This window comes from Loxodonta africana, chromosome 22 (genome assembly GCF_030014295.1).
Source record: "Loxodonta africana isolate mLoxAfr1 chromosome 22, mLoxAfr1.hap2, whole genome shotgun sequence".
NCBI lineage: Eukaryota > Metazoa > Chordata > Mammalia > Proboscidea > Elephantidae > Loxodonta > Loxodonta africana.
In genome coordinates, this window is record NC_087363.1 from 42660443 (window position 1) to 42908263 (window position 247821).

Below are 247821 nucleotides of genomic sequence, written 5' to 3' on the forward strand. Positions count from 1 at the left end.
AATCAAAAATTCTTATAATAGAACAAAAGGTAAAGGCTGAAGGGCATTTCATGCTTTTGTTCCTGTCCCTTGTAACTTATACAAATTATTTCATGGGAATGGAATGCTCCAAGCCAGCAATTACTGTGTCTTTCTGGTGACAGCTCAAGCCTGTCTGCTCTAAGATGAAGGAAGAAAATGGCCAAGAAGTCTCCTTGCCTGCTGTGCAGGTTTTCCAAGGGTCCCATGAGACTGTAGACCGTCATCACCTGTATCAGTCAGGGTCCCAGCAGGAAACAAATGGCACATTCAAATGTGTATAAATCAAGGAAGATTTAATAAAGGGACTAGTTCCAAAGGTGTGGGTAGGGTGTAAGGAAAATACGAGGGATAATGCAGTGCCTGAGCTAGGGATAGGGAGCTGTTACCATCCGTACACCCAAGGGGTGAGGGGAAGAGAGAGTTGAGTAGAGAGGGTTGCCTTGAAGGGACCAACAACCTAGCCAGACCAAGATGACCTCACAAGTGGGAACATGAGGAACCTCGCTCTTATTCCTGTCACTTCTACCACTGGGTTGAACACGTCTGGAAGACAGAGGGTGCTGGAGCCTTTAACCCATTGCCATTGAGCTGATTACAGTGCATAGTGATCCTATAGGACAGAACAGAACAGAACTGCCCCATATAGTTTCCAAGGCTGTAATCTTTACAGAAGCAGACTGCCACCTCTCTCTCCTCCAGAGTGGCTGGTTGGTTCAAACTGCTGAACTTTCGGTTAGCAGACAAGTGCTTTAACCACTGCACCACCAGGGTTCCTTCCTGGAGCCTGTAGTGTGGCCCTCATAGGTCATTCTCTATATGACACAGAAAGCAGGGGGTGGAGGGTGAAGAGTGGATCTGGAGGGGCAAATAGAAGATATCAGTCTATCAACTCTCTTTGGAAGACTTCAGTCCCCTCCATTGTGATCTTTTGGACTTCATTCCTGACCCCCCCTCCTCCAAGGCTTTCTCCACTGAAGCACTAGAGTGATCTTTCTTTAAAAATCCCAAATCAGATCAAATCACTTCCTCTCTGAAAATCTCACTGGATCCTCATTGCATTCAGATAAAGACTAGACTCCTTAACCTGCCATTGAGTATCTTCTCAATGTTGACCCTGTCCACCTTTTGAGAGGCCGTGTGCTTTCAGGGAGACAGGCTGTAAGCCCAGCACCAACCTAAGATCATTCCAACCTACACATGGGGGTCCACTTCCCTCACTTATGATTCAGGCATGAGCAAATGATGCATGAAGCCAATGGAACATGAGGGGAAGTCTGCTGGGGGCTTCTGAGAAAGGTTTCCTTGTTGGGAGAAAGAGATACTGTTTGTTTTTCATTTGGAAGTTTTCATACCTTGAAATACAGCAGCTATCTTATAACCATGAGGTTCCTAGCCTGAGAGCAAAACTGCTGGGCACACTGTAGATGACAGAGCAGAGATGGAGAGAACTTGGGTCCTCCACGATATTACAGAGGCGCTGACTTAACCAATCCTGGAGCCAACTCTGGTCACCTTGTTGTGAAAGGTAATAAGTTACCTTAATGTATAGGCAGTGTGGTGGTTCCTCAAAAAACTAAAAATAGAGCTACTATAACTAAAACCAAACCAAACCCATTGCTGTCGAGTCGGTTCCAACTCATAGTGACCCTATATGACTCAGCAAATTCCACTTCTAGGTATATAACCAAAAGACGTGAAAGCAGAGACTCAAACAGAGACTTGTACACCAATGTTCTTTGCAGCACTATTCACAATAGCCAAATGGTGGAAACAATCTAAATACCCATCAACAGATGAGTGGATAAACAAAATGTGGTACATACATACAATGGAATACTACTTAGCCAGTAAGAGAAATGAAGTCCCGATACCTGCTACCATATAGAGGAGCTGGAAGAAAATATGCTGACTGAAGTAAGTCAGTTACAAAAGGGCAAATATTGTATGATTGATACTATCAATATGTCCTGAAAGAACCTAGTTTATACAAAGCTTGCTGAGAACAAAACAGCAACTCCCTTCTCAACTTTCAGAACAATAAGCACAAGAGGTCACCTGTCAGATATTAGCCCTTACCCTACAGCCTTGAGCCCAAAGGTCAGAGGAAGGGCTCATTAACATAGTAAAAATTACTCCCCTAGGTGGAGACTTAACAGGATAATGAGACATGCTAACATTATAATGAGATTAGGTCTGTATTGCACTTGCGTAGTATGTTAGAAAATATAGAAACCTCTAGTTGTATGATTTGTTAAGAACTTCCTCCTTCCTCAGAGTATAAAAGATCTGACCTGTGTAACCTGAGACAGGCAGAATCTGAGGAGCACTTGGTATAGTGCCAGGCACATAGTAAGAACTTAATGGATGCTGGAAGAGAAAAGCAAGCCTGTCTAAAGAGGTGACTTTTGAGACCTAAATGATGAGAAAGAGAAGATCTGTGAAGAGCTTTCCAGATGGGGTAATAGTAAGAGAAAAGGCCCTGAGGCAGGATTGAGCTTAGTGTGTTTGAAGAACAGAAAGTGACTTGGATAGCTGGCAGGAGATTAGTGATAGATGAGGTACGCAAGGATCCGACCATGAAAGGGCTTCCAGGCCTCTGTTGGGAATTTCGGTTTTATGTATAATAGGTAGTTGCTGGAGAGTTTCCAGCAGGGGAATGACATGATCTATGGCTTTAAAAAAAAAATTACTCTGTCTGCTGTGTGAGGTCAAAAGCAGAAAGATCAGCTAGAGGCTTTGCCCATAACGTGTGGAACCTGAGACAAGAATACACGTGGAAGCCCATGTACCATGTGTTTAAATATCTATCAGTACATCAGGGAAAAAAACCCAAACCAAAACCAAACCCGTTGTTGCGGTGGAGTCGATTTCGACTAATAGCGACCCTACAGGACAGAGTAGAACTGCCCCAGAGGATTTCCAAGGAGCAGCTGGTGGATTTGAACTGCACTTTTTTCGTTAGTGGGTATATCAGGAAAACAAACTGTTAAATAAATATGTTCTATCTGCCTACCGTGACACCATACCTTCATAATGTCAAAGTTGAAAAATATGATTTGTATAACTGAAAGTCAGAAAAATATTAAAGATGATCAAATTTAATTGTTATAGTGAATTGTCTGACTGTTTTGTTCATAAACTTGTGATGTTTGAATAACAAAATAATACATAATTTATAAGTAATTATGTATTTATTCTATTAAATTAATTTTCTTGCTATCCTTTCAGAAAAATCACGTTATGTTGTCTAAGTCAAGTTCTTACACAATTTGTGTCCTATTGACAGTAATGATCATAGGGTTAAAAATTATACTCAAACCGTATACAATTTGAATACATTTTCTTTAAAAAAGTAAACCAGGGATACAGGGCCAAGATGGTGGAGTAGCTGGATGCTTCCTGTGTTCCCTCTTAGAACAAAGACTTGGAAAAACAAATGAATTGATTATATATGACAATCCAGGAGCCCTGAACATCAGAGAAAGTTGAGGAATTGGACTGAATGGCAACGGTAGGGAGGGATGGTTCAGAAGCAGTGAGAAGTTGCCAGATCTGAACTGGTTGGCACCCAAACCCTGCAGGCTAGATAGGCTGGCGTGCCTGGTGAGGCAAGCAGTGGTGTTCAGGATGCATTTTCCACATCAGGAGACACTAAGTGGTAGAGAGTCGGCTCAAGCCTCCAGAACCAGCAAGAAACAGCACTCAATCAGCAAAAGATACGTACAAATATGTAACCTACTGCACAGATTAAAAAAAAAAAAAAACCCTTTTTGGGAAGTACCTCTCTCTCATTTACCTGCCCCCTCCCTGCTCTGCTCCGGGTCTAGTCGGCTTCAGCAATTGCTGCACTCTCTGGGGTGGCAGTAGGACTGTTGTACCTCCTGAGCCATTCTCCAGCTTTGGAGAGGGAACAAATTAACAAACAGGAAAAAATAATCTGCCAGCTCCCCTAAGCCAGGAACTCAAGGCAAGCACAGCCCTCTTTGCCTAGGCACAGGCATGAGGGTCCTATGGACTTTGAATGCCTTTCATCCATGCATAGACCTGTGTGGGCCCATTTCAAACAGAAATCCAGAATATTAGCAATAAAATTTCAGAATTACACAACTCCATAGAAAGTCATAGGAGCAGAATCGAGGCATTGGAAGTCAGAATTAGTGATATTGAAGATAAAGCACTTGACACCAACTTATTTGAGGAAAAATCAGATAGAAGAATTAAAAAAATGAAGAAGCCCTGAGAATTATGTGGGACTCTATCAAGAGGAGTAACCTACAAGTGGAGTACCAGAACAAGGGGGGAATAACAGAAAATACAGAGAGAATTGTTGAAGATTTGTTGGCAGAAAACTTCCCTGATATCATGAAAGATGACAAGATATCTATTCAAGATGCTCATCGAATCCCACACAGGTAGATCCCAAAAGAAAGTCACCAAGACGTGTTATAATCAAACCTGCCAAAAGCAAATATATAGAATTTTAAGAGCAGCTGGGAATAAATGAAAAGTCATCTACAAAAGAGAGTCAGTAAGATTAAGCTGGGACTACTCAGCAGAAACCAGGCAGGCAAGAAGGTAGTAGGATGACATATATAAGGCTTTGAAAGAAAAAAATTGCCAGCCGAGAATTATATGTCCAGTAAAACTGTCTCAAATATGAGGGCAAAATTAGGACATTTCCACATAAACAGAAGTTTAGGGAATTTGCAAAATCAAAGGAAAATTACAAGAATTACTAAGGGGAGTCCTCCAGTTAGAAAATCAATAATATCAGCTAACAACCCAAGACTAGAACACAGGACAGAGCAACCAGATACCAACCCAGATAGGGAAGTCACAAAAATAAATCAACGCTAAAATGCTAAAAACAGGGAAACAGAGACGTCAATATGTAAAAGATAACAACATTAAAACAAAGAAAGGGACTAAAAAATGTAGTCATAGATGTTTCATATGGAGAGGAAATCAAGGTGATATAAAACAATAAAAGATTGGTTTAAACTTAGAAAAATAGGGGAAAATATTAAGGTAACTACAAAGGAAACTAACAGTCCTACAAATCAAAATAAAAAACAAGAAAAACATAAAAGACTCAGCAAATACAAAATCAACAACAATGAAAAAGGTGAAAAGAAAATGAAGAAAAATGACTCAGCACAGAAAATTAAGTGGAACAAAGAAACTGTCAAAAACACAAAAAAGATACCAAATGACAGCACTGAACTCATACCTATCAATAATTACACTGAATATAAATGGACTAAATGCACCAATAAAGAGAGAGTGGCAGAATGGATTAAAAAACACGATCCATCTATATGCTGTTTCAAGAGACACTCCTTAGACTTAAAGACGCAAACAAACTAAAGCTCAAAGGATGGAAAAAAATATATCAAGCAAACAACAATCAAAAAAGAACAGGGTTGGCAATACTAATTTCTGACAAAATAGACTTTAAAATAAAACCCACCACAAAAGAAGGACAATATATAATGATTAAAGGGTCAATATACCAGGAGAACATAATTGTAATAAATATTTATGCACCCAATGATAGGGCTCCAAAATACATAAACTCTAACAGCAGTGAAAAGAGAGACAGACAGCTCCAGAATAATAGTAGGAGTCTTCAACATGGCACTTTCAGTGAAGGACAGAACATCCAGAAAGAAGCTCAGTAAAGACATGGAGGATCTAAATGCCACAACTGACCAACTTGATCTCACAGACATATACAGAACACTCCACCCGACAGTAGCCAAGTATACTTTCTTTTCTAACGCATATCGAACATTGTCCAGAAGAGACCACATATTAGGCCATGAAGCAAGCCTTAACAGAATCCAAAGCACCTAAATATTACAAAGCATCTTTTCTGACCCTAAAGCCATAAAAGTAGAAATCAATAACAAAAATAGCAAGAAAAAAAGTCAAACACATGGAAACTGAACAGTATCTTTCTCAAAAACTACTGGGTTATAGAAGAAATTAAGAATGGAATAAAGAAAATCACAGAATCAAATGAAAATGAAAACACATCCTACCAGAACCTTTGGGACACAGCAAAAGCAGTGCTCAGAGGTCAGTTTATAGCAATAAATGCACACATCCAAAAAAAAGAAAGGGCTCAAATCAAAACATTAACCCTATAAATTGAACAAGTAGAAAGAGAGCAGCAAAAGAAGCCCTTGGGCACCAGAAGAAAGGAAATAATAAAAATTAGAGAAGAGTTAAATGAAACAGAGAATAGAAAAACAATTGAGTTAACAAGACCAAAAGCTGGTTCTTTGAAAAGATCGACAAAACCGATAAACCATTGGCTGAACTGACAAAAGAAAAACTTGAGAGGAAGCAAATAACCCAAAGAAGAAATGAGATGGGTGATATCACAACAGACCCAACTGAAATTAAAAGAATCACAACGAAATACTATGAAAAATTGTACTCTAACAAATTTGAAAACCTAGAGGAAATGCAAAAATTTCTAGAAACATACTACATACCTAAACTAACACAAACAGTGGTAGAACAACTAAATAAACCTATAACAAAAGAAGAGGTTGAAAAGGTTAATAAAAAACTCCCAACAAAAAAAAAAAAACCCTGTCCCTGAGGGCTTCACTGGCGAATTCTACAAAACTTTCAGATAAGAGTTAATACCACTACTACTAAAGGTATTTCAGAGCATAAGAAAGGATGGAATACTCCAAAACTCATTCTATGAAGCCAGCATAACCCTGATACCAAAACCAGGTAAAGACACCACAAAAAAAGAAAATTACAGACCAATATCCTTCATGAACACAGATGCAAAAATTATCAACAAAATTCTAGCCATCAGAATTCAACAACATATCAAAAAAGTAATTCATCATGACCAAGTGGGATTCATACCAAGTATGCAGGTAGGAAAACAATCAATGTAATCCACCACATAAATAAAACAAAAGACGAGAACCGCATGGTCTTATCAATTGATTCAGAAAAGGCATTTAACAAAGTCCAATACCCATTCGTGACAAAACTCTTAGCAAAATAGGAATAGAAGGGAAATTCCTCAACATACAAAGGGCATTTACACAAAGCCAACAGCTAAAAAAAAAGCTAACATCATCCTAAATGGAGAGAGTCTGAAAGCATTCCCCTTCAGAACGGGAGCCAGACAAGGATGCCTTTTATCACCACTCTTATTCAACATTGTTCTGGAGGTCTTAGCCAGAGCGGTTAGGCTAGATAAAGAAATACAGGGCATCCAAATTGGTAAGGAAGACGTAAAAGTGTCTCTATTTGCAGATGATATGATCTTATACACAGAAAACTCCAAAGAATCCACAAGAAAACTACGGTAAGTAGTAGAAGATTTCAGCAAAGTATCAGGGTACAAGATAAACACAAAAATTGGTTGGATTCCTCTACACCAACAAAGAGAACTTTGAAGAGGAAATCACCAAATCAATACTATTTACAATAGCCCCCAAGAAGGTAAAATACTTAGGAATAAATCTAACCAGAAATGTAAAAGACCTATACAAAGAAAACTGCAAGACACTACTACAAGAAACCAAAAGAGACCTACATAAGTGGAAAAACATACGCTGTTCATGGATAGTAAGACTCAACATTGTGAAAATGTCAGTTCTACCCAAAGCCATCTACAGGTATGATGCAATCCCGATCCAGATTTCAATGGCGTTTTTTAATGAGATGGACAATTACCAACTTCATATGGAAAGAGAAGAGGCCCTGGATAAGTGAAGCATTACTGAAGAATAAAGTGGGAGGCCTCACACTACCTGATTTTAGAACTGAATATACCACCACGGTAGTCAAAACAGCCTGATACTGGTACAACAACAGATACAGAGTGTCCGGGGGCCATGGCTTCGGGGGCTCCTCCAGTCTCAGTTAGATCATTAAGTCTGGTCTTTTTACATGAATTTGAGTTCGGCACCACACTTTTCTCCTGCTCTGTCAGCAACTCTCTGTTATGTTCCCTGTCAGGGCAGTCACTGATGGTAGCTGGGCACCATCTTGCTCTTCAGGTCTCAGGCTGATGGAGTCTCTGGTTTATGTGACCCCTTTTGTCTCTTAGGCTAATATTTTCCTTGTGTCTTTGGTGTTCATTCTCCTTTGTTCCACGTGGGTTGGGACCAATTGATGCCTGTTAGATGGCTGCTGGCAAGCTTTCAAGACCCAAGACACCACTGACCAAAGTGGGATGCAGAACATTTTCTTAATAAACTTTGTAATGCCAATGACCTAGATGTCCCCTGAAACCATGGTCCCCAGACCCCAGCCCCAGCTACTCTGTCCCTCAAAGTGTTTGCTTGTGTTCAGGAAACTTCTTAGCTTTTGCTTTAGTCCAATTGTGCTGACTTCCCCTGTATTGTGTTTTGTCCTTCCCTTTACCTAAGATAATTCTTGTCTACTATCTAGTTAGGTAGATTTTTTTTTTTTTTAATCTAGTTAGTGGAAACACCAGTGGCATAGTAGTTAAGAACTATAGCTGCTAATCAAAAAGTTGGCAGTTCGAATCCACCAGGTGCTCCTTGGAAACTCTGTGGGGCAGTTCTACTCTGTCCTGTAGGGTCGTTGTAAGTCGGCATCAGCTCAACGGTTTTAGAAACCCTGGTTGCGTAGTGGTTGAGTGCTATAGCTGGTAACCAAAAGATTGGCAGTTCAAATCCACCAGGTGCTCTTTGGAAACTCTATGGGACAGTTCTGCTCTGTCCTATAGGGCCACCATGAGTTGGAATTGACAACAACTGGTTTGGTTTTTTTTTTTTTTATCTAGTTAGTGAATTCCTCTCTCCCTCCCTCCCCACCCTCGGAACCATCAAAGGATGCTTTTTCTGTGTTTAAGCCTTTTCTTGAGTTCTTATAATAGTGGTCTCATATAATATTTGTCCTTTTACAACTGACTAATTTCACTCAGCATAATGCCCTCCAGATTCATCCATGTTGTGAGATGTTTCACAGATTCATCATTGTTCTTTATTGTTGCGTAGTATTCTATTATGTGTATGCACCATAATTTTTTTATCCATTTGTCTGTTGAAGGGCACCTAGATTGTTTCCATCTTTTTGCTATTGTGAACAGTGCTGCAGTGAACAAGGGTATGCATGTATCTATTTGTATGATGGCTCTTATTTCTCTAGGATATATTCCAAGGAGTGGGATTGCTGAATCATATGTAACTTCTATTTCCAGCTTTTTAAGGAAGTGCCAAATTGATTTCCAAAGTGGTTGTACCATTTTACATTCCCACCAGCAGTGTATAAGTGTTCTAGTCTCTCCACAACCTCTCCAACATTTATTATTTTGTGTTTTTTGGAATAATGCTAGCCTTGCTGGGGTGAGATGGTATCTCATTGTAGTTTTGATTTGCATTTCTCTAATGGCTAATGATCATCAGCATTTCCTCATGTATCTTTTAGTCACCTGAATGTCTTCTTAGGTGAAGTGCCTGTTCATACCCTTTGTCCATTTTTTAATTGGGTTGTCTTTTTGTTGTTGAGGTTTTACAGTATCCTGTAGATTTTAGAGATTAGACCCTGATCAGATATGTTGTAGCCAAAAAATTTTTCCCAGTCTGTAGGTCGTCTTTTTACTCTTCCAGTGAAATCTTTTGATGAGCATAAGTGTTTCATTTTTAGGAGTTCCCAGTTATCTAACTTCTCTTCTGGTGTTTGTACATTGTTAGTTATGTTTTGTATTTTGTTTATGCCCTGTATTAGGGTTCCTAGCATTGTCCCTATTTTTCTTCTGTGATCTTTATCATTTTAGATTTCATATTTAGGTCTTTGATCCATTTTGAGTTAGTTTTTGTACATGGTGTGAGGTATGGGTCTTGTTTTACTTTTTTGCAGGTGGATATCTAGTTATGCCAGCACTGTTTGTTGAAAAAAAGACTATCTTTTCCCCATTTAATGGACTTTGGGCCTTTGTCAAATATCAGCTGCTCATAGGTGGATGAATTTACGCCTGGATTCTCAATTCTTTTCCATTGATCTATGTGCCTGTTGTTGTACCAGTACCAGGCTGTTTGACTACCGTGGTGGTATAACAGGTTCTAAAATCAGGTAGTGTGAGGCCTCCCACTTTATTCTTCTTCAGTATTGCTTTACTTATCCGGGACCTCTTCCCTTTCCATATGAAGTTGGTGATTTTTTTCTCCATCTCATTAAAAAATACTATTGGAATCTGAATTGGGATTGCATTGTATCTGTAGATGGCCTTGAGTAGAATTGACATTTTCACAATGTTGAGTCTTCCTACCATGAGCAAGATATGTTTTTCCACCTATCTAAGTCTCTTTTGGTTTGTTGCAGTAGTATCTTTTAGTTTTCTTTGTATATATCTTTCCATATCACATTTTCTTGATTGTTGTAGCTTTATAGTAAGACTTGAAATCAGATAATATGAGTCCTTCAATTTTGTTCTTCTTTTTAAAAATTTTTTGTTATTCTAGTTCCTTTTACTTTTCTACATAATTTTTACAGTCAGCTTGTTTATTCCTACCAGAGATCCTAATGGAATTTTGAAATGGATTGCATTGAATCTATAAATCAATTTAGAAAGATTTGACATCTTAACAATATTAAGTCTTCTAATCCAGGAAAACAGCATATGTTGCCATTTGTTTATTTGTTTATTTATTTCTCTAATCAGTGTTTTGTAGTTTGCAACATACAAATCTTGTACATGTTTTGTTGGGTTTATATTTATCTAGTTATCTCCTATAACAGAAATACCACAAATAGATGGCTTTAACAAAGATAAATTTATTCTCTTACAGTCTAGGAGGCTGAATTCAGGGCACCAGCTCCAGGGGAAGGCTTTCTCTCTCTATGTTGACTCTGGGAGAAGGTCTTTGTCATCAATTTTCCCCTGATCTGGAAGCTTCTCAACACAGGGACCCCAGGTCCAAAGGACACACTCCCTAACTGGTGCATCTTTCTTGGCGTTATGAGATTCTTATCTCTCTGCTTGCTTCTCTGTCCTTTTAGCTCTTGTAAGGTAAAAGGTGATGCAGCCCACACCCTAGGAAATCTCCCCTTACATCCTCTAATCCTCTTTAACATAACCTAATCTTGCCTCATTAACCGTGGGCAGAGATTAGGATTTATCACATGTCGTGGACTGAATTGTGTCCCCCAAACATATGTGTCAGCTTGATTAGGCCATGATTCCCAGTATTGTGCGGTTGTCCTCCATTTTGTGATTTTCCTATGTGTTATAAATCATAGTCTCTGCCTGTGGTTAAAGAGGATTAGGGTGGGATATAACACCCTTTCTCAGGTCACATCCCTGATCCAATATAAAGGGACTTTCCCTGGGGTATGGCCTGCACCACCTTTTATCTTACAAGAGATGAAAGAGAAGCAAGCAGAGAGTGGGGGACCTCATACCACTGAGAAAGAAGACCCAGGGTTCCTGCTTGGAGAAGCTCCTGGTTCAGTGGAAGATTGACAAGAAGGACCTTCCTCCAGAGCCGACAGAGAGAGAAAGATTTCCCTTGGAGCTGACGCCCTGAATTTGGACTTCTAGCCTATTAAACTATGAGAAAATAAATTTCTCCTTGTTAAAGCCATCCATTTGTGTTATTTTTGTTATAGCAGCACTAGACGACTAAGACAGAATACATAGGAAAATTACATCAGATTACAAAATGGAGGACAACCACATAATACTGGGAATCATGACCTAGCCCAGCTGGCACATGTTTTTGGAGGACACTATTTAATCCATTGCACATACTAAAATATTTAATTTTTTCTTGTGCTATTTTAACTGGTTTTTTTTTTATTTCAACTTCCAGTTGTTCCTTGCTAGTATGTAAATACACATTTGATTTTTGTATTTAGATCCTGTATCCTGTGATCTTGCTAAACTCACTTATTAGTTCTAATAGCTTTTTTATAGATCTTTGGGAGGATCTGCATGGATAAGCATGTACTCTGTGAATAGAGACAGTTTTATTTCTTCCTTTCAATCTGTTGTTGTTGTTAAGTGCTGTCGAGCCGATCCTGACTTGTAACCAGCCTGTGTGCAACAGAAGGAAACACTGCCTGGTCCTGTACCATCCTCACAATTGTTGTTATGCTTGAGCCCATTGTTGTAGCCACTGTATCAATCCGTCTCATTTAGGGTCTTCTCTTTTTTGCTGACTCTCTACTTTACCAAGTATGGTGTCCTTCTCCAGGGACTGGTCCCCCCTGATAACACATCTAAAGTATGTGAGATGAAGTCTCACAATCCTTGCTTCTAAGGAGCATTCTAGCTATACTTCTTCCAAGACATATTTGTTTGTTCTTCTGATGGTCCATGGTATATTCAATATTCTTTGCCAACACCATAATTCAAAGGCATCAGTTCTTTTGCAGTCTTCCTTACTCACTATGCAGCTTTCGCTTGTATATAAGGTAATTGAAGACACCATGGCTTAGGTCAGGGGCAACTTAGTCCTTAAAGTGACATCTTTGCTTTTTAACACTTAAAAGAGGTCTTTTGCAGGAGATTTGTCCAGTGCAATGGATCGTTTGATTTCTTGACTGCTGCTTCCATGGGTGTTGATTGTGGATCCAAGTAAAACGAAACTCTTGAGGACTTCAGTCTTTTCTCCGTTTATCATGATGTTGCTTATTGATCCAGTTGTGAAGATTTTTGTTTTCTTTATGTTAGGTTGTAATCCATACTGAAGGCTGTAGTCTTTGATCTTCATCAGTAAGTTCTTCAAGTTCTCTTCACCTTCAGCAAGCAAGATTCTGTCATCTGCATATGGCAGGTTGTTAATGAGTCTTCCTCAAATCCTAATGCTGTGTTCTTCTTCATATAGTCCAGCTTCTCTGATTATTTTCCCAACACATAGATTGAATAATTATGGTGACAGGATACAACACTGGTGCACACCTTTTCTGATTTTAAACCACGAAATACTCCCTTGTTGTGTGCAAATGACTGCCTCTTGGTCTATGTACAGGTTCCTCATTAGCATAATTAAGTGTTCTGGCATTCCTATTCTCCACAATGTTATTTGTAATTTGTTATGATCCACACAGTCAAATGCCTTTGCATAGTCAGTAAAACACGTGTATACATCTTTCTGGTATTTTCTGCTTTCAGCCAAGATCCATCTGACATCAGTAGTGGTATCCCTTGTTCTATGTCCTCTTCTGAATCCAGCTTAAATTTCTGGCAGTTTCCTGTCAATGTACTGCTGCAACCGATTTTGAATTATCTTCAGCAAAAGTTTCCTTGTATGTGATATTAATGATATTGTTTGATAATTTCTGCATTCTGTTGGATCACCTTTCTTTGGAATGGGCCCAGATATGGATCTCTTCCAGTCAGCTGGCCAGGTAGCTGTCTTCCAAATTCCTCGGCATAGATGAGTAAGCATTTCTAGCACTGCCTCCATTTGTTGAAACATCTCAATTGGTATTCTCTCAATCCCTGGAGCCTTGTTTTTTGCCAGTGCCTTCAGTGCAGCTTGGACTTATTCCGTCAGTACCATCAGTTCTTGATCATATGCTGTGTCCTGGAATGGCTGAAGGTCAACCAATTCTTTTGGACTTCTTTTGATGCTTCCTGCATCATTCAATTTTTGCCTATAGAATTCTTCAAAATTGCAGCTCGAGGCTTGAGTTTTTTTTTCAGTTCTTTCAGCTTGAGAAATGCTGACTGGGTTCTTCCTTTTCGGTTTTCTAATTCTAGGTCTTTGCACATTTCCTTGTAACGGTTTACTTTGTCTTCTTGAGCCACCCTTTGAAATCTTCTGTTCAGCTCTTTTACTTCATCATTTCTTCTTTTTGCTTTAGCTACCCTACATTAAAGAGCAAGTTCCAGAGTCTCTTCTGACATCCGTTTTGGTCTTTTCTTTCTTTCTTGTCTTTTTAATATCCTCTTGCTTTCTACGTGTATGACGTCTTTGATGTCATTCCACAGCTTGTCTGGTCTACAGCCATTAGTGTTCAGTGAGTCAAGTCTGTTCTTGAGATGGTCTCTAAATTCAGATGGAATACACTCAAGGTCATACTTTGGCTCTTGTGAACTTGTTCTAATTTTCTTCAGCTTCAGTGATCTTGCATATGAACAATTGATGGTCTGTTCCACAGTTGGTCCCTGGCCTTGTTCCGACTGATAATACTGAACTTTTCCGTCCTCTCTTTCTACAGATGTAGCTGATATGATTCCTGCATATTCCACCCAATGAGGTCCACGTGTATAGTCACCGTTTATGTTGTTGACAAAGGCATTTGCAGTGAAGAAGTCCTTTCTAATCTAATTCTTTTATTTCCTTTGTTTCTCTCTCTCTTTGACCTTATAACAATGTCTAAGACTTCCATTACAGTGTTGGATAGGAGTGGTTACAGAATTCTAAATATGTTTATCCTAAAGACACTTTCAGGTTTTTCATTTCTTTTTTTTTCCTTCAGGTCTTTCATTTCTGGTTAGAGGAGTAAAAATTCACTAATTTTTGATATTTGTTGAATCTGCCCAATAATGGTTCACTTCCATGTGTGATTTATAATTTTGACCATGAGTTCATCTTCAGCAGGTGTTCCTTCCCTCAGAAATCCATGACACAGAATTGTGTCACGTTTTCTCTGGTAGGGCCTTGAAGGTATCATCAATTCTGGACCACGTTTTAAGATCATTTTTCTCAATAATATCAAGAAACAATGAACATTTCACTCTGCAATCCACCTGTAATATTCTTCACCATGATCACAAGACGGCTGCAGCAGACATGGCCATGCCTAGCAAAGAGAAAGGGGGCATTTCTTCCCATGCATCTATTTCCATTAGGGAAGAAATCTTTCCCAGAAGCCCCTTTGCAGACTTTCCCACAGGTCCCATTGGCCAGGACTGGGTAACCTGCCTACAGTCTCACCATGAGAGAGACTGACAAAGTGAGTCTGTGGCATTTTTCAGCCTCTATTGGAAGGTGAGCTCTTCTAATAACGAAGAAGGAATAATTAGGGGTTGGAAATGCCTTCTTGGTGGAAAACATGTCTGTGAGTATGGAACAGGAGAAAAGATATTTTGTCATCAACTCAGTCCATCACATTGACTGAGATTCAGTATTACTTTTATATTTAGAATAAAAGTGTTGTTGCTATTGTTAATTGCCATCTAGTCGATCCTGACTCATGGCACCCGCATGTTTGCTGAGTATAACTCTTCCATAGGGTTTTCAAAGTTTTGATCTTTCAAAAGCAGATTGCCAGGGCTGTCTTCCGAGGTGTGTCTGGGTGGGTTCGGCTAGTAGTTGAGCACTTAATCGTTTGAGCCACCCAGAGACTCCTAAAACGAAATAGGGATTTTTTTTAAAAATCTGTCCCAAGAACCCCAGTCATTTTAACTAACCTCCCAGCTATCACTTCTAGCAAGAAACACAGCCTGTTTAGAAAAGTCCAACTTATTTGAATGTCAATTTGTGTAACAAGGCAAGAACAAAGGAAACAATTAACATTTGCTTTTGCCTCCTGTGTGTTGGGTCTTTACAATACATTATTCCCTTTAATCCTTTCAACCACCTAAAGAAATACATGCCAATGTCCCCATTTTACAGATTAGGAAACCAAGGCTCAGAGAATGGAGGTGCCTTGCTCAGAGTTACCCATCTTGGTAGCTTAGCTTAGCCAACTCTGCCTGGCTCCAAAGTTCATCTTCTTGCCTTTGGGTCATTCTGTCTCCCATCTCCCCAGCCGAGTTATTTGTAAGGATAAGATCTGAGGATCAGAAAAGTAATTTCCTGGACTTCAGCTGGGCCTAAAACATCATTTTGAAGTAAAAAATAATCAGAGTCTGGCTTGTTATTAAATAATCCACCAGACAGGCCTTAGATTAGCAATAGAAGTGAAATTCCACAAAACTATCTCTGGGGATGCCATTTAGCAATATTAAGTGAGGCATAAATTAGTCTGGCCGGAGAGTTTAATTCCCTCTCTGATTCAGTCAGGCAGCTGTCTTGAGAGAGATGGACATTGGGGAATTCAGCCTTCTGGTTCAGATTTTCTGTAGACAAGGTTCCAGAAGAGTCATCATTTTATTTGCTCTTAGCAAACTGCTCTTTCTGGACATTCTACCCACTGGGTTTGTTGTTCAGCCTCTGCCTTCCCTGCAAGACTGAACAGCAAGAGCTCACCTTGCTTACCCCTGATTTTCAGGCCCAGCACCTGACACAAAGTGTTGTTAAGCTGCCATTGAGTCTGCCTGATTCATGGTGACCTCATGCACAATGGAACAAAATGCTGCCTGATCCTGCACCAACCGCATGATTGGTTGCAGATTAAACCAGTTTAATTCATAGGGTTTCACTGGCAGATTTTTGGAAGTAGATCACCAGGCCTTTCATCTTAATCTGTCTTGGTCTGGAAGCACCACTGAAACTTGTTCAGCATCACAGCAACACACAAGCCCCCACGGACAGACAGGTGATGGCTGTGCTCTAGGTGCACTGGCTGGGAATCAAACCCCGTCTCCCTCACGGAAGGCAAGAATTCTACCACTGAACCACCAGTGCCCCTGGCACATAGTAGTACTCTATAGGCATTTGTTTAGTTGATTGATTAACAAACCATTGACATACTGTCACTCAGTGTCCTCAAATTAAGTGCTCAAGGTTTGTAAAGCTCCAGATGATCAGCTTACAACCAGTGATGGGATCTGCCTCAGTGGTACCTGCTGATCTTTCAGAGCTTTCCAGGAGCAGTCACCACTGCTCCTGTAAACTTCCTGTGCCCCGTAGCTGAGGTTGTGCACTAGACTTCAGGCTTTCCTCCAGCTCTCGCTTAGGTGACCACAAAAGCCACCTAGATGGCAGTACCACTTTAAATCCAGAAAAGAGAGACACTTGCTCTTGGCCCTGCACTTTATGCGGGTCCATATATTACGAACACACATGGAATTTTGTCATTTTCTTTGCAAATATTTTTGTAAAGAACATACAAGCACTCTAATCATTTGGGATCTAGCCCTTGATGCTGGCACCGTGCGTGCAACCCATAACTCTAAATATTTGTTCTGACAGTTAACACCATTCAGGCCCTAGGGAAGTGCTTATCCACATCTCTTGCTCTATGTCCTGTAAACAACAGACAGCTGTGTCTAAATGGTTTTTAATGGGCTGTGTCACTGCTGACGTTTAGACACTGCTTCTAGGTGTGCGGAGGATTTGAGTGGTGGAATCACTTGTCAAATTCTTCCCCTCAGCATGAATGCAGTAGATTCTTGCACAATGAAGCATAGTTTCCCAGCAGTGTTAACTGTACAGTATCTTGCTGTTCTTCATGCTCCAATCTGTGATTCCTGAAGTATTTGCAAATTAGTCCTGCTTCACGAGAGTTGCACATGGCAAATGAGACGCGTTGGGCAATATTAACCATTTCTTTACTTTAAATTTGCATACATGTTTGTCTAGATGTAACATGAGTGATATGTGATACCAATTCTTTACGTTGGCAACTAGATGTAGTTGCCATTTAGCAATATTAAGTTGAGGCATAAATTAGTCTGGCCAGAGGGTTTAATTCTAAACTCTAGAATCTAGAGTAGCAAATAATTTTACTTTTATAAAAATATTTAATTCTGTTAAATTTTCAGAAAAATTAATTTCAAATGTCTTTAAATAATCCTGATTTTAAAACTTAAAAATCATTTATCATAATTTATATATTTGTCTTTTAATTATAATTATTTTGAATATTTTAGAGGAAAAATAACTTCTGGGAAATCATATGAAAATATTTTAATGTTAATTTTATTACTTTGTACTTGATTTACTTCTTTTTATATTTTTCATTGTGCTTTAGGTGAAAGTTTACAGCTCAATTTAGTTTGTCATACAAAAATTTATACACACGTTGTTATGTGACCCTAGTTGCCATCCCTATAATGTGACAACACATTCCTCCTTTCCACCCCGGATTTCCTGTGTCCATTCAACCAGTTCCTGTCCCTTTCTGCCTTTTCATCTTGCCTCTGGACAGGAGCGGCCCATTTAGTTTTGTGTATCTCCTTGAACTAAGAAGCACACTCCTCATGAGTATCATTTTATGTGTTATAGTCCAGTCTATCCTTTGTTTGAAGAGTTGGTTTCAGGAATGGTTTTAATTCTGGGTTAAAAGAGAGTCTCGGCCATACTTAATGGTCTGACTGAGACTAGAGGAATCCCGGCAGTCATGGTCCCCAAACCTTCTGTTGGCACAGGACAGGAACCATCCCCGAGGTCAACTCATCAGACATGAAAGGGACTGGACAGTGGGTAGGTGAGAGATGCTGATGAAGGGTGAGCTAATTATATCAAGTGGTCACTTGAGACTGTGTTGGCATCTCCTGTCTGGAGGGGGGATGGGAGGATAGAGAGAGTGGGAAGCTGGCAAAATTGTCACGAAAGGAGAGACTGGAAGGGCTGACTCATTAGGGGGAGAGCAAGTGGGAGTACGGAGTAAGGTGTATATAAACTTACATGTGACAGTCTGACTTGATTTGTAAACATTCACTTGAAGCTCAATAAAAGTTAATATAAAAAAAAAAAAAGAGAGTCTGGGGGCCATGTCTTCTGGGGTTCTTCCAGTCTCAATTGGACCATTAAGTTGGTCTTTTCACAAGAATTTGAGTTCTGCACCCCACTTTTCTCCTGCTCTGTCAGGGACTTTGTTGTGTTCCCTGTCAGGGCAGTCATTGGTGGTAGCCGGACACCACCTAGTTCTTCTGGTCTCAGGCTGATAGACCCTCTGGTTTATGTGGCCCCTTTTGTCTCTTGGGCTAGTATTTTACTTGTGTCTTTGGTGTTCTTCATTCTTCTTTGCTCCAGGTAGGTTGGAACCAATTGATGCATCTTAGATGGCCGCTTGCTAGCTTTTCAGACCCCAGACGCCACTCACCAAAGTGGAATGCAGAACATTTTCTTAATAAACTTTGTTACGCCAATGGACCTAGATGTCCCCTGAAACCATAGTCCCCAGGCCCCTGCTCCTGCTATACTGTCCCTCAAAGTGTTTGGTTGTGTTTGGGAAACTTCTTAGCTTTTGGTTTAGTCCAATGGTGCTGACTTCACCTGTATTGTGTGTTGTCCTTCCCTTCACCTAAGATAATTCTTGTCTACTTTTTTTTTTTTTTTACTATCTAGTTAGTGAATTGCCCTTTCCTTCCCTCTTTTTTTCTCCCTTCCCACCCTTATAACCATCAGAGAATGTTTTCTTCTGTGTTTCAACCTTTTCTTGAGTTCTTACAATAGTGGTCCTATACAATATGTCCTTTTGCGACTAATTACACTCAGCATAATGCCTTCCAGGTTCATCCATGTTATGAGATGTTTCACGGATTCATCATTGTTCTTTATTGTTGCATAGTATTCCACTGTGTAAATATACCATAATTTGATTATCCATTCATCCATTGATGGGCACCTTGGTTGCTTCCATCTTTTTGCTATTGTGAACAGTGCCCCAGTGAACATGGGTATGCATATATCTATTCATGTGACAGCTCTTACTTCTCTAGCGTATATTGCAAGAAGTGGGATTGCTAGATTGTATGGAACTTCTAGTTTTTTAAGGAAGTGCCAAATTGATTTCCAAAGTGGTTGTATCATTTAACATTCCCACCAGCAGTGTATAAGTGTTCCAGTCTCTCCACAACCTCTCCAACATTTATTATTTTGTGTATTTTGGGTTAATGCTAGGCTTGTTGGGATGAGATAGTATCTCACTGTAGTTTTGATTTGCATTTTTCTAATGGCTAATGATCTTAAGCATTTCCTCATGTATCTGTTAGTCTCCAGAATGTCTTCTTAGGTGAAGTGCCTGTTCATATCCTTTGCCCATTTTTTAATTGGGTTATTTGTCTTTTTGTAGTTGAGTTTTGCAATATCCTGTAGATTTTAAAGATCAGATGCTGTTCGGAAATGTCATAGCTCAAAACTTTTTCCCAGTATGTAGGTTGTCTTTTTACTCTTCTGGTGAAGTCTTTGGATGAGCATAGGTGTTTGATTTTTAGGAGCTCCCAGTTATCTAGTTTCTCTTCTGGTGTTTGTGCATTGTTAGTTATGTTTTATATGCTGTTTATGCCATATATTAGGGCTCCTAGCGTCGTCCCTATTTTTTCTTCCATGATTTTTATCATTTTAGATTTTGTATTTAGCTCTTTGATCCATTTTGAGTTAGTTCTTGTACATGGTGTGAGGTATGGGTCTTGTTTCACTTTTTTGCAGATGGATGTCCAATTATGCCGGCAGCATTTGTTAAAGAGACTCTCTTTTCCCCACTTAACGGACTTTGGGCCTTTGCCAAATATCAGCTGCTCATAGGTGGATGAATTTACATATGGATTCTCAATTCTGTTCCATTGGTCCATTGTTGTGCCAGTACCAGGCTGTTTTGACTACCGTGGTGGTATAATAGGTTCTAAAATCAGGTAGTGTGAGGCCTCCTGCTTTATTCTTCTTCAGTAATGCTTTACTTATCTGAGGCCTTTTCCCTTCCCATATGCAGTTGGTGATTTGTTTCCCCATCTCATTAAAAAATGTCATTGGAATTTGGATTGGGATTGCATTGTATCTGTAGATCACTTTGGGTAGAATTGACATTTTCAGAATGTTGAGTCTTCCTATCCATAAACAAGTATGTTTTTCCACTTAATGTAGGTCTCTTTTGGTTTCTTATAGTAGTGTCTTGTAGTTTTCTTTGTACAGATCTCTTACATCTCTGATTAGATTCAGTCCTAAGTATTTTATCTTCTTGGGAAACCCTCGTGGCATAGTGATTAAGTGCTACAGCTGCTAACCCAAGGGTTGGCAGTTCAGATCTGCCAGGCGCTCCTTGGAAACTCTATGGGGCAGTTCTACTCTGTCCTATAGGGGCGCTATGAGTCAGAATCGACTCAATAGCACTGGGTTTTTTTTTTTGTTTGTTTGGGTGCTATTATAAATAGTATTGATTTGATGATTTCCGCTTCGAAGTTCTCTTTGTTGGTGTAGAGGAATCCAACTGATTTTTGTATGTTTATCTTGTACCCTAATACTTTGCTGAATCTTCTATTACTTACAGTAGTTTTCTTGTGGATTCTTTGGGGTTTTCTGTGTATAACATCATATCATCTGCAAATAGAGATACCTATACTTCTTCCTTTTTTTTTTTTTATACTTCTTCCTTACCAATCTGGGTGCCAGATATTTCTTTATCTAGCCTAATTGCTCTGGCTAGGACCTCCAGCACAGTGTTGAATAAGAGTGGTAATAAGGGTATACTTGTCTGGTTCCCATTTTCAAGGGGAATGCTTTCAGAGTCTCTCCATTTAGAATGATGTTGGCTGTTGGCTTTGTATAAATGCCCTTTATTATGCTGAGAAATTTCCCTTCTATTCCTATTTTGCTGAGAGTTTTTACCATGAATGGGTGTTGGACTTTGTCAAATGACTTTTCTGCATCAGTTGATAAGATCATGTGGTTCTCGTCTTTTATTTATGTGATGGATTACAATTGATTGTTTTTCAAATGTTGAACCATCCCTGCATGCCTGGTACGAATCCCACTTGGTCGTGGTGAATCATTTTTTTTTTTTTTTGATATGTTGTTGAATTCTATTGGCTAGAACTTTATTGATGAATTTTGTGTCTATTTTCCTGAGGGATATTGGTCTGAGATTTTCTTTTTTGTGGTGTCTTTATCTGGTTTTGGTGTCAGGGTTATGCTGGCTTCATAGAATGAGTTTGGGAGTATTCCCTCCTTTTCTATGCTCTGAAATACCTTTAGTAGTAGTGGTGTTAACTCTTATCTGAAAGTTTGGTAGAATTCTTCAGTGAAGCCGTCAAGGACAGGGTTTTTGTTTTTTTTTTTTAACTTTTATTGAGCTTCAAGTGAACGTTTGCAATTCAAGTCAGTCTGTCACATATAAGTTTACATACATCTTACTCCGTACTCCCACTTGCTCTCCCCCTAATGAGTCAGCCCTTCCAGTCTCTTCTTTTGTGACAATTTTGCCAGCTTCCCACTCTCTCTATCCTCCCATCCCCCCTGTAGACAGGAGATGCCAACACAGTCTCAAGTGTCCACCTGATATTATTAGCTCACTCTTCATCAGCATCTCTCTCCCACCCACTGTCCAGTCCCTTTCATGTCTGATGAATTGTCTTCAGGGATGGTTCCTGTCCTGTGCCAGCAGAAGGTTTGGGGACCATGACTGCCGGGATTCCTCTAGTCTCAGTCAGACCATTAAGTCTGGTCTTTTTATGAGAATTTGGGGTCTGCATCCCACTGATCTCCTGCTCCCTCAGGGGTTCTCTGTTGTGCTCCCTGTCAGGGCAGTCATCGATTGTGGCCGGGCACCAACTAGTTCTTCTGGTCTCAGGATGATGTAGGTCTCTGGTTCATGTGGCCCTTTCTGTCTCTTGGGCTCTTAGTTGTCGTGTGAAGGACAGGGCTTTTTTTTTGTTGGGAGTTTTTTAATTACCTTTTCAATCTCTTCTTTTGTTATAGGTTTATTTAGTTGTTCTACCTCTGTTTGTGTTAGTTTAGGTATGTAGTATGTTTCTAGAAATTTTTGCATTCCTCTAGGTTTTCAAATTTGTTAGAGTACAGTTTTTCATAGTATTTCGTTGTGATTCTTTTAATTTCAGTTGGGTCTGTTGTGATATCACCCATCTCATTTCTTCTTTGGGTTATTTGCTTCCCCTCAAGTTTTTGTCAGTTTGGCCAATGGTTTATCGATTTTGTTAATCTTTTCAAAGAACCTCTTTCCATTGTTTTTCTATTCTCTATTTCATTTAATTCTGGTCTAATTTTTATTATTTCCTTTCTTCTGGCGCCCAAGGGCTTCTTTTGCTGCTCTCTTTCTACTTGTTCAATTTATAGGGTTAATGTTTTGATTTGGGCCCTTTCTTTTTTTTGGATGTGTGCATTTATTGCTATAAATTGACCTCTGAGCACTGCTTTTGCTGTGTCCCAAAGGTTCTGGTAGGATGTGTTTTCATTTTCGTTTGATTCTGTGAATTTCTTTATTCCATCCTTAATGTCTTCTATGGCCCAGTAGTTTTCGAGGAAGGTGTTATTCAGTTTCCATGTGTTTGATTTTTTTCCCTTGCTTTTTCTGCTATTGATTTCTACTTTTATGGCTTTGTGGTCAGAAGAGATGCTTTGTAATATTTCGATGCTTTGGATTCTGTTAAGGCTTCCTTACGGCCTAATATGTGATCTATTCTGGAGAATGTTCCATGTGTGTTGGAAAAGAAAGTATACTTGGCTACCATTGGGCGGAGTGTTCTATATATGTCTATGAGATCAAGTTAGTTAATTGTGGGATTTAGATCTTCTGTGTTTTTATTGAGCTTCTTTCTGGATGTTCTGTCCTTCACCAAAAGTGGTGTGTTGAAGTATCCTACTATTATTGTGGAGCTGTCTATCTGTCTTTTCAATGCTGTTAGAGTTTGTTTTACATATTTTGGAGCCCTGTCATTGGATGTGCAAGTATTTATTGTAGTTATGTCCTTCTGGTGTATTGACCCTTTAATCATTATATATTGTCCTTCCTTTGTGGTGGATTTTACTTTAAAGTCTATTTTGTCAGAGATTAATATTGCCAACCCCACTTTTTTTTGATAATTGTTTGCTTGATTTTTTTTTTTCCTTTATTTGAGTTTTAGTTCATTTGTGTCTTTAAATCTAAGGTGTGTCTCTTGTAGGGAGCAAATAGATGGATCATGTTTTTTTTTAATCTATTTTGCCACTCTCTGTCTCTTTATTGGTGCATTTAGTCCATTTACATTCAGCATAATTATTGATGAGTATGAATTTAGTGCTGTCATTTTGATTTCGTGTGCGTGTGTGTGTGTGTTCACTGTTTCTTTGTTCCACCTGATTTTCTGTGCTAAGTTGTTTATCTTTACATATTGTCTTTCATTTTTTCATTGTTGTTAATTTTGCATTTGCTGAGTCTTTATGTTTTTGTTGTTTTTTTAACTCTTGATGTGTAGGATTATTATTTTCCTATGTGGTTACCTTAATATTTGCCCCTATTTTTCTAATTTTAAACCAATCTTTTATTGCTTCATATTGCCTTGGCTTCCTCTCAGCATGAAAACTCTATGACTACATTTTTTAGTCCCTATTTTTGTTTTAATGTTTTCATCTTTTACATATTGACATCTCTGTTTCCCTATTTTCAGCATTTTAGCTTTGATTTACTTTTGTGACTTCCCTATCTGGGTTGATATCTGGTTGCTCTGTCCTGTGTTCTAGTCTTTGGGTTGGGTTGTTAGCTGATGTTAATTGATTTCTAACTGGAGGAATCCCTTTAGTAATTCTTGTAATTTTCATTTGGTTTTTGCAAATTCCCTAAACTTCTGTTTATCTGGAAATGCCCTAATTTCACCATCATATTTGAGAGACATCATATTCTACTGGACATATAATTCTTGGTTGGCAGGTTTTTTCCCTCAAGGCTTTATATATGTCATCTCATTGCCTTCTTACCTGCATGGTTTCTGCAGAGTAGTCCTAGCTTAGTCTTATTGACTCTCCTTTGTAGACGACTTTTCATTTATCCCTAGCCACTCTTAAAGTTCTCTCTTTATATTTGGTTTTGTCAAGTTTGATTATAGTATGTCTCGGTGACTTTCTTTTGGGATCTACCTGATGTGGGATTCGATGGGCATCTTGGATGGGTATCTTCTCATCTTTCACGATATCAGGGAAATTTTCTGCCAACAAATCTTCAACAATTCTCTCTATTTTCTATTGTACCCCCCTGTTTTGGTACTTCAATCACTTGTAGGTTACTTCTCTTGATAGAGTCCCAAGAAATTCTTAGGGTTTCTTCACTTTTTTTAGTTCTTTTACCTGATTTTTCCTCAAATAAGTTGGTGTCAAGTGCTTTGTCTTCTAGATCACTAGTTCTGACTTTCATTGCCTCAATTCTGTGGTCTGCCTCTTTATGTGATTTGATATTGACTGTTGTCTCTGAGCCATCAATATGTTATTATATTTATTTATTTTGTTTGCTTACTGTGTCCCAGCTTCTTGTTTTGATATGCCCAAATAGGCTGGCCATGTGAACTGGTTTGATTATTGGTGTCTTTGAAACTCTCACATCCTGTCTCCAGGTGGCTAGAGCTTGTTGCTAGGTATGTGAGCCCAGGAGTCCGTTTAGTTTTGTGGATTCAGCTTAGGTGTCCAGGTTGCTGGTCACCGAGTGTGTGGTGCTGGCTCTCACCTACAGCCCTAGATAGGCAGGGGTGATTCGAGTAGGCACAGGTACCTGGCTGCAGTAGAGGGTCATGTGCTAATCAAGGTAGGGGGCTGACTGCTGTGCCTGAGTGTCTGGGTGGAAGGTATGTCCCTGTTCCCTAGAGCATGTAGGTAGATGGGTTTTGCACCTGGACTATGGGCACCCAGTGCTGTTGGCTGTAAGAACTGGGAGTCACTGCTTATTCTTGGGCACCTGTTGCAGGTGGCTTGGTGGAGTGGGTGGAGCCACCAGTCCTCAGGCCCCTGATGTGGTTAGGTAGGGACCCTGTTTAATGGTCAGAGTGGCGTCAAATGTCACAAACCTCCCACTCCACCTTATAGCAGATACTGATGGAAATAGGTTTCAGGTATATACCCTGTTATACTGTGCTAATGAAGGCCTGCACTGTTGAAATGGGCCCACACAGGTCTATGCAGGGGTGAAAGGTATTCAAAGTTCATGGACCCCTCATACTTGTGCCTAGGCAAAGGAGCTGTACCTGCCCTGAGTTCCCGGCTTAGTGGAGCTGGCAGATTATTTTTTCCTGTTTGTTAATTTTTCCCTCTCCCAGGCTGGGAGAATGATGGGCCCTACTTCCGGCCAAGGGGAAGTGGCAGTCAGCAATTGCTGAAGCTGGCTGGGGACCTGGTGCAGAGTGGGGAGGGAGCAGGGGAAGATGTTATTCCCAAATGGGTTGTTTTTGATCCGCGTGGTCAGTTAGACACATGTACTTATCTTTTGCTGATTGAGAGCTGTTTCTCGTGGGTTCTGGAGTGTTGAGCAGACTCTCCACCGCTTGGTCTCTCCCAATGTGAAAAACGCATCCTGAACGCCACTGCTTGCCTCACTGAGCTTGTCAGCTGATCCGGCTTGCAGGGTGCTGGTTCCTACCGGGTCAGGTCTGGTAACTCCTTGCTGTTTTGGAACCGTCTCTCCCTCCCTCTACCACTCAGTCTGATTCCTCAACTTTGCCTTTGATGTTCAGGGCTCCTAGATTGTCACAGATAATTGATTCACTTGTTTTTTCAGGTCCTTGTTGTAAGAAGGACCACTGGAAGCGTCTGACTACTTTGCCATCTTAGCCAACCTTCGGTTTTTAATAATTAGCTTATTCATTTTACTTGGAAGTAGAAATGACCAGATGTGCAACTGTATACTGATTCATGGGCTGTGGCCAATGGGTTGGCTGGATGGTCAGGGACTTGGAAGGAGCATGATTGGAAAATTGGTGACAAGGAGGTATGGGGAATAGGTTTGTGGATAGACCACTCTGAATGGGCCAAAGAAGTGAAGATATTTGTGTTTCGTGTGAATGCTCATAAAAGGGTAACCTAGGAAAAGGAAGATTTTAACAACCAAGTGCGTAGGATGACTTGTTCTGTGGATACCAGTTATTCTCTTTCCCCAGCCACTCTTGTCATTACTTAGTGGGCTCATGAACATAGTGGTCATGATGGCAGGGATGTCAGTTATGCATGGGCTCAGCAACATAGACTTCCATGCACCAAGGACAACTTGGCTACAGCCACTACAGGGTGCCTAGTCTGCCAGCAGCAGAGACCAACACTGAGTCCCTAATGTGGCACCATTTTTGGGGGCAATCAGCCAGTAACCTGATGACAGGTTGATTACACTGGACCACTTGCATCATGGAAAGGGTAGCATTTTGTTCTTACTGGGATAGATATTTACTCTGGATTCGGATTTGCCTTCACTGCACACAATGCTTCTGCCAAAACTACCATCCACAGACTTACAAAATACCTTGTGCACCATCATGGTGTCCCACACAGCATTACCTCAGATCAGGGGACTCACTTCACAGCAAATTAAATGTGGAAATGGGCCCATGCTTGTGGAATTCACTGGTCTTACCATGTTTCCTATTATCCTGAAGCAGTTGACTTGATAGAACAATGGAATGACCTTCTGAAGGCACAATTATAGCACCATCTAGGTGGCAGTACTTTGCAAGGTTGGGGCAATGTTCTCCAGGAGGACATATATGCTCTAAACCAGCATCCAGTTTATGGTGCTATTTCCCCCATAGCCAGAAGTCATGGGTCCAGAAATCAAGGGGTGGAAATGGGAGTGGAACCACTCACTAATACCCCTAATAACCCACTCGCAAAATTTTTACTTCCTTTCCCCATGATTCTATGCTCTGTGTGTCTAGGGGCCTTAGATCCAAAGGGAGGAATGCACCTATCTGGAGACACAACACTGATTCCATTGAACCAAAAGTTAAGAATGCCACTCGACCACTTTGGGCTTCTCATGCTTCTGGACAAACAGATAAAGAAGGGAGTTACCATGTTGGCTGATGTAATTGATCCTGATTACCAAGGGGAAATCTGATTGATATTACATAATGGAGGTAAAGAAGAGTATGTCTGGAATATATGAGATCCCTTAGGGCATCTCTTAGTACTACCATGCTCTGAAACTCAATGGAAAACTATAGCAACCCAATTCCAACATGACTTCTAATGGCCCAGACCCTTCAAGAATGAAGATTTGGGTCCCCCACCAGGCAAAGAACCACAACCAGCTGAAGTGTTTGCTAAGGGTAAAGGGAATATGAAATGGGTGGTGAGAGAAGGTAGTTCTAAATAACAGTTACTACCAGGTGACCAATTGCAGGTTCGAGGACTGTAATTGTTATGAGTATTTCTTCCTTGTTTTATTATGTGTAGTAAATATTTTTGTTTTCTTCCCTCCACCCTTATCCTATCACTTATAAAATATAAGATGTAATGGAGCCAGTATATTTTTGGTTGCACACATCCTAGTTGTATTATGTATGACTTTATAATTGTCTTTATTTAGAGATTATGTATGGTTTAAGGAGATTTGTACAAGTTGACAAGGGGTGAACTATGATGGTTAATGTCATGTGTCAACTTGAATAGGCCATGAGTCTCAGTATTATGTATTTATCCTCCATTTTGTGATCTGACGTAAGGGAGTTTCCTTGGGGGTGTGACCTGCATCCAATATATATGGATGTTCTGGCAAAGCTCTTCCTTGGTCTGGATCCTGCATCTGGCTCATCATTATCTGACCTCCAGTTCTTGAAACTCGAGCCTGTCGTCTGCCCTGCTGATTCTGGGATTTGCCAGTTTCTGCAGCCCTGTGAACCAGCTGCTTGCCATCTGACCTGCCAATTTTGGGATTCTCCAACTTCTGCAGCTCCATGAGCCAACAGGTTACTGTCTGACCTGCCAATTGTGGGTTCATCAGTCCTTGTAACCATGTGAGTCAGGAGAAGCCTCCAGCCTGACACCTGACACACAGATTTGGGACTTTCCAGTCTCCATAACTGCATGAACTATTTCCTTGAGATAAATCTCTCTATATATACGCTTCACTGGTTTTGCTTCTCTAGAGAACCTAACCTAAGACAAGGAGTTTTCCACCTATATTCATAAGGTGTGTTGGACTACAGTTTTCTTTTCTTGTCAGGTCTTTAGCTTTGGTATCAAGGTAATACTGGTCTCATAGAATGAGTGATGAAGTGTTCTTTCTTCTATTTTTTGGAAGCACTTCCAAAAGAATGGTGCTAATTCCTCTTTAAATGGTTGGTATAATTCACCTGAGGTCCCTACGTGGCCCAAATGATTTGTGTTGACTGCTAGCCTAAAGTTTGGTGTTTCACCATGCACAAAAACTAACTCCAAGTGGATCAAAGACCTAAACATAGAGACTAAAACGATAAAGATCATGGAAGAAAAAATAGGGACAACCCTAGGAGCCCTAATACAGGGCATAAACAGAATACAAAACATTACCAAAAATGACGAAGAGAAACCAGATAACTGGGAGCTCCTAAAAATCAAACACCTATGCTCATCTAAAGACTTCACCAAAAGAGTAAAAAGACCACCTACAGACTGGGAAAGAATATTCAGCTATGACATCTCAGACCAGCACCTGATCTCTAAAATCTACGTGATTCTGTCAAAACTCAACCACAAAAAGACAAGCAACCCAATCAAGAAGTGGGCAAAGGATATGAACACACATTTCACTAAAGAAGATATTCAGGCAGCCAACAGATACATGAGAAAATGCTCCCGATCATTAACCATTAGAGAAATGCAAATTAAAACTACGATGAGATTCCATCTCACACCAACTAGACTGGCATTAATCCAAAAAACACAAAATAATAAATGTTGGAGAGGCTGCGGAGAGATTGGAACTCTCATACACTGCTGGTGGGATTGTAAAATGGTACAACCACTTTGGAAATCCATCTGGCATTATCTTAAACAGTTAGAAATAGAACTACCATACAACCCAGAAATCCCACTCCTCGGAATATACCCTAAAGATACAAGAGCCTTCACACAAACAGATATATGCACACCCATGTTTATTGCAGCTCTGTTTACAATAGCAAAAAGCTGGAAGCAACCAAGATGTCCATCAACGGACGAATGGGTAAATAAATTGTGGTATATTCACACAATGGAATACTACGCATCGATAAAGAACAGTGATGAATCTCTGAAACATTTCATAACATGGAGGAATCTGGAAGGCATTATGCTGAGCGAAATGAGTCAGTTGCAAAAGGACAAATATTGTATAAGACCACTATTATAAGATCTTGAGAAATAGAAAAAACGGAAAAGAACACATACTTTTGTGGTTACAAAGGGGGGAGGAAGGGAGGGAGGGAGGGAGAGAGGGAGAGGGCTTTTTATTGATCAATCTGTAGATAAGAACTGCTTTGGGTGAAGGGAAAGACAACACTCAAAACAAGGAAGGTCAGCCTAATTGGACTGGATTAAAAGTAAAGAGGTTTCCGGGATAAAATGAAAGCTTCAAAGGTCAGCGAAGCAGGGGCTGGGGTCTGGGGAACTTGGTTTGAGAGGACTTCTAAGTCAATGGGCAAAACAATTCTATTATGAAAACACTCTGCATCCCACTTTGAATTGTGGCACCTGGGGTCCTAAATGCCAACAAGCGGCCATCTAAGATACATTAATTGGTCTCAACCCACCTGGAGCAAAGGCAAAGGAAGAACACCAAGGTCATACGACAACTAAGAACCCAAGAGACAGAAAGGGCCATATGAACCAGAGACCTACATTATCCTGAGACCAGAAGAACTAGTTGGTGCCCAGCCACAATCGATGTTTGTCCTGTCAGGGAGCACAACAGACAACTCCTGAGGGAGCAGGAGACCAATGGGATACAGACCCCAAATTCTCACTAAAAGACCACACCTAATGGTATGATTGAGACTAGAGGAATCCCAGAGACAATGCTCCCCAGAACTTCTGATGGCACAGGACAGGAACCATCCCCGAAGACAAATCATCAGGCATGAAAAGGACTGGTCAGTGGCGGGGAGAGAGATGCTGATGAAGAGTGAGCTAATTAAATCAGGTGGACACGGGAGAGTGTGTAGGCAACTCTTGACTGGAAGGGGGATGGGAAGATAGAGAGAGAGGGAAGATGGCAAAATTGGCACGAAACGAGAGACTGTAAGGGCTGACTCAATAGGGGGAGAGCAAGTGGGAGAAGGGAGTAAGATGTATGTAAACCTACATGTGACAGACTGATTGAAATGGTAAATGTTCACTTGAAGCTTAATAAAAATTAATTAAAAAAAAAAAAGTTTGGTGTTTCAAACCCACCTGGCCATGTTTTGGAAGAGAAGACCTGGTGATCTGCTTCCATTAAGATTACAGTGAGGAAAACCTTATGGAGCAGTTCTGCCCTGTAACACATGGGATCAACATGAGTCAGAATCCATTCAATGACAAACAACAACAACAACAGAATTCACCTGGAGCCGTCTGGTCCTGGACACTTCTTTGTTGGAAAGTTTTTTGATTACTGATTCAATCTTTTTTCTGTTACAGGTATGTTAAGATTTTCTATTTTTTCTTTAGAAATGGGTGATTTGTGTGTTTCTAGGAATTTGTTCACTTCATATATATTATCTAATCCTTTTTATTTCCGTATGATCAGTAGTAATGTTTCCACTTTTATTTCTGATTTTATTTTTTTGCATCTTCTCTCATCTTTGTCGGTCCAGGTAAAGGTTTGTCAGTTTTTTTTTATTGTTGTAAAAATATATAACACAACATTTGCCAATTCAGGACTTTTCAGATGTACAATTTAGCAGTATCAAACCATTAATCATGTTGTACAATCATCACCCATAATTGTTGTCAGATTTCTCATACCATAAACAGAACCTCAGTTCTTCCCAAACAGTGGCTAAGGCTTGTCAATTTTATTGATCTTTTCAAAGAATCAACTTTCTGCTTTTGTTGATTCTCTCTATTATTTTTCTATTCTTTGTTTTGTTCATCTGTGTTCTAATCTTTATTACTACTTTCTGGTAACCTTGGGCTTAGTTTGCTCTTCTTTTTATAGTTCTTTAAGTCCTTGAAAACTCTATGGGGGCAGTTCTACTCTGTCCTATAGGGTCGCTATGAGTCAGAATTGACTCAACAGCACTGGGGGTTCTGGGTTTAAGGGTGTAAAGTTAGGTTATTGATTTGAGATCTTTCTTCTTTTTACTGTAGGCATTTACCACTGTAAATTTTCTTCTGAGCACTACCTTTGCTGTATCCAATAAATTTTGTTTTTTTGTGCTTTCATTTTAATTTGTCTCTAAGAACTTTCTAATTTCCTTTTTGTTTTTTTTCTCTGGCCTATTAGTTGCTTGATAGTGTGTTTTTTTAATTTCCGCATATTTGTGAATTTTCTATTTTTCCTTCTGTTATTGATTTCTAGTTTTTTTTTTTCCATTGTGATCTCAGAAAATACTTTAAATGATCTCAATCTTTTTAAATTTTATCGAAGCTTGATTTGTGACCTAACATATGGTTTATACTGGAGAATAATCCATGTTCAGTGAAAAAGAATATGCATTCTGCTGTTGTTGGGTGGAGTGTTCTATATGTCTGTTAGATCTAGTTGGTTTATAGTGTGTTCATATCCTCTATTTCCTCATTGATCTCTGTGTAGATGTTCTATCCGTTATTGAAAAGGGAATATTAAAATCTCTAACTACCATTGTAGAATTGTCTGTTTCTCCCTTCAATTCCTACATAGCTCTGTCCCCCTTTATGTTGTTGTTGTCGTCATAAATTACATCCTTACGTATCATTTTCCCAATAGCATAAATTTTTAATTGTTTTTATGCATTTGTCTTTTAACTCATGTAGGACATAACAAGTAGAGTTACAAACCAAAAATACAGTAAAACTGTTCTTTATATTTCCTCACAAAATTACCTTTATCAGAGGTCTTTATTTCTTCACAAGGTATCATATCACTGTCTAAACCCAGTCCCAGTGCTGTCGAGTCGATTCCGACTCATAGCGACCCTATAGGACAGAGTAGAACAGCCCCATAGAGTTTCCAAGGAGCACCTGGCGGATTCGAACTGCTGACCCTTTGGTTAGCAGCTGTAGCACTTAACCACTATGCCAATTACTGTCTAGTGTCCTTTTATTTCAACCTGAAGAACTCCCTTTAACATTTTTTTGTAGGGCAAGTCTAGTGGTAATGGATTCCCTCAGTTTTTGTTTATCTGGGAATGTCTTAATTTTGTCCTCATTTTTGAAGAATAATTTTGCTGGATGTAGAATTCTTGGTTGACAGTTTTTTGTTTTCCTTTCAGCACTTCTGTCTGGTCTTCATAGTTCCTGGTGAGAAATTGGCTGTTATCCTTAATGAGGATCACTTGTATGTGATGATTCTCCTCTGTTGTCGCTTTCAAGATCCTCTCTTTGTCTTGGTTTTTGAGAACCTGATTATATTATGTCTCAGTGTGGATCTCCTTGAGTTTATCCTACTTGGAGTTCATTGAGCTTCTTGAATGTGTAGATTCATGTCTTTCATCAAATTTGAGAAGTTTTTCATAATTATTTCTTCAAGTATTCTTTCTGTACTTTTCTCATTCCAGGATTCCCGTAATGTGTATACTGGTACTTGATGGTGTCACAAAATCACTTAGGTTTTGTTCATTTTTCTTCATTCTTTTTTGTTTTGTTTTGTTTTGCTCCTCAGACTTGAAAATTTCAATTGTTCTGTCCTCAAGGTCACAGATTTTTTTTCTGCCTTCTAAAATCTTTTGAACTCCTTCAAAAACTAACTTTTTTTATTTTAGGCGTTGTACTTTTTAGCTCCAGTATTTCTGCTTGGTTACTTTGGATAGTTTCTATCTCTTTCTTGATATTCTTATTTTGTTCATGTATCATTTTCCTGATTTCCTTTAGTTTTTGTCTGTTTTTTCCTTTAGCTCTTTGAGTATATTTAATGAAGTTGTTTTAAAGTATTTTTCCAATAAGTCCCTTATCTGGACTTCCCAACGTACTGTTTCTGTTGCTTAATTTTGTTCTTTTGAATAGCCCAGCCTTTCCTGTTACTTTGTATGCCTTGTGATTTTGTTGTTGAAAATTGAACATTTCAACATTCTAATATGGTAACTCTGGAAGTCAGATTCTTGCCCTTCCCAGGGTTTGCTGTTTTTTTTTTTTTAAGTGTTGGAGATTGTAGTGGGCCATGTTTTAAATTGACTTCCCCTAACTATTTTTACAAAAGCTGCTTTCCTGTTCATATGTCGTCACTGAAGTCTCTGTTCCTTAGCTTGTGTTCAACTGGTGTTTTAACAGATTTCCTTGAACACCCAGGTGAAAAACCTAACAAACAAAAATTTTCTCCCAGTGTTTTCAGATTGGCTCTGTACCAATGTGCTCTTTTAACACTTAGCCAGGATTGCACCGAGCCTCAGGATCAGCCCATCATGAGCATGTAGGGTCTTCTCAGGTAATTTCTGAGCATACATCTTGCTCTGGACATGTGTGTAACTTATTAAATTCCTTCATGTACACTTTTTTTTAATTACCGAATTGTCTGCATAAAATTTTTACAGCCCTTGGGGTCCACACCACTGGCTTCCTGTGCTGTCTTGGGCAAGCTAGTTAACCCCTCTGAGCCTCATTGTCCTCATGTATAAAAGGAGAATAATATTTCCTAACACTCCAGGCTGGTGTGAGGATTAAATGAGACAACTGCTTTAAGTGATTGTTGCATGACATTGTGTGGCATATAGTAGGTGTTCCCTGTTTATTACATCGATGGTGCAGCTGGCGAGGCTCTGTGTTTCCTGTAGAACTGAATGGTGCTGGGAACGTGGGAGAAACAGAGGGGCACATTCCAGCTTTTTCCCCATGAATGTCCCAGTGGATGAGGTTTCCATTTTCTCCATATACTTGCCAACACTTGTTATTTTTCTTTCTTTCTTTTTTATTTTAAATAATTGCCATCCTAGTGGGTGTGAAGTAGTTCTGATTTGCATTTCTCTAATTGCTAATGCTGTCAAGCATCTTTTCATTGCTTATTGGTCATTTGTATATCTTTTGTGGAATATCTATTCAAATCTTTTGCTTATTTTTAAGTTGGGTTGTCTTTTTGTTGTGTTGTAGAATTTCTTTATATATTAAAGCCTTGTCTGTAATGTGGTCCCCAAATATTTTTTCTCATTCTGCAGATTGTCTTTGTACTTTCTCAATAATGCCCCTTGATGCACAAAAGTTTTTAATTTGATAAAGTCCGATTTATCTATTTTTAAAATTTTGTTCCTAAGCATTTGGTGTCATATCTAAGAATCTATTGCCAAAAAAAAAGGAAGGTCCTGAAGCTTTACCCCTATGTTTTTGTCTAAAATTGTTACACTTTTTGCTCTTATATTTGGATTATTGATATATTTTGAGTTAATTTTTGTATATGTTGTGAGGTAGAGATCCGATTTCATACTCTTGCATGTGAAATTCCAGAGCCATTTGTAGAAGAGAACGTGATTGCTATCTGATGCCCTAATTTCCCAAAGAAGCTCTCTCCCCCATTTCTCCTCCCAGTCTTTAGGTGTCTATTGTATGTCTCAATCATACTCCTTAGGCCCACACAGCTACAGGCAATTATAGTTTTCAGGTAATTCCTGCTGCAGCTTTTTGCCTTGTGGGAGTTCTGAGACAGGCCAAACAGAAACGAGTGCCTTAAGTTAGTCCCCAGACATGTTAGAATAGACACAGACAATAATTTGCAAATAAGATATTTTCTGTCCCTTCTGGAGCCAGGGACCAAGGTCCCTCTTTGGTAATGTGGGCTGCCACCCCTTTAAGACTGCCATTGATCTGGGGAGGGGATGGAGTACAGATACGTAGAAAATTAAAACTTTCCTGCTGTTTTGAAGTCACGTTGTTTTTGATTCAACGTTTGCTTAGTAGCTGTAAACCTTTGACTAGTTCCCAGAGTTTGAAAAAATTGTTTCTGTCAGTTTCTGCTTTTTTTTTTTTTTGGTGTGTCTGTTGGGGGGATAGGACCTAGGAGCTGCCTACACTACTGTCTTCTTTTCTCAACATTTTATTATGAAAAAATTTAAATATACAGCCAAGCTGAAAGACTTTTACAGTGTACACTCATATTCTCACCACAGAACTTTAACAATATTTTAGTATAGCTGTTTTTTTCACTTTTCTATTACTGGGTTTTTATCCATCTCTCCATCATTCTATCCAGTTATTAATCCATATTCTTTTTATACATTTCAGAGTAACTTGCAGAATCAACACCCTTCCCCTTAAGACTTCATTAACTAAAGTTGAATGTCTGATTGCACTTTTTTCTTTTGAAATAAATTTTGCGTACAATAAAATGCACAAATTTTAAATGTATGTTGACAGAGTTTTGAAAAATTCATACACTGTGTAACCTAATGGAAACCCTGGTGGTGTAGTGGTTAAGTGCTACGACTCCTAACCAAAAGGCAGGGATTCAGATCCACCAGGCGCTCCTTGGAAACTCTGTGGAGCAGTTCTACTCTGTCCTCCAGGGTTGCTATGTATTGGAATCGACTCAACGGCAATGGGTTGGGTTAATGGGTATAACCTAAGCTACTGTCAAGATATAGAGCCTTGCCATCACTCCACAAAGTTTCCTCATGCACCCTCTCAGTCAATCATAGTGGGAGATTTTAACATACCCTTCTGAAACTGATGGATCAAAAAGAAAAAAATTAGTAATGATCTATAAAATTTGAACAGTGTAATTAACAGATTTGAGCTAATAGACATTTAAGAAATTTTCATTCATTAGTATGGAATGCACATTCTTTTAAAGCACACAAGGAGCATTTATGAAGATGGATCATGCACTAGGCCACAATGGGATGCCCTACAAATTCCAAAAAACGGGTATCACACAGCTCATTCTCTGATTACAGCACTAACTGCCATCCTGCCGTGACTCGGGAAGATACTGCCTGAGCATGGAGCCAATCATGGACAGGAAAGCAAAATCCATGGGTAGAGAGTGATTCCCAACCTCATCATGTGAGCAGCTGGATCTTGCTGGAAGCTATTCCTGCTTAAGTCAGTTTTTGTTGGATCTCTTATTTTTTGCAACTGAAGAGCACTGAACAATACAGATGTTTACAAGGAAAGGAGTGGTACAGTCATGCAGACATCTTTTTTTTTTTTTTTAATACTTTTTATTGTGCTTTAAGTGAAAGCTTACAAATCAAGTCAGTCTCTCACACAAAAACATATACACCTTGCTACATACTCCCAATTACTCTCCACCTAATTAGACAGCCTGCTCTCTACCTCCGCTCTCTCTTTTTGTGTCCATTTCTCCAGCTTCTAACCACCTCTACCCTCTCATCTCCCCTCCAGGCAGGAGATGCCAACATAGTCTCAAGGGTCCACCTGATCCAAGAAGCTCACTCCTCACCAGCATCCCTCTCCAATCCATTGTCCAGTCCAATCCATGTCTGAAGAGTTGGCTTTGGGAATGGTTCCTGTCCTGGGCCAAAAGAAGGTATGGGGGCCATGACCACCGGGGTCCTTCTAGTCTCAGTCAGACCATTAAGTCTGGTCATTTTATGAGAATTTGGGGTCTGGATCCCACTGCTCTCCTGCTCCCTCAGGGGTTCTCTGTTGTGTTCTCTGTCAGGGCAGCCATAGGTTATAGCCAGGCATCATCTAGTTCTTCTGGTCTCAGGATGTTGCAGTCTCTGGTTCATGTGGCCCTTTCTGTCTCTTGGGCTCATAATTGCCTTGCGTCCTTGGCGTTCTTCATTCTCCTTTGATCCAGGTGGGTTGAGACCAATTGATGCATCTTAGATGGCTGCTTGCTAGGGTTTAAGACCCCAGACGACACTCTTCAAAGTGGAATGCAGAATGTTTTCTTGATAGATTTTATTATGCCAATTGACTTAGATGTCCCCTGAAACCATGGTCCCCAGACCTCTGCCCCTGCTACGTTGGCCTTCGAAGCATTCAGTTTATTCAGGAAACTTCTTTGCTTTTAGGTTTAGTCCAATTGTGCTGACCTCCCCTGTATTGTGTGCTGTCTTTCCCTTCACCTAAAGTAGTTCTTATCTACTATCTAATTAGTGAATACCCCTCTCTCACCCTCCCTCCCCTCTCTCATAACCACAAAAGAATGTTTTCTTCTCAGCTTAAACTATTTCTCAAGTTCTTATAATAGTGGTCTTATACAACATTTGTCCTTTTGCAACTGACTAATTTCACTCAGCATAATGCCTTCCAGTTTCCTCCATATTATGAAATGTTTCGTAGATTTCTCACTGATCTTTATTGATGCGTAGTATTCCATTATGTGAATATACCATAATTTATTTATCCATTCATCTGTTGATGGGCACCTTGGTTGCTTCCATCTTTTTGCTATTGTAAACAATGCTGCAATAAACATGGGTGTGCATATATCTGTTTGTGTAAAGGCTCGTATTTCTCTAGGATACATTCCAAGGACTGGGATTGCTGGATTGTATGGTAGTTCTATTTCTAGCTTTTTAAGGAAGCGCCAAATCGATTTCCAAATTGGTTGTACCATTTGACATTCCCACCAGCAGTGTATAAGTGTTCCAATCTCTCCATAGCCTCTCCAACATTTATAATTTTGTGTTTTTTGGATTAATGCCAGCCTTGTTGGAGTGAGATGAAATCTCATTGTAGTTTTGATCTGCATTTCCCTAATGGCTAATGATCGGGAACATTTCCTCATATATCTGTTAGCTACCTGAATGTCTTCTTTAGGGAAGTTTCCATTCATATCTTTTGCCCATTTTTTAATTGGGTTATTTGTCTTTTTGCAGTTGAGTTTTTGCAGTATCATGTAGATTTTAGAGATCAGGCACTGATCAGAAATGTCATAGCCAAAAACTTTTTCCCAGTCTGTAGGTAGTCTTTTTACTCTTTTGGTGAAGTCTTTGGATGAGCGTAGGTGTTTGATTTTTAGGAGCTCCCAGTTATCTAGTTTTTCTTCTGCATCCTTTGTAATGTTTTGTATACTGTTTATGCCATGTGTTAGGGTTCCTAACGTTGTCCCTATTTTTTCTTCCATGATTTTTGTTGTTTTAGATTTTATATTTAGGTCTTTGATCCATTTTGAGTTAGTTTTTGTGCATGGAGGGAGGTAAGGGTCTTGTTTCATTTTTTTTGCAGATGGATATCCAGTTATGCCAGCACCATTTGTTAAAAAAAAGACTGTCTTTTCCCCATTTAACTGTTTTGGGGCCTTTGGCAGACATCTTTTTGTTGTGTGAATAATTCCTGTCATCTTATTTTGCTTTACAGTATAAAGCATATTATTTTAATTCTCTGTGAAATAGTATTTTTGTGATGGCCACTTTACAGATGAAGCAATTGAGATTCATAAAGTTTAGGTGACTCATTCAAGATCATACCTCTACCCTGAAACTGTTGCCCTAAGATAATCTTTAAACCTTAAACCAAAAGTATCCTCTGAAGTCTTCTTAAAACCAAGCAATAGTTTAGCTAACTAGTAAAAAATGCCTGCCTTGAGCATTATGCTCTTTTAAGATCTATCTATATGGGATCAAAATGACAACAGCAACTCAAAAGATTAGATAGGAACCTTAGGGGGCTATGAATTTATATTAATGTGGGAGGAACAACTCCGAAAAGGAGGCTGAGAAAGGTTGCAGAACCTGAAGAATGTAATTAATGTCACTGAATTATACATGTAGAAATGCTTGAATTGGTGTATGTTTTGCTGTGTATATTCTCAACAACAACAGCAAAATAAAAAATCACACCTCTAGTGAGCCCCTTCATATTGCTCTCAAAATCTCTGAGCAAAGGAAAAAAAATCTGAGTGATTCTCTGTTACTCTAATTAAACTCCATGTATTTCCTTGTTCCTTCACTAGACAGTGAGCTTCTCAAGGGCAGGGACTGGGTCTTATTCATCTTTGTATCCCCAGAGCCAGCCATAGAGACTTATAAACAAGAAGGACCACTGGTATTTATTGATTGAATGGTTGAAGAAATGAATGACTTGATTCCCAAGTCAAAGAGCAGGAGATAATATGCGGTATTGGGGGAAGAAAAATAATGGTTCTAATTAGGGCTCTTTCAGGGACCTGGGACAGAAAGCTTATTCAAACCATTGTAAGCAAAAAAGGGAGATTTAAGTAAACCATGGAAAGACAGTTATTATAACTTTTGCTAGAGGGTCTCAAACAGCATCAAGAATCTCTCCATCTCAGCCTATCTTCTGAGCACATTTTGGCCTTATCCTCTTGGGCTATTCCATGGGATGGTGGACATGACCACCTACAACCTAAAGGTCAAACCCGTACAGCCCGTAATCTAAGGAGTGAAAATTTGAGCATGTGCTCACTCTATCCATCCGTCATCTATTTACCTATGTATTAATCATCTATCTATTTATATCTAATTTCTCTCAATGTCCCAGGGAAGACTTATGATTGGCCAGGATGGACTCAGTTGCCCACACTTGGGCCAGTCATTAAAGCCAGGTGGGCAGGATAGTATGACTGGCTGGGCCTAGGACACATCATCTATTCCTATGGCCCACAGAGGGGAGAAGGGACAGTTCCCACAAATAAGCTGGCTACTATTATCAGAAGAAGTGGAGAAAGGAATGCTGGGCTGACAAATCCCACAAATTTTCCATTACAACATATACTGATGGTTCATACACACAATTAGTGTAAGAACTGAGTCCAACCCCTTCCCTAAGAGGTGCCTGCGCTATTTATTTTCATCTTCACAAGCACAAATTCATCTATTTTTATGTGTTAATGTTTTGGAGACTTCATATATAAGAATAAATTTTACAGGCAAATATGAATTCTTTCGAATTTTCCATCTAACCCCCGTTTTCTAAGGATTTATTATTTTAAAAGCAGAATTATTTCAGTGTTTCCTCATCTGCATATAGAATTTCCTTTTGATTTTTTCTTTAGTTTATTTCGGTTTTCTCAAACTGTAGTGTCTAAGAACTATGGGAGGGGGTGGTATTCATGAAACATTTCTTATTGTACTTCATGGAGAACTATGGGATTTTTCAAGGGTAATTTTAACCCTGCAGTATGAGTACCAGTTGCCACGGAGTCAGTTCTGACTCATGGTGACCCTGTGTGTGTCAGGGTAGAAACTGTGCTCCATAGTTTTCAGTGGCTGATTTTTCAGAAGTAGATCATCAGGCCTTTCTCCCGAGGCACCTCTGGATGGACTCGAACCACCAACCTTTTGTTTAGCAGTTGAGCATGTCAACCATTTGCACCAGCCATGGACTCCAGTTTTAACCATATTCCTCCCTGGTTGCATTTGCCTTTCGAAACTGAACTCCTACAAGAGATAGACTCCACAGTTCTAGCGTTTACTGAGCATCCACTGTGTGCCCAACACCTTGTGTATTTTCTCTCATTTAAATTCTGTAAGGTAGGATTCTGTTGGTTGAATTTTGTAGATAAGAAAAGTGAGGTTCAGATAATTTAAAAAACTTATTCAAAGTCACATAGCTATTAGGTAGCAGGACTGGATTACAAGTACCTATTTGTCTGACTTCATAGCTCTGACTTTAATCTCTGTATGATGCAGCCTGCATGATGGTGACCCCACTGTCATCCAAGTACCCTGGGGTCAGATAAATCTCCTTAGGGCCTCAGAATCTTTGGAAGTTCAAGGTAAGGGTTATGTGCACTTGCTTTAGACCAAAACTGACCCAGGTTTGAATCCTGGAGCTACAATTTGTTAGCTATATAATCTCAGACAATAATAACAGCAAATAGTTCTTGAATGTTTTCCAAGTGCTGAGTACTGTATGTGCACAATATCTTATTTCAGTCTTCCTGAAGACCATTAGAGGGATATATACTATTATCATCATGCCTACTTTACAGATGAGTAAACTGAGGCTTAAGAGAGGTAAAATAACATGCCCAAGGTCACACAGCTAGTAATTTGCAGAAATGAGACCTGATCCCAGATGGTCTGATGCTAGTGCATGTGCTTGTAACCATATGATGTTGTTGTTAGATGTTGTCAAGTTCGTCCCAACTCATAGCAACTCTTATATACAACAGAATGAAACGCAGCTTGGTCCTGAGCCATCCTCACAATCATTGCTATGTTTGAGCTCATTATTTCAGCCACTGTGTCAATCCGTCTTGTTGAAGGTCTTCCTTTTTTTCGCTGACCCTCTACTTTACCAAGCATGATTTCCTTCTCAGGGACTGGTCCTTCCTTATAACCTGTCCAAAGTACATAAGACTAAGTCTCACCATCCTTGTTTCTAAGGAGCATTCTGGCTGTACTTCTTCCAAGACAGATTTGTTCGTTCTTCTGGCAGTCCATGGTATATTCAGTATTCTTTGCCAACACCATAATTCAAATGCGTCAACTCTTCTTCAGTCTTCCTTATTCATTATCCAGCTTTTGCATGTATATGAGGTGATTGAAATGCCATGGCTTGGGTCAGGCTCACCTTAGTCCTCCAAGTGACATCTTTGCTTTTTAACCCTTTAAAGAGTTCTTTTGCAGAAGATTTGCCCAATGCAATACATTGTTTGATTTCTCGACTGCTGCTTCCATGGGCGTCACTACCCTTGATTTCCTTTTTATACCCGTTTCGTATGGTTCCACAATGAAAGCCCATGAAACCATATGATATGGGTATAAAAAAGGAAATAAAGAAAAATTGAATCCCATGTATAGAATGTCCTATTTAAAAAAAAAAAAACAACAGTTGTTGCCGTTAAGTCAGTTCCGACTCATAGTGACCCTATAGGACAGAGTGGAACTGCCCCGTAGGGTTTCCAAGGAGTGGCTGGTGGATTCGATCTGCTGACCTATTGGTTAGTAGTAGAGCTCTTAATCACTGTGCCACCAGGGCTCCAGAATGACCTATATGGCCCACTAATTAAGAATGTGGGCACTGGAGCAGGCTGTTTGGGTATAAATCCCAGTTCTTGCACTTGCTAGGGTTGTGACTTTGGGCAAATCATTTAACCTTGGTGTCCTCATCTGCAAAGTGGGCATATAATAATACTTACTTCTTAGGGTTATTGTGAAGATTAAATAAGACAATACATATAAAGCAATGACCAGGGGATCTAGAATGTAGTAAGAGCTTAATAACTGTTAGCTGTTACTGACCACTTAATTTAGGGATAAAGATGATGTTACGGATTGAATTGTGTCCAAAAATGTGTGTCAACTTGGCTAGTCCATGATTCTCAGTTTTGTGTGATTGTCCAACATTTTGTCACCAGATGTGATTTTCTTATGTGTTGTAAATCTTACCTCTATGATGTTAATGAGGTGGAAGTAGCGGAAGTTATACTAATGAGGCAGGACTCAGTCTGCAAGATTGGGTTGTGTCTTCAATCAATGTCTTTTGAGACATAAAAGAGAGAAACAAGCAGAGAGACAGGGGGACCTCATACCACCAAGAAACAAGACCAGGAGAATAGTGTGTCCTTTGCACCCGAGGTCCCTGCACTGAGATGCTCCTTGACTGGGGAAGATTGATGACAAGGACCTTCCTCCAGAGCCAACAGGGAAAGAAAGCCTTCCCTTGGAGCTGGTACCCTGAATTCACACTTCTAGCCTCCTAAACTGGGAGAGAATGAATTTCTCTTTGTTAAAGCCATCCACTTGTGGTATTTCTGTTATAGCCGCCCTAGATGACTAAGACAGGTGTCTAGCAAGTTCCAAATCTTTCCTTACTAGGCTGGAAGTGCCCTGTGGGCTCCTCTGTCCAGGTGCTCCGTTCACTATCACCCTTGTCTTCTGTTCTGTAGTCACCATCTTGACCTCTTGACTCTTCCATCCTTGTCTGGTGGCTCCCTAGGTCAATGAGATGCTCTTTCTACAGAGAGTTCCCTACCTTTCTTTCTGTAACTGCTCCAAGATAAGTCTTTAAAATGAGGAGACATTCCATCCCAGCTACTCACAGCTCAGCAAGTACATTTCCAATGCTACTGCTATTTCTACTCCTTGGACAAGCTACTTGTTATTAAAATTTAATGATAATCACTTATTTATATAGCCTTTTTCAGTTTACAAAGCTCTTTTTCAGCCATTATCTCTTTTAATCCTTACAGCATCTGTGGGAAGGAAGTATGTTTTTCTCCATTTTACACATGAAGAAATAAGCTGTGAAATAAGGAGTAGCATGATTGTCCAAGGTCACACAGTTAGTAAGTGGCAGAGTGGCCTCAAACTGTAATCTTTTCCTCCAAAATATTGGGAGTAGCTCACCTGTTCAGATACCCTTCTATAATATAAATAGTCCAGTATCCCAGCCCTAAGAAGCCCTGGTGGTGCAAATGGTTAAGCACTTGACTGCTAACCAGTAGGCTGGCAGTTCGAACCAACCCAGTGGCTCCACGGGAGAAAGGCCTGATGATCTGCTTCTGTAAAGATTACAGCCTAGAAAACCCTATGGGGCAGTTATACTCTGTCCCCTGTTGCTATGAGTTGGAATTGACATGACAACACCCAACAACAACAACATACCAGCCCTGCTTTCTTTTGCGGGGGCGGTGTAGGTAAGTTATTTAGGTCTATTTTGATTGGGAGTGACAAAAACCTAACTCAAACTGGCTTAAGCAAAAACCAAATTTATTGGCTCTCCTAACAATCCAGAAATAAGTCTTCAGGTTGGATGAATCCAGGTGCCCCAACTATGTTAACAGAACAGTTTCTCTCCATTTCTTAGCTTAACTACCCTCTGTGTTGACCTTATTCTTAGGCAAGCTGTCTGCTTAGGGTGACATAGATGACCTCAATCTTCTCATATCAATAAACAGTAGAAAGGGGACACCTCTTTCTTGTAAGCCCCAGAAAATGGCTTGGGTTATGGGCCCACCCCTGAACCAATCACTCTGGCCAGGACGGTGGTGTATTCTTATTGTCCAGGCCTGATCATTTGTTCCCCCTGGAGAGGAGTATGGTGGTAAGGGATGATTCCTACCAAACCCAGGGACTGAATGAGGGGAAATGGAAGTTCTTTAAAGAAAAAAGTACTATTATCAGAAGTGATGTTGGTGGTAGGAAAATCCGTACAGGGTGCCTTTGCTCAGCAGAGTGAGAATGGGGCAGTCAGTGTGGGTTCCAAGAGAAAAACTGGGAGCCCCTTCTTGGTGAAGACTCTGTTCTTGCCTTGAGGGAGAGTAGTAAGAGGATTTTTTTTTTTTCCTGGACTGCTTAATTTAGCTCAACAGGATAGAGAGAAAAAAAAAAAAAAAAGCAGTAATTTGGAGTACGGAGTGAAGATGGAGCTTCTGGCTCCAGTCACTTGTTATGTTCAGAACACTATCTATCTTAGTCACCTAGTGCTGCTATAACAGAAATACAAGTGGATGGCTTTAACAAAGGGAAATTTATTTCTTCACAGTAAAGTAGTCGAAAAGTTCAAATTCAGGGCATCAGCTCCAGGGGAAGTCTTTCTCTCTCTGTCAGCCTTCTCATCACTCTTCCCTCGGACTAGGAGGTTCTCCATGCAGGGACCCCGGGTCCAAAGGATGGATTCTGCTCCTGGCACTGCTTTCTTGGTGGTATGATGTCCCCAACTCTCTGCTTGCTTCCCTTTCCATTTATCTCTTGTAAGATAAAAGGTGATGCAGGCCACAACCCAGGGAAACTCCCTTTACATTGGGTCATGGATGTGACCTTAGTAAGTTGTTACAAACCCACTCTAATCCTCTTTAACATAAAATTACAATCACAAAATGAAGGACAACTACACAATACTGGGAATCATGCCCCAGCCAAATTGCTACACACATTTTTTGGGGACTATAATTCAATCCCTGATGGTATCCATACCAGCAACCTCTTCAGAAAGAGACTTTGAGAAGTTCTTTGAGGATGACCACTTTCCAGCTCCCTCCTCCTAGAACATTCTATCTCCCCACACAGCTGTGAGCTCCACATCTGTTTTACCCACCATCATAGTTTAAGTGCCTAGCAGAGTGCCTGGCACATTGCAGGAGCTTAACACGTATTTATTAAATGGATGAATAAATTAACGAATCAGGCTGATCAATCTGATTGACAGGACTGATCCATCTGTTTGGATAAGTTAATCTGCTTCTTTGGCTTCTGTTCCCCATCTGCAAAGTGGGCGAAGGTATAGAATGAGACTGTCTTCACAGTTTCTTCCAGCTCATGATTTCAGGATCATAGAACTTTTGGGGATGGCCAGAAAGCTTTCTCCAAGGAACCAGTGGAAGAAGAAACAAAATTTATTGAGCAATTGTCATGTGGTTCTTGGGTTCCCCAATTGTGGGATTTCATGGGCCCACAATTTTATTTTAAATTTGAGATTGGTATAAGACTTTTTTGCTTTTGTCAAATGAGAACATTTTTTTAAACCTGCCATTAATGATCACTGCTGTCATGGATTGAATTATGTCCCCCAAAATATGTGTCAACTTGGTTAGGTCATGATTGCTAGTATTGAGTGGTTTCCTTCATTTTGTGATATGATATAATTATCCTCCATTTTGTGATGCGTTGTAAATCTTAACCTCTATATGTTAATGAGGCAGGATTAGTGTGGAGTGTATCCTGAGTAACTGCATTACATGAGCGTGTGACTCAAGTCACACCCTTACTTGGGTCACACCTTGTATCTTACAAGAGGTGAAAAGAGAAAGAAGCGAGCAGAGAGGAGGGACCTCATTACCAACAAGAAAGAAGAGCTGGGGGCAGAGCTCATTCTTTGAACCCATGGCCCCTGTGCTGAGAACCTACTAGACCCAGGGGAAGATTGATGCCAAGATACATGGAGATTACCAAGGAATGTTGGCCCCCGGATGTTGAAAGGAGACAAGGACCTTTCCCCCAGACCAGACACAGAGGGAAAGCCTTCCCCTTGAGCTGGCACCCCGAAATTGGACTTCTAGCCTTCTAAACTGTGAGATAATGTATTTTTGTTTGTTAAAGCCAACCACTTGTGGTATTTCTGTTATACCGCACTAGATAACTAAGACAACTACCAATTTTCCAAAGAAAGGGATTTTTACATGAAGAAAGCAGGAAGTACATAATCTTAGAAATAAAGAACAGTCTTCCTGCATACCGCCCCCCCCCCCTCAAAAAAAGACTTCTGGTAACCTTATACAATTATTTTTGTTGCAGATACATGTAAATAAATGTCAGGCTGATTCCTGTGTGGGGTTCAGTATTTGGGACCTACAGTGGCTCTTTGAGAGAAAAGACCTGGCGATCTGTTCCAGTAAAGATAACAGCCTATAGGTCTACTCTGCCCTGTAGGGTTGCTTTGCATTGGAATAGACTCAACGGTACACAACAACAACATCGATTATTTTTCACCTCCCTACACACATAAATAAAGAGCCACTTATACGTGTGTGTTTGGGTTTTGGACGTGCATATATACTTGTGAAATGGGGCTTAATCTGCCCATTTTACAGATGGAGAAGCAGAGGTTCAGAGAGGGCAAGAGACAAGTAAGTGGTAGTCAGAGCCTGCCTGAGTTCTATCCCAGATCATCTTGACAGTGAAGCCAAAAAAATCCAGGAAAAGAAATGACCCAAACTGGTTCCCTTGGGGAGCCCCCAGTGTGTGACTGGGCCTAACCATGAGCCTTGACTTTGATGCTTTGTTCTTTAACACAGCTTTATGGTGTGCACATTATGCCAGGCATTGTATTGGGCTCTGGGGATTTACTGCATGGGAAGGAAATCAACACATCCCCAGTCTCCTTCATTCCCACCCACCTGGTACTTATTCTCTGAGTATGTTCCCCAGGCCCTGCTCCTTAGCTGGCAGCAACCAATCCCCAACTCAGCCGTAGGCTGGTAACAGTTTAGGGGGTTCCCTCTCCCAGGGGTGTTGGCAGTTTCCTAGGAGATTCTGGAAACCTTCAACGCCTCCAAGACCCAAAAGACTGGAAGTGTAATGGTGGAACTTCAGGCACTGTTACAGGTTGTAGAGGAGGTAATTTCAAACCCTGTTCAAACCCAGTTCAAACCCTGTCAAATATCACCCCGTCAGCCCCTTCCTCGTTTTCGTATGGTTTGCGGGGACCCACAGCTCCACAGGTCAGGCTGGAACAAGGGGGTCCGCCAAATCAGGGGGCCTGCCGTGGAGGGGTTTTGCTGCTCTGGCTTGGGGACCCCGGGACGGTGTCCGCCCCTCCCCCGGACTGTAGAGCTCGGAGGGCCCCTCCCCCACTCTCAGCTCGCGGCAAGAGCGCGCCTCCGTCGGCCAGGCTGGTGCACGAGAGCGCGCGCCTAGGCGCGGGAGCGCGCCCCGGGAGAACCCGAGCAAGATGGAGGCCGCACGGAGGCCACCGCCTGGGCCCAAGCAGCCGCTGCTGGGAGCGCCAAGCCGCGGCGCCTAAGCAGTGTCAGTCCGGGACTCGCTGCCCCCGACCCGGCCCAGGTTGGTCTCCCCGCACCCTCGTCCCGTGGCTGCAGCCTCCGGTGCGTCTGGCCTGGACGCGGGGCAACCACCCCCCCACCCCCGGCCCTACCCGGGCCCGGCAGCTCCAGCGTCCCGGGGACAGCCCCTGCCCACCTCCCGCCCCTCGTGGCCCAGGCTGCCCTCCAGCCCTGCTTCCTCGTCCCCTTGGCCTGGAAAGCCCCTCTCCTCAGGCCAACCCGCCAAGCCTAGGCTCCCTCAGGCTACATCCATCCTGGCTTAGAGGAAGGAGCTTCCCCCACCCTGTGTTCAGACCCTGCGGTCCCAGTCCCCAGCTCTCCCCTAGCCTCATCCTAATTCCGCCACTTCGCCCTCTTAAACCCTCATACCAGCCCCCAGTTCCAGTCCTAGCCTCCACATCACCTTCCTAGTCTCCCAGTACCAGCCCTTATACTCCCTTCTTACCCCTTCATAGAAGCGCCCACCCCTCTCTCCATAGCTCCTTTTTAGACACCCAATACCAGACCTGCTTCTACTCCTAATCCCAGCCCCCAATTTCTCTTCCGAGCTCCCTGTATACATCCCCTCTGCTAATCCTCCAATACCGGCTCCCAACCTCCATTCCATTCCCCCATGACCCCTTTCTAACCCCGCAATGCCAGCCCCTAAGCCCCCTCCCCAACTCTTCCATGACCTCTTTCTAGCCTCTTTCCCATTCCAGCTCTCGTAGCCTCATCCCAGCCCCCCAACTTTCACATGGCCCTTTCCTAGGCCCCCCAGAGGAGATCTTTGCCATTCCTCTCAGACACCGCGCCAACACTCTTATGACCCCCTTCTAGCCCACTTCCCCATCCCAGTCCCCAGCTCCTTCACCCCAGCTCTGCCCCAGGTCCGGCCCTCACGAGTTCCTCGGCTCAGGGCCGCCTCTCGCGTGTGTCCCCAGCTCCCGCCCCGCAGCTTGGCGGTCCGTCCCGGGCCGGCGGCCCCCGCCTCCGCCGCCGCCGGCCCCGCCCCCGGGCACCATGCTGCCCTCGCAGGAGGCCTCCAAGCTCTACCATGAGCACTACATGCGGAACTCGCGGGCCATCGGCGTGCTCTGGGCCATCTTCACCATCTGCTTCGCCATCATCAACGTGGTGGTCTTCATCCAGCCCTACTGGGTAGGCGACAGTGTGAGCACCCCCAAGCCCGGCTACTTCGGCCTCTTCCACTACTGCGTGGGCAGCGGGCTAGCGGGCCGCGAGCTCACTTGCCGCGGCTCTTTCACCGACTTCAGCACCATTCCCTCCGGCGCCTTTAAGGCGGCCGCCTTCTTCGTGCTGCTCTCCATGGTGCTGATCCTCGGCTGCATCACCTGCTTTGCGCTTTTCTTCTTCTGCAACACGGCCACGGTCTACAAGATCTGCGCCTGGATGCAGCTCTTGGCAGGTAGGAGGATGGGTGGGGGCGGGACCCCTAGACAAGGCTCCGGGGACGGGGGCTTCTTCCTGCCAGGTCCCTTTCTTGGAAGAGTCAGAGGTAGGCTGTGCTTCTCTAAGACACTCCCCTCCTTGGCTGACCCTCAGCAAGCAGCCACTGGGAGAGGGGATTCAGTGAGAGGCATATTGAGGCAGGGGACAGAACCTTAGAACTACGTCTTTGGGTTTGTGTTCCAAGATATGGTTAGACTGCATTTATTAGTGGGTTAGCATTACATTAGCATCTCTGAAGGTCTCTGCTTATTGTGCCATCTTAGGGGAGATATTGGAGTGAGGAGTTACTCTAGGGCTGATCAGTTTCTGCTGTATTGTAAAGAGCATGAGATAGGGAATCAAGAGATCTGACTTTAACCTTTCGCTTGCTGACATTATCAACTTGGGCATCTCACTTCACTTCTCTAAGTCTCAGTTTCCTCATCTTTAAAACAGTTGAAAGGATTCCAAAAGGACAAATAAAAGACTATCTTGTAATCTGTAAAGTGCTGTGATATGACAAGGGAGGAGGAGGATGTCTACAGCGTCCAACCAATGTTTAAGATGCAGGTGATGACAGCACCTGGCAACATGGGTCTCTGGAAGGCAGGCCTCCACAGCCCCTTCCCCACTCTCAGTGCAGGAAGTTTTGGTGCCATGCCAAATGGGAGTGAGTCCCTGGGACCCTCTGAAATGTTTGGCTAAGACAGTAATCTTATCCTAAGAACCAGAGAAAGACCTTTTGGGAATGAGAAATGCTGAGGCAGTTTTCCAGGATCCATTAGAGTCTCCCACATACCTTCAATTGAAGACATATTTTGAAGATTCATCAACTTGGACATTTACATAATCGCAGGCAAGGATGAGAGTTGGGCTGGGGAAAGTGGGGCCAGGGGATGACAAGAGTGGAGGAGGAGAACTGGTGAAGGCTAGAAAAAAGTTTGAGGCCTTCTGAGGATGAGAAAGAGGAGGAAAAACATGATATTCATGCAGTAGAGAGGGCTTTTAAAATAAGCACTTCAGGACAGACACTCAACAAGTGTCAGCACCCTCAAAAGAGTCCCCTTGGGGGAGGTGTGATATCACTCACTGATGATTCCACCACTCGAAACATTGTAGAGAATTGTCTTCAGAGCATGGGGTGTATTCTCTTGCACATCTTCACTGATAGAAAACCTCCATCTTTTAAAGGAGGAATGTGATTTTTGGAAATGGCTTGAAGTCAGTCAGGGCCAAATGGAGAATAAGGTGGGTGATCAAATTGAGGAATGTCACTTGTGGTGAAAGCCAAGGTACGATGATAGAGACAGGAAGCTGGTTCGTTCCCCAAGAGAACTTTTACAAATGCAAAGAGGAATTGCTGCCCTATTGGAAAAATTTCCCAAGCTCCCAAAAGGACTACTTTGAAGAGGAAAATGCTTATTCAGATGTGGACATTCTAATGGGCTTGTTTCAAATCCGTCTCATCCCCCTCAACTTAGATATGGGTCTTTTAGAATCTTTGGAGAGGGTGTGAAAGGAGAATTGTAAGATGTGTGTGTGTGTGTGTGTGTGTGTTGGGGGGGATCTCTCCATATTCCTCAGTGGTACCTGGAGAGGTGGATTTTAGGCATTTCCATTCTATTCTTCTTCCAAAGGTAAATTGAAAGAATATAAACTCATCTAGAACCTCCAATTTCTCAGTTTTAACTTGGAATCTGCAGATGAGATGCTGGCTTCTTGGCCTTCAGATTATCGGTAATCCATGTGGGTTTAATATTGGGGATTTGATGAACTATCCAGCAACCCCGTGTAATCCCAGAATTTCAGAGATCTTAGAGATAATCTCCTTCAAACCCTGCCCTCACTTGCACACACACATTTTAGGAAGAGGAAACTAAGCCTAGAGAAGTGAAGGGATTGCCCAAAGTCATGCAGCCAGTAAGGGTGAAAACTGGGACTAAGCCCTGGCTTTCTTGACTCCTGGCCCAGTGTTCTTTCCCTAGTGTTACTGCCTCAGGGTTTAGCAGGGCAGTTGGTAGAGTTGAGCAGTTTGTTCCATTTTTCTCAGTGGTTGATGAACTCTCTGGGAAAGTAACTGATTCACTTTGCTTAATAAAGTGACACCAGGCCAGAGGACTGGACCGGGAGTCATGGGATGGGGGATTGTGACGGACTCTGCCTGTGACTCACCATGCAGTGGTAAGCAAGTTTTTTTTAGCTTAAATCTCAGTTTTCTTATCTGTATAATGGGTTGATTTAAAGTATCTCAGCCCTGTAGGGCTTCTACAACAACTCTTTCAGTAAGGTAATTCCATTGAGAAAGTGAGACATCGGTATCCTCAGAGGAATTGCAGAGAAGCAAAGGGCCTGGTTTGTGTCGCATGAGAATTAGAATGCTTGTCTTGTGGTTCTTGTTCCAGTGAACTTTAATTCAAGTATTTTAGGGTCTTCTAAATGCAAAGCACTGGTCCACTGGGAAAATGCAAGGAGGTGTTTATCCCTTTGTTTATTACTCAGTTACTCTGTGATCATCCCTATGCTACATGGTACAGTACTGACATACCTGATACCATCTCTGTCCCCAAGGAGCTCAGGTCTATAAAATGCAGCACCTGTTCTCAGGAGCTTACCATCTAGTTGGGTCACTATATTGGTCTGCACCTATCAATGCTGATCCAAGTGACAGAAACCCAACTCAAATTGGCTTAAGTAGATTAAAATAAAATAAAGAGGATAGGGTTTATTGACTCACATAATTTAAAAGCCAAGAGTATTTGGCTTCAGAAATGGATGGATCCAGGTACTCAAATAAAGCCATTAAAAATCTGTCTCTCTCCATTTCTTGGTTCCTCTGTGTTGGCTTCATTTTAAGTCCACTTCTTTCTCTAAGGTGACAGACAAGGCTGCTAGTAGCTGTGAATTTACATTCCCTCAGCCTGTGGAAGAAAAACACCTGTTTCCCTGCGTTCCAGCAAAAGTTCCAAGGCTGATTCTCATTGGTCTAGCTTTGGTCCAGAGTCCACCTCTGAATCAATCATACTGATTTTCTCTAAAACCTGGGTCACATGCCTATCCCTGGAACACATGGAGAAATAGGAGAGAAAAGGTCACCTCCCACAAAAGGAAATCAAGTGTGACCCCTGGAAGAAGGGGGAATGTTAGTGAGACAAGTGCAGACAGAGGCTTCCCTCACAGCCTGAACACTAATGTGTGCTGAGCTTTAAGTGCTGTGGAAACCCAGGGGAATAGATGGGGCTTCTGGCTTAGTTGGGAGCTGAGGCTTGAGCTGGGCAGATTGTTGACAGAGATGGGAGAGCATGGGTGCAAACACAGGTGAGAAAGCCACATCTGGCTTGTGTGTGGCACCCACCTAGGGGAGCAGCAGGAGGAGAGGCCAGGAAGGAGTGATGGACCACAGTGTGCAAGGCTCTGAATGCCAGGTCCAGGGACTTATAATCAGCAGGCAGGTAGAAGCTACTACTACTGTTACTATTATTCAAGAAAAATTGTTAACATTTCTTTACGATGTACTAGAACATATGCTAAGCATTTTACATGCATAATATTATTTAATCCTCCCAATAATCCTGTGCGATAGGTACTTTTATTATTATTTTATAGATGAGAAAACTGAGTCTCAAAGAGGGCAAGTCATTTGTCCAAGGTCACTTACTACTTGTAAATGGTGGAGTTAGGATTTTCACTTGGTCTGACTTAAAAGCCCAAGCTTTTGGTTAGAGGAGGATTAAATGGTGGGCATAGTGACAGGATGTGTTTGCCAGAAGAGTCGAATGATAAATAGAGGGACTGGAAGACCCAGGTGGCTCTTTAAGGAATTAGGAGCCAGCTTTTCTGGGCTTCTCAAGATATCTCTGCTACTCTTTACCTGGTATTTTCCATTTACTGAGCACATACAATGTACCAGGTTCTATGCTAAACATTTTTACATTCATTGTGTCATTTAATCTTTATCTCTTAAAAGATATACAGGTATTATCCCCATTTTGCAAGTGAAGAAACTAAGGCTCAGACAGACCATGTGACCTGCCTAAGGTCACCTAGTTGATAAGTGGTAAAGGAAGAAGAGACAAGTTCATGGTCAAGGAGTGAGACTTGAGCCCAGACCCTTCCTATTTCCACAGAGGGAAGATGATTCTGACCACAGTTCACTCACTACTGAGTGCCTACTATGTGCCAGGCACTGTCCTGGTGCTGAGGGCATAGCAGAAAACAGAGGGTGTGAGGTGGAGTGGGAGCTGGAGGAGACTGGGGTGGAGGTGGCAGCAGGGGGTGGCTGGTGTGGTCCAGAGGCGAGCATCTTCCAGCCTTCGGATGTGTGTCCGTAGTCACCTGGGTTCTCTGGGCTGGGAGCAGCAATCACAAGAGCCTCCCCATCAGTGCAGCTTAGAATTTACATCCACACTCCTCTCCATTTCCTTGGGCTTTGTTTCAGATTTGATTTGGGATTTTATTCATCCAGTAAGTGTTAGTTCTTTGTGGATAACACTGCTTAGCACAGTGGGGGCATTTCTTTCCTCCCTTCTTCTTTTCCTCCTTCCCTCCCTCTCTGTGTTCCCCATTCCTTTCTTTGTCACATCAGTCCTTTACTGAACTCCTCCTATGCATGCCAGGCACTGTGCTAAGCCTGGGAATCCTGAGTAAGAATCCTTGTCCCCAGGGAACTCATGGTCTAATGGGAGAGGCAGGAAAAAAAACAGATCATCAGTAGACGACACAAGAAATGACGGAATCATGCACAGGGTACTCTGGGGACATCAAGGGGACTTCTCACCCAGGCAAGGACAGCCAGGGAAGTCTTCAATATTAGAGCTAAGTCTTAAAGGATGAGTAGGAACCCTGGTGGCACAATAGTTAAGCACTCAGCTGCTAACCAAAATGTTGGTTGTTCCAACCCACCTAGAAGCTCCAGGGGGAAAAGACCCGGTGATTTGCTCCAGTAAAGATTACAGCCTTAAAACCCGATGGACAATTCTATTCCATCACATGAGGTCACAATGAGTTGAAATCGACTCCATGACACCTAACAACAAAAGGAAGGGAAAGGGCAAACCAGGCAAAAAGAGACAGCATAATCAAAGGCACAGAGGTGAGAAACAGTCTGGTCTGTTTTGGGGACTACAAGCATTTGGGGCAAGGAGAGATAAGAGTTGAGACTGGGGAGGTAGGTAGGACCTGGATTTTGGAGGCCTTTTTTTTTTATAAACCATGTTAAGGGATTTAGACTTTATCCTTAGGAAGAGGGTAGTTGTTGAAAGATTTTATTGTCTTAATTTGTCCAGACTTGTTTACCTTTTCAAAAACTTAATACATGCATGTGATAAAAAATTAATAAGGTAAAAGAGTATAGGGTTACAAATAAACCCCCTTCCCACCCTCAACCTCAGTGTCCCCATTCTCTTCCGAGAGGTAGCCACTATCACCAGTTTCCTGAGTACCTTTCTGAGAAATTCCATAAATATACAAGCAAACATATATACAATATTTTTTACACAAATGACATATTTGTTATCTATTGCTGCATAAGAGCAAATTGCCTCAAAACTTAGTGGCTTAAAGCAATAAATATTTATTGTCTCAGTTTCTGTGGGTCACAGGAATTTGGGAGCAGCTGAGATGGGTGGTTCTGGCTTAGGGTTTCCCCTAAAGTTACAATCAAGAGGTCAGCTGAGGCTGCAGTCATCTGAACTTTTACTGGGGTTGGAGGATCCACTTCTAAGCTCACTCACGTTGCTGTTAGCTGGAGGCCTCCGTTCCTCACCACATAGGTCCCCACAAGGCAGCTTAAGCATCCTCACAACATGGCAGCTGGCTTTTCCTAGAATGAGCATCCAAGAAAGAAAGGAAGAAGCTACACTGCCTTTGATGTCTTAATCTTAGATATCACATACCATCACTTCTTCCACACTCTATTTGTTAGAATCAAGTTACTAAAGCCAACCCACATTCAAGGGGTGGGGAATTTTTTTGAGGAGGAGAAGAGTATAAAAAATTTGAGGACATATTTTAAAATCATCACAAACTAAACATGCTAAACACTTGGTTCTCTGTCTTGCTTTTTTTTTTAAATTCAATAACACATCCCAGAGATTGTTCCATATCAGTCCATAAAGAACCACCTCTTCCTTAAAATCTGCGTAATACACTTTTATATAGGTGTTGTCTTAGTTGGAAACACTAGTGGCGTAGTGGTTAAGTGCTATGGCTGCTAACCAAAAGGTTGGCCATTGGAATTCACTAGGCACTGCTTGGAAACCCAATGGGGCAATTCTGCTGTCTTACAGGGTCGTATGAGTTGGAATCAACTTGACAGCAATGGGCTGTCTTAGTTTTCTAGTGCTACTATAACAGAAATACCAGAAGTGGATGGGTTAAACAAAGAGAAATCCATTCTCTCATTATTTAGGAGGCTAGAAGTACAAATTCAGGGCACCAGCTCCAGGGGAAGGCTTTCTCTCTCTGTTGGTTCTGGGGGAAAGTCTTTGTTATCAGTCTTCCCCTGGTCTAGGAGCTTCTCAGTGCAGGGTCCAAAGGACATGCTCTACTCCCAGCTCTTTTTTCTTGGTGATAGGAGTTCCCTCTCCTCTCTGCTCCTTTCTCTCTTTTGTATCTCAAAAGAGATTGACTCAAGGTACAACCTAATTCATTAGCTTGTGTCCTGCCTCATTAACATAACTGCCTCTAATCCTACCTCATTAACATTATAGAGATTAGGATTTGCAACACATAGGATAATTATATCAGATCACAAAATGGAGGACAACCACGCAACACTGGGAATCATGGCCTAGCCAAGTCGATACACATTTTAGGGGGACAGAATTCAATCCATAATAGATGTGTCATAATTTATTTAACCACTCCTCCAATAAGAGACATTCAAGTTGCTTACAATATTTTACTGTAAACAGTGCTGCAGTGGATGATTTAATACATATGTTAAGGATAAGGATGAAATCCCTAGAAGTGGAATTGCTCAGTTTTGATAGATCTAGTCATAGCGTCCTCCACAGAGGTTGTACTAAGTTATACTTCCACCAGCAATGTATGAAGTACTTGTTTCTGCACATCTGTGCCAACTCAGTGTCTTATCAAACATTTTATCTTTGCCAATCTGATAAAGTTCTCTTATAGTAGTAATTTGCCTTTCTGTCATTATGAATGAGGTTGAGCACCTTTTACATTTTTTTTCTGTAAATTGTTAGTTCTTATACACTTTTCTATCAAGTAAATGGTATTTTTCCTCATTGATTTGTAAGAACTCTCTGTATATTAAGAAAATCAGCCCTTTGTGATGAATTACAAATATTGCTTCCCAGCTTGTTATCTTCGACTTTGTCTATGAATTTTTTTTCTGTGGTGAAATTTGTTTTTTTCTTAATATAAGCAAATCACCAATTCCCTCTTTTATGGCTCCTGGGTTTAGGATGATACCTAGAAAGGCTTTGAGGTGTTTTAGGCATGGAGGAAACACAATCCAATCTGGTTGTTGGTGGAGGGAATGTGTTGGAGCTGTCAAAAGGATAATTTTTATTCTGAAAGCCTCTTATTTTTGTCTTTTTCTGCTAATTTCCACTTCATGTTATTCCTCATTACCCACCTTATTTTAATCCCTGAGCAGCTTAATGGCATAATGAGAGCCCGGAATCAGGAGTCTGTGCCTGGCACATAGTAGGTACTTAGTATGTACTGAATGAATGAATGATGATATCTGATTCAAGCCCTAGCTCTACCACCCACTCCTATGGAGACAGCATAGTTTAGTGGTCAGATGACTTGAGTTAGAGTCCTGACTGTGCCAGTTCCAGCCAAGGGTTCTTAGGAAGGTTGCTTAATTCTGAGTCTCAGTTCCCTCACCTATAAAATGGGCATAATAATAGTAACTATCTCACGAGGCTGTTGAAAAATTAATTGTCACACCCACCTCCAGGTAGAGGTTTGGTGGTGGATATTTCTACATACATAATTGTAGGTGCTGCTTATGTATTAATATAGACAATAGAGCACCCGACGGCCACAGTTAGGACAACTTCTTAGATATAACCAAATACCTCGAGGGATGAAGCACCTAGGCGTGAAGGCCAAGGACCGTAGAGACTCCTGGGACATCTGTGTCAATTGGCACAACATAGTTCACAAAGACAATGTTCTGCATCCTACTATGGTGAGTAGCATGTGGGGTCTTAAGAACTTCCAAGTGATGATCTAAGATACAAGTATTGGTTTCTTACTGTCCAGAGCAAAGGAGAGTGAAGAAAACCAAATATTCGAGGGAGCGATTAGTCCAAAGGATTAATGGGCCACATGAACCACAGCCTAGATGACCCCAAGACCGGAAGAATTAGATGGTGCCTGGCTACCACTACTGACTGCTCTGACTGGAATCACAACAGAGGGCCCCAGACAGAGCGGGAGAAAAAATGTAAAACAAAAAATCAAATTCACAAAGAAGACCAGACTTACTGGTCTGACAGAGACTGGAGGAACCCCTGAGACTCTGACCCTAAGACACCCTTCTGAACTGGAACTGAAGCCATTTCCCGAGACCACCTTTGTGGTCAAATCATAGTCAGGCCCATAAAGTAAACAATAACGCCTGAGAAGAACATGCTCCTTAGAACAATCAATTATACGAGATCAAAAGGGCAACATTTGGCCAAAAGCAAAGATGAGAAGGCAAGAAGGGGCAGAAAATCAGGATGAAAGGAAATGGGAAACCTAGGATGGAAATGAGTGTGCTGACACGCTGTAATGTCACAGAACACTGTCGAATTTGCTCTGTAAACTTTCACCTAATGCATAATATATTTTTTTTTCTAAAAAAGGAAGATTAACTGTGCATATATGTGTAGACACTGTCACAAAGTAAACCTTCAATAAACTTTAGTGATTGCTGTTAGTTGCTCTGTGGCCTGGGTGAAATTCACTTTGGCTCCAACATTCCATGGTCTGTGCTAGAACAAGGGAGGAAAGGTGGAAAGAGTTGAGAGTTGAGCTTGGAAAAGTAGGTAGGGCTGCTTATGGAGATCCTTGAAAGTTGGGTCTTGGAGTCTGGGTGATGAGCAGCCACTTTTAGGCATGGGAGTGACCAGGTCCCGACGTGGATTTAGAAAGATGACTCAGGTGGCTGCTGTGAAGAATAGGCCTGGCAGATGTCTGATGGGAGTCAGGGGGTCCAGGGAGGAGGTTTTGGATGTGGTCCTTCACCTGGACCACATCCAAAACGATGAGGCTGAGGGAGGAAAATGGGGAGAAAGATTGGAGACCTATTCAGGAGATCAGCTGGATGTGCTGGAGGTGAGGAAGAGGCAGGTGTTGTGGATGACTCCCGGTTCCCACCGTGGAGGATTGGGTCTCTGGAGTGATGTTCACAAAGCGTGTAGGAAGAAGAGCAGGTTTGGGGTACAGGGTATAGGTCAGCTTTGGAAATGTTGAACTTGAGTTTCCTGTGATGGAGTCCTGGGTGGTGCAAATGGTTAAGTGCTTGGCTACTAACCAAAAGATCGGCAGTTTGAACACAACCAGAGGTGCCTCAGAAAAAAGGGCTGGCGATCTGCTTCTGAAAGGTCACAACCTTGAAAACCCTATGGAGTGGTTCTGCTCTGACACATGGGGTTATCATGAGTTGGAATCAGCTCAACAGCAACTGGTAACTGGTATGAGATATGCGACGAGTCCCTAGGTGGCTCAGAGGATTAAGTGCTTGGCTACTAACCAAAAGGTCGATGGTTTGAACCCACCCACAGGTGCCTTGGAAGAAATGCCTGGGAATTTACTTCTGAAAACTCAGTTACTGAAAACCCTGTGGACCACAGTTCTACTCTGACACACATGAGATCACCATGAGTGGGAATTGATGCAACCACAACTGTTTTTTTTTTTTTTTTTTTTGTCTATGGGATGTGCAAGAGGAGAGGTCCAATAAGCAATTAGATATTTGGGTCTGGAGTCAGGAGACAGGTCTTGGCTTGGCTAGAGAGGTAGATCTGTGGCATTATCTAGGAATCTGAGCGTGGGTGAGATGGAGACAACCTAGGAAATGCTGACGGTTTAAGTGGGAGGTAGGGAAGGAGGAGCTGGAGAAGGAGACTGGAGAGAAGAGCCAGAGCAGTAGGAGGCAAACAGAAACTGAGACTGACAGCCTTGAGAAAGGAACGTGTCTAGAGGAGCAAAAGTGGACAAGGAAGGGGTGGAGTCACCTGGAAGGCCCTTGTCCAGCACTGGAGGGAACCGGACAGGATGCAGGGAGTCCAATGGAAGGCTTTTGACCAAATCCTAGAGATGGGTGTGGGAGAGCTGAATAGGGCAGGGCAATGGGGGGATGGGGAGGAGCAGTGGATCCAAAGGTCATTAAGAGGCTGTGGGCTTCGTGCAGGCTGAACCTGGGGGTGGCGGCAAGAGTAAACTGCTATCAAATAATTACTGCGCTAAGTACAGGTGTTCCATATCTCTATAACAGCATCTGTGATGCCAGAGACAATTATTTGTGTTCTTAACAGTCTTCCCGGCTAAACTGTGAGCTTCTCAAGATTGACTTAAGGGAGTGACTTAAGGGAAATGTATCCCAAGCAGAGGGAACCATCAGTGCAAAGGCCCGGAGGTGGGAATGAACTTGACATGTTTTCAGGAATTCAGGAAGGAGGCCATGACAAGGTGTCAGGATTTGATTCTAAGTGCGATGGGAAGCTTTTGGGGGGTATTAAACCGGGAGCAATACGATCTGTTTTTGAAAGATCACTCTGGACGCTGAGTGGAGAATAGACTATGATGGCACAAGGGTGGAAGCAGAGGAATTAGTTAGGAAAGAGATCAGGACAGCTTGGATCAAGGTAGTAGCAGCAGAGATGGAGAAAAGGAGTCAGAGCCTGGATGTTTTTTGGAAGTTGAGCCAATCAGCCTTGCAATAGATTGGATGTGGGAGGTAGAGATAAAGAGGACTCCCCAGTTTTGGCCCCAGCATCTATGTGGCTGGATGGTAGATGGGGAGCCCAGCCCCAGGAGTCCCCTTCCAGAGGTCCAGGCTTGATTAGGGGCACTAGGATTGGGCCTGAGCCTCAAACCTACTGGGTTGTGGGCTGTTAGGATAGACCCAGCCTCCCTTGTAAAATAAGCCCTTGCCCTGGGTGAGCAGGAGCAGAGATGAATGCTGAGACCTAGGAGGGTGAGTCATGTGGACAAGCACCTCTGCCACTCCCGCCCTTCCCTGGAGTCCTCCCTGTCAGATGGTTCTCACTACAGCCCCCCACTGCACCTGCTCTAGGGAAGCAGTTCCCTTTGAAAGCTGTGATCTCAATGCGGACACAAACCCTTCCTCGGCTCCCCAGCCCAAAGCCTGGTCATTTCTAGAAAAACCTTGGTAAACATGAGGGAGAATGCAAGCAGCCAATAGTGTATTCTATGTTATACTGTGTCTCTGTACAGTTCTCCTTCTCTAAGATTATTATTGCTCTTTATTCTTTGTAGAAAAATTGGAGATGAGCGAAATTATACCCATAATCTCACTCTTCCAGAGACAGCCATTCTTAACTGCTTGCTCTACATTCACACATCTGTGCTGTACACAGTCTGTGTTGTGTTGTTGTTGTGTGCTGTGGAGTCAACTCCAACTTATAGTGTCCCTGTATGACAGGGTAGAACTGCCTTATAGTGTTTCCAAGGCTATAATTATTATAGGAGCAGATCGCCAGAGCTGAGCGGCTAGTGGGTTCAAACCACTGATCTTTTGGTTAGCACTTAACCATTGTGATACCAGGGCTCCTTATACAGTCCATAACCTATCCATTGCCATCAAGTTGATTCCGACTCACATGGCACAGTAGTTTAAGCATTTGGCTACTAACCAAAAGGTCAGCTGTTCGAATCCACCAGCCATTCCTTGGAAACCCTATGGGGCACTTTACTCTGTCCTGTGGGTCTCTTTAAGTCGTAATCAACTCAGCAGCAAGGGGATTGGGTTTTTGTTTTGGTTTTTTTTTGTCCATAACTTATAGAAAGAAAAAAAAACTCAAATTCTTTGCCATTGAGTTGATTTCAACTCATGGTGACCCCATGTGTTATAGAGTAGAACTACTCCATAGGGTTTTCTTGGCTGTAATGTTTATGGAAGCAGATCACCAGGCCTTTATTCCATGGCACTGCTGGGTGGGTTCAAACCACCAACCTTTAGATTAGTAACCATGTGTACCACTCAGGGTCCTTATAACCTACAGAATGCTGGTTATATGCAGGCTCTAGAGCTAGACTGGATTCAAATCCTGGTTCTGCAACTTACTAGCTGCAGGACCTTAGACTTGTGAACTTCTATGTTCCTCAGTGTCTTCATCTGTAAAAACAAGAGAATAACACTATCTACTCTAGAGTTATTGTGGGATTAAATGAACTAATGTGTGTAACCAAAAAAACCAAACCCACTGCCATCGAGTCAATACTGACTCATAGCGACCCTATAGGACAGGGTAGAACTGCCCCATGGGGTTCCCAAGGAGCACCTGGTGGATTCAAACTGCTGACCTTTTGGTTAGAAGCTGTAGCTATTAACCACTATGCCATCAGGGTTTCCAGTGTGTGTAAAGTACTTAGTATATAGTGTTTGACATGATAAATTCTATCTAACTATTGCTGTAACTGTGTATATTTTTTTTTCTGGAGCCCTGGTGGTACAGTGGTTAAGAGTTCGGCTGCTCACCAAAGGGTTGGCAGTTCAAATCTACCAGCTGCTCCTTGGTAATCCTATGGGGGCAGTTCTACTCTGTCCTATAGGGTAGCTATGAATTGGAATCGACTTGATGGCAACGGGTTTGATTTTGGTTTGGTATTCTTTCCCATAATGAAACTATATTGTGCATTATTTTTTACAGCATTTTCTTCACCCAACATATCATGCATATTTCCTGTATTGTTAAATCTTTCTCAGTTTTGATAGCTGAGTAATATTCCATGGTACGAAAGAGCTACATTCCCATATTTTTGAATATTAGGCTGTTTCCTTCTTCCCTTCCTTTTTTTACTTATTTCTTCTCTCTCTCCCTCTTTTTCTTGCTATTATAAATAACAATGTGATGAACACCCTCGGAGCTAAATCTTAGAGCATGTTCTTGACCATTTTCTTAGGATAAATTCCTAGAAATGGGTAAGTTTAGTCAAAAGGGGCGTGGAAATTTTCATTTTTAGGTTTCTGAGATCGATCCATTATTTCTGACAAGTTACATTTGGCCTGTGCATTGCCATTCTTTAACTCTTTGTTCATTTAATTGTTTCATTCCTAGTGACTTAAAATCTCTGGCATAGCCACTTATTAATAGTTGACTGCCTACCCACCTTAAGGTTTCAATAGATAATGTATATACTCACATGGTTCAAAATTCAAAAAGTACAACAGGTCATCGGTGAAAGTCTCCCTTCTACACCTGTAATCTAGTCATCCACTTCCTCTTCCTAGAAGTAACCAGTGTTATGATCCTTTTATAAATCCTTCCAGAAATATTTTATGCATGTGCTGGTAAATACACACCTATACCCACCCACACACAATTTCCCCCTTCTTTGCAGAAATGGTAACATTTGTATCATGTATGTTGTTCATTACCTTGCCTTTCACTTCACAGTGTATCCAGAGGTGCTTCCACTCAGCACATAAGGAGCTTCCTTACTCTCTTTATGACTGCATAGCATGCTATCGCATGGGCGTGTTGGCTGTATCTAATCAGTTATCTGTTGGTGGGCAATTAGGTTCTTTCTAGTGTTTACTTAATACATACAGTGGTATGCAACCTGTCAATAAAAGTCAACTTTTATTGAAGTAAAACATACTTAGAGAAAAATACAAAACTCTTAAGTCTACAGCTCAAAGAACTTTCACAAAGTGAAGACACCTGTTGAAATAGCATTCAGATCAAGAACCTTATGCCCCTTCCAATTACTACCCCCAAGGGTCACCACTCACCCAACTGTTAATCCTGTAGATTCGTTTGTCCTGTTATACTTTCTATCATTTTGAGAGTCATCTGAGTTGTGGCACGTAGCAACTGTTTCTCTGTCCTCGTAGCTGTATATTATTTCATTGAATTAAAATGCCACGATTTCTTTATCCATTCTGTTGTTAATAGACCTTTGGGTTGTTTGGGGCTATGAATAAAGCTTCTATGAATCTTCTAGTATACATCTTTTGGTGAAAACATCTATACATTTCAGCTGGGTATACCCAAGAAGAGGAGGGCTGGTTCCTAGGGGTGATTGGGTAGGTTCCGCCCCAGAGACCCTGTGGCCAGCAGCTTTTGAGGCTGTGATGCACCGTCCTGGGTTGCTCTCCCATGCATGCCCCTCTTAATTTGTAGGCTTTTTCCTTCCCTCTCTGAGAAGGTCCTACCACACAGATCCTCTGCGGACTTGTCGGTGGTGAGGGGCCCGAAGTTTCCTCTTGGTAGTTTGGGCCTCCCCTCCCTGTTTTCCAGGCCCACTTCAGCAGCTGGGCACTGATCCTTCTGCCCCATGAAGGGACATATATGGCCAGGTCTTGCTGAGCTTCCATCTGCAGGACCTGGGTGAGAGGGACCCAGGCTAGAAAGCAGGGGGTGGCAGATCAGAGAAGCCACATCAGGAGGGAGGGGAGGTGGAGGTGGTGCCTCTTTGGTGTGAGCTTCAGGGCAGGAAGCTGTGGTGCATCCAGTTTGACTCCCAGTAGTGGGTAGCACCTGTGGCCTGGCAGACAAAGAGCAGGACAAGAGAGCAAACAGAGACCTCCTTTGGGAGTGCGCAGCTCAGCGGACATCTCTTGAGGGTGGTGTAACTGTATTTTGATGAAACTCTATTAAAATGTTAGTTGTTGTTGTTAGGCGCTGTTGAGTCAGTTCCAACTCATATCTACCCTATGTACCACAGAATGAAGCACTGCCCGGTCCTGCGCCATCCTTACAATCATTGTCATGCTTGAGCTCATTGTTGCAGCCACTGTGTTAATCCATCTTGTCAAGGATCTTCCTCTTTTCCGCTGACCCTGTACTTTACCAAGCATGATGTCCTTCTCCAGGGACTGATCCCTCTTGACAACATGTTCAAAGTATGTAAGATGCAGTCTCTCCATCCTTGCTTCTAAGGAGCATTCTGGCTGCACTTCTTCCAAGACAGATTTGTTCGTTCTTTTGGCAGTCCGTGGTATGTTCAATACTCTTCACCAACACCACAATTCAAAGGCATTAATTCTTCTTTGGTCTTCCTTATTCATTGTCCAGCATTCACATGCATATGATGCGATTGAAAAATACCATGGTTTGGGTCAGGCGCACCTTAGTCCTCAAGGTGACATCTTTGCTGTTCAACACTTAAAGAGGTCCTTTGCAGCAGATTTGCCCAATGCAATGCGTCTTTTGATTTCTTGACTGCTGCTTGGATTGTGGATCCAAGTAAAACGAAATCCATGACAACTTCAGTCTTTTCTCCATTTATCATGATGTTGCTTATTGGTTCATTTGTGAGGATTTTTGTTTTCTTTATGTTGAGGTGTAATCCACACTGAAGGCTGTGGTCTTTGATCTTCATCAGTAGGTGCTTCGAGTCCTCTTTGCTTTCAGCAAGCAAGGTTGTGTCATCTGCATAACGCAGGTTGTTAATGAGTCTTCTTCCAGTCCTGGTGCCCCGTTCTTCATATAGTCCAGCTTCTCAGATTATTTGCTCAGCATACAGATTGAATAGGTATGGTGAAAGGATACAACCCTGACATCAGGCCTGTATCCTATCACCTATTAAAATAGTTAAGTATAAAACATATCATTAAAAAGCTTTATATAAAGGCACGTTTATAGCACAAGCTTTATGGAAAATAAACACCTAAGTATAAAGTATTTTTTCTCTTGCTTATTCTTTAACATTTCTTGGTCTCATCCTAGTTTTATTCCCCCAGTTCTAACGTAGTGTTCTTCCTTTTAACCCTAATCCTTTGATTTCTTAGTTATTTCTTAAAAGCTTAAGAGTATTCCAGGGCCTGAACTAGGTGAAGAGGATTGGGCATGATAGTTTGTTCTTATTTTTATTGTGGTAAATACATATGTAACAAGTTGTTTGCCTCTTCAACATTCTTCACATGTACAATTCCCTGACATTGTTTGCCATGTTGTTCAACCATTACCATTTTCTGTTTCCAGATTTTCCCATCACCCTTGACAGAAGCTCAGTGTCCCCTAAGCAGTGAGTCCCCTTTTCCCCTCCCTCCTTCCCACCTCTGGTAACCACTAATAAGCTTTGGTCTCTATACAGCTTAATATAGTTTTTAATATAAAAGTAATAGATGCAGATGCTTTCAACGCGAGGGTGTAAAGCGAAAAGTAGGTATCCCCCTCCCTTCCTCTCTCCCTCTCCCAGGCCGACTTCTCAGAGGTTGCCCTCCTTAATGTTTATAACCCAGAAACCTATAGATATACAGAAATCTATAGCCTTCCAAAAATGTTTATAGATATGCAAGTTATATAGATGTAGATATGTGTATTCTTTGCAAAATTAATCTTTTAGATTTAAATTTTTAATTTAAGTTTTAAAATTTAGAAGTAGTATGTAGTCACGCTTACTCTGTGAAAAGCTGAAACAGCACAAAAGCGCTCAAGTCCCCACCCTGTCCCGCCTGAGGCAACCACTCTTATAAACTAAGTTTCTATCTTTCCCTGTGCACTGACATGCACATCCATGAGGAAAATATATCCTGTCATTTTCTATGTGTCCCCTACCTTTTTAAAATGTAAGGGGTGTCATGCCCATGTATAGTCTATCTGCTCATTAGGCCAGAGAGGGGAGGGGTTGAGACCTGAATCCTGGCTCTGTTACTTCTCGCTGTGTGACCATGAGCATATCACGTAACCTTTCTGGGCCTGGCTCTTCATCTGTAAAATGGAGATAGCGATAAATGAGTAAGGCGACCTGGTGGCGTAACAGTTAAGTGCTGGGCTGCTGAATGAAAGATCGGCGGTTCGAAACCCAGTGTTTTTCTGGGAAAAAGACCTGGTGATCTGCTTCCACAAAGATTACAGCCTAGAAAACCCTACGTGGCAGTTCTACTCTGTCACGTGGGATCACTTTGAGTTGAAACTGACTCGATGGCACCTAAGAACATAAATAACAACAAGTGGATACACATAAAGCAGTTAGAACCATGACTGGTATATAGAAAACCCTGGATACATGTGTTTTTTTTTTTTTTTTTTAATTACAGTTGCTTTTAGTAACAGCATGTTGCAGAATGCTGTGTCAGTCCTTATAGACCAATCCCACTCTTTCTGTTGGACTGCATTCCGTGGTATGTAATCCTTTAAAAAAAACACAGATGGGAATCATGCTATATATAGTATTTTTGTACTTTGATTTTCTTTTTATCCATAATATATCTTAGAAGATTTTCCACAATAACATATACAGTCGTACCGTATTCTTTTTAATGGCTTAGTAGTATTCCATGACATGGATACACCATAATTTATTTAACTACTAGTTGTCATCAAGTTGACTCTGACTCATGGTGACCCCACGTGTGTCAGAGTAGAACTGTGCTCCATAGTGTTTTCAGTGGCTGATTTTCTGGAAGTAGATTGCCAGGTTTTTCTTCCGAGGCACCTCTGGGTAGACTTGAACCTCCAACCTTTTGGTTAGCAGCCAAGCATGGTAACCATTTGCACCACCCAGGGACTCCTAATTTATTTAACTGGTTCTCTCTTAATGGACGTTTGTTTTCAGTCCTTTAAGATGGTTGTGCAGTGAACACTCTCGTATACATCCTTCATGTATACATGGAGGTTTAGCCATTGGAGAAATTTCTGAGTCAAGGGGTAAGTGCATTTATGATTTTTATGAGTACTGCAAAATTGTTCTCCAAGCAGAGTGAATATGCCACTCACACATTCCACAAACCATGAGGCATACTGCCATTACAGAAAGGATGGCGATCACCCAATCTACCTCGCAACCTTGAGATGATGACGCTGACGTTCAGAGAGGTGATGCGAGTGCCTAAAGACACACAGCTGAAAGCATTTTTTTTTTTTTTGCCCAAAAGATAATACAGACACAAGATAAAACCCGTTGGCGTCAAGTCTATGCTGACTCATGATGACCCCCACAGGACACAGTAGAACTGCCCCATAGGGTTTCCAGGGAGTAGCTGGTGGTTTTGAAGTACCAAACTTTTGGTTAGAAGCTAAACCTTAAACCACTGTGCCACCGGGGCTCCACATACACAAGATATAAAGTTGAAAAGGTATAAAATATTATTGTATTGGTTAAGACTAGGTTTTGCTATGACAGGAAAATCCAAAAGAATCATATCTTAAACACCCAAAGTTCTAGTCTCTTAGGTGTTAGGTAAATAAATTTAAAAGTGCAGAGTTAGGTAGTCTAGAGCTGTTATAGCAGCTCCTGAAGTCATTAGCTTCCTCCATCTCTCCTCCACCACTCCTAGGGTATGGCCCTTGTCCTCATTGTTGGATACGGCTGCTAGAGCTCTAGCCATCACATCTGCATTCTAGGCAGGATGTTGGAGGAAGGGACAAAGAAAAATGGGTCAAAGAGCACACTCTAGCATCCTTATAAATCTGTTTACATGAAGCTATTTCCTTGAAGTCACACAACACATCTAGCTGCAAGGGAAGCTGGAAAATGCAGTCTTATTCTATACAATCAAGGGCTCAGCTAAAAATTGGGGGTTCTAATATTAAAGAAGGTCCCTAGGTGGCACCAACAGTTTGTGCTCGACTATTAATTTAAATTTCACTTCAAACCCACCCAGGGTGCTGAAGAAAGATCTGGCAATCTCCTTCCATAGAGATGACAGCCAAGAAAACCCTATGGAACGATTTTACTCTGTAACACATGTGGTAGCCATAAGTCAGAATTGACTCAACGGCAACGAGTTTGGTTTAATATTAAGGAAGAAAGGGGCAACAGATAATGGAGTGGTTAACTATCTCTGTCAGGATTATATGGTAAAAATTAAGCTTACCTCCTTCCCAAGGCAGCCACTGTTAACATTTCTTGAGTATCTGAAAAAAGGCTTCTTTGTCTCTTATATCCAAGGTTTCTTCCATTCTGCCAAGAGTGGCCATGCCTTGCCCTGACTCCATCCTTCATAATTTGCCACATCTCTTCTCTGTCATTTCCTTTGATTCTCACAAAAGCTATATGAAGTGGGTAGGATAGATGTCATAACTCCCATTTCTCAGATGAAGAAGCCAAGGCCCAGAAAGGCGAACTGACTTTGCCTAAAGTCGCACTGTAAAGAGCTGAGCCTCCTGTTGAGGTGGCACAAGGTGGGCAGTGTTTCCCAAAGGTGGAAGGTACGCCCAATGGCATTAGGTGACCCCATTAAAAAAAACCCATTGCCGTTGAGTGGATTCTGACTCATAGCAACCCTATAGGACAGAGCAGAACTGTCCCATATGGTTTCCAAGGAGTGCCTGGTGAATTCGCACTGCCGACCTTTTGGTTAGCAGTCTGAGCTCTTAACCACTATGCAACCAGGGTTTCTATTAGGTGACCAGTAGTAATCATGTTATTCCATTTCCAATTTCCTCCAGAGCTTCAAGGAAAAAGTCTCAGTGTGGTGCTAATGTGTCTTTAACTCCTCTCAGGCTTACTAATAGGAACTTTTGAATAAATAGAGTAGCGCTTCGGCTCAGAGCACTTGGCGGGCAAAAGTATGTAACTAGAATTTAATAACATTGTTTTTGTTTCTTTATGCTTATTTCCATAGTTTCCTTCTGCTTACAGCAAATGATTCTGGTTTCCTTTTCTTTGAGTGTGATATCAAGTTTACTTTTAAAATAAGTGTATATAAGCTAAAAAGTGAGTCAGTGCAAAGAAAAACCTTAAATAAGGACATATCTGGATTTGAATACAGATCCCACCATTTACTATCTCTGCAACATTGGATAAGATACTTGGTTTCTCTGAGCCTCAGTTTCCATCTGTAAAATTAAGGTGATAGTTTTTCTCACTTCAGATTTGTGATAGGATTAAACAAGATAATGAATGTCAGGAGCTTAGCACATAGTTAAGCACTCAATACTATTTCAAAATATCATTGCATTATTAATAATATTTATTATATTACTAAATATTAATATTAATTTTGTCACAACATCTTCTTGCTACTTGGACTGTGGGGGTAATGGGAAGGAGATGCCCCATCTGAGGTCCCCTGCCTGTACACCAGTGGTTCTCAACCAGGGATGATTTTGCCCCCCAAGGGCTATCTGACAATGTCTGGAGACATTTTTTGGTATCATGGGGGTGGTGTGGCTACTTGCATCTAGAGGCTGGAGATGCTGCCAAACATCCTACAATGCACAGGACAGCCCCCCGCCACAAACACTTATCTAGACCAAATGTCAAAAATGCTGAGATTAAGAAGCTCTGCCCTGCCGTCCCTGTCCCTTCACCCATGCCTGTGCCTCTGCAGAACCTGGCTCTGCAGCCAGTGCTCATTATTTCCAAAAGAGACTTGAACTTGGAATCTGCCTTAGTTATCTAGTGCTGCTATAACAGAAATACCGTAAGTGGATGGTTTTGGGGAACAGAAATTTATTCTCTCAAAGTATAGGAGGCTAGAAGTCTGATTTCGGGGCACTGGCTCCAGAGGAAGGCTTTCTTTCTCTGTCAGTTCTGGGAGAAGGTCCTTGTCATCAATCTTCCCTTGGATCTAGGAGTTTCTCAGCACAGGAACCCTGGGATCGAAGGACGTGCTCTCCTCCTGGCTCTTCTTTCTTGGTGATATGAGGTCCTTCTCTCTACTTGATTCTCTCTTCTATATCTCAAAAGAGATTGACTCAAGATATAACCTAATCCTGTAGATTGAGTCCTGCCTCATTAACATAATTGCTTGTAATCCTGTCTCATTAACATCATAGAGGTTAGGATTTACAACACATAGGATAATCACATCAGATCACAAAATGATAGACAACCACACAATACTGGGAATCATGGCCTATCCAAGTTGACATATATTTTAGGGGGATACAACTCAATCCATAACATTCCACCCTTTGGCTCCCTAAAGTTCATGTCCTTCTCACATGTAAAATACATTCACCCCAAAAGTCTTAAATCAATTCCAAGTCCAAAATCTCATCTTATGCAAAATTCTTTTTTATCTGCTTCCAAAGTACAATGGTGAAAAAGCCACAAGCTAGACATTTCCATTACAAATGGGAGAAATTGGAGGGAAAGAAGAGATAACTGGCACCAAGCAAGTCAGCAGAACACATTACATCAGCTCTCCAGACTTGAAAATAATCCTCTGTTCTCTGATAAGCTCCAGACTCTGGGTGTTGGGCACACTTACCAGATTGTAGGTGGAAGCTCCACGGCCCTGGGCTTCAGCCCTTCCTTCCAGGACCACTGGAACGGCAACTCTGCCCTCTCACATTTGGGCGGTCCCCTTTTCCTAGTCCATCTAAGTGGCAATCCTACCCCTTTGACTCTGGTGGGCCCCATTCTTCTGCCCCTTAAGCATGGCAGCCACTCCCCCTCACCTTTGGGGAGCAGATCTGGCCCCATCCCACTGGCACTTGTGAAAGCCAGCCCCATAGTCTGGAACTAAGTTAGTGAAGATCTGACTCTTTGAAACCTAGGAGGCTATGGCCCCACCCTTTGAAACATCAGAGGCCGTGGCTCTACCCTTTGAGAGTGAGGCAGCTCTGCTTCATGTGTTCCTTGTCTCTTCAGCTTCTACCTCCTGGTTGCTTGGCCTCTTGGCCCCTTGGGCCTCTTGGGCCAGCTGGGCCTCTGCCCTGCTTGGACAAATGTTCCAAAGCTCTTTAGGTCTACCGATGAGTGCCTGGAATCACCCCACGCCGCCAGGAACCCTCCTTTGTAAAGGCACTCAGCTCTCTTGCTCTGTGAGTCAGCAAGCCTAGTTCTACTGATGAGTGCCCAGAGGTATCCCACTCCACTGAGAAGCCTCCTGTGCAAAAGCACTCAGCTCTCTAGTTCCATGGGTCGGCTCCCTCGGTCTCTCCTGGTTCTGTTGCTGCCATTTCTCTGCTACTGCTTCTCGCCATCTGTGCCATCTCCAGTGTTACATCTCTCCTCAGTTCCATCTGAGCCCTCACCAGAATCGTCTTTGATGTCCATAATTCCACCAATGGTCTCTTTAAGACACCTTAAAACTATTCCAGCCTCTACCCATTCAGTTTTAAAAGCACTTTCACATTTTAGATCTTTCTTAGAGCAGCACCCCACTCCCAGTACCAAATTCTGTCTTAGGTATCTAGTGCTGCTATAACAGAAATACCACAAGTGGATGGTTTTGGCAAACAGAAATTTATTCTCTCACAGTCTAGGAGGCTAGGAGTCCAAATTCAGGGCATCAGCTCCAGGTGAAGTCTTTTCTTTCTCAGCTCTAGGGAAATGTCCTTGTAATCAATCTTCCCTTGGACCTAGAAGTTTCTCAGTGCAGGGACTCCAAGTCAATAGGACTCACCCTTCTCCTGGCTCTTCTTTCTTGGTGGGATGAGTCCCTCTCCCCTCTACTTGATTCTCTCTTTTATATCTCAAAAGAGATTGACTCAAGATATAACCTAATCTTGTAGATTGAGTCCTGCTTCATTAATATAACTGCTTTAGGATTTACAACACGTAGTTTAATCACATCAGATCACAAAATGATAGACAATGACACAGTACTGGGAATTATGGCCTAGCCAAGTTGACATACATTTTTGGAGGACACAATTCAATCCATAACAGAATTCAAAGGCATTAGCCTCAGTTTCCTCATCCAGTAAAAGAGAATGCTGAAACCTGCCTTGCCTGTTGTGATTCCTTTTCCTGATGGTCAAGCCTCTTGGCCACTATCCTGGTTGTCCTTCGAGGTCTCTTCTTCTCTTCCCCCAGGTTCCAAGAAGCCTGTCTGATTGGATTTCCTCTCTCTGTTCCACTTCTGGGTGTTTCCCATTACCAGAGTGCCCCCACCCATATTCACCACTCAGGACACTGCAGAACAAGGAGGCAGGGAGTGGTGAATGATAGATGGAGAAAGAGTCCCCCTAGCCCCTCAGCTTTCTCTGACCACCCCTGTTGTTCTGGGTCTCAGCCCCTAGTCTGTTTCCTTTGATGCACCTGTTGACATGTATAACTATACTTTTGGTGTGTTGACATGTTTATTTTATTCCTCTTCCTGTGCCTCTGCTCCTGAGGATAGACACCATGCCTGCCTGTGCCCCCTGAAGCCTGCACAGTCCTGGCACATAGTTGTTGTTGTTAGGTGCTGTCGAGTCGGTTCTGACTCATAGCAACCCTGTGTACAACAGAACAAAACACCGCCCAATCCTGTGCATTCCTCACAATCATTGCTACATTTAAGCCCACTCTTGCAGCCACTGTGTCAATCCATTTCATTGAGGGTCTTCCTCTTTTTTCACTGACTCTCTTCTTTACCAAGCATGATGTCCTTCTCCAGGGACTGTTCCTTCCTGCTAACATGTCCAGAGTACGTCTTGACATTCTCACTTTCTGGCTGTACTTTTTCCAAGATAGATTTGCTTATTCTTCTGGCAGCCCATGGTATATTCAATATTCTTTGCCAACACCATAATTCAAAGGCGTCAATTGTTCCGTCTTCCTTATTCATTGTTCACGGAAGGCACATAGTAGGCACTCAGAAATGTATTTGTGCAGTGTCCGAAGGGAGAGGCAGAAAGAGGGAAGAGATACAGAGAAGGAAGAGAGATGAGGAGGGGTGTTGAATCAATGTTAGATGCTGAGAGATCTAAACAGAAGAGGGGGAAAGGGAGAGTAGAGTCTGAGACTTGAGCACGATATAGACAGGCCTGAGAGAGGGGAGAAGGGACAGACCAAGAAAGATGAAAAGGGTGGGGAAGAGAAAGGAATGAAGACTCAACTAGACAGAGACACTTTAAATGATGAGGCGGAGAGAGACAGAACGCGCAGTCGCGGAGCAACGAGGAAAAAGGTCTCCTTGAGGTCTTGGCGCCTGGGGTGCGAAGGGTGGAGGACCGCGCTCCGGAGCTAGGAGCGGCGGGCTCAAGGAGGAGCGCCAGGATACTGGCGCAGTTTCCATGGAGACGGGGATGCTCTGCGATGGAGAGGAAATGGACTGCAGTGGGCCCGCCCCCTTGGCACCGCAGGTGGGAGGGCCAGAGGGGAGGCGGAGAGCCTTGTGGTTGGGCCTCTCAGGCCCTCTCCCATTCCTGCCTCCAGCTGGGGAGTCGGAGGCGGGAGCCCACGAGCCCAGAGGAGGGCCCTGAGACACCAAGGGCAGGGCGAAGGGCTGGGGCGGAGTCCGCTCCTCCTCTCCCGCCCCACTTCCCAGTGTTTGACCCTCCTCCTCTCCCTGATAGAGTCCTGGAGCTGGAGGGAAAAACAAAAATAAAAGAAAACAAAAAAACCCAAGCCTGTTGCCAGCGAGTCCATGCGGGAGCATAGCGACCCTTTAGGACAGAGTAGAACTGCCCCATAGAGTTTCCGAGGAGCGCCTGGTGGATTCGAACTGCCGACCTTTTGGTTAGCAGACGTAGCTCTTAACCACTGTGCCACCAGGGCCTGGGAGGGGCTTTCAAAAAGGGTCAGGGCCAAATGGGGGCAGGGGTGCAAGAGGGATGAGCCAAGCTTTCTTTGCAGGCTCCTCTTCTTCCTGCCGGGTAGATGTTGCGGTGCCCCAGGGCTCCGTCCTGGGCCTTCTCTCCAGTTTATATAATGTCCACACTCAGGGATTGAAGCCCCACAAATGCCTACGTATCCCAGATTTATGTCTCTAGCCCCAGTTTTTCCCCTGAGCGCCTGACTTCCCTGTTTGAGTATCTAACCACCATCTCAAACCTAACTTGTTCATTATTTTAACTCACCGAGTTCACTCCCGCTTGGATTTGCCATTCCTTTTGCCTTTTTCCCCAGCCCTTAAGCAGAGGTATGTTTCCCCAGGGCTGGGAAGAATTGTCTTGGAGGAGGTGAGAGTGTTGGAGATGGGAGAAGGCCTGCTTCCAGAGTGTGTATGGAGGGAGAGGGGTATCCCGTGTTAGGGCAAGTAGCTGGGCTTCAAGGAGAGGAATGCTGCTTTAGATACAGAGGACATAACATGGGGGAGGGGGCAGCGGTGGCCCAGGGGTGGAATTCTCCCCTTCTGTGCTGGAGACCCAGGTTCAATTCCAGGGCAATGCCACTCATGTGCAGCCACCACCCATCTATCAGTGGAGGATGGAGTGTTGCCCTGATGCTGATCAGGTTTCAGAGGCACTTTCTGACTAAGACGAACTAGGAAGAAAGGCCTGGCGATTTGCTTCCCTAAATCAGACAGTGAAAACCCTAAGGATCACAATATCGGATTCAGAACCAATCGTCCATGTTGTGCAGAGGGACCAGCTGATCATGGAGGTGGCAGGTGTTGTGCATGGGGGCACCATGAGGTCGCTATGAGTCTGGCTGGCTCAGCAGCAGCTAACAAGAACAACAGGGGAGCACGACATTGTAGGAAGTGGCAGAGGACTGTCACAGGCCAGGAGGGTGGGAGAGAGCAGAGGAGGCCCAAAGCACCCTAGGAAGGGAAGGGCCACCACCACTGGATTAGCAGGCTGGGAGGAGTCTGTGACCTAGGCAGCAAGCTTTCAAAGCCGAGGGCTCCCTTCTCCACCCTGGAGACTAGGCAGGCCTCATGGACAGTGGGCAGAACTGACCACCACCCAACAGTTTTAGATTTCATCGCTGTCATCTAAATCCCAAGTTAAATGCCACCCCCTCCCCCCGTTGGCCTGGTGTAGGGTCAAGGATCCTATAGTTCCAACTGGAGTCCTCTGGAAACTTCGGGTCTCAGACACAGTATCCTAGACACAGGTGAGACCGACAGACAATAAGAGGGCAACATCAAGACAGACAGACATAGTCATAACCCAGAGCTAGCTCTCACCCGCAGCCTGCGGCCCTATCATGTGTGGAGGTGATGACTACTGACTAAGTCACCACAAGGTTGAGTCAGGTCAGGCCACTGAGTCCCGTTGACTCTGACTGTCCTTTGATGGGGCATGTGCCCTTCTCTGAGCCAATCATTATTAGCACAGGAATGCAGTGTGCTGATTGGCTCAGGTTTGGGTCCCATGATGCTACGCTAAGTGCTGGGGGAGGAGCCCACTTAGTTCATAGGGGCTGGATTGGCAGGGGTGGGGCCTAAACACCTAGGGGGTGAATGCTGAGGAGGGAGCAAGCAGATGAGTAGCCGTGCATTTGGAGGTCCTATCTTGGCCTGCCCCTTCTGCCATCTGCCTTTCTCTTTATCTGGAACTCCCCCATTCATTCCTTATTTATGTTATTACTGTATTTATCATTATAACTATTTTTTAATAATAATAGCTAATATTTATCGAGGACTTACTGTGCCAAGCACTTGACATTTGCTGCCTTTTGTGATTTTTACAATTGCTTATAATATATAATATCCCCATATTATAGATGAGGAAACTGAGGTGCAAAAGTGAAGGAACTCACTTAAGGTCACACATATAGTAAATAAATGAGCCAGGGTTTGAGCCCAGAATTCTACTACACTGCAAGCCCATGAGGCCAGGATTCATGTACCCGCCCCCCAAGTCTGATCTCCTACCCTCAATAAATACTACCTGAGCAAGTGAACGCTGCCCTGTGCAAAGTGTCCTGCAAGCCTTACCTCATTTAATCCTCACAACAATCTTATGAGGTAAACACTATGGTTTCCGTTATACAAAGAAACAGGTTCAAAAAGGTTCGGCAGCTTCCCCAAAGTCCTGTAGCTGAGTAGGTCAAGAACTAGGCTCAAACTCCATCTTTCTCATTCCATGGTCCCTTCAGATTGGAGCTTAACTGCGTGAATGAAAACGTATTCCCAGTATCTTGAAGAAAAGAAAACGGCACTTAATAAATGAATAAATAAAAAAAATGGGAAGATTGGAGAGGGTGAGCATAGACAGGAGTGCTAAAGGGAGATGAAGGAGATGGCTGTGATTTTCTATTTTTTCGTATTTCCAGGAAGGCTTCCTGGAGGAGGAGTTGATTTAATGGGAAAGCAGGCGTTTGGGTTGGAGAAACCAGGAGGGTGTCCTGGATGAGAAGCTGGTTTGATGGGGGAGGGAGAGGGCATTGTAGGTTCTGGAAGGTTTCTGCTCCCCAAGACCGATCCCAGACCCTCATCTGTGTCCACACAACCCACAATAAGTGGGTAATAAGCACTTTGGTTGATGGGCAGAGTGGGAATGCTGGGGCCCAGACTGAGGAGGGTTTCTGGTGGTCTTCAGGCTCTGGGGAGTAATGAGCCCCTTCTCTCTTCCTCTCTGACCATGGTGATGGGTCCGGCCCTCATGCCCCCTCAGCTCTGTGCCTTGTCCTGGGCTGCATGATCTTCCCAGACGGCTGGGACGCCGAGACGATCCGGGACATGTGCGGGGCCAAGACTGGGAAGTACTCCTTGGGGGACTGTTCGGTGCGCTGGGCGTACATCCTGGCCATCATTGGCATCCTCAATGCCCTCATCCTCTCCTTCCTCGCCTTTGTGCTGGGCAACCGGCAAACAGACCTGCTGCAGGAGGAGCTCAAGCAGGAGAACAAAGGTGAGTGCCAGGGCTGTGGGGCTGGGCCGCTGGGCTGGCAAGGCTTGCTCTTCCAGGGTCGGGACCATTTACAGTAAAGGTAATAAAAGTGATGCAAAAATCGGAGACGTTACAGACAGTACAGCCACCTTCAAAACAATTTGATGAGACCCCTCAAAGTGGAACATTTGCACTCCTTTTGACCTACCAAACTCGCATCTGGGCATAAACCCATGAGAAACATCCAGGAAAGCACGTGGCAGTAACTTTCAAAATAGCAAATAGTTGAAAACAACCTAAATGGCCATCATGGAATAGTACAAAACTATGAACATGAGTGACCATCAGTAACAGAATGGATGCATTTTGGAAACGTGATATTGAGAGAGAAAGAAAATCAAGTTCCAGAAGATGACAGATACATATAAAACCAAAAAATCTGTTGTTGTTGAGTCGATTCTGACTCAGAGCGACCCTGTAGGACAGAGTAGAACAGCCCTGTAGGGTTTCCAAGGAGCGGATGGTAGATTGAAACTGCTATCATCTATCTATCAGTGAATCCATCTATCATCTATCTATCTAATCTATCTGTCTAATCTATCTCTGTGTATCTAATCCATCCATCCATCATCCATCCATCCATCCATCCATCCATCCATCCATCCATCCATCCATCCATCCATCCATCCTCCATCTACCGTCTATCTACCATCCGTCTGTCCGTCTGTTCGTCCGTCTGTCTGTCTATCCATCCTTAAAAAGCAAAGAAATAACTAGAAGTGGTAGGATGGTGGCTATCTGGTTAGGATGGGACGGGAGGAAGCCAGGAGCATTAGATGGGGGACATGTAGGTATATGCAAGTTATTGGTCAAGTTATATATAGTTCTTGAGTGGTGAATTCATAGGTGTTTATTACAGTATGCTTTGTAATTAGTTTTGTACATATCAAGTAACATATTAAAATATAATAGAGGAACGAAAATACTCATCAGGGCAGAACTTCCTTTTTCTAGCACCCTCTTTACCTTCCTCAGGTGTGACCACTGTTATCAGACCGTTCCCTACGTGTCTACATACATGTTCCTTTAAAAAATACACAGTATTGTTACATACTAACATAAATGGCATCTTCCTAAATGAATCCCTCCTAAGATTACTTTTGTGCTCAACTCTAGAGCATGTCTTAAAGATCTTCATCATTTCCTGGAGATCCACCTCACCCTTTTTATTCCAGCGTTGGAATCGATGCAAGGGCAATGGGTTTGGTTTTAGTTTTTATTCCAATGCTTAGTATTATCTAAAATGAACGAACCACAGTTTGTTTAACCATTCTCCTTTGGGGGCTATTAGTGAGGTTTCCAGTGTTCCACTATTACTGACGTTGCTAGAGTGACATTATTATACACGCCTTCTCATGCACAAATGCAAGTGTTTTCTCAATGTTTTTCAAGACTAGAATGGCACACTTAAAATTGTAATGATAGTGGCAGATTGCTCACTAAAGGAGTGGTACCAATTTGCACTCGAAGAAGCTGACTTTACAGTCAGAGGCTTTTGACCTCAAAGCCCGCCCTGCACCTGATCAATAAAGGGACCCTGCAGCAGTGGGCAGAAACCAGCATATGGCTGTGTTCTTTACTGTGCAAAACGGGAGTAGTGGTCTTTATAGTCACACCCTTCCTTGAGCTCTTAGCATGTTTGGCACTTTACATAATTAATTACACTAATTAGGTCCATCTCTTAGAGTCTCTCCTCATCTGTAAAATGGGCATTAATCGTAGTGAGGATTAAATGAGATAATGCCTACACAGTATTACCTCATTTGACAGGAGATAGTATATATTATAGTTGAACTCTTGAACTGCAGAGGCAGATTTTCCACATTGGAAGCAGGCTGAACTAAGAAATCACTTAACCTCCTCAAACTTCAGTTTCCTCATGCATACAACCAGGGCGATGAGAGTTGTACCCCCTCACAGAGCTGTTGTGTGAAGAGGAAATAAGATTGTGCGTGTACAGTGGCGAGCAGTGTCTGGAAAGTGGTGAGCGCTCAGTAAGAGCGTTCAGTCATCACAAAGACCCAGTCAAGTAGGCGTGCTGACCACCATTTTACAAGTATGAAGGTTGAAGTTGAGAGAGGTCCAGCGACTTGCCCAAGGTCACCTAAGTGGTACATCCAGAATTTGAACCCAGGTTGAGGTCCAAAGCCCAAGCATGTCCTCACTGTGCCATGCTACCTGTCCAGCCTGGTTAGGCTAGAGATGGTCTGCCCCCTCTTCTGGGTCCTCCTGGGCTGCTGGTGGCTGACCAGCCTTCTCTGGGCTCCTCCCTCAGAGACCTTCAGACCTGATGATTTCTATGGTCTTTGCATGAAGTCAAAGGCCACCCTCTAGTGGCAGCTTCCAGAAGTGCAGGACCAAAGGCTTAGTATGTCTGGCCTTTCTAATGTGAGTAGGATCCAAGAAACTGGTGTGAGCTGGGCGGGCTTAGCATTCCTCTCCTTTCTCCATAAAGCTCCTGAGCCTCAGTGTTAAAAGTAACATAAGGGAGCCATCGTTTGCCTCTCTTCAGCGTCTGGGGATTGTCATCCCTCACTCAGGAGGAAAAGGGCCTGATTGGCAGAGAGAGTTCAAGATGAGTGAGCCTCACAGCTCAGTTCTGAGTCAAAGGCCTCTGAAAAAAAAGTCAGAAATAAACTGCTACCATTTCCAGCATTCACTATGTGCTAGACACTGTGCAAAGCCCTTTATTTAGCTCCTTTTGACGTCTCAATTACTCTGTGAAATACATTGTTGTTGTTGGGTGCCATCGAGTCAGTTCTGACTCATAGCGACCCCATGTACCACAGAACGAAACACTGCCTGGTCCTGCGCCATTCTTACAATCCTTGTTATGCTTGAGCCCACTGTTGCAGCCATTATGTCCGTCCATTTCATTGAAATACATTATTATCCCCATTTTACAGGTAAGGAAATTGGGCCTTGTTCAAGGCCACCTGGCTGGTCAGAGGCCTGGTTGGGATTTGAGAGCCAGTGCAAGTAATATTTTTGCCAATTTTGCCCTGGGGAGTGGCCAAGGGGAGCCCTGACGCCCTGGCAGTCTGTGACTCTCACTCATTCTCTCTTCCCCAGATTTCGTGAGCACTACAGTAAGCTCTGTGTTGCGGCCAGGGGGTGATGTCTCTGGATGGGGGGTCCTTCCATGTCCTGTCGCTCACTCCCAGGGACCCTGAAGGCCAGGATCACAGCCCAGGAGTTGACCTGACCTCAGCCTGTCCTGTCTCCTGCCCTCTCGTCCCTCCGATCAAGCTCCAAGGGAAGACCTGACTCTCACACTGACTTCTCACCTACTATCTGCCTTGCTTGGAAGAGAGGACGGGGCTGGGAAGGAGCCTGGGGAGGGGAAGCCCCTGCGGGGCCAGGTTCTGGCTCCATCCTCCTTTGACCCAGGGGAGCCCTGACCCCCACAGTCCCCAGGGCTTTTCCTCTCCCTTCTAACCTGGTCTGGAGGCCCTTGCAGGACTGCCAGGGGAAGGAGGCCACCATGGCTTCAGGTGTCCAGGCTCCCTCCATCTGGAGGCTGTTGTCTGGCTATATCCTGGCCTCCTCTGGCCCCTGCTTCCCACGGAAATTTAATCAAGACACTGCCCTGGGCCCCTTTGGTGGACTGGGCTCTTTCCTACTTTTTTTGCTGACAATGGTTCCACCACATGTCACAGTGCCCCAGGTGCCGCCAGCCTTCCCAGGACCTCTACTCTCGCTCGAGCCTGTTCCCAGCTCTCCCAAAGGAGCCTGAGCTGCAGTGAGAGGGAAAGCACGGGCCTCCCTGCATCTGCTGACTGGGGCCCTGCTCAGCCCAGAGTCTGAGAAGAGACAGACAGGCTCTGGTGGCAGTGGGAGGGGCTGCTCTGACTCCTGTCTTGGTGGTGCCTGACCTCGGAAGCTGGGGTTTTGAAGCTGCTCAGCCTGGGGCTGGCCTTGCCTCCCCTCTGCTGAGATGTCTTGCCAGTGACCCTTGACCCTGGCCTGTTTTGTACAGCACAGACTTCTTGGCCCTGTTGTCAGGGTTAGGAGCTGGGAGAGGGGTCCAGGGGTGGAGAATTAGGAAATGCATTACTCCTCCTGTCCCTTCTTACGTCCCTCACCCCTGGCGTCTACCAAGGGCAGAGACATTCTTGCCTCTTTGATACTTTTCTGCATAACTTGAACTTGCAGGTCACCTCTGAACAGGGTACCCCCTGTCCCCAACCCCAGGCCTATTCCCCTGTCCCTGCCTCTTCCTCCTCCTAGCCCACCTTCTCGCCTTGCGATATGCCCAGGGTCCACAGCCTGATGGGCAGTGCTTGGAGCCAAGGCATGAATGTGTGTATGTGTACGTGTGTGTTTAAGTGTGTGTGTGTTTAAGTGTGTGCGTGTGTGTGTGTGTGTGTGTGTGGGGAAGCAGATGAGAAATCTCCCCTCCCACCACCATGGGGGCATCTCTGTCCCCCTTGGCAGGGAGCAAATGAGGGAGACTCCAGGTGTTTTTGAAACACCCATCATTATCTTGTGGATTTGGGGGTAGAGCCATTTAGCCTTGGGAGCCCCACCAACCTGGGGCTTGGACAACTGCTTTCAGCACCTAGTTCAGGGGCGGCAAAGTGGCTTCATCTAGATTCCTCTCCATGGGCACGGTTGCAGGGCCCACTGGTGAGGAGCGGGAAACCCCCAGCAGGCCCAAAGGGGATGATTTGGCTATCACCAAGTTATGTTTGCCTCAGCCAAAGGAGTGGGGACAGTGTGCGTGCCATGCATTTGCCAACCTGTGTTCATCTCTGTAAGATTTGGACCTGAGGGTTAGGGCTTCCAAGAAAGATCTAGAAACCCTCTGCCTCTTTCCCCCATCTGGCCCCTAACTGGAAGAAGACACTGGGTACTGATAGGATTCCTGAAGCCTGGAACCTGCCAGGTCCTGACCTCCCCCACCATCTTGACTCACTCCTTTGGGAACACACTTTCCCTGGTTCTCTGGCCCCAGCACTATGCCCCCTTCTACCCTGCGCCTTCTGAACCCCTCACTGCAGCTGCACAGCTGGGGCCTCCCCCAACGGGCTGCCTGAGAGTGAGACTATGACACCAAGGTCCCATGTCAAAATGGACAGTGAGGGGAGCCTCATCGGAGTGGGGGCAGGAGTGAGCTCCTCAAAAACACAAACCAAAGCCCAGTGTTGGAGGGCTGGAGGGGTGGGGGCAGCATGGAAAAGAGTGAGGGGAAGGGGCCCGGAGGAAGTGCTTAGGAATGAGAAGACAGAGGGTAGAGAAAGAGGAGAGGGAGGTGCAGAGAGGGTGAGAGACAGAGGAGAGAAGAGATGTAGACAGGTAGAAAAGGAGACAGGGAGATGGAGAGGTGCAGGGATTGAGGAGGAGGAGGGATGAAGAGTGACAGGTACATAGATGGAGAAAGGAGAGATGAAGAGAGAGTCTGCATCACAGCTAATGGTGCCCACAGAGAGGGGAACTGAGCTGGAAAGAATGTGGGATAGGGGACAGGAGACAGATGGAAAGACAAAGGAATAGGGATCAGGAAAGAGGCAAATGATGAGAAGATGTTGAGATGGGTGGTGAATGGAGGGAGAAAAGGTGAAGGGGAGGAGGATACTCGGGAAAGGGGGAGGGGTGCTGTCTGGACACTTGAGGGGAGAGCTTGTTCCCCCAAGGACACCTACCGTTCCAGGGACCACCAGACTCCTGTGCCATGGTGGAGAAGTTAGAACTGCCCCTCAGAAACCAAGAGGCAGGAGGCTCGGGGCCCAGGCAGCCAAGGCCACACCACAGGGCAGGCCCTTATCACAGAGGGCAGGTGATTGTAGGAATGGGTTGGTGCCAGGTAAAAGAGGAGAGGCTAGTTCCCTTTGAGGGCAGCCAGACAAAAGCTTCCATGCCACCCTCCAGCCAGTTGCTGCCCTGGCAGAGGAAGGGCAGCCTGGAGACACAGCCAATGAGTTTGGGGCTAGGAAAGTGGGGTTGGGTGGGCTGAAACCTGAGGGAACCCTAGGGTAACACAGGGAAGGGACAGAGGCCAGAGGGGTACCAAGTCATAGCCGTGTCCCAAGGATTTAACAGAGGTGAGAGCAGAGCAGGTAACAGGCTTCAGGTAGGGCCCCAGGGGAGGCTGAACCTTGCCAAGCCTGGGCTTCCATGGCTCCCCTGAGGCAAGGAGACATGGCAGGAAGGGAAGGTTTGTGGTCTGGCTTTACACAAGGCTCACAATTTGGCTTTAGCCTTTGGGAGGGGACTGAAGCAAAGATCAGTGTCTATTCCTGATGCCAGGACTCTAACCTGGAGTCTCCTTGCTTTAGGAGAAGCTGAGCTTTAAGTAGCCCACTGAGGCACTCCTTCAACTGTGCTGGATCAGTGGTCTGACTGGGTCTGGGGCCCCTGGGATAGGCCAAAGCAGCCACAACCTGGATGTCGTTGGGTCTCTGGCCCATTGTGTAGGTCAGTGAAGTCCTTCCAGGTCTAGAAGATGGGAAGCTGATCTTTTTGGGGACCCATGGAGGAAAATATTTTTCCTGAGGGGTTGAGGGCCGTAGATAGGATCAAGATCATTTTCAGGTCTGGAATCACTAAGAAGACAAGAGCTTTCAGACAAGGCTATGGGGGAAGATTCCTTGGGCCTTCTTTTGCTACTTCTGCTTGGGCACAGGGGAACTTACCCTTCTCCAGCTTCCAGTGTGAAGTGAGAAAGGGAAATCCTCTTTGGAGAAGCTGGGACCTTCCCAGCACAAGAAACTTTCGCAGGCCCTGCCTGGCTCAAGGCTCGCCTTTGGGTGGGACAGGAGTTTCCTGGGGAGAGGAACAAGGGAGCCATGGCGCTTCCCTGGAGCTCTGGCCAGTGGACCCCAGAGGGCCTGTGTGTGTATCGTTAGGATAGCTTGGTGTTGTCTACACCTCATTAGTAAGTTCTGTCTGAATGTGTCCTCACTCTTCATTGTCCAATTTGGCAACATTTATTTTGGTCCTGACCCCTTCTGCTGCTGCTGGATTTGAGCTTCAGTGCAGGTGGAATGACGTTCAAATAAAGAAACACTTTATATCACCCATGTTGGCTTCTCCTTTTCTGCGTCAGCCTCCGGGGGACCAGGAAGGGTGGGTTTCAATCTCTTTGTATCAGGTTTGACTGCATATTAACAGAGCCCAACTACTGTGACTTTAACAAGGTAGTTCATTTTACCATCACATTCAAAAAGTCTGGAGGTAGCTAGACCATGGCAAGTATGGCCCACAGTATCATCAGGAACCCAGGCTCCTATCTTTCTGTACAGTCCCTTTCAATCCTGGCTTCCGTGGCCCAAGATGGCTGCTGGAGCTCCAGTCTTCTTATCCACATTTCATTTGAAGGAGATTTCTTGAAATCCTAGAGGACTAAGTACATAGCCACAGCTAGCTGTAAGGGAGGCCAAAAATGTAGCCTATTAACTGGGCACATTGCCACCTCAAATAAAATTGGGGTTCTGTTACTAAAGAGAAAGGAGATAATAAATGGAGTGGGTGGATAGCAGTTGCCCACACTCTTACTGCAAATGCGTCACCTTGGACTAGACTGACTAGAACAAACAAGGCACTGTGTGGCCTTGGAGAAGTCACTTCATCTTTTTCTAAATCCCCCTTGAATAAATGGGCATAACAATAGTGACTATCTCACAGAAAGGTCAGAAAGAATAAATGAGGAAATTATGTGAATTGCTCAGCCATGTCTAGCACATTGTAATGTGCCCCAAATGGTGGCTACACTGAATGTAAATATAATTTTTGCAGTTGGGAATTGAGTCTGTAAAAATGGCATGGCAGAGGCGTCTGACCTCCTCTAACTTCACAAGGTAGAAGGAGAATCAAGATCAATAGCCCAAGGCTGATTCCTATGAGGTGAAGGTCAGACATACCTCCTCTCTCCAACCTTTCTACCAATTCTGACACCAACCGTCCCTCCCACGGCACTTTCTACTTCTAGGTTCGATAATTCATTAAAATGACCACACAGAACTCACAGACAATACTCACAGTTATGGGGTTTATTAGGGAAGTAACAGGTTACAATTCAGGATACAGTTCTTTGATCAGGACAGTCTCTTTTCAGCCATGCCCACAGGCAGGCCTCTCCTTGGTCCTTGGCCTCTTGGCCCCTCGGCCAGGCCTCAGCCCTGCTTAAGCAAATGTTACAAAGATCTTCACTCTGCCAGTAAGTGCCCCGGGGCAACCCACTCCACCAGGAAGCCTTCTGCCTGAAGTCACTCAGCTCTCTCGTTCCATGGTTTGGCACACCCACTGTAACTGCCTTGCTCCACAGGCTGGGATGTCCACTGTGCCATCTTGTGCCAGTCACCTGGTTCTGCTGCCATACATCTTGCACCATCTCTGGTGTTATGGCTCTGTCTCCTGGGTCTAGGAGGTTCTCAGCACAGGGATCCCAAGTCCAAAGGACGCATTCCACGCCCATCTCTTTTTCCTGGTGGTAGAGTCCCTCCGGGATGACTCAGTTTAAGCCTAGTGGGATGGCAAAACTGACCAGTCCTCTCATTGGGGTTCCATATACTTTATTTGCATGGTCCCAACCCCAAAAGGGTGCCATGCACCTTATTTACATTATTAGCAAGCAATCCAATCCCTTTGGTGGGCCACAAGAGCCTCATTTGCATAGTCCCACCCAATCATTTGGTATAACTTACAAGATCATAGCTAAAACCAAAAACCAAACCCAGTGCTGAGATCATAGCTAGAAAGACTATAAGCAATCCATGGTACCGCAGTCTTCATTCAACACATTTTAAGCATTTACTATATGCTAAGCACCTAAGCTAGAAAAATGAACACAACAGAGTCCCTGTCTTAGAACTCGGTATGGGGAGATGAACATGAAAACAAAAACAGTATAATTTGGTAGGTGCAGGGTATTGCTGGATACATAGGAGTTAGGCAATCAAGGATCAGAAAGCCCATTCATGAGAGAAGGCAACTTGAGGAAAGAGAGTTATGAAACAGAGTGTTACGTGTGGAGAACTAAAAGCAGTTTGGTAATGCTAAAGTGTAAAGTGTCGGATGGAGGGTTGAGAGAGGAGTCTGGGGAGATAGAGAAGGGTCAGATCACGAAAAGTCTCAGAGGCTGTGTACAGGAGTTTGAACTTAAGAGCAATGGGAGCCATAGAAGGATTTTAAGCAGAGGACACAATTAGATTTGCATTTTAGAAAGATCACTCTGGTTTCAGTGTTAGGCGGCTGAATTAGAGGCAATTTTGGAGAAAAGGAAATCAGTTACAAACTGTGATCATTAAGGTTGTATGTCAACTTGCCTGGGCCATGATTCTCAGTGGTTTGGCAGTTATGATATAATTTGGCAGCTATGTAATGATGTAATCACCACTGTGATGAGATCTGTTAAGAGCAGCCCATCAGTTCAAAGGGAGTGTCCTTGGGGGTGTAGACTGCACCCAATATAGATGGATTTTCTGACAAAGCTGGTGGGATTTGCTCGCTCTGGATCCTGTGGCTGGCTCCTGTTCATCTGACCTCTGGTTCTTGGGACTTGTACTAGCAGCTTAACCTGCCGATCTTGGGATTTGTTGGCCTCCGTGGTCTGTGAGCCAGAGACCTGCTATCTGACCTGCAGATCTTGGGTTCGCCAGCCCCTGCAGCTATGAGTCAGGAGAAGCCTCTAGCCTGACTCACGAACTTGGGACTTTCCAGCCTCTACAAATGTGTGAGGCATTTCCTTGATATAAATCTCTCTGTGTGTGTATTTATACACTCCACTGGTTTTGCTTTGCTAGAGCACCTAGCCTAAGACAGAAACCTAGCCTGAAGCAAGGTGGTGGCAGTGGGTTGAAGAGAGGAAGAGAAGTTAGACATTTAAAAGTAGGAATGAGGACACTTGGTAACCAAGTGATTATGGGGACAAGGCAGAGAAAGTGACCTGCATCCAATATAGGTCCATCCAAAAAACAGAATTTTTGCTTGGGGGACTAGAAAGATTTGCCAAGATAGCAAGGGGGCAAGAGGATCAGTTCAGTTTGGGATATAAGCTTAAAATGCACGTGGGACATCCTGGTGCAGTTGGCCAGCAGTCGGTTGACTTACATGGATTTGGGAGCTCAAGGGAGAGACTGGATCAGAAACACGAATATCCAGGTAACAGTGGAAACCAGAAGCAGAGATGAGCTTGTAAGGGTGATGATAGAGTGTGACAGAGAATGGGGTTATGGAATGCTGGAAAATACCAGCATTTAAAGGACCAAAAAACCAACCAAACCCAGTGCTGTCGAGTTGATTCTGACTCATAGCGACCCTATAGGACAGAGTAGCACTGCCCCATAGAGTTTCCAAGGAGCGCCTGGTGGATTCAAACTGCCGACCTCTTGGTTAGCAGCCATAGCACTTAACCACTACACCACCAGGGTTTCCATTTAAAGGACAAAGAAATAGACATCCACAAAAGAGGGCAATGGAAGAGTCAGAGAACTTTAAGGAGAACCATGAGAGTGTGGTATGTGGGAAAGAAGGATTTTGGTTTCAAGGGGAAGGTCAACTGGTCAAATGCAGCACAGAGGTCCAGCATAAGGAACTGAAGAAAGTGTCCACTGGATTTGGGAACAAGAGACCGCTGTCTCTTTGGTGAGAGATTTTTCAGAGGAGCATGGGGAAAGCCAAACTGAGGTCTATTCCGGGAGAGAATGGGAGCAGCCTGAGTGAAGATCACTTTTGCAGAAGTGTAGATAAGAAGGAGAAATAAGTGATTGGAATTTATTTAAGAAATATTAAGCACAAGTAATAAACCAGCAGTGGACAAGAACGAGCATATTATCTAGAGGGGGAATCTCTTTCTTTCAATATTGGAGAGTTCTGAATGTTCATAGGCCATGGTAAGTAGAGGCTAAAGAAGAGGGGATGGAACAAGATCCTGAAAGATGGGAGTAAGCAGCCCCAGGGTGCAGAGGTTGGTCTTAAAGATGGCCTACTCTGTAACACTGGAGAAGAGGTGAGGTAGCCCAAAGATGCAAGACACTTTTGGGGTCAAGGGAAGTACAAAGCTTAGAAGGTGCTTGCCTGCCAGCATCAGTGTTCTCAGTGAAGGAGGCAAGGTCGTTTACTGGAAGAGAAGGGATAGATGAACTGGGTTGAGAAAAGTGGTGAAAGTTTGAAAGAATTGTTGAAGGAACTGAGTAAGGATGAATAAAAGGATTGATAGACAACCATGAATTTGTGGTATTACCAACTGACAGAAGGTAAACTGTAGATTGAGATAAATGGGTGCAAGGTTAAGCCAAGTGTGCTGAAAAAGGAAGAGTCTGGAGTGGGGCTGATAGATAAAAGGAATAGTTTATGTGAAAGGGCTTTAAGGATAAAAGATTGTGGTTTGAGAGCTGGGTTTTTGATCTGAATATTCTGAGTGAATTCTGAAGAAGATTTTGAGTGGTCAAAGATCTGAGAGGCAACCTCATCAGGAATGTCTACCCAACTGTGGGAATAATGGCAGAGGCTGGGGAGGAGAGAAAAACAAGCAAAGTCCAAGAAGAGTGTGTCTTAGACATCTAGTGCTGCTATAACAGAAATACCACAAGTAGATGGCTTTAACAAAGAGAAATTTATTCTCTCACACTCTAGTAGGTTACATGTCCAAATTTAGGGTGTCAGCTCCAGGGGAAGGCTTTCTCTCTCTGTCGGCTCTGGAGGAAGATTCCTTGTCATCAATCTTCCCCTGGTTGAGGAGCTTCTCAGGCAGGGAACCCAGGTCCAAAGGACATGCTCTGCTCCCGGTGCTGCTTTCTTAGTGGTATGAGGTCCCCAACTCTCTGCTTGCTTCCCGTTCATCTCTTGAGAGAAAAAAGGTGGTACAGACCACACCCCAGGGAAAGTCCCTTTACATTGGATCAGAGAGGCTACCTGAGTTAAGGGTGGTGTTACAATCCCACCCTAATGCTTTTAACATAAAATTACAATCATAAAATGGAGGAGAACCACTGGGAATCATGGCTTAACCAAGCTGATACATACATTTCTGGGGGGACATAATTCAATCCATGACATTCCACACTTTGGCCCCCCCCCAGATTGCATCCTTGCAACACGCAAAACACATTCACCCCATTGTATCATAGCAGAAGTCTTAACTCCAAGTCCCAAATCCAAAAATTCCTCTCATCTGTGAAATCTAGAATCCAAGTTATCTGCTTCCGCAGGTACAATGGCAGAGCAGGCACAAAATGGACATCTCCCTTACAAATGGGAGACACTGGAGGAAAAGAAGGGATAACAGGCACCAAGCAAGTCAGCAGAACTTACATTAGCCCTCGAAGCTTTGAAAATAATCCTGTTCTCTGAGACAATTTACACAATAACCCTGCCCACCAGCCTCTATGTATTGGCCACTCTCTCTGGATTCTGAGTGGAGGCCACTTGGCCCTGGGCTTCAGCTCTACCTTCTGGGCCCACTGGGACAGCGACTCTGCTCCCTTGGCTTTAGGCGCACCATTCTCCTAGTCCATCTGAGTGGCAATTCCACCTTTAGAAACACCAGAGGCCATGGCTCCACCCTTTGAAACCCCAGAGGTCATGGCCATACCTTTTGAGACTGAGGCAGATCAGCTTTTTGTGTTCCTTGTCTCTTTAGCTTATGTTTCCTGGTTTCTTGGCTTCTCAGCTCCTCGGGCCTCATACCTACATCTGCCCTGCTGGGGCAAGTGTTCCAAAACTCAGTAGCTCCACTGGGAAGTGCCCGGAAGCACCCCACTTGGCCAGGAAGCCTCTTGCACACAGGCACTCAGCTCTCTGCCTCTGTGGGTCGGCAAGCCTAGCTCCACCAGTTAAGTGCCCAGAAGCACCTCACTCCACCAGGAAGCCTCCTGAGCACAGGCACTCAGCTCTCTCACTCTGTGGGCTGGCTCCAGTGCTGTCTTGCGCGGGTCTTCTGGTGCTGCTGCTGGTTCTCTGCTGCTGTCGCAACTCTACCCATTCACAGTTTCAAAACTGCTTCCATATTTTAGCTATGTTAGAGCAGGACCCCACTCCTGGTATCAAATTCTGTCTTAGTCATCTAGTGCTGCTATAACAGAAATACCACAAGTGGATGGCTTTAACAAAGATTTATGAGAAATTTATTCTCTCACACTCTAGCTGGTTGTAAGTCCAAATTCAGGGTGTCAGCTCCAGGGGAAGTCTCTCTCTCTGTCAGCTCTGGAGGAAGATTCCTTGTCATCAATCTTCCCCTGGTTGAGGAGCTTCTCATGAGCAGAGACCCCAGGTCCAAAGGACATGCACTGCTCCTGGTGCTGCTTTCTTGGTGGTATGAGGTTCCCAACTCTCTGTTTGCTTCCCTTTCATCTCTTGAGAGAAAACAGGTGGCACAGGCCACATCCCAGGGAAACTCTCTTTACACTGGATCAGGGAGGCTACCTGAGTAAGGTGGTGTTACAATCCCATCCCAATGGTTTTAACATAAAATTACAATCACAAAAATGGAGGACAACCATTCAATACTGGGAATCATGGCCTAACCAAGTCAATACACACATTTTTTGGGGGACATAATTCAACCCATGACAGAGTGGCTGGAAGGTTAAAAGATGACAGCAATGAAGAAGGCTAGAGGATGTTATGAGCATTAGTGCAGTAGGGGTTTCTACCTGAGGGGCAAGATGTATTCATCTGGGAACATTTGGTGACAACCTCCATGCAATAGAATGTGGGAGAACAAGCAGCTTCCATCTAAAAGGGCTGTAGGGGAGAATGGTGTCCCAAGGGGTGAACCATATTTCAGTAAAGGCCAGCAGACAAGATGTAGGAGGCTGTAGGGTTTGTCTACCAAGGAAAAGAGAAGGTGTCCAGACAGCACAGCAGAAAGGCTCAGAGAGGATGAGGCAGGGAAATGGAAAAACACGGCAGAAGTAAAAAGCATTGGGGAGGACAGATGACACAGAAAACTTTCATGTTGGGAGGTGGCAAAGGGCGCAAGGCACATTAAGTTGGTAAAATTAACAAGATTCAAATTTCAAAAACAGTTGTAATTCAAAACTCCTTTCAACAGCACTGAGGCAAGACAAAAGGACTGGTGATGCTGGCTGCTGTTGTTGTTAGGTGCCATCAAGTTGGTGCCAACTCATAGCGACCCTGCATACAACTGAATGAAACACTGCCTGATCCTGCACCATCCTCACAATCTTTGCTATGCTTGAGCCCATTGTTGCTGCCACTGTGTTAATCCATCTTGTTGAGGGTCTTCCTCTTTTTTGCTGATTCTCTACTTTATCAAGCATGATGTCCTCCAGAGACTAGTCCCTCTTGATAACATGTCCAGAGTATGTGAGACTAAGTCTCGCCATCCTTGTTTCCAAGGAGCATTCCGGCTGTACTTCTTCCAAAATATATTTGTTCATTCTTCTGGCAGTCCATGGTATATTCGATATTCTTCTCCAACACCATAATTTGAAGGTATCAATTATTTTTAGGTCTTCCTTATTCATTGCCTAGCTTTCGCATGCATTATGAGGTGACTGAAAATGCCATGTCTTAGGTCAGGCGCACCTTAGTCCCCAACGTAACATCTTTGCTTTTTAACACTTTAAAGAGGTCTTTTGCAGCAGATTTGCCCAATGCAATTCGTTGATTCTTGACTGCTGCCTCCATGGGCGTTGATTGTGGATCCAAGTAAAATGAAATCCCTGACAACGTCAATCTTTTCTCTGTTTATCATGTTGCATATTGGTCCAGCTGTGAGGAGTTATGTGGAGGTGTAATCCACACTGAAGTTTGCAGTCTTTTTTTTTTTTTGTGTGCTTTAGATGAAGGCTTACAGAGCCAATTAATTTCTCATTAGAAAATTAATAAATGCTATTTTGTGACACTGGTTGCCAATGCCATGATGTGTCAACACTCTCCCCTTCTTGACCTTGGTTTCCTCATTATCGGCTTTCCTGTTCCCTCCTGCCTTCTCATCCTTGCCCCTGGGCTGGCATGCCCAGTAACTCTTGCTTTGCTTTATGGGCCTAATCTTTGGCTAAAGGGTGATCCTCAGGAATGACCTCGGTACTGAGTTAAAAGGGTGCCCGAGTGCCATACTCTTGGGATAAAGGCTGTAGTCTTTGATCTCCATCAGCAAATGCTTCAAGTCCTCTTCACTTTCAGCAATGCTGTGTCACCTGCACATCGCAGGTTGTTAATGTGTCTTCCTCCAATCCTGATGTCATGTTCTTCATGTAGTCCAGCTTCTTGGATTACCTGCTCAGCATAGACTAAATAAGAAATATGGTGAAAGGATACAACCCTGACACATACCCTTCCTGACTTTAAACCATGCAGAATACCCTCATTCTGTTTGAACGACTGCCTCTTGATCTATGTACAGGTTTCTTGTGAGCACAATTGTCTGGAATTCACATTCTTCACAACATTATCCATAATTTGTTAAGATTCACAGTCAGTGCTGGAAGCTGGCATACAAACAGATCCTGAAGCACTGGAAAGCTCATTCAGGTGCTGAGGCAGGTGCAGGAATTCAACCTGAGTGGATTGAGGGCTTTTTCAAGTTCATTTATTCATTTAACAAAACATTTATTGATTGAGTGCTTATTCTGGTTAGGATTCTGTTTGCCTATTCCTAAGAATACAGAAATATATACAGAAATAAATTAGACATGGTGCCTGGACTCAATAAATTATCTCATGCCTGTTAATAGTAGGGTTGTTTGCCTTTTCAAATTGTAAGTTTTTTTGTTGGTTAAATGTAACACAAATACAGAAAACCATATAAAACAGATGTACAGCTTAATTATAAAATACTCATCAACTACCACCCATGAAAGGTGATAAGAGTCTTAACAACCACCCCAGAAGCACTTCGTGTGCACCCTCTTGTATACAATCCCCTTTCTGCCCTCCTAAGGGTAATCACTATTTTTGGGTTTTATGGTAACCACTTCTAACTTATATTTTTATCACCCATGTAAGCATCTCTAAGCAATATAGTTTAGCTCTGCCTTTTTAAAATAGATTTACTTCCCCCTTCTTCATCTCTCTTTTCATCACTCCTTGCAATTATCTGTTGAAGAAATAGGATCATTTATTAGCTGTCATGGATTGAACTGTGTCCCCCCCAAAATATCTTTGTCAACTTGGCTAGGTCATGATTCCCTTGTATGATTGTGATTGTGATTGCCTACCATTTTGTCATCTAATGCGATTTTCCTATGTGTTGTAAATCCCATCACTATGATGTAATAAAAAGGATTAAAAAAATAATAAAATAAAAAGGATTAGCGACAGTTATATTGATGAGGTCTACAAGATTAGATAGCGTCTTAAGCCAATCTCCAAGAGAGGCAAGCACTGGAGACATGCAGGGACCTCATCACCAAGAAAGCAGCGTCATGAGCAGAACACATCCTTTGGACCTGAGGTTCCTGTGCTGAGATCTTCCTGACCAAGGCAAGACTGATGACAAGGACCTTCCTTCCTCCAGAGCCAACAGAGAGAGAATAAACTTCTGTTAATGCCAGCTACTTGTGGTATCACAGCAGCACTAGATGACTAAGACAGTAGCGTTCCGTAGCTGGAATTTTGACTTCATTCTTGTGGTGTAGTTTAACCTGTTCCTCTGTTTCCTGTATTTCCAGTAAATTGGTAATTGGCTCTAGATGCTTAATCAGATTCAGGTGAGCATGTGTTTTAATGACTGCTTCATTAGCTGTTTTTTCAAGAGATGCCTAAGGTCTAATTATTTTTGGGTTGAAAGCAGCTGTTGATGCTGAATGTTTAGATCTTTACGTCACTATGGGTTACAAAATAGCAATTCAACCATTCTTTCTTCATTTATTTGTGGGAATACTCTTATAAAGGGAATTTTACTCTCATTTGCTACCTGGTTACCTTGTGGTACAATTCATACAGAAAAGGCAGAATGAATGCTGATGTATTCTCCTTTATTTATCAGTTTTCAAAAATAAAGAGTTGGTTTCCTAACATCCTCCAGACATGAACAATTATGTTTTGGTACCATTATGAACTCAGGGATTTACATATTTTGATGTATTTGGCCCCATTGCATTTATTATCCTAATCAATGCTCCAAGTGTCCCATCTTTGGTTAGCAGAAAAGCCTCTTCGAGTTGGCTTGAGTCCTTTTAACATAATCCTGATCTTTTTTCTAATACTTTTTAAAATTTTGTGGTAAATATATGTATACATATATATAACATTTGTCATTTCAACATTTTTTACATGCACAATTCAGTGACATTAATTACATTCATCATGTTGTGCAACCACCACTATCCGTTTCCAAATTTTTCCATCACCCTTAACAGAAGCTCAGAGCCCCCACACCAGGGCTGCCTCTCCCCACTCCTGAACACCCCTGATAACTATGAATAAACTTTGGTCTCTATATATTTGCCTATTCTAGATATTTCATTAAGTGGAATCATACAATATTTGTCCTTCCATGACTGACTTATTTCACTCAGCATGTTTTCAAGGTTCATCCATGTTGTAGCATATATCAGGACTTCATTTCTCTTTATGGCAGAGTAATATTTCACTGTATGTATGTGTCATGGATTGAATTTTGTCCCCCCAAAATATCTGTCAATATAGCTAGGTCGTGACTACCAGTGTTGTATGATTGTCTACCATTTTGTCATCCGATGTGATTTCCCTGTGTGTTGTAAATCCTATCACTATGATGTTAATGTGATGGGTTAACGGCAGTCACATTGATGAGATCTACAAGATTAGATAGTGTCTTAAACCAAACTCTTTTGGGACCTCATAGCACCAAGAAAACAGTGCTGGGAGCAGAGCTTGTCCTTTGGACCCGAGGTTCCTGTGCGGAGAAGCTCCTAGACCAGGGAAGACTGATGACAATGGCCTTCCTCCAGAGCCAACACAGAAAGCCTTCCCCTGGAGCTGACACCCTGAATTTCGTCTTCTAGCCTACTAGACTGAGAGAATAAACTGTTTGTTAAAGCCATCCACTTGTTATAGCTGCACTAGATGACTAAAACAGTGTGTAGTACATTCTGTTTATCTATTAATCTGTTGATGGACATTTCAGTTGTTCCCACCTTTTGGCAATTGTGAACAACACTGTTATGAACATTGCTGTACATGTATCTGTTCTTCCTTTCGATTCTTTTGATTATATACCTAGGGGTGGAATTGCCAGATCATATGGTCATTCTATTTTTACTTTTTGAGGAACCTCCAAACTGTTTTCCACAGTGGGCTGAACCATTTTATAATCCTACCAGCAATGGACAGGGGTTCCAATTTCTCCATCTTCTCAACACCTGTTGCTTTCAGCTTTTTTTTTTAAATCATAACCATCTTAGTTGGGGTGAAGTGATATCTCATTGTGGTTCTGATTTACAGTTCTCTAATGACTAATGATGTTGAACATTTTTTCATGTGCTTGTTGGACCCTAATTCTCTTTGATAGTAACCTTGCTCTCTGGTATGACAAGGTGTTCCAAACCAATCACACATTTCCTTTTCTACACCTGGAGTCAGCTATTTCTCTGAGAAGTCATTTTTCCAGGTCTTTCTAGTTGACAGAGCTAAGATAGGCACAAATACAATCTGTATATAGATATGGTTGGTCAGTCTATCAATCATGAAACACCTCATGAGTTAATAATACTTGCAGGGTTTTGGCTTAACCTCTTCTATATATATATATATTTCCTTTCCCCCTACACTAAGAATTCTGCTTCTTAAGGACACTTAAATTGAAAGAACTAGAAAAATCACGTAATTATTCATCTGCCTTATCCCACGTCACATTCAAAGAACACAGAATACTACCACCACCAATGATGACTGAACATGTATTCTCTTAATGTTTTGCTCTATTTGTAACAGCTGTATAGTATCTACACTGCTCATATCAACCAGCTTATACTACACCCTCCCCTTTTACCTCTTATCTAATCTTAGTTCTACATGTGACTATATATTTAATGGTTGCTACCAGCCTTTTATGTCAGTGTTTCTCAAGACAGTTGGGTTGTCTGAAGCTCAGTTTCTAACAGATTCCTAGGGAAGCATTCACGGAAGTAAGATCCCCTGAATTCTTGCATGTTGATACTTTGCTATTATACTTGAAAGTTCAGTTGGTATAAAATTCTTGGCTCATAGTCTGTTTTTTCAAGTATTTAAATATACAGTAAAACCTGCAAAAGCTGAAAGCTATGTAAGGCTGAAGCCTGTCAGAGACGGAAAATGCAAATATTTTCCACTAAACAGAGAGTGACAGGGAAGTGGTGACTGAACCTTCAAAGGTGGAAAACTTGCGAGACCTGGAAAAACAAACCAGTCCTGTCAGGTTCCTGCTCTCACAGGCTTCACTGTACTATTCCATTCTCTTTTGCCATTTGACAGCAAGTGTTGCTGTTGAAAGCCTGATACTAATCTTCATCCCATTTTGTCATTTTTCTGGGGGGCAGGGAGGAGACTGGATGCTCAAGATTTTTTTTTTTTTTAATCCAACAACTTCCATGGGTCTTGCTACTGGTCATTCTGAATTTACGAGGTATGCAATAATAATAATAAAAAAAAACCCAAACCAAACCCACTGCCATCGAGTCCATTCCAACTCATTGCGACCCTACAGAACAGAGTAGAACTGCCCCATACAGTTTCCAAGGAGCGCCTGGTAGATTCGAACTGCTGGTTAGCAGCCATAACACTTAACCTGTACGCCACCAGGGTTTCTAGGTATGCAATATGCTCTTAAAATCTGTAGTGCCAAATATTTTAGGAGAGTTTTCTTGAATTTTAGTTTTTGGTATTTGTTCTTTTTCTGTGCTTTTTTTCTTTGTTGGGACTATTATACATATGTTATGCCTTCTTTGCTTGTCTTCTGTATTTGTCACTTAAATCTTTTTCTTCATTTATTTCTCTTAAGACATACATGTTGTGCTTATTCATGTGTGTTTAATTTCTGAAATAATTAAAAAAAAAAAAAACTCCACTTAGTTCTTACACCTCATTTGAGAATTTTCATCTCTTATGTAATTTTGTTAATACTTTTTAGCCTATTCTGAACTATTAGGTTATAAACTTGTATGTCTCCTTGGCATACTTTTATTGTCTGTAGGGATGTTCTTCTGCTCCTAATTTTTTCCTTATAACTCTTGGGGATTTGACTGAGCCTTTTCTGTTGCTCATTTTTACATGTAGTTTTTCTAATCTTTAAGAAGAGGAATGATTTATTATAGTTTCTCTAGCTTTATGGTTTTAGGGTACCCATTTGGGTAAAATATTAAAATGCAAGCTGTGAGAAACATACCTATTATTTACATTCAGCACAGAATATGCTTACAACTTTATGACCAATCATTTCCCTTAAGAGTTAAACAGAACAATATACTTATTACTGTAAGGACAATAAAAAAAGCCAAACCCATTGCCACTGAGTCTATTTTGACTCACAGTAACCCTATAGGTTTCCGAGGAGTGGCTGGTGGATCTGAACTGTCAGCCTTTTGGTTAGCAGCTGAACACTTAACCACTGTGCCACCAGGGCTCCATAAGGACAATACATCCTGGATTTTATATAATCCTAATTTTATTCTTTTTCAAAACACTTTACTTAATGTGATTATTTTTCCTTTGTCTCTATTTTGACTGTCCTGCTCAATTCGGGTTCCATTCTCCAGTTTCTTCTCAGTGTGGAGTTTTGTTCTGGAACAGACCTTTGCTGGTTAAAGTTTCTTGGGCCTAGACTACTCTAGCCCTGTCAGACCTGACCAAAGATCAGATCATTTGTACTTACTATATGTCCTCTTCCCGTTTCAGCAGCTGTTTTCAAAGTGGCTTGCTGAGCTATGGAGTGCTTGTTATTTTGGGATTCTGAGATTCATTAGATGCTGCATTGCTTTTCCCAGAATAAGGTGACACCCTGCAGAGGTCTTATGGCTAGTGTGGTTACCTACTTTTTGTTTTGAGGTTCACAAGGAAGCCTTTTCACCTAGCTTTGCTGCAAAACTGTTCAAGGTTTTTGATCTTGCTATCATGTTTGCTCTGTTTTTATGGGAGATTTGAGAAATATTCAAAACCACAACTTTCAGACTCTTTGTTTTGACTCTGGGAGCAGGTAGAAGTTACAGGGAACACTGATTCCTTCAATAACTCTACTTCCCTCCAAGCTGTTTCCTCTGTCAATCTTTAGCAAACTCTGGCAAATCCCTTTACCCTTCTAAGCCTTAGAGTAGATTATGAAGGCTGTCCCTGCTTGGCTGATGAATTAATAATCAGCACAGTTTAAAAGCAAATGGCCTACTCTATTTGGATAATTGTGGGTTTTTTCTTCAAGCTGAGCAGAAAATGCCAGACTGCTGTTCTTAGGATTGTCTAGGGCATGGCATACTTTTTCAGGTAGATAAGTATTTCCCATTACAGCACTACAGATGTCTCTAAGTGTTTCCAGGGTTACTGCAAGCTTTTCAAAACTGTTGGTGTAGGTCAGCCATTTACTAGAGAGACATCCTGGACAAGTTTTATCCTGATTTTTAAAAAGAAATTATAAAATGGGGATAATACCTACCTTACTTATTAAGTTTGAACGAGACAGCCAATGATAAATTGAAGAGGCTGGTAAACCTTAAAGTGATATAAAAGGTGCCACCATTGCCTGTTTACTTCCTTAATGCTGTTTAGCTTTTTATATTTATACCATACCAAAAGCAAAGTACCTAGAGATAGAGTAAGTAACTGCTAAACAATAGCTTATAGACTACTAATTCCTAGTGGGCAGCTGACTGGCTTACTCAGCTCCATTAAAACAAAAAAAGCAAAGTACCTAGAGATAGAGTAACTGCTAAACAATAGCTTATAGACTACTAATTCCTAGTGGGCAGCTGACTGGCTTACTCACCTCCATATTCATAAGCACCTCATACATAGCCTAGAACAGAGTAGGTGTTCAATAAATGATTATGGAACAGAGCCTTCTAATTCTGGTAGAAATCAGACAGAGCTATTCATTATCAGAAGGCCTGTGGTATAGTTGGAACACTTGGGCTAGGCCTCAATTTCTCATCTTTAAATTCTAGCATCTGGCCTGCAATCTTCATGGAATTATCAGACCAAATAAAGAGCATCACCTACACTATTCTTTTCCTACTCCTGGCAGAATTAGGTTGTGGCTAGAAATAGATTATCTAGGTATTTCTATGGCATCTTAGAGGGGTCCCTCTATGAAGGCAGGGATTTTTGTTGTTTCCAATTAGTCACCTTCTAAGCGCCTTAAAGAATACCATCTCCATCTTTAAATCCCTTATGTGCTTAGCAAAACCCATTAGAAATACTCAGTAAATAAATATTTATCAACCAAATGTTAGAGCAAAATACTGACAATCCAATCCAGCAAGTCCTGCTGTTTACTTATTTGCAAAACATATCCTGATGCCAACTACTTCTCCTTATCTCCATTATCATCATCTTAATACAAGCTGCCATTGTTGCTTGCCTGAACAACTTTCAAACTGGCCTCCTGGTTCTATCATCTCTTTCCCAAGACGATCAAAACAATCAGTAATTTTTTTAAAACAACAACAACAAAAAAAACAACTATAAATTAAACCATGTTACTCCTCTGCTTATAATCCTACAATGGCTCCCACACTGCAGTTAGAATCCACATTCTTTAAACTAAATTTACAAGGCTCTATATATCAGAGGTCAGAAACCCTGGTGGCGTAGTGGTTAAGTGCTACTGCTGCTAACCAAAAGGTCAGGAGTTCGAATCCACCAGGCGCTCCTTGGGAACCCTATGGGGCAGTTCTACTCTGTCCTATAGGGTTGCTATAAGTCAGAATTGACTCGACGGCAATGGGTTTGGTTTTTGGTTTATATCAAAGGTCAAACTACAGCTTGCAGGTCAAATCTAACCCACTAGTTTCTGTAATTAAAGTTTTATTGGACCACAGCCACATACTGTCTATGGTTGCTTCTGTACTACAGTGACAGAGTTGAATAGTTGTGACAGAGACCATAAACATTTACTCTCTGGCCCTTGAAAGAAAAAATTTGCTGACCCTTCCTCTCCAAGATCTGACCCCTATTTTCCTCTTACTGGGTCTTCTACCATTCCTACCCTTTCTGCATTCATTCACTACACCCCAACCAAACCTTTTCCACCTTAGAGTCTTTGCTTCTGATGTTCTAACTGCCCAGGAATGCTCTACGCTCACATGTCCCATGATTGCCTCCTTATCACTCAGGTCTCAGCTCAAATTCAACTTCCCGGAGACCTGCCCTGACCAACTCATCTAGAGTGGCCCCTTCAACCTCCCTAGTCACATATCTGCTATGAAACAATAACACGATAATGGCTATTTGAAATATGTACCGATTTAGTACCTCCCACCTCCAGGATGTAAGCTCCATGACAGTAGAAACCTTATCTGCCCGGTCCACCACTCCCTATTTTAATCAGCATAAGCCCAGCACCAAAAACAATGCCTGGCACTGAATGAATGACACCAAGGCTTAGAACTCTGGTCTTGTTCAAGTCAATTTTCAATGTTCAGTTCCACTGTTGCAGACTTGTCTTAAGACCGACCTGACATTAATCATACAAGGACGAAGATGGATTAATCAGTATTACTGGCCCCATTATGTGGAAAACAACTCCCACTAAGAGCACATTCTCCTGAATGTGGGTCCACCTTGCCCTCTCCAGGTGACAACAATATTAGGAAAGCCAGGCAAGGTAAGGTCACAGAACTGGACAAAGAAGTTCTCAACTTCCTGATTATTATGGTTAAGAATTTTATTATCAAAATTATTACATCTTTTGTGAAAGTTCAAATGTTACAGCAAGGTGTAAACACTCCACTTGAGAAAGAAGTGATACTTCTTCCCTTCCAAGAGTTCCCCCCCACCCCGCCCCCCACCCCCCCCAAGAGGTCTGGTCTTGACAGCACCCTGCCCACACAGAGTGGCTGGGGTCTCTGCACGTGCCAGGCAGGGTGAGGGCCGCCTGCCCGCTGGCCTCTCCCCTTGGTTGACAGCCAAAGGGAGAATGCAAACCCCAGCCCAAATGGAGAGACATTTACATACGTTTTATATAATATACAAAGAAACCAGCATCCCAGGCAACATGATTTCCACTCCCAGCGCTCTCCCAGACTGATGGGTTTGTGGGGGAAACAACAAAAAGAAAGTACTCTGCTGAGGTCTCAGCATTAAAAAACAACAACAACAACAAAAAAAATCCCCTCATTTGAGCAAACACCTGATTTCAATTTTGAAAAAGTGAAATTTTGTAACAGTCACACACAAAGAGAGAAGACTGTGCATATGATAGTTGTAGGAGGGGGTAGAAAGGAAGGGGACGCAAGTGGCTGGGGAAAAAAAGGAGAAAAAAAAATTAGAGGGAAGGAAGGGAGACTCACAGTATTATCTTGTCCAAAAGAAAAGAAGTAAGGTCCACTGCAGCACCAGGGATTACACCTGTCATATATTCACTACCCCTACCATGGTTATAACTGAATACAAAATTAGATAAATAAAAACACGCCGGATATTACAGTAAACAAGTGAAAGAAATAAGCTGGCAACTGTATGGAATTTAAAAAGATTGTGTACCCCACCTGGACTGGCTCCAGGGCTCCTCCAGGGGTGTACAACAGGCACAATGCACTGACGGGGAGAAGCCAATCTGTTCTCATCTCTCGTCCAGAACAGTGTTACGTGTGTGGGTGGCTTTCTAACTCTCACCTTGCCCACTCTCAAATAATGAAGAGCAAATATCCCCCAGAAGAAATGTGGGACATGCCCACACACAATCGCAGTCCTGTCGGTGCCACTCCACAAACATTTTTCCATTCTTACCCTGCAGTCACGAGTGCATGCTCCCCAATTGTGGAGACGGTCCTACTCATGGATCAACTCCTGATTAAACGGGAGTAGAAAAAATAAAACTCAATTCCCAAACCACTTGGAATCCTTCCTAATCAAATTTATTACCAAAGGTTGGAAAGTAGCAATGCATTTGGCCCATCTCACTTAACATTCATCTTTTCTTTGCCTACCTACGTTACAGGTTACTGAGCTGCGGAAGAGCTCGAGAAGGGGGAGTAGGATGGTAACAGCTGGAGACTCAGACAATCTACTAGGATAATCTGCTCCTGAATAATCAAGAGTTGACCATCAGCTCTTTTTCAGAAAGCCAGGCACCCCTCAATCACAGCATGTTCCAAGCTTCGCTGTATCTTAGTGATTTTAAGACAATGATAGGAAATATTCTTGGTGGACACACCTTGGCCAGATATCTCCTTTTGGAATGGTTGTCTTAGGGTGAACATTTACATACCTACCTTTTTTCGTAAGTGCATAAAACCCTAACACTACTCAGATGGCTTGGGGCTTTGAGACTGGCTCTTTTCACTCTCTTCCTTTGAAAAGATTTTTTTTTTTAACTTAAAAAGATGCCTTCACTGCACAAGTGACTACAGGCTATGGGCAAGGTCGGGAGATGGAGGCTTCAACACAACTCATTGCACTTAGAACCGTTACTAACCAAAACACCATTTGCTTGTCAACAATGTACCCTTAACAGCAGGGAGAAACTTCTTTATAGTCTCTGCTTTAGACAAGATTTACATCTTTCTCCAAGGCCAGAGGCCAGTCGCGACCACAAGTCTTGTTTCTTGTTGACCAGACCCAATCCTCTGGCACCTTGTACCTCCCTTCCCCAGCAATATGCTCGGCCTAGGATCCAGAGGCAGCTGGAAGGAAGCAGCTATGGGCTCATTCAGTTCTATTTGCCCAAATCCAGAAGCCCTAGGAAAGTCCTGTCTGAGTCTTGACTCCTGACCCTTGCAGCGGCTGGAGTCGATACTGGTGCACACCCCCACTCCCACGGTGTGGGTAGTGCTGTGAATTGGAAACCGCGGATACCCTGGAGGCCTGGTAGGCAGCTGACTGCCCAGCACTGGGCAGACTGATAGTCCGTAAGTCTGATGGCAATGATGACCTAGAGTTCTGAGGAAAGGAGGTGGAACTCAGAGTTCCTGTGCTGGACTGAGAAACCGAGTCTGAGGTTGGCGAGTCTGATGGGCCCTGTGGGGGAGGGCTAGCAGCACTAGAAGGGCAGCTCCTCCGTGGAAGACTGCTACCAGTGCTGTTTCCAGAATGTGGCTGGCTGCTATAATACCCTGGTGTCCCCGTAAATGGGGCCAACGAGTCTGTGGACACAGGGTGGGCGGGGCTGGAATAGGACACAGAAGAGAGGGATGATTCTGAAGAACCATGAGAGGGGGGGTTTCCAGGTCTCAGTGCAGTAGTTCGATAACTGTATCCTGGAGATTGGGTGGGGTGTCCTCTAAAGGGAGAGGAACTCTGCTGAAGGAGGCTTTGTGATTCTGTCCGTGGACTATCACACTGCAGGAGCTAGAAAGAGTTGGAAGGAAAAGCATAAAGAGCCGAGTAAGTCCCTTAAATGGCTTGTGAGTATTTACAGTATCTTATTATTATTTTTTTCCTTCTTCTTTTGAACCATTTGTTCTTTTCAGGACACCAAAGACAGTAAAATGGGTATCTCTGGTCACCTTATCTATTTTACTGCCATAATTTATTACCTGAAGGTGAGGAGATGAGGACTTATTTCCAAGGCTGCTGAAACTATATGCAAAGACTCTTCACATAAAGGCATCTCGGCTGCAAAGGATGGCCAGGATCACAAAACATTTGGAACTCAGGACATGCTCCTATGCCCAGGGATCAGCAATTTCTTGTCTTACCTGGTAGCTGTATCTAGAAGGGCTGTAAACAGTTGCTCCTTTAGAGAGTGCCGAGCTCAATGTCTCTGGACCTTCTCCATCCACAGGGTCTGGAAGGTAACAGAAAATCAAACTGGCTTCTTAGAATAAGTGAGAAACACCCACTGCTCATTTAAATCACCAGCCCGTGCTGCTCTCTTTGTGAAAACTGGGTGAGTGCAGCATGCCAGAAGGGCAAAAGGAGTGGTTAACTATGGGCAATTTTTTAAAGTGCCTGATCTGACTTCCATCTCTTCTTTTCTCTTCATCCTTCATCAAGGCAGATTTCCAGGCCCTTGGAGAGATGAGAGTTACAGAAAGGTATCCCTTGGGGAAAAAAGAGCAGACAGAGAGCAAGCAATGCTAGACCTTAAGAACAGTGAAGCCCCAAAGAGCAGACGTCTGGCTGAGCTAGAACTCAGCACAGAGTAAAGCTCAACTGTGCAGGAAACTGACTCACCTTATCCCAGAATCTGGTGTGAACTGTGTGGAGCCTGGCACATGTGCCCTGAACCTGATTGGCAGCAGAAGGCCATGGGCTCACCTGAGTCTTTCTCTGTGGTGCTACTCTCCCATGTGGGAGAGGGCTCTCCTTTTTGGGCCACCCTCACACTGCTCCGGAGGACCTTGGGTATGCTCCCTCCTTCTCGGAGCCGTTCTACTGACGTGGGAACCATCCTGGGAAAGCAATAGGGTGTAAGTTTAAGAATCAAGAGTCTGGTACAAACCAAGCTTTGAAAAAGGTTGGACGTATTAACATAGTCTCATCCTCTTAAACACTGTTTTTCTTTAGGACCAATTTAAGACAATATATTTCCACTGCCTCAAACTATGCCAGTCAAGTACAGAAGAAAAAAAACAATTCCAGAGAAAAAGAAATCATAAAAAATGTGGATTAAATATCCCAACTTCTTTTAATCTCCATTTTGAAATGCTAGATTTTCTCTGTGAAATCATGTGCCTGGCACACAGTATCAGTTCAATAAATGTTTCATAAATCATGTATATTACTCATTTGAGCCACGTCTCTTCTTTCTCAGGCTTAATTTCTTCAGCTCAGATCGCTGAACTCCTGTGCCTTACCCTCTACTTCACTCATTTGGTACTCAGTACTTGCTACCAGTACACTCACTTCTCAACAAGGTTAGGTTCCAAAACCAGGTTGCTATGTGAAAACTGGCATTAAGCAAAAATGGAGGATAACTACATGATTACAGAACTGCCAAACCGCTGAGAACCTTGGCCTGACCAAGGTGACACATAACCTTAATCATCACAGCTAGCAGAACTTTCGCCTCAGGCCTTGGCGTTTGTTACTGCCAGATGTACATCGTTAATGGGCAAAATAGTCGGAGAGATTTTTTTTTTACTATCGTCATAAATGCGAAATGAGATAGGCGATAAGCGAGGAGTAGGTATATTATTAATCATTTTATTTGTGGTTTCCCCTAAACCAGACAAGCTCTTTCAGATTATCTGTCCCAGCTCCCTACGTATATGTAACAACCTGTTAATTCATGTGCAACTGGGCTGAACTGACTTACCCTTCATATGAAATAAGAAAACAGACAAGGCAGTATTAGTTCCCACCAAGAAAATCAGCTCATCTGTGTTCACAACTAAATAATGTCCAAAATGTTCCTCTGCAGGCTTAGTGGCACTGTTTTGCTTTTGCAAAGCTGAGGGGTTATGGCTGGTACTATTAAATTAGCTGAATAGAACAGATGGCACCAATCTGTTGGCTCTCCCAGGTTTAAGTGTTTCCTTACATTGTGGGAAAAATTAGGAATGATCCTAGATATACACTTCTTTTTTGAATTTAATTATAAAGCATCAAATACAAACTTACCACCTACTGCTGATATTCTCTTGAGGTCTGCAGTGGGACGAAGAAGTGCCTCTGGAATCTGATGGGCTTACCGCCTCCAGATGGGACACAGAGGAATGAGATGGGGAGAATTTTTTGTGAGGGGAAGATGGGGCTCGGGCTGAGGATCCCTGTACACCGTGGCCACCAGTGTCAGACACTGAGTTACTGCTGCCTTGCCCAGCTCCTCCAGACTTGCTTTTGCTCTGTATAGAGTCAGTTCCCCCACCAGCAGACTCCTTGGCTTCTTGTTTTCGTTTGCGGTACTCCAGCAGAGATACCTACAAAGGAAACAAGAAATAGAACTCTGGGTCACCCAGACAACATTAACTGATCACAGCCACGGGAAAGAAGATGCAATTCTAGTAAACCATGAGCCAAGTCATACAAACAAAGCAGGTACCAACCCCAGTAAATTTTTCCAGGTGTAAGAGAGCTCTGAGTACAGCTATTAAACCAGTCAGAACTTGGTAAAGAGATAAATAAACTAGGAGGTAACAGTTTTGAAGAATGATGTTCACCAGCAGATACCAACTTTTTGTCTGCCTTTAGAAAAACCTGTGAGATTACACCAAACCCTCACCAGTAACTGAAGAGTACTCTCATAATTATCTGCAAAAATGGGAGGAGCTAAAAAAGAGAGGATGAAGGGAAGGTTGTGTAGGTTGACAGCTTTCCAGGTGATTCTGATAGTTCTTCCTCATTCCTAATCATCTCTAGGAGGAACAGAAAAAGCCAATGCTCCAGAGTTCTTCAAGACACATCTAAGAATTTATTACAGTTTCTGCCTTACACGTTGAGAAACCAGAGTAAAAGAACAAAGGAGAAGAAATGATATCCAGTTTATAGCAAGGTGACTCTATAAAACCTATCTACACATGGAAACTTCTCCCCCAGCCCTCCTAATCCTTACTAGTTCTTTCCCGATTGCCGTAACAGGACTCCCGCCACCCACTACAGCCTTGTGGATTTCCTCTTTCCTATTAAAGCACATTGTCCTTACACTGGTTGTGATATCTATTATAGTGACTTGCCTGCTCCCCTATTAAACTATGAGTTCTATGAGAGCAAAGACTAAGTTTACTAGACTTTTTATCTTTAACATTCTGCACAGAACCCGGCATACAGTAGGTTCTGAACAAATGTTTCAGAAATAGCTAATCATGATTCTAGTCACTTTCGTACGTACCAATTAACTAAAACCAGAAATATAAAGATTGTTTCTATTTCTTTGTTCCCCAGTCAATGCTGTTCACGCAACCATCTTCTATACCCTTTACTATCTTACTCCAAATCGTCTAACAATGTTTCTTCCTTCTTCTACCCACTTAGGGCTCTTGTTTTTCTCTTCAAATTAAAATACAACAAAAATATAAAAATACAATTTTGTGTATGTATTTTTTATACACCAATCTTGGAAGGGGGTTAATGTATCTTATTGTAATGCAAATATAAAAAGCCACTAGCTACATTTCAAGGAGAGTACTACAGACACTCTGCCATTATGTGAGACTATCCCACACGTAGGACATTTAGCATCCCTAGCCTAGCCCTGCCCACTAAAATGTAAGTTGCTGTGACAACCCAAAATACTCCAGTACATTACCCCTAGTTGAAAACCACTGATATAAAAAGCACATTTTTGGCTTTGAGATTTCTAGAACAGGCATTAGTTTACCATCCAGCTCTGTGACCATGAACAACTTTCTTAACTTGCCTTAGTTTCCTCACCTGCAAATGGAAAATTACTACCTTTTTTTTTTATCTCATAGGATTACTGTGAGGATTAAATGCATATGAAGAGCTTAACAGTGCCTACACCTAGAACATGGGAAGTGATAAAATATGTTATTATTATCATTTTTACTGCTGTATCCTTTGAATTGCCTTGCAAGTGTATGGCACATAGCAAACATTCACATTTACTGAATATTTATAGCCCTCACCAAATTGTAATTTAAACTGTTTTCACTAGACATTGGCAAAGACCATGTCTTACTTATTTCTGTTTTCCTAACACTGAGAACAGTGCTGAACACATAGCAGGCACTCAGTAAATACCTGTTTGAGATTTCTAGGACAGGTATTTACCTATAGGTAAAGTACCAATTTGTTAGCAAGCTCTCCAGGGCCTGACCCCTACCTATATCTTTGCACACTCTTCTCCCTAACTCTCCATGCCTTTCACTTGAACCCACAGCAACAATGTATCTTCATTAGGGCTTATATAATGTCAAACACTTACCTTTTTCCTCTGTGGTGGGTTCTGTGGGGCAGATGGGAGTCCTTCACAGGCCCTTTCACCACCAGGTGACATGGATCCACGAGAAAGGTCTTTCATAATTCCATGTTCATATCTGCTGGGAAACCCTTCTGCAGGGGAACAATATCCCCCATCCAAGTGTAAAGGCTTCCTATCCCCTACTAGGGGAGACCCTCGATATAATCCATCTGCTCGAGGCATAGCGTTCAAAGGGGAGTAGGCATACATTAAGTTAAACTCTGTCCGAAATGCCTGGTCCGAGTTTCTTACAAGGGTCTGATGTCCATCTCCACTCCTGCTTGGGAAGCCAGACTCAGAGTTGGGCCCAATGGAGGGATGAGGAGCCAGGTCAGAATGACCTGAGTTAAGCTGAGAAGGTCTGTCAGCACAGTTGTTAGTGTTGGCGTCAAGGTATCCTACTTTTGTCAAATCCGTATCTTTTCGGTGACAAAGCTGGAAGAATAAAAATCAACGAAGACATGGGGTAGGGGAGAAAGGGAAAAGTCCAAGGGCAGAAAGGAAGGGAGGTGAGAAGGGCACAGGTGAACAAGGAAAGATGGAAGTAGAGGAGAGAAAGTCATTAATATCTGTAGAAGTCCCAAGTAGCAACAGTGTATATAGGCCAGATTACTAAAGAACCCTGGCCTCTCCCAATCTGCTTTAAAGTCTTTCCGAAGAATACTGGGAAAGTCAGAATTAGATAATTGGCCAAATGTGACTATTTTGCCTGCTTAGCCTTTCATCAGGTTTGCTGAGTCACCTTGTAAGTCACATGCTACACTAAGGGTATGGCATTATAATTTGGGATTTACCTGAGCCCCATGCACAGAACAGACGTGAGACTGGTGTTATTCATTCCTAAGTTAATTGTGATGGAAGGTAGGGGTTAGGGGAAGAAGGGTGAAGGAAAGTAGAAAGTAGACGAAAAGGTGAGTACTTAAGTTACTGGTTCAGTAAAGAGGAATGGTATTAAAGACATCAACCAGCCAGTACTTCATTCACTTTCACTATTAAGTAGGTATAGTTCTCACTGCAATTTTCTAGCCACTCAATTCTTTATCCTGTAATGAATGTCAACATACCACAAGACCACTGAGATCCATCAATGCAGAGCATCTGAAATCCTGTACTGTACCAAATATAAACCCCACCTATTATCTGGTCATCATTACCTCTTAACACAAAGAGTTTTCCACCACAGGCCAACTATGTAGTTAACCCTATAAAGAACGGTACCATTCTTTACACCAGTATCTTCTACCAATAGGTCAACTACAGCTAACTCTGTACAAAGAATGGTACCAGAAACCCAGATATCACACCATGTCAGCCTCCAAATTATGCTATATTAGAATTTTTTAACAACTGAGGAGAGCATTATTTTCCTTGTATTATCGAGTGAAAACACCTAGAACATTGGAATGCAATCTTTTTCGATCTCACATTGATCTAAAAAATCCTACTGATTCAGAATTTGTTTAGCCCTAATTTTTGACTAAGGGGGGTGGGGTATACATATCCAATTCAATTAATTCCTGAAAGGTTCTGAGGGAATATAACCTTTTCTTCAAGAGGAAAAAGGCTCCATTAGCTTTGTGGAGTTAAATCATTACTGTATTTGTTCAAATTTTATAATAGTTAAGAAACACTAGCACTAAAATCTGAATTCAACATCTCCATGGCTTTTCTGAGAAAAGCACTCAATTGATATCCTTGAGACGCTCAACTGGTACACTACTTTTGTACAGCAACCATATCACAACCATTGCAGGAATGGAGGCTTGTGACACAGAAGCCATGGACTGATATAGCAGTTTGTGTACCCAAGCAAGGAGCTACAGAAAAAGGGTAGGAGAATTGAGAGGCAAAATTACTGTCTTCCCAAAGAAGCTGCTCAATCCATCAACCAATGTCCAAAACGCCAGGTTACACAGAACTGTCAGATTAACCTGGAGCAAGGCATAAGTCACTAACTTTTCCAATGTAAGCTGCTCCCTTATCAGTCCAAAATAATATTAAAAGATAGCTCCTACTAATTTTTGAATCAATGTCCTTCTTAAGAAAACAGGCCTTATTTGTTAATTAGACTTTAACAAGGCTCTACCACATCTTCACCTCCTTTAAACTTGAATTCTAGATTCTATTCCTGTTTAATAAACTCTTTAGCCATCCCCTCCCCCCAAACAACAACAAAAACAAACCCCACCATACACACAGCTACTTCATTTTCCTCCATCTACATTGATAGCCCTGAGTAGTCACGGTCACACGTGGGAAGTCATTCAACTTACTGTGACCGATCAGCCACCCTCCAGCCCATCACCCCATTCACTCTGACTCCCCCAGCCCTCCCCAAACACTCAGGTACACTCATGCACACTCACTCTCAGCCTCCCAGTGTGATTGAGATGGTGTGATAACTACCTCGGGTGACAGGGACTCAGGCCTATGCGCAGGGGAACTCTCAGGGGAGGATATGTTCTAGAGGAGGGAAAAGCATCTTGTTATTCATCTACTCGAAGTCAAGAAGCAAAACAAAACAAAAAATAAAGTAAAAGCAAGCACAGATGTTAGCCACAACTTTTCTGGGGGGTGGGGGGCTGGGCAGAACTCATCTCAATGGGAAGAATAATTTGCTGACATGCTTCCTTTTGTCTTTGGAAGCATTCACGGGTAAATCGGTTATTATGTATCATGCTATAAGTAAACAGCCCAAGCAGATACCAGGAAAGAGTTAAACTGGTGAAATTGTGGAGTACATTTTTTTTGTATTTTAGATGAGAGTTTGGCAACCTGTAGTATTTGTTACTGAGTGGTACCCTAACACTTATTCCTCCTTAGGGGAACCCTTTTCCTTATTCCCATACCCCCTTTTCCTGATCTTCATTTTTCTTATTTTTTTATATGCCTTAGATCCACCACTGTTGTCCAGGGGTGTTGCTTAGCATGCTGGGGGCTAGGGAGACAAACAGTTCCCCTTGAAGGACTGTTACAGGAAATGTGATTGATGGACTCTGCAGCTCACAGCCTAGATTTGGCTCTTGGCATAATCTAATCGGATCTGAGTGCTCTTACCACTATTCTCTAATGTTAAAAACATTGTACTTTTGGGAACACAGCCAAAAAAGCACATGTATATACTCCGAGTCTTTATGTCCAAAACAGGGTTACCTTTTAGGGCTTTCAACTGATGCAGTGCTCCCATAACAATCATGAATTGGACACTGAACTCCTGAAGGGAAGATGTGAATAGTAAAATGTGGAAGAGAGAGTAGTGGTGGTAGTTGTGATGAGGCTTCAGGTGCCAGGGCTGGGAAAAGGGAAGGGGTTCCTAATGTAGATTCTGGACAACGGAGGACGAGGTGGCAGGCCTATGCTGTGGTAGGGAAATTGAGGCTGCTTTAGCAGACGAGGAGCTCTGGTGGCACGATGGTTAAGACCTCGGCTGCTAACTAAAAGGCTGGCAGTTTGAACTCACCAGCCGCTACTTAGAAGGTCTATGGAGCAGTTCTACTCTGTCCTATTGGGTCGTTATGAGTTGCAACTGACTCGACATCAACGGCTTCGGTTATTTTGGTTTAGCAGACGAAGGTCCTGGTTGTGAATTTTTTTGTGGGGGGTAGGTGGGTGGTGTACGTGCATGATATGCATGTGTGTGATGGACAAGGGGGTATGGATCTCAAAACAGGAAGAGCAAGAAAGGTGGAACCAAACCAAACCCAGTGCGGTCGAGTCAATTCTGACTCATAGCGACCCTACAGGACAGAGTAGAACTGCCCCACAGAGCTTCCAAGGAGTGCCTGGTGGATTCGAACTGCCGACCTTTTGGTCAGCAGCCATAGCACTTAACCACTATGCCACCAGGGTTTCCACTCTGTGGAAAGGAGATGCTAATTAATTATGCTTGCCCTCTCAACACTGCTCTCCCTTCTCCTGGATGCCTCCCTTCTCAAGATCTTGTTCTCTTTCACTGCATGCCTCCTACCCTCAGCATGGAGAGATTTCCTATCCTTCTCCCAAAAGGCCACATTTTACTTTTCCCTTTCAAAAATTTCTTCCCCAAACTAAGCTGGACGCTATCTGGGACATCAGTTTGGTATTTTTCTACGTGTCTAATGTCTCAGAGCCATTTCTCTATGGCTCTTAACTCTTCTACTGATGGAAAACATGCTCCCCACTTCTTTATTAGAATACAGCAAAAAGCATGATAATTATAATGACGTAAGGATGGGTCAGGATGGTGGTTTGTTTTTTATTAATGAGAAAGGTTATATTTCCTTAGTTAAATCATAAGTTCAAAATAGGGGAAACATACACTAGACTTTTTGAAGGAAGGGCTTTTAAAAAGATTATAAAATATTTTCTTTCCCTCTTGGAATTCCAACATTGTGCTTGAACTATGTATCACTAAATTGATCTGATTTATTTTTTAAATGAAAATACCTTGTATTTGCATAGAGCTTCGTAATTACACAAAATGCTAGAAGGGATGGGGAATGTACGACATGCAAAACGCGGTTGCTTTGGAAGGTGATTCACCTTCATTTATAATAAAACATGCACTGATAAAATTACAAAGACCAAAATCCTGTTCCTATAGTCTATTGCCCTCCAGTGCTCTAAAAGTTAAATGGTCTGGAGTTAGAACATAGCCACTTCCAAGGTTGCTATTACTCATTTCTGGCTTAGCCATATAAAAATTCAGGTATTTTTAATCCTCATGCTCTTATCAAAGCTGAACAGGACGGATGATACTGGCTAGAAGATTCACCTTTATCTAAAAACACGTGAGAAGTGTAAGCTGAGGGCGGAGTGAATGTGTTTAGTGGTCAGAACAAACTTTTTCTGTGAAGCAGGAAGAGATTGTGTCCATTTAATTATAAATCAAAGCAATATGCAATAAATGAGCATTCTGTACACAGATTCTATTTAGCAAATCTGCTGTCACCCATTCTTCGATAGTAATGTGATTCAGAATTACTTTTTTGAAACAGCTGAGATATACATTTCTAACTTAATTCAAAGAGTGAATGTAATAAATTTGTATCTGATAAATGCATGTTGTTACTTCCTTGTCTATTTCTCATTCCTAACACATTATAATAAGGAAAGAAAGTAGCCTGGAGTGAAAAAAAACCTCATCTGCCATAAACCATACCCCCCAAGCTTTCCAAATCCTTGTATACTGAGGCCACAATGAGAACACAAGACAACTGGGAAAAGACACTTCGCTGATTAAAGACCTAGAAACAGACACAATAGCTATAATCTGAACTCTTAAGCTGGTGTCCTTATGGTTATTATAGGCAGCTAGAGGCCTATTTTAACCAAGTATTACAGTAAAGATAAAGAGAGAGATCTAGCATGCTTATTACCTCAAGTTCTGAAGACTAATGGACTACATGCAAGAGAGATGACTGTGATCCGTGTTTCTATTAAGGGAATTATGGTGGCTGCCAAGATGAGAGGCTACCAGGTAATAGGTCACACTGACCCTGAGGTTTCCCACTCTTTTGTTGACATAGGGAAGGAACATGGGAAAGAAACGTTTGGAATGATGTTATATATGAAATGAGGAGGTGCAAATGATGATTTTCATATCCAGCACTCCCAACAACCAAACCCAAATCACCTCAAACTGCAGAGGAGTATTACAGCGACTAGCAGTAGTAAGAGACGTGATTGGTGAGAACATGAGGCTGTATCCATTTCGACAATCCTCTTCTCCTGGATGAGATGGACCAGGTGTGGTCAGCTGGGGGCTCTTTGATCCTGGATTGGGAGGGGGTGGTGTGACTGGGGATAAAGGCCGCAGTAATTTGGTGACATTCTGTTCCATCAGATAGCGAGACTTCCATTTCTTTAATGGGCTCAACAAGTCTGTGAAATACAAAGCTTTGATGAGAGTCTAAAACCACAGCTTAACGGAGGCTGTGCAGTAAAGCCATTAATCTCTAACCTACGATGGCTCTTAACTCTTCTTTTGCCTCATCCTATTATCCTTCCAACTGACCCAAAATCCCATAAAAACTCTTTTATTTACCACACTTAATACTCAAAACACTCTATCTCCCAGGAAAACTTCAGATGAACCTGAGACTTCTAACGACTGATCCTCGGGGCTTAATCAACGAATTTAATCTCTTCCAGTATAAAATATATATTTTTTTCCTTTGTGTTTCTGAAAGTCTCTAAGCTGTGTCACTTTGTAAAAGTCACCCTTGATCTAACTGCCACATCACCAACTGAAGCTACTGGGATGTTAAATCTGTATTCTTATGTTCGTTTATAAATTTTTGCTACTTTTCAGCAGTTCTATGATATTGTTTTAGTTGGAAAGGATTATTTTTCCTGACCCATATCTAGCCCTAGTTTTAGGGTGGGTCAAAGTTTTAAAGTGGGTCTTCTACAAAGACTTTCCCAATCATTTTAAAGAACTAGGCTGGTACTCCTTTTCTGATTGGAATAACCTTACTTTCTAGCCTTCTTCCACGATATAAGTAGGTCCACTTGAAACATGTTACTACTACACTATATGTTCTAGTTACTGTTCAAACCAAACCACCCATCCCATTTTCTCAAACATCTACTTTCATGCACGCACAGTTAAAAGATATTTAGTTACGTAATACCTACTATATGCAGGCCACTAAATTAGGTATGGGGGAATGGTCATCATATAATGTTTTCAAAAGGCTTACAAATTTCACCAGGCACTATGTTATATGCTTTATGTGAATTAGCTAATTAACAACTCTATAAATCCGGCAATGCTACTGTCACCATCCCCATTTTAAAAATAAGAGTAGACAGGTAAAGACTACGTAATACAGCTCCCATCTACTTCCTAATCACGCTGTTAAATTATATTCCCAAATTAGTGACATTTATCCCAGGTCTTCAAGGAAAAGCTTTGGGACAGGAGGTCACAATCAGAGCTATGCTTCAGGAAGATTCATCGGCAGTAATGGGGAGAATGAGACTAGAAACTGGAAAACTATTTAGAATTAATGGAGCAGTTGACATAAGGAGCTATGAGGCACTGAACTGAAGTAATAAATGTTGAAATGGAGAGGGAAGAATAAATTAAAAAAATACTGGAGATGTATATTTTCCTTTCTGATATCTGAGCATTTTTTATCTTCCTAGATTGGAAGTATATTCGCATTTTCCTTTTGTTCCAGCTACTAAGTTTTCTTTTCTCCTTTTTAATTAAGTGCCTAGGTATAAAAAACAAAGAAACAAACATGTGATTGATTCATAGCTTATATCTAGAATAACTTTGATATATTTCAAGAGTCTTAAACATTGACTCTTTTAAAACATTGCTGAATTGCTAGGTCTAACACTGCAGCTACTAAATGCAATTACGTAAGTGATAAAATTCATTGCAGAAAAATTAGAAAATACAGATGAACTCCCTGGCCCACCATCAATTCACTGGACATTCATTCAACAAATATTTACCAACACTTTATAACATACTGTACTGAGCAAAACAGACCTGACACCTGCCCTTAAAGATCTTACGGGCCACTGGTCATTTGCTTATTTTTTTCCAAGTAATAGCGTTATACTCACAAAATACATCTTTTTTTCAAGTTTTATTTTTCTTTTCTGTTATCTGTTGTCATATGCAGCTTTCATATTGGATGTGGTCATATCTATCCATCTTTTATGGTTTTCTACATTTGCTCAAATAATTCTCAAGAATCTATAAACATCTACATATTTGAACACAACCTGAAATCATACCCATAAATAAAACCAATGCTAATAAATATTCTGGTGTATTTTCATCCAGACCTCTCTTATCCTGACATGGCCATTGACTCACATTTTAACCACATTGCTCTTCAACCTACCACTTTCACTCAGGAATATGTGGTAAAAATCTTCCCACGACAATACACAGAAATCTACAACTCAATTTCTAATGGCTGCATGACATTCACGTTATCAACATTTAACCAATTTAAGTATTCTTCAATTTTTTGCTATTATAAACATACCTCAATGACCAATAATCTTTGTACACATTTTTGGATTTGTTTACTATTATTTTTGAGGACAAATGGCTAGATGTAGGATTGTTAAACCAAAGGAATATATATTTCCATAGGTTTACTGGTTTTACATTCTTGAGTGAACTGCATACTCACATCCTGTAGCTCATATTCTACATATTGACTTTATTCTTGATTTGTAAGGGCTCTTTAAATAAGGATGTTGACCCTTTGGCAAAAAAGTTGTAATTATTTTTTGTCTGCCATATAATTTTAGTCACAGTCTTTTTTTGCCATACAGTGTTTTACATTTTTATTTTGTCACAATCATTTTATTTTCTAACACAGACATTTACCAATCTTTCATATTCACAGCGCCACTATACCTCCTACCCCATTTCACCTGCTAATAAATGAATTATATTAATATATTTTCAAATACTGAACTACCTTCACGCTCCTGGGAGAACCCTCATTTGGTCACAGTATAGTATTCCTTTAATAGTCCTACAGAGTCACCAGTACCTGTTGCCACTGAGTGGATTCTGACTGACAGTGACCCTATAGGACAGAGTAGAACTGCACCATAGGGTTTCCAAAGAGCAGCTGGTGGATTTAAACTTTTGACCTTTTGGTTAGCAGCCAAACACTTAACCACTGTGCCAGTAGGGCTCCTGTGTTACTTAAGATTGCTGAAATCTAATTCAAAGGCAGTACTTTGCTGTTTTTTTTTTTTTTTTAAGGGGGAGAAGGGGTGTTTAATTTGATAAAATGATTCAGCAGTTTCGTATACTCTTCCATCAAAAGTATGTGCCCACAGCTGATGAACACAAATTTTACCATCCCTTTATTGGTTAAAAATTCAGATGATTTTTACCTTATACTTAAATAAGAAAAAAAATAAAATAAAATACCATATATATATATAAAACTAAGAATTCTATAAATAACATCTGTGTATGTAACGTTTTAGTTCATACATACTTCTAGAGAAAATACTTAAATGAACAACGACTAAGTTAAGGGTTACAAATATTTTCAGTGTACATGATAAATCTTACCAAATTGCTAGTAGGGACAGAACTAACCTATCATTTTTACTGCAAATCCTTTACCCTGGATGTATCTGTCATCTATTAATTCACTGACAATACAGACATACAAAATTTATTTAATTTGACTTATAAAATTATTTGACTGTGCCTAGCATCTATTTTGGCAAGGATCTAAATCTTTTTCATCCTCCCAAGTAAAAATTCCAGAACAATCTACCAAATCTTTCATTTATATTAAGGCCTGTTTCTAGCTATTCTGTCCTACATATACATCCATTCCTGCCATCAGTACCACAGAAATTTAATTACTAATTTCATACCAGAAACTGATTTTATGGTTCTAGAAAAAGCACTTTATTATCATTACTCTTTTTCACTTTTTTCTTGTATTTTCATGCTTATTCTTTTAGATAAACTGCAAAATCATTTAATAAAATTCCAAATACAAGCTAGTTATTTGATGAAAATTATATGAAGCCTGAGACTATATATACATCCTTTTAACAGTACTTATTCTTTCCACTGAATATGGAATCTGTCTTCATTTCTGCAAGACTTTAAAAATATTTCTCCGTAATGGTTTGCTCTACATGTCCCACAAAGATTACTCCTAGACAGTTTCTTAGTTAAGTTTGGGATTATTTTTCTTCATCTTCTTAGTATATAAATACGCCTCATTTTTGTATATTTGCATTCTATCCAGCAATTTTATTCAAACTTTATTAATTCTAAGTTTTTCAGCTGGTTACTTACGCTTTCCTGAGTACATACCGACATTATAACAAATGAACATTATACCCCCATCTCTCTAAAATTTAACGTTTTATTTCTGTACAATTTTAGCTTTTGGGAATTTATATATTTTAATGTATTCTAGTATCTGACCAGTTTCTGTAAATGTTCCAGGAATGCTTGACAAGAGTATTTCCGTAGAATAATACAATAACAATTCTTATTATGGGTCTGATATTGTGCTGAGCACCTGACACACATTATTTAATCTCATAGTGGCACAAGTGGTGAAGCACTAGGCTGCTAACTGAAAGATTGGCAGTTTGAAATCAATCAGCGGCTCTGTGGGAGAAAGACATCTCAATTTGCTTCTGAAGAGACTACAGCCAAGAAAACCCTATAGAGAAGTTCTATTCTATCACATGGGGTCACACTATGAGTGGAAATTGTTTCAGTGGCACCTAACAACAATGCCCTATAGCAGATATTACTATTCCTATTTTAGAGATGAGGTTCAGAGGCTTTTAATAACCTGCCCATGTCATATAGTTAGTAAAGGGTAGAGCTGGTCTTCAAATTCAGGTCTGTTTTTTTCTACTATGCCTGTTTGTCTCTTTTGTTAACGTCTCCTTGGTCTTCTTAAAAAAAACAAAACAAAACAAAAAACTAACGCAACAAAGAAAAATAATTCCTCAGCATTTACACTAACTTATAGCAATATAATGAGGTGCTCATTTGACTACTGCTTGGTAGTTTTATTTAAATATTTTCCTATTGTTTATATTGCTCCTTAAGTGCAAAGTGTGTCCTTTTGAATGTTTCTCACTAGTAGAGAATAGAGCAGAAGAAGCTCAATAAAGGCTGGTACTATGGTTGATGACTAAATTCTAATTCCATTCCACCCAAGGCATGTCGTAGCAAAGGTACTTTCCCTACGGGTCTCTTTACCAGTTGGGACATGTGCGTGCGTTATGTACGAGAAAGAATATTTCAGCTAAATTTTATCTTCACTACACTTTAAAAACTGCCAATAAATTGGCACCAAGATTTCTTCATATTAATCTCGTTTCACTAACTCTCCCTAAATCTGTGATAAAGTACATAATGGAAGATTTTAAATGCACGGTATCGTTCATCTTCCAGATGTTCTATACTGGGATCTTATTATCCTGAGGTTACACAAGTGATAATTTATGAGATATCATCCAATCTAGAGATAGGAGAAGGAGCTGTCAATAATTTAAAAATATATGTATTTTAATAACCCACATTAAAATACTATACACAATTTTAATATAAAGCAGATATTACTAATATGCATTTATTTAATTAGATCTAAATCAGGAATTAATCCAAATTCGAGTCATCATTATTTACTCAGCAAGTCAATGAACAGGAACAATGAAGTGGGGTCTAGGAGAATCGGAACCGTCACGTTAGCTGCAGTCTTACATGAGCTTTAGTTGCTGTCTTGTTTTGGTTGCATAATATTCAGAAAACTGATTTAGACATAAACTTATGGAAATAGTAATAGTGTGAAATCACAAGGTACTTTTCAATTAAATGATATTGATAGGAGAATATTTCTAAAAAAGTCTACTTGAAAAATGGAACAGTCTGTGGGATTTTTACCCTTATCAAGTAATTTAGTTAAAGTATTCATGGATAATGCAAATCATGAGAAGAAAGGACCTTCTGCAGAAATCAAAAAGGGGAAAAAGTAAAAAAGGAACACAAAAAATGATAAAAAGACTGCTTCAAAAAGAGTTAAGTTAGTATCACAAGTTAACGCACTGGTGCTTTTGTTTAACTGCAATTCAGTGAAAACTCCTGCAAGTCTCTGTGAGACTAATGGACCAGAGATTCTTCAGAGGCCACTTAGTTAAAAACAAAACAAAACACGTATGGACTTTAAATTGGATTCAAGGCTGTGTGTTCTGAACAATTTTACACTACTTGTGCAAGCCCTAATAAAAATTGCCATTTGTTAACAATTTGTTTACTTTATTCATTCTCTGCCCCTTCAACCAAGCCCTCATCCAATTCAATCATCTAGAATTTTGATTCTTCTCTGAGTATTAGTGTTCCACCACTCTGACGCCCTTTGTTCCTCTTACAAACATGGATATAGATTTCCTAAACTTACTACTTTAAATGTATCTAACCTTTTCATAACCATTTCTGCTGTTATCTGTACACTGTCTAGTTCCTTCTTTGTCGTCCTGGGAAAACTGATCCCTGACTTGAGATCTCTTTCTCTGTAAAGACAGATGTAAAGTAACTATTTAGAGAACAATGCTATTTTTTTTGTATCAGACTTTTAGTATTCATATTGAAAAAAAATTTTTTTATGTGGCCCTTAAATAATCACTGTTCATATATCCAGAAAGGTCTTAAGACATGTACCTGCATTGTCTTTGCAGATGCTAGAAGCATTACTGTTCTCATTACTTTGGTATAGGTGCTGAGTTCTAGTCTCCTGGGGTACGGATGATGTTTGAGTCATCCCTTCTTCCAAGGCTTGCTTTATCCAGCGCTATAATGGGAAAAGAACCAAGGAATTATCAATAATCATTTAAAACTATTTAGTATACCTATTTTAAATGCATTAAACAAGTCACTACACATCAACAAGTGAGAAATGCAATCCAATACACACATTCAATTCACAATCAAGTATTTTATGTCTTGTGTTTCAGCATTTTAGAACACTGCCCCATCAACTCCTTCTACCAGGCATAACTGAGGAAATGTTGATTACACACAATTAGAGTCCATTAAAAAAATGAAAACCAGTTTAAAAAAAAAAAAAAAGGTTACTGTTCAACATTTCATACTACTTAGGATGCAGAAGAGATAAGGAAGAAAACTTAACATTCATTTAAGAGAGACTTTGATCATATAGGATGTTGCAGCTAGTACATAAAAATGCCTAGAAGGAAGACAAAGATCTTTTAAAAGTTGCCTGCTGTTGATTCCTGAAGAGATAACAGAAAAGATTCACAGGAAGACTCTGGATGAGAATAAATAGCTCTTCATTCTAAAAAGTCTACTGGCAAATACAATAGTCTGTGGATTTTTACCCTTATCAAGTAGTTTAAAGTATGCATGCAGAATGCAAATCATCAGAACAAAGAACCTTCTGCAGAAATAAAAAAGGGGAAAAGGTAAAGAAGAGCTCTAATCAGTCACATATTTCTGTAATAACTATTAGAACCTAAATAGATGAGAAATAAATCTAGATCAGACACTAAGACTGCAAAGATTATGCTAATAAAATTACACATCCTGTGGAAGACAGAAATTTCTTAACTGTAACTGTGTTCTCTTAAGATACACAGTTGTAGGTTCTCACCACTCTGTGGCTCTCCTGCCCTGACAAGACAGATCAAATTTTTATAAATTTCAATTTCTGAGTCAGACCTTCCCCCAAACAGGAAGAGCCAAGATGAATTATTATAATTTTACAAGGGGAATTATTATAATTTTACACCTTTTAGAGAACAAGTATTACAGGTAAGCAAATATTCTCTTCACCAAAGACAGCAATTCGAATAGATTTTCCCTTAGAAACTTAACAAATAATCTAGGAAAAATTCACCAGGAAAAATTTTACATCATGTAAATGTCATTATGATCTGTCAAATGAAAGCAGAAATAAAACTGTAAACCTGAGGTGCTAAGAGTGAATGAGTATCCAAGAGAGCGGTCTCAATAGTTATTTGAATGACATCAATGTTTTAGGATATGACCAAGGCTCTGAAAAGCCAAAACAAGACCAAGAATAAACTCTTATATACCGAATATTGATGTTAATATGAATTACCAGAATCATAGATGCTTACAACTTAGAAGGGGCCTTAGAGGTCATCTTGTCCAAAGCACTCATTTTATATAGGTGGTAAAAATTAGGCCCAACAGGGCAAAATGAGTGAAAAACCCTTTGTTACAGATACCTTTAGTACAAGTTTTTCTTTTCAGAAGAGATGACAGGATTCATTCGGAAACCCTGTCATCTGCGCATTGCTCCAAGAAAAGTTAATTTCTTTTATTTCTGGTGTTAAGCAGATGAACCCATAAAAGAAGTTATATTCCAGATCTGATGACTGCAAAAAGGGAACATAAAACCAGAAGAGAGGCATTCTAAGGAATAAGATGCTTCTATGGTTAGCTATTAAGGTCAAACACAGGAAAACTTGGTTAAACCCATTCACCCTGGCCTTGCTATGTGTTTCCACAATATTCCAGGGCTCATAAAAATAGAAAACATGAACACTTGTTTATATTTATCAAGTTCCAATCACTCCTATGGATAACAAATTAGAACCCCTCACAAGTCCTCTTCCACCCTCTCCAATTCCTGCCTGCAGTTGTTAAAGTCATAAGAACATTTCTCTGAAAAACTCTGTATTCAAGCAAATTGCAAAAGACATTTTAAGGGCCCAGAGGGTGAGAGAAATATTTTTAAAGAGTCTTATTATTATGAAGAAAGAGTACGGAAATATGTGTTTACAAGCACAAAAGACCTGGACTGAAACCTGGCTGTATCACTTAGTAGCTGACTTACTTTGGGCAAGTTACCTTAGCTTTCTGAGCCTCAACTTCTCAATCTGTAAATCAAGACCGATAATCCCAATCTCACAACACTGTCATGAAGGTTAAGTGAGACAGCTAATGTAAAGAAATCATACAGCATAGGACTAGTCACACATATGTTCAATGAGGACTGTTAACTAAATTTCAATGACATGTATAGAGATACACAGATGAATGACCCTCCAGTGTACACACTGGAATACCAATGCAAAACACCAGTGTTTCCTAATCAGGCAAGTGTGTCTTCTAAGAAATCTGGAAGACCAAATGTCCCAGATTTACTATGTGTACAAGGCGAATTTAGAGACGATTTAGAGAGAACAAAGTAGGACAGTACTGCAAGTGTTGTTGGCCACTTACAAATGCTTCTAGAATGAGAACCGAAATAAGATTCAACAAGATATACCATAACATGCTTTTTAAGTACTATGATTCAATTTAATTTAGAAACTCCATAAGCTGGTCATCAAATGTTCTGTCAAATACTCTAAGAATCTGCTGATATATTACCATGGGGTGCAAATATACAATTGCAACTTTAATTTGCCTTACACTGTTTTTAACTTATGAGGCCTTTAGATTCTTTAATTAGATATGAATCAGGGGGCCTATCAGGAATAATACGCTGTTCTAACTAATCCCACAGAGGATAGTTTTTCTCATCTATTTAACTTACATTCTTCTCTGAGGAGTGTCACGATTTTTTTTTTTTTTTACAATTTTGTCTAATCAAGGAAACCTTCTTGGGCCCTATACTAGATTAATCCTTTCCAACCAATCTAAAAATAACTCTTCCCCATCCCCAACCAGGATAGAGCTGAGTTCAATTTCTAGTGAAAAAACCCAATTTCATTAACTTTGCTCCATAAGAAGTGACATTCTTGTTTTGTGGTACAGTCTTGATACAGTTACAGCAAATATTAAAGCAGTGATTTAAACTTAAACAATTCAGATTTAAACTTAAACAATTTTGGAAGCAAGAACCCAATTTAAATAAAATAATCTTGCTGTGATAATCCGGTGTACATAACCTGAACAACTATTCATAAAGACTGACCATGACACATATGGATAAACGTGCTTGAGGAAAGCCTGTATAAAACGAGACTAAGGATGATCAGACACATTTAGAAAATGCAACAGGGCTTGAGCTAAATGAAAGGAGCCCTACTGGCTGCTAACCAAAAGGTCAGCAGTTCGAGCCCACCAGCCGCTCCCCATGAGAAAGATGTGGCAGTCTGCTTCTGCAAAGATTTACACCCTTGGAAGCCCTCTGGGGCAGTTCTACTCTGTTCTAGAGGGTAGCTAAGAGTCAGAATAGACTTGATGCCAATGGGCTTAGTTTTGGTTTTAGCTAAATGGGCTTTCTATCCGTCGCCAGTGGAGATACAAAGATGAGGTACAGATGCAAGTCCTAAACCACAGCTAAGTAAAAAGAGCTCAAAGGAATGGATTTTCTACTATATCCAACTGAAAGAACACATGTTTTTGGAATCTACAGGTCGAAACTAGTTGGAAAAGATGAGAACAGAAATACTGTACTGCGGCATCAGAACTATCAAGAACGCATTTCAAGAGGCTAGTCCTTACTACTTGCTATCCAACTTCACAATTAATCTGTACTAAATAATTGTCTAACCTTCTTAAAGGGCCAAAAGAGGAGATTTTACTCCCCAGTTTGATTAAGATGCTTCAACAGTTAACACCCTTAGAAATCTAGTCCTATATTTAGCCAAAAACAAAAGGAAAGTTTTTTCGTATATATTACTAACCCATCTCTCAACTTGCTCCTCCTTTAAAGACCGTATCATCTATACTCTTAATTTTTCAATACTATTCTCACAATACAGTTAAGATTTTCAGCTGTTATTCTTAATGAGGGACATAGCAGGAAGATTGGTTCTCAGTTTCACATGCCATGCCAGAGTTAATACAGATCTGTATTACTGAAGAAGGTTAATTGTAGTGCTGACTACAAGGCAGAAAACTTTTTCTTTTCAGGTAATCTAAGATCCAAGATAAATCAGTCTGTCTAACTGACTTGGTGTAAGGAAGTATGCCCTGAGAGCCAACCCTGTTTTATTGCTTAAGCAAATTTCCTGTAGAAAACAGCTTCTGAGAAATTTTCTAGTATTTTCTCTTAAGGGATCTGTCATTATTCCTATTTCCACCACTCATCATGTTACTGCATTATCTACAAACTCTTCTGACAAGGATCTCACGGTCAAACTTCTCTTTAGAGTTTCTTCTATTTGGGAATTTTCCCAAACCATTAAGTGACTCAGATACTTAGGTAAGATGTGCAATCAGGAAAAGATTCTCTTCAATGTGTGCTGCTCATTCAGCAATAGTGCCCTTCCCTTTTGCACAGATCCCTGCTGCCCTCCTCCCTCCATATCCCACACCACTCTGCCTCGCCTTCCACCCCCCTTCCCCCCAGAAATAAGTTCTGTTCTTTGGGTAAAGAGAAAAGCTTTAAGTTTGGAGGAGTCAGGGAAGACCTGCCTGGAGCTGGAGACTTCATCACATCAAATAATCTACATGCAGCATCCTCATGTACGTGATGCCAGTGGAGGAGGGCAATGGCAGACACTGAGGAAGGCAGCCTGAATCCAGATCTGAGGATAAGAGAAAAGGGTGTTCCAGGGAACAGACTCTACCTCAAAGGAAGACCAAATGAAAGGTTGTCCTATACTTCTAGAAACACGGAAACGACATTACAGGTCTGAGGGAGTGATCTATTCCTGAGAGACACCTTTGGAAAATATGCACGGCTTCTGGGAATTAAGAAAGAGCATTCCATAACAGCCACCAAAAAACTATTGCCACTAGATCCAAAAACGATATGTAACTAGAGAGAGGAGAGAGAGGCAGAGAGAGTCTTTTATAGTGGTTCCATATACACTAGGGAATAAACAATCCAACATGTCATTTGATCAAGGGAACACAAATTGTGCCAATTACAATTAGATTTTTCCTTTAATCTCCTTCAAATAATAATACTGATTAATTTAAAACACGACTCAATCATTTTTAACTTATGCAACAGTGCTCTAGAGTACCTGGAGCCCAATTTCATACAGTATATCACAAATGGGCATTTTAACCAATACCACAAGAGCACACCCAAAAAACACCCCTCCCTACCCAGTCATCAACAGCTGTGCGCACTCACTCAGTAACCTCAAGGGCTCTCAGAAAAGACAACAGTGAATACTCACAAATTTGAGCACCAAGAATGCAGTATACAGTCCACCTTAAGCACCACTGACTCCTGATGCATCAGTATTCCTGGCTGAACAACTAACTCATTATAAACTCACAGGGGCAGAGAGTGGTTATCTAGACAATGCGTTAGATATGTCAGAATTATAGGCATCCTTAGTGAAAAAAACACATGAACATAGACATACCTTCTTACAAGAGCTGAACGTGCCATCAGGCAGAAGGGGCCTTCGGCGCCTCTCAGGGATAAAGGGTGAACCAAAACGAATGTAGTGTTTGGGAGTGGTGCAAATTAATGGGGAATGGATAAGACCAGGTAACATGTTCAGAGTCGTTGCCAGCACAGTTGGGTCCGTGGTGATACGTAAAGGGCACTCAACAGGACATTCTTGCTTCTCTGCTTTGTCATTCAACCATTCTGTAACTAGATACTATGGTAAAAAAAGAGATCGTTAGTTGATGCTGCAGATGTAAAAGCCAGAGACAGCAATGCAGCTCAAAAAGACAAATCTCGTCTAGAAGCTAGGACGGAGAGATATGTAGCAGCTGCAGTGAATATATGAATTGGGCATTCAGAACACAAGGATATCTTCCTGCATTCTCTCCCTGCCCATTGAGAGAGGAATAATTTCAGCTATCAGTGACTTAGGCTTTGCTTAAAAATTAAGAGAACAAAAGAAAGATACGATTACTTCAGCCCTCTGTATCAGAGCATTTTACCTAGAATTTTTTATCTAATAATACTGAGATTTCCCACCCCTCCCTGGGGATTATAGATCCTCATATTTTCCTAAGACATATCCCTTGCCAGAATCAGCCTTAAGAAGATGTGACTTACCTTTTTGGTTTTAGGGTACTTCGATGCAGCCCGGTTGACATGGGATCCAACAACCGATACCACTGCTGGGTCAGACCCTGTTAATTGCCTGTTTTCTCCTAAATTGTCTACACTTCCAGCTTCAGTAGGAGTTACTAAGCTGTTATTTCCTCCCTCTTCCAGGGCAGTTTGTGACAACTCTGCCTGCTGTGCATTGGCCTGCTTCTGACGCTTTAGTCTTTGGGCTGAACTGGTCCGGTACCGAGAAATTCGACTCTTCGGTCGAGGCCTAGAAGGCTTTGCTGGAGGTGGTTTAGGAATTGGTTTTTCTACAGCAATATCCTGTAACAATAGCAGGGTCAAGAGCTTATCAGAAATTTCTTATTAGTAAATGTCTTATCCATTTGCTTATTCACGGTAAGCATTCTAAGTATCTACAGGTGAAAAAGGTGGGGATTTGGATACAGGGAATTTAAAATGTATTCCTTAAAGAAAAAAATTCATACAATAAGTCAGCTAAAAAGGCTTAGTTAGGCAGATGTCTGGGTTAGTTATTTCTGTTTCTAATAAGCACTTGTAAAATAGGCCAAAGTCAGCTCAAGGTAGCCAACTAATTTTAGGATTCGTAGCAGGAAAAGAACTCAGAAGAGTTGGTTTCTCTTTCCCACGTACTGAGATTTTAGCTTACAGTTTGGATTCACGGCTAGGGTAAGGCAGGGAAAGTTGAGTTTATCCAGAGAATCCTATGAAAGGCCAGACACAAAACTGTGGTATACAGAAGATCCAACAGAGAAACCAAATGATTTCTATGAATTCACCACCAAGTTTATCTAGCAAAAATAGTATAAAGTTCCATTCTAGTCTGAAGGTATCTAGTCACTCAAATTATAATGTAGTCACCCATCTATCTCCCTGATGAAAATGGCTCTAATTTACATGGCCTTATTTATTGTGATATGGGGCAAAACTGAAAATACTCATCTTAACCATTCAAAGATAAGAAACTGACATTAGCAAAGGTGAGGATGTCTAAGGCCTAAAGTCTTTTCATCTCTTACCCCTGCCTGGGAAGACCTCCGGGTGTTCACACCAACACTCTGTGGGGTGCTTGGGACGGCAACATTTGAAGCTGGGTTGCTAACTTCAGATTCAGAGGCTTCAGTTTTTGTCTCGTCTACCACAGGAGTCTCAGAGGTGTTGGTAGCAATCTCTATGTCAGAGTTGCTCTGCTCCAAGGTCTGATCCCGCCGTTTCCTTCTTTTTTCTAAGTTTTCAAAAGCATGCATAATGGCTTCAACCTTCCTATCTTCCCGCGTCTAGAAAGAAACAGCATTAGCTAAGGACCTCCTCAAGGAGCCCTGGTGCGAAAACAGTTAAATGCTTGGCTGTTAATCAAAAGGTTGGCAGTTCAAACCCACCAAGCGGCTTCATAGGAGAAATGCCTGGTGATCTGCTTCCGCAAAGATTACAGCCAAGAAAACCTAATAGGGCAGTTCTACTCTGTCCCATGGGGTCGCTAAGAGTTGGAATCAATTCGATGGCACCCAACAACAACAAAGACCTCTTCAAAAACAAAATAAGAAAGAAGACTAATTTGGATAAAAGGAGGCCTCAATCAGGAAAAGAACGGACAACCTTTTTGTAAGTATTACTAATGGAAATTTATAGAAACGCATTTTAGCTACCAGTAAGATGACACATATATCTTAGAAAACATAAGATGAAAATTAAAAACAAAATATTTCACTTTAAATGTTTGAGAATAAAAGCAGTTATGAAGGACACTAAGGTTAAACCTGAACTTTTCAAAAAAGGTCAGCTATTTTGAAACATTTTAATATAAAAGAAAAATAGCCATCAAAATCAATTTTTCTTTGTATTTTCAGAGTTCAGAAATAGCCAAGTAGATTTTCCTTGAACTTCTCCCTAAAATATTTCTCCTCAAGGATAGAAATGAACACAGCTGGTTTCAGCATAATTTTTGCATTCATATGACTGAAAGGTTTTTAAAAATGTCAAAACTTACACAAACACAGCAAATTCTGAAATCAGTGCAAAATAACCTGAACACAGATACTCTGTTTTAACCAGTTTTTTTTTGCAATCAGACTGTTAGTAGGATTATAGTAGAAATTCTCGTTAAGGTCATCATTAGATAACAGTCACCAGACAACTAGTTTGTTGTCTGTGTGTACAAAAATATATTGAAATCTATTTTCTGGAAAAAGTCCAAAATATAACCCACAGGTGGATGGTATCTCATTGAGGAAGTGAGATGATACAAACTCAGGAGAACAGAAGGGGTTCACATGCTGCAGGGAGCAGAAATTAGCAGGAGCAAAAGGATGTTAGAAGGTACCCACCCTTCTGCTATGAGCTGGGTTCTCCTGGTCATCTACAACCTCTTCTTTCTCTTCTTCTGGTTTTTCTTCTGGATTGTCTATTTCCTTTAAAATAGAGATAATATTTAGCTGTATTTGTAAGGTGTGGGAAAAATCAAGTTTTCGGGGGGGTGGGGGAAGGATAGCTTTATAGTGTTACTCATGCATGGCAACATGATAAACACAGAAAACCCCAGTTCTCTGGACCAAAACCTGGAAAACAACCAAAAGGATGTTCTTGACATCGTAAAACAAAAAGAATGAATGAACACACACCCACCTTGATATAAAGGGCATTAAGTATTACTACAGTTTCTCTACATAAAACATGTGGTGATCTGGGATCTCTTCATATGGAGGGGATCCATACCATAGGAACAACATTTGATCAAGGTTGATTACCTCATGATCACTGGATACATTTACTTTTTCTGGAACTTCTTCTGGTTGCTGGTCATTATTCTCCTCTGGAGCCTCATTCTGCTGCTCCATCTCTAGCTCTTTTCGTCGTGCTTTTCTACGCCTGGTCTCTGCTCCAATGGTGGGTAGGCTTGGAGGAAGTGGGAGTGGCTGTTCTGCAGCATTGGGATTCCTTTTCTGTATAGGGCAATTCCGGTTCCCCTTGTGACATGCACAGTCCACTTTATAATTACTGCTCCAAAGAAACACCAAAAGTGCCTGTTTCAGTGCCTCTGAAAATCTGCTACATTACCCATTCGTTCTCTCCAAATGTCAGTAGAGTATAACAACTTCCTCTAGTATTGTCTCTGAATAAATTAAACTGAGATATTAAAACCCACTGCTGCAGAGCTGATTCTGACTCATAGCGACCCTACAGAACAGAGCAGGACTGCCCCACAGGGTTTCCAAGGTGTGGCTGGTGGATCTGAACTGCCACCCTTTCGGTTAGCAGCTGAGCTCTTAACCACTGTGCCACTAGGGCTCCAAACTGAGGTATCAGAGTCCTATAAATATTTTTGATATTCTGTGCTGCTCTGTATAACCCTAACTCATGTAACCAGTGGAAAGGAATGAAACTCCCTAATAAATTCAAGTCTCCCAACTGTTTTTATGCTATTTAGTAGGCAGTGAATCGGTGACGGGATCTGAAGTGCTGTATTTATTTTAGGTTCACTCTCACCATGTTCTTACTTTTACCTACTGATTCCCTACTTATTATGAATGCCCTTTCTCCTTATACTTGGGCCAAACACCACTTCACCACATAACCTCTCTTTGCCTGAAATGACCAACGGAGAAAGCATCTATTTTACCAAACCTACTGCACGTTCATGTATGACTCGTCATCTTTCTGATAATCATGTACAGCTAGATTACAAGATATAAGTGGATGGGGTGAAATCTTTAAATTCTTATTCTGTATGGCCCCTGGAACAAGTGCTCTGTGCATAACAATAGATGCTACTGCAATTTCTAGGAGTCTCTCATATACCCTTTCTGCTATTCTTGCTATAAAGGAATAAGATTTCTGAGCATTGTCATACAACATACCTGTATCTCTAAAAAATGTCTCGCTCTCTACAATTTCTAAGCAGAAAATGCATTACTCATGAAAACATTAAGTAAACAAAGAATGAAAGAGCAAGGACCACAAGCAGACTTAATAGAACTGAATAGCTTAATATGTAAGGCAAGGCTATTCACGTTAGAAAAGGTTTCCGAGGTCTTACCAGTTACTGTACTCATAATCAAACGCTATGGTGACCTCTGCATCCTTGGTAATGGCAGACACGGCGTAGATACACAGGTGAATCATTCCATCTGCGATCATGTGCCGTACCTGTGTGAACAAGGCTTATGGGTGGTGATTTATTATAAAGACCAGAAATTCTATGCAAAAGGGGAAAAAAACCTTTCACTCAGATAATTTCTTCCATCTAGAGTTCTAGTAGTTACTTGATTCCATGATAGACTCTGATGCTATTATATAGTGATTGTTTTCAGAAATACATGAAAATTTACGATACTTCTTGAAATAAATGGAGACGCCCTGTAACATTACAAATTCAGGGACGAAAATGCTCTAGATCTTAAGAATGGTTTCCAGCTCTACCAGGAAATTAAAATCCCTCAACCTGTAAGAAAAGCTCTGTGGACCTTCTTGCCACATTTGATGTGGCTGCACTGATTATGCTACTGAGAAATAAATTCTACTAGAATCTCTCTCACCATACAATGCTTAAAACATAAAAAATTGCAACCAAATGGCCATTTGGTTTTGGTCAAATGACATCTTCCACCACATGGCAATTTCTTTAATAAAATCTCACTGACTTATCCAGTCTAGCTCTTATCTCCTTAGCAAATTCTAACTTGCTTTTTTCATTTTTCTCTTTTCTAACAGAAACCCATTCCTTGCCCCTCATCCTATCAGAATAAAGCATCATTGCTTTTGTTTTTATCTCTCACAATGAAAGATTATAATCATTAATCGACAGACCTTTAGCTGGGTGAAGTTTTCAGATGCTTCTTTAGTAAGCTTGTCCTTTGCTGGTTCCATTAAAAGAGAAGTTGCTACAAAAATCTTACCTCTGCATTTGGTGTACAAGATCTTCTGATGAATCGAGCATCATTACCGAAAGTTCGGGCATCCACACACATCTCTACACCATTGAATTTTGAGTAGAAGAGCACAAAGGGGTATGGTCTAGGGATAATTAAAATTCCTTTAATTCTCAATACAAATATAAAAGCCACCCCGTGACTCCAAATATGAAGCATATGCTGACACAAGAAACAGCAGTCTTTTGCAATGCCTAAACTTGGAAAACATCACATGCTTGTCTGCTTTTGATTAAAGAACAAGCACATAGCAAGGAATGTTTGGCTCGGAAGGGAGTCGTCACCACTTTATACATTAAACAATTTGCAGATTTATTTTCACTTCTCTACAAATAGCAGACAGGCGTGAGCTTATCTGAGTTGTAATCTTTTTTTCCAAGAACATCCTAATAACTAGGATGATTTTTACAGCAGTACTGGTCAGCCAGACTCACTTTAGCCCTCATTGCTCAATGAATGATGTTCTTACTTTTTGAAGAAATGCCCATTGACCTCAAATTGCTGTCGTAACATGACTTTCCCTCGATACTCTATTATAAGAGTGTCCAAAGCCAAATCTCTTGCAGCCCTCAGGATCTTTCGGTGCTTTTGAACACGAGTGACTCTTCCCAGCTGTAGCTGAATAAAAACAGAATACTAACATTAGAACTGGGCAACAGGAGCTACGTAGATACCTAGAATATTTCCTAATTGAGGAAAAGGCACCAAAATTTTCAAGTTTCATCTGTCTACACTATTTAGCTCAATGATCAGAAAATTTTCAATTTGGTATAAGCTCAATTTTTCTAGGAAACATACTCCATCGAGTGAACCTGACATCCCAGAGAAGGGTGAAAAAAAATCAAAGAAAAATACATGATTGAGAATTTAGCAGCTCCATATTCCTAATAATTCCTTTTTAAAAAAAGATTATAATTATGTAAGAATGAGAAGGGGGGACAGGACAGTGGTGGTTCTGTGGTAGACTTCTCGTCGTCCATGCAGGAGACCCGAGTTCGACTCCTGGTCAATGCACTTCAAGCACAGCCTATCGGCAAGCTGTTAAGAAGCTGAACAGCTGTCAGCCGAGCCTCCAGACTCAGACAGACTAGGAAGAAAAGCCTGGTTATCTACTTCTGAAAATCAGCCAACGAAAACCCTATGGATCACAACAGTCTCATTCTGTTGTGCATTGAATCGGGGAGGCTGACTAGATGGCACCTAACAAGAACCACACATAATAATAAAGAACAAACTTAGATATCTATTAATTTTACATAATTCCTATCTGGGCTGTATGAAAATTTCCTATTGTAATGTATCAATTTTTAACTAATAAAGATAGTTTAAAAATATATATCCAGACAGTTTCTAGTCAATACATAACCTGTTTTTGGTTAAAGATGATCAATAGCTGCTCAATATGTTACTGTAAGGATTTATACATTTGAAAAAAACAGTAATTCCAATCCAAGCCCAATTCCTGGTCCTTAAAATCTTCACCACTTAAAGACCCTTTAACTCTTTGAGCCTTACCTGCATTTGGGAACCAATAACTGTATTATTACAGGCCAATTCAGTTTTATTAATAGTGTCTAAAATGGCAGGTTTGCCCACAAATTCCTTGCCAGAATGTAGATGTTGTTCAAGGGCGTTTTGTACATCTGCACTGTACTGATTAGTGAAAGCTTCTTCATACTGATCAGTCCATAGTCTTATCCGATTTTCCCAGCCCTCAGTTGTATTCTCATCTAAATTCTGTGCTTCAGAGGGAGAATTCTGTAGAGAACAAAGGTCAGGTAGGTTAGTAGAGTCCACACACAAAAATTGGGAGAAAAAACCCAGGCTGAGTTCCAGAGAAAATCTGTTTTCACTTGGCAGTTGGCATGGCATAACAGAGTAATGGACTGGGAGCAGGGGATCTGGCTTCGATCATGGTTTTGTTACCACTGAGATGTTATATCACGGATAATTATTTATAAGCTCAGTTTCCCCACTTACAAAGTGAGAAATTAATCTGGATGACAGTTCCATCGCACTACTGTGATTTTATGACCACTCCTACGGGATAACGAAAACCTGGTGGCATAGTGGTTAAGAGCTATGGCTGCTAACCAAAAGATCAACGGTTTGAATCCACCAGTGGTTCCTTGGAAACCCTATGGGGGCAGTTATACTCTGTCCTTTAGGGTCGCTATGAGTCGGAATCAACTCGATGGCAACAGGTATATGGGTATTTATGGAATAAAAATCAAATTGTTCTTACCAGATGACTGACATTAAATTTCTATGAAAATCTTCATAGAAAAGAATAGTAGAGACCTCAAAATATTGTATTGCTTAATTTTCAATATTTATTCAATATCTGTTAGCATGCCAGGCCAAAATGGCATTATTTTGTTATTCTCCAGGAGACTGGTTTTCTTTTTGTGTTACATATTACCTTCCCTATACAACGAATACGTGTTCATTCTAAAAATAAATCTGACTTAAATAAATAAATAACCCAACTTCTCACCATCCACAGAAAAAGTTATCATTTTTGAGTGTATCTTTCAAGCACTCCGTTTTTGACATTTAGATAGCCAGGTTCTAAATACTCTGAAGAAGTGAAGTATGTGTGGGTGGAAGGGGGTAGAGAGTGTAGAAAATGTCTGAGAGGTACTTTGCTATATTTCTTAGAACAAACATTCCCTTCTATGATGACAGTACTGAGAAAAGATTATTTTATTTCAGCAACATCATCCTAAACAAATAGCTTTATGTGTGCTTGAGCTACAGAGACACAACTTAAGTCTGACACATGTTCTCCTCCATGGTGTTGAAGACTTAAGATGCCATCAGAAAACAAAACAAACACTGACAGTGATGACATCATGCTAGTAATGAGTAGAAGGAAAAGACACTGTAGTACCAAAGCTACTTGAAAATATACGTCCACACTAAACTTGCAAAAAAACAAACAAAAAACAAACCAGGAGTAACAAAATTAAATATACTTTCCATAAACGGTACAGAAATCTTTATGCCTGTTACGATTACTTTCTTTCATTGCTTTGGCATCACTATAGCTGATTGATTACTGTCTACCATTTTCCCCCCAAGAAACAGGGAAATGAAAGAAAAAAATCAACAATACTGTTTTCTACATTTCTTAACTAGAGTCCATAAGACAGCACAATACACAAAGAAGTCTAAAGAAACACCTAAGGCCCACACACTGAGAACAATGTATCACCTGCTAACATTAAAAGTAGCTTGAGGCGTCAATACCAGCTAAGCAAAACAACAGTGCAAAATCCACGACTCAAGGATGCTTTTTTAAGACTGGGGATTAGGGGTGTCCCAAACAATATTCCTAGCTTCAGGCATCCAGAAGCAATTGCTAAATATGACTTGTTAAACTTACTGTATTTTGGAAGCTGCTGTTCCATTAATCCTACTCTGTGCCTATTCTACCGTCCTATTCTTCAGGACACTGCAGGCCCCATCTCAGTTGTTTCAGATCAGTGGTTCTCACCAGGGCCAGTTTCGTCCCCCGAGGACATCTGTTAATATCTAAAGACATTTTTGATTGCCACAACTTGGGGCGGGGGCCGGGGGACAATCACTACTGGCACCTAGTGGGTAGTGACTAGGGATGCTGTGAATATCTTACAATGCACAGGACAGCCTCCCCACAACAAAGAACTGCTTGATCCAAAATGTCAACAGTGCCAAGGTAGGGAAACCCTGGTTTAGAATTAAGTCTCCAGTAGGGGAGACTTTCTGGTTACAAACCCAAATAATAAATTCTTTCCTTCTTATGGCTCACACCTGATTTTTGGCTGAGTTCTTACTAAGAACAAATTATGAGCACAAAATTCATAATTGAACTTAACATTCTGAGAGCAGAATCAAAATTAAAAAGACTCTCAAAATTTTAACACATCTATGCCCTGGTGGCACAGAGGTTAAGAGCTAACCAAAAGGTTGAACCCACTGGCTGCTCCTTGGAAACCCTATGGGGCAGTTTCACTTTGTCTTATAGGGTTGCTATGCATTGGAATCGACTTGATGGCAATGGGTTTGGTTTGGTTTTGGTTAAGGGGATATTACAGCCGTGGTGGTGCTGTAGTTAAGAGCTCAGCTGCTAACCAAAAGGTCGGCAGTTTGAATCCACCAGCCACAACTTGGAAAACCCTATGGAGCAATTCTACTCTGTACTATAGGTTAACTATGAGTCAGAATCAACTCGATGGCAATGGGTATGGGGATATCTGCCAACCTCCTGAAATCACACAGAAAATTTGTGTAGTTCTCTGCGAGAGTCAGTTGATAGCTTCTAAAAGTTAAGAACCAGCAGAAGTAAGATAGCTAGCTGACAACAGAGATAAGAGCTTAAACCTGGGATTAGGGCTGTCTGCCCTGTAAGTACAGTTAAGGCTCCCTCGAAGCAAATGAAACAAAAATAAATGAGCAGTTAAAGAAAATTTGACCCCTCAAAGGAGATGATCTATCAAAGAAATAATAATTAGGCTGTATTCCAAGAGATCCCAGACCTCTGATGCTCTTTTGCTCTAAGTCCTCTCCTCTCTCCTTTACGGTATCTGCAAGTCTTAGGTATATGCAAGATGAGGACTTCAAACTTTATAGATAAAATGTCAGTTGTAATCTTTGATAACATCAGTCATAATAGAGTTCCACATAAATATAATCACAACAAAGCTTATCTTCACTAAAAATTTTCATGTTTATGCCATACAACTGATAACAGGAAAGATGCTTTTGTATCACTAACACACTTAGAGATATGAGTATTTATAGAATTAAACTGGACTTAATCCTAATTAAATGCTTTGAAGCCATAAGTAATGATTCGGGAGGTATTGTGTGTGTATATGTACGTGTACACACACACACACCATGTGTGTGCAAAGGAAGATACCGTCGGTATAATCAAATTTCCTTTTGGCAAACAGTTTTTATCATCCAGTACTTAACAGTCCTTTTAAACCATCACATATAATTTTTCTATTCTCCAACCTCTCCAAAATCATGCCTAATAAGCCCTTTTTTTGATAACTGAAGGAAAGAAACACTCTAGCATCATCTCAGTCCTCTAAACCAGACAGGTATGCCAGAAAACAAGTTCGCCAATAAATGATTCCAATAAAAGTAATCCCTATCAACAATACAGCTTTCTATTGATGAAATTTATCCTTCCAACATGGTACTAGGGTAGGTGCATAAGAGATCCTATAGCATTACCAGAAAAACCTCAGTCCTGGGTTCAAGGCCAGTCATAACGACAGAACAAATTAGCCTCATTTTGTTCAGCAAAATGTCACTTACCACCCAAAAAAGCCGCTAATGAAAAACCAATAAATGAAAGCTGATTACAGAAGGGGAAAATATTCCACAAAAAGGCCAAGAAAATCTACTTTGGAAAAAGGCTCTATGAAAACTGAATGGCAACAATTACAAACTAACAAAAAGCAGAATCCAAGATTCTCAGACCATCAATGTCAGGAAAGAAGCTGACCAAAATGCAAGATCACAGTGAAGTAAAACACAGCATCAGGGAAGATTACCCCTTACCTTCATCCGCAAGGACTTCCGGGATCCCTCTCGAAATGCCTATCCCAAAGAGGAAAACAAGTAGAACAAAACAAAACTTGGTACCAAAAATGACAGTTATACCTATCTGAGACTACAACTAAGGCAAGAACTAGTGTTCTATTCTGTTCCCTTCTCTCTAGGTAACAAGTGCAATGGAATTCCCCAAACTATTATCAAGAATAGGGATAGCTCAAGGCCAATGAACTATGAGACTAACTCCAATATTTTCTATTGTGGAGCTATATCATTAACAGGGAAGAGCATGCATCACTTCAATCCTATGTGCAATCCTGACAATAAAAGAAAAAGTAAATAAAAAACTTTAAGTAAGGCTGTGGATTTATCAGTTTTTGAAATTAAGAAGGAAACAAAGACCAATCCCCTTAGCAAGGGGTGGGCAAGTCATCTAGGAGCAACAAAGTTGCTGTGATGGGGAAGAAAGAACACTAAACAGAAGAGGTTTCTCCTGGAGACTTTCAGGTTGAGAATACAGGAAAGTGATCACAACACTGAGGAAGCCTAGACCATTCAAGAGACATTTCCTGATTTTTTTTAAACAAGGGGGGAAAAAAAAAAAACCAACCAACCCAATGACATGAGGTGGGCATGTAGCTATGACAAGAATTTCAAGTTGTACTTTGGGGCTGAGGAAGTGGGGAGTGGCTATGGGTAGTGGGAGCCTAGTCTGGAGGCTGCTGCACATATGGGCTTGTGCCATGTAAGGCCGGGATTTTATACCTGGGATGGGAGTTAGAGCAGAAGAAAGTTTGTGTGGGTGGTGATGGTACAGCATGGCAGAAGAAAGGCCGGTCTATGTATACATACACAGATTAGCCAATTTTTGCAACTAAACCCAAAGTCATCATTTGAACATCTGGATCAAACGTCTTAAAACATCTTTAGTGCACTGCTGCTCCAAAACTTGAGCTACTCCAGGCATATTTCTATTTAAGATACTTTTACCCTCCATACCTTGATTTTTTTCGTCTTTGGTGCTGCACGACCCTTTTCTGGACTCTTTTTCCGCTTCTTGGGTTTCGTTCTCCTAACCCGATTAACAGTTAAGGTGATGCTTGTAGGTGTGTGCTGTGTTGCTGTATACAACACAGTGGAAGGAGAAAGCTCCTCATCCCAGCTTTCCGTTGCACTGCTATCCCCACCTGCAAAAAAATGTGACTTCACAGTTATGTTCTACTAACAGCCTCAAAAATGCGTAAAGAGCAGTTTCTTCCTTTCGATCTGCCCCACACTTAGGAAGTCATTATTTCTACTATCAGCTCTATCACCTGCAGAACAACATAAATGACTACCATCCTTACGAAAAGGTCTTTTCCATGTATTTGTATTAAGCGTAGGCCCCATTCTACGTCATACTATTTCTCCCTTTGTATGCATAATCCCCACGCTCCACTGCCTCAATCTGTTTTTCATGCTAACAAGGAATGCTTTGATTGCTACAGGGCTAAGAAGTTGCTTCTGAATCTAACGATTCATAAAAAGAGAGAGAGAGAAAAAAAAAAAAAAAAGCAGTCTCCAAGAAAGAAGGTAAAACTATAGTCGTCACGAGAAGACTTCTGTTCCCATTAAAAGAGATGGGGGACCATGAGAACTTATAGGAGGGGGTTCCTGAAATGAACATTTAAACTACAAAATATTTACATGTCAAAACATGGGTCCAACCCATCTTCCACTCACCTGATATGTTGTCCTGCTTCCGCCGATGAAGTCTAATAACCTTCCCCCTGCTCATTCCCCTAAAGAGGGAAAATAAACTTAAAGTAGTCCTTCCAACAGCATGCAGCATGTCACAGCACACATGGGAGAAGTGTCTCTGCATATACTACCCCCTCCCTCCCACCTACCAAATGTTTCCAGGACATTAAATTTCATATCAAATTCAATAGCTTTAACATCAATTTCTCATTCCTTGTTGTCAGCAATTCTCACCTAGTGCAGAGAATTCGAGCCAAGGAGCACTAAGGAATCATCTACATTAACAAACACAAGAAAGAATACTTTGAGCTTTTCCCCACTAATAAGAAACCCTAATCCCAGCAACCCAGGCTTGAATTTAGAAGGAACATGATCTTACCTGCACTTGTCACAGTTGAGAAGGAAGCCATCCTGAGAAAGACCACAAGGACACCAGGTAGGAACAGTCTCTCCTTCAGAGTTCGGGCTGTCTCCACAGCGTTCTTCTACGGGCGACGGCAGGCCATTCAGGTCAGAACGAGGGATGATCGTCTGGACAGGGGGAGAAGCAGGAGGTGTCGGAGGAGGAGGGGCTCCGTAATTATGATCCTGAAAATAAGATTTTTTAAATCAACAGTGTCCAAACACTGGCCCCTCTCTCCCCTAAAGTATGGTACATATGGAAAGAAAGAAGAAAGTAGTACCCTTTGTTTTTTGGCTTCAACCAGCAAAGTGATAAAACAAAATGCCAAGGTCAACTGGGACATAAAAACAAGAACAATGATGCAGGGCTAGACGTCCGCTGGAGGCAGGGAAGTGCAAAAGGGGCAACTTCGTCATGCTGCATATAAACATTTCAAGAAAGTCACAATGTATAAGAATGGATTACACTCCAGGAAGATCACTGCTCTGGAGAGAAACAAATGCATACTCACAGCATAAGGCAGTCCTCGACACCCATGCCTCTGAGTGGTCCCATAATTATGAGTGGAATACACGCTCTTCTCATTAACTGCTGGACTAGCCTCCACAGATTCAGGGCTGCACAAAGGCGAAAAGCAATGCATGATAGCATAGCACCTAATCTTCCCTTAAACTAATACTTCACTTCCCATTCTAACCCCTCCTCTCTCCACAACCACCAGCCACTAGAATAAGAGAAAGAACTCAGTGGAACAGTCTGATTAACATAACTAAGCCTATAAATAACAGTGGGAGTGTTATTAAATGTGGATTTGTGTGTGACATGAAGCCAGTACAGGCAGATGTCTCAAGGCAGGCACCTGGGATACAAGGTGTCCCTAATGACAAACACAAACGTACCAGCTGAGCGGGGAGTTTCCCCTAGAGAAGCCACTCTGGGCTGGTTTAGACTCAGAACTATTCTTCTTAATTGGATCTCTTAATACTTCCATGAAACCTCACATGACATTTGCAGTGAGTGAGATGATGAAAGTGCCTTCTGTACTGCCCCAGGGACCAGGCCCTCTTCCATTCACTACCAAGACAGGATATCCTGAAGAAAGTACAGGTAAAAACAATGGCATCTTATATTTATCATACCTCTTATCTTGACGAACCCCCAAACACCTTTCGAAAATTAGAGTAATAATTTCTCATCCACCAATGACATGCAAGCATATCAAGGACATGATTATTTCACAGCTGCATGATAATACCACAGTACTCCAAAATAATCAAAACCATACTTGGAATTTATGTTGGTCTGGTGATAAGTAACAGTAGTAGCAGTTACCATTTTTAATTGTCCACTATTTGCTAGGTGCTTTATGTACATTGATTGATTTCATCTCTGCAGCCCCTAAACATTGTAAATACCAACCCATTGTTACAAAAGGGAAAACTGAGGTTGTGAGATTCAGTGACTACTCCAAGGTCATACACTGATAGAGCCAGTATTTGAAACCATATTTGTCTAACTCCAAAGCCTGTGCTCTTTCCACTGTGCCTCTTGGTCTGGAAATTTTAAGAACATTCTACCTTTAAAAAAAATCATGAGACTTTAGTCACCAGGTTTAGTGAAAAGCTTGATTTAATATCTTTTTGTACCTTCACTGAGTGGAAAATAAACTGTTCAAACAATTTATTATTATAAAAGGATTATAAACATATTCAAACTTAGAAAATTTAGAAATGGAATGTAAGCCTTCACTAGATGATAAAAAGGCTTAGGCGGCGAAGGACAAATCCAAGTTTTTGAGAAATATAATTTCAACTCTGATTATTATCTGGTTGTTTTGGGGAATTCTGAAGGATAATTAAGGAATGCAACTATGCAACTTTTCAGAACTAAATAATATTCAAATTAACCAGAATAGAGATTCAGAAATTAGAAACTCCAAGGACTAGCATACCTCAACCTTAAAAGAGAACAATGAGTTTTTTTTTTTTTAAGGGAATCAAATAATGCATACTGCTTGCTTCAAGTAATAAACACTTTTTCCTGCTTGGGATATACAATATACACTACTTGGCAGGGATAAAGTGTGCAGTTCAATGTTAGTTGAGAAGTGAGGGATAAAAGAAAGGTCTAAGATATGTATCCAACTCACCCAGTTATATGCTCCAAAACTGTGAGAAGGGATCTTATTAATAACAGCAAAGGTAATTTCTAGGTGAAGAAGAACTTTAGACACAGGAAAGTATTTTCTGTTAGTGAAGTGCATGCATTTTATTACTCAAAGAGTGTTTGCAAGATGGGAACTGGGGAGGTGGTGGTGGACAGGGCGGGGGGGGCATACATCAAGAATGCAGGTCAGTATTCTTGAGAAAAAGATGATCTGAACATGGCTCACTGAGAGGCAAACAGTTCTGAATATTAGGAAACAGGTGGGGTTTCCTAAATGAAACCAAAGGCAGACAAGCATTAATAAAATGAAGGCAGAATTTAGTTTCTATGATGGACAGTTAAGAAAAAGTAATTTTATACATTGTTAATTTACTAGATACATTTAACAAGTATTACAAAAAGCTGTACATATTTTACATGGGCGCTTTTGTACCACTAAACACATGGGGTGAAACATGACAGCAGTTATTAAAATGATTTTTTTGGGGGGGAGACCAGAGAAAGGAAAGTTGCATGAAATTAAAGATGGCCATGGAGATGGAGCTATGTTGGTTGTATCTTACCCATCTCCAAAACTGGGTTAATATGAACACATGCACTTCATGTGCAAGTCTAGGGAATAAAAATAAAATGTATATTGTGGAGGTTAACAGGCCATCCCATTGCACCATACTTTCTAGTTGAGCACAGCATTTAATATATTGCCATGCATGTCACATGTTAAAATTTTAGCTCGTATCTCTTGATGAAGAAACTCTGAAATTTCTATACCAGTCACTGATCAAATACAATAGCTACACATTGACAAGTAACTACAGGAAATCCTCTTACCTATATTTTAAAATATGAATCAAAAATTTGGAGTGTTAGGGCTGCATCTTTTTATTAGCCAACCATTTTATGCAAATGTAATTACAGCCTTTCTTTTCCTGTGTCTGAATTACTATGATAGCTGGACAAATACACAGAAGTCATGCTTACAACAGATACACTCCATCAATCGTGTTCTAAGTACAATATACAGCCTACTGCTATAATGCCACATCTTGGAAAATGTCTGAGATTCTGTTATGCCAGAGTAGTAAATTCAAAAAATTTTTGCTTCTACTGTTACATCTATAGGTTTTCCTAAAAATATACAAAAAACGCCTAAGCACAATGTCGCCATTAGATTTAAAATCCCATGAGGTAAGGTCTAGGTTTTTCACTTGGTTGTGGAGGGTGCCCTTAATACGAGGTTTAGTTTTAAGAGCACCTAGAAAAGTGGCATACTACGTGATGAAGCATTAACAAATCTCAGTAACAAGAGAATGGTACACGGGCTAATTGTTGATATTCTATTGTTTTGTAGAAATAATAAATGAATTAGGATCAGGAACTTGTCTGGAGATTATAGATGAAAATGTTTCAGGAAATCCTAGGATATGCTGAAGTTAACAGAAGTAGTATTGTCAAATTTTTAGGCCAGAAGTATTTCTGGCCTCCCTAGCAAAATTTATAGGCAGTTATCTCTATAGCCCGGGGAAAATACTGGTTTTAAGAAGAGTAACTGCTTTAAGTCTTTTTCTTATCTACTAATCCAAAATGCATTAGTTTAATGTCATTGTTAAAATTTATCTTAAATATTAATGTTGTCTGCTACATAGTTTGTTAATCAATCCATATAGTGGGAGGTTAGTAGCTGACTTTATAAGAATCTATAAACAGTTACTATATGACTGGCCTACCGAATAATGCCGGAAGATTTTTAAGTCCTTTACTTGGGAAATGGTTCTAAAATTCGAAGTCTCAAATCTTGTGGCATAACTAAATCTCTTTGGCATGCAAAAAACGAACAAGAAAAAAGCCCTGGCAAGAATACAACCCACCATTCCCCACTCCCCACCCTCTGTCCTTTTTACATGTGAATAAGCCCAAAAACTGCTTTTAATTCTAGACTACCCTAGAATATAATATACTACTTCCTAGGGTAGCTTTATTTTAAATCTTCCTCTTTAAGACACTCAGTAAACAGATAACTTATCTCAGGTGGCTCTGTGAAGAAATATACATGCTCTTTAATAATATTTGCAGTTTTAAGGGAGAAAACCACTATTAATCAGGGATGCAGTTGAACCCAGAGTTCTGGTACAGTTGCTTTGATGAAGGGAAAAGAATCCCCAGGGGCTGTAAAATTGGCAAGAGAAACAGGGGGAATTAGAGCAACACCCACCTCACTCAAGAAGTGGCTGTGGGATCAAGAGTCTGAACTGGACCTGAACATATTCAAAACACCAGGATTTTTCCAGACCAGACCCTAATCCCTGGTACTGCCTGGAATAGACTTGGCTTCTGGGGGTGTGCTGCCCCCTAGGCCCCTTGGGTCTCTTTCGCTGGACTTTCACATCCTGGTGTAGTGTCACTTCGTCTTGAAAGGTAGGGGGCTTCCACTTCCTTTCTGTAAGCAAGGAAGATTGGGTACAAGGGAGGTAAAAGGACAAGAGGGGAATCTGTGAGCAGGGGCAATCTCGGACAACTTAAAAGAGAAGGGATACAAAAGGCTAAAAATTTAAAAACTGTGAATAATATATAAAGTTGTATAATGAAGGCCTACCTTCATTGCCATTTGGCATTTAAATTCTTCAAGAATTGAGTCTATTTTAGGGGTTGGGCTTTTCGACAAACTCTGAATTCCTAAAGCTGCTCTTTGCTGAAAAAAAAGTTTAGTACCACTGATTTTGAAGGTCCTCTTTCTAGGCAAGGAATATTATAAAAGAACATATGACACTGCTCTCCATGTTTTCTACCCCAAATGTTAGATGGTCTAAGTAACCTGCCCACATAAAGTTTAAGCCCCTTTATTCTACACAATTGAAAGTACATAGGAAGAGGCCTTCAAGGAAAATCAGTTGGACAGAACACACCTCCTTATCTCCCTCCATCAGGGTAATCATTAACTCTACAGAAGCAGGTAGTGACACCCGCCTTCCTTACCCTTCAAAAACAAATAAAAATGTAATCATTACTTTGCAAATTTAATTCCTATTAATCATTTACTCAGAAAACCCTCCCCAAAATCACTTTTCCTCCCCCTTCTAACTCCTTTTTTCTCCAGTTTCTATGAGGGAAAAGGGAAAGGCCTAACGTCATTTACAATTTCCAGTGGGAGAGACTTTGGTTACTACATATTTATTATTAGATATCCATAAGAAAGTTGTCTCCAAACAAACTGACATAGAACCTACTATCTAGGAAGCAGCACTTACTCTGATCCAGCAGCCATATCTGAGTAGGATGTATCTGGTGTGGTGACTCCCAGAGGGACTGCAATGCTCATGACGTCCAACACAGCAGAGAGTGAAAATCACGGGGTCCAATTAATGGAGACAGACCACTCTGAGAGTGGGGGTGAGCTGCAGAGCCTCGACCACCATGTTACGGACATGAGGAATCCTGGCACAGAAAATGAAAATATCCAGTAACCAGATGGTTCTTTAAATTTATCCTAAATGTTGCTGAATCTTTCTTCCATTTTTCCCTCATTTTTGGGAAAGGAAAGCATTTAAGGATTAACTGTAAACCAAGTAAGCACAGGCTGTACACACCGTCCTATGTTCACTAGATACTTTATTAATGTTTAACAAAGTGAGGTGAAGAGCAGTAATGCTTTTTCATTTCTATCTTTTCAGCCAAAAGGAAAACAACAGTCTGCCCAGTTTACTGATAAGTATATTCTACCCATTCTAACACTGCCCATCAAATAAAATATTTTGGCATCCTAGGATCTAACAAGCATTAAGATATAGAATGGTTACTAGAAACATCCTAGTTTACCTAAACTCCTTAACAATTCAAACTTTTTAACTGCGCCACAAATAAATGCAGTTTTATTAGTAGCCAATAATGCTATTTCTTCTAAATTAAATATTATAAGAGATCAATGTGCTATTTATATTTGATTGGATACACAGTTTCCTAGTGCCTTCATGTGTCACAGCACACTCTTATTTTAAACTGTAATTTTAGAGGAAGATGCAATTAAATTACCTGAACAACTGTATTTGCTGGGTACTATATCCTGCCAGATAGGATCAAAAACATAAACCACAAAGAGTACAGTTTCATGGGAAAGATGAGAGAATTTGTATGGACAGACAGTGAAGATACCCTGACTTGATGATCACAAACCAGTGGAATATGGGAACAAAAAGACTCGCAAACTACTCAAGTGTAAAAAAAGCCAAAAGTAGACTAAAAGATTTGGGGGTGTAGTGCAAAGAGAAAAACGTGTACTTTGTATGATTTTATGTTCTTGTATGTATGTTATTGTAAAAACCATGAAAACTTAAAGTAAGAAGCATTTTCTGTGGGAGGAAAAGTCAATGTGAGTGTTAAAGACCCAGGTTAATAAAAATTTTTGCAAAAAAGTGTAACAACAACAAAAAAAGCATGATTGATATACTGCTTCACGGAAGGCAAATAAGACAGTGGAAAAATGAAACAATTATTTATACTAAAAAACCTAAACAAAAATTATATAGTAATTTAATCAATCCATGGAATTAATACAAATTTTAAATGGTAGACAATTTGAGACACTTTAATCTTACTCTGATATATGAAACAAATTAATGTGGATAAGAAAACTATGAATGGTAAATCAAGCAAAACTTAAAAAAAAATGCATAAAGATAATATTAACATTTTTTGTGTCATTATTTTAGAATGCTAGAATGGTTATAAACCAAGCAGTTCTCCCTGGTACTTTAAGACTATGAAGGAGCTGGATCTCACCAAATGAATCTTGTTGTTAGGTGCTGTTGAGTCTGTTTCAACTCATAGCAACACTATAAACAACAGAACAAAACACTGCCCAGTCCTGCGCCATCCTCAAATTCAAACCTTAGTGTGGCAATGCACCTGGTTCCTACCCAACTAGAGGTGACATAGCGCTAGACTTTGCGGGGGTTGATATGCAAAGGAGGTCAAATCTTATCCATTACTTCCTCACAGCTCATAAAAAAGAAGTGACTGATATAATTTTCTGCCTCTGGGCTTATGTGTATAAATGCTTCCCTTCTCTAACAAAATATTCTGACCAAGGACACAATAGATGTTTCCAGGCAGAATGGGAGAAAAATGTAGACTAAACCTCAAATTCCTAAAAAAGGCCAGAGTTATTGGATCAGTAGAGACTAGAGGTTACCTGACATTATTGCCCTGATATACCCTTTAAATGTGGAACTGAGCCCATTCCTGGAGGTCACCTTTTAGCCAAATAATAGGCTGGCTCATAAAATAAACAATATCACCTGTGAGTACTGTGCTCCTTGAAGTAATCATCTGTATGAGACGAAATGGTTAATACTGACCATAAAGCAAGAATAAGGAAGATAAGGGAGGAGGGGAAGAAAGCCAGATTAATGGAAATAGAACAACTCGACTAGAAATAATGAGAATGCTGTACACTGTGAAAAATGTAACCAGTGTGACTGAACAGTATGTACAGAAATTGTTAAACGGGAACCTAATTTGCTCTGTAAACATTCACCAAAAAAAAAAAAAAAAGTGGGCTTCTAGATAAAATACAACTTGGAAATAAATCTGAGTTGATAATTTTTTTCTGAGAATAATTTTTTTTAAAAAGCTATGCTAAAACAAAAGGTAATATTTCCTTAATAAGTGATGATTTCTACATCTCCCAATGGAAGGAAACCCAACCCAGCCATTCTGGATAGTTGATAAACTTGAAGAAGCATTAAGTAGTTAACTATAAATTTGCCTTTCATGAATTCCTCCACTTTCCTTTTGTCTAGCTTTACATGACTCTTCCGCTCTTCTGATGAGGGCAATTATAGTGTGTTGCCTTGGCCACCTCATTCAAAACAATGCTTTCAGAATAATTTAAAAAAAAAAAAATTTTTTTTTTTTTTAAATAATGCAGCCCCTTAGTTCAAATTCTGATAACAAAATCAAATTTTTCATATAACTCTGAGAATAGTTCGTTCCCTAAATAACTCCCTGTGCAAGACATAGCTCTTAAAATGTTAACTTAAGACCTTTTAACAAATCAACTATATCCAATATCACCTTATAATAACTCTAGTTTTATATCCCAAGACAACAAACTCCTAGTGTAAGTTATCCAGTTTAATAGCTATACTTTGTTTTGTCTACTGCCGTAGTTCCAATACCCAGAACAGTGGCTGACACACTTGCTGTATGAATGTATGATCATCGTTATCTCAACATGATTTTAGTATTCATTAAAATGCAAAAAATAAAACAGAAATTAAAAGAATTCTTTGGCTCAGTCACCTTTTTATAGACCTTTGAATATGAAGTCCCAACAACTATCCGCCAGTAGCTCTGAAGACCTAGAAGAAGTTGAGATAGAAATTAGTATAGAAATAACACTGATAGACACAAAGAACAGAATGCCATAGAAATATTATGTATTTAACGATAATTTTTCTTTACATTGCCTTATTCACCATCCTATGTTCCATCCAGTTCTGTATCTTTGTGCTTAACCCTTTATAGCCTATTTCCCTGAAAAGCCTAATTAAAGGGCGGGGACGGAAATTATCTTCTGACTTAAGAAACAGTAAATATCTTATTATGTCAACTGGCTAGGTCCCTAGGTGGCGCAAAACTAAAAGCTGGCGGTTTGAACCAACCCAGCAGCCTGGCTATCTGCTTCCTTTAAGATTACAATCAAAACAACAAAACAAAAACTAAAAATACCTGGTATTGAGCAGTTCTACTCTGTAACACATGGGGTCACCTTGAGTTGTAATTGACTACAACTAACAATATATCACTGGCTAATCCTTTCCTTCCACTTCAAGTTGGAGTTCTCTCCCACTTCCCAAGGGATCCCCCCCCTTTTTTTTCTCTCTCCAGGAACATCTTCCCAAATTCACAGGTTTTTCTTTAATTGAGTATCAATGTACTCTCCGCCTGAAGAGGGCCTATCATCATCTGTTAAAGTACAAGTCCATATTATTCCTTTCTTTTCCTTTACTCCATACCACCCATCCTCTTGTTCTACTACAGAAAAAGGGTAACAAGAAGTCAATTCTATCTGTGGTCAACGGCATAATGAAAACATGCTGAAAATGGAGCCTCAATTCACCTACCATCCAAAAAGGAAAGGATAACAGGTGACAGAACTTTAAAGGAAAAATGGTCAATTCTCCTTAAGTTTTCAGTATTTTCTCCAAAACGTCATTAGTTATTAACGCTTGAAATGTCAGTATATCATATACAAGAAAAGACCTGTTAGTTGGATTCTAGTTACCTAGCATTACACACACACACACACACACACACACACACACACAAACCAAAGCCGTTGCCATCGAGTCGATTTCAACTTATTCTAGCTCTTTTCAAACCCGTTGCTGTCAAGTGGATTCTGACTCACAGCAAACCTACACGGCAGAGCAGAACTACCCCATAGGGTTTCCAAGGAGTGGCTGGTGGATTCAAACTGCTAAACTTTTGGTTAACAGCCAAGCTCTTAACCACTGCGCCACCAGGGCTCCTACCAAGCATTAGAATTATTATGTTGATATTTTATGGATTACCAGTTTTTAAAAAATTGAAAAAACAAGCTCTTCTTTAAAGCAATTTTAAGATGTTCAAAATTATAAAAATAAAAGGTATGAAGGCAATAAAATAAAGCAAAAAAGAAAAATAAACCAAAGGAAGACACAGACTCATCCTTTAGCAACGGCAAATAAAAAAAAAGGTTAAAAAAGAACAGGAGGAAAAGAGATAAAATTATACGGGTATACAAAGAGGGAAAATGAATATATCAGAACTTCAGTTTTATATTTATCTATTTCCAGACTAATGCAGCAGAATCCACAGGAACATTAGGAACTCTGGAATTCAGAAGCAGAACCAGCCAATCTCCCAGTTACTGAGCGCTCTTTAGAGGAGTCACCATTCACATACAGTTTCTTGGTGAAACTGTAAGAGAACATGCCATACAACATAAAAAGAACCTGCCAGAAATGGTATATAATTATCTGTCTTTTTAACTGGGCTCAAGAAAAGCCAATAGTCTCTGTAACTCTGACGGTCTCTTCTCTATGACTTGCTGAAAGCACAAGACCCGTGTGATCTGTCTGGTCACTCTCAGAAAAGACAAACAAAAACTGTTTTAAGAACAATTCCAACAGAGATTTCAGAGAAAGAAATTGCATCAGCCAGGTGAGCCGGAAGCAGCTGGGAGACAAGAGTCTAATAAACAGCCAATCCAATGAAAGAAATTCAGAACAAGTCTGCTTCAGTAATCCTGTGAAGAGGACTGGCAGGAAGAGGAGTGCCGCTTCAGAAAGAGAACAGGCCTCATATGCTTCAGACAGTCTTTGTACTGAGGCTGTGGACCTTGGCCATTCTCCCAGAAATGATGCAATCTCGATGAACAAGATCTGCTGCCAGAGAAACAATTGTTAACAGCCTATGCAGACAGCAACTCACCAAGGCACAATCTCTGATCAACTCTCTCCATAAACCACTGAAAACCCAAAACCAAACCCACTGCCATCGAGTCAATTTCGACTCATAGTGACCCTTGTAGGAAAGAGAAGAACTGCCCCGTAGGGTTTCCAAGGCATAAATCTTTACAGAAGCAGAGCAGACTGACTGCCACATGTTTCTCCCATGGAGCAGCTGGTGGGTTCGAACCACCGACCTTTCAGTTAGCAACCGAATGCTTTTAATCACGGCGCCACCAGGGCTCCTTCCATAAACCACCAAACAAAACCACAAGAACTCCAAAATTCTCTTCCTCAATTTCAGTCTCTGACAAAACACATTAATAGTTATATACATACGAACGAACCATTTTCCCGAAATGTCCCCTTTAATTCCTTTGTCTTTACAGTACCTATCATCCATCACTAAATTTTTAAAGAATATGTAAGACGCTGAGAGTATGTTTGCTTTTATGAAGAATACAATTCTTCGTGCATACTAACAGCAAGCTATTTACACTGAAGTTTTACACTGATTTTCAATATATTAAATATTGACATGAATTAAAGAAAAAATCTATTATTGCTCAGGTGACATAAAAGGTAGGCTGAACAGTATCATCAAATATGTTACTTACAACGTCCACTTTTCTCAAGGGCAATAATATTACTTCAGATCTTACAACAGAGACAACGATTATTTTCATCATATTAGCCACAACGTACTATTTAGAATCCAATTTAAAAATAACTTGATTTAAAAATCCTTCCTACAACCCTCATCTTCTAGGCCTGGTTTCTCTCTCACTCTTCACCCTTTATCGTAGTGCCTGAGTATCAGGTTATTCACACAGATTTCTTCCTTTTGAAAGAAATAACCCTGAACTGGGATTTACTAAAAGAATGTGAGTATCTAAGACATCTCTGAAATCTGTATATTCTGCCTAAAAGACTACCCCTTCTATATTTATACTACTAAAGAATGAAAATTAACAGACATATAGAACAATTCTGAAGCACTTACAAGATCTTTTAACAGGTCAATAAATGAATAAATTTAACTTAGTTAAGAGCAGAGAAAAATTTCTGAAAAATTTTCAACAAGGATTAAAACAAGAGCTATTAAGATTCAATTTCTGAACCGAATTATTCCAAAATCTGTTATTCATGTAGAGCTGAATTTATTCTTAAATACGTTTATACTTCTTTAATTTCTTTTGAGTGACTTTACAAAACTGTAAAATAAGGGGATGGGGAAGAGTACTAGAAGGTTTTTTTGTATGATTACTACCCTCAACTTAAGTTTTAAATCACAGAACAGCTCAAAATGCAATAAATATTATGAATGTATTTTACTAACATGATCAAACTTGTTTGAGAACTAATATGGTGGCTGCATTCCATCTCCAACCCAAATTGAAACACCTGAATTAAAAATACTACGGTTGTACTCTGCTTTTCACCTTGGGAGAAGAGAAAGTATGTTAGGAAAAAGTGATATTCTGTCACTTAAGTTTGGTGGCCCATGAAAATTATATATATGAATCTTACATTCCTCAAAGTCAAACGTTCACTGGATTTCTTCCTGCTCCAAATTTCTAACCAGTTTAGGCAATTCACTTAAGGTCTCAAAGTCTCAGTTTTTTGTAGAAAAAATACCTGCCCTGCTGACTCATAGGTGTACCTGGACTAGCTTTTGTAGCAAATTAAGAGTTTTAATGACTCCTTGCCCCCTTAAGTATATGTGGAGAAAGAGGAGCTGTTGTTAATAACTTGAATATGGCTGAAAATTATTTTCACTCTTCTCTTAAAAGTGTATAGTTCAAATTTGTTAAAGCAGATAATGTAAGTACTGTAAGAAATACAAACACTGGAAAATAAAAAAAATGAACTCTAGAAGAAGAGAAATTGCTCAAAGGTCCTGTACAAAGTTCAAGTTATCGTAACAGGATTAGTTAGGTTTACAATCTGAAGCAAGTTAAACTAGACAAAGAAGCTAGGAGGCATCGAGGGCTAAAGAGGAAGAAGAAAAGGGAGAAACACTGACCGGAGTAAGCATTAAAAGATATTAAAGAAACATCATGATCTAGTAACTTAGAGCCAAAATAAAGTTTTCCTTTTCTCCCACCCTCATCTCCTGCAGCACTAATTTCTCCTCTGGCTCCCCTGACTAATTTATACTTTATTTAGGGCTTGAGGGGTAGGCCCCCAACTCATGGTGACCCCGCGCAGAACAAAACTAAATACTGCCAGGCCCTGTGCCATCCGCATCATCAACTGTGGATTGAACGATTGTGATCCATAGGATTTTCACTGACTTTCAGAAGGAGATCGCCAGCCTCTATTCCTAGTCTATCTCAGTCTGGAAACTCCACTGAAACCTGTTCAGCATCATAGCAACATGCAAGCCTCCACTGACCGATGGGTGGTGGTTGCACATGAGGTGCACTGGCTGAGAACTGAAAGCAGGTGTCCCACATGGAAGGCAAGAATTCTAACACTGACACAATAAACTGATGTATATAAAGATTTGAAGTGTTTAAAGTTCAATTAAAAAAAATTTTATTTTAGTCCAGACTAAGAATTTCTTTCCTGACAAAACTTTTCACTGGGTATTTGAAGTTAACTTTCATTTTAGGGTTTTCTTTAAGAATATACAGAGACTCTTCTAAGGAAAGGACTTTATTAAGAAAGAATTAAAACTATTTAAAATTTTGTAAGAAAATTCAGCCTTCCCATCACAAACCTGAATGTTTGTAGCTGTGTAAAATGGCCTTTACTGTCTGGAGGGTGGTTTGGGATCAGTAACAAACATGCTCACAGCATTCTAGTAGTTCTACTTCTAGGATATTCAAATATTCAAAATAGTGAATGTGATGGAGGCTAAGGCTACTCAGAAGTAGTTGGATGGGGCGGGGGGAGAGGGTAGGATAATAGCACATGCCATGAATATTGAAATTAAATACTATGATCCAAAGTTATTTCACCATTTCCCATCTGTCAGTTTGTCCTACTACGGTGGCTTCTGTGTTGCTGTCATGCTGGAAGCTATGCCACTGGTATTTCAAATAGCAGCAAGGTCACCCATGTAGGGCAGGTTTCAGCAGAGCTTTCAGACTAAGACTAGGAAGAAAGGCTTGGTTATCTACTCCCCCCAAATTAGCCAGTGCAAATTTATGGATCACAACAGATTACTGTCTGACCTGTTTGCCTTGGACACGCCATCAAGAGGAGTCAATTGCTGGAAGAGGACATCATGTTTGGTGAAGTTATACTCTCAAGGCTTTTGAAAAGTTCTGTCCTACTGTGTTTTGAGGCTCAGAGTATGCTTTAGAGGCCTCTTCCAGTCATGTAGATTTATCATACTACACAGAAAGAGAGCCTCTCATACACTGGACTCTATTTGTTCAGACCTTTTTTATTTTCAAATCCTGAAACAGGAACAACGTTTACTTACTCCAGATAAAGTGTTATGCACATTTATGAGGCATTAATACCTGTACACTTTCAATAGTTCAGGCAAAACTTCTCCATCTGATAAGAAACTTAGTTTTACGGTTTAGAGTTTAATTCATTATTTTACAGATGAAGAAAAAGAGCTACAAAAAGATTAAGTAACTTGTAAGAAGTCACACACATAGCAGTGGAGTTCAGAAGACAGAAAGTTTAAGATTTTAATGTATACCTCCTATTTATTACAGCAATTACTACTTTAGATAGCAGCTTCTAAATTAAAACTACTAAAAAAAAAATTAAGCACTAAATATCTGTGCTATATTAACAAACAGGCATAGATTAAAATTCCTGGCTCTCTCAGGATTTATAATATCTAGATTTGCCACTTTTTCCCTCCCTTCATTTATTCCAACAAATACAAAGTGACTACCTATCACCACGAGCATTATATTAAGTGCTATTTTAAGATGTTTCTCTTAAAGTAGGAGAAAGCAGGTCATTCGCAAAGTCTTTAGGTGTATCTATAGGGTTGCTATGAGTTGGAATAAACTCGATGGCAATGGGTTTGTTTGTTTTTAGGTATACCTATTGTTACGGATTGAACTGTGTCCCTCCAAAATGTGTATCAACTTGGCTAGGTGATGATACCCAGTACTGTGTGACTGTCTACCATTTTGTCATCTGATGTGATTTTCCTATGTGTTATAAATCCTACCTCTATGATGCCAATGAGGTAGGATTAGAAGCAGCTATGTTAATGAGGCAGGACTCAATCTACAAGATTAGATTGTATTTTTAGTCAACCTCTTTTGAGACAGAAAAGAGAGAAGGAAGCAGAGAGATAGTGGGAACTCATACCACCAAGGAAGCAGTGTCAGGAGCAGAATGTGTCCTTCGAACTCTGGGTGCTTGTGCTGAGAAGCTCCTAGACCGGGGGAAGACTGATGACAAGGACCTTCCCCCAGAACCAACAGAGAGAAAAAAGCCTTCCCCTAAAGCCTGGCACCCTGAATTTGGACTTCTAGCTTCCCAGACAGTGAGAGAACAAAATTCTGTTTGCTAAAGCCACCCACTTGTGGTATCTGTTATAGTAGCACTAAGGTAACTAAGACACCTATGTTCTAAGTGTTGCATCTTCACCACCATGAAGGCAAAAAAGAAAGAAAGAAAAAAAATCCCAGAGTGTCTTTACAATTAGTCAAATTTTTAAGAGAAAACAACATTCCCTCCCTCAAAATGGGGTGGGCGGGGGGGAAAGGGATAACAACCCAAACCACTCTATGTTTTACCAATGACACAGAAAACTTTCTTACAGATATATTCTTTTATAAACCCCTTAAGCTGTTTAGACAAAGTTTATCATCAGTCTCATGGAAAATCCTACTGAAGGCCAACAGACAGCAAGAACTCTCAGAACACAGAAAAACCTGACCATACATGTTCGGTGATCACCTGGCAGACCAGGTGGCTGAATATATAGCAGTGAAGAAATTAAAAGCTTAATGATTTGCAGTAAGGTTCTCTCCTCCACCAATGGCTGTATCTTTATTATTATAATAATAATAAAAGCTTGTTATAAAAACATGCAAACATTACAAAAGCAAAAAAAAAAAAAAACAAGTGGAATCTTCATGCAACTCCACCTTCCTTCCACAAAGATAAAAGTGATAACCCTACTATTCTGTAACCTGCTTTTTTTATTTGGCAACAGGTTTTGGACCCCTTTCTATATGGTTATGCACAAACTTACTTCTTACTCTTCAATTATGGGACAGTATTCCATGAATTTATTATAATTTAAATCAATCTTCTGCAGGTGGATGTTTGGATAATCACCAGTTTTCTGTAATATAAGCAATGCTACACTGAATCGTCATGTACATACGCCTTTCTTCATACATGTGTACGAACATTTCCCTAGGATAAATTCCTACAAGCAGACTTAGTAGAATGGCACGGGCATAGTTATTAGGGATGCCAAACCACCCTCCAGAAAGTTAAGACCATTTTACACGTCTACAAACATTCAAGTTCATGGTGGGAAGGTTAAATTTTCTTGTAAAGTTTAAGGTAATTTCAATTCTAACTGTCCTCATACAATCCTTTCCTTAGAAAATTCTCCATATTCTTAAAACACTAAAACGCAAGTTAACTTCAAATTTGCAACAATTACGTGATACACTTTTACAACTACTGATTACCCTCTCAGCGGGAGGCCTGGTGGTGCAGTGGTTAAGCACTCGGTTGCTAACCGAAAGGTCGGTGGCTTGAACCCACCAGCTGCTCTTCCTAAGAAACATGTGGCAGTCTGCTTCTGTGAACATTTACAGCCTTGGAAACCCTATGGGGCAGTTCTACCCTGTCCTACAGGGTCACTATGAGTGGGCTTACCCTCTAAAACTCATATATACCTTGGTTGCTATTTCACTGGGTTTGGGCTAGGTTACTTCAAACTCCTTGGCCTGAGGTCTCATGACATATACAGAACACTTCAGTGAACAGCAGCCAAGTATACTTTCTTTTCCAATGCACATGGAACATTCTCCAGAATAGACCTCATATTTTAGGCCACAAAGCAAGCCTTAACAGAATCCAAAACACTGAAATATGAAAAAACATCTTTTCTGATCATAAAGCCATAAAATAAATAAATAATAGAATAAGCAAGGGAAAAAAAAATCAAATATATGGGAACTGAACAATACCTTGCTCAAAAACTACCGGGTTATAGAAGAAACCAAGGATGGGATAAAGAAATTCAGAGAATCAAATGAGAATGAAAACATATCCAGAACCTTTGGCACACAGCAAAAGCAAATGCCCAGAGGTCAATTTATAGCAATAAATGCACACTTCCAAAAAGAAGAGCTAAAATCAAAACATTAACCCTACAACTTGAACAAACAGAGAGAGCAGCAAAAGAAGCCCTCACATACCAGAAGAAAGGAAATAATAAAAATCAGAGCAGAAATAAATGAAACAGAGAATAGGAAAACAACTTAAAGAGTCAACAAGACTAAAAACTGGTTCTTTGAAAAGATCAACAAAATTCATAAACTACTGGCTAAACTAACAAAAGAAAAACAGGAGTAAGCAAATAGGAAATGAGATAGTCCATATCACAACAGACCCAAATGAAATTACAATAGTAACAGAATACTATGAAAAAGTGTACTCCAAGAAATTTGAAAACCTAGAAGAAATAGACAAATTTTTAGGAACACATTACCTACCTAAACTAACACAAACCAAGGTAGAGAAACTAAATAAACCTATAAAAAAAAGAAAAGATTGAAGAGGTAATTGGAAAAAAAAAAAAAAAACTTTTAACAAAAAAAAAAAGCCCTGGCCCTGACGGCTTCACTGGAGAATTCTATCAAACATTTAGAGAAGAGTTGACACCAGTACTACTAAGGGCATTTCAGAGCATAGAAAAGGATGGAATACTCCTGAACTCATTCTATGAAGCCAGCATAACCCTGATACCAAAGCCAGATAAAGCAAACACAAACTCCTTGGCCTGAATGGAATAAGACCTTCTTGTTGATTAGCTATTAACCTGTTTCCTCTCCTTCAAAATTTTGTTCACATTGTATATTCTGTTTCATATGCTTTTTAAATCCTAAAAAAAAAACAAAACCAGAGGAAACTATGGTCCCTACTAGCTTCAATCAATAACTCATGGTCAATCTTATTTTATCTATAATCTTTCCCCTCCTCCAGGGTTATTTTATAGCAAACCCCAGAAATATTAGCAAGCATATTGCATCTGCTGAGTGGAGTTATCCTTTGTTTATCATTAACAGGTGTACAAGATATTTTGCTTATCATAGTGATAGGTGGTGGTGATAGGGAGAGGCCATTTTTCTTTTACAAAGATGGATAAAATACTAAATGCAATCCACCGAATGCTAGATCTGCTGAGTAATGTTTAGGTTTTATAACTACATACTGTAGCTATTAAAAATGTCTTAATCACTGAAAGGTCTCAGAAAAAGGTAATCAGTATAAAAAATTACTTTTATGACTTGAGTTTTTTTGATAATAAAATTTACTGTGTTCTTGAGAACGCAAATTTCTTCTTATAGCAGAGCTAACTGCAATACGGAGTCCTGGTGGCCCAGCGGTTAAGCGATTGGCTGATAACTGAAAAGTTGGCAGTGTGAATCCAGCAGCTGCTCCTTGGAAATCCTACAGGGCAGTTCTGTGAGTGGGAATTCGCCATGGGTTTAACTGCAAATATGCACATGATCCACAGCTGTGACACAGCATTCCTATATGTATGTCAATATAAAAAAATGGATAAAACACAGGGAAGAAAAACACACCAAAGCGGGTACAGTGAGTATGATATTCCACAAACCTGTGTACTGCTAAAGACAAGTGCTGATTACATCACACAAGTGATGGCTCACAGCTGAGGCTAGTGACCAGCTGTTCTCATTTTTAGTGAGTGGTCTCTTAGAGTACCAGGAGGAATGTCTTAAGAGTAGTTACAATCTTTCTCCACTGAGGCCCATTTTTCAGTGGAAAAATAACTCTGTAATAACAATGAGTGTCACTGAACACAAACCTTGGGATGTGTATAGATGATTCCTACTTGAACCACAATGCATACTTATCTTAAAGTCCAGTTACTGGAAAATACGCCCAAATGGTTATGAAATACACACCCCTGCACGTTCTCGTATCAAACTACTTACTCACTATAAGCTATATTAATAGCAATAAAAACTTAAATTAACAGTAATAGAAAAAATGACCAATTCAATCAAATATACATTGTTAGGTTTTGCTTAGTAACCTGTATTTACTCATACAGAAGGTCACTGAGAGAAATAAGATCTTTGGAATGGTGCGTGCATTATTTCCCTAGAAGCCCACGAGAATCAACATCTGTGGGCCAGCTACTGGCTTGTTTTGAGATCCAGGTACTTCAACAGTTCTTATCATCCAAGGCATCAAAAAAACTTATGGAGAAAGCAAAACTTCAGAGATTTAAATATGAAAAATGATTTTAAAATCTTGACAGAGATGCTCACCTTTGATATAGTTTCAGTAAACATTTCTTCTGTATTTGGACTGAAATTCTCACGCCAGTAATTAATACTTATAATAAACTGGCCCCAGGACTTTGACAAAATAGTGTTTTTTAGTTAATGAATACAATTTGCTTAGTAAGCTTCTCCAAAATCTCACGCAAAATATAATCACAATCTAACAACAAAAAGACAAATAAGAAAGTGGGCAAAGGACTGGAAAAGACATTTCACCAGAAAGGACATTCAAATGGCCACCAAACACATGAAAAGATGCTCAGCGTCATCAGCCATCCCCCAAAAAACCAAACCAGTTGCCACCGAGTTGATTCTGGCTCAAAGCAACCCTGGCGGACAGAACTGAACTGCCCCATAGGGTTTCCAGAGCTGTGATATTTATGAAAGAAGACTGCCACCTCTTTCTCCCATAAAGCAGCTGGTGGGTGTAAATCACCAACCTTTCAGTTAAAAGCCAAGGGCTTTTTAACTACTGAGCCGCCAGAGCTCCTTCATTAACCATAAAAGAGATGCAAATCAAAACCATAATGAGATACTATTTCACTCCCACTAGGATGGCTAAGATTAAAAAAAAAAAACAGAAAATAAAAAATATTGGTAAGGATGTGGGAAAATTGGAACCCTTATCCACTGATACTTGAGAATGCAAAATGGGACAGCCATTGTGAAAAACAAAGTGGTGGTTCCTCAAAAAACTAAAAACGGAGCTACCATATGACACAGTTCCACTCCTAGGTATATACCCGAAAGGCCTGAAAGCAGGGACTCAGAGACTTGTACACCAATGTTCACTGCAGCACTATGTACAAGAGCCAAAAAGGTGGAAACAACCTAAATGCCCATTAACAGATGAATGAGTAAACAAAATGTGGTACATACACACAATGGAATACTACTCAGCCAGTAGGAGAAATGAAGTCTTGACACATGCTATAATATGGATGGAGCTTGAAGACATCATGCTGAGTGATATAAGTCAATCGCAAAAGGACAAATATGGCATGACCTCACTTGTAGAAAAAGACAAGAAAAGGCAAATATCTAGAAACCAAAGTTCATTAGTGGTTACCAGGAGCAGGAACGAGGGGTGAAGAGTACTGAGTTTCAGTTTATGGAGATGGCAAAATCACACCAATTAAGGGTAGGGTTGCACAGCCGATTACTGTTAAGCACTGATAGATATATAGGTAGTCCCTGACTTATGATGGGGTTCTGTTCCACCGACTCCGTTGTAAGTTGGTTCTAACGTAAGTCGAGTACTTTTTTTTTTTTTTTTAAGTCTTCATTATTACTGGTCTTCTATTATCAGTACCTTTATAAAGTATTTCTAAATGGTTTGTCTTTGGGGGTTGGAAACATTACATATAAACATTGATGAGTTAACATCTGAGAATGACAACGCTGGCATGGTACATGCTGAACACTGTAGTATACATTATTAACAGGAAGATGTACAAAAAAAACCCCAAACCAAAAAGCAGAGGTCTAATAGAATACGTTGTAAGTTGGGGTCTACCTGTATTTACAACAGCAACAACAAAAGAGTAGCTGCTGAGGCTGCTTATGTACAACCAAACACCTCATGGGATTTGGTAACTCGGTTTGGAGGTTTACAGTCATGGTTTCATAGGACATACCAGTTAACTGGCGTAATAATGTATTTAGTGCCTCTGTTCCACTTCCTAGTTCAATGTGAAGTGGCCTGGGGTCTTAAGAGCTTGCAAGCAGCCATCCAAGGCTCAACGACTTGTCTCTCTTCACCTGCAGCGACAGAGAAAGAGTCAGGAATAGGAGGATATGGAATGTGTGGCTAACCGCCTCCTTGAGCAACTGCTTCCTTTGCCAAGAGATCAGAAGAACTGGATAGTGCCCGGCTACCATTACTGAACATTTTGGTCAAAGAGTCTATAGAAGATTCTTTATCAATGGGGAAAATGCAGACCAGAATTTCAAATTCTCATGGACTCCAGACTTTCTGAAGCCATGGAGGCTGAATGAACTCTTGAAACTATTGCCCTGAGGTAAGTTTTAAACTTTCAAACAAAAATATCCCTTCTTGGAATCTTCTTAAAACCAAACAATAGGTTACCTTAACTAGTAAAAAATGTCTCCCTTCAGCATTGTACTTTTTTAAGGACTATCTATATGGGATCAAATTGACAACAGCAACTCAAAAGATTAGACAGAATTTTAGAGAGCAGTGAGTTAATGGGGGAAGAACAACTCAGAGGAGGAAGGTGAAAATGGTTGCAGAACTCTAAGAACGTAATCAATGTCACTTAATTTTACATGTAGAAATTGTTGAACTGGTGTTTTGCTGTATATATTCTAAAATACATACAGTGTAAATAAAATCACAACCATGACATTGTTAGTTGTTGTTCAGCTGCCCCCAACTCATGGCGACCCCACACGCCATAGAAAGAAATGCTGTCTGGTCCTGTACCATCCTTCAGACCACTGTGAGCCACAGGGTTTTTACTGGCTAGTTTTCAGAGGCAGATTGCCAGGCCTGTCTTCCTAGTCCAGCTCAATCTAGGAAGTGCTGCTGAAACTTTAGAATCAAAGCAACACTGCAAGCCTCCACTAACAGACTGGTGGTGGCTGCACATGAGGTGCACTGGCTGGCACTTGAACTAGGTCTCCGCATACAAGGTGAAAATTCTACCACTGAAATTCTGCTCGTTATTTTATCATCTCCTTTAATCACCTCTGTTGCCTTCCTGTTTATATCAGAGTTTGTCATCTCTCTCAATGTGTGTAACCCTAAGCAAATCCTACAATTCTAACACTGAATACCTGTTGCCATCGAGTTGATTCTGACTCACAGTAAGGAGCAGCTGGAGGATTTGAACTAACAACCTTTTGGTTAGCAGCCAAACTCTTAACCTCTGCGCTACCAGGGCTCCAACAATGAATAGTGTGGAATAAAACACAAAGTATCTTAGGATTTTTTCATCTATGTGTTACTTTACTTTTTGTTAAAACATCTTTTATTTACAAACTTACTTTTTCTTCAATAAAATATTTCCAAATGTTGAACATTACTGTTCTTGAATACTGGCTTTCCTTGCCCAATATTTGGTAATCAATACAAAAACATACTTAAAAAAAAATGATAAGCTATTCTCCTGTATCTATTATACCCACTGTGATTGAGTCGATTCCGACTCACAGCAACCCTATAGGACAGAGTAGAAATGCCCTACGAAGTTTACAAAGAGTGGTTGGTGGGTTCGAACTGCCAACCTTTTCAACAGCAGTCGAATGTAGTGGTTCCCAATCTTCTGGGATTAAAGAATTGTTTCTTAAAAGTGTAAAAAATGTTTACTTGTTGATCAGCATAATACAGTAAAAAATACATATGAATTTGGTAACATGTTAGATCCTTGGCAACTGGGGCCCCTGGCTCACAAACAGGAAACCAGTGTCCAAGAATAATAATTACAGAGGACTGACAATACTTCTGCACACATACTCGTGAATTTCTATCAATCCTGCTTTAGTGAACTGCTCAAAGGATGCAACATTTGCCTTCATCTCTTCTTTGAGGGGATCTGGAATAAATATTTGGCTAGGAACCTATTACCATACAAAACGCTAATCTGCAAATAAAAAAGTTCTAAAGACAAATGTTTAGGAACTTTTTGCCACCATTCCTTATTCTCCTGAAATACAATTTTTTTAAGGAAGTCTTACCGGATACCTCTGTTGTTGTTAGTTGCCCGAGTCAATTCTGACTCATGGTGATCCCATGTGCGCAGAATAGGACTGCTCCATAGGGTTTTTAAGACTGTGTGACCTTTTTGGAAGCAGGTTACCAGGCCTGTTTCTGAGAGACCTCTGGGTGGGTTCAAACTGTCAATCTTTTGGCTAGTAGTTGAGCGCTTAATGGCTTGCACCACCCAGGGCCTCCTGACACTTCTGGATCTGCTATGAATGCCTTCCTTTAAACAAATTTCCTTGAAAGTATTTTCCTTTTGGAAAAAGAAAAAAATTATTGAGCCTACCAATCACAGTTGAGTGTGCATCTATGCCAAGCTGACACAAATTAAGTCTGAATAGAGGCTTCAATCTCTAGTAGCAAAATTATTTGAATTTTGAAAAATAAAAACTTAATTAACAGATTATTTCTTTATGATAAGAAAACAACTGTTTTCATAGGTAGGTTTCATGGTGATCTGCTTCTTCGCCTAATAGTAGTCACCCTATTTTTCTGTAAATTGGAAATATATGACAGTAACGAGAAACTGTGCTCAAAAGGCAAGTAGCACCAATGGGGAGACTGAAACAGCTGAGTATGTTCACTAGTCTGATTTAACAGTACCCACGATAACCAAGTAAATCTATGGATATTCTTATGCTAAATAAAAAAAAAAACTTTATTTCAAAAAACTTCAAACAAGTATAAAACTATAAAGGAACTCCCATTTACTCATTACCCAGTTTCAACAATTACTAACTCTGTTCATCTTGCTTCATCTGTTATGCCCCCATTCTAAAGCAAACCCCAGATGACATCATTTCATCCATAAATATTTCAGTATGTAGCTATAAAATCTTTTAAACAAAATGTGCGTTTTTAATTTTTTTAAAAGCAGAGACCTTCAGTCCATCATTTCCTAAAAAGTTTCATTCCCATATGTAAAATACTACCATCCAATACGAATTCATTTTACCACTCTTCCATCTTACTCCAAACCCAAAATATTGAAAAACAAAATAAACGACTCAACAAAACCACAAAAGACCTGAACATTATAATGACCAGCCTAGTGTTATATAGCTTTATCTGGAGACATTTAAAAGGCAGATGTATCCTAAACCTCAAGAGTTTAAAAAAAATTCCTTTAACTCTAATCAGAATACTTAGTGCCCTAAAACCACTTCAGAGAATACAATTTCTAACGTCTGAAAAGACTCTTAGATCCTGAAAATGAGCCTTCTTTCCTTAAAGATTCCTTTTCTGTTAGCATTTTTGTGTGATTACAATAATGGCAATATTATTTATATAGTAAGCAGTGATACACTTGTAAAGTCAGAGGCCTCAAAAAATTTTGGCAAGACATCAATTACTCCTTTAACAATTGGGCTCTTTTCATATAATCAACGGAACCACGAAAATCAGGTGCTTTTTACAGTGTTACTTATCCTAAATAATGGGCAGTTTGGAGACCTGATCAAATAATAAATAATTCATAATAACAATAACATAAAATAAAAGCTAACATTTACTGGATACTTAACTTTGTACCAGCCACTGTTTCCAATCACTTTACCTGCATCATCTCATTTAATGCCTACAACAACTTTATGAGGAAGGTACCATTCCCATTTGGCCAAAGAATTAAACTCAACAAGTTAAGAAACGTCCAAGGACAGAGCAAGAAAACAGCAAAAGCTAGAATCTGAACCAAGGTCTATTCAACTCCAGAACCCTAATACTCTATCACTACTGCTTCACCATTTGGCATATCTTCACTTAGTACTATATTACATATTAGAATATGGCATATATATTGTTGAAATGATACTGCAACTTCTTTTAGGTATTATAATTAGGAAGGATAAAAATTTAATATTTAACAGGTTTTAAAAGATTTAAAAATCATATAATTAAATCATTTGAATTGTCAGTGAGGGGAAGACAATACACAATATAGAGGAAATCAGCACAACTGGACCAAAGCAAAAGCATACATGTTTCCCAGACACACCCAAACACTTTGAGAGACCAAGTAGCTGGAGCTGGGGCCTGCAGACCATAGTCTCAGGGGACATCCAGGTCAACTGGCACAACGTAGTTCACAAAAGAAAGTGTTCTACATCCCACTTTGGTAAGTAGCGAATGGGGTCTTAAAAGCCTGCGAGCAGCCATCTAAGACACATTTATTGGTCCCATTCCACCTGGACCAAAGGAGGATGAAGAAAACCAAAGACACAAAGAAAATACTAGCACAAGGACTAAAGGTCCACATAAACCAAAGACTCTACCAGCCTGAGACCAGAAGAACTAGATGGTGCCCAGCTATCACTAACAACTGCCCTGACAGAGATCACAACAGAGTCCCGGACAGTGCAGGAGAAAAATGCAAAAGAGAATTAAAATTCACGTAAAAAGACCAGACTTACTGGTCGACAGAGATTGGAAATCCCCAAAACTACGGCTTCCAGATGCTCTGCTAACCTAGAACTGCAACAATTCCTAAAGCCCACTTTTCACAAAGATGAGACAGGCCTATAAAACAAAAAACAACATACATGAAGAACATGCTTCTTCAAATATATGAGACCAAATGGGCAACTCTTGACCAGAAACAAGATGAGAAGGCAGAAAAGGACAGGAACTGGATGAGTGGACCCAGGGAACCCAGGGTAGAAAGAGGGAACATGCTGTCCCATTATGGGGAATGCAACCAACGTCACAAAACAATATGTGTATAAATTTCTGAATGAGAAATTAACTTGTGCTGTAAACTTTCACCTAAAGTGCACGTGCACATGCGCACGCACACACATATAGATGACATCCTAAAATAACATCTAAATTTCCAGGTTAAGGGCAAATCATTCAAGAAATGTTAGCTGATGAGCTTGCTATTACGAGTACCAACAGTGTCCCAAGTTGACAGTCATGTTTATACTTGAATCATGGGAGACAAATGGGAAATGATCTAGCATTTACAGAGAGATAATTTTTACATTAAAAAAAATTCTTATCTTGAACTGTTTATGTTAAGCCAAGAAATTCTGGATCCTAAAAGAGAATTGACTAGCTCACCTTCCTATTCCATGGAATAAAAATACTTGTTATTGAAAAATCCAGAAAGATAGTTTTAGTAAATAAACTATTATGCTTTAAGTATTGCAAGAGAAGTGTAATGACAAAGTATCACTTCAAATACATACTCATGATGAAATCTGTCAACTCCTAGGCATAAAGATAGGAAGAGAACAGCCTAAAGTAGAGCTAGATTTCTGAGTACATCCAGCTTCGTAAATTTCCCTTAGTAACCATTTAAATATTTTACATAATTATAAAACAAGAAATAATCCCTGAAAAATCCTCAAGCAAAATGGATCAAATTAACCTTACTATGTATCGAGTTGGTGGCATAACCACATGGAGAAGGAACCATGCCAAATGATTTTAAAACATTGTAATTTGACTGTGCATCATTAAAAGGCTACACCTTACAAGCAAAAAGAAATGTAAAAAAAAAAAAAACCCCACCTTTCAGTAGTCATTGTTCTGCTATTCTAAAATTGTTGCATTGCAAAAGAATCGTGTTGGTGTCAATGGAAACAGTTTGGGGCATGGAGAAATAGTTTACATAAATATCATGTATGAATCTGAAATGGAAGTTACTAAGTACCAACTACTGATATTTTAAAAAAGAAGAAACCGTTTTCCTAGCTCTGTCCATTGGAAAGGTCTAGAAACAAGGACAACCCACTTCATTGATCATCTTTGGAAGCTGCTAGGTTACCAATTCATTATTTTGAAAACTGATGGACAAAAGGGAAAACCAAGTGTTTATCTTGCTTTCTGTATTCAAACTGTATCTTAAGGTAACCAAGTAATAAATGAGGGGGAGTTTCTCTTTAAGGAAATATTCCAGATAATAAATGAAGAGGTGATAAAATACCATCTCTTTGCAACCATGAAGGAAATGACAGACCTAGACCAGCGGTCTGAGAACCCCTGAAGCTCCTGAGATTCTTTCAGGGGGTATATGTGAGGTACTTCCTTTTTCAACTACGTATCTGTGTGAGGCTAGACTTTCTTCATGGTCTTCAATCAAAACAACTTATCACAACTAATTAAATGCAGAAGCAGTTATGAGAAAGCAGCTGTCTTCTATTAAGCCAAATACTAAAGAGATATGCAAAAATGTAAAACCATGCCACTCTTGTCACCTTTTTTTTTGAGTTATTTTTCACAAAAATCATGTTATTTACATTAGAGTTTATTGCTTTTATTTTAAAAATTATTAATAATTAAAAATTTTTTAGTTTCTATTTATAATATGGTAAATATAAATATAACCCACGTAAACAAAACCTCTTTTGGATCTTCAATTTTTAAGACTGTTAGATTTGAGAATGGCTGATCTAGGCAATGATTATAAACAACTGTTTAACATCACATAGACAAGCAGACATTATATAACTCTTAAAGGAAGTACACAGCACTCTTAAAAGTATGCTTGCAATTGATCTAATCACTAAACCACTAACTTACATGGGGGGTGGGGGGGCGGGGGCGGGTTCCTAACAGTGAAATGTGTTAAATGAAACCACAGAAATGGAATCTTCAAAATCCAAAAAGGAGGAAACTCTGTACAATAAATTTCTTCAACAAGTACACTACATTAAAACAAAACGAAACAACAGGGAAAGACAGCCTAACCTATAAATTAAAAAACTCAAGAAACTTACCAAGTGCTATGTACGTTCCTTATCACGATCGAATGCAATCTTTTTAACTAATGGTTTAAATAAAATCTAGTGGGGGAGGGTCCATTTTTCTATTCCCTCTATTTTGTTGTATTTGGAGTTTTTCGTAACAACAACAAAAAATTGTATCTATATCCACCCCTCCCTTGCTACCAACTAAAACGAAAAGAAAACGGCAATGAATCATTCTAAGAACTGCTCATTTGGAAATGGGGGTTCAGAGGGGCCAACAGATAAATCCCAGTAGAGAAGGGGCTCCACAATCAAAAGTGCTCTATAAAGGAAATCGGGGTTGCTAGGTAATGGCTAAAAGTTCCATGATCCTCTATAATTAGGGTGAGCATATAAATTATAGTCCCAGCTGGAACATTTCTGAGACTGAAAGGGGGTGTTATTACTAATTATGCCACGACAGCAGGCATAAACCAGAACTGACCCCGGGAAACCATGATATTTATGGTCACCCTATCTATAAAAAGACTAAAATTTCTACCATTTTCACCAAAGATATTTAACTCGATCCTTTGGTTAACTATTTTCCATGATAAGGTGATAAAATTAAGTTATGCTACAAAAAGAATTGCTTGTCATTTCCCTTGGAGGGCACAAGGTTATTTCATAAAGTGCGATGTCTACTCCTCTTCTGCGTGGTGTAGTACTCTGCAAACTTACATTCCTTTTTATACCAGCTGGTTGTGATAAAACTCTACAAAGAAGGTTACTACTTACCCAAAGCCTTGCTTCTCTAAAAAGACATGTCTTCCCATGGACCTCCAAACATGGCCCAGTCAAGCTCCTATTCATTATTCCAAGCAACACTTCAAGTCTTAATGGCCCATGGGTTCAGTAAGGAAGAGTGAGGTAAAAACACCTGGGTCAGATCAGCTAGCCCAGGCTCTGAAGTGATAGCATTAGGATTGGCATTATTACCTACTATGGCTATATATGTTAGTGTGATTTTCATTTTTTGGATTTTTAGTAAATAACTGGTTTTAGCACTACTCGCATAATGTACCACCAATAAGGTTACTGCCTGTTTAATCTATACTTTATGCCACCTTATAGGTTTTTAAATATTGAGTAAGCTTTTTCAATAAAAGTAGCCTACAAAAGAAAATATGTATTAATTTGATATACAGACTCTGAAATTTTTATCCTCACCCTAATATGCACTGATACCGTGTCATACTACTCGTTTTGTTACTAAGGCTATAACATTATTGTTCTGAGTGACACAAAGAATCTAAATTTATTTAACAAGAACAAAAATAATTTTAAAAAAAGATTTCAAAAATTTAGACTTGCTTCTTATTTTCTTCAGACTGTTTACAGGCATTTCACCTCATAGTTTTCAGGTCATAGAATAATAAAATATTTAACTTGCATGGTTATAGGAGTTTGTACCACAGAAATTGAGAAAAATAAAAATTTATGTAGTCATACAACAATGTAATGCTATATTCACCATGCAATCAATCGTGCTGCTCAAAAGTCCTTCCCTTTGGTCTATGTTAAGAGGTTAAACTCTTTTGTCTTTAGAAATAAAAGTTTTTTTTTTAAATGTGCCCTTTAGAGTCTACCCTAAATATTATCACAGTAAACATGTTTATTTTTCAGATAACCATATCTAACTGTGGGTCTTCCTTTTCTATCTGGCTTTTTCTTATAAAACAAGTCAACTCTCAATAGCCCATGTTAATAAAGGAAAATATAAATAAATGCAGAGGCAGTCTAATCGCCAACAGGTCCTTCTAGGTTCCTTCTCATAAATAAAACCTTCCTTGGATACCAAGAATGCCCAAACGGTTGATTATTAACTTCAGATCATCCTCCTTCACAGGAACTATGAGAGCACAAATTTTATGTGCTATGGTATGTACAGAGGTTGGTGGTAGGAAACAGGGTTTTCAACAGGGGCCAAAGATCGTAACAGGACGGGGAATAAGAACCTTGGCAACAGAAAGAAGGAAGGGAAAAAACAAACAAAAAGCCCAATACAAAATGAGGAAAAATGGGTGCAAACATAAAACAATGAGATCCACCTGGACATGTATTAAAATTAACATGTCAGCACTATAAAATATGCTAACATGATACTGGAACATCCTAACCAGATCATAATTTCTAAGAATTATGAAATAATCCTCTTACTGTATTCAGCAGTGCACACGCCTTATTTGATTACTTTTGAGCCTTCACAGTTCAGGCGTGGGGAGAGGAGAACCTCAGCATCAGAAGGCAACAAAAAAACGATAAAAATACAATTTCTTGGTTTTGGAGGGTGGCGTGCAATAAAGAAAGCTTGAAGACATAAATTTTGCAACTTGGAGAATTCTGAAGCATTAAAAATTTACATGAAGTTAACCAATTTCACCCACTAATGTAAAGGGGTAAATAAAAAGATCTAGGTTTTTTAGACCTTATTTTAATCATAAATCTAAGTTATGTAAATTAGTAATTCCCAATACAAATCTGAAGTATTACCTACAAAAGAGATTTCACCTTTCTTCAAGCTAATAATACTCACAGTAGCATCTGGTGGTAATAATGAATGTGTGACCAGCCAATGAAAATTAAGTATTCTTAAAAACCTTTCTGTAAGGCTAAGCATGTGAAATGGTTTATGAGGAAAGGAAGTGAAGAATACTGAAGTTAAAAAATCTCTTTCACTATAGACTTTTAAGTCTAGAACACATCAGCTTTGTATTTAAGTATATGTAAGTATATCCACAACCTAACCATAATAAAAGTCACATGAGCCCATCCAATTTTTCCCCTTTGTTCTAATTTCTCTTTTGCTGGGGAGAGGCGTTGTGGGATAATAATAGCAGGAAATAAGATGGAGCAGCTGCACCGGCAGGATGAGGTATGATGCCATGATTCACCTCCATTCTAGCCTACTGCTGGCTAGGTCTTATTCAAAATGAGATTAGCTGCTTGGGGAGCCATAGCAGTTATCAAATCCTTTGGGATCAAGACATGCTCCCTCCTACTCTTTTACCTTTGCTGGGAACTTTTTCAGGCCTCTGGTAAGATTTAGGTAACAGACGCAGTAGAATGAATACCCTCCCTTCTCCTGGATGTTTACCCTAGTGCTACCTATTTGGTCTTAGCACATGTAGAGAAAACTACCTGGAATGGAAGCCACTGAGCTAGATGGCTTCTATTTTAGTACCACAATCTATGGAAAAGATCCATGTGAGTAAATTATTAAGAAATGACTACCCTCAATTTCTGTACTAACATGAAATATGGCTAAGTTTCGTGTTAATGCTGTTGCTATTTTACTGTAAGAAAGTAGAGAAACTTCTAACTGATGGTAATTTCAGTAATTAGTCACTAAAATTTTCTTTTTTGGGTCAAAATATTTTGTCATTATTGCCAAGACCATTACACATAAACATATAATGTTAACTGGGATAACAAATCTTTTTTTTTTTTTTTTTTAAAGAAAGACAAAAATGAGGCACATTTGATTATTACAATGTGCATTAAAGGCAGTTTCTAAAAATTATTCCATTAAGTTAAAACATCTCGTTTGCTAACAGCCACAAGCCCTCAATCCATAAGCAAAAATTAGCATTCAGTTTTACTTTTCAATTTCCCATGCAGCCTGGATAGAAGGGAAAATTTTAAGCTAGTTTAATACGGGGCTTCAAACCGGTTTTTCCAGGTTCAATCATGGGTGATGAAGTGACACCGGAGCAGGCCGGAATTTTTAAAATTTGGGTGAACCGGAACTACAACCAAAGCTGGAAAAATTATAGGTTGAAGCCCTGCTAGAAACTTAACTTCCCTCCTAGGGAAACAAGGGTAGCAAATGCACTACACAGCAACCAAATTTCTTGCCCGTCGGATTTTGTGCATTGTCGGAAACAAGCAGTGCCTCGTTCAAAGATGGTGGCTGAGCATGCTGCTATGAATGTGTGTCACTCTCCTTAAAAATCCTGCCAATAATCCAATCTCACACCTCAGTCTCCTGAAAAGGATCACTACACCTCTGCCATTCCAGGGCTCTGGCCCATAATTTTTTTCACTCCAGTTATGGTCCAAATCACCCAAATTTTAAAAATTCTGGCCTGTTTGAGTTTCACTTGGTTGGCCATGACTGAACTGGTTTGAGGCCCTGGTTTAGCAACATTTCAATACAGGTGGTAGCTCAATTCAAGCAACAGATGTGCTCCTGGAAAGCTGAGTTCAAACCAATTACTTCTTAAAATATATTAAGTATTTAAAAGAACCTCATGTATTCCTTTATAAAGGAGAATCCTTTTGTAATGTGAATAACTGCTCTCTAATTTATGAATGCGGTTCTCTAACTTTTTTAAAAAAAGAACAGGCTCATCTGTATTGCTTGCCGTTTACTTTAAGGGAACTAAAAGTATTGTTCGGGACACTGATCTTGTTAACATTTTAATGAAAACTTCAACAGTGGCCCCAAATTTGAAATGTTTCAAAGGGCTTGATAACCGATAGAGCTCTTTTAATCCTGTAATTCATCTTAACTCTAAAACTGGATGCAACCATCTCACTTTCAGCTGGGACTTGAGCACAAATGTATCAAACAAGGTTGGGCCTAACCTACAAGGTGGGTGAGGGAGTAATCTCCAGGGAATATCAGGTTCTCCAGGAAGTACGTATGAGGCTGGAACAATAAGTAGCCTTCAACGGTTAGCATCTTACATGGTGGTAACCCAACACATGAATGCTGGAGGGAGCTCTCCATCTCACTGACATGAAATTGGAGCTTAACAATATGCAACTATTTCACACACAAAAAATTATTCTACATGTTCTGGTCTAATCCCAACCAAAATAAAGACACCAAAATACCTTGAAATAAAAGTTTTTTTTAAATTGTGCTTTAGGTTAAAGTTTATAGCTCGTTAGTTTCTCATATAAAAATTTATACACACATTGTTATGTGACCCTACTTGCTATCCCTATAATGTGACCGCACATTCCTCCTTTCCACCCCGGATTTCCCATGTCCATTCAACCAGCTCCTATCCCTTTCCGCCTTCTCACCTCCCTCCCAACAGGAGCTGCCCATTTAGTCTCATGTATCTACTTGAACTAAAAAGCAGCACACTCTTCAAAAGTATCATTTTATGTCTTATAGTCTGACCTATGGATTTTGATTTAGTCTGATCTATTCTTTGTCTTAAGAGTTGGCTTCGGAAATGATTTTAGTTCTGGGTTAACAGAGTCCAGAGGTCATGTCTTTTCTTCCAGTCTCAGACCATTAAGCCTGGCCTTTTTACTTGAATTTGAGTTCTGTACCCACTATTCTTCAAAATATGTTTTATTCAGTCAGAATATTCTTTTCCATCTCCTAATGAGAACTCAGCTGTCAGATGCTCTAGAGCTGGTCTACTAAAGAGGTGACTTGTATTCAGGAGGGTGGAGGGCATGGGATTTATCTTATTTCAACATATACAAGCTTTAGTTTCATACTTTTCCCCGGAGAAAGAGGTTGAGGCCCTATTAGATGTTCTAGGATATACTAAATTTTGGGTTAACAGTACATGGTTGGCACAAATTCAATGCTCAAGTGGGAACTACAAATGATTTCTTTAATTGTATGCCAAGCTGAATAATCTCCCAAGGAAAAGAACCTCCTCCTCCAGCCGTTCATACCTCCTGTCCCTCCCCCACCAACACTGCCTCCCTGCTGTGCAAAGAGCCCTTTGTCCTGCCCTGCACTTATCTAGCTGTTTGGCCATATTGACAGGCCTACTGGAGGCATAATAAGGGAGTCAGTCTGACATTAGCAGCTGGCAATTTGAGACAAAAATCTTCCTTTTCTACTCAGACCAAACCCTGCTGCAGAGGTTTCTGGCTCCTCCCATGCTTCTATCTATTTCTCAAAAAGAAGCAGCAAGGAATTTGGCATTTTCTCTCGGTTAGGTAGCACAAATAAATACTACGATTCCCTAGACAGAAACCAATTCTATAAAAATTCCTACAGCCACTGCTTTTTTTGTGGTTCATGACATAGGCAAGAGAGTATCCCAGGCTCTGGGGCTAAGGAAAGGATTACTACTCCAATCTGCCATCAATACTCTGGGAATTCTCACGCTACAAGGAAGGTAGAAGAGCACAGAAAAGAATCAGATCAAGCCAACAGTAACATGCATCAAGCAAAACTGGCAAATAATCTTAGGGTTTAAAATACTAAGACATTAATCCAATAAGCAGAAAATTCCTTTTCCCTGTCTTTGTATCAAAGATACTTCATGTAACTCTTACATTGTTCCCTCAGGTATTCAGCAAACAAAATCAATACGATGGAAAAATTGAGTGAGGCAGGATGGGATTACAAATTCCTTGCTCAAGGAGGGTGCAGATAAAGTAGACTGATACTTAGCCTCAGTCCCATTATTTCCTTATTATATCTCATAGCTCCTTTGCTAAAAAATGTTGAGTTTGAATACATTTTGCCAGAATAAGAGAATTTTCTAAAGCAATGTTTTTTTTTTTAACAGCCCCCCAAAAGAGCTACTGGGTATCTTTCACCCAATTTAGAACTGAATACAAAATAGGGCAATTTTCTAAGAAATTGATTTGACTATGTAGTAGATGATACTCCCTCTACCTTTCATTAAATTTCCTGAATTCTTTCCACGAGAAAAATAAATCATTAATCACATCAACTGAAAGGTTAAAATGCCATTTTCCACATAGTTTGCAATTTTGGGCAGCAAGGAATGCTATCAATCCCCATCTATCATAGGTCCATCACACTTATTTTGTAAGGAGGGTCTCTGAAAAGATGTTTTGATCATATTACAAATGATCACCAGTTGTACTATTAAGTACATATCATCTGACACATTTTGCAGAATCAAAGTAAGCTTATGTCTTTAAAATGTCTATCAAGAAGTTTCAGTTTTCAACACCTGAAACACAATTAAAAAAAAAAAATTCATCGCTAGGCTTCTTAGTTTCACAATAAACTCACAAATCACCAGAGTTGAACTAGACGTTATAAGAAATTGTATACTAGTCATAATTCAATTTCTCTCTAAAAAATGTATCCAATGATCACTTACTGTGGTTAACTATGGCGTAATATCTCATAGGTTACTTCAATGCAAAGAGGAGAAAACAAGAATGGTATCTGCATATCTGCACTATGTTATTTTTCCATCCAAAAGGCAGAAATAAAAGAGCCACTCCCCCAGAGAGGCCAGCATAATTTCACAAAACATGTTAAATCTTGGGACAAAAAACAGGATCAGAAAATGTACAAAATTTCCAGCATCTCGGTTAAATAAATCCTATTGAGCCTTTATGATCCTTATGGAAAATTATTATATCAAGACCACAATGAGTTCTAAACAACAAGTGAAAAAGCAATTATCTTACAAGGTAACTTTCATATTACATAAAAATCTAAACTAAGAATATTTACATCTTAAACTATAAGCGTGTCAACAGTATGAGTGAAAACATACTTATCTGATATGGCATGTTATACATTTGATAATAAGAATTAGAATCATCTAATATATTCTCCATTAAGCTTCTGTTTCATTGGTCTGCTTGTATCACTGGAAAGACAACGCAAGCCATATTTGTGAATGGCAAAACTCATTTCCATTCCTTCTGGTCCCCTGCCACAAATGTCAGAATCATAGTACACATTATAAATGTTTGTGGGATTGAAATGCATTTACACAAAACTGAACAAATAAAAATTCTGAAAAAAAGTATAAAATGCAAGTATGGGGCGGGGGAGAACCTAACACATGGGCATCTGTTATATTGTATGTAACTGGTGGTATGTTTGGGTGGTGGCTCTCCTTACAGTACTTCCATACTCAACAGACTGCTCTGCTTAATCAGAGATCTTCCTGTGTCCAGGAGCTTTGGGGGAGCAGAGACCACATTAAGGGGCTTAGAGGCTGTCTTCTTAAGTGTACCGTACCAGACTTATTTGCTTTCTGAATATTCCTTCTGGTCTGTCCTATATTTCAGATTGATCATGGCCAAAAATACATCTTTGTGATGTCAGAAGACTATTTCCAACACATATATAATAAATCAATATTACAGGTCAAAACTCCAAAGAAATAATCTAAACTGAAGAAGTCTATTACTAATATAGAAATTAAAAAGAAAGTATTTCTGAGATTTATATTTACAAATCACTTCAAAAAGGGCAATTCTCTTTAGAGTTAAACCTTTTAAGGTTCTCAGTTTAGTAAACCATCTATTCAATAGGTAAATAAGGCCTAACCAATGGAAGGAAGGAAGGAAGAAGGCACACAAACAAGGAAAAAAAAAAAAAAAAACTGACTCTGATTAAAGAGATGGAGGAAAACACGCCAGGCAGAAAAAAAGGTGATTTTTCCCCCATCTGGTTCTCAATAAGATCCTTAAATTCTTATTACTTTGGTTTTAAATGGAGTCAAAAATTAAAATTCTATTGGAACTTACAGTCTTATCCAAGCATAACTCCCCAGAAAAAAACAAAAATCAGCCCACCACCCCACCAACAAAAAAGAAAGTCTTTACGATTCAGTTTTCAGATGCTGGTATCTACAAACAGGTAATTATAAACTGCTAGTTCCCATCTCTCCACTGATAAAATGCAAACCAATTCATCAGTGAGAATTCTCAGAAAAGCAAGGTTTCTTCTTAATCTTCAAGCAGCCATTGCCTAAGTGCAGTTCCCTGCAGCCAACGGCATTAATGGACGCTGCACTGCTGTCCTTCCCTGGAGACAGCAGCCAGCACTACTCAAGCTTCTCACGTAGCAACCAGAGCTCCAGAGCCAGCAGCTGCTGCTGCCTTGTATACTCACCCCTGTGATCCAACCCAAAGGAACAACCTTCTCCTTACCCACCCCCACTCCTTACACTTTTTTTTTTTTTTTTTAAACCAGTGCTCTGTGCCAGAAAAGCTGGAATTCTGTTTTCAGAAAGAAACAACCCTAAGGTCATCCTCTTAGTTTTAAATTAAGATCCTTTATTAGAAAAATCAACATTTACCAAATTCCAAATATCCATTTTAATTAAACCAGCAATTTAAGAGCTAAGATTAAGCTTTAGTCTTTAGAAGGCCAATTTTCCAAGCACTCTACAGTCGAATTTAAATTTGCTGCTAGAGACAGAGCCTTGTATCATGTCCTACCAGAAGACATAAATTCATTTTTCTACACACAGTGACAGTCTGAGTAAACCTTAAATACTCTAATCCCTTAACGGGCCAGAATTTTTGGCTATGGAAGAAAACTAATGATCCTCCTGAGAAAACTGGAAGAAATCCAAAAAAAAAAAAAATTTCTTGTGTCCGCCAAAAGGCCCAGAAACCTTCGATTATGAGTATTCCCTGCTTTAATTCTAGCTCAAATTTCATACATCTAAAATTACCATTTATAACTTTTCTCTCAGAATGACCTAAAAACACTACTGATATAAAATATCAAAAAATGTTTTTCCCAAATAAGGAGTACATAAACATTCTCCTGAAAAGCTTGTTATTCTAAGCTCAGCTGGCTCCTTTCCATTCAAAAGTATAACCATACAACATCTGCCCGACAAAGAAATGTAAATATGACCTTGGTCACAAATATGTCATTAAAAACAACTTGTTTAGTCAAGTGATGAAGGAAATCAGCAAGGAACCTGGATTCTTCCAGTACTATGAGCACAGGGTAAATTGGAGAAATGAACTTAAGTACAGACAAAGCCCAATGGAACCCAGAGCTCTGGGCAAGAAATGAGTTACTGGTGAACACATTGCACAAGTAACATGAGAAAGCAGAAAATGCAGGTCATACACGCACCCCTGACCTAGACCAGCAGAGCTGGCTGCAGCATCAGTACCCAAGGGAAAGACCACTTACACTCCTAAGAAATGAGACAAGCAAAGGCGCTATACAGAATAAATTAGCATAGAAGGGGCTTTCCCAACAGTTAAACTTTCCCTCTCACGCGATTCACCTACTTAAACCAGGGCTATTAACCACCCCCATTCACTTCACATCCCAGGCTTCCACGCAGAGGGAAAAGAGAATTCATAAAGACTCAATTCTTCTGCCTTTAGAGACCTTCTCAAATGATCGCACTGCACGCCCAAGGCAGAAAAAACGACACAATTTGGCTCCACTCCAGGCTCGAACCCTACAATTCAATGGGGCTGTATCAGAGATACTGGGGAATACGCCACTGGGAGCCCAAGAATGTGAGGTGGGGGTGGCGGAGGTAAAATCTTCAGTGTGGGAAAGGAAGCAGTCATCTGAGATGGGGATCTGAGAAGGAGAGGCAAGGCCTCCGGGAACATTAGGAAGGCGAGATCGAGGCCCCCAGAGCCATCAGAGTTAGCACAAGGCCGAGGGAACGGGGATGGGGAGGCTAGGAGAGGGGGAAAAAAGTGCGAGAGGCCTATCCTCAAGTAAAAGATAAACGTGGAGCAGGCAGTTCTCAGGAGTGAGGCGGTGTGGGGGGAGGGGAAGCGTCCTGACCCGGGAAAACCACGAAAAGGGTAGTGGGGTCGCCTAGATTACGTGGGGGCTCGCTCCCTAGAAACGAGGGGTGCAACGGCGTGTGCAGGGCGGCGAGGAGGATGAGAAGGGACAGCACCCTCCTGCTAAGAGCCCAGGGAAGGCCAGGCCCACGTCCCGAGGAGAGCGAGCGGAGGCGAGGGAGGTGACCCTTCCCTTCCCCATGCCGGATAGTGAGAGTAGGTGTCTCTTTTCCGTAAGACCCTTACCTTGTCCCAGGCGCTGCCGGGGCCCGGGCCCGGGCTGCGGCGCACGGCACTCCCGGGAGGCAGCAGGACTCGAGTTAGGCCCAACGCGGCGCCACGGCGTTTCCTGGCCGGGAATGGCCCGTGCCCGAGAGGTGGGGGTGGGGGGCAGAAAGGCGGAGCGAGCCAAAGGCGGGGAGGGGGGAGGGCCAGGGGAGGAGGGGAGGACGGCACTACTGTGTTGGCTGACTGGCGGGACTGGGGCTGCGTGAGTCTCTGAGCGCAGGCGGGCGGCGGCCGCCCCTCCCCCGGCGGCGGCAGCGGCGGCGGCGGCGGCGGCGGCGGCGGCGGCAGCTCAGTCAGCCGCTGCCCGAGCGGAAACGCCACTGACCGCACGGGGATTCCCAGTGCCGGCGCCAGGGGCACCCGGGACACGCCCCCTCCCGCCGCGCCATTGGCCTCTCCGCCCACCGGCCCATAGTCATTGGCTAGCTCGCCGCCAATCAGCGGAAGCCGCCAGGCCGCCTGGAGGAGAAGCTGTGGTCCGGACCTCCGACTCCTCAGAGAGCCTCGGCTAGGTAGGGGAGCGGAACTCTGGTGGAAGGGGGGGGCCGGTGGATTGGGGGGGACGGGGTGGCTGAGGTGGACAGTCTGGTAGCTGGGAGTCCCCTTCTCCCGCAGGAAGCTGGGAATATAATGTTTGTTAAGCTGGAAGGGAAACAGAAGGTCGGACGCAGAAGGGAGGGCGGCCCGCCCTGCGGCAACCGGAGGGGAGGGAGGAAGGAGCGGAAAAAGCACGAAACCGGACCGAGCATTGCTCCCGCATAGGGAGGAGTGCTTCCGGCTTACCTCTTGCCGCTGATTGGCCGCTTCTTCTCCCGCCGTGTGCGAAAACACAAATGGCGTGTTGTGGTTGGAGTAAAGTCTTGTCAATTACAGCTTCGGGAGCGCGCAATCGCCTAGGGACTCTCGCATTGCCCCCTGGGTGGGGTGGGTAGGTAGGTGGGATGGGGAGAGCTGGACGTGCGGGCGCGGTCGGCCTCCCGCGGGAGTTGGGGGAGGGAAGGGTAGGGTCAGTGAAAGTGGCTCCCGCGCGCGCGCGTCCTCCCACCCTCCCCTTCCTTTGGGGAGTCAGTTTACCCGCCGCCTGCTCGGCCTTGGCATATGATTGGCTGCTGGAACTCGAGGAACGGCCCCTTGCTATTGGCTCGGGTCCCAAATGAGCGAAACCACTGCACTGGGCGGCGGGGGTGGTGCGGAGGCGGTCATTGGTACGGTCCTCCCCGAGGCCCAGCGCCGCAGTGTCTGGCCAGACGCCCCTGCGCAACGTGGCAGGAAGCGCGCGTTGGAGGCGGGAGCAGGCCGCCCGGCCGAGGCTTCTGGGTGACGGAGACCACCCGGGGCGCCCGCCGCCTGAAGGACGAGAAAAGCCCGACCTACTCCCGGGACCCGTGGAGGTAGGGGAGGGAGCGAGGGTCTGTCTGGCTGATTTGTGGGTGAGAGGCGCAGGTTCTCCAAAAGTCTGCGCGAGCTGCAATCCTGAGGGAGCTGCAGCGGAGGAGGCGGAGAGAAGGCCGCACCCTTCTCGGCAGGGGGAGGGTAGTGCCGCAATACCTTTATGGGAGTTCTTTGCTGCTTCCTGTCTCCTAAGGACCGCCCTGGGCCTAGAAGAATCCCTCCCTCCCTGTGATCTCGTCATCGCCTCCATGTCGAGTTGCGCCTTCTCGATTGTGGGCGTGATTCTTTCGCCGAGGCTTAAGGGCTAAGCTGGTGTCTGGGCGTTGTCCTGCGGGGGGATAGAGCGCATGTAAGATTTGAGGGCAAACCCAATTTTTATATCGTTCCTCCAGATCTGAGCCGATGTCACTACATAAAGGCGGAGGGGATGTGCTCTAGGCAATCACCTGGGGCTGATTTTTTGCAGCGGCACTATGATGTATTGCTACTTAAGGTCCTTTTTGGAGCAGTTTTCCTGGAGATAGAGATGATTAAAGGCACGATCACCGGAGTTTTGTACTTAGTCCATATGACACCTTTGTTATACCACCGCAGTGTAACATCCTAGTGTAAATCTTAAAATTTTAGCGTTAGCTTCAGAGCCCGGTGTTTCATTGCCTTCCTCCACCGCCCCTGCGCGCCTCTCCCCACCAGCTCTCTTTCAGCCATCTAGTCAAGCATCTTACCACTATCACTCATACTTTGGTCCCATTTTTCACTTGCTCATCCAGTCCAACCTTTCTCCTGGTCATGGGTAGCCCAGTGAGTCATGGAACTAGACAGGTTGGTTCCACCACGAATTAAGGCTACGCAACTTAAGCCAGCCTCACTGTTACCCTGCCTTACCTATTCGTTCCTAATGAGTTTTCTTGAATGTTTGTCTTGATTTTTGTATTGTGTTTTTTCTTCAGCTGGGATTATACTTCACAGTCCAGCTGACCTTGACGCCTGCTTTAACTGAGAATCTGACACGATGGAGTTCAGCAGCATCTCCCTTTTGCATTAGAATTTGTCTTCTTTAGTCCTTTGATCTTTTTTTTCCTGAAGCTAACCCCTTTATCTGAGCCCTTGGACAAGGACTTTACTCCCTGAGCTTTTACCTTTGTCATATTTCCTATTTCTCTACAATTTAACTTTTTAAGTTCCAGAGTGTATTCAAGTTTTCTGTCCTTGAAAGCTTTCTTTTGGTCTTGCTACCTTGTCAAGTTATCCCTCCTTTTTCTCTCTACCAACAAACTACATGAGAGTAGGCAGCCACCGTGCTGCTTCTCGCCCACATGGTCCATTTACTGTGTAGCCCTTTGGTGATACAGACTTTGACCGCACCATGGCATTGAACCATTCTGGAAGGGCAAGTGAATACCATCAAATCCAGTAGTGTTTCTTAGCCACCTGCTCTATAACTTGGGCCTGTGACCAGTCCACTTTCTCGAAACTTCTTTTAGCTTTCTACTTAACCTACATGAGAGGTTGTAAACAGTTCTACAGAATCCAGGCAGGTGACTAAATACAAGAAATGTGCCTGATATTGGAAATGATGGGAGCCAGATGTACTGCCTGGAAGACAATGGAGTGAGAATGCTGCGGAACTGAGGAGTTCAGTTTCTGCCCAAAGGGGGAAGCAGCTATTCAACTTCAGCTGAATCTTGAGGAATGTGGGACCAAGTTTGCCTGTCTTGGTATTTTTCAATAGAAAACTGGAAATCTAGACTTTTAGGTGAAATTAAATGTTCTGTGACACTAATATACCATAGAAAGCACAATTAGTGCCTACCAGTTTGCAGCCTTTTACCTGTATCCTCAGATTTCCACTGTTCCTGGTGTGTGACTTGATCCAGTTTCTACAGCTTCTTTTAAAACATTTTCCCAGAACAGTTCATACTTAAATATTTGCACGTTATATACTGCACGGAGGAATCCATCTACCTGAGTGCCTGTGACTAATAAATCTATTTCCAAAGCCAGTCTTCCTTGACTGAGTCTTGTGTTTTTGCTTGTTAGGCACATCTAAGGAGCCCTCACGGCACAATGGTTAAGTGCTCTGCTGCTACCCGAAAGGTCAGTGGTTCAAATCCACCAGCTGCTCCATGGGAGAAGAGACCTGGCAATCTGCTCCTGTAAAGATTACAGTCTAGAAAATTCTGTGGGTCGGTTGTGGTCTTCCACATGGGGCTGCTGTGATTCGGAATCAACTTGACAGCGCACAACAACAGATATATCTACCTCAAACTCAACATGTGTAAACTGAATTCATTCTCCTGCACTCTCCCATCCCTTCAAACTTCATTTGTTCCTAGTCTTGAGGTCTGTTAATTTGCCGTTTCGTTACTAGTGATAAACACCTGAGTCATATTGGGCTCTTTCCCTGCCCCTTTCCCCAGGTGATGCCCTCAGTCCTGATGTTGATTCTTTGGAATACCTCTCAATCCATCCCCTTGTTCCATTCTCATTGTTAATATCTAAGGTCAGTTGCCAGGATAATAGCCTTCAAACTGATCTGCCTCCAGTGTCATCTTCTGATCAATCTTAAATGTTGCCAGGGTGATTGTCCTAAAGTACACATAGAGCATGTAAATGCCTGCTTAGACTCCTTCACTGGCTCCTTAACTAACAGGATGAGTTACATGCTCATGAGTGTGGTGCACAAGGTCCTTAAGTAAGCTAACCTCAACATTTATCTACATTGTTGTTATTTGCCATGATTTTTTACGTATACAAACACTACCCCTCCACACTGAATTGATTGCTGTTAGCCAAATGATAGTGACATTGTCATCCTTCTTTGTAGGGTTCCTTCTGGAATGTTACCCCTGGTGTACCCTTCGAGACTTAAAACTCAAATATTTTCTAAGCCAGGCTCCCCTTTAAAGAAGTAACAGTACTTTCTCCTAATCCCATAGCAGTTTGTACTTGGCTTGAATCATAGTTCTCAAGTTGTTGTTATTGCTGATTTAAACTCTCTTCACTATTGCAGTCTTCTTTAAGGTGCAGTTTGAGTCTTATGCTGCATAATGTCCGTTCAGGCAGTGTCTGGCCCACGTACAGGTCCGTGGTCCCAAAAGGTTATTACAGAGTTCAGAAATCCCAGAGAATGGGACGTAGCAGACATGACCAGACATAGCGGACGCAACAGCTTTCTGTGCACATGTGTACCTTATGTCTCTTGTATATAAAGCGATTGTGTTGCCAGGCACATACTGGTACAGTGCATGTATAACCTATAATGCGTATGTGTTGACAGTCATGATAAATGCTTACGTATGTACTGTTCTTTCTATTAATGTGAACTTTCCCTACTTAAAAAGTTTACCATAAAACAGCATATACTTCGACTTGTAGGCAGCAGCATCCAGTCTTGTGTATTGCACATCTTTTAAGTGTTGTAGCATTATCTCCGTTTAATTTTCCTTTGAAAATATTACTGTGAAGGGTATCATGGCTCCCAAACAGCAAAACCAGTGCTAGTGATAGCAGCAGCAAGAGGCAAAGGAGAAGTATCGAGTTGGAAGTGAAACAAAAGGTATCCCCATACTAGCTTTCCTAAGTATATAACAGTGTTTGCACAACATCCAAATGACAAAAAAAACCAAACCAAACCCATTGCCATATGAGTTTATCTAAATGACATAACATTCTATTTCACAGAATGTGTTGTGGATTTTAAGCAACACATAACTGTGTATTACTTGATGCATACCAAAAAAAATCCATTAACATTGAGTCAATTACGACTCATAGCAACCCTATAGGACAGAGTAGAAGTGCCCTATAGGGTTTCCAGGGAGCAGCTGGTGGATTCGAACTGCTGACCTTTTGGTTAGAAGCCTCTCTCTTAACCACTGTGCCACCATAGCTAACCATAAATAAAATGGAATAAATGGCATGCATATGTCTTTGTAAGGTTTGCCATATTAATGGTTTCTTGAACAGTGTTTTATGTCTGCTAGCCTCTAGCACTGCCTGAGGAAGGTTTCTACAATGATGGAAATGTTCTATCTGTGCTATCCAATATGCTGTCCAGTGATGTTGAACACTGGCAGTTTGGCTAAACAACTGAATTTTTTAATTTAAATTTAAATAACCACTTGTGGACAGTGTAGGTGATAGCCACAAAATTCTGTTGAGGATGGCAGAAAACTTCATATGGACATTGATAATTTTATACTGAGCAATGCGAAAATAAAAGTTGAACCGTTCTGGTCTGTGTACGTTTTTATTCCCCATAATTGTTTTGTTTTACTTATTTCTATAGTTCACCTGTACTGTGTTGAGAAAGCAAGTGTTGACCAGTTTGGATTTCAAAAAACGCATAATGAATTTTAGGAAGGTGTGATTTCATTATAATGGGAACTGGAAAATAAATGAGAGATGACAAAAGTTTAATGAAGACAAGGATTATACCTAATGTGAACCCAGTCCTAAATTTCAGTCCTCCAAGTTTTCATTTTTTGCGGAAAACAACTAGAGGCTCTAAGCATCATATGAGTGACAAGAAAGTATCATAAAATAACTTTCATCCTGTTAAGTGTAAGTTAATATAAACATTTTAACACCAAGATACTTTTTGATTTATGGCTAATATAGCGTTTCATCAATTTCAGTTATATATTTAAAGAGATTTTAGGGTTTTTTTCACTTAAAATTTGGACTTAGGATATATGACCTTCAGGACAGTGGTCTTTAACCTTTAGTGCTGCTGTTAACTATCAAGTTGATTCTGACTCATGGCGACCCTGTGTTGGCCCCACGAGGGTGAGTTTGAGCAGCCAAGTTTTTGGTTAGTTCCATCAGTTAACCAATTGTGCCACCCTGGGACTCCTACCTTCCTTCAGTGTGCACAGAGTTGCTGTTTAATGCAGATTGTGAAATCCCACACCTAGAGATTGAGTTCAGTTAAGATGGGGTGGGGAACATACTAGAATTGTGTGTATTTTTTTAAGCTCCTCATTTGCTTCTGATGGTGGTGGTGCAGAAGCCACACTGCAGATACAGCCTGGGGGCTGCATTATACCTATTTACCTGACAAAAAGAATCTTTTTGTCTCTGAAATGATTACAACTTCAGAAAAACTACTTAATGATGCTTTATGTCCCATCTTCTTGGTCCCTCAATTTTTCAACTGAGCTATTTTCTATCCTTCCCCCCCTCCCCCCGCCAAAAAAAGAAAAAAGAGTAGTAATTAATATTTTTGGGAACTTGCAGGTCAGATTTTCAAAAGGATGTTAACATAGTCCATATGTATATACACACATATTTTTTTAAGGTAAGAAATGGAAGTTCTTCATTGTTTTGTTTCTCCTGCTAAATTGCATTCCTCAAGGACACAGGGATTTAATTTTTGATTCCCAATGCCTAAGTGCAGAGCTCAGTACTCAGAAAATGCTGATTTTATTTACTTATATGTGAAATTGTTTTTCAAGTTCTAGCTTAAGCCCACAAAACATAGAAATAAGGCTCCTTTCATGGAGGAACTTTAGGGTCATACTTAACCTAAGTCTCTGAGTATTCTATTCATAAAACTGATGCTTCGTGGTCTCTGAATCCATCTGTGCCATTCATCCCTTCCTTGGGTTTCCTGTTCTAACCATTTCAGTTATCCTCTTCCTGTGCTTTATTTCTGTGGGCCTTTTTTTTTTTTTTTTTAATAAACTGGCTGCCTATTTCCTTTTGAAGTAGTGCAGTATTATTTCCTATACTTCTAGGACAAAAATTAACTACATTGAACACGTATGTGTACTTGCATGAGGGATTTGGTAAATTTTGTGAAGGCTTGTAATTTATTTAGATTTGTAGAATTTGAACTAGATAAGGCCTCTACCATGTATTTATTATAATACGGAGGCTTGGTATTATTCTGTAATTACGGATTACAACTCCAGAATATGATAGACGTCCACATCACAAGAATAGACTAGTTTGTTCATGCTAGTCTTGTAAGGTCACAAATCCAGAAATCTGGTATTTCGCAGGTTGAAAATTCTTGGTTTTGTTAGCTTACCTAGTGGCATACTAGTTTATATTGGAAGATACACTTACCCAGAATCTTACTTTTCTTATCCAGGACTTCCTATTATAGGGCAGAACGTCAGGCATTAAGAGGAAGAGTATTTTGAAAATATCACTTCTTTGATTGCAGTTTTGTGAAATATCCAGACTAGGCAAGTACATCAAGACAAAATTAGATTAGTGGCTACCAGGGGCTGGGGGCGGGAGGGAGGAATAGGAGTTTAAAAAAAAACAAAACAAAACCATAGTAAAACACTGGATAAGAATGTTTTTTGAAAAATAAATCAGAAGGGGTATTCAGATAAAAAAAATTCAAAGCAGCCTTCCCTGATGCCCTGACCCACTACATTGGGTCCCCCACTTGGATGTTGTAACACTCTGAATTTCTTCATTGTAGCGCTTCTCACAATTTTAATTATATAATTTGTTTTTTCCTACTACTTTAGGTTGCTCCTTGAGGGCAGGACTGTGCTTGTTTATGGCTGTATCCCTGTTGCCCAGCACAGGGAGGTCTACGAGGGAGTCCACGAGGTCGAAACCATTTTCATAATACTAAGAGACACTGCTTTCCTTTTCCTCTCACTCTCAAGTGTATAGAGGCTACATGATGTGTGATGACATCATCTACTGACGCTAATGGATGTTGTGTGCTGTCCATTTGAGTAGAACTGCCCCCACAGGGTTTCCAAGGCTGTGATCTTTATAGGAGCTGATCGCCAGGTCTTTCTCCCCCAGAGCCGCTGGTGGGTTTGAACCACTGACCTTTCAGTTAGCAGCTGAGTGCTTAACTATTGTGCCACCAGGGCTCCTTTTGTTGCCAATGGATGGTGCTATATACTTGTGAATTTTCTAAGGTGGTAGGTGTAGATTTATATTTTTCGATATTAACTCCAAGTTCTGACTCACGGGAAGGAAGAATCAACTCCAAAGGAACTGAGAAATGAAAATATGAAAGTTATCTTTGTCTTGACTGTAGATGCTAATTTATCTTATCGTGTCTTAAATGAAATACAATAATTTTGAATAGTATTTTGGTGCCAGCTAGGTTGTGGTATTACTTTGAAAACTAAGCAGTGTTTTTTAAAAAGATTTTAAATGTAGACGTGACGAGCTCCTTCAAATCCAAAAAACCCTTATATGTTTTCAAACTAGAAATGAAAAAGCTACTGAAGTATCAAAGTGTATTACATTGGCTGGACAGACATGATAGCTAGAAACTTTAAAAGGCCATATACAGCTGACATTGCTGGATGAAAAGTAAGGATAATAGTAGTGAAACACTTTTTAATGATACAGGAATTGGTCATGTTGAAGATTTTTGTGTAGACATGAAGTCATATCTCATCTATTTAAGGAAAAACCATTGTCATTGAGTTGATTTCCGGCTCATAGGGACCCTATAGGACAGTATACTACCCCATAGCATTTCCAAGGGGCAGCTGGTAGATTCAAACTGTTGACCTTTTAGTTAGCAGCCAAGCTCTTAACCATTGTACCACCAGGGCTTTTTGCCTTAAAAATGGATGAATCTACAAATGGCCTGAACTAGTCATTCTGCTGTATTTATCTGGTATGAGCATCTACTGATTATCAGAGATACCCAGGACAAGCACAACTTGTTCTGTAATAGTTAAAATGTTGAATAACTTTTTTTAATCTCATGATTTATCCAGAACTATATTGATATTTATACTAATGGTTAAAAAGCAGTGGTAGGTAAAACTGCTACCAACTTAGAACAAATCAAGGCAGTGCCTCCCATCCCACTAGTTAAGTAATATTATTTTTTTATTATGGTACTTTATGGAAACCCTGGTGGCATAGCGGTTAAGTGCTATGGCAGCTAACCAAAAGGTCAGCAGTTCGAACCCGTCAGGCCCTCCTTGGAAACTCTGGGGCAGTTCTACTCTGTCCCGTAGGGTCGCTACGAGTCAGAATCAGCTCGACGGCAGCGGGTTTGTTTTTTTTCGTATGGTGCTTTAGGTACTCTACAGACCCTTGAAAATATTTCATTTTTTCAGTCTTTTGGTGCAGGCAGTGGAGACCTGAGCTGTATCTGATCTTTAGATTACTTAATAGTTCTTCAGGGATCTACAGTTTTGGCAGAGCTTCCTGAAAGCCTTATTACCATTTAAAAGGAAAGATGTTTAAACAAATTTTCCTTTTTGACCTTTCTAGTACTTTGTCAGTTTCTGGAGGTAACTAGTTATCTTCCTGTCTTTAAACTTGTAAAATATTTCTCAATGTTTGTTGTCCCCCCGCCCCCCCCCCCGAAAAAAAACTCATTCCCAGTAACCAGATGTCTGGTCCATAACTCAGTTCAGATTACAGATTACTTTCTCCATCTCTTCACATTCCTGTGGTCCAAGAGACTGGCTTCAAAGGTTGAAAACCAAGGTCACAACTAGTGAGTGGCAGTGTCATATATAACTCATTCCCAGGTCTTCTGATTCCAGGAATGATGCTTTTGGAACTACTTTCATATCCTACTCATAGACCCTTCTTCTCAACTGCTTTCTGTCCTTCCAGGGAACACTTTATGTGGACCGCCAGCTAGCTCTCTTCTGCTTATGGGAACTCCCCTCCCCAGATTGATGGTCTTTTTTCCCTGCTGACCTTGATTATGAGCCAGTATGCAGCCATTAATCCTGCTCACAGCCATTTCCTGTTCTGTCTCCAGAGTACAGAATACCACACTAGGAAGGAAGATGGCAAGCTATGCAGACAATGCCCATGTTATATTAACTTACTGAATTGAGTCTGGCCATGTTTTCACTGTGGTATTCACTTTAAAGGTATGAAGAGTCAAGCATAAATTTCATTATTCCAAACTCATGTAAAACAATCATTTGTTCAACAAATATTAAATGCCCACTGTGGTAGGTACTATGCCAAAACACCCATTGCTGTCAAGTCGATTCCAACTCATAGTGACTCTACAGGGCAGAGTAGAAGTGCCCCATAGTTTCCAAGGAGCAGCTGATTATAACTGCTGACCTTTTGGTTAGCAGCTGTAGCTCTGAACCACTGTGCCACCAGGGTACTATGCCAGGTACTTGGTAAAAAGCAGTGAAAACAGACACGGTCCTCACACCTCCTGGTTCTGCACTGTAGTGGGATGCTGACCAACCCTTATTTAGTATGAGATTTAAATGGTTTCTTTTGCCAGAGATGAAAGGTTTTATGTCCAGCCTATTTTTTATAAATACTGCTGTGCATTCTGATCATATTAAAAACTCCAGTCTAGGGTATAAAACCTTTATAAATGTCTTGTTTATGTCCAGTTAAGTCTGAAGTATGGGGTAGTGTATCAGAAAAACCAGACTAGGACTGTTGGCTATGCTGCTAATGTGAACTGTTTATTCTTTCAAAGGAAGGAAATAACGTGTCTTAAGAAATTAACATGTAAGACATCAAAAGGTAATATGAGTAATGCTGTTCTATCACTAACATGACACTGCAAATCTAAGCTGAATGCAGAGGAACTCAAAAGTAAACTTTGAGTATTATAAAGAATTACATACAGACACACATAAAACCTAGCCCAACTGCTCTTTGCCCCAGGGAGGTACCATTTTCACAAGGAGTAAATGTTGAGGTCATTTCATTTTCCAGAAAACTATCTTAGGAAGGGCTTTTAGGTCTGTAACTGGAAAAGCAGCTAAATGTGAATAGCTATCCAGGAGAAATAGTAAAAGAACTTTATATGACCCCAAAATTTAAATTTTTCACTCAAACATGTCAGTCTGTTCCCTAGTCCCTTTAAGAAACCAATAAAAATACTTTGAGAGATTTATGTTTGACTTTGAAAAACATACCTTTGTGTACTGAAAGAAAAATAAAATTTAACTTGGCTTGTTGGTCCCACACTGCATCTTTATTTTTATATATGTATTTGCTACTATTTACAAAAAGAAATGTTCCATACTAATAATAGCCCAGTATCTTTGCAATCTCCTTGATAAATCCTCATACTATTTTAGTTCCATGTACTAATCTGAATAAAAGATGTATAAATTTTTAAAGCAAATGGTAAATTTTCCCACAGGCCTTGTGATTTCATCTTGTTGTGGGACAAACACTGGTCATGAAGTGTAATAACACTTCATTGTTTGAAGCTGAGGTAATGAGAAATTAAGCAAGTGCAAAGCAAAGCTGCATCAGCACAGACATGACCCAAGACGCTCTGATATGTTCTCTGCCTTTCCTTTAGGCCAAGGTGGCTTTCCACCTGCCACCATAGAAACAGGAACTGCTGCAGCAAAGCTTGAAAACAAACTGTTGTAAGCCCAAATCCCAGAGCATTTTAGTAGGCTTTTCACTAGACATCTTTAAAGCATTTTAAGAAAAGTTCTAATTGCTCAGCTACCCCTTTAAAACAGCTCTGAAGAAAAGCTCTACTTTCTCATAAGACTTTTTTCAGTTCCATCACATTATGTGTACATCTTTTGCTAAGTAGGGTGAAAAGCTTTATACCAGTTTAAATTCAGTGTAAAATGCACTTTTGTTAATACTATTTTTTTCTCAAGTTCTTCAAGCTGACATTTCCAGTGCTGGGAAGTACAAATACTGTTAGTCATCTTTATTCTTGGCATGACGAAGGGGTTCCTTTTTCTTCATCTTGTTCTGAAGAACGAACAAAAGCCTGAGAGGTACGCTTCAGAAGGTAAACTGCAGCATGAAGACCCCCTATGTTCACCCAGACAGTATGCACCTTCCGCCACACATGTCCCATTCTGGATAATGCCTGTGTGCACACAAAAAGCACAGAAGTAATTAGACTAACAACCTGCTTCTAAACCAACCAGCAATCCTGGTTGTCGGAACATTAGGGGAAAAGAAAACAATCCTATCTAGTTTCCCAAGTTCTACTTAACAATATCCTAAAGTTGCCATTGGCTGACTTTTTGAGCTAATGTACAGCACCTTGGTAAAGCATTTCTTGTCCTGGGTAAGCAGTACAGCTCGGCCTGTCCCAGGCCTACAGACACGGCTCATCTCCCGTAAACAAGCTGGATAAAGGTTCCAGTTTCTCTTCTTGGAGCCCATCCTATAAAAGCGGGTCCAGTGAGTCAAGCACTATTGTTGAAGATAAATTTGGAAGTTATTAAAAACTCATTCTTTTATTGCAGTAAAAAAATATGCACCCTGAGGCATGTAAAGTAGTTATATTTAAAAGCCAGAGTTGTGATTATTGTATGTCAATGAAATGAGCTATCAGTAAACTGCTTGGAGTTTCAGTTACAGATAGAAAAAAATGTGACAACTATAATAGTTTTATAACTTGCCCTCTTAATGAATATAAGCAAATTATATAAACATGTTCTCAGAAATGATTTATCTTGAGAAACTGAATCAGAACCAAATTTTTCTCAACAATGGGGTAGAAAGTGAATTATAGATACACAATTTTAACACGAATCTGTGATGGTTAGGATAAAAACATAGTAATACATTTGCAAATTATCAGAAGAAACAATGGATGAATCCATCATACTGTTTTAATTCTTAAGTGAAAAATAGCTCTGCTGAAGTCTGCTAAAAGGAACTGAAAATTTCTTTTTCTGACTTAGAACAACTTCAAAGAAAATATTGACAGATTCAGAAGACAAGTGGGTATAAAACCAAAAAAACCAAACCCAGTGCTGTCGAGTCGATTCCAACTCATTGTGGGTATAAGTTAGAGCTAAAACATTTTTTTAAACCAATTCCTACCTTTTTCCAAATGGCATGTCTGTTACAATGATATCCACAGAGCCAGTTCTTAATGGCAGATTGCAGATATCCCACTGAACAGCATCTATGGGTAGGCCCCAGGATGGTTTGCTATGGGGAGAGAGCAGAGTGCATCAACATGTTCAGAAGTATGGAATGAAGGGAAAAAAAAAAGCTTTCTGAAAAGAGACTGCTACAATAAAGTACAAAATGCTACAAAAATCAGTGACAACATCAACAACTTAGATGAATAGGGAAAATCCTAAAAGATAAAACTAATAATGGCTGAAATGGAAAATCTGTAAATTTAAACAACAGTTAGGACTGGTTTTCGTACATGTCGACATGTTTCGCCTACAACTTAAGAATGCATATAGGAGGGTAAAACGACTGCAGCAGGAGGGAAGCCGTAAATTACATAACTGATGATGTACAAAATTACCAGTGAAGCATTCATTGGGAGGAATCAGAACCAGAACACTAAAGAGGAAAAAATTACAAGAAGACAAATATATAAAGTAATAATGAGACCTAAAGGAACAATATAGATATATTTGTTTTTAGATTAAAAAAATGGGAAATTGCTACAGTAATTTTTAATGGCAAGCACTATATAATTTAAAAAAAAATTATATTACAACCACAGGTACCAATAACTGCAACAAAAGACATAAGCTACAAAACACTAAAAATCAAGGTAAAATTGACAGAAATTGCACAGGTTCAACAGACAAAAAGTGAAGTTGCAGAGGGTCTTAACAAAATACTTAAAAGCTAGAAAAATACATTGTTTAAAAATGTTTATCGTTAAAAAAATTCATACACTGAGCCTCAAATAATAAGCCTCAAAGAACATCTTGATAAATATGAAACAAAATATACCATAAAAATTCCTTAATCACAGTAAAAAGTAGAATATAAAAATATAAACCAAAATCTTCCCAACCACTGTGTATAAAAAATGATCTCCTGAACCCTCTTGCCACTCAAAGGTGTGGTCCATAGTCCAGCAATATCAACATTACTTAGGAGCTGGCTAGAAATGCAGACTCTCAGGTCCAACCCTAAACCTACTGAATCAGAATCTTTATGTTAGCAGGATTCCCAGGTGACTCATATTTACAGTGGTTAAGAGCTACAGCTGCTAACCAAAAGGCTACCAGTTTGAATCCACCAGCCGCTCCTTGGAAACCCTATGGTCCAGTTCTACTCTGTCCTGTAGGGTTGCTATGGTCAAAACTGACTCCACAGCAACAGGTTTAGTTTTTGGTTTTGGTCCCAAACTACTAGTTTGGAGAGACAAGCACACAGCCGATGATTAAGAAAATCACAAAAGTTAAGAGCATTATAAGAATCTATAGGATATAGTCAACAACAGTACTTGGAATAAAACTCATCTATACTAAGAAATTTTTATCATTAAAAAGAAAACTGTTAGAGCATGTAACGTAAAATTTAGAAAATCTCAAAACAGGAAGCACTGAGCATGATAAAACCATAGGACAGATAATATATGGAAGTAAAAAACAAGACACTAGTAATCCTAACTAAAAAAAAAAAAGACAAAACTAGCAAAGAAAAGGTTTTAACCATGTATAAACAATAAATTGAAATATTTGAATAAAATTATCTTCTTTAAAACAACTGATTTATACTTAACGAATATAAACCTCACTGAGGGTTATGAAAATAAATGTTTCTAGATCTCATAAGACCAATCAAGACAAAATGAGTTTCTGGATTAGGTAGGATGTGAAGCACCTATAAGGCCTAACAAATCCACTGACAACTACTTTACTCCTGGTGCTTTGCAAGAGAATAAATGACAGCAGCAGAGAGAGACCAGAAAAGCGATTTTATGAAAATTGTAGACCATGTGGCATTTTAATCAGTTTCTCTCAACTGGGTACAAGGCCAGCATAGTGTACTCAAATATGGAGTACTGGGCTAGGGCTTAAGATGGTGTGCTGTAACAAAGTATACCTCAAAAGGATGGAAAAATGACACATTTTCCTAGAGGCTAACAGACTTCCAATCCATGAATGTCAAAGGAGTATGGTTGAAGGACCTTTGTATATTTTGTTTAGAGAAGACGGGAATTGGAGGCAAGCGATGAAGGGGGGTGGGGAAGGCTTTGGTAGCCCTTCAAATATGAGACGACAGTCATCATGTGACAGGCTATCTGTTGTCAATCACTGAATGACATAGGGACAAAATTTTTTCCTTTACGGACTCAAGGGAGAAAAAAACAAGTCTCTGGAAAAGAGAGATTAAGCTCACTAAAAGATATGACTAGGTCTGAGAGGTAAGCAAAGACAGAGTCAACAGTCTTCAAAGGCAGAGTGGTTAGAGGCGTTTAAACAGGCTGGAAGGTGATTGGTCAGGATCTTCTATAGGATTTAGGCAGGTCACTTCCAACTCTTGACATTCCTTTGAGTGATGAATACTAGAAAAACTTCAGTGTTTCTATACAATGCAATATTATGCAGTCATTAAAAAGTAAGAGTATATAAAATACAAAAAGTATTTCAAAATCTGTGAAATTAAAAATGTATACAATAGTCTTCAGTATGTGGGGGGAATAAGTATGAATAAGCAACAGAAAAAGGAAGACAGAAATAAAAAGTTGCATTATGATAGGGAATTATAGCTAACAAACTTTTTAAAAATTAAATTTTCAACAAACTTTAAAATTTAAATGGTGTCTCATAATATTTTCATTTAGACTTAATGATGTCATAATGCATTTGGGGCTATTCATAAAGACGACATGAAAAGTGATTAAGTCTAAGAGATGATACAAAGTCTTTTAAATCAGATTTTTACCTTTCTTGAATTTGGTTCTTGGTCAATAAAGATGAGATGTTATTTGCTGCTCTGTTCACAGCCAATGGATTATTGTCACCAGCAATATGGTAACATTTAGACCACTCAGTAGCCCCCTAAAAGACAAGAGAATGTATTAAAACAGAAGCAGAAGAGTGCAAAAATTATTTAAGGGAAAATCATTTCTGCCAGTTGTCAATAAATGAAACAATCCGATCTGGCTTTACTGAGGTGGCAAAACATTGCTTGAAATGCCCTCTGTGCTTGCTGAACTTATCTTTCAGGAGCCAGCTCAAATATCATGCTCTCTGTTGACATCAACCCCACATCTCCACACTGTCTCTCATCTGCCTCTTCAAAAGCACTTTGTACATACCCCTGCCACTGCACTTGTTCTATTTTAAATTATTTCTACACTTGCCTCGCAACTAATCTGGGAACACCCTTGAGGACAAGTCTGGTATTGTACTCAGTCCCTCACCCGGCCGTGTTTGACACATTTTGCAGTAGACCCTAAATAAACATGGTTTGAAAAAAATTAAGCAACTGAAATTAACCAAACCTACAGCCTTTTGTGATTATAGGCAAATGTATTTATTCTGATACATGGAATACTTAGGAATTTCAAAATAAAAGACAATTTCCTTTGAATGCCTATATTTTTTTTTGAATGATAACCACCATATCCCTGAAACATTTTGCAATTTTAAGTTAAAAAATGTCATCAGTTGTTCGTGGAATCAGGTGACATACCTTCCTAGGCCAGAAAAATGTTCTAAGCAGAATAACAGGTTTCTTACATGAAAGCAGAGAAAGGCTCTGTCTTGGCTTAGCGATGAGCAGCAAACACTTCATCCTTTGTAAATAGTACCACGCCTCTCACCCACGAATACAGCACTTTGTAACTTTTTCTCTTGCCTGGGGTGATGACACATTCCTATTTATAATCCTACAGAAGTGACTCTCCGACAAAAGGGAAGTTGAGCATTTTAGGGGAAGAGGGGTGGAGTGGAAAGGGGAAGGACAGTTTAATGAGAGCCTCTCAAGAGATTCTGATTCTCCAACTTTTTTTTTTTTTAATACACCTGTTTTAGATTTTCAGCCTTTGAAAGAGATGGGTTTTACAGTACTTCTAAATTTTAAAGGGAGTATTCTAGATAAAGTATTTTATACTTTGGTGAGCAAATCTTTACATATACTCTGTCAATACCTTTCATAATTCTGATCATACATCACGTAGGTTTTTCTACACTAGCATCCTCATGTCTATCCCTGTAAGGAAATGGTTCAAACTTTTAATCATTTTGGGGGCCCTCTTCTGGCCTCTTTCCAGCTCTGTTGTATCATGACATGTACTGACCTTGCTTGCTATTTCAGACATAGGCGCATCATGGTGTAACGCTAGAGAAGGAGAGCACTCTGCTTTGTTCCTCAAATTCTTTTTGATCACACTAGGGATTTATTTCTCTGTGTGAGTCTCTCTAGCCAGAGCTACTTATCTGACACTGGCGGGAAACAGTAGTCATGTGGACTGCTATGATTTCCTTCTTGGATCTTAACTCCCACGTCACAGATGTCATTTTCTAATTACACTTTGGATTATTTTCCCCTTTATGGGTTGCTCTGGACTTGCTCATCTGTTCAGCTCCTGTCCACTCATAGAACCTGTGGTATATCTCTGCAGTTTATTCCTACTGCCTTTAGGTACACTATATGGGAAAACTTAACATGTTTTACAAATTTAAGCAATTTTTACTGGGAATTCCGACTTCCAATTTGTTTACAGAAGTACAGATACTATCATCAAGGAAACTCTATTGTTACATGTTCTCCGCTAAGAAAATGCCTTTTCCATTTCTTGCGGTGCTTTTAGGCAGTTTTTGAGTTCTCTCAATCTCACAGTCATTTTGAAAACTAAGAGCATTTGGTACATAACTTTGTCAGATTCTCCCCAAAATCTAAATAATGTCTTTAGGTTTCTCTTTTTACAATTGCACCTAAGCGCTTCAAGAATTTAAGTGTATTAAGAAACCATGATCTCACCTTATAGAGATGAACTGGCTTTCCTCCTGTTTATGCATATGTCTTCAATTATCCTTTCCCTCTTAATTCTACCAGCTTTTTTGTTGTAGAAAAGGGACTCACCAGTTTTTAATTCTCAGTCTTCTCTGTTATCCAATTAATAGATACTGCTAAAATCTATCTAGTCCTTTGATACTTGGCTATTTGTAATAAGTGGTTACACCCGTTACACAGAAGTTACAGCTTTACTACGGTAATCTTTCAAAACTCTTGGGTCCATTGATTCAACCTCTGTGATTTCATTATGTCTAACTTACACATTACATCTAGAACATTCTGGATGTATCACTTGCTTACCTAAAAGTTGAATAACAGTTATTACCTACCTCTATTGGTATTGCCCCTGTTCCACACATTGGATCAACTATTATATCAGACGGTTGAGGAGCGCAGAGCCTGGAGAAGAGAACAGCTATGTGAAAAGACTTAACCAAAAGCCAAGGCTTCCACAATGACTATTCCTGAAGCTCTAAGATCAAGAACCTATCATGCTAGCATGAAGAAACACCAACCTATATTCATTTTAAAGATCAATTTTTAATTACATTCTGACTCTATATTCTAGCATTGGGGGAAAAAAAAATCATTACGTATAACTTAAAAGTCCCCTTTGACTATCATCTGAAATCCCGGATGGGATTTTAGCTTGTATCCTTCTAGACCTTTTAGAATGCACTTATGTCTTTAGAAACCCACTGTTAGTTTCTACATAAACCTGTATTGTTACAAGAAAAAGCTCAAACGTGTCTCAAGTAAAACATATATTGATACAACCTTCCTGGCAATTAAGACATTCAGTATTCCTGATGAATTCTGAAGATAAAAACCTTGATTTAAAAGTAATTGATATACAGTAGCCCCCCCTTATCTCCAGTTTTGCTTTCCAGAGTTTCAGTTACCCTCGGTCAACCGTGGTCCAAAAAAGTTAAATGAGTAGTGTGATGAAATCTCACAACTTCCTCCTCCATCTCATCCGGGGACCACATTCACATAACTTAGAGTATATTGTTATAATTGTTCTATTTTATTATTAATTATTGTTAATTTCTTACTGTACCTAATTTATAAATTAAACCTTATCAAAGGTATGTATAGGTCAAAACTGTATATAGGGTTCAGTACGATCTGAAGTTTGAGGCATCTACGGGGGGTGTTGGAATGTTTCCCCCATGGATTAAGAGGGACTATTGTACTTTGAGCCCTTAGGATTTGCCAGACATGGATTTAAGCTCTTTACATGCATTTTCTCATTTAATCCTCGTAACAACCCTGTGAGAGAGTGTCTTAGTTATCTAGTGCTGCTGCAAAAGAAATATGGAACGTGGATGGCTTTAACAAGCAGAAATTTATTTTCTCAAAGTTAAGGAGGCTAGAAGTTTGAATTCAGAGTGCTAGCCCTTGGGGACAGCTTTCTCTCTGATGGCTCTGGAGGAAGGTCTTTGTGCTTCCTGATTCCTTAGAGATCTCCATTTGGCATAGCATCTACTTTATCCCATCTCCACTTCTCTGGCTTGCTTGTTAAATCTCTTTTATAAGTCAAAAGAGACTGACTTAAAACACACCCTGCATGAATCCTGTCTTATTAACATAACAAAGACAACTCATTCCTGAAAGAGATTACAACCAGAGGTACAGGGGTTAGGATTTACAACACATATTTTTGGGGAACACAATTCAATCCATAACCTTCTACCCTTTGGCCCCTAAAAATTCATGTCCTTGCCACATGCAAAACACATTCACCCCATCACTTCATCCCAAAAGTAACTCCAAATCTCATCTTCTGAATCATCTAAATCAAATATGGGTATTCCATCCTGGGGTAAAATTCCTCCTCATCTGTGAACCTAGAAAATCTAAGAATACAAGTTATCTGCTTCCAAAGTACAGTGGTGGAACACATGCAAGGTAGACATTTCTATTACAAATGGGAGAAAATGGATGGAAGGAAGGGTTAACAGGCACCAAGCAAGTCCAAAACCCAGCAGAACAATTTACATTAACTCTCAAGGCTTGAAAATAATCCTCTGCTCTTGGGGACCATCTACACAATGACCCTGCCCTCCAGACTCTGGGTATTTGCCATGCTTTCTGGATTTTGGGTACAGGCCCCTCCACCCTGGGCTTCAACTCCACCTTCCAGGCCCACTGGCATGACAACTCTGCTCCATCAGTTTTGGAAGGCCCCATTCTCCTAGTCCATCTGTGTTGCGACCCCACTCCCTCAGCCCCAGCAGGCGCCATTATTCTGCCCCTTGGGCATGGCAGCGCAGTGCCTCAGCTTTGGGTAGCAGCTCCATCCTCTTAGCCAAACCAAATGGCAGCCCCACACTCTGGAACCAAGCTGGTAAAGATTTGATTCTTTGAATCTGAGGAGTCCACGGCCCCACCCTTTGAGACTCCAGAGATCACAGCCCCACCCTTTGAGACCAGAGAAGCAGAGTGCTTCTAAAATTCTGCCAATCTCCAAATTGCTCCAGGGATGGTTCTTTTCTTTTTTGGATGATAACAGCTGTAACTCCTTTGGCCTGTTCCCTGCCTATAGAATTTCAAGAGGCAGACAGTGTGCTGTCCTTTTGTTCTTTCTCTGTCCCCTTCAGTCTAAGCTGATGGGTCTTCTATTGTGGTAGCTGGTTAGGTTCATCAGTCACAGGTTTAATCTTAACAAAAGGCTGTACAGTCACATCCTTGGTGAACACTTTAAGACACATGTTCTTGGTCTGTACAACAGAATTTTCCAAATCTTTGAACTTTGTTTTCATTTTGCACAGTTCATTTTTAAGTCCATCTCCTTCCTCTTGCGTTTTACTATAAGCAGCAAAGGTTGCGAGGCAGCCCCTTTAAGATCTTGCATAGAAATTTCCTCAGCCAAATATCCAATTTATCACTTATAAGTTTTACCTTCCACCAAACATCTGAACATAATTCAGACAAGTTCTTTGCCACTGCATAAAACGCATCACCCTTCCTCCACTGTCCAATCACATGTGTATCATTTTCTTTTAAAGCCTCACCAGAAATATGTTAATATCCACATTTCTGGCAACATTCTGTTGCAAGCACCATACATATTCTCTAAGATCTTACAGACTTTCTCTATAGCTCTCCTCACTTCCTCCTAAGCCCTCACCAGAACTGCCTTTGATGTCCATAATTCTACCAATAGTCTCTTCAAGGCAATCTACTAGGGTTTTACTATTAGGCACCTTAAAACTCTTCTAACCTCCAACCAATTCCAAAACCACTTCCATATTTTAGGTATCTGTTGCAGTAGGACCCCCGCTTCTCAGTAGACCAAATTCTGTGTTAGTTATCTAGTGCTGCCATAACAGAAATACCACAAGTGGATGGCTTCACCAAATGGAAATTTATTTTCTCGCAGTTTAGGAGGCTAGAAGTCCAAATTTAGGGTGCCGGCTCTAGGGGAAGGCTTTTCCTCTGCTGGCTCTGGACAAAGGTCCTTGTCTCTTATAGCTCCTGCTCCTAGGCAATCTTCATGGGGCATGGCATCTCTTCTCCTCCATCTCTGCTTCTATTCACTTACTTGTTTAATCTCTTATTTCTCAAATTGACTTAAAACACACCTTACACTAATCCTCTGTCATTAACATAAAAAAGATAACCTATTCCCAAATGGGATTGTAACCATAGACATAGAGCCTTAGGATTTATCATGCATATTTTTGGGGGACACAATTCAACGCGCAACAGGAAGATTATATTACTATTACTCGTCTTCGCATTTTACAGATAAGGAAGCCGACGAGAAAACAAGTTACTTGTCCATGAACACAAACTAGGAAGTGACAAGAGTATTGGAGGCATTGTTTGACTGTCAGTGGCTTAAATGTTACCCTCTCTATGAAGTATCCCCTCCTCAACCAGGTCACTAATTTCTCTTTCCTTCTTTTGTCGTTCTAATCTTGCCATGGCTGATGAGTCCAGGAATGAACACTTGACTGAAATTAGGTCAATCAGATCCTCTCTTCCAGGAATTTGGAATAAAGAACTAGAAGCTCTAGGCAGTGTGGGCTAGTAGTTTGAAATTATAAATAATAGACAAAGGGCCCTGGTGGCGCAATGGTTAAAGTGATCAACTGCTAAACCAAAGGTCAGTGGTTTGAAACCACCAGCAGCTCCAGGAGGAAGATGTGGCAGTCTGCTTCCATAGAGATTTAGAGCCCTGGAGATCCTATGGGGTCAGTATAAGTTGGAACTGATTCAGCAGCAATGGATTAGATGAAGGGCAGTCATATGCACAGATGAGCAGCGACAAGAGCCTACTGACTCCTAGTAGAGACAAGAGCGGCTGCCTAGTTTTTTGGTGGTTTCCAGGATCTGCTACTATCCTTGAGAATCCAGTTTTCAATTCTGCCTTGGATTCCCCAAGATGCCTCAATGTCTTTCCAATAAATTCCCCTCCCCGTCAATCATCACTTTACCTTAAGCTAGTTTACTTGGGTTTCTAATACTTTCACCCCAAATAGCTCTCCGTATCTTCTTCTCTGGCTCCACTGTAATGGCCTGGCAGTAAATAGTAATTGTTGGTTAAATGAATGATGACTAGGAGTTCTTCCTTAATCAAATGGACCCAGTTTGTTAATATTGTTACTGAATTAATAAGTTCCTACTGTGCTGAGCTGTGAATTCATGGACAAGTAGGATAAAAAAGGACGCAAATACCAGAAGAAAAGGAAACCACCAATGTATGCCAGACACTATATAATAGGTATTCTGCATATGTTTTTGTTTTTAATCCTCAGTAATAATCCTTTAAATCCTATATCAAACCCATTTTGCAGCCTGGAAAACAGCAGCTTAGAGAAGAAAAACTTGTCCAAGTGGTGGAAAGAAGCACCCAAAAAAAGAGAGAAAGACAAAGGAGAAGATGGAGAGCTACTTCTTAGACTTTTGAGAAGTAGAAAATTTCAGGATCATTCCTGGGTTGCTGTGAGTAAAAAATTCAAAAATCGAAAGTAAAAGCTTTATGTGTTCATTTATAAATTTTACATTTTTTTAAAATCTTTTTATCTGCACAGAAATGAAAAAAAAAAATTGTTTTCTAATTCCCAACATAAGATATTATATTGGCTTTCTAAACAGAAATGAGGAAGCTCCATTCAAGAGGCAGAGGAAAGGTATTGTTCTCATTTTATAATTAAGAAAATTGAAACAGTAATTCAGTGGTATTTTCAGGATCACAAGGAGTCAACACTGAATACAGGGAAAGAAATCATTAGCTTTTTATTCTGTTTTTAGCCACTAATTCCAACATGTGTTGTTGTTATGTGCCATCAAATTGATTTTTGACTCATAGTGACCCCATGTGACAGAATACAACTGGTTCCATAGGGTTTTCTAGACTAATCTTTAAGGAGCAGATAGCCAGGTCTTCCTCCTGCAGAGTGGCTGGGTGGGTTTGAACCACCGTTTTGGTTAACAGTTGAGCACTTAACCATTGTGCCACCAGGGCTCCTTAAATTCCAACACAGTACCTCATAAAAAATTCAAGTGTTTTCAAGAGAAAATTCAAATCAGGGAGCCACTTTAATCTGGATGGCAAACAATTCTCTTACCTGAGCATTCCATAGGCAAGAGTAGATCTAAGAGTTGTGGGTCCAAAATGTGTGATATTTCTTCGGTGGAGACTCTCTTCTGTCAGTGCAATGCCCACAACTATTTCATTATCGTGGATATTCAAAAGAACCTATAATAAATTTAAAGAAGATAGAAGAAAACTGTTTTAGGATTGTTCAAACTGCACTAACAACTAAGATTTTTTATTGGAGGCTTTTTTAAAAAACTTTTTTATTGAGGTTTTACTTTCCCTACAGTAAAGTACACAAGCCTCAATTAATTTGTATACACACACACACAAACATTTGTGGAACCACCATCCAGATCAAGACTGAACACTTCCAGCACCCGCTAACGACTCCCTTTGGTCCCTCCCAGTCAATACTCCCCACCCCAGGTAATCATTAATCTGACTGCTAGCACCATAGATTATTTTGGCCACTTTTTGAACTTCATATAAATAGAATCATATAGTATATAATATTTTCTTACTTAATTTTGTATTGACTTTATTCTTTTCATTCACTATAAGTTGGGTGTAACCAGATTTCTCCAAATTTTTAAAATACAAGTATATTTTGAAGGTTTTGGGTTTTTTAATATACTTAAATTTTTCTAAAAATTTTTTTGGAAAACATTTCAAGCACAGAAAAATGCTGCAAGAACACTTGCACAATGAACTTCTAAATATATCCTTCTCTGAGTTCCCCAATTATTAATGCTATACCACATTTGCTTTATCACCTATTATACTGTGTTCTTTTTTTGTAATTTGACTCACCTTAAGTAATGTCTGTGGAATAATGGGTTTCTTACACTGATTATAATTTTTTCAAAGACACAGAATATTGAACATGAACTATTCAAATGAAGTATGTTTCTCAATCTTCCACTTAAAATCACTTCCATTTCCTTCTCCTAATGATCCTAACAGCAGCAGCAACAGCAACTGATGCTTATACAGCCTTTCTATATGCCAGGATCTATTCTACACACTTGATTTTCATTACCTCATTTCGTAGTCACACCTCTGAGCTAGGTGCTCTTAGTACCCCTTTTTATAGATGAGGAACCCAGTCTCATACAGCTCGTAACTGGTACAGCTGGGCTCTGAACTCAAGTAGGATGCCTCCAGAGTCTGTGCTCTGAGCCACCTTGCTAACTTTTAGACATCACTGTCCTAGTTACCTAGTTAGTCTCTTCTTTCTCCCAGCAGCTCTATGAGATATGCAAAAGAGAAAGCGTGTGCACAAATAAGTGACTTGCTCCAGATTCAAGAGCCCCAAAAGCAATAGAAAACGATTTCTTGGTAAAAATCTCATCTGCTGAAAGCCTTTTTAAGATGTCAGAGATTTAAAGATTCTGGTTGAAACTGCCCATATGTGAATCACCTAGGTAGTAGAGTACTGGGACCAAAGAGAGTAAACATGTTAAGAAGTACTATGAGCTAGTATTTGTGTTTGGGAATGTAGTAGTGCTTAAGAAGGAGGAAAGCTGGCTCTAGGATGAGTTATTAGCACTGATGTTCTGATTGGAGGAGATCAAAGCTTATTTTCAAAATGTGTTCTGCTTTTTTTTAGTAACAAAACTGAACCACCAAGACACACAAAAAACAAAATAATTGTTTTTAATCTGGTTGAACTTTGTAATTTGAAAGTCATCATAATGTAGTAAAAGGTACTAGATTTGAAATTAGAAAACTCAAGTTCCAATAGTTCCCGTTTATTGACCACTTACTATATACAGTAAAACCTGCAAAAGCCGGAACCTGTGTAAGATGGAAACCTGCCAGAGAAGGAAAACTTGACTATTTTCCACTGAAATGAGTGACAGAAAAGTGGTAAGGCTACACCCTGTCAAAAGCAGAAAACTTGCAAGACCCAGGAAAACAAGGCAGTCCCATTGAGTTCCAGCTCTCACAGTTTCACTGTACCAGGTGTTGTGCCAAGTACTTAAATGTATTACCTCATTTAACCTTTAGGACAACCTTAAAAGGTATGTACTATTATTGGATTCATTTGAAACAGAGGCATAGAAGAGACTACATTGTTCACAGTTACAGAGTAGTGAAGTCAAAATTTGGAGCTAGATCTCCTGCTCCATAGTTGATGCTCTTCTTAACCGCACCCTATTAGCTCTGTGGCCTCAGTTTGTCTGTTAAGACTGGGTCAGTCTGAAAATTTCACAAATCTATACCAGCTTTAGGGGCACTAACAGCACAGTGGTTAAGTGCTTGGCTGCTAATTGAAAGGTTGGTGGTTCAAACCCACCAGCCACTACTTGGGGAAAGATGTAGCAGTCCGTTTCTGTAAGGATTACAGCCTTGGAAACTCTATGGGGCAGTTCTACTGTCCTGTAGTGTCGCTATGAGTCAGAATTGACGGGACAGCAATGAGTTTCATAACAGCCTTCTTAAATCATTAACAGTCTGTACCTACCTCCACATCAAAGTTGGTCATGTCAGCCTTCCACTTAAAATAGTCTTGAACAGCACCCCCAAAATCTCTTGCAGCCTCATTTGATGTAAAGCAATGTTTCTCCCCTGCCCTATTGCATGTGACTCTAAATTTTAGTGCTCGATGGTCAGTTTCTTCTTTGGAGCTTTCATCAGTGTCATCTTCTTTGGAAGATGCCAAATCATCACCTACTAATGTTGATATCTCCTCTTTAATGCCTGGATTTTCATAATAGTCTAGGATATGTGGATCTAAGGCATCGCTAGTGAAGTCTTTTTTAACATCTCTCTCATCTATTTTCTCTCCTCTTCCATTATTAATCTTCCCTTTACTTGAATTTTGATTTATTTTTTTGCGCTTTGCTTTTTTTTTCTTGAAACTGGTGTTAATTTTCCACACTTTTAAAGGGTCAGACCATGGAAGTTTCCCAGCCAAGTCTTCAAAATCTTTTAGAACTTCTTCCTATAAAGAAAAGAGAATGAAATTCATTCATTTCTTATCACTTTAATTGAACAATTAAACCCCTCGTTTGCTACAAACTACACTGATCATTATGTTGGGGGTAGTGAGAGTATAGGACAACAGAGTAAATAATGCCTGCACTCAAGGAAATGAGTATCTAACTAGAAGTTAGATATACACAAATTAAGCCACTAAAAAACAATATAAGACAGAATGGTAAATCAGAAGTTGTACTTCAAGACTACAATTTAAGCAGTGAGAAATGATTTAACAGTGGTTACCTCCACAAAGGGGAGGTAGATGGATGAAAGACAGGGGAAGGAAATTTACTTCTCACTGGCTGACTTCCTTTTGTCTTTTTTTCAGTTTTGTACTGAGTATAGAAATGAACTATTTTAGAAAATAAAAATTTTTTCAAGAAAAAAATTTATTCAGCTAATCAAAAACCAAACCCAGTGCTGTCGAGTCGATTCCAACTCATAGCGGCCCTATAGGACAGAGTAGAACTGCCCCACAGACTTTCCAAGGAGCGCCTGGCGGATTCAAACTGCCGACCCTTTGGTTAGCAGCCGCAGCACTTAACCACTACGCCACCAGGGTTTCCATTCAGCTAACATATCTATCCAATTTTTAAATAGTATCATCTTTTTAAAAAGTAAATTTGGTCACACCCCTTCCTTGCTTAAAAGCTTCCAGTAGCTTTGCATTGTGCATTGAAAATCTAAATTCCTTAAAAAACCAACAAAATCTGATCTCTATTTGCCTTACATCACCTCAGGACTATTCTCTCCCTCACTTCCTACCTCTGCTTGGAAACATATTTGTTTCACTTAGTCTCTCTGCACTGCTAGCTCCTTTATCATTATTTAATAGCAACTTAAAAGGCACATCCTCTGAGAGCTGCTCTATTTAAAGAAGTCTCCCCAAGTCATTCTCTTCCTATCTTATTTAGCATTGCCTGAAGTTAGGAAGTCCCTCAGTGACACAAATGGTTAAGCGCTTAACTAACCAAAAGGTTGGTGGTTCGAATCCATTAGAGGCACCTTGGAAGAAAAGCCTGGTGATCTGCTACCAAAAGGTTACAGCCTTGGAAACTCTACGAAGCAGTTCTACTGTGCGCACATGGGATCACCATGAATTGGCATCAACTGGATGGCAACTTTTTTTTTTGGTATCTGAAGTTTGTAGGTTTACGTATTAACTTGTTTGTCATCAAGTCTCCTCCCAGAAGATAAGTGCATGGTAGAAAGGACTTTGTCTTGATCACTGCTACAGACCAAATATGTAGAAAAATGCCTGCTGATTAAACAGTTCTGGATAATATGAGATTAAATGTTAAAAGGTGCGTGACCTAGACCTGCATTGTTCAATATAGTAGCCATGAGCCATATGCAGCTATTTAAAAAAAAAAAAAAAAATTCAGGTCCTCAGTTGTACCAGCCCCATTTCATGTGCTAACGGCTACCATGTTGGACAGCAGCCACAGAACATTCCCATCAGGAAGTTCTATAGCACAGGGCTGGTATAGACAATATATGTATGTTACTGACTGACAGAATACTTGAAATGGAAGTGAGTGAGGGTTTGATACTACTTCAAACCTGCTGAAATAATGTCAAACGTCAGGATTAACAATTTCAATTCTATTTACAAACTATTTCTCTATAAAGGGCCTCTAGAGGACCTGCAGTTTTAACATGGTTCAGTAAAACTTTCTTGGCTCCCTGTCCCCTTCTTTCCTCAGAAACTGGTCTAAGAAAAAGAAACAGAAACACCAACTCATTTTTATTGAATCTAGATGGTATCTGTAACTTTGAACTACAACATAAGAATTTCCAAATGCACTGAAGGTCAAAGGTGCAGTACCAGAAGACACGAGAGAGAACACCTACAGACCTCAGACAAGCACAGCCTGTGAAGTAGGTAGCAAATGAACTCTTGTTTGGAACAGCTGGAAAGAACTATGTGGACTGATGGTAGGAGCCTCCCTGGACCTCATCTGTACCAAGGAGAAGCAGGGGAGGGGAATGGGGGCTGAATAGGCAATCTCATAGACATGCTGTATGTGCTTGTGTACTGAAAACTGTTGGTGAGGCAGAGTGGGAAAGTGATACTCTGCATTGTGAATAACCTGAAACTGCTGATCCCTTGAGCCTAGAGAGTAGAAAAGGTTACAAGAACTCATTCAATGGCATGGAAATTATACCTCAATAAAGCAGTTAAAAAAAAAAAAAAGGGAGAACTCACTCACTCACAACTCTTAGAAAGAACTGTGAACCGAATAAACTTCCTGTTAGCTTGGCACATGTTCCTGGCTTTTCCCACTGTAAGACCCACCTATAAACACCAAGTCCAAGAGGAACTGTCTCATTCAAAGATGAGCAATTATTAAGAGGAATCAGCACAGGTAGTAAAAGAAGGAACAAAAATCAACAGCAAACAAAAAACAGTGATCAGAAAAACACTGCCACAGAGCAGTTTAAATCTGTGATCAAACAGCGATATGACTCTAAAAATGTAATAAGGAAATACCTTGGTAGAATAAGAGCTCAAAGGAGAGATATAAAAACAGAAAGATCAAATGAGCCTCCAGAAGGAGATGAAATAGGAGTTTGTGCAGTTCAAAGAAAAAGTGGAATAAAAAAATTATCACAGAAATGACGATCATTTTGAAAGCGGCACATATAAAAGACATTGCTGAAAACACAGTAAGGAATGTAGAAAAAAATCAAGATAAATAAATTTAAAAAAAGATCTGAGAGAAAAAGATAAACATGGAAGGCAGTCAAAAAAGATTCTACATATGTATAAATTGTATCTCTGAAGAAGAAAATTAAAATAATGAAACCAAAAAAAAAAAAAAGTTTTTCCCCAAATAATTCAAAAAAATTTTCCAGCAATATAAGTGGGGATGTGACTTTCTCTACAGATGGACATGTCCTGACAAGGAATTGTCAACAATGAGATATATCCTAGTAACTTCAAAGGTTAAAAAAAAAATCAACTAGGTATCAAGCAAACACATCAAGAAAACAATAAATAAGGGGGAAAAAATCAGGAGGGCCTCAGGGTTTTCAACAGCAAGATTTAATACTAGACGAGAAAAAACACTGCCTACAATATCCTTAAGGAAGTGTGATTCCAAAGTTTTTATCCAAACTATTGATCAAATATAAAGATGAAAGACAAATATTTTTGAACTCGTCATTCAAGAGCTTAAAAGAAAAACTAACAAAATGACAGAGCACCTATAATCTATTTAACTGTAGAACTAAAATAAAAACAAATATAGAGATTATGATTACAAATATGATGTAAATGTTACAAACTATGGCCTACAGTTGAGAGGACAAAGGTAGGAACAGGGAAGTAATTTAAGTATGCTGTTTATTCTCATCTTTTATATCTAAAGGTCAAAGAACAGAAGTTAAAGCTAATAAATAAAAGCGTATTTAAAGGCATAAAGGTCAACACTAAGAAAAATAATAAAATTAACTAAAATTGGGAGGTAGAGGGAAGAAGTGGAAATAATACCAACTTCATCTTTGCTCTTAGTATGAATTCAGGAAATACTGTGTAAACAATAGATTAAGTACATAATATCAAGTTGTACTTATAAAAGTAACAGCTAGAGCACAAACATAAATCTACCAAACTATTATAAAAGACACGGACATGAAGAAGCAAACATATACCATAAAGATTAAAAAGAAAAAGCAGAAGGTTTAACATAAATGTGACAGAAGATCAAACATTTGTCATATTAATAAATATCAGTGGAATAAACTCTCCTATTAGACAGAGAAATGACCCTTAGATTGAATACGTATAAGGATACACATAGCCTACTCATTGTACTACTGTGATGGCAAAAGACTGGGAAAAATCTAGTGTCCTAAAATGGGACTGGTTAAAGCATGATACAGCAACACAATGGAATACATGTAACTAAATCCAATAATGATTTTGACACGATCTCCAAAATATATGGAAAAAACCACAACACAGAACAGTATTACAGAATGCCCCATCTGCATTAAATAAATCAATAAAATAATTATATCTCTAGAAGGATACCCAAGAAATTAGTAATAGTTGTTGCCTCCAGAGACAGAAGTACATAGCATGGGGATACAGAAGCAAAGTCTTAGTTTTCACTCTGTTCTTTGCAGTCTTTATAATTTTGTTCTAAGTACATGTTTTACCTAAATCAATCAATCACAGATTTGTTAGCCTTAAAAAAAAAGTTCATGATATGATCTGACTACTTAAGAATGTAATAACCCATTAAAATGCTTAAACTAACAGACTATAAGGTAAAAGAAAGTATTAACTCCATAAAGAATAAACTCAGTCAACAGAACTAAAGCTAGAAACAAATGTTTTAAAAAGGAGTTTTACTGGAGTATGTTGCAATTTAAGTTCACAAAGTCAAGGGCTTAACAATTTCTTATGGTCGGACTCATAGATGTTTCCCTTGCACTGGTTTGAAAATCTGCCCTGATCTTTGCTGCTCTTCTTTTAGGACTTCCACCAGGAACCTCTTTTGCAGCCACTTACAAGGCAGCTCTGAAAAGCTGGCTTATATAGAATCATTTCATAATAATCAAATTCCCCTCTAATTAGAGATAAAAAATGCTCAAAAGAATACAAACTCTAAGATGGCAAAAACGTAAGAATTTAAGAAAATGCACCCTGGTAAATTAGAGACAAGAAATTTAGTTTTTAAAAATGTCTGTCAACATTTATTCATTTATAGAATTGGCTACTTAAATTTAAAAATATCAGCAAATTTTTCTAATTGTCTATTATTTATTAGTTTCATAGATATGATTTAGTTGGCAATGGCCCTCAGAAGTCTGAAAGGTTATAATATTAGTGTCGAAAGTTACATTTTTAGTTAATAAGATTCTTCAGTATTTCAGTATGAATTTTTTTTTAGGTCTGGTTTTATTTTTCTAGGCTGTAGGTTGATACCAATTTGTCTGATTGGTTTATGAATAATGTTTTGGAAACCAACCTGTTCCCAATAAACAAAAACATGAAAATACATAGCATATCATAGTTTTTTTTTTAAAAAAGATTTTTCTAAGACAGGTAATACAACTGGTTAAAAAAAAAAGTTTCTAAGCATTTGACTCTGAAAACCTGACCAAAAAAAAAATGTGGAAAAACACTAAAATCTTACCGCAATCTATTTTCAACCTTCAGCTTAGGCAGCAGCTGAATATTTGGGAATCAAGCTAAATTCAAGCTGGAGACAAAGCTGTTGTCCTAACAACTGAAGGAGTATTTAGATATTACTTTGGCTTTATTTTAAAAAATGAAGTTATAGAAGAAAGCAAGGCAAAAGCAGAATGTTGAGATAAAGTGTTGTTTGTAGATGACATACACTGTCACTTGTCTTTGGTTCACAGGCTGCAAGTAATTCTATTTTGGAACTATATACGTCAGCAAAGCTAATCTGTAGTTTGTATCTTTTTTAAGTAAGTCCAACAATTTGTTTTATTTCCTATAAACTTTGATGTTTTTTAATATTGATTTGTAAGAACAACTTTTGGAACGAGCTGTCAGCAAATCTCTTTGGATTTTACCATAAATGCCTCCCAGCATTCTGTATCACAAAAACAGCAACAGTTAACGCTGATGACAGAATTTAAAAACTGGAAATAATCTCCTTGGGGAAGGTGACTAAAAATCACCCACCATGTCTGGAATTGCTCACCTTTGTTTCTTTGAATTGGTAATCCTTTAACTCCTGAACAACCACAAATAAGTTATCAACTGACCTCAAACAATGAACCTGGGGAGGAGAAAAAAAAAATAGAAATAAATTTCTGAGAAAGCTTTTGAAGAACAAACTATCAACATTTAAACATACAAATCATACACAATGTTTTAAGGCAAGTAATACCTATCATTTCTATGTAAAACTTAAAAAAAAAAAAAAAAAAAGCTGCAAGTCTCCCATCTGCTTCTGCATTTCCCCAACAGAAAGGGAAGGGCAGATTGAAGCTTGAAGTATTATGTGGGCAACAGGGGCTTGAGGGAGAAGGGGAAGACAAAGAAAATCAAGTGACACGTTATCGTGGTTCCCTCATGGCTCTCTGTAGTAGGCTGCATACTGCAGTGGTTAAGAGCATGGGGTTGAGGCACAGCTCTGTAACTACTAGCTGAGTAATCCTGGGCAGATTACTTATTTTTCCTAAACCTAATGATTACTGAGAATAAAAATAGTGCTAGTGCCTATCTCCACACAGCTGTTGAGGATATTAACTAAAATATTGTATGGAAAATACCTGGTCACTAATTCATCCCCAATATTTACTGAGTGACTACTATATGCTAGACACTGAGAGCTGGGCTACGACAGTTAAAAAACAAACAAACAAAAAAACCCAGACAACCCCTGCCCTTCTGTTAGGTGGGAATGAAAAACATTTCAGCTTTTATTATAGGGAGATGGCAGTTTGCTGACCTTTAACCTCTCACCTTCAGTGATTCCTAATTACTTTTGTGCAAGAATTTCTTTACACAGATTTAAAAACAACAAGAAAACTCTTATTCCTTGCTTCATCACCAAATCTGGAGCTAGATGCTGAAGTAAATAAATTCGAAGATGTACAGCAGATACTTGGAATTCCTTCATAAGTCACACAGGATTCTTTCTGGTGAATTCATCCTCAGGAAATACTAGAATTACTTCTAAAAACAGAGCAAACCTACTAGTCAAACTTACAAATCAGTACCTAATAGAAAATGAAGTACATTTTAAAATCGCCTGATTTGGGGCAAAGAAAAGCAAAAGGGATTCCAAAAGGATCTGTAAGTAAAAAGTAATCATAAATCGAACAATTTAGAAAACTATTTAAATTCTATTACATGCAAACCTGGGCCAGACTTTCCACTGAAATGTCAAAATATATCTTGCCCCGGTCTTTGCTGATTTTGCATGATGACCCCAGTTTCTCTCTCACTTCATCCGCAGCTGTTTGCTCAAAGCCAGTAGGTACAGTGGCTCCAATAGTGACTTGGAGATGCTCAGGCTCACTTCTGTGGCCACTTTCTGTCACTTGTACAAACCTCTGGTTCTCAAACAGGTTCACATCCAAGAGTTGGTCAGTGGCTTCCTGAATGTCAGACATGCCGGAGCACTTTCGAGATCCCTAATACAGTCCCTTAAAAAGCAGTACAGAAAAGAAATAAAAGCCCCAACAGTATCACCTCATATTATCAACCATAAGTGCTTTGGAGGGCAGGAAGAACAAGGTAATGAACTGATACAGTCACATTCAGTCAACACACCTGAGTAAGCATTCGCCAAAGATAAAAGGATTGAATAAATATGGGCGCAGAAAGCAGGTTGTAAAACATGTTACTGAACAAGCAATATGGTACTATGGAAGAATAGGAAACAAAAGTATTTCCACAGTATGCGACATCTGATTTGGGGCCATCTATGCCGGTAATTGACAAACTCGAAACTGTCAACAGTTAACAATCCAAATACAGAGGCTGCTAGAGCACATTCAGATACATTCCTGCATCCAGTCCTTTAATCCACCAGTTAAGAACATGGGGCTTTGAAGTTTCAGGGAGACATGGGTTTCACTTCTTGCCCCTATCATTCAGTGGTTGCATAACCCATAACAAGTTAATTCTCCTAATCCTTAGTTTCCTTATCTGTACAATGGGAATTAAATAATACCTTCCTCATTGTTGGGAGATTTAAATGAGATAAGCACACCAACAGGTACATGATTAAAACTTGCTAAAAGGATATGTATCTTCCTTCTTCATGTTAAGAGAATAAGAATTCATGCATTTAAAGATAGCCACTACTCAAAAAAAAAATTTTTTTTTTTTTTTTTAATACTCAAGACCTACAAATATTTGCCTACACGTCAGGCTCTGGGGTCCATGAAAGAAGCCCTGATGGCACAGTGGTTAAAGCGCTGGGCTACTAACCAAAAGGTCGGCCGTTGGAACACACCAGCAGCTCAGCGGGAGAAAGATGTGGCAGTCGGCTTCCTAAAGATTTACAACCTTGGGAACATGCGACAGCTCTACCATGTCCTACCCGGTCGCTGTGAGTCGGAATCAACTCAAAGCAGTGGGTTTGGTTTTGGGTTGGAGTTTCAGGCGAGGCCTGGGAACTAATGTTGGGTTCGAAACATCGACCTTTCGGTTAGCATCAGAGTGCTTAACCAGTAAGCCACCAGGGCTCCCCGAAACTAAGTCATATTAAATGCATCTGAACACAGGTTGGGGGCTGGGGGCAGAGAAGTGGAAATCAATAGCTTTCAACATATTTTCAGAACGGTTGTGACCACCAAACAAATGAGGCAGGCCAAAGAATACCTGTATATGCATTGTTTTCAAAACTCAATTCCTGCCCTTAAGGAGCTCACAATCGCTGTGAATACAAATTCAGCTGAGGCCTTACATGTCCTGGCCAAGGTCACAGAGCCAATCAGCACCGAGCATGGAAGAGAATCCACCCCCTGACTCCCACCCTCGGGGCCCGCGGTCACGGGAATCTCGGGGAGTGGGTGAGGGCCGAGGCGGCAGCGAAAAAGGATCCGTGTGGGACCGAATGAGGTCCAGGGCCGCGTCCAGCCTTCGCAACAGCACTGTGGTCCGTGCCCCGCCGCAAGGCGAAGGCCGCCTCTCCGGGAGCGCCCGGATCCGCCCCTACCTTCCCCTGTGGCCGAAGGGCATACGCCGCCACACCCGGCCACTCCCAACCACCGCCCGGTTACCGGCTGCAGCTCAGACCATTCCGGCCCCGGCACCCCGCCAGCCCAGCGCGCTCAGGTCACGCCGCCGGAAACCGCTTCGCCATCTCCGGAAACGGAAGTCAGGCCGCGCGGTCACGCTACCTCAGCGCTAGGGGCGGGCGTCGGGACAGGGTTGAGGAGAGGAGCATGCGCACAAGACTTTCTGTGGCGTGCCAGCGATTGCGGCTTGTGTGTCCCCATGTACCAGACAGGGTAATCTGCAAGCTGAGTCTGGGCACGGTATGCTGTATGATAGGTAACATTTATAGAGCGCTTAGGCTGTGCCACGCACTAAGTGCTGCGTGGCGACATTCCGTTTGTTCCTCCCTACAAATCTATGAAGTGGCACCGTTTTAACCCGGAAAAACTGAGTGTCAAAGGGGTTGTAAATATCTTGCCCAAAATGTCACGCACAGCATTTTAGAGGCAGAGCTGGAATTTGAAGCTAGGTGGTGTGATTCTCCAATCCTTGCTTTTAACCCTGAGCCAGAATCGCTCAAACTTGGCCATGGTTATGCACATAGTGCCTTCATTGTTTTTGCCAAATTGCGTTATTGTTTATTTAATACTTTTCTTTGGATTGTTTCAACTTAGAAAATTTTATTTTAAAAGGAAACTACTACAACTCAACAACAAAGATACAACCGAATTTTAAAAAATGGGCAATGGACTTGATGAATCTCCAAAGATACACAAATGACCAATAAGCACCTGAAGAGATGCCTAACATCATTACTCATTAGGGAAATGCAGATCAAAACCACAATGATAACACTTTACACCCACTAGGATGGCTGTGACAAAAAAAGATGGATAATAAGTGTTGGCTAGAATATGGCATTCAACCAATTCAAGAGGTAGCATATGATCAGGAACTGATGGTGCTATAGGAAGAAGTCCAAGCTGCACTGAAGGCATTGGCGAAAAACAAGGCTCCAGAAATTGACGGAATATCAACTGAGATGTTTCAGCAAATGGATACAGCGCTGCACGTGCTTGCCGGTCTATGCCAAGAAATTTGGAAGACAGCTACCTGGCCAACTGACTGGAAGAGGTGCATATTTATGCCTATTCTTAAGAATGTTTATCCAACCAAATGTGGAAATTATTGAACAATATCATTAATACCACAGGCAAGTAAAATTTTGCCGAAGATCATTCAAGAGTGGCTGCACCAGTATATCAACAGGGAACTGTGAAAAATTCAGGCTGGATTCAGAAGAGGACATGGAACCAGGGATATAGTTGCTGATGTCAGGTGGGTCCTGGTTGAAAGCAAAGAATACTAGAAAGATGTTTACCTATTTTTTAATATAATTTTTATTGTGCTTTAAGTGAAAGTTTATAAATCAAGTCAGTGTCTCACACAAAAACTTATATATACCTTGCTACATACTCCCAATTACTCCCCCCAATGAAACAGCCCACTCCCTCCCTCCACTCTCTCTTTTCCTGTCCATTTCACCAGCTTCTAATCCCCTCTACTCATCTCCCCTCCAGGCAGGAGATGCCAACATAGTCTCAACTGTCCACCTGATTGAAGAAGCTCACTTAACCCATTGTCCAGTCCAATCCATGTCTGAAGAGTTGAATTCGGGAATGGTTCCTGTCCTGGGCCCACAGAAGGCCTGGGGGCCATAACCACTGGGGTCCTTCTAGTCTCAGACCATTAAGTCTGGTCTTTTTATGAGAATTTGGGGTCTGCATTGTTTACCGATGTTTTATCGGGTATGCAGAGACATTTGAGCATGTGGATCGTAATAAATTGTGAATAACATTGTGAAGAATGGGAATTCCACAACACTTAATTGTGCTCATGAGGAACCTTATACATAGATCAAGAGGCAATCGTTTGGACAGAGCAGGAGGATACTGCATGGTTTAAAGTCAGGAAAGGTGTGCATTAGAGCTGTATCCTTTCACCATACCTATTCAATCTGTGTGCTAAGCAAATAATCCGAGAAGCTGGAGTATATGAAGAAGAACGGGGCATCAGGATTGGAGGAAGACTCATTAACAACCTGCGTTACATGGATGATACAACCTTTGCTTGCTGAAAGTGAAGAGGACTTCATGCACTTACTAATGAAGATCAAAGACCACAGCCTTCAGTATGGATTACACCTCAACATAAAGAAAAACACCCTCACAAATGGACCGATAAGCAACATTGTGATAAACAGAAAAGATTGAAGTTGTCAAGGATTTCATTGTACTTGGATCCACAATCAACACCCGTGGAAGCAGCAGTCAAGAAATCAAAAGACACATTGCATCAGGCAAATCTGCTGCAAAAGACCTCTTTAAAAGTGTTGAAAAGCAAAGATGTCACCTTGAAGATTAAGGTGCGCCCGACCCAAGCCATGGTGTTTTCAATCGCATCGCATGTGTAAACTGGACAATGAATAAGGAAGACCGAAGAATTGATGCCTCCAAATTGTGGCGTTGGGAAAGAATATTGAGTATACCATGGACTGTCAAAAGAATGAACAAATTTATCTTGGAAAAAGTACAACCAGAATGCTCCTTAGAAGCAAGGATGGCAAGACTGCATCTTACATACTTTGGACATGTCAGGAAGGATTAGTCCCTGGAGAAGGACATCATGCGTGGTAAAGTAGAGGGTCAGTGAAAAAGAGGAGGACCCTTAATGAGATGGATTAACACAGTGGCTGCCACAGTGGGCTCAAGCATAACAACGATTGTGAGCAGGACACAGGACTGGGCAGTGTTCGTTTTGTGGTACATAGGGTCACTATGCGTTGGAACCAACTCGATGGCACCTAACAGTCAGCAGGAACGGAACCCTCATACGTTGCTGGTGGGCATGTAAGATGGTGCAGTCACTGTGGAAAACAGTTTGATCATTGCTTAAAAAGTTAAACACAGAATTACCATAAAACTCAGCAATTCTACCCCAAGTGAATTGGAAGCAGGTGTTTAAACAAAAACTCGTACACAAATATTCATAGCAACATTATTCATAATAGCCAAAAAGTGGTTACAACCCAAATGTCCATGTCAACAGATGAATGCATAAACAAATTTGGTATATCCCTGCAATGGAATATTATTAGGCCATAAAAAGAAATGAAGTCCTAGTGCATGCTACAACATGGGTGAAGCTTGAAAACAGTATGCTAAATGAAAGAAGCCAGACACAAAAGGCCACGTAATTGTGTGATTCCATTTATACGAAATAGCCAGAATAGACAAATTCAGAAAGCCGATTAGTGGTTGTCGGGGGCTGTGGGGATGGGGAATAGGGAGTGACTACTTAATAGGTATGGGTTTCCTTCTGGGGGTGATAAAAATGTTCTGGGATTAGACAGTGGTAACAGAAACCCTGGTGGTGTAGTGGTATAGTGGTTAAATGCTACGGCTGCTAACCAAAGGGTGGACAGTTGAAATCCATCAGGCGCTCCTTGGAAATTCTATGGGGCAGATCTACTCTGTCGTACAGGGTCGCTATGAGTCAGAATTGACTCGACGGGACTGGGTTTGGTTTTTTTTGTTTTTAATGGTTACACAACATTGTGAGTATATTAAAAATATTCTTTAAAACATTTAAAGTAGTGAATTTTATCCAAATTTTTTTAAAAAGGAAACTTTGGTCATCATGAAAACTCATCTGCAAGTTCCTCATCTGCGAAATGATACTTCCTTTTGGAACTTTTTTTTTTTTAATAACAAGTATTGTGGAGAAAAACTAAGCAAGTGTGGGAATTGGAGCATGCTAAAGGGATGGAGGGGAGTGCCTGTTTTATATAGGTTGGTTGGGAAAGGCCTTTTGTATAAGACGACAAAGCAGCACCTGAAGGACATGAGGGGCAAATCATCTGGACATCTGGGAGAAGAGCATTCCAGGCTGAGGGGGCAGCGAGTGCATAAGCCCTCAGGCAGGGTCATGCTCCCAGGTTCTAGTACTAGCCAAGTGGCTGGGAAGAGTGAGTGAAGGGGAGAGAGGGAGAAGATGAGATGGGAAAGGGGGTGGAACATATAGGCCAATGTTTTACGAACTATTCACCATGACTTACATTTAGAAAAAATCACTGTGGCTGCTGTGTGGAGAATGTAGGCAGGGATGGGAACAGTGGGCATCTATTTCAGTGGTCCAAGTGAAAGGTCATGATGGCTCCAACTAGGACGTTAGGGGTGAGTGTGGTGAGAATTATCAGGTCCTCATGTATTTTGAAGGATAAACTGTCATTGCTGGTGGATTAGATGTGGGGTTTGAGAAGAAAAAGACCGGGAAGTTTAAAGATCAGATGTAGCAGACTTGCTGGTCGTGAGTAACCCTATTCTGTGATGAATGCATGTTAAAGAACTTGGGCTTGAACGCCACAAAGGAAATAAAAATGGACGTACTTGTTCCTTAGGGTTTTGGTTTATTGCAAAGACTAGTAGTATTTTCGCTTATGTCAGAAAGATCCTGGTGATCTGCTATGAAAATATTGACTAAAATGGATCCCTGCTAGAAAATGCCGGTTTTGGACAATTATGATATACAACGGAAATTGAAGGCTGGTAACCGAAAGGTTGGAGGCTTGAGTCCACCCAGAGGTGCCTGGGAAGAAAGTCCTGGACATCTACTTCTGAAAAAATCAGCCACTGAAAACCGTACGGAGCACAGTTCTACTCTGACACACAGGAAATTGGAATTGACCCAACAGAAACTTTTTTTTTTTTTTAAATTGTAGTTTCTAAGTGGCAGCATGGCGCTGGGTTTGGGTTTTTGTTTTTTGTTTTTTTTAAGTGGCAGCATATTAAAGCGATATTAAAGTGACCCCTGAGTAAACTAGCAAATGTTTAAGCTTGATAATTCATATCAGATTATGTTGTGTGTTGTTGAGTGCCATTGAGTTGATTCCAACTCATAGCAACCCCATGCGACAAAGTAGAACTGCCCCGTAGAGTTTTCCTGGCAATAATCTTTACGGAAGCAGATTGCCAGGTCTTTCTCATGTGAAGCTCCGGGGTGGGCTTGAACCAGTTAGCGACTAAATGCTTAACCGTTGAGCCGCCAGGTCTCTTTATATCAGATATGATGACGCCAATTTGGAACTCAGTGGTAGTTATTCCTGTTAACCCAGACATCTGTTTTACCCTAATGTCTGTCTATTCTTGCCTATTCTTAAAACAAGATCGTGGTTAGAGAGGCAAACAGTATAGCCACCTCCCCGGCTCCAGTCCCTTCCTGTCCTCCTCTACAGAGACAAGGATTTTTTAACCACTTCTGCTTTTAGTTCATATGGTGATTACTTCCATGTTTCTAAATAATATGCTTTTACTGCTATTTCTTGCTTTTCAAACTTAGTATTATCTATATACTCTGTTATGGTAGTTGGTTTAGCCTACTAACATCGTCACCATCCTATTTTCCCCTTCTTTCTCTTCCCATTATGTCACAGCCTGATATGGTTTGTTCCTCTATGTAAAATTTACTTTTGTAAATTTGAGTGGTATATTAAACATCCTCTTTGTGTCCTGTCAATTATAGACAGCATCTTTTGATCCTCCACACTGTAAGCTGAGGACTTTATTAGCGCTCCTGCCCTTTTCTCTACCTGTCTTCACTTCTTTCTACCTCCCAACCTGTTTTTTTAAAAAGAAGATACCACTTGGCAGTTTGGATTCCTGTGGGGATATAATTGAAAGAAGAAATGCCGTACGCCTCCTTCTCAACTCATGGAGCTACTGAAATTCTACTCCTCTAAAAAAACTTTTTGGGACCTCGTTAGGAAATGAGAGCAGTTTCTCCAATTCTACTAATGAAATGATAGCCTAGGAGTCCACGAACCCTTAGCCCTACAGACCTTTGTCCAGTCTGGTGTGAACAACTGAGGGGAAAAGCAATCAGCTTTGGCCATGCCCTAAACTAAAAAAAAAAAAAAGAAACTAGGGGAGGTTTATTTACTTTTCTCATACCCTTTCAAGCTGAAGGCTGTAAAACTGCTTCAGTAATGTAACCCGTGTGAGCTCTCCAATGGGATTAGTGACATCACAGTGCATTTTCAAGAGGGTATACATGAATTTTATTGTTCCCTCTAATTCATATCGATGAGCAAGTTGATTTAAAAGCAACTCATTCATTTTGAAAGGAACTGTATCTTTGCTGTAAATGAGATTACAAGGGGGAAGAAGGTAATGAACTGGGGAATGAAACAATCCTGTCACCTAGTGGTCACTCAGGTTGAAACAGTGCAGTGCTTCCAAAATACAGAAGAATGTAAAAGGAACTGAGTTATACAGGAAACATATCCAGCAAATGTCCTGAACCTGGGAAACTTCCGTTCTGTCTCCCTTGCTAGAAAGGGATGTTAGTGAGCTCTTTGTAAATAGCCAAAGACAAAACAAGGCATTAATGGGATTAGCCTCTCAAAGCCACTCTCCCTTTGTGCAATCAGAAGAATTAAAAGCATTGACAAAGGGAGAACGTCGTAGGTAAACACGAACAGCTACCAGATCTTGGGCACAATGTGGCAGGAGTGAACTACTGAACTAATGAACAGATGAACAAGAGAGGGGCAGCTGTGGGCATGAGCCCTCGGCAGTGGCCACTGCGACAGCACCATGGGTCCAGAGGCAAAGCTGACTCAGAAGCAAGGTCAGCAGGGACAAAATGATGATGATAAAGTCACAAAGACTCAACAGCCCTGGAGACCATGAGACTGAAGATCTGCTTGATTCAGGGTAAACTAATCTGGACACTCTGGGAACAGCACTGATAATTAACATGTGTGAAGAACTTACTATATCCAGGCAGTGCTTTATCTGTATTATCTCACGACAGTTCTGTAGGGGTTAATGTTGTTATTAGACCTATTATACTGGTGAAGAAACTGACACTGCGTAACCAGTCCAAAGGCACATAGTTAATGAGCCTTACAGCCAGGATTTGAACCCAGGCAGTTTGAGCTCAGAGTTCTAGCTCTTAACTATTATACTTTCCTACTTCCCTTAGAGAGGGGACATGCGGGGTTCAACCACCTTAACTCTCTTGTTACTGTGTGCCAACGAGTCAAGTCTGACTCGCAGTGACCCTAAAAGATGACCATCATATTGAGGATGACTGTGAATTGGAGGAATCCCTGGGTGGTGCAAAGGGCTAAGCGGCTGCTAAGTGAAAGTTTGATGATTTAAGCCCACCCAGAATTGCCTTGAAAGAAAGATCTGTCAATCTACTTTAAAAAAATCACCATTGAAAACCCTATGGGGCGCAGTTCTGCTCTGACACACGTAGGGCCACCATGGGTCAGAATTGACTCGACGGCAGCTGGTGGTGAATTGGAATTCTAAGACGGTTAAGGTCTAGTCCCAAATCTGCCACCTACTTGTAGGAAGATATTTAAGCTTTCAGGCAGTGGCATCACTAGGGGGGCTGGGAGATGTGGACCACAATGGATGACACTATCAGAGGGGGTGACACCAAAATGACTGTGAAAATATCCCTGTAGTTAGTAGTAACAACAAAAACTTTTTTTTGTAAGCCCAGCTTACATGTATCGATATACCTACAAGGCTAAAACTCTACGCTAACTTACTTTTTGACCCTTCTAAGGCGCTCTGTTCAGAGCTGTCCTTATTAGCTAATTACAATGATGTTTCAAATCACGTGGTTTCATTTGCACTCGCTTCAAGCACACACTATTGTTTTCATTGCTGTTGGTGTTTTTATAGTCGCTGACTTTGTCAAATTTTCTGGTATTTTAGCTACCAAAAAAAAAACCCCAAACCCATTGCTGTTGAGTCGATTCCGACTCATAGTGACCCTAAAGGACAGAGTAGAACTGCCCCATATGGTTCTCAAGGAACACCTGGTGGATTCAAACTGCTGACCTTTTGGTTAGCAACCATAGCTCTTAACCACTACGCCACCAGGTTTAGCCACAGTATTGTGATAATTAGTATTTGTGAACCTGTATCAATAACTGTTTTGCAAATGAAGTAGTAATTAAAGGAAAAGGAGTGATACACGGGAATTATGATTTTCAAGTAACATTAGTACAATAAACATCATTACTAAGGATTCTGTATGGTCTGGTACGGGAGGAGGGCCACAGTGGGGGTGACACATGAGTTACCGCACTGGGTGGAACCAACCCTAGTGACACCACTGCTTTCAGGGACTAATTTTCCTTCTTTGTAAAACAGAGATAAAATGATGACTATCTTATAGGTTGTTGTATAGGCTAACTGAGATCATGTGCAGTTTCTGGCATGGGGTAAATGAGGTGAATTGCCTGCAAAGATGGTGGCCAACAATTCTTCTTATCCCTATAAGTACCACCACTCCTCCCAACAAGAAGTGGAATCTATTTCCCCTTCAACCTGCCATAGAAAAAAGCCATAGAGGTGAGCCCAATTCTGGTGCTACTGAATATTTTAACCAGGGGACTAGATTATGGAAAACAGTGAGTTTATTAAGCGATAGCCTAACAAATGCCTGACTATGTGTTTGTGAGCATGTGGGTGTTTCTAGTGCCTGTTGGTGAGTAACAATGCTACTCTTGGCAGTAGAAATGTGAGCAGAATCAAATAGGACTAATTTAGCCAAATTTCTCTTCCCCTTTTCCTCCATAAGGGAATGGAAATGTAATACCATGCAGTGAACCAGTTAGGCTGGTAACATTATGGAATCCCTGTTGAAATGCAAGCTGGGCTGGTGGAAATTCAGCTCCCATCTCCTCTCGTAAGCTGTTTGTCAAGGCAAATCCCATACGTTTTAAAATCCTGACTTCCCAGGGCTAGATGGGAAAATAAGAAGTTTTGAATCTCTCACCAGAACATATTAAACGGATGTCTCCATTTCCTTGGAAGACTGCTCTCCTTTTTCCCACTAGACTTTCAGATTCAAATTAGGAGTATCATGAATCTGCAAGCCAGTGGCTGGGCACCTTGAATTGAGTGCAAAATAGTATCGATGCAGTTCTCAATACAGCCTTCCTTGTGATTAGACTATTAGGTAGCTCAGATCTCTTAGCCCTGCTAATGTTCAGTAGAGTCCTGCCTATATTCTTCTGTTACATAAGACAGGTGCTTTAAAAACTGAGACTTGGGAGAAGGAAGAATGAGTTTCCTTTCATTTGGCCTGTTTCTCTTTCCTTCCTTCAAGCATTTGATCATCTTATAGGCAATAATTACCAGGTCTCTTTACTAGTAATCCAATTCAGTGAACTTATTAACCCAAACTCGACTCAGGGTATGGAGATTCTGAACCAGCCAAACCACTGGTTCTTGAACAATTTTTGACATAGCTCACTTATTTGGGACAACAGACCCCAAGATCCACCTACCCCATTCATTCCATTTCTGGTGGGAAAAGAATTTGGTGATGACAATGAATTAGTTGTTGTTGTGGTTGTTAGGTGCCTTCGAGTCAGTTTCAGCTCATGGTGACCCTATAGGACAGAATAGAACTGCCCCATAGTGTTTCCAAGGAGCAGCTGGTGGATTTGAACTGCCGACCTTTTGGTTAGCAGCCAAACTCTTAACCACTACACCACCAGGGCTCCAAAGAATTAGAGAGGAACAAAATAGCAACCAAAATGGCCAACATCATAACATTTACTCCTAAACAAGAATATCAAAAGCATTAAAACAATGATATCTCACATGTCAAAAATAAGTACAAGAAGAGCTGTAATTGAAACTCAAGACATGAGGTACTGAAAAAAATTGAAATTCGAGCAAATTGTGTTGTCATGTGTATGCAGCAAGAAATTTGTGTCATTGCTAAGCTCTCTGTGGGAGCCAAAGTTTTCAATAATTGTCAGTACAGCACTTTTATGGGTGAATATAAAAGTTTAATTACTCTTAATAATTAATGAAGGAAGCTATTAAGTACTTAGGCATATGTAAAAATCAAAGTCCCTGGCAATGCATGGCATTTGTCCTGAGAATTGAAGAAAGAACTTGCATTTTTTTTTTTTTTTTCTGTTTGTGGCTCATCTAGTGGGCCAAAACAATGCTTGCAGACACAGTGGCCTCAAGGACTCTGACTGCATTGTTTCTCTGGTCTTCAGTTCTTGAACCTGTAACTTCCCTCCAAGACTTTGAGTGACAATCTGATTTCTACATTAAAATGATCACTTCACTGGACGATGAGTAGGGAAGACCAAAGAAGAACTGATACCTTTGAATTATGGTGTTGGTTACCAATATTGAATACACTTTCAACTGCCAGAAGAACGAACAAATCTGTCTTGGAAGAAGTATAGCCAGAATGCTGTAGCAAGGATGGTGAGACTATGTCTCACGTACTTTGGACATGTTATTAGAAGGGACCAGTCCTTGGAAAAGGACATCATGCTTGCTAAAGTAGAGGGTCAGTAAAAAGAGGAAGACGCTCAACGAGATGGGTTGACACAGTGGCTGTAACAATGGGCTCAAACATACCAACGATTGTGAGGATGACGCAGGACTGGGCAGTGTTTTGTTCTTTTGTACATAGGTTGCTATGAGTTGGAACTGACTCAATGACACTTAACAACAACTGGTGGAAGTATAATAAATGGAGAAAACCTTCCCGGGGGGGTATTTGGTAACAGGTTCAAAGTCTTAAAAATGTACATCTCGGTGGTTTTGGTAATTCCTCTCCTAAAAAATAATAATGAATGTTCACAAAGATGTATGTACAAAGATGTTTATTATAGTGTATTTTTTTGTATTAAGAAATATAGAAAGAAACCTAAACATCCTAATAATAAGAGGATTGGTTAAACAAATTATTGTATTCCCACCTGATATAATACTATGTTTCCATTATATATGATGATAATGAGAAAACTTATTGACATAGAAAATTGTTCACAACATTAATTTTTAAAGAGTAGGGCATGTAAGAGTATGCATAATATAAGTCTTTTTTCATCTAAAGATGTATGTCTATTCATAGAAAATGGCTGTAAGTATATATAATGCAATGTTAACAGTGATTATCTTTGTATACTATTTTGAATTTTTCTGAAATATAGACAAGCATATATTACTCCTGTAATAAGAAAAAAGGCATTTAAATATACTTGAAACAAACATCACTTCCTAAGCAGTGGTTAGAAGACTGTGAATGAGGGAGATTAGATAAAAGATTATTATAGAGGTCCAAGCAAAGTACAATGCAGGTTGGAACCAAGTCCATGGCAATGTGGATGGAGAAGGAAAAACTGATTTAAGACGTGTTCAATAGTCCTATGAGACTATGAACATACACCATACCTTCAATTCAGTAATTCAGTTGACCTTTTAAAACAGCAACGTGATTCATCCATATCCTTGTAGTACTTTCAATTATCCATTTAAAGAAACAGCCAACCCTGATGATAGGTTTTTGACTTTCAACTTGCTTAGTTAAGTTAATGGAGGTACAGTTGATTAAGAAACAAAATATAGGAGAAGGACTGGATTGTGGAGGGAGAGGATTCAATTCTGGACATGTGGAGTTTGAGGGGCTTGTGGGATGTGTACTAAGCTGTGGTACATGAGTCTGAAGCTCAGGCCGGGTCAGTAGGTACAGAATTGGAAATTATCAGTATGTCAGTGACCATTAAAACTGGAGTGGTCTACACAATCCCACAGATTGACTGGTGGTGTTTGTAGTTCAGAGACCAGTGGGAATGACTTGAAGGAGACCTAGTGGCACAGTGGTTGAGCACTGGGCTGTCAACCTCAAGGTTGGTGGTTTGAACCCACCAGCTGCACCACTGGAGAGGGATGTGTCAGTCTGCTTCCGTAAAGATTGTGTCCTAGGGAGTCCGATGGGGCAGTTCCACTCTGTCCTGTGGGGTTGCTATGAGTCCGAATAGACTTGGTGGCAACAGTTTTTTTTGGGAAAAACTTGATGTTCATGCCTGTCTTAGTTATCTAGTGCTGCTGTAACAGAAATACCACAAGTGGTTGGCTTTAACAAACAGAGTTTATTCTCTCACAGTCTAGTAAGCTAGGACTCCAAATTCAGGGTGCCAGCTTCAGGGAAAGGCTTTCTGTCTCTGTCAGCTCTGGAGGAAGGTCCTTGTCAACAATTTTCCCCTGGCCTAGAAGTTTCTCAGCACAGGGACCTCGGGTCCAAAGGATATGCCCTGTTCCTGCCACCACTTTCTTGGTGGTATGAGGTCCCCCTGTCTCTCTGCTTTCTTCTCTCTTTTATATCTCAAAAGAGATTTATTTAAGACAGAATCTTAATCTTGTAGATTGAGTCCTGCCTCATTAACATAACTGCCTCTAAGCCTGCCTCATTAACATTATAGAGGTAGGATTAACAACACATAGGAAAATCACATCAGATCACAAAATGGTGGACAACCACACAATACTGGAAATCATGGCCTAGCCAAGTTGACACACATTTTTGGGGGACACAACTCAATCCATAACAATGCCCTAATGGTACTCCCTGAGGCCGTAGGAGTACCTACCACTTTCTTAAACTCTTGAGCCTTGTGGATACTAGAGCATACAAAATAAGTTCAAGTTTCAATAAATCCCATTAGTCTGGTGGCATTAAAGAGTGGCTCACGTTGACCTTTGAATCTGCCTAAATAATGAGCTGCACGGGGTAATGATTCAGATTTTGGCAGCAAAGGCTTTTAGACGGCTTTTAAGATAGGGGGTACAGAACAGCAGAGGCCAGGGAAAGAAACCTGAAAATGGGACATCAGCCTAGGGACTTGAGAGAGACCAAGCTTTTTCAAGAAAGGTGCTACACTCTTAAAAGATAAACTTTCAGTTTCCTAGGTAACATCAAGAACTTTGTGGTTAATATTTGGGCACTAGGCTAACTTCGGCTCTTAAGAAACAGCATCCTAAATTACCGCAAAGGCTGAGAAAATGGTGAAGAGATCAGCAGAAAAATGCAGAATTTCACCTAAAATGTAACTGGCTTAGAGTCTAGGCTACTCTCATTTGTTTTTGAAAATTGTGCCTCAGCGAATAATATTGGTAGGGTTGGAGCAGCTGTACTCTGCGCATGAGGGGTTGTCATGAGTTGGAATCGACTGGAAAACAACTGTTATGAATTGAAATGTATCCTCCAAAAACATGTGTTGTAAATCCTAACCCCTATGCTTGTGGATGTAATCCCATTTGGGAATAGGGTTTCTTCGTTATGTTAATAAGGCCAGTGTAGGGTGTGTTTTAAGCCAATCACCTTTGAGATATAAAATGAGAAGCAAGCAGAGATGGAGGAAGTTAGTGCCAGGCCACATGAAGAGTACCAAAGAATGGAAGAGCAGAAGATGAAAAGACACAAGGACCTTCCCCCACAGCTGACAGAGAAAGTCTTTCCCTAGCCTTCTAAACTAAACTGTGAGAAGATAAATTTCTGTTAGTTAAAGCCAAAAACACAACAAAACAAAAAACCGAGTGGTTGTTAAGATTGCCTGGAAAGTGTATAGTAAGAAAAGGGCTGTGGAGGAAACTGTACAGCAGCAATGGTTCAGGGGCAGGACCAAGAAGAGGCCACTGGGAAGATTGAGGAGCGGTGAGATAGGCCAGCCTGTGATGGACTAGCCCAGGTTCAAAGCCTGGTAAGAATGACCAGGTGGACAAGTTCAAGGCTGCTTTCATTTTGACTTTCTATCAACCTGCAAACAAGTAATGCAAGAGGCATATGAAATGGGAATAAAAGTGAATGTGCAGATTCTGGAGTATCTCCTATTCCTCACGGAGTTGTGACCAAAGTTAAGGGGTCAGTGTAGCCTCCTTCAGGTCTGATCCATAACTCACTGCTCTTCAGTCTGGGGAAGGGCCCAGCAGCCCTCAAAGATTACCTACTAGGACTTAAGGCAATTCTTTGCTGCACCCAGGCACATACTCCTGTGTTCTCTTTTCCTACACCCTCTTTACCTGCAGCAGGCTGGCAGTGGCGTATCAGAAGTGGCTGGAGAGGCTCAGAGGATAAAGGAAGTTAAGCGAGGAGAGAATTTCAAGGGAAGAATTGTCAATATCAGATGCCAGAGAGGCCAAGCAATCTTGGTGCTGAAAAGTTCCCACTCCGTTTGGAGATGTAGTGGGTATTTGCAACCATATACATAGTGTACCATCAAGCTCAGATTTTGACAAAAATCATTTTAATTCTCATGAAATATATCAAAATATTTGTTGTAGCTTTTCTACCTGTGATGGTTAATTTTATGTGTCGATGTGGCTAGGCCATGGCACCCAACTGTTTGGTCAAATGTTAGTCTAGATGTTGCTATGAAGGTATTTACATGTGCCTAGCATTTACAATCAGTTGACTTTAAGCAGATTAGTCTTCGTAATGTGGGTGGGTTTTATCCAATCAGTTGAAGGCCTTAAGTGCAAAAACTGAGGTTTCCTGAGCATAAAACTGTAATGTAGAAATCCTGCTGGAGTTTCTAGCCTGCCTGGCCTGCAGATTTTGGACTTACCAGCCCACATAGTCATGTGAGCCACTTTCTTAAAACCAATCACTCTCTCTCTCCCTAAATATATATCATCTATATCTATATCTATATCTATATCTATATCTATATCTATATCTATATCTATATCTATATCTATATCTATATCTATATCTATATCTATATCTATATCTATATCTATATCTATATCTATATCTATATCTATATCTATATCTATATCTATATCTATATCTATATCTATATCTATATCTATATATTCACATACACACACACACACACATATACAGTTGTCCCTCAATATCTGTGGGGGATTGGTTCCAGGACACCCCAAGGATACCAAAATCTGCTGATGTAAAATGGCGTAGTATTTGCAAATAACCTACCCATATCCTCCCGTATACTTTAAATCATCTCTAGATTACTTATAATACCAAATACAATGTAAATGCTATGTAAATAGTTGTTATACTGTATTGTTTCGGGAATAATGACAAGAAAAAAAGTCTTTTTTTCCAAATAGTTTTGCTCTGTGGTTGGTTGAATGTGCAGGTACGGAAGCTGTGAATACAGAGGGCCGACTGTATGTATATATACGGTCATGTGTTGCTCCACGTCCACAGTATGTTCTGTGGAATAGGACATTGTGTGATTTGGATGCTGTGCGAACATCAAATTACACACTCAGCAAAACTCTGTGGGATGCCCTTCGTTTCACTTTCAAATCAATACTTCTCCTTTGCCTCTTGTTGCTGCTATCACTAGCACTGATTTTGCTGTGTTTGGGAGCCACGATATGCTTCACGGTAATGTTTTCGAAAGAAAATTAAACAGAAAGAAAACGCTACGACACTTAAGAGGCATGCGATACACGAGATTGGATGCTGCTGCCTATGAGTTGAAGTATATACTGTTAAACGGTAAACTTTTTATTTGTAAGTAGGGAAAGTTCACATTAAAATAATGATAGGAAGTACAGTACAGTGCATAAGCCAGTAACATGCGTTTATTAGGATTGTCAAGACATATGTGTTATATATGTACTGTTCCATTATATGCCTGGCAGCACAATTGCTTTGTATATAAGAGACAGGAGATACATGTGTTGCGTGCAGGAAGCTGTTGTGTTCCCTGAGCCTGGTTACGTCTGCTACATCCTGTTCTCCAATGGGGATTTCTGAACTCTGTTATAACCTACAGGACCATGGACGTATATGCAGTGAGATGTTGCCTGAAGGATTTTATGCAGTGCATGACTGTATATATGTTGTTGGTTCTGTTTATCTGGAGAACCTGGTTAATATACCACCCGACTTCTAATTTAGACTGCAACAAAAGCTACTATTGTTAGCAAACTTTTAATTAAGTCTGTACCTAGATCCTTGCACAGTTTGGGATAACAGGATTCCATGAGGGTATGTTTTTAGGGAAGCACCATACCATTTCCCAAAATGATTTTACCATTTTGCATTCCCACCACCAGTGCTTAAGAGCTTCAGTCTTCCTGCAGCCTCTCCAACATTTTTTTTATTAGTTTTTTTTTATTAGTACCAGTGATGTCGGGGTGAGATGGTATCCCATTGGAGTGTATGCTTTTTAGGATGATAGGAGAACTTGGGTAGCACAAATATCCCTTGATCTCACCGACTGGTGAATATGAATGTGACAGTCACAGCACACTTCAATCCATGATTAGCAGAAAACCTAGTCTTTCCTAGAGTCTTCTCTCAAATGATCCCCTCTAGGCATCAGGAGAAAGAGTCACTGGGTGGCAAAAATGGTTAAGCGCTTACCACTGGCTGAAATGTTCCAGTGCCATCCAGAGGAGCCTCAGAAGACAGGCCTGGTGATCTGCTTCCAAAAGGTCACAGCCTTGAAAGCCCTATGGAGCAGTTCTGCTCTGTACACATGGGGTTGGCATGAGTCAGAATCTACTTAGAGGCAACTAACAACAGCAACAACAGGCATTAGGGAATGGGGTGGGGTTGGGGGGGGAATTCTCACATATAACCAGAGCTGCAGTCCTTCTGCTGGAGCCCACTGGTCATGAGTCTTTTCACCTTTTTGACTATAGGCATGGTGCTGTGCTCATTTTGCTTATGTAATTGCCTGTCTTCTTTGGACCACTGATTGTCATGCTGCCTTGTCTGCCTACCTCCTTTTTTTTTTTTTTTTGAAAGAAAACTGGTATATTTATTTATAATCTTAGAATGGAGAAGGCTTTTCTAAGAATGACACAAAGCTTAGAAGTTGATATATTTGACTACATAAAGACTGAAAATTTCTGTACAACAAAAAATGGTAAGAATGAGTGAAATCAAAAGACAGTTGGTAAATTTGGAATATTATATACAACTTGTATCGTAGACAAAGAGTTAACTCCTAAATTGACAAGAAACAAGTATAGTCAATAAAGAAAAAGATGACTCACCCCATAGAATGTTGAACAAAGGACCAGAACAAGGAAGGCACAGAGAAAGATATACAAATGTTGTCTTAGTTGTCTAGGGCTCCCATAACAAAGTACCACAAATGGGGGCTTTCAAAAATAAGAATTTATTGTCTCACAGTTCTGAAGGTTGGAAGTCCAAATCAGAGTCTCACCTGTGTTGATTCCTTCTGGCGCTTTGAGAAAGGAATTCTTCCATGCCTTTCTCCTCACCTCTAGTGGCTGCCAACAATTCTTGGCATTCCTTTGCTTGTAGACAAGTCCTCATATGCTATGTTCCCCCTGTGTGTGTGTCTCTCTTCCTATAAGGGACTACTCAGAAGTGGTAAAGTAGAGGGTCAGCAAAAAAGAGGAAGACCCTTAATGAGGTGGATTGACACAGTGGCTGTGACAATTGGCTCAAGCATAACAACAATTGTGAGGATGGCACACGACAGGGTAGTGTTTCATTCTCTGGTGTATAGGGTCACTATGAGTTGGAACTGAATTGACAGCACCTAACAATAACTCAGAAGAAACTAGGACACATTCTGCTGTGGTATTATGTCCTTGATTGATAACTTCAGCGAAGAAAAGCCCTAATTTTCCAAATGCCCACCTCCTCTTGATGCCCATCTGCACACTGCCAATGGATGTAATCTGTGCTGCAGTCCTCCTCTGGATTGCTGACCCCTGTTCTACCAACAGTTCACCCTCAAAATACCAATCTGTAGTGTTCTCCCTGGGGGCAGTGATGGTTCAGTGATAGAATTCTCGCCTTCTAGGCAAGAGTTTGATTCCTGGCCAATGTACGCTATGAGCAACCACTACCTGTTTGTCAGTGGAGGCTTGCACATTGCTATGATGCTGAACAGGTGTCAGTGGAGCTTCTAGACTAAGACAGACTAGGAAGAAAGGCCTGGTGATCTACTTCTGAAAATCATCCGATGAAAGCCCTATGGATCACAATGGTTGATGGCAGCTAAGAACAACAACAGTGCACTTCCACATCCTTAAATAGCTGAGAAACCTTTCTTCTCATGAGTAGTTATTTTAGTGGAGGTTCCTATAGAGAGCTCTTGAGCCCTGGTGTAAAATGGTGGCATCAGAGGTCCTGTAGCTTCAGGGGGAGAGGAGAGAATTAACATCAGCATCAGCCCAAGGCTGAATCCCATGAGGTGGAGAGTCCCACGAGGTGGAGGTCCGACATACCTCCACTCTCCAACCTATTTACCAATTCTGATACAGTCTGTCCTTCTCACGTACTCTCTACGTCCCTGCTGTGCTTAATAATTCATTGCAATGGCCACGTAGAACTCATAGACCACATGCACAATTATGAGGATTATTAGGGAAATAACAGCCTATCAGGATCAGGATCAATTTAGAAGTAATAGGAACAACTCAGCATACAGTTCTTTGATAGAGGACAGCTTCTCCTTGGCTGCTGCCCGTGCGCCCTGTTTGGGACTTGCTGCTGCTAGGCCCTGCTAGGAGCCTGGCCTCTGCCCTGCTCAGGCAAGTCTTACAGCTCTTTTTTTTAGCTCCACCAATAAGTGCCTGGAGGCACCCCGCTCCTGCCAGGAAGGTCCCTGCTTGAAGGCATTCAGCTCTCTTTCTCCATGGGTTGACCAGCCAACAGCAACTGTCTGCCGGTCCCATGCTGCTGTTGTCTTGTGCTGTCTCCAGTGTTACAGCTCTGTCTCCTGGGTCTAGGAGGTTCTCAGCACAGGAATCCTGGGTCCAAAGGATGCACTCTGCTCCCAGTTCTTCTTGGTGGTAGCGAGGTCTCCTCACCACCTCTGGGACTGGCTCTTTTTAAGGCTCAGGGATGGTGAATCTGACCAATCCCCTTGGTTGATGTCTTAGGCTGGGTTCTCTAGAGAAGCAAAACCATTGAAGCATATGTGTGTGTGTGAGTACATATATATACAGAGAGTGAGAGAGAGAGATTTATATCAAAGAAACGGCTCATGTGGCTGTAGAGGCTGCAAAGTCCCAAGTCTATAGGTCAAGCTGGAGGCTTCTCCTGACTCATGTAGCTGCAGGGGCTGATGAATCCAAGATTGGTAGGTCAGATGGCAAGCTGCTGACTCACATGCTGCAGAGGCTGATGAATCCCAAGATTGACAGGTAAGCCGGTAGCTCAAGTCTCAAGAACCAGAGGTCAGATGACAAGCCTGATGCAGAATCCAGAGCAAGCTAAAGCCAGCGAGCTTTGCCAGAAAGGCCACATCCCCAAGGAAAATCCCTTTCATCTGATTGGCTGCTCATAGCAGACCTCATCATGGAAGTGATTACATCATTACATAGCTACTAAACTACATCATAACCGCCAAACCACTGAGAATCATGGCTCAGCCAAGTTGACACATAATCTTAACTGTCACAGTGGGCCACAGGCACCTTATTTGCATATCTCAGGCAATCCCAGCAAGAGTTTACATACTTTATTTGCATAGTCCCACCCAATCATTTCATGGGAGTTACAAGACCATGGCTAGAAAGGCCATATAAAAGTGATTCATTGCACTGCCTAGTGACAGAATCTTCTTCATGCTTTAACCTTCTCTTTCCTAAAGCAAAAGAACACATGAAGGTGGAAGGTGAGAAGGAGAATAATGCTGGGTTGGGGGAGAATCAGCACAGCCTCTCCCTGTTCTTGGAGCCTCTGTCCCCTTCAGCCTCCACACCATGCTGCTCTGTAGTGCCCACCCTGCCAGACTTCTTCATTTGTGATGTTTTTTCTTAGTGCCCCATTGTCTCTTCTAACAGTCCAGCATTTTTTAGGAACTCCCCAGTCCACCACACAGGTTTATAAATCTGAGTTGTGGGCTGTGTTCAAATTCCCTTCCATAGGTGTCTTAGTCTTCTAGGACTGCTGTAACAAAATACTATAAAGTGGACATAAATTTATTATATCATGGTTCTGGAGACTAGAAGTCCAAATCAGGGTATCAGCCATGTTGATTCCTTTTGAGGGCTCTGAGAGAGAAATTGTTCCTTGCCACTATCCTAGCTTCTGGTGGCTCCCAATAATCCTTGGCATTCCTTGGCTTGCGTCTGCCTCTGTAATCACATGGCTGTCCTTCTAACTCTCTGTGTCTGTTCTCTTCTTTATAAGGCATCCACTCAAATAGATTAGGACCTAACCTACTCTGGTATGACCTTGAATTAACTGATAATATCTTCAGACCCTATTTCCAAATGAGATCATGCTCTCAGGTACCAGAGATTAGGACTTCAACATCTCTCTCTCTTTTTTTTTTTTTTTGGAAACAATTTAATCTGTAACAATAGTGCTCTTGTGTTCCATGCACATCAAGGAATGTGCCTGGGCACCAGTTTCATTGTCCTCAAACCTTTTCAACAGGTAAGAAAACTATTGGATGTTGATCTTCCCAGAGCACATGATGGACTTCTGGGATGACTCAGGCCTACTAGGGTCATCTCTGACTCAGAATGCTCAGTTACCCTTATGTGTCTGGATAAAAGGAACACATTAAAGGGGGAAGTTTGAGTCTCTAGCAGAGAATTATAGTTACTAGCTTTTATAAAGCCCGGAGAATATCAGAGTTAACAATGTTCAGATTTTTCTGGAAGGGATATGGCAGCTCCATTCTTGTAGTCTGTTGGGCCAGCTTCATTTGGGACCTCAAACCAAAGCAATACAAATATCCACACCTTTTTACATCTGTCATCGTTTTTTATTTGGTTTTCCATCTGCAGCAGAAGAGGGCAGAGAAGACAGAGGGAAAGCATAAGCTCTGCAGAGGAATGGTGCCAGATAAATCTATAAACAACATAGATTGAACTGGAAAGAACGAGTCAGAGATAAAGGAAACATGAAAGCAATGAACATTGGGAAAATATCACCAGAAAGTGCTGACCGAGTCCTCCTGGTATGTTTGTGATTGAACACCTTTATCTGTGGGTACCTTGAAACCCCATCAGCACAGCTTGGTTCCTGAATTGCTTGTGCCTCACTGCTCTGTCGAGTGCATTTTCATTGTTTCCTCATAGCTAGCCCTTATATTCATTTATACAATGCAAGCAGATAACCATGCTAAGATTTTCCTGTCTTCTAGTGATAATGATTATGTAGCAACAGGTTCCTCTTTCAGCAGAGCATGAAGAATGAGAGTTATGTTGATTGATGGAACCGGAGCTGGAGGTAAAGTAAGGATTTTACTGGCGAGGCCTCAGAGTCTGCTTAAAACTGGGAGTTATCTAAGTACCCTGCCTTCTTGAAGTTAGTTTATAACCAGTGTTATAAACTGGCAGCCCCTATTTTATTTGGTCTACAAGGGGTTTGGGATTAGTTGCTAACATTTAAAAATACGGATATTTCACATCCAGGTTTCTAGACGATTTGGTTACACTGGACCTGCATCCCGTCCTGGAAACAATAAGCTGACCCTGAGTGGGGTGCTGGAGTCCCTGGGTGGTACAGCTAATGTGCTCAGCTGCTAACCATAAGGATGGAGATTTGAGTCCACCCAGAAGTGACTTGGAATAAAGACCTGGCAATCTACTTCTGAAAAATCAGCCATTGAAAACCCTACGGAGCACAGTCCTACAGTTCTACTCTTACGCATGGGGTTATCATGAGTTGGGGTCAACTCGATGACAACTTTTTTTTTTTTTAATTTGATGGCTGCCATTTCGTGGGGGCATGAGCTCTCCAGATTCCCACACTCCCCACTCAGCTGCTGTGCTCATTTATATTGGCCACCATAGACACAAGTTTGTGTACCCTGATCTACAGGAAGAAAGGAAACTAGTGTCTATTGAGTGTGTTCTATGCATGAAACACTGTGCCTTGTAATTTGCCCTTGTTATTTGATTTCCCTAATCATCCAGTAAGATTTAAGCTTCATGAATGTAAGGACCATACTATTTCTTTCACCACTGTGAGAGTGCCTACCACTTCACATTGTCATAGGTACTTGGTAAGAGCTCAGAAGTAGTTGTTGAACGAATGAGTGAATGCATGCATGAATGCATAAATAAACGAATGAAATCTTTTTATCCTGTTTTTATAGATGAGAAAGCCAAGGCCCAGAGCAACTGAGATTCAAACATGGGACAGTGTGACTCCAGAGGTCTAGTGTGAAGGAAAAGGGAAAAGACTACAGGTCATTTCAGGGCTGAGTACATAGTAGGCACTTAGTAAGTACTTGCTGGATTAATAGTGCTCAAACGTATTTTCCTGGGTACAGGCATCCAAAAGACGGCAAGCATGTGTTTTAGTTTATGAAATTTGTCTAAAACCTGCTGATATTTGTAGCAGAGGGTGCCCTTGTTTAATGTTTCTGTTCACAGTTGACTTGTGTTAATAAGTGTGGTAAAATTCCAAAGTTAATTTTCTTTGCCTAACTAAGGTGTTTCCTCCAGGACTGATTTCCTTAAACTTCCTGTGGATGGTGCTTGGTTACCACCACAGAACACAGAGCTGTGCTCTGGAATAAATTCAGTTTATTCAATGCTTCTTTGTCAGTCTTATCAAGAGGATCTGAAGTTGGCTTAGGAAGCATGCCCCCCGAAAGTAAGCCCCACACAAAGAGAAGGGATTGACCTGGCTCAGGGAAACGGAGAAGAGAGTCAGAATTTACCCTTGCGGCTTAGTTCCCAACTCTGTGGATGATTCCCAAGTTGTTTTTTTTTTCTTTGTATTTTATTCCCTTGATTCTTGCTCTATCTCCTTGAGTCAGTGGAGACAGGTGAAGGACATCCTTGTCTCAAGATGGGACATGTTCTTTTTTTGCCTCTCCACTCCTTCCCAATGTGTGTACTATTAACTTCATTTATAGAGGAAATAACACTGTTCCTGTACATACATAATGGTCATCCACACAGCTTTACTCACGCTGTTCCTTTCACGTGGAATGCCCCATGTTCCTTCCCTTCCCTTCTGTTCACAACCTATCCATGTAGGTTGGAGCCAGTTCCTTGTTTTTATGGGGCCTTTCCTATTCTACTATAGAGTTCCTTGTGAATTGACAGAGAGTGCTTCCCAGCTTGGATTTTAATTCTTTTCCTCTGGTTTTACCTGGATTTGTCTAATTTTACCAATCAGATTGTAAGCAAATTGAGGATATACTATTCCTTCCCAAGTGCAAACCTCTATTACCTCAGACATTGATTGCTAAAGTAGCTTCCTAGTTGGTCTCTCTGCTTCCAGGTTCATATCTCTAATCTTGTTGCACACTACTGCCAAATTTACCTTACTAAAATCCTGGTTTCATATCCCTTTCTAGTTTCTGAATTTATATTATGTTTTTTTTTTTTTCTCATGGCTTGGAGTAGCTTTTCCCAAAGTGTGTTATATGAATGAAACTTTAGTTCCATGGGAAATTAATAGGTGTCAAGTTAAAAAACAGGTTCTATGATGAAATGCCACGGAAATGCTAGGTTGAGAAAGTTATGATCTGTTTCTTTCCTGCAGGATGATTCATAGCTGTAATATGTTAATATTCCCTAGTAGGCAGTACTTTCCAAAACATGTATTTCCACAGAGTCCCCCCTTTCCCGTGGAGTATTTCATTGGCCTAGGTCTTTCTGAGTCACATTTTGGAAATATTGGTCCACATGTTTAAACCTATGGTCTTCATCTTCTTCTTCAAGTCTGCTTACAGTCATTTTCCCGTTTTACCTCTTTGTGTTTATTTCTTCCCATTTCCCAACACGTATCTTTGCTCCAGCTAGGCTGGCCTCATTATCTCTACACATCCTTGCAGAAGTTACCTCCAAACCTTTGCCCAAATTGTTTCTTTTGTTTGGAATATGGCCTCTCTTTCACTCCATGGGGATTGGTACTGGTGCTGATTGATTTCCCTGTATGTTCATGTTCTACCCATCATCCTTCCCTCCCTCCCTCACTTTCTCTTTTAATTTTTTTTTTTTAATATTAGAAAATAAACTTCTCAAAAACAAGTCCTAAAAAGCGCTGGATTACATTCATTTCGGAGCACTGTGTGGGAAGTAACCAGAATGCTAACCTGTTGAAAAGGTCAAAGGAGGAAGACCAGAGGAAAGTCCCTGAGCACCCATAGCAAAAGAGTAGATAGAAAAGTGAGTCTCTCTCCCAGTCTTCTGATTCTCCAATGCATTTCCCCAGGGGTATCTATAATTACTGGTTTCTTTTTTCCCTTGTTTTAAGGCCTAAGTGAAGTATCAGGGCTTCAAAAGAGAATGGCTTGCAGGGCATTCAGAATCTCTGGGGATGGAACACTGGCATTAGTATTGTTTGAAGTTCCCCAGGTGATTCCAGTGCACAGTTGGGGTTGAGAACCTTCCTGGTCCATGGGCACTGAGCTCTTCCATAGCTCAGGTCTTTATCACACAGTCTGGCACTTTATGATGGATGCCCTTTTAGTAAAAATGGGAGCCTGTGGCTTTCTGGTGATGCTCAAGAAAGAGGATTTATCTAATCTGAAAGGCAATCTATATATTGCTCCCATCCTTTCTCTTCCCACATATGGAGAGCAGTGGTTCTCTAGTGTGCATCAGACTCACCTGGAGGACTTATTAAAAATACAGATTGCTGGGCCTCACCCCCAGGATTTCTGAATCAGTAGATCTGGGGTGGGACCCAATGATCTGCATTTGTAGCAAGCTCTCAGAAGATGTTGATGCTGCTGGTCCGGAAACCAGTTTGAGAACCATTGACCAAGAGGATCAGGACTAAGGAAGAGAACCTAGATGGGCCTGGTGTCACCCTCTGGGACTAAGGAAAACCTAAGTGAATGCATGCAAAAGTAAAAGACTGCTACAAACATCACTTTACATGGAGCCAATTAGTGGTCCAAGCCCCAAATCAGCCCATGCATGGATGTATTTTGTAGGGCCACATGGTGTTTTCCACTAAAAAAATTATTATTTAAAAGTCAGGGAATTACATGCACCTTTGGATTTTTTAAGAAAAATAGGTTGACAGCAACAGGCCCAATTTTCTATATGGCAACACACAACTGGGGTTGGGTAGCAAGGAGTAGATGCTGGGTCTGGATGGGACATGTACCTCCAACTGGCAGAGTCCCTGCAGGCCAACTTGGCACAATTATATTACCTCCCTGACCCGGTAGGCAGGTGAATTTTCAGCTGAGGTCTTACACTGAAGAGCACTCAATAGATCTCAAAGCGTTTTCCACATTCATTATTTGAAAAATCATGCAAGGTCAGCCGATACTACAACTCCATTTTGCAGATGAGGAAACTGAGGGCCAGAGAGCCAAGGGACATACTTAGAGGCACATAGTAACAGAGCCAGGATGAGAACCTATGACTTTTCACTTCTAGTTCAGTGATTTTGGTCTTCCACCTGGGCAGTCAACTATTAGTCCCCCCAGACCATTAGATCTGGCAGTCTCCTGCTCCAAAGTCTGTAAGTTAACGGGGTGGGATGTTTTCAGGAAGGAGAATTCTCTGTCCAGTCTTTATTTATAGAGAATATTGTACGTAAAGTGCCTAGTATGGTAACTCATACAGAGAAGGGGCTTAATCAGGGTTATTATTATCTCTTCTGTATCCATAGCATCCCTTGATGCCCCTTTCCTTCTTTTCCTGCTCTTCATACTCTTGGCTGGATTATTTAATCTCTCACCTATGATCTGGTGTATTTTAGATATCCCTAGGTTGTTGGTGGCTCAGTGGTAGAACTCTCACCTTCCATGTGGGATACCTGGGTTTGATTCCCGGCCAATGCATCTCATGCACAGCCACCAACCATCTGGCGATGGAGGCTTGTGGGTTGCTCTGATACTGAGCAGTTTCAGCAGGATTTCCAGACTAAGACAGACTAAGAAGAAAGACCTGGTGATCTACATCCAAAAGTCAGCCAGTGAAAACCCTATGTATCACAGCAGACCAATGGCGACTGATCGTGGGATGGAACGCAGCATTTTGTTCCATTGTGCATGGGGCTACCGTGAGTCATGAGCCAACTTGACAGCAGCTAATAACAACAGCAGCTATAGCACTTATCACACTGTGTTTTATGTTTTTGTGTGTCTCTCTACTCCATCAGACCTTGAGAGCTTTAGTTTCAGGGATTATGGATTTCCTTTTTGTTTCTAATCTCTCTAGCACAGGACCCGGCCCAAGATAGATGCTGAATAAATGCTGATCAAATGGAATTGAAATTGTACAGTTGGAAGATACATTCAAACACATTTTAATTTGATGCTACTCAGTCATCCTGCAAAGTAAGTATTGTTAATGTCATTATATTCACATTATAAATGAAGAAAGAAAAGCTTGGTACTCTGAGAATTTCTTTCCAGTTGGTGATGCTGAGGTAACGTTTGCCAGATTTCTATGAAATAGCTGATTATCATTCTTTGCTTTTCTTTATAATTTCTGCAATGTTTTCTCCTTGATGGCAGGACCCGAGTCTTCTGTTGGTCTGTATCCTCAGCATGAGGCTTGGCAGGTGGTAGACGCTCAGTAATTGTTGATTTGAGTTTAATATCCACTTCTGTATGCAGTGCTGAAGAGTTTGACTGCTAATGAAAAGGTCAGCAGTTCGAATCCACCAGCTACTCCTTGGAAATCCTGTAGGGCAGTTCTGCTTTGTCCTATAGGGTTACTATGGGTTGGAATCTACTTGACGGCAACAGGTTTGGTTTTTTTGGTTTTATGTGTGTTAGAGGAAGCCCTGGTGGCGTAGTGGTTAAGTGCTACAGCTGCTAAGCAAAGGGTCAGCAGTTTGAATCCACCAGGCACTCCTTGGAAACTCTATGGGGCAGTTCTACTCTGTCCTATAGGGTCGCTATGAGTCGGAATCAGCTCGACGGCACTGGGTTTGGTTTTTGGTTTATGTGTGTTGGAAGTGGTCTGTTACCACTCTAGGGAAATGTATAAAAGAACCATTTAAAAGTTGCTTACGTCTGGGCTCTTAAAAGTTTGCGAGTGGTCACCTAAGATACATCCCGTCCTGTCCAGAGAAAGGGGAATGAAGAAAACCAAAGGCACAAGGAAAATACTAGACCAAAGGCCTAAAAGACCACATGAACCAGAGACTCCACCAGCCTGAGCCCAAAAGAAGTAGTTGGTGCCTAGCTACCATCCCTGACCGCTCTAACGGGGATCCCAACAGAGAGTCCCAGACAAAATGGGAGAAAAATGTAGTATAGAATTCAAATTCAGGAAAAAAGACCAGACTTCCTGGTCTGAAGGAGACTGTAGGAACTCCTGAGACTATGGACCCTGGACACTCTGCTAACCCAGAGCTGAAACCATTCCCTAAGCCCACTTTTCAGACAAATATTAGGCAGGCCTATAAAACAAACAATAATACACATGAGGAACATGCTTCTTAGTTCAATCAAATATATGAGACCAAACGGGCAACTCCTACCCCAAAAGAAGATGAGAAGGCAGGAAGGGACAGGAACTGGACAGATGGACACAGGGAACCCTGGGGTGGAAAGGGGGAGCATGTTGTCACATTGTGGAGATTGCAACCAATGTCACAAAACAATATGTGTATAAATTTTTTAATGGAAATTAACTTTAGCTGTAAACTTTCACCTAAACCACAATTTTAAAAAAATTGCTTAAGATTAAGCCTACTTTCACTCCATCTTAACATTAACCGGATGCACTCATTATCACAGATCAGATGCTTAGGAAGCGAGAGAGAGAAAGAGATGCTGTATCTTTGGAAAAAGAAGGACATGGGTAATTGCTTGGTAACCTGACCCTGTCTGAGAGAGGATTCTTTCTTTGTGCTAACAGCAGAGAAATGCTGAGGGGTCATGTGAGTAGCAGTTATGGCCTTTGTGTAACAGGTAAGGCAGAAAGGGGAGGATTGAGGTTCAAGAAAAGGAGGAAATAGAAGGGGCCAAGTGATTGAAATCAACAAAGGGAACAGGCCAAGAAATATGAGAAATGGAGAGGAAGGAAGGACTGAGAGGGTGTTACTTCAATAGCACTTAAAAGAGTAAGGAATGCAAAGCGACCTGCTGTGAAGAAGTTAGAGATGCCATCTGTATCCTTTCCCCATGACAGGCTTTCTCCCTAAAAAGGTTGTCATCATGAAACCCCAAACACTGCTGCAGTATTTTGTCAGTGTTGTTGCTTTTTTTTTTTTAATTTATTTATTGTGCTTTAGGTGAAAGTTTACAAATCAAGTCAGTCTCTCATACAAAAAGATATGCACACCTTGCTGTGTACTCCTAGCTGCTCTCCTCTTAATGAGAAAGCACATTCCTCCTCTCTACCCTGTATTCCCCGTGTCCATTCAACCAGCTCCTCTCTCCCTCTTGCTTCTCATCTTGCCACCAGACAGGAGTCACCCGCATAGTCTCATGTGTTTATTTGAGCCATGAAGTTCACTCCTCACCAACATCAGTCTGTCTTATAGTCCAGACCAATCTCTGTCTATAGAGTTGGTTTTGAGAACGGTTCCAATCTTGGGCTATCAAAGGGTGCAGAGGGTGTTGTTGCTTTCAATGAATCACAATGCTTTATATCAGTGATTCTGATGACTTTGTTACTGTTTTGCGTTCCTCCTTTCTAAAAAAAAAAAAAAAAAGGATTTAAAAAAGCAGACTATAATTTGATTATTTGTGATGACATCCTGGTATTTCGTAAAATTAAAATATACTATGTCATCCTGTCAAGAGATATGTCATCCTATCAAGAGAGATGATAAATCAAGAAACTATTGTTTTTCCTATCATTTACCCAGTAAAACCAGTTGCCCTCCAGTTGATTCTGACTCAAGGCAACTCCACGTGTGTCAGAGAACTGTGCTCCATTGGGTTTTCAATCACTGATTTTTCGGAGGTAGATCTCCAGGCCTTTCTTCTGAGGTGCCTCAGGGTGAACTCAAATTTCTAACTTTCGGGTTAGCAGTGAGCGTGTTAACTGTTAGCAGCACCTAGGGACTCCTTCCTATCATTAGGACTGCTGATTCTGATAGGGAGTTACCCACAAGCAAAAACATCTCCTGGTATTAGCAATGTGTTCCATATCATTCTCTGAGCTAATATGATTTTCTGGTCTAGAACCATTTGTACCCGAGTAAAAATGACAGCTATAGTAATAATTTGTTATATTATCCTTGCAGCAAGTTCCTTTTGCTCATGAACTGTTATCATTGAAGAAGTGTTTCGTTGTAGGTAAACGACCCTTGCCTTCTGCCTTTAATTGAAACTCAGCCTGCCACAGTTAATATGTTTTATGACTCAATAAATCTTGGAAGAAAAACCTAATGTGCTGTAAAAGTAAAGGAAAAAATATTAATTGGTTTCAGTATACATTTTCTCATGCAAACAATTGCTTGTTTTCTTGTAGGAAGAGCTGTCTTCCCATTCTTTCTTGCATTATCTTTTACACTTTCTCAGAAGTATCTGTTCCATTGGACAGAGTTAAACCTTTTTTTTTAAAATAATTTTTATTGTGCTTTAAGTGAAAGTTTACAAACCAAGTCAGTCTTTCACATATAAACTTATATACACCTTACTACATACTCCCATTTACTCTCCCCCTAATAAGTCAGCCCGCTCCCTCCTTCCAGTCTCTCCTTTCATGACCGTTTTTTATGGGTAACCCTCTCTACCCTCCCATCTCCCCTCCAGACAGGAGATGCCAACACAGTCTCAAGTGTCCACCTGATACAAGTAGCTCACTCCTCATCAGCATCTTTCTCCAACCCATGGTCCAGTCCATTCCATGTCTGATGAGTTGTCTTTGGGAATGGTTCCTATCCTGGGCCAACAGAAGGTTTGGGGACTGTGACCGCCGGGATTCTTCTAGTCTCAGTCAGACCAGTAAGTCTGGTCTTTTTATGAGAATTTGGAGTCTGCATCCCACTGATCTCCTGCTCCCTCAGGGGTTCTCTGTTGTGCTCCCTGTCAGGGCAGTCATCGGTTGTGGCCAGGCACCATCTAGTTCTTCTGGTCTCAGGATGATGTAAGTCTCTAGTTCATGTGGCCCTTTCTATCTCTTGGGCTCATAATTATCTTGTGACCTTGGTGTTCTTCATTCTCCTTTGATCCAGGTGGGTTGAGACCAATTGATGCATCTTAGATGGCCACTCATTAGCATTTAAGACCCCAGATGCCACACTTCAAAGTGGGATGCAGAATGTTTTCTTAATAGCATTTATTTTGGCAATTGACTTAGATGTCTCCTTAAGCCATAGTCCTCAAACCCCCACCCTTGCTTTGCTGACCTTCGAAGCATTCAGTTTATCCAGGAAACTTCTTTGCTTTTGGTCCAGTCCAATTGAGCTGACCTTCCCTGTATTGAGTGTTGTCCTTCCCTTCACCTAAAGTAGCTCTTATCTACTATTTAATCAGTAAATAACCCTGTCCCACCCTCCCTCCCCCACTCATAACCACAAAAGTTTATGTGTTCTTCTCAGTTTATACTATTTCTCAAGATCTTATAATAGTGGTCTTATACAATATTTGTCCTTTTTCATCTGATTAATTTCACTCAGCATAATGCCTTCCAGGTTCTTCCATGTTATGAAATGTTTCACAGATTCATCACTGTTCTTTATCGATGTGTAGTATTCCATTGTGTAAATATACCATAATTTATTTATCCATTCATCTGTTGATGGACACCTTGGTTACTTCCAGCTTTTAGCTATTGTAAACAGTGCTGCAATAAACATGGGTGTGCATATATCTGTTCGTGTAAAGGCTCTTATTTCTCTAGGATATATTCCGAGGAGTGGGATTTCTGGGTTGTATGGTAGTTCTATTTCTAACTTTTTAAGGAAATGCCAGATAGATTTCCAAAGTGGTTGTACCATTTTACATTCCCACCAGCAGTGTATGAGAGTTCCAATCTCTCCGCAGCCTCTCCAACATTTATTGTTTTGTGTTTTTTGGATTAATGCCAGCCTTTTTTTTTTTTTGTTGAAGTGAGATGAAATCTCATCGTAGTTTTAATTTGCATTTCTCTAATGGCTAATGATCTGATCGAGAGCATTTTCTCATGTATCTGTTAGCTGCCCGAATATCTTCTTTAGTGAAGTGCGTGTTCATATCCTTTCCAATTTTTAATTGGGTTGTTTGTCTTTTTGTGGTTGAGTTTTAACAGAATCATATAGATTTTAGAGATCAGGCGCTGGTCGGAGATGTCATAGCTGAAAATTCTTTCCCAATCTGTAGGTGGTCTTTTTAGACTTTTGGTGAAGTCTTTAGATGAGCATAGGTGTTTGATTTTTAGGAGCTCCCAGTTAGCTGGTTTCTCTTCATCATTTTTAATAATGTTTTGCATTCTGTTTATGCCTTGTATTAGGGCTCCTAACGTTGTCCCTATTATTTCTTCCATAGTCTTTATCATTTTAGTCTTTATGTTTAGGTCTTTGATCCACTTGGAGTTAGTTTTTGTGCATGGTGTAGGGTATGGGTCCTGTTTCATTTTTTTGCAAATGGATATCCAATTATGCCAGCACCATTTGTTAAAAAGACTATCTTTTCCCCAGTTAACTGACACTGGGCCTTTGTCAAATATTAGCTGCTCATATGTGGATGGATTTATATCTGGGTTCTCAGTTCTGTTCCATTGGTCTATGTGCCTGTTGTTGTACCAGTACCAGGCTGTTTTGACTACTGTGGCTGTATCATATGTTCTAAAATCAGGTAGAGTGAGGCCTCCCACTTTCTTCTTCTTTTTCAGTAATGCTTTACTTATCCGGGGCTTCTTTCCCTTCCGTATGAAGTTGGTGATTTGTTTCTCCATCACATTAAAAAATGTCGTTGGAATTTGGAGCAGAAGTACGTTGTATATATAGATGGCTTTTGGTAGAATAGACATTTCTACTTTGTTAAGTCTTCCTAACCATGCATAGTTCAACTTTGAGAAGAAGAAATCTTTAGTCTATTTGGAAGAAAGTGTGAGGTCTATTATCACTCTCTGGGCATAGTGTGTGGGTTTGATCTGTGTCCTATAGGGTCACTATGAGTCAGAATTGACTCAACAGCAATGGGTTTTTATTAGGAAAGGAGGTACAATAGAATCTCACTGATAGGGCTTTTACCCCACTGTGTTTCTTTAGTATTTCTTTGTAGCAATAGACCAGCACAGGCACTTCAATGACTTGAGATCTCTCAACTTCATAAATTCAAGTCGTATCAGCTAGCTATTGCTGGATAACAAATCACTGTACAATTTAGTGGCTGACACTAATAACAATATATTAGTTTTTACTTTGAGCTTGGTGGCACAGTGGTTAAGAGCTCGGCTGCTAACCAAAAGGTCAGCAGTTCAAGTCCACCAGCTGCTCCTTGGAAACTCTATGGGCAGTTTGATTTGCCGGCAATAGGTTATGGGTTTAGTGGTTAGTTCTTCTGCTGGCTTTGCCTAGGCTCACATGTATGGCTACATTCATTTGGAAGATTGGCTTGGGGCTGGGCTCAGTTGGGATAGCAGCAATGGTCGAGCCTCTCCATGTGGCATTTTGTTTTGGGTTTCTTCACACACTGCTTTCAAGAAAGTAAAGGTGGAAGCTGCAAGGCTTTTGGAATTTAGACAGTGCCACTTCTACCATATTCTAATGGTCAAAACAAGTCTCAAGGCCAGCTCAGATTTTAGGAATGGGGAAATAGATTCTTGAAAGAACGAGTTTCAAAATATTGTGGCCAAGTTTTTTTCAATCTACTGTGTGGATAGTTGTCTAGGAGAGAATTATTAAGCTATTCGGGACTAAGGAAAGTGGTCATATCTGGGTTCCAATTCCTAGAGAGCTGCAATCCAAACCAGCCACCCCTAGAGTGGAGTCCGTATGAGGGTAGCCTTGGTATATGCATCTATAATTATATTCCAGAGTCAATCCATGTCATACCAGCTGGGCAAACTACTCCCAGGCCTTGCTTCCTTATTTTTAAAACAGGAATAGTAATAGTACCTCTCACTAAGTGGTGAGGATTAAATGAGAGAGGTAATGTATGGAAAGTGCTTTGCACAGTTCCCGGCACATAGTAGGTATTCAATGAATGATAGCCAATTTTAGTGTTCTTATTTTAATTTTTTTTGATGTGTGTTTATTTTACAAGTAATACATATTCCTTGCAGAAAAATTGGAAAATATAAAAAAGCAAAAGGAGAAAAAATATTTCAAGTTATCCAATAGCTTACCACCCAGATTTAACTCCTCTTAACCTTTTGGAGAAATCCATCTAGAGTCTCGAATTTTTTCCAACACATATGCACATGTGAACAACTGTGTGTTGAAGAAAGAGAAAGACAGAGACATTTGTGTGCATTAGTAGATATATACTTACATATATATATATATATATAATTTTAAAACATTGAAGTATCCATTACTTACTTTTTACTGTCTGTACCTCCTCATCCTGGCATTAGTATGGGGCACTGAGACTGTAGTGTCAAGTAGCATCTGATTAGCAAACTGCCATTTTAGCCTGCCCTGGAGCCCAGACATCTAGGTACCAGCTCCTACCTGCTACCAGACATGAGGCTTTTGTGATGCTCTGAGAAAGACATTGGGGAAAATGCTGCACATTCTCTCCCAGTCTTTGAGAATCACAAATACTCATTAGCATATTAGAGGCTCTGAGAAATCCTGTTGTAAAAAAAATATTATTTACCCCAATATTTCCCAAATTTAAGCAAATGCTTTTGAATTTTATTTTGAAAAATAACATATGATAAAATTAACTTCGCGTGTGTAAAATTTCATGAATTTTCACACACACATGGATTTGTGTAACCACTACTACCACAATCAGGATTCAGAACAGTTCCATCACCCCCCAAAACTCCCTTGTGCTATCCCTTTATAGTCACACCCTCTCAAGCACCCCTAGCCCCTGGTAACCACTGATTTATTCTCTACTGCTATATTTTTCTTGAAGAATGTCACATAAATGGAATCATGGAATATGTAACTCTTGAAATTGGTTTCTTTCACTCAGGTAGTACCTTTGAGACTCATCAATGTTGTTGTATGTATCAATAGTTTGTTTTTATCGCTGAGTAGTAGTATGGGTATACCACAGTTTGTTTATCTCGTTGAAGGATATTTGAGTTGTTTCCAGTCTTTGGTGATTACGAGTAGAGCTGCCATAAACATTCACGTACAGGTTTTTGTGTGAACATAAGTTTTCCTGTATCTAAGGTAAATGCCCAGGGATGAGATTACCGGTCCTATGATAAGTATACGTAAGTGAACTCTTTTTATTTGTGTAATACCTATTAACATCCTATATTACCAATATTACACAGAACACCATATTAACATCATACAGAACTACTATTTCACAGAATACACCTTGGGAGGTAAAGCCTTGAAATAATGTTTTAGAAACTCAAATTGACCTCAAATCCCTCCCACACACCCCAAGTTTGCTTAGGGTCCGCCATGACTCCCGCCACACTCCTGTTTGTTGAGGACCTACTGCCAGACGTTTGTGTCATTATCTCATTTAATTTAACCATCAAAACAACCCAGTCATTTTACAGATGAAGAGCTGAGACCCAGAGAGATTAAGTGGCTTGTCTAAGTTGCCAAGGCTGGTGAGTAGCTGAGATTTGAAACTCTGTGTGTTACGTCCAAGTCCAGTGCTTTTTCTGCTACCCCTTCTCCCCACCTTTTCCTCCTTGAACATTTCTATCTGGTTTGTAGTCAGTTGTCTTAGACCAAAAAAACAAACAAACCCATTACCGTCCAGTTGATTCTGACCTATAGCGACCCTACAAGACAGTAGAACTGCCCCATAGAGTTTCCAAGACCCCCTGGTGAATTTGAACTGCCAACCTTTTGGTTAGCAGCCGAGCTCTTAACCACTGCGCCACCATGGTTTCTGTCTTAGACCAGGGCTGGTGAATAAAAACACAAGTGCTGTCACTTCCCACTTCCATGCTATGGGTAAAAAAAACTAATTTAGTTTCTCTGCTGTTTCTTGCACAACCCAGATACAACTTTCTCCAGACAAGTATCACTTGATGAGAATTAACACTTCAGCTAATAACCACCTGCTGTTTGTTCTCAGACTTTATATTAGTTATCTATTGCCATCTAACAAATTACCCCCAAAACTTAGTGGCTTAGAATAGTAAAAATTGTTTCTTATCTCATGATTTCTATGGGTCAGGAATTCAGGCAGGGTACAGCAGAACAACCCTCTGCTCCACATGCCTGGGACAGTCTTCAGTTGGAAGATTGGAAGGCTGGGGGCTGAAGTCATCTAAAGTCTTGCTCAATCACTTGTCTAGCAGTTGGTGCTGGCTGTTGGCTGAAGACCTAGCTGGGATGTTGACCGAATACCCACTTGTGCCCTCCCCATGTTGCTTGGGCTTCCTTGCAACATGGTTTCTTATTTCCAAAGGCTAGC

General features: G+C 40.8%; 4 protein-coding genes across 38 annotated transcripts; 2 read left to right on the forward strand and 2 right to left on the reverse strand.

Moving 5' to 3' along the window:
* Positions 1-49002: 49002 nt before the first annotated feature.
* On the forward strand, positions 49003-80970 carry LHFPL4 (LHFPL tetraspan subfamily member 4). Its single transcript, XM_064274956.1, has 3 exons — positions 49003-49408; positions 76758-76994; positions 80106-80970. The coding sequence occupies exons 1-3, from the start codon at positions 49003-49005 to the stop codon at positions 80204-80206; spliced, it is 744 nt and encodes a 247-aa protein (XP_064131026.1). The 3' UTR covers positions 80207-80970.
* Positions 80971-100900: 19930 nt separating this feature from the next.
* Positions 100901-177561, reverse strand: SETD5 (SET domain containing 5). Of its 21 annotated transcripts, XM_064274961.1 has the most exons (27): positions 177313-177558; positions 147447-147505; positions 144395-144581; positions 143743-143838; positions 139883-143586; positions 139495-139600; positions 138960-139168; positions 138563-138621; positions 137840-138027; positions 136847-136885; positions 132803-133045; positions 131757-131905; positions 131255-131372; positions 130396-130505; positions 129107-129359; positions 128687-128770; positions 127382-127639; positions 126345-126665; positions 125695-125937; positions 120092-120221; positions 113525-113772; positions 110317-110373; positions 107875-108345; positions 105612-105910; positions 104307-104440; positions 103745-103833; positions 100901-103394 (listed from the first exon to the last, which is right to left on the reverse strand). In XM_064274961.1, exons 5-27 carry the CDS (start codon positions 139972-139974, stop codon positions 102786-102788), a joined length of 4509 nt encoding a protein of 1502 aa, XP_064131031.1. In that variant the 5' UTR covers positions 139975-143586; positions 143743-143838; positions 144395-144581; positions 147447-147505; positions 177313-177558; the 3' UTR covers positions 100901-102785. The 21 variants fall into 21 exon arrangements, with proteins under 21 accessions (XP_064131031.1, XP_064131032.1, XP_064131027.1 ...); XM_064274962.1 differs by lacking the exon at positions 143743-143838 and having other exon boundaries at positions 139883-140075; XM_064274957.1 differs by lacking the exon at positions 143743-143838.
* Positions 177562-177892: 331 nt separating this feature from the next.
* On the forward strand, positions 177893-241720 carry LOC135228494 (uncharacterized). 10 transcript variants are annotated; one of them, XR_010319051.1, is made up of 4 exons: positions 177893-178745; positions 200217-200364; positions 211791-213947; positions 214190-222301. XR_010319051.1 is itself a non-coding variant. In XM_064274978.1 (3 exons), exons 1-3 carry the CDS (start codon positions 178453-178455, stop codon positions 212067-212069), a joined length of 720 nt encoding a protein of 239 aa, XP_064131048.1. In that variant the 5' UTR covers positions 177893-178452; the 3' UTR covers positions 212070-222301. The 10 variants fall into 10 exon arrangements, 4 of the variants coding, with proteins under 4 accessions (XP_064131048.1, XP_064131049.1, XP_064131050.1 ...); XR_010319052.1 differs by lacking the exons at positions 211791-213947; positions 214190-222301 and adding exons at positions 233225-234667; positions 236410-241718 and having other exon boundaries at positions 177894-178745; XR_010319056.1 differs by lacking the exons at positions 211791-213947; positions 214190-222301 and adding exons at positions 200454-205251; positions 205654-210417 and having other exon boundaries at positions 177895-178745.
* On the reverse strand, positions 188647-212775 carry THUMPD3 (THUMP domain containing 3). Of its 6 annotated transcripts, none has more exons than XM_010590003.3 (10): positions 212688-212775; positions 210800-211087; positions 209635-209712; positions 203430-203909; positions 200991-201121; positions 195741-195810; positions 193333-193448; positions 190507-190617; positions 189718-189841; positions 188647-189538 (listed from the first exon to the last, which is right to left on the reverse strand). In XM_010590003.3, the coding sequence occupies exons 2-10, from the start codon at positions 211052-211054 to the stop codon at positions 189374-189376; spliced, it is 1530 nt and encodes a 509-aa protein (XP_010588305.1). In that variant the 5' UTR covers positions 211055-211087; positions 212688-212775; the 3' UTR covers positions 188647-189373. The 6 variants fall into 6 exon arrangements, with proteins under 6 accessions (XP_010588305.1, XP_010588303.1, XP_010588302.1 ...); XM_010590001.3 differs by having other exon boundaries at positions 212672-212765; XM_010590000.3 differs by lacking the exon at positions 212688-212775 and adding an exon at positions 212271-212384.
* Positions 241721-247821: the final 6101 nt, after the last annotated feature.

Coding starts and splice junctions, on each gene's coding strand:
- LHFPL4 (XM_064274956.1), top strand. CDS start 49,003: ATGCTGCCCTCGCAGGAGGCCTCCAAGCTCTACCATGAGCACTACATG. Junction 49,409..76,757: donor CTGGATGCAGCTCTTGGCAG/GTAGGAGGATGG, acceptor ATGCCCCCTCAG/CTCTGTGCCTTGTCCTGGGC. Junction 76,995..80,105: donor GCTCAAGCAGGAGAACAAAG/GTGAGTGCCAGG, acceptor TCTCTTCCCCAG/ATTTCGTGAGCACTACAGTA.
- LOC135228494 (XM_064274978.1), top strand. CDS start 178,453: ATGATTGGCTGCTGGAACTCGAGGAACGGCCCCTTGCTATTGGCTCGG. Junction 178,746..200,216: donor TACTCCCGGGACCCGTGGAG/GTAGGGGAGGGA, acceptor CCCATTTTGCAG/CCTGGAAAACAGCAGCTTAG. Junction 200,365..211,790: donor AGGATCATTCCTGGGTTGCT/GTGAGTAAAAAA, acceptor TTAATACTCAAG/ACCTACAAATATTTGCCTAC.
- THUMPD3 (XM_010590003.3), bottom strand. CDS start 211,054: ATGTCTGACATTCAGGAAGCCACTGACCAACTCTTGGATGTGAACCTG. Junction 209,713..210,799: donor CAGTGGAAAGTCTGGCCCAG/GTTTGCATGTAA, acceptor TCTCCTCCCCAG/GTTCATTGTTTGAGGTCAGT. Junction 189,539..189,717: donor ACAAGAAATGCTTTACCAAG/GTGCTGTACATT, acceptor GTGTGCACACAG/GCATTATCCAGAATGGGACA.
- SETD5 (XM_064274962.1), bottom strand. CDS start 139,974: ATGGAAGTATTAAGAGATCCAATTAAGAAGAATAGTTCTGAGTCTAAA. Junction 136,886..137,839: donor CAAAGACGAAAAAAATCAAG/GTATGGAGGGTA, acceptor TCTTTGGGATAG/GCATTTCGAGAGGGATCCCG. Junction 131,906..132,802: donor TTATTGGTTCCCAAATGCAG/GTAAGGCTCAAA, acceptor GTTTTTATTCAG/CTACAGCTGGGAAGAGTCAC.